At 44.0% G+C, this 278,385-nt stretch overlaps 2 protein-coding genes and 1 non-coding gene across 3 annotated transcripts; 1 reads left to right on the forward strand and 2 right to left on the reverse strand.

The window, feature by feature from the left end:
• The first annotated feature begins 238 nt into the window (after window positions 1-238).
• Window positions 239-121,274, forward strand: PTPRB (protein tyrosine phosphatase receptor type B). The gene is made up of 34 exons (XM_075552777.1): window positions 239-293; window positions 1,579-1,974; window positions 16,227-16,483; window positions 34,258-34,531; window positions 48,553-48,831; window positions 52,361-52,618; window positions 55,359-55,619; window positions 59,621-59,890; window positions 60,804-61,064; window positions 67,545-67,811; window positions 69,060-69,320; window positions 74,145-74,408; window positions 74,952-75,215; window positions 75,930-76,193; window positions 79,306-79,575; window positions 83,949-84,212; window positions 86,451-86,714; window positions 87,370-87,651; window positions 88,579-88,857; window positions 89,375-89,524; window positions 92,779-93,022; window positions 96,946-97,052; window positions 100,565-100,664; window positions 101,385-101,468; window positions 101,572-101,589; window positions 101,711-101,792; window positions 102,436-102,526; window positions 103,109-103,185; window positions 105,701-105,835; window positions 107,010-107,132; window positions 107,315-107,478; window positions 109,445-109,580; window positions 118,534-118,654; window positions 121,252-121,274. Exons 1-34 carry the CDS (start codon window positions 239-241, stop codon window positions 121,272-121,274), a joined length of 6,645 nt encoding a protein of 2,214 aa, XP_075408892.1.
• On the reverse strand, window positions 59,415-59,546 carry LOC142452159 (small nucleolar RNA SNORA5). Its single transcript, XR_012785196.1, has one exon. It is a non-coding gene; the product is annotated as a small nucleolar RNA SNORA5 (small nucleolar RNA).
• Window positions 121,275-166,632: 45,358 nt separating the features above from the next.
• On the reverse strand, window positions 166,633-276,789 carry KCNMB4 (potassium calcium-activated channel subfamily M regulatory beta subunit 4). The gene is made up of 3 exons (XM_075552778.1): window positions 276,454-276,789; window positions 221,383-221,510; window positions 166,633-167,135 (listed from the first exon to the last, which is right to left on the reverse strand). The coding sequence occupies exons 1-3, from the start codon at window positions 276,787-276,789 to the stop codon at window positions 166,967-166,969; spliced, it is 633 nt and encodes a 210-aa protein (XP_075408893.1). The 3' UTR covers window positions 166,633-166,966.
• Window positions 276,790-278,385: the final 1,596 nt, after the last annotated feature.

The following is a 278,385-nucleotide window of genomic DNA, read 5'->3' on the forward strand; positions in this document are numbered from 1 at the left end:
CTGGAAATTTTTTTTTCCTAAATTAAAAATTTTTAAAGCAGTCATCATACTCCCTCCTTTCTAAGGAAACAGACAAAAGGACATTGGTGTAAAACTCCCCCAAACAATTCAATAGGAGGAAGTGCTCGTCACTGACTTTTCCCCCACCGTGAAGGCACGTTTCCTTCCTAGCCTCTGCTTCTCTTATCTGGGAGAATTTTTCCCCCCAAGCGAAGCATGAACAGTTGTTAAGTGGAAAATGGAGGCTGAATTTTACATGGCAGTTCTTACCTGCTTGCTCCTCGGGAACTCAGGTGAGTGCCCTGCCTCAGGGATTTCTCCTCTGTCCAGTCCAGGAGTGAGTCTCTGGCCTTTGGAAAGTCTCTGGGAGGAGGTGGACATGGAGCCGGGTCTCGTGGCAGTTTAGCTCACTGTAATGAGGAAGGGGATCTAAGAGGAGCCAGCTGGGCCCACACTATTGAGATTTTGCTACAGAAAAACAAATCATAAATACCAATAAATGGTCTCCTGGCGTCCTTTAAATGCCCCGGGGCTGCTCCTGACATGGCATTTCCACAGCACAGAGGAAAGCACCCTGGGGGCAATTTTTGATTATTCTATAACAGGCTATGGCATTTTCCCCCTCGGGCTGAGGAACACTGTTCCCCCCTGTAATCAGGTTATTTGTTTGTTTTGTCAGAAAGAAAATACAAGCAATATGATTCAAGGGGGCAGGGGGGTGTGGTGCGTTTTATTGGGAAGTTGTCATGGGAAGGGCTGAGTGTTTTCAGGGGAGCGCTGGGGTGTTTGAGAGCAAATGAAGGCTGGACATGGTGGCTGAGCCAGGAAATCTCTTGCTTTTCAGAACTGAGATTCCGCAATTGGATGCTGCATTTTCTTACAGCGGGAAATATGGGTTTTCAAAACATATATGAATTTGTCTTTGTGAGAAAAGTGTAAAGAGTTTGTGACAAATAGATTAATGATTCTCTGCAAGGCTTTAGGAAAGTTACTTGGTGGTAATCAATAATTCCATTGGTTTTTATTTGCAAGGAGGAAGCATTTGGGAGGGGGAAGCAGGAAATCTCTTGGATTTGTTTAATTTTGTTCAAACTAAAAATTTGTATACAGGTCCTGCATTGATCACTTACAGAGTCAAAAAAGATGTTTTGTTTGGTTTTGTTTGAGAGTCGGGAGGGAAGCGAGATGGAATGAGTTAAGTGGTGAAAAGGGGAAATGGGCCGCAAGGACTTCGGTATATTTAACTAATTGAGCTAAAATGTCACTCCGTGTTTGTTGGTTTTGTTTCTTTTTACCAAGCTTTCTCTCATTATTTCACTGGGGGGGGGGGGCTCCTCAAACCATGCAAAAGTAAAAGAAAAGGAGATGGATATCTGTGACATCTTGACATTTTACAGTGTCAGCCGGGGGGGTTTAAGTCCCATCTGTGGAATCTGGGAACGTGCACTGAAAATAAGAGCGCTGGACAAGTACACCTGGTGTTTCTATTTCGTCGATTTGTCGGTGGGCTTTTTGCTTTGTTTTCTAATGAGTTTTACACACTGCCCTTCAGTCCTTCATGAGCTTTTCCTCTTCCAGAGGGGTTTCAGATTGCCCATGTCCAGAAACAACAATGCCTTTTCAAACACAGCATAGTGGCCATGGGCTTGTGCAATGGGACCAGCCAAAACCAGCAGTGGATGTGGACTGAGAATGGAAAACTCCTTCATGTTAAATCCAGCCTGTGCCTGGGCATCTCCAACTCTTCCCGGGGCCCTTCCCGGGCAGCCGTCTTCACGCCCTGCCCCCAGGCACCCCACTGGACCTGTTATGAGGAAGGGGGCTTCCTTGAGGTGCAAAATACCTCTCTTTTCCTCAAGAAACAAGGCTTCAGGGTCATGGTCAAAAAGGACAAGAAATACCTTCATAGCTGGATGAAACTAGAGGTCAACGAGGAGGGAAAGCTGGTCAACGGAAGCATCTGCTTGAAAAAAGGTGAGCTCTTCCTTCCAGAGTCCAGCTTGAACGCTCTTCTGCGACATGTCTTGTTGTTTTACATTCAAAGGATGTTTACAGGTCCCAATGCAGTTCCTATAGAAGTTTCCTAAGCTAAGGGAGGTGGATAGTATGGTGCTCGGTGATTTGGGAAGCTTTATTACCCACATTAAAATAAGCACACTTTTTTTTCTGTTACTCTCTGTTCTTTCCCTTTGTTTCCTGTTTACTTTATTCATTCAACAAATATTTAGTAAGCTTCTACTTTATACCAAACACTATGCTAGGCACCTTGAGTTATGTGCTTTTAGATAAAGGAATATAAATCTAGGAATATACACAGCATGCACGCATCAGCTGGCCCATATAGATTAATGATCAGGAAATTTTTCAATGTTGCTGGCAGACTTTTCCAGTTTAGGTCTGATTGTGAGGAATTATACAACAACAAAGTAGCATTCTGTAAGATTTGGGTAGTTAAATCGTGCCTTGGCAAATCTCTTGTTAGGATCTTTAGAGAGGATTCTAGCTTGGGGTCCAATAATGGACAGAGGCTAGGTAAGGGACACATGTAAAAACATATCCAGGTACACGCATTTCTGGTGCAGCACATCTTGAGTTAGGGAATTTCGTTTGTGGAATTTGTATATATGAAGCAGGATCTTCTCTTTTGCTTTATAATGTGATTGCTTACCTGTCTGTTTGAGATTTGCTTTAGGAAATCATGAAAAATAAAACTTATAGAATCACAAAATTCTGGGCTCACAGATTCCAAATGAATGGGAAAAGTCTCTGGACGTGGAAACTTTCATTAAGAAGATTAAAGTATATCAAAGTTAAATTCAGGATCATAGGTGATTTAGCAATAGAGGCATGATTGTTGTTGTTGTTGTTGTTGTTGTGTGCCATAAAGTTGATTCCAACTCACAATGACCCCGTGTGCAGTAGAACAAAACGTGCCCTGGCCCTACCTGTGACTAGAACCCAAGTTCCTGAGTTCCCCGAGGCCATCTTCCATCGTACCAGGGTTCCCAAGTTCTTGGCCTAATGGCTTCACAACAGTGTTGCTGTTGTTCTTCTTAGGTGCCACCGAGTGGGTTCCTACCAGAACCATCTTAAGTCGAGCAGAGCAAGGTGCTGTCTGGTCCTGCCCCATCCTCACAAGCGATGTTTGAGGCCATGGTTGCAACCACTGTCATTTCACGTCCTTGAGGGTCTCCCTCTCTCACTCACATTCTACCCAAAATGATGTTCTCTTCAGGGACTAGTCCCTGCTCAAAACACACCCAAAGTAAGGGTGAAATCTCACACCCTCCACTTCTAAAGACCGTTCTGGCTGTATTTCCTCCAACACAGATATATTTGTTCTTCTAGTTATAAATGGTTATTTCAATATTCTTTACCAATATCATCGTTCAAATGCATCGGTTCTCCTCCCCAGGCTTCCTTATTAATTGTGCGACTTTCACGCGCCTGTGAGACCTTTGAAAGTGCCATGGGTCGGACAGGGCGCATCTTAGTTCTCAATGTGACAACTTGGCTCTGTAGCATTTTAAAGAGGTTTTGCAGCAGATTAACCTGATGCACTGTGTCATTTGATTCCTGGGCTGCTACTTCCATCGGCGTTGATTGTGGACCCAAGTAAAATGAGATCCCTAACAATTTCGATCTTTTCTCCATTTAGAGTGATATTGTTTATCGTCCCAAGTGTGAAGATTTTTGTTTTCTTTTCATTGATTTGAGAGACTTGCTAAAGGATATAGTTGTGATATTATACCCTACTGGCTGCATATTTTAATGTTTTTTAAAAACCTCCTCAGATTATTTTGATGCATACCTCCATTTGGGGCTCATCATCGACTGTACTCTAAAATTTCTTTCTCAGACATTGATTTTTAAGGCTCATATGAATTTTCATATCATGTTGATTTGTAGGCAATTTTCTGTCTCTCATCCATTTCATAAACTAAGCAAGAATTTAAATAGATGCCATCTGAATGCAGTCGACTCTTCTACATTAGATTTTGAGTGTCACCGTCTCATATCATTTCTGACTATGAAAATAAAGTAGAGTAGCCAACAGATTTAAATTTATCAATGAACATGCACCAATGGCACCAATTACGGAATTTTTCTCTATGACTTATCTGACTATCCCCATCCTACACAACAGAAAAACACTGTAAAGATTCCAGGTCTGACATTATCTACCACTCCACTCATCTGTCCGTTTGTTGCACTGCGGTGGCTGTGTGTCACTGTGATGCTGAGAACTACGCCGCCAGTATTTCAAATGCCATCAGAGAAACCCATGAGGAGCAGGTTTCAGCTGAGTGGCCAGACGAAGAACAGAGTAAGAAGGAAGCATAAGCTGTCCACTTCCGAGGAATTCCCCAGTGAAAACCTACAAATGGCAGCTAAATATCCATTGTCCGTAGAGTGCCAGAGAAGAGCCCCTCAGATAGGAAGGCAATTAAAATGTGACTCGGGAAGAGCAGCTGCCACCGCACAGTGGAGTCTTTGCCCACGGAGTGATGACAGTGACGTGGATGGAGTAAAGCGCTGGACCTTCCTTTACTGATGACCCGCGATTCAATGAGAAGAAACTGCTATAAGTATCCAGAAAAGATGGAAGTTCTCAGAAATGAAATGGAATGCCTTTAAAATTTTTTCAAAGGGCAGCAAAAGGAAACAAAATAAACTATTACCATACATACGTGAATATAAACTGATGAGAATATCAGCCGAGACCCCTAATTTTATTAAAAATGTGCTGAAAAACTCGGCTTATACGCGAGTATATACGCTACATGAAATGTGCAAAGTGAACAGTCAGAAAACCAAAAGGAAAGAACATACTCTGCTTACCTGACGCTGAAAGAAATGAAGAAAGGGTCGGGCTTCCTGCTGCACTATTGAAGGGCAGAATGGGCAAAAGGGAGCGTGGAAAGAATGCACAGTCACGGTACCAGAAAGAACTGGTAACATCCAACTACTTTGAGAGGTAGCATATGATCAAGAACCAGTGGTTTTGGTGGAAGAAGTCCACGCTGTGCTGAAGGAACTAATGGATAGCAAGACTCATGGAACTGAAGGAATGCCAACGGAAATGGTTCTCCAGGCTGATGAAGCACAGGAAGCCCTCACCAGTCCATACCAAGAAATCTGGGAGACAGCTACTGATTGCAACTGATTGGAAGAAATCTATATTTGTCCCCATTCTACATAAAGGCAGTGCAACAGATGCTGAAATTATCTAGCATTATCATGAATATCACATGTCAGTAAAATTTTGCTGAGGATGAAACATACAACTTTCCTCTAGTTCCTAAATGCTCCACCCACCCATCATGATCCGAATTCTACCTCACAAGTCTGGCTAGACCAGAGGATGTACACTGGTACAGATAGGAACTGGAAACACAGGGAATCCAGGATGGATGATCCCCTTCAGGACCAGTGGTGAGAATGGCAATACCAGGAGGGTGAAGGGAGGGTGGGGTATAAAGGGGGAACCGATTACAGTGATTTACATATAACCTCCTCCCTGGGGGATGGACAACAGAAAAGTGGGTGAAGGGAAACATCAGACAGTGTAAGATATGACAAAATAATAATTTTTAAATTATCAAGATTTCATGAGGGAGGAGGCACAGGGAGGGAGGGGGGAAATGAGGAGCTGATGTCAGGGGCTTAAGTGGAGAGCAAATGTTTTGAGAATGATGAGGATAACGAATGTACAATGGGATTTATGCAATTGATTTATGTAGGGATTGTGATAAGAGTTGTATGAGACCCCAATAAAATGAGTTTAAAAAAATTTTTGCTGAAAATCATTCAGCAATATTTTCTGCTAAGCATTGACAGGAAGCAGTCAAAAATTCAAGCTAGAGTCGGAAGAGGATGTGGCGTGAAAGATATCATTGCTGACACCCCCAGCAACTTGAGTGAAAATAGAAAATACCACAAAGATATTTACGTGTGTTTTATTGACAATACAGAGACATTTGCCTGTGTGGCTCATAACAAACTATGGATACCATTTAAAAGAACTGGAATTCCTGAACACTTCATTGTGTTTGTGTGGAATGTATATTTGCATCAAGAGGCAGTTGTTAGAGAGAATAAGGGGGCACTGAAGGACTAAAAGTAAAGAAAGGCAGATGTCAGGGTTGTATCCTTCCCGTGTATTCTTGTTAAATCTGTATGCTGACAAAAGAATACAAGGAGCTGAACTCTATGGAGAAGAGCACATCATCCGGATCGGAGGAAGACTTATTAACAACCTGTGATATGTAGATGACACACTCTTACTTGCTGAAAGCAAGGAGGGTTTGAAACACTTGCTGAGGAAGATCAAAGACTGTAGCATTCAGTGTGGATTGAAACTTAATCTAAAGAAAACACAGCTCAGCTAGAACAATACACAGCAAGAGGCTACATGGAGCAAAGAGTGACATTGTCAAAGATTTCATTTGACATGGATCCACAATCAGTGCTCGTGGATGCATCAGTCAAGAAAGCAAACAGCAGATTGCACTGGACAAACTTACCCCATAAGACCTCTTTGCAGGTGCTGAAGAGCAAAGGCATGGTTTTGAGGACTAATATGTGTCTGACTCAAGGAAAGGTGTTTTGCATCGCTTCATCTGCATGTGGAGGTCGGGCAATGAAAGGGAAGGAGAGAGAAGAGTCCGTGCTTTCGAATTTGGGCATTGGTGAAGAAAGTGCAAAGTCCTGAGCACTGCTAGAAAAAAACAAATCTGTTTTGAAAGAAGTACAGCCAGGATGTTTCTTAGAAGCAAAGATGGTAAACTTTATCTCGTATATATTTGGACATGTTATTCAGAGAGATTAGTCCCTAGATAAAGAGATGATGCTTGGTAAATGTGAGGAACGTGAAAAGAGGAAGACCAGACCATTTACAGGAGAGATTGCACCGTGGCTGCAAGAAGGCTCAAAAATAACAAAAATTATGAGGCTGGCATAGCACCATCTGTGTTTCATTTTCTTGTACATAGGTTCCCTATGAGTGGAAGCCAACCCAACAAGTTTTACATGTAAGAAATAACCCTACCATCGCCACCAAATTCCAATCAAAAACTTTTAGGAGAAAAATCATTAACCAGGATTGTAAGCACGTAGTTATGAATTTAGTGGGGGGTTTTCAACCAAAGAGATTTCACCTGGAAAATTGGCCCCTTGTGCCCTCACATACCCTGTGAGGTCTTCACTTTCAAAGCAAAGTACAAAGACTAGACCAATAAATTTAACCACGGAAAAGCCTTATCCAAAACATTCCCAATAATCTATGGGGGGGGGGCAGGTGGGGGGAAGGAAACTGACATCTAGGAAAGCAAAAAAATCTTAATTTTGAACAATTTTAGTACAAATAATCTAAACTTTAAAATTAAAAAAAAAAACATGTTGCCAGGAACTTGACTCAGTCAGACTCCTAGGAAATGTGCCTCACATCCATGTCTGGGCCAAACCTGGTCCTCAGTGGTTGATCTTTCAGAAGTTAATAGCCAGGCCTTTCTTTTGAGGTGACTCCACATGAACTGGCATTGCTCATCTTTGGTTACCAGCTAAGTGTTTGTATAGTTTTCACCAACCATTTATTTAAAATACAGAATATTTATTAGTAGATCCATAGCGCTCTAGTTTGTGAGCAAAGGCATTGTGAATAAATAAATAAATAAGCCATTTGCAGTCACATGTTCACAATAAAAGCTTCCACATTCTCATATTTAAGGCACTGATAAGTCCTCTTATGCATAACAGCATAACTATTCTTGTGGTTCATCCATCGAATGAGAAATTTCTTATTAAGTTCTTCAATTTTAAAAAGCATATGATGCTCACAATCTGGTCCTTATGATTCATATTTTATTCACAGGGAAGCACTCATCATTTCATTCATGTATCTAAGTCTTATTTATTTAGCAACTGATAGATCACTATCAGAATATCCTGCGAGGCCGTGAGAGTTTGAAGTGCCAGACCTCTGTTCAACCCAAATGGAAGAGCCAATCCTGTCACTCACCACAATTTTACAAATATTCGGGAGCCATGAATATATTATTACAAATTATACCATTATCTGCATAATAGTTTTATTTTCAGCTTTAATTTTACTTCAAAGTAACACGTACATACCGAAAGAACCACAGAGGGCTCGAGAGCCACCGTTTACAGACCCAGCCCTAGACCCATGAGTCTAAATCTGGGTTTCAAGCAAATTCATTCTGTTGCAGCCTCTGCCAAGAATTTGCATTTTCATTCCTGTCCCAGATACACTGAATCAGATCTATAGGCTACCGATATCCTCGGTTGATTCTCATATATCCCCTTTAAGCAGAGGGTCACACCAGAATAAGACAAATACAAGCCCCGGACCCAAGCCAAGTTGCACATTAGAATCTCCTGGGGGGCTTTTAAAAGCGACTGGTAGCAGATCAATCATAGCAAGTAGAGCATTTTTAAAATGCTTGATAGATGATTCTACAGTACAGTCAAGACTGAGAAAAGATCACTAATTATGTCTTAGCATTAAGGAAGCAACAGAGGCTAGCTTCTTACAAAAGAGTTTAACTAGAACATAGTACTTCTTTCTCCAGTCTCTACCCTCACTGGTAGATGTTAAAGTAAGCAACTCTGCTTTCAACACATTTCTTTAACAGATCAATTTAACACTAAATGTTTTCCTAAAACAACAACAAAAAACAATCGAAGTCCATCATTAACTAATCCATAGGGTCTTGTCATAATTCAGCTGTAATCCCTGGTGGTACAAATGATTAACTACCTCAGCTTTTAACCAAAAAGCTGTAGGTTCTTTCTAGCCAGAGATATTTTGGGGGGGAAAGTCTTGGTGACCGCCCCGCTGAGAGATCAGCCAATGGAAACCCTGTGGAGCCCAGTTATGCTCTGAAAACCATGGTATCCTCCGGAGGCAAATCACCCGCATGGCAACTTGTTTGTTTTCATAACTGGTTTTCATTTTGACTAAGCTACCTTTTATTTCTTCTCCTTTATTTCAAGGCCCCCCCCCCCAAAAAAAAAGGATGACTCTGACTAGCATTCGAAAAGTGATTGAAATTCAATTAACATCGCCAAGAAGCTCAGAGACAAGTAAGGAAACAGCTCTAGATTAGGAGTGAGAGCAGGTTTCCATTCAGCCCCAAGGATGTGGCTCCTCTGGTTGAAACCTTCTCCTTGCTGAGAAGAGAGAGAGGTGTAAATAAGCCTTCTTCTCTCAGAAGCAAGAGAAGGGACCCGCGGTGGAGCGTGAAGGCTTGGAGGAATTGGGGATTTGCAGGAGGACCTGCACTGGAGACAGCTTTCCTGCAGTAATAGCTGCACTGCAGTGGTCTTCATCAGGACAAGGATTAAGATTGGCCTTTTAATTTTTTAATGTAATTTATTCTTCTTTAAAGTAACCATTTAATGGTACCAATAGAATAAAACGCATTTCTACAAATAAAGCACTAAAGAAACCCATTTGATAGATCATATTATTAAGACACATTTCCACATAAAAATGACTGCTTGGGGGTTCTATGTATTTTTTTTTATAAGAATGTATTTGTTAAAAGCCCACTATCAATCACTTGAAACTGTAGGAGCAAGGTTCTGGTCATTAAGAAAGTGAATAGCACTTCAAACAGGAAAGCTTAATAGCTAACAGTTCACTGGCAAAAGCTCATCATCAGAAGCCTAATTACCTGGACTAGGAGCCAGAGAGCAAGGAGCTTGCTCTGGAGGCCTGAAAGCAGGCTTCACACCTAAAAGGTCTTAAACTTTCCTTTAAAGCCAATCTTGATGACCATGCTCACCCTGTCCAAATTGTAGGGAGCAATAAAGCCTGTTGTTGAGGACTAATTGGAATCATCGTTATTGCCTTCCCCTTTCATCCAAACCAAGTACAGTTTTACACTGACCAAGCCATGAAATCATTTCAGCTGGGACTAGCCAGTGCCACCCCCACCACCAGCCTAGTAAGTGGCCTGATGACTGTAGTTTTATGAATTTATATTATGGGGCAGTAATCCATTCTTAACTTCCTGTATGTGTGGGAAATAGAGAAATGTACTCAAGGGGGATTACTGACTTGCAAATAAATCCAATTATCCTAGAGAAGGGGAAATTAAAACAGAGTAAACATAAAACAGACTTCAACTATCTCCTGGTAAATCCATCTGCAGATAGGACCTCCCCAGGCAGATTTAGGACTTCCCGGTGATACAAAACTCCATTCGTTGTTTAAATATCTTCCCCCAAAGGAAGACCATGTCTCTCTCTACTTATAAAGAGCTGATGATTGTCAAACTTTGCTCCTTTCAATCAGATGTTTCATATTACATGGACAGTAACATTGCATATTTTTTTTTAAAATCAGTCAATCAACATTTCTTCAGTACCTACTACAGGCTATTCATCCAATCTCATTCGTCTGAGAGCAGGCAAATCCCCAATGTCTCTGAGGTGGGTGAGCTCATGCAATGACTTAAAGTCATTTTGCTGATGAAGGAAACCATACTGTTGCCAGCTGGCCATTGCTGGCTTAAGTAATTGTTTAATGGTAGTCTTGTGAGAAATAAAATGCACATGCATGGTGAAAGCGACGCAATCACAAACTTTTGGGAAAGAGAGTTTTTACTCTGGCTTTTTGACTGGGGCAGCCAGGAGCGGACAGTAAATACACAGGGTTTAGGGAAAAGAGAAACAGGCAGTGTGCTCACGCACACGATGGCCCTGCTTTAACCAAGGGGCTAATAGAGGCATCTGAGAGACTTTTTATTTCCTTGCATCATCATAACAACATGGACCTTATAGTTGGTCAATTATTTGTATGATCATAGACAATAATATAATTATTGATAGAGCATTTATATCAGCATTGAAAATAGCTGACATAGAGCGCAAAGTCCCCGTCCTTTTCCACCTGTGATGTCAACAGACTTTCCAGGGCACACACAAGACCGTGTCCCACTTTCATAGGCCTTGGCAACTTTGTCCTTGGAGTTTCCATTTATAAAACAATATTGAGGTCTCCATTCATAATCAAAGTGATACATTTTCATGGGCCCTAAATTTTCATTCTTCTCATGATATGAGAAAAAAATATATGTAATATTTTTCAGCCCTAAATTTTTTTCCTTTTGATTTTTGTGAACTCTAAAATTATGGGTTCTAGGCACTGAATCCATTGTGCCTTGTAAGCAAGTTGGCTCTGTAAGTACCAGGTAATTAACTCACCTCTGAATTCTCCTATTCCAAGTAGTTGTTGATTCATCATCTTTCTTCTACAGCTCAACAGTCATGACTTACAAGTCATCCTTTCCCGTCCACCTACTTTATTTCCCTTAGACCCTCCTTCTTCCTATCACCGTGTGTGTGTGTGTGTGTGTGTGTGTGTGTGTGTGTGTGTGTGTGTGTAGCAGGACTTTGAACTGGTTTTTTCTGGCTCAACCCCCTGCTGATAAATTGCATGTTCACCCAAGATAGACTGAATTAGTGTTCACATTTTACCATAGGTTTATGCATTTTAAAATAAGGTAAGTTATAAAAGTCATCTGAGGATCTTGTTATGCTATCTGGTACATAGATACATCTGTAAATATAGAGATGGAGATATACACATATACCATTGAAAGAAACCCTGGTGGTGATGTAGGTTAGACTTTGGGCGGCTAACTGGAAGGTCGGTAGATCAAACTCAGCAGTCACTCCTCAAGAGAAAGAAGAGGCTGTCTGCTGCCCTGGAGATTTACAATCTCAGATACTTTATGTAGGGTCATTATGTGTTGGAATTCACTTGATAGTAGTGTACACACAGATAGATATCGATCTTCTAAAGGTATAATAGACTGCATTTGTTATCTCTTTTTTAGGTAATTGTCTCTAGTTTTCAGTTTATTATTTTTTATTAATTTGGATAATATATATATCAAATCATTCAATAGTTCAATCGAGTCCAGCAGAATTGTGCATTTGCTACTACCCCTGACATCATCACCCTTCACCCCACCACTGTCTCCATGTTGTCTCTAGTTTTTTAAAGGACATTAGATTTGACATATTGAGACAGAATAAAAAGTAATTGGGTAGTTCAAACTTATCCAAATAATATTTTCCATCTCCAAATTAAGTTTATTCAAGTTATTCTGCTTGGGGCATGCTTGAAAGTCATTTGTATCATTTGAAGGAGGCAAACTACTGCCGTGTCTATTTCCTTTCATTTTTATTACACAGAAATCCTATTTCTATTATTGGTTATTTCTCAGTCAATCATGGATACACACTGCACATTGCTCCTAAGACCACCGTTAAAAGATGGTCTGGATACGACCCAGTCATTGCAAATCACTTTATGGGTTATCTATTAAAAGAGAAATGTGCTGTTTAAATGCTAAAAACTTATAGATCAGGCCCAGGATGATCTGCCTCGCCCTGAATTGTGTTCTCAAAGGAATTGTGTTAAAATAGGGAAACAATGTAGTAGCAATGGTACAATAAAGCTCTTTAAAAATAGCTTCAACATATTGTTCCATTGTATAAGAACTTTTCCTTGCATTTGTCAAAACACAGCTTGCCTTTCGTGAATTGTAAAAGGCTTGTACATTTTAAAAGAACACCAGGAGAATTCACAGACTCCAAAAACACTCAACGTTCCTATTTTTAGTGTAATTTTATAGTACCTATTTCAACGAAGAATTGAAGAAATGGAAAAAATATGTTTACTTCAGTACCCTTACAGATTTCTACAATGGCATTTCTTTCTTCTCTTGTATACTGGGTCACTGTGAATCAGAATTGACTCAATGACAGTGAGTTTAGTTTATTTAATCTTAGAATTCTTCAATCCTCTACATATAAAATAATTATAATTGAACAAGACTCATATTATGCAAAGAGCTAAAACCATGCATGAGGGGGCTTCCAAAAGTAGGTGGGAATTTTTTCGTGATCTTATAGCTCCTGTTTACCATGAACTTCAGAAAGCCCCCTTGCACTTAGATGTGTGTTAGGGCCACCTAAGAAGCTTGTTCAAGCGCCAGTGCCGGGTTCCACACCAGCTCTCAAGAAGCACGATTCCCAAGGGAAGGGCCAAGGTGTCTGTGTTCTCAACAAGCTCCTCCAACCATCCAGGCTAAGGCTTCTTTCTTGCTTCCTAAATAGCACAAGTGAAAAACACAGACTCAAAATGAAGGGGTACTGGAGTTGGAGATTCTGTAGATCCTGTCTTTGGATAAAGAAGTTAAGCTTTGAGATGGGAAATGGACTTGTTGGCTTTTGGGTGTTTTTAAAATATAGTTAGCAAGTTAACAAAAGGCAATTATAGCACATCGTTGGAGCAATATTATTCACAGAAGAAATTTCAGGAGTATTTTCATCTGCTATCTAATTTAAGGAGAATCCCGTGTTATCCACTGAATGAACTATGCAAGTTAACTAATTTTTTAAGAAAGAAGAGCTCTTAGGGAAAAAGCTTACCAACTGCTCCTTAGTGAAGAATAAGCATAGTTTGGCATGTTGAGATGTCATAATTACATGATAGTTAGTCCTAAACCAACTATTAAATCTTTTTTTTAAGATCTGAGAGCTAAGTGTCGTAGGTGGTAGTCAACTGAGGGAATCTGCCTTGACCAAAGCTCCACGTGGCCAAAATACAACTCCGTGTGCCAAAATGTTTTACCTCCCAACCACAGACAACTGCGTCCTTACTTAAAGGAGTATACAACGCCTATCTCCATGAAGATTACGGAAGATTACTGTGTCTCGGAACCTTCTGTAAAGGAAGTTCACGTATAGTGTAGTTGGGCCTGTCAGGTAGAACCTGTCTCAGGGATACAGTCGTCTCCTGGTTCCGAGTAGCTAACTCCATGGCAAAGCAATCATGGCACAGGATTTGGAAGGCGAAAGGCAGTGAAAGTCAGTGGCTACGTCCCAAGCCTATCAAAACAGACCCAGGAGATAAATAAGCAGGGCTGCCAGATTAAATAGAGTAAACTACATTTCCGTTCTTCCAGTTCCGACACCTAGAAACTCCTAGTGAATAAAGGTGCCGAGGCTGGAGTCTTTAAAGAAGTAGACGACCACATTTTTCCTTCAGCGGAGCTGCTCCTAGGTTCAAACTGCCAGCTTCTCAATTAGCAGCTGGGTATGAACCTCTGAGTCACCCGGGGTCCTACAGAAACACAGTGCAGTCTTAGGACCATTTAGTAGAATGATTTTTAGTTTAAGTATGTCTGATTCTGGATTAGGTGTCATTGAGTATGAGAGATAACTATGTTCTAATATGCTGTTAGGGGCCATCAAGTCAATTCTGACCCAGAGTGACCCTGTGTACCACAAAACCAAGCATCGCCCTGCCCTGCCTTGTCCTCACGGAGATGGTTACGTTTGAGCCCTCGTGAGCAAAGCATGACATTGCATTCCATTAGATCATATACACCCATATAGATGTTAGGCTCTAATATATATTTCCAGGGGACAGCATCCAATCCACAAGATTATTTTGCACTACCATATATATTACAATAAAGGATACTTAAGAGTTGTGCATATTTCATTAACTTTTAAGGCAATGCTAATATTTATAACTTCCTAAATTTTAAAAATGCCTCTTCTTTCTTAATCCCTTTTATGTGCTCTATCCCCTTTCTTTTTATGCATTGGTATATGAAGGGAGGTTCGAAAAATCCCTGGAAAAGTGAATTCAAAGATCATGGAAATGCGTCCCTGAACTGTTTGAAGCCCTCTCATATAGTCAGCTCAGGTTACTTTGGAAAGGAAAGAGATTTGCATGGGGGAACTGCAATAATGGAAAACCACGTCTAGAGCTCTCTTGTCTGGAACACAGTAGTTCCTTAATAAATAGTTGTGAAACAATGACCCTAACCAGGTGTCATGAAAATTGCAATCTTTCTTTTTCGAGTATTAGTCTTTACGCTGGAGCTCTGCAAGGTCACGGTTTGCTAAGCTGGCAAAATGTCACACTTTTGATACTTCAGGAAGCTCCAGTGCAGTACGGAATTGATAGACTCACCTAAACACTCCCATCAGCCCATAATTTACAGAACGCTCCAATGCTTCCATTTACACAGCTGTCCTCTAGAATCTGGTTTCTCAAAGTGTGTCCCAAAGACCTGCAGCAGCATCGTCACCAGAGAACATGTTACAAATGCTGGATCTAAGAGTTCATACTGAAAAAGAACTTGCACGTTAGCAAGGTCCCCAGGAGCGGGGTGCGCATTTTAAAAGTAGAGACGAGTGAGTCTGGTAGCACAGTGGTTAGGGCTCTCCACTGCCAACCAAAAGGTTGGTGCCTTAAACCCATCAACCACTCCGAGAGGAAAAGATGTGGAGGTCAGCTTCCATGATACATGGACTTATAGCCTTAAAACCCTATGGACTGCTCTGTGCTGTCCTATAGGGTCACTGTGCATCAAAATCAAATTTTCAGCAGAGAATGTATGTGTGCATTCTAGTAACACATGGGCAATTCAGCCTTACAAATACAGCTTTACATTCACCTCACCAAGTCATAAGTCTTCAATCCATTCACTATTCCCCCAGACTATAGATAACTTAGAAATCCAACAATTCCGTGATTGGGTACTTAACAAACATCTAGGATTATTAACCGTCTGTCTGTACTGCCATTAAAGAAATGTTATTGTTTTCCAAAGAATCTTCAATTTTTATGAGGAAGTTAAGCAACTCGTTAACAGTGTTTTTCAACCCAGTATTTTATCAGCCCCTTTAAGAAGCTGATGAAGGCTATAAAACTTCTCCACAGAAAAATACATATGCACATTTATACAGGATTTTACATATATCTGGGGCATTCATTGACCCCCTAAAACCAGTTCAGTAACCCCAAAAGTTCATACACTCCACAGAAACAGACCACTAAATTATAAAATGCAACAACTGAGTCAAGAACTGCTTATAGTACTGGGCATTTAACATGGGCTTCCTTCCACAGAGAGCTGTGGGCTCTTTCCCCAGTAGCCCAGACCCTCTCTCTGCTACATAAAGTGGACCGAAGTAGAGAGGACGGGTGAATTATCCAGGACAAATGAGCACTGTCACCCTCAAAGCATTTTCCATCTTTCATATAACTGAATCATATCCCATGCCTGCTATTAAGAGACCGCTTTGCTCTAACTAAAACTGTTTTATGTTTCAAGAATCCATAAACGATCAGGGTAATTTTAGCACCTGTCATTTCTTTATCTCAGCTCTCCTGGGAGCAGAAGTTTCCGTGAGAAGCACGAGAGGCACTGATCTGTCCCAAGTCCCCACTACTTTTAATGCAGTCACATATAGCACGAAAAGCCTTATTAGGAACATCACGGAGGCCTGCACCCGGAGTACTACAGAAATCAACAGTCCAAGCAGCAGCACGAAGCAGAGCCCCAGCACGCAAACAGCCGGAATTACAGAGACCCCGTGGGTTCAAGCAACCACCCAGACGCAGGCCAGCACCCCGGACGAGGTAAGCAGATGAGGGGCTGTGGAGTGTGGTTGGTGAACCGTCTCAGATAAGCCCCCTGCTTGGCAAACTGCCCTGTGGGAATGGCAACTGACTGCCTAAGGGAGTGATGAGGCACGTCCTCGGGTCTTAGGTGGGGTGTGGCAGCTTTTTGTCTCACAAGAACATCTTTGAAATGGAATTAAAATGTCTCTACCTCTTTATAAATGGATGATAATCAAGCCAGCATGGCATAACTGTACCCCAGCAGGGTGGCCATCTTTTCTTAATCACACCAGGGTTCGAGTATACCATGTATGACGTGGTCAGAAATCAGAGCATTGAAACCAGTACTTTGCAGGCTAGCCTGCATGTGTCACAATTGCTCGTGCTCAGGAGGGAGGGAAGAGTCAGCACACAGCGGCTGCTAACGGGAGTCCCTCGTTCGCCTGGAGAGTGTGGGCAGAGAAAAGCCAAGTCCTGACCATGGCCACACCAGCATCCTCCTCCCCGCCTGTGGCCCCAGTGGAAAGCAAGTCCACTAGACCCAGATGAACCAAATGTCTCAGTGTTTCTATGGCACACGTGCTCACTGATTTTAACTCCCACCCCCCCCACCCCCCCCACCCCCCCCCCACCCCCCGCCTCGGAGCCTCCGCTTGATGTTTCCGGCGATAACAGTGTGGTTATAATAAAGCAATAGCTGTAGTTTCGCACGGCGATCTTTGGTGCTTTCTGGAGGCAAGCCTACTCATTTAAAGAAAGTAGAAACGCAGTGCTTAGCATTCATCAGGGCCCGAGTCTCTTCAGTCTGGCGTGGAATTCCATATGAACTTGACCCCCACCAGTGAACATGACTGATCATGAGACAAATGTAACCAGTCCATCGAATGACTTCTGGGACTTCTCTTTTTTTTTTCTTCCATCTTTCTTTTTCTTCTTTTAAATGAACTTTTCCAAGTCTGTTTCCGTTTTACTTTTTTTGTAATAAATCTACCCTGTGGTAGAATTCAAGAATGCTCACGACGTTTCGGGAACCATCAGTTTAAAGCTCAATATTCATTCTCCCTGTATTAACAAAAGGAGCCGTTGCAGAAAATAGCCCAGACTGTGAATTTCATGTAAAGGTTAGCTTCTCCTCCGCCATTGATGGAGCATCTCATTCGCCTCCACACGGCCTATCAGCCTCGCGAGGCCACACGTGATTCTGGTTCAGGAGAGTTTTCAAGCAGGTAAGTAAAAGCTACAAGCCACCTGAGTTCTAGTCTCCAGGCTCACAGACATCACTCACTCCTGCCACATTGGTGAGGGTCAGAGGAAAGCAAAGCTATGCCGGATTCGGAGTTAGGGAATTAGGCTCCACCTTGTGAGAGACTGGCTGTAAAGATTCATTGCCAAGATAGGCACCTATTGAGTAAGAGGCGTCTGTGGTTACTAACCGTTCTGCCATGGTCACTCGCTCCCAACCACACGATTGTTATCATCACTATTTTCCAGAGGTGAACTGAGAAATGACACAACCGGGAGAAGAAACCCACTCACACGTATATACATGCACCCGCGTATATACAGGCACGCACCCACACAAACTCGAAGACACCTGAGCTTGCCTAATGACCTTCTTCTTTGCCTGGGCTCTGTGGTTGAAGGGACTTGCCAATGAGAACCTGACTCTTAATCCAGGAATCTCTCCGTGTCAGGATTTCTGCGGACGCATCTGAGGATCCGCAGCCTCCTCGGGGCAAGTGGTCTCTTCCTTCGCCTCCCCCCTTCCTCCCCTGGCCGAGCGCTAGGTCCTGCTTCGAAGAGTTGTCTCTGATTTCAAACACCATCGCTTGCTCCTGCACACCCTCTCCGTCTTCTGCCCCCGCCTTCTGTTTCATTGGCCACTTCTCCGCTCCGACGCAAATTTAACGAAGTAACACGTGTGCGCAGGGCAGCGCCTAGAGAGAATAGCGTTTGGTGGTGGTGGGTCCCCTTGCGTCGTCCATTCCAACTCTGCGACGCAATGTACCACGGGACGGGATCCCGCCAGCTCTTCTCCATCCTCACAGTGGCTCTCAGGTGGGAGCCCGCGGCTGCAGCCACTCTGCCAATCCATCTGGCTGTCCCCAAAATAATGTTTAGCTGCCGGATTTGGTTTGGTTTTATTTGTTTGGGGTTTTGGTTTTTGTCACTGGGTGTCAGAATGGACTCAATGGCAGAGTTTGGGGGGTTTGTTTATTTAACGTTTTTATTGTGAATTATTATCTGGGGGTGACATTTCAGAGCATCAATGTTGTGTTCTACAATTTAAACTTACCAAACCTCTCAATAGCTTGCCCTGATGCCTCCCCGTCCCCCCCCCCCCCCCAGGCCCAGTGGCTGCTGTTAAGCCGTTGCGGGGTAAAACGTCTTTGATGGATGTTGGCACCTTCTCCAGGGCAGGAAGGCTATCTAGAGGAGAGGTTAGGAGAATCCCTAGGCAGGGGTTCTCAGCCTCGGGTCGCTGACCAGCCGCCTGAGGGGCATCACCTGGGAAATTGTTGGAAAGGGACTGGACACAAAAGGCAACCCCACCAGCTGCTGTCGGCCATGTGCTTCGGAGGGGAGCTGTCCCCTAGGGTTTTCAGGACTGTGACCTCTCAGATGATTGTTCCCAAGGCATCTCTGAGTGGGCTCCAAGCGCCAATGTTTAGTTTCCTAGTTGATTGCTTCCCATTGGTGGCCACCTGGGACACCTTCTTAGGTCCTACCCTAGACCTGCTGAGTCAGCAACTCTGAGTCACACGGATCTGGGTTTTGGAAGCCTCCAGGTAACACTGATGCAGAAGGAACCGTGAGAAGTGCTCCTCTAGATAAAGATGGCCCTGGCCCCAGAGTAGCCCCCCCCCCCATGGTTCTGTGTCACCCACTCTTGATGGTGCCTCTGTCCATGCGAAACTGTAAATATTGGATCAAGCTGCAGGCATTCGCCTATCTGATTACAGCCCCCTGGTGTTACTTCCTCAAGGAACAGGGTCCCGGGAGGTGAGAGGGGCTCGGGAACTGAGGGCCCCGCTGCATGTCTTTGTGGCCTTTAGCAAAGGGTGCTTCCAAGGACACGTGGCTCCATCGGTGAAGGGAGGGGAAGGTCTGGATCGCTGCTCCCACCTTCTTCTGGGCACCGGGAGTATACAAGTGCACAACGATACCTGGGATCCTTGTGGAATATCCGGCCAGGCGTGGATGTCAGAGGTGTAACTTCAACACCAGCTGTTCCCACGGTGTCATGTGAGAGAGTGTTAGGAAGGCAGAGTGCTCTGGGGACCTGAGAAATGGGCAGCAAGAGGGTGCAGGAGGAAGAGGACAGGTGTGGGGAAGAGGCTAACTATGTGAAGAAATGGCCTCTAACAGGAAGGAGGGCAGGCAGGCCGGGGACTGCACTTTGGCTTCAGAACTTGGCGAGGATCTGCCTATTGTTTGAAAAGTGTACTCTCAAGGGAAGTCCGATCTGGAAGCCCTCTTAGCCAGGCGACCTTCATGGAATGGGTTCAGCACTGGGATAGTGAGTGGTGGCTAGTTGCCATCATCAGCTCCAAGGCATGATAACCCCCTGTCCAGCAGAGCAGAGTGCCCACGTGTTAGGAGTCCTTTATTGAACCACTGAGTGCTTTGAGTGTTTTCGTCCAACCTGGTACAGCAGTGTATGCTAGTCTTCTAACCCATAAGGTTGGTGGTTCAAAATGACCCAATGGCACTTCAGAGGAATGCCCTGCTGATGTGCTTTTGTAAAGATTACAGCCCAAAATACCAGCGCTATGGAGCAGTTTTACTCTGTTACATAAAGGGTCGCCATGTTTAGGAATCAACTCAATGGCGGGGCTTCCTTTCCGGCATTATCGCAATCAATGCTCTAGCATGATCCAGAGGACTTTCACACAACAGGTTGCTAAATCTTTCTTCCTGATCGGCCTTATTCTGGAAGATCCGCTGAAACCTTTCCACCATAGATGACCCGGCTGGTATTGGAAACATCAGTGTCATAACTTCCAGTATCATAGTAACACACCTGCCAACACAGCAGGGCACATAGTCAGTTGGGTGGTACGTGAAGAGCTAGCTGGTGCTTTAAATAAACCAGGAAAACCTGGTTTAAATCCCCTTGGTGGCGTTTATTAATTCCTCAACCCAAGTCATGTTTGCTTCCTCTTAAAAGCAAGAATATTATGAGCACTCTACCTACCTAAGAGGAGCCCCGGGTTGGTGTGAATTCAACTACTCACCAAGAGATTGGCGCTTCAGACCCGAATATTCAGGGGTGCCTGCGAAGAAATGTCCTCTAACCTGCTTCTGAAAGGTGCTAGTCTTGAACATGTATGAAGTACAGTTCTATTCTACACACGTAGGGTCCCCATGAGATGGGAATCAACCCAATGATAACTTTAATTTTATTGGTTGTTGTTGTTGCCTGTCATTATCGTTATCATTACCTGGAGGGAGAGGGCGTTTATCGACCTTTTAAAACAATTGTAAGGACTAAATTTTGATTAAGCAAAATGCTTAGCACATTGTATATGCATAACAATTATTCCATCATGTTGGCAACTAATACTAACTTATTGTACCCTCTTGATCGTTCCCATCCCGTCTGTCGTGCCAGGGTGTTATGAGGTCCAGATGGGCAGGCATATTATGTGAAAAGGCTTTGAGAGGATTAAAATGCTGGACATGCATTCGAAATGTTACCAGTCCATTCTGATATGGCTGAGTTTCTATTAATGGTCTATAAAAAGATACCTCCTTATTCCGCCCCCCCTGTCCCCATTCTTACCCCTGCCTGGGAGAGGGATTGCATTTCCTCTATTGATGAATAGCCATTGTGGTGCTAATTTGGCCTCTAACATGGCTGTGTTTCCTTCCCTTTGGCCTTCAAAGAGATGCCAGCCCAGTATCTGTCCCTGGATAAGCGAGGGGCTGATCCATACTACACCCCTTATCAGCACTACCTCCCAAGTCTGAGGTGTCTTCCTTCATCTTGTTCCTTAATGCATACAGGGAGTCCCCTGGCTGTCACATTGTTTGTACACAGAACTAAAGATACTGCTCTGGACGGAGGCAAAGCCTAGCCGACAAAGGCACGGGTGCCGCACAGAGGGCCAGCTCCTGACCGCTCCTTGTGCATGATCTGGTGTGAATGGACAAACTATGATCAGGTTCTGTATAGGTTGTTTCTTCAAGAAAAAAACGAGTGACCCTCACATATGTATAAGAAGGAACTTTATATCAAGAAAGAATTTTATAAAAAAAAAAATCCTCGTGCAGTCCCGTTCAAATCCATGGGTCAGGTGCAAGCTGGAGATGCTCAGACTCCTGAAGCTCCCAGTGGGTGAGGCAGGAGAGCAACAAGGGAGCTGGGAGATCCCAGGCTGGTGGATGCAGAGTCACGTGGCTCCAAGATTAGACAGGGTACCACAGCTCCCAGGGTTGACAGGCCTCATGGCTGCCAACTCCAGAGCTATGCACACAGTCCAAGCAAGTGAGCCCCTAACCAAGCCAAGCTCACTGTTGTTTGTTGTTGATTTTGATTCATAGTTATCAGTGCCCCCTTTTCGCCCCCCATTCCCCACCTTCACTTCCCATGCTCTCAGACTTTAACTCTTTACAGGAGTAGAAAGCCTCTTTTTTTTTCTCCTGCAGAGTGACTGATGGATTTGAACTGCTGACCTTACAGTTGCAGTCTTGTTAGTCCAGGTTGACTAGAGAAACAAATTCAGACACTCTGATGTGTGTATGAGAGAGCTTTATATCAAAGAGTAATTGTATATTAAGAAAACATCTCAGCCCAGTCCAGATGGAGTCCATGGATCCAATATTAGCCCATATGTCTGATATTAGTCCATAAATTCTTCTTTAGACTCATGCAGCCATGCAATGATGCTGAATGCAGGCAATCACAGGCCAGTGGGTGGGAAGTCTTGTGGATCCAGTGACAGTGGAAGCATCTCAGCACTACTGGTAAGGGTTTCCAAATGGCTCCTCCAGCTCCATAGCTATTGCTGCCATCAGCATGGCTCCATAAGGCTTGTCACTAGGAATGTGAAGCAGAGAGCATGCATGTGTCCAGGAAGACAGGAGTTCCCAGAATCCCCAGGAGAAGGCCATACCCACACAGAGGCATCATTGGCTATGACCTGATTGACAGGCTAGACTCCACCCCTTCACTCAAGTTGACAGGAGATCATGTAATTGCCACACAATCCAATGCATGACTGCTATGTCACCACAGCTCCTCTTCCAGACCAGGGAAACAAAATGGCAAAAAGGGGAGAGAGAGAGAGAAGTTCTCACCATGTCTTTTATAAAAAGATCACGCCTGTAAGAAGACATCTCCAGGCCATGTACAACCTGATCGACAGGTTGGGCCCCACCCCTACCCCCACATAGATAAAATTTAACCATCACAGCTTCCAGGGCTACTGGTGTTACAAAAAGGATCATGTCAGTGGGTAACATATCATAGGAAGGATTTGTTCCTAAAAAACCCAATTCATAAGTAGCATCCCTCAAGTCCTGTTCTGACAAAGAGCTACTGTTTTCTTGGTCTGCCAATGAGAGTAGATTACCAAGTGGCAAGAGCTTAAATAGAGTTTACAATGCATTAGATCACCCCAGCCTTTAAATATTGATGATTGCTGCTGCTGTAGGTGGTATGGGTGATTTTGCATTATTTCCCATTTTGCTTTCACTCCATCATTTCCCATGGTTATGCTTTTAAACCTCAAACCAAATCTTATTGTTAAATCAAGTTGGTCCTGACTCATAGCAACCCTATAGGACAGAATAGAACTGCTCCTGTGGGTTTCTGAGACTTTAAAGTTGAAAATTTTAGAGGGGCAGACAGAGCAGCTGGTGAGTTCACACTGATGACCTTGTAGGTAGCAGCTCAAAGGGTAGTCTCCTGTGCCCCTAAGATTCCTAATGGTATTATTTCACTGAGTTAATGTTTTGACACAATATAAATCACAAACACAAAATGCAACCATCTAGCACAGGGGTTTTCAACCTTCCTCATGCCGCGACCCTTTCATACAGTTCCTCATGTTGTGGTGACACCCAACCATAAAATTATTTTTGTTGCTCCTTCACAACTGTCATTTTGCTACTGTTATGAATCAGGCAACCCCTGTGAAAGGGTCATTTGACGCCCAGAGGAGTTGCCACCCCCAGGTTGAGAACCAGTGAATCCTAGCAGATTATGTGTATTGAGCATGGCAGTATTTCTCCAGACATTGATTCAATGAGATGACATTGTCTTCCTCAGGCAACATTAATTCAGTGGTGAAATGGAGAGAACTCACTCTAACTGCCATCGAGTCGATGCCAACACATAGCGAGCCTACATGACAGGGTAGACCTGCCCCGGTGTGTTTCTGAGACTGTCGCTCTTTATCAGAGTCGAAGACCCCGACATTCTCCTCCTGTGTGGGGCAGTGGATTTGAACTGCCGCCCAACTGGTAGCCGTTACACCTCTAGGGCTGCGCATGCCGTGGAGAGAGAGGAGAGGAAAAGGACTTTCTCTTCTGTCCTGCAGGATTGCCTGAGTCAGACTTGACTTGGCGACAATGGCAACGTCCTTTCCACTTCGGGAGTAATGGCTTTGACAAACAGCCTTTCCAAAGTAACTGACACGGAAATCCTATGCTGCCTTGGAAGCAGTGAAGCCTGCTCGTGTAGTGGCTTCATGCTGGGTGGATAACTAAAAAGTCAGTATCGGGAAACCATCAGCCACTCACTCCCCAGAAGGACAGGCCACTCAGGGGTACCTCACAAGAAAGACCCCATGACCTATTGGAACTCTGTGGAACCCCGTTCTACTGTGACACGTGTGGGATAGGCAGGAGTCCGAATCAACTCGGTGGCATCTGGCTTTATTTTGGGTAAGCAGCAGGTTGATATCATGGGTAAACACAGATGAGCATCTCAAGAGGAAATTTCTACTTGGGAATTACCCGGGAGGCACAGGATTTTCATCCAGGCTTCCCTCATTTCGGATCCTAGTAGACCTGGGACAGTGGACATAGGACAATGTTCCCATAGGTAGCCAGAACAAGCGCCTGCTGTTCTTCTGTGTGTCTGTGAATATTAGTGTCGGCTCCCTCTTCGCAAGGCTGACTCTTGATCCAGACACGTGATCTAAGTAAGCACAATTAAGTTTTCTGGAATCCCCATTCTTTCCCAAAGCTGTTCATAGCTTTGTTATGATCCACACAGTCAACTGCCTTGACATAGTCAATAAAACACAAGTAAACATCTTTCTGGTATTCTCTGCTTTCAGCCAAGCTCCATCTGACATCAGCAATGATATCCCTTTGTGGTAGTTACATAATCTGGTGTGAATTTTAGGATTAAGAGTATAGGGGTGGAGTCAAGCCTGTCAATCAGGATATAGCCAATGAGACCTCTGTGTGGGTGTGGCCTTCTCCTGAGGATTCTGGGAACTCCTGTATTTTCCTCCTTAGAGGCAAGAGATATACTCTCTCTGCTCACTCCCTGCAAGACATCCCTGTGGAGAAGACACATGGAGAGAGGCAGATGGAGCCAGGTCTCTGGAGCCATAGAAACCATGTGGACAGCCCTGTCAGTGCTGAGATGCTTACAGCACCACTGGATCCACAAGACTTCCCACCCACTGACCTGTGATCTCCCCACATTCAGCGTCATTGCATGTGTTCATGACTCAGAAGAGAACTTTATATATTGTTCTCAGGCATATGGGCTAATATCAGATATGTGGACTTGAGGTATAAAGATTGAACAAGTGAGCAGAAGAGAGAGGGGGTAAAATAAATGCTCAGACAAATGGAGATCGCCAAGGAACCAGGAAGCAGTAGCTGAAGAAATAAGGATGTTCCTCTAGAGCCCACAGAGAGAGAGAGCTTTCTTCCAGAGTGAGCACCTTGAATTTGGACTTAAACTTCCTCAACTGTGGGCAGTGCAACAGTGCTGGGTTCTTTCAAACTCACCAGCTGGTCTAAGGGAGAGCAATGAGGCTATCTGCTTCCGGTAAATATGGACAGTCTCAGAAACCCAAAGGAGTGGTTCTACTCGGTCCTATAGGGTCAGTAGGAGTCAGATTTGACTCCGTGACAGTGGGTTGGATGAACAGAGAAAATAAATTTCTGTTGGTTAAAGCTATCTATGTGTGGTACTTCTGATATTGCAACACTAGCTAACTAAGGCAGGAGCTGTGTTCAATGAGACCTGACTCTGAGGAGACTTGGTGGAATGTAAGTATATGATGCATGGGGCTGCTACCCACGGGGTCAGCAGTAGAAACCAGCAGCTTCTCTGTAGGACAGAGACGAGGCTGGCTGCTCCCATAAAGACTGACCGGCTCGGAAACCCACAGGGGCCATGCTACTCTCATGATGACAGGGTCACTATGAGTCAGAATTTATCTGATGGCAGTGAGGTTGTTGTGAAAAGAGGCTGTTGAAATGTGGACACATTTCAACCTATTTAAAAGAAAAGTAGAAATCTAGATCTTTTACATATACAGCTTCCTGTTTTTCTCAAAAGTTACCTACTTATCTCAGCACTTTTTTTCAACAGTGTAAAGATCACCCTAGTAAGGCCAGAAAAATCACATGTGCTGACCAAATATTAAATGGACATTCTGTGTGTGAAATCTAGAGAGTTCATGGGAGATAATGTTTTCCCAATGTGGTATGCAGAATAATCACACAGCATGTCATACAATCAGCATACACACATGTATCATATATATGTGCATAACATACAATTATCCTGTGATTATATCATACAATTCTCACTTTCAATGGAAGGTGAGCTCAGTGTTCATTTGTTTGATTTTCTGTTTCTTTTCTGAGAGTCGGTGTTTCACCAGTCATGTTTTGTGCACTGATGTAGGCATCGGTGAATAGACATTCATAGAAATCATGACCTTGCTTCTGATGTTTAGCAGCCACGTCCCCACCAACATCCCCAGTAAGCCCCAGTTCCTCAATTTGCTCTGTCGTCAAGTGGAGTTACTTGGATGGTAAGATGGTAGTGACTGGGAGATGAGAATGAAAAGGAGGCGGAAGTGCTTCAGGTTGACAAAGTGATTGGCCTACAGAGGCATCTGGTTATAAGTCACCTTGGGTTACAAAGCCATAACACACATGATACCAAGCCCGTTTCCTCCACCTTGGGACAACAGTGACAACAAAGTGGGGCAGAAGGAAGAGAGTGAGAAATTGATACAGAAAGCAAACAAAGCAGAAAATCTTAGAGAAGCATCGAGAGAACCCGGGACTCTGCTGCTAGAAGTCTATCTGGCATTGCCAGCCCTTGCTTAGAGGATTTTTAAGATATCTTATCATGGCCAACAGACTGAACAGCTCTTCAATGCCTTTTGTTCTTCTGAGCTATTTAAGTTTGTCTTGGGAGTGAGACTGAAAGCAGCCCTACTTGATTGTCTTTGGAATTCCTCAACAAGACATTCTCATCCGTGGACTTAGTCATTCTCTAGTGTTGGTGGGTGCTAGGCTGCTTGGTTTGTTTTATTGTTCCTCATATTATTAGAATGAGTCATCAAAGACCCTACTAGAGAATGAACCGTTTAATACCAGAGACTGCAATGCACACTGTTTGTAGCATCTCACTTAAGCCTCGTAACGCCCCTCCAAATGCTTTTCTCCTGTTCATTTTCCTGGGGATCTGTGACCTAGGAAAGTCAGCGAGAGATTCTTGAGATAGAAGCAATCCAAACTCTACTTCTGAACCTTAAGCAGGATAACAGTGAGTCCTTCTCCTCCTTCTCCTCCTCCTCCTCCTCCTGCTCCTCCTCTCCTCTTCCTCTCCTCCCCCCTTTATTCCCTTCCCTGTCCTCTTCCTCCTTCTTCAGATCTGCTTATCCAAATTCCCATTCTTTAATTATAATGCACTTAGTTTTAAATGTGTAGCGCCTGCTGGAGGTTAAAGTTGGATTCACTTTTGCCAAACTTACTTTTGAATCACTTCTGTTTTCCATGGACACCTCCTGAAGAAAGCATAGAACTGATTCAAAATTCATTAGTCCTTAATTCCACTTCACAAAGCTGTTGGGAAGTGTGAAGCCCCAAATACAAGTGTATTTTAACAGTCATCAGTCACTTATTTGACACAGCCTAAAATTGCCCGGGACATTCTAGTCGCCTAAATAGCTTCTTATACCTGGAAAGCCTGATGCAATTTAACTTCGAAAAATGAGACAGCATCATTAACTCTGCTGGATATAAAATGATATCTGGTTTAGGGTAGAGAGACTAGCAATCTGACCCTTTTGTTTGGATGTTGAATAGTGTTTCTCACTCACTGGAGCAGGAAGGGCTTGTTAAGACACAGATTGTTGGCTTCCACCACCATTTCTGATTCTTAAAGTCTATGAGCCCTAGATTTTGAATTTCTAAAAGGTTTTCTAATAATGCTGATGGATTTTTGTTTGTTTGTTTGGTTGGTTGGTTGGTTGGTTGGTTGGTTAGTTGGTTGGTTGAGGAGTGGGGAGCTGAGAGCCACTAAAGGATCCTCATAACACATACACCACCACCACCACCCCACACACACCACAGAGGTGTGCTATACTGAGACTTCAGGAACGGAAGTAAATCAGCCAAGCAGAGAATCTGAGCACCAGAGACCCAAGAAGAGAAAAAATAGGCACAAAGGCACCGGGGCAAGAAAAGTTTAGTTCCATGGGAACATCCTTAACACCTAGACCAGTGGCTGGCACACAGTAGGCACCCAATCAACATTTGCTAAAGGAATGAATGTATTGTCAGGTCCAGGAGGCAAGTGAGAGAGAGGAAGAGGCAGATCATGAAGGACCTTTTTGGTCATGAATGAGGAGTTTGGATTAACCAATCAACTTTACAAGCCCACCTACTCTCTTCTCCTCCACTGACCACCACACCAACCGAATCCCAGTCAAGCCCAAGCCCTCATCACCAGGACTCCTCTAGGAGTTTGCAACGTGTGCCCCTAGACCCCTGCCATGGCCTCTCTGCTCAGCAATTAAAAGGATCCATGCTTTTTGCCATGAATTAGAATTAATTGATTGCTATAAAAGACCCTTGATGGCATAGTGGTTTTCAAGTTGAGCTATTAACTCCAAGGTCAACAGTTCAAAACCACTAGTCTGTCTGTAGGAGGAAGATGAGGCTTTCTATTACCTTATAGAGTTACAGTCTTGGAAACACACAGGAACAGTTCTACTCTGTCCTCTGGGGTCAATATGAATCAGAATCAACTCCTTGACAGTGGGTTTGGGTTTTGGTGTTTGTCATTTGGGGGAAGTGGGGGGGTTAACAATTGCTACAGCAATTTTTTAAAGACAGCTACTTGCTCCCTCCAATCTAAAGTAAGCCTGTCCTTCCCATGTAGTCTGGGAAAGGTTTCCTCGTGGAAAGGAGAAAGCTCCCTTGAACATGACAGGGGGCTCAGCTCTAATTCCTGGAGTGCAGCAGCTTCTAAGGCAAATGCAGTGTCATTCCACGGGATAAAAAGGCTCAAAAGAAGCTGAGGAATTCCAAACAAAGATGAGAACAAAGAAAAGGGAATGAATTTATATTTTTGTACAGTAGTTTCAAATAAACTCTTAGTAGAAGAGATGGTATCCTTCCTTAGAAGTAAGCTCTCTGATTATGCATATTAATGTCTGATCTTTTCAAAGAAAGAAAATATAATCAGTAAAAGCCTAACATTACAATTTCCTTCCTTACTTCATAGTATGCTTATTTTTTTAAATATGCGTGTTTTTATGGGTTCTTTACAACTAAAACCAAACCAACTGCCACCAAGTCAATTTTGATCTAGCACAGAGTAGAACTGCTCCCTATGGTTTCTGAGGCTATAAATCTTCACAGGAGAAAATGGTCTCATCTTTCTCCCTTGGAGTGGCTGGTGGCATTGAACTGCTGACCTTGCACTTAACAGCTCAATGAATAACCCAGTACACCACCAGGGCTCCTCTATGAGTTCATTAAACTTACTGCCATTGAGCTGATTCTGACGCATGGCCAGTCTATAGGGCAGGATACAACTGCCCCTGTGGGTTTCCAAGACAGGACTCTTTCAGGCAGTAGAACACCTTGTCTTTCTCCCAAGGAGCAACTGGTAGTTTGGAACTGCTGACCTTGCAGTTCACAGTCCAACACAGAACCACCATGCTGGTCCTTCAGGACCCCCTGCAGCCCAAGTGGGCTATGCCTTGGCTGCTAACCACAGGTCAGTAGTTCAAAACCACCGAGGGTGAAAGATGATGCCTCCGTCCTCTGCACACCTTACTGGGACCATCTTCCCATCACACAGGGCCGCTAAGAGTCGGGCTCCCCTCATGGCAATGACCTTGTTTGTGGGGATTTTGGGTTTAATTATTTGAGAGCAATGCTGTAGTAAACCTGAGAGTGACCAAAATTTGGAAAAGCTTTCAACTTCTAGTGTTTGCCTTCATGTACTGCTGTGATTTTTCATGTATATTGAAGACATTTAGAAAGCAAAAGGACACATAACTCTTAATATGTGTGTCTGTCTCAACAGATCCAAAATAAAATGATCATACTTAAGGAAATCTCTTCTTTTTCTAATTTCTATGTCCAGAGGATCCATGTTAATAATGCAAAACTGGAAAGTCTCAACATGGTATCTTTGTAAATATGGTTTTTTATGCTCTGTTTGGTTTTTCCCCTTTTTCAGCAAGGGTACATTTGCCTGCATTATAAGGCGGTTTATTCGTATTTTGAAAATGAGTGATGATGCTAAAGTTTTTAACGGATAAAGTATGCTGACAGAATACTTCTTTTTGATTCGAAAACTTTTTAGGACAGCCTGAAGCAGATAAAATTTATTGGAGGCTTCTGCAGAGGACAGGAGGGTTCTTAATATATTGGGGTGGAAAGATTTCAAATCTGCATCTCGAACTGTGAGGAAATTTTAAAGGCCCAATGAAAAGGGTAAAGAGAAGCACAGCACAGATGGCTGAGCAGCAGAAGTTAGGTAAATCCGTCCCAAGCGATGAATAAATTTAAAAGCAAGAAAATAAGATGTCGCTGCGGTCTTGTTTATCTAATGCAGCAATAACAGAAATGCCACAGGTGGGTGACTTTAACACACGGAACCTTATTCTCTCACAGTTAGGAGGCTAGAAGTCTGAATACTCACTGCTAGCTCCAGGGGAAGGCGTTCTTTCTAGAGAAAGGTCTTTGGGAGGAAAGTTTACTTGTGCTGCCTGGCTCCTTAGAGATCATCAGGTGTCTTGGCCTCATTCTCTCCCTGAACCTTGTAGGTTTTCAGTTAAAAGATGTTTTTCCTTGAGTCTTGTAGGGTCTCTGTTCATTTCACTCCTGTATCTTCAGTTTCAGTAGTAGCGAAGTCCTTTTTGTCCGCTGGCTTCGCTAGTGGTTTGTCTCTTGAAAGATAAAGCTGTGTGTGATTCGTGAGAGGGTATGGCTTGAGTAAGGGTAAGACTAGAGTCCCGCCTTCTTTAAATCCATCATCCACTATACACACATCCTAATTCTGCCTCCCTACCCCAGAGAGGTCGGGATTTACAAGACCTATCACCAAACGGAGGATTAAGTGCAGCAAATCACAAAAAGAGGAAACCGCACAATACTGGGAATCATGGCCTAGTCAAGTTGACGCATATTTTAGGGAAAAAGAATTCCACCCATGAGAAATACAAGTGTGTCTGATTAGGCAAATGACCACGCATTGCTAGCACAGCATATACTTTTGCAAAGGTGTTTCAGCACATGTAACTTTAGAGTTCTGCACTTAGAACAGGTTATTATTCCGGTGGTACAGATGAGGAAACCACATTGGCAAGAAAACTCTAAAGTGACAGTAGAGAAGGAGCAGGGTTGTAAGAGGACTACTGTAAAGGACCAGAGAACCCTGTAATAACCTGTAACAATGCGTGCAGTATCTACAGAGGACAGAAATATACAAAGCCAAGCAAAGCCATTGAACTTGGAGGGGGCAGGGGAGGCAGACAAAATGTAGACAGGAAATGTTCTGTAGTAAAACCAGAATAGAAAAGTAGGTAAGATACATTTCTCTGAGCAACTCCTGATGATTTTAGGTTTAACCTAAATGATTCAGGTTTGAGGGTTTGTTAATTTAAGACATTTTGAAATCTCTGGTTTGGCAGAGATGATAAGAATCTTGGTTGATACTTCATGTTTTCATTAAAATATTCTTTTTAATGCCCTCTCTAAAGGAATGACAATTAGTTGAAGTTCTCCTCCCAGTAGGTATCCAGGTCTAGTCGCTAATAATGTAGGTGGCATCTCCTTCTTGGGAAGAGCTCCGGCGGTGCGGGGCTGACGCATTGGACTGTAACTTAGCAATTCACAGCCGGCTCTGAGGACGGAGGAAAAGGAGGCTGCTACGCCTGATAAGGGGTTCCGGAAACCCGCAGAGGCAGCCCTCCCTTGTCCTACAGGTAGGGCCCAAATCACCTGCAGGGCAGGGTGCCAGTTTTCTATGTAAAAAAGAAGGGAGCCTATCACGCTTTCAATGGCTTTTGTTTCCAAGCTCTATTTTTGGAAATGAAAAGGTGGACTGATATTCTCCTGCCCTCGTTCAGCAGTTGTTAAGGACGACACCCAAAGAAAAGCAACCGAACATGTGTTGCTCCTCAGTGATTGGGAGCGGCTCCAAAATTCCTTTTCAGATGTACCCATAATCATTCGAATACTGAGAAAGTTACTATACAGGAAAAAGTTGATCCTGAAGATGAAGTGTCATTGCTTTGTAAATTTGGGGGGGGGGGGAAGAAGCTATCTCAATAACATGCGTTTTACACACACACAATGAGCTTAAAGTGTCTTGTTTTATTGGTTGGACAATTGTGGTTGGACAATTTAACTGCTGGATGATGTAGCTCCCTTGATTATTGGTGAACCAGTAGAGGCCAGGATGGCAAGATTTCGTGTTACATACTTAGAACATACTGTCGGTGGATGGGGATGGGTGGGGTGGGTGGAGGGAACAGTCTGGAGGATTTCATGGTGGGTCAAGTAGAGAGTCAGCGGAAAAGATGGACACACACACACACCCCACAAGGAGAGGGCTTGACCCCACAGCTGTAATCACGAGCTCAGACCAGGAAGTGTTTCGTTCTGTTGTGCATAGGGTCGCAGTGGTTGGAACTGACTGGGTGGCACCTCACAAGGACACTAGCGGTTGTTAAGAAGCCCTGGTGGGCATAGTTATGCATTGAACAGTCCACAGCGAGGTCAGCGATTAGGAACCCCCCCACCACCCCACCCCCCCCAGCCACGGGGATGGATTAGGTGTGACTTTCTTCTGCACTGCAGCCTGGGAAACGCCCTGGCGCGGGGATGGAGCGCTGCCCCATCGGGGTCTCTCCGCTGGACCACAGCGAGTTTGAGGTCTGCTCAAATGCTGGTCGTTCCTTAGCTCGCTTGGAGAAAGACAACGACCTGGGGTGGGGGTGGGGTGGGAAAAGCGAATGAAAGGTTGACGGTCATTTGGGGGCGTTTCTCTCGCTGGTGTCTGGGGGACGCCCGTGGAGACCAGAGAATGCTGAGTTAAGGGTGGGAAGGGCAAAAGTACTCTCATCAGAGGGGGCAGGAAAGAGTGCGGCTAGGGAAATCTGCTGGGGTCAAGTTGAATCCTGGGAACCGCGGTCAGGAGCAGGCAGACGAGGGCGATAGGAAGGAAGATAGGGTGGGGGCGACGCTGGGTGGGGAGGGAGGAAAGGGTGCGGGGGGGGGGGGGCCTGGAAAGTGAGCGGGACTGAGGCTGGGGGGGCGGGGGGCTCCGAGCCGCGAGCCGAGGTTCCAGAGTGGGGAGCAGAGAACGTCCCGAGGGAGCAGGAGGAGGAGCCCGAGCCCGGGGCGCAGGGCCCCTTGCCCATCAGGCGGTGGCGCGGGGCCGCAGGGCGGCGGGGGCAGTGGGCCGGCTGGGCAGCCGCAGGCGTGGGCTCCTCGGGGATCCCTCCCTCCCCAGCGCATTGTTCCTCTGCCGGGAGACGAGGAAATTGCCTTTTGATTGCGGAAGTCAGCGGACCGGCCGAGGGGCGAGGCGGCGCGGGTCAGAATGGCAGCGTGGGAAGGGCGGCGCGCAGCCCGGCCCCGCCGCCTCTCGCGTCCCCAGCGCGCCCCGGGCGGCAGCAGCAGCCGCGGCGGCCCCCGAGCGTCGCCAGCCGCCCGGGAAGTGCGCTGCGCCCGCGGGGCGCGCTGAGCGCGCAACAAGTGGCCAGGCGCGCCGCCCGCCCGTGGCGGGGACCCTCCAGCGCCGCGTCTGCGCCCCCCGACTCCCCGACGCCAGCCCCCCACCCCGGGGGACTGCTCGGCGTCCGAATCCCTACTCTTTAGTCCGAGTCGGGATCCCGAGCGCAATGCTGAGCCATGGAGCTGAGTTGGCCTTGTGGATCGCACTGACCCTGCTGCAGGTGAGTGGACCCAGAAGGGGTCCGGGGCTGGTGCGTCACCTCCCGCCATGGATGAGAGCCAAATGCCCCCTCCACTTCCCTGCCTCCCGGGTTGTCTTTTGGCCAGTGTGGTGGTCAGAACTCCTCCTCTCCCTTGGGAACGACCCTCTAGAGGCGCCCCAGCCAGGCTGACACCTCATCCTACTGTCAAGGACAAAAAGCCAACGTGTATCTCCAGCCAGCTGTTACAGCGGGAAAGCAGCTGGGGGGAAAGTTCTCACCTGCCATCTTCTTCATGAGTAGGGACGTGGGGAGCGAGCTTAGGACGCTTGTGTTGGACACGTCCCTGAGCAGAAGGACCACAAGCCTCAGCTGTTGTCTCTGGTTCCTTTGCAGACCGGACTAGGGGAGCCAGGCAGATGCAACTTCACCCTGATGGAGCCCAGGGTCTCCAGCCATGCGGTGTCTCTCCAGTGGAGAACTTTGGGGTCACCCTGTAACTTTAGCCTCATCTATAACAGTGACACTTCAGGCACTGCTTGGTGCTTCCCAGTGCAGATCGACAACACCACCTATGAATGCAACCCCAAGGATTTACAAGCGGGAACCATCTATCACCTGAGGATTGTGTCTCTGGACGGAGAAGAGAGGACTGTGACCTTGCAAACAGGTAAAGGGCGGCAGTGCAGGCTGGACAGACAGGCCACTCGAGGGTGGCCTCTGCCTTTTCAAGCTGGTGTTTCATTTGAGTTTAAAAAAAAAAAAGAAAAGGTAACAAAGACACACACTGACAAAGATTTCTGTTTTGCTTATTGCTGGCCACAAATGACTTGGTTCACAGTCAGAAATGGCCTTAGTGCCGGGATGGAAGGCTAGCCACTTGAAGTTAGAGTGCAGCAAAGGAGAGAGCCTGTGGGGTGGGGGGAGCTGGGGGGCTGGGGAGGGATTGGGGGGATTTGTCAAAGTGCTATCCTTTGAGCTGCCATAGCATTAAAGTGTCCAACCCTATAGCAACTGTAAGCAAATGTTTCTGGGAGAAATAATCCAGCATGGTGTTGGGGTTAGGCATTTCCTCAACTTGGTTTTACTTTTTCAACTAGGTCATCAAATCCTCAGGAGTCAAACTATTCATAGAATTATTAATCGTGGAGAACTAGAAAAGTTCCTTGAAATCAGGGCACAACAATGATTTGTGTTTCAATGGAGTAACTAAAGCAGCTTACGACCAAAGAGCCTGCCTTGCTTGCTCTGTATCTCACGACCATTACGTTTCTTGCACTGTGAAAGAAGTTTCTCTTTGTGGTCACTATTTCTAACCTCTCAAGTGAGTGTTACCCTTCTCAGTCAGTTTCAAGTTCCTACCAAGTGCTTTATGTAGGGACTATGAGGCACAGCCTCCTTTCGCAGCCCTCACAGCCACTACTGGTTTAGCTTTGCAGTCAGCAGTGGCCTGAGGGTCCAGGTGAAGACTCGCCCCTTGAAATAGAGTGCAGCACAGGAGAGAGCCGGGAGATGTGGAGGGATTTGTGCACATGATGTCCTTTGAGCTGCCATAGTTGCACTCCATTGTCAGACCCTACAGCAACTTTAAGCAAATATTTCTGGAATAAACAAGTTCTCCCTCAACTTTGATGCTTCCTTCGTCTTTCTTTCACTTTTTGAGTCTTTCTTTAATGTTATCCTGCTTTGCAGCAATCGTGAAGCCTGACTGGAATCCAGGAAGTCAGGTGAAAGTTCTGCAAGTCAGACTTATCTCTCCTAGTCTCTCACATTTCAACTGTACAAAGACCACTTCTTCCACTCTGGTTCTTTCATGGGGTGTGAGAGCTTTCCGTTTATAGGGCAATTCCAGCAGGGTCAGGACATTTAACTGGCTCATGTAATAACACTTCAACCCAATGTTAATTCTCTTTTTTTTTCCAAAGAAAAAAATGTCTCCGATGGCCTAACTTCATCACTGGACTTAGCTCAGATGGAACTTTTAGTTCATTCTTGAGATTTGTAGGAACTTAAATCGAAAAAGTAACCACTTGTTAAGTATTTGGTTGTGTTTTTCTATGGCATCAACAGAACCTGAAATCAGCCACATGATTAGAACACTGCAGAAGTTTAAACAGGTTTGGTTTTGAGTCATAGAGGTGTTGGTTATTTGAGAATAATTCTGAGAAGTCTAAAAATTGGTAAAAGCAGAAAACATGTAACAGAACTTTCCAGATAAGCTAATTACATTTGATGTGGTGTTTGACCCACGGGTGTCTGTGTTGAATAAAACAGAATGATTCACAAAAATAGGTGCGCCTTCAGAAATTTCTGGGAGAAAAGATAACAAATATCTTAGGGAGCCAGAATGCAATGGTTTATTTTTGTGTGTGGAAAATTTTTTTTAAAGGACTCATGATGTGTGTTACTAGGTAGAATGGGGTTTCAGTTAAATTATGCATGTAGGTCAGTGTTTCAAGTCTAAATGAATGTGTGAAATGTAAGGAATATGTGCATTCTACTGACCACACAAAGTTAAACCAGACTTCAGCATCATCCACCAAGGCTTAGCATTCAGGGTCACTGTTTTCTCAAGAAGGGCCTTTTTCCCAAATTTGCCCCCATAAATTTTATGGGCCTCATGATCAATGTGAAGAATGAAAATTGCAGGGGATGTATGAGGAATTTTCACAGTGATTTGTGTGATGGTGTACTCCTTGCTAGAAGTCTCTACATTTTTAAAAATACAAATATTTGTTTTAGGGTATTTTAAAAATTGTTTCAGGGAGGACTTTGGGGGGACAGGGGTAGTTATTTATCTATTTATTCTATCAGTAGGGCTTTCTATGTTTTAAGGACATATAAGGAGCCTTCAAAAAGTTTGTAGGAATTGGATTTTAAAAATAATTCCATTTTTCCCAAAACTTTTTTGACAGTCTCTGGTATCTGAGACTTTCAATAAATTAGGAGAGAGCACTACTGTTCCTCTATAATGATTGTTATGCTAAAGAAATGAACCTCATAAATCTTTTTTTTTTTTTTTTACAAAAAGCATCCTAATGTGTTTTGCAGTGCTGGTTCCATTTTGCCTTTCTTACTGGTCTCTAAAATAAATAGAATTAGAGTAAGACATGATTATCTCTGTAAAATTCCAAATCTGATTTGTCTGTTTTTTTGCTTTCCAATAAGTTGACTAGCATGGATGGTTATTTTGGTATAGTGTAGACATGGCCTTAAAGATTAAAAAATAATTAATTGAATGGGAATAGTCCGGCAGTATTATTTTTCATGCCACTTTTTTTTAATTGAAGAATATATGTGGATTCTAATTCAACTCAGCAAATACTTATCAGCTTGAGTATTGCAAGGAACTAAGCCTGGTACTGATTGGTGAGCATACAAAAATGATGACCAAGACATCTTTCAGATGGGGTGCGAGAGGAACAGGAGGAAGGGAGCAGCAGAGCTGTATGTACCTCTATTGCTGAATAAGGATATTGCCTGCCCTCATGTATGCATTACCTTCTAACCTTAGAGAAGAAGACATCTGGTGGCTACTGGTTGTCATTAAATGATCAATCCAATCAGAATATGCTCTGAAAGTAAAATTACTTGATTGTGAATTCTCCAGGAATCCATGAGTGTAGCTATCAAAGAATGCAGACACCTAGAGATTACATCATCAGGGTCAGGAGCAGAGGTGGCAAACAAGTTGCGCCTGGGAAAGGATTTCTAGGTATCTGAATGGCAATACATTGTGTTTCATTCATGTAAAAAAATCAAGTTATCTACCGGCTGTGTGGGTTCCCTTGAAATATCAGAAATTGGGGGGAGGAGGAACTATGCCTGTATGCCTTGAATTCCTAAAGCTGTGTTATAACTTCTCTTTTAGACACCAATCCACCACAGTCCCTCTTCATTTCTTTCCATACCCTAATGCATCCTAGGCATTGCCATTTGTGACTTCTACTTTAGTGATTTAGAATGTTTTGCAAAGCAGTAAGAAAGACCTAAAATGGCAGCTAGCACGTGGTAAGTGTTCCATAAATATGGGTGGAAGCAATGATAAATAAGTCAAATGCGTGAATGGATAGCTGGATAGGATAGGTTAAAAAAATTCACTGCCATCAAGTTGATGTCATCCCATGGTGACCCTGTAGAACAGGGCCGAGCTACCCCTGGTGGTTTTGAACCACAAACCTTGCAGTTTGCAGACCAATTCCTAACCACTACCCCACCAAGGTTCCTCTGATAGAACAGGTAGTCAGACCTGTAAATGAATAAAATGACTCCAAGGTCAGCTGTTCAAAACCACCAGCCGCTCATGGGAGAAAAATGAGTCTTTCTAGTGGAGTGAAAATGCACAGCCCTGGAAACCACAGGACACAGGAGCTACTGTGTTCTCCAGGGTTGCTCTGAGTCAGCATCCACTTGATGGCCGTGAGTTTGGACTAGATTTAGTATTTATTCTCTTTGGTTTGAGGTAAACAATGAAGCGTGGAAAAGTAGTCTAGAAGGAAAGAATCCTTTTTTTTTTTCTTGAAAGAATCTTTTGAAGAATAACATTTGTTCTCTTGTTAGTCAGTTTCCTCAACGAATTACGTGGCTTAGAGCATGGGATAAAGAGTCAGAGCTCGTTTTAAAGGCAGAAACTTGGTCCCCCCCCCCCCCCAAGGAGAGTGAAAATTCAATAGCAGGGCTGGCGAGTCTACTTTTTAAACAAGTGTCAGAGTGAACCATGTGCACTGAACGGCAAAGGACTGGTACCACTGCTGTTTATCTATGATATCCTCTATATCATGTCCCAGAAGAAAATGACTGTAATGTGTTTTGTGCTTTCATGGTATATGAAATGCTTTCACTTTACTTAGCAGGTAGTAGTGGGTGATGGTAGATAGATAGTTGGGTGGATAGATAGATAGATAGATAGATAGATAGATAGATAGATAGATAGATAGATAGATAGATAGATAGATAGATAGATAGATAGATGAGAGAGAGAGAGAGAGAGAGAGAGAGAGAGAGAGAGAGAGAGAGAGAGAGAGAGAGAGAGAGAGAGAGAGAGAGATGGATACTGAGACCTTGTCAGTTTTCCTTGGGTCTGAGTAAATTATGAAGCCCAGGAAGTAGTCTAGAGGAAGATGACTTTAACTATACACAGTACATGCTCGTGGCATTTGCCTTCTTGTTAGTTTCAGCTACTACGAAATCTGGGGGGGGGGGGGAAGAAGGAAAATAAAAAGAAGTCCTTAATTTTTTAAATTTTATTTTCGTAAAAACTCTGTAGAGTGTATTGTGTACAAAAGTGCAAGCTAGACACCTGCTATGAATTGAGCTCTGAATGTAGGCTTCTTAGGCACATCATCTAGCCTCTCCAGACCTGCTTCAGGGAGCTTATTGGTTATGAATTGGCTGCTAACTACAAGGTTAAAACAGCCTGCTGCTCTGCAGGAGAAAATGGTGCTTTCTACTCTTGTATAGAACAACAGTAACGGAAACCCACAGGGGCAATTCTACCCTGTCCTGTAGGGTCAACATGAGTCAGCATCGACTATATGGCAGTGAATTTGAAGAGGCTTGTTTCTAGGAACCCAGGTAGCTCTGTCCAGTAAGCAATGGACTACTCACTACAAGATCTGTGCTTCAAATCCACCAGCAGTTGGACAAAAGAGACAGATGAGCTTATCAGTTCCCATAAAGATTCACAGTCTCAGGACTGATAAGGTCGCTATGAGTGAGACTCCACTCCATGGTAAGGGGTTTGGTTTAGGCTTGTTTCCATGGACCAGTAGTGCTGGACTCGTTAAACAGTGGACTTGTTAATTCAAATAAGATGCGGCTGTCAGCTGCTGTGAGCATTATAGCCTGGGAAACCGGTATCTGTAAAGATGTGTTGGAACTGACTGTAGAGCAATGGGGTTTTTTGTTTTTTGTTTTTTTTTTTTGTTTTGGTAGGGATAATCCTATAGAAACAGTCTGGTAGTTTAGAAGCCCTGCTGCCATAGTGGTTTGTGAGGTAAGCTGCTAACCACAAGGCCACTGGTTCAAAAATACCAGCTGTTCCACGGGAGAAAAATGAGGCTTTCTGCTCCTTGAAAACCCACCGCTCTACTCTGCCCTAAAGGATCGTTATGAGCCAGAGCCTTCTTGATGGTAGTGAATTTGAGGTTGTTGTTTTGTTTTGTTTGGGGCATTATGATCTATAGTGACCCACTGCCATCAGCTCTAATATTGCTTTCAAGTTGTGATTAGTCATTCCAAATTTCCATGTGACATTTTGTTGTTACTTTTCAAGCCGACTTTTAAAGGAGATCTTATATTGTACAAAATACTTTAATATCTACCTAGACTTAGCCAATACAAGTGTAGCATAATGATTAAATGTGTTTTAATATGAAGATACTATGAGCAGCTATTTATCTGCAAGTATGCTGAACTCTTGATGACAGGCTTCAGTGTTTAGCATTTTACCATTTACAGTCTGATTATTCCAGAACTTCTAAAGTCAGGGTGGATTACTTATATGGAGTGAACTAACCCACTTCTCTGCACTTGATCTTCCTGTGTGGTTTTAGGAAATTCCCCTCTAAGTTATTCAATTATTCTAATCAATTCAGTACCTACCTAGTGTATACCTAGTGTATAAAGATGTGAAATCTAAGGCATGGGAATCTGAGCTGTAAGCATAATCCAGTCAATCATCTTATTAAGCCAGAATACTCACTGTAGTCAAGCAGCAGCAATAACCAAGAACTATTACCTTTCTGTAATTATATTTCATTAGCTAGAGGTTGAGGTACATTCATTGCCATTTGTTTTTCTGCTTGCTTTTTAAACCTCCACCAAAGAATGGCTTGGGACTTTTGGAGCTGCCTCCTGCTTTCCGTAAGAAAAGCCCTAATTATTTTAAAGAGCAAGTTGAGGTTTAATCCATTTTGTATAAAGTGCTACGTCAAATCCCCCAGCCACCTGCTTTTTACTAGATTGAAAGCCTATTGCCACGGAGTTGACTCATAGGACCAAAGAGCCCTGCTCCACAGGATGGCTGAGGAGGTGCAACTGCAATAGAAGCAGACAGGGACACTGCTGGCGGGTTAAAGCCACCAAGCTTTGAGTGAAGAGCCCAACACTGAACCCACTGGCAGGGCTCCTAGGATTGGAACCCTAATTTCTGTAAACCTACTTGGTAAAGAAACAGAAATCGCCTCTTTGATTGCCGGAAAAGTTGATCCCTTGAACTTGAATTACATGGTGATGGTAAGTGAGGTTTGGGAGAGGTTAATAACCAGTTTGAAAAGACCTTGAGTACTTGCGGACAACTTAAAGATCACCCCAAAATAGAAACGTTCTTGCTGCTTCCAGGGGGATAAAAATGGTAGGGATATTCAGAGATTATTTGACAGTGATGCAGGATAGACAGAATCGGGAATATATCGAGAGCACTCAGGCAGTAATCCAGACACAAGATGTTGTGAGCAAAAGCAATAAGATTAGGGGGAAACGGAACAGACATGGAAAACATTAAAAAAAAATTAAACATGGTGTTTTTTGTTATTCATTTTGACAATGCTATTCTATCCAAACAGCCAAGTGAAAACTTTAGTCAATTTGCACATTAGTTCTCACGGACCCCTGGTTTGAGTTGTGTTGTGCTACACTGAGCATGCACTTCCGGACACCCGATTCTGCCCCGGACGGCAGAGGTGTGATAGATAAAGAGAACACGTGGCTGTAGAGCCCGGTTTGGAGTTCAGCTCTACTACCTGTTTGCAATGAACACGTCACTCAGTGGCTCCGAGTGCCTGTCTCAACTGAGAAAGAACAGTTTAATCATCAGATTCTGCATAAATACCATAAGGTGCTTTTGTTCCTTCAAGAAGAGCGTTTGGCACCATGGTATCCACAAATAAGGTTGAATTGATTTCTGATATGAATCCAACCATTTCAAACTGTCAATACTCTATCAGTAGACACTAATGTTTTAATGGGCATGCTTTGGTCAAATACTAATCATCAGAGAGCAAATACTTGCAGTTTGTCAGTGATGCTCTCCCTCTTCTTAGCCCACACTCCCCTCCCCCGCCCCATGAACAAAGGACGAGGGCAGGAATTCAGTCTAACTAACTTCTTCTTTGTCCTTTGCTTACGTAAAGGCTGCTTGGTAACAAGCCTGCTTATCAAATTCTGGGGCTTCCTGATATCCGTGTTATTTTGTTGTTAGAGGTCTTACGTCTATTTCGACTCATAGTGACTTGCAGAGTTTTCCAGCCTGTGGCCTTTAGGGGGGCAATTCACCAGGGCCTTCTCCCATGGAATCCCCAGGCCTTCCTTCAACCTGCCAGCATTCCGGTTCGCAGCCAGTCACTTGACTGTTGAGCCCTGGTACATGAGATGAATACTGCAGATCTTTGTCTTTATTATCCCATATTTCAGGTCTGTCTGAAGCCAAGAAGGACAAAGATGTCTTAAACTTACAGCTAATGGAAAATGTTTGATATGTTGATCAAATTATTCACCTGGTTACTAGGTATATGAGAGTGCTGGGTGCAAAACCCAGAGACGTGAGACTGCGCATGTATAAATCCTTGCTTCCTCTGACAATCAGCAGAAATTACAGGGCACGGACAGCATTTTTAAAATAATGTTGTCTTGTGATTGACATAAGGCCAAATAAGGGCATGGAGCCTTCTAATAGATTCAGAAGGCACCGCGGACAAACAGATCGCAGACAGTGCATGGGCCACCTATGGGCGCCAAAGGCTTATTTAAGCTTGTTATCAATCTAACGTCTTTTTCTAAGGATTTATCACATAATAGGAGATTACAGGTATAAAAATTCACTTTTAAATGGCACTTAAAATCTCATTATAGAAAGAGAATTAGCACCTCTAATGAAGGTATCTACTTTTCATCTAATAAAATATTTTTAAACTTTTTTTTAATATGCCAGCATGTTCACTGGGCTTAAGTAAAAAAGTCACCTCTGAAAACGAGTTAACTTCTGCGGCAAGCATGGACAACTGCCAGCAAGGGGCTTTATCACAGTAGAAATGGGCCTTCAAGTGTTTGTTTCCAGTGCAAATTCTCGCAGCCCAGGCACTTCCCAGTCTCATTGTTCCTTTGTTCTAGCGGATGTACAAAGGATGACTGTTTTGGTTTTTGGCTCAGAGAGATCAGATAAAGTCTGCATTTCTGAATTTCACTCTGTAGGCACGCAATCTTAAAATTCAATTTCTGTAACTTGGATTTTGCAGGTTGCCTGTGTTTAGATGATGGTGGTGATAAACGCCATTTTCGTGAACCTTTATCTGGCTTTGTCGTTAGCATCCGTGGCCGCAGAGATCCATTTGAACTATCGCTGAAAACAGCTGTTGCCTCCTCCTTGTCCTTTAGTGAAATCGCCGCTTCAGCAAGAATGCTTCTCACTTGGTTCCACAGGGTTGCTCTTAAATGTCTGCGTGTTCCGTGCCGAGTGGCTGCAACCAACAAAACTTCCTTCTCACAGGGGCCACAGGTCCCAACTAAGGACATGGGTGCTTACGTGACTGCCATTGAGGTGATGCCAATTCGCAGTGACCCTGTAGGACAGGGTCGAACTGCTATGAGTTTCCAAGACTTTAATTCTTGATTTTTCTCCCAGCCATGAAGTCTCAGGGGAAGGTCTTTCGATCAGCTACGGAGGGTCTTGTCTTTTTGAGATTCCATTCCTGGGTGATCTTCGTGTAGTTCGCCATCTCTGCTTACTCACTTGCTTATTTAATCTCTTTTATATCTCAAAAGAGATTTAATGAAGGCACACTCTTCGCTAATATTGCCTAATAAATAGAACAAAGACTGCCAGTTCCCAAATAGGAATAAACCTGAAGTATGAGGGTTAGGAGTGATTTGGGGGTGGAGAGGACACAATTAGGCTCTCGTAGGATTGAAGTGTCTTCTTACCAGGTTCCCAATAACATTTCGACAAGGGACAAATTGCATTCTTTCCTTTTATTAAGACGCCCATAGCCTCGTGGCATAGTGGTTCGATACTGAGCTGCTTAACCACAACCGGCAGTGTGAAACTAACTGCCCGAGGAGACTCCGCAGGAGACAAACAAGGCTTTCTCCCATCTACAGAGTTATGGTCTCGGAAACCACGGGGCCAATTCTACCGTGTCCTACTGGGCTTCGGTGAGATGGAAGCAACTCAAGTGCAGTGAGTTTTGTTTGGGGTTCTATGTAAGACAAAATTCAAATACTGCTGCCAAGCAGAAATCACCCTTTGTCCTCAAGAAAAAATAGACGAGCATCATCTTGGGAATGTTAAGTTTTAGCTGAGCAGAACGTTCATGGTATTAAACTGATAAGATGCTGTCAAGGCTTTTTTATGAGGAAGATAATTAAGGCTATCAGGTTAGCTTCCCTAAGACCAACCCCCCACCCCCACTAAAATCATCCTGCTTTTGCCTCCGTTTTGTAATTGAGAGGGGAAAATAATTTATGATAACGTAGACAGAAAGAAGTTTATATTACTGAGTGCCCACTGTGCACCAGGTAGTTTCCCTTATCACCTTGTTATTTATCAAAACATTCTTCCTTCAACCACTAAGTGCTATGGAGTGCAATCTGACTCACAGTGGCCCTATAGGACAGAGTAGACCTGCCCCTTCGGGTATCCGAAACTATGCCTCTTTGTAGGAGAAGAAGCCTTATCTTTCTCCCGAGGAGCATCTAGTAGGTTTGAACCCCTGACCTTGCAATTAGGAGCCCAGCGCATAACCAACTACTCCACTAGGACTCCTTCCCAAAGGTTGCCGTTATGAGGACAATGGAACTGGGATTTGAATTTGGTTCCGTCTGATTCCCAAGTCTTCACTGGCTACCACTACACCTTGGCTTCTTGTGTGATAATTATCCTCTCTTGACTGTTGCTCTTGGGTGCTGTGGAGTTGATCTCAGCTCCATATGACAGAGTAAAGTGACTGCAGAGAGTTTCCCCATCTAGACTGACGTCTTTACAGGAGCAGATGAACAGGTCCTTCTGGAGAAAATCCGCGAAAAGCAAAAAGTAATCCTCAGCACCTCCCCTGTGCCAGACACTGTTGTAAATGCGTTATGTAATATAACGTTCAATTCAAGTAGTTTTGCTAGAAAGATAACAATATTGTCAGCATGGGTTGGATGGTGCAACTGAGGGCAAAGAAGTGAGGAAATGGCCCCAAATGACAGTGTTGCAAGGTAGCAGACTAAGAAATCAGATTCTGCGACCTACACGCCTCCAGTAAGCAAAGTGACTGGCACACGGGGGTGTCACACTCACAGCCTGATCTTTCCCGCTCGCCTAGGTTTTGAGCTCTTTGGTTGCTTAAGGTTAAGGTTTGGTAAGATTACTCTTGCCTCTGCCACAGGAAGTTTCAGGTTTGTTACGGATACCACAAAATTCCACCTGCCTTATTAAATATCCGCAGTCCAGTATACGCCTATAAATCATAGCATGAAGCACAGACAAAACATTAGATTGACTGTAGGTCAGGAAGCCTGTGGCGTCTCTGCTTATTACTGTCTAATCGATTCTGACTCGTGGGGACCTCGTGTGCCGAGCTCAAGTTCCATAGGGTTTCAAGGATGTCACCGATCAGACGAGGTCATCAAATCTGCCCAGGACCATGGGGATAGCATTGGATGCCTAACGGCTCATGCCTCTGGTGGTGCCATTCAAGAACAACCCACTGCTGTTGAGTCGCTTCTAACTCACAGCAGCTCCATGGGACAAAGTCGAACTGATCAGAGGGTTTCCAAGCCTGTTGGTCTTTATGGAAGCAGAGAGCCTTCTTACCTGTCTCTCTTAGAGCACCTGGTGGGAGCAAACCCAGCCCTTCCAGTTAGTTGCCCACCATGTTGCCAAGGTCCCTGGTGTCATTAGGTAACCTGGTTTTGCCGAGCTATTGTACCTATTTCTATTTATCAATCACAAATAAACATTGGCTTAAACCTATAGTATTCTTTTTATTTTTTAATACGGCTTTATTGGCATATCATTCACAAATCATGCAATTCAATAGTGAAGACATATTAAGAAGAGTTATACAATCATTACCACAATCAATTTTACAGCCTTTTGTTTGTTTTTGGTTAAATCACTTTTAAAATGAGTTGGGCAATCACAATCACTTCTAGTGCTCCCTCCCCACTCCTGCATTCATTGTTTGCTCCCCAGATTCCCTCACCCCCCTACGTCTCTCACCCCGTCACCCCACCTCCCCTATAAACCCTTGCATCAGTTAATATCTCTACGAATATACTCCTTCTGTGCTTCACAAACTGGGAAACCCAATAGAAACAAAACAAAATGGTAAGGATAAAAATAATAATAATAACACAAAGAAAAAATACAAATAATGAGTGAAAAAGAAAAAATTGCCCTCAATATTTTTAAAAGGCAAGGAAGAAATTTTTGTCATGGAACAAGCAACAAATACTAGAACAAATTCCGGTTGGGTCAAGAGGGAGGTCAACTGACCAAGTATCAAATGATGTCCAGCATAATCAAGTTACAATGGTCCCTATCTATCTGATAGTATGACTGTTTGAGTCCCTTGCGTGTGGATAGTGGATATCTGATCTGACTAGATACTCTGCAGATGAGTTTTGGACTCACACTGTCCTCCATAGCCTTCTACAAATTGGGTGTTCACCATGTAAACTCTGAGACTTTCCCCTTCGTCATGTTTGGGTTTTGTTACTGTCATCTTTGGATCACACAAGCTGGTGGACTTAGTTGAGTCCTCACTTAGCTGGTTGCTTGTTTGAATACTAGCCTTCTAGACCATGGGTACTTTTTGCAATTGATAGCCCGACACCATCTGCTTTCTTCACCACACTTTGCTGTAGCACCCTGTCTTCAGTGATCATTTCATGAAAGTGACTATTGAGCAGAGCCATGTTATCAGAACTAATTGCTCTTGGATTGAGGCTAGAGTTAAGTGGGAGCCCAGAATTCATCTGTTTGTCCATGGGATATGCAAGACTCATACGGTCTATACTATTCTAGATTCCTAGAAGTATTTTGCGAGTAAAATTTCATCTATCAGAAGTTAGTTAGGAATTGAAGTCATTATAGCCATGCCACTAAATCACCCAGTGGATCCTTGAAAATTGGTCTCTAGTATATTGGTCCTACTTTATATATTAAGTATCATGAAGGATTCCAGAAAAATCTCTCATGTCTTTGTCTCTCTACTGTGCTACACCCAGTTCTGAGGGTACCAGAACACCAAGGTCTATTCCATCCAGTCTATTCCAACTCACAGTGACCCTATAGGACAAGGTAGAACTGCACTGTGGCTTTCCAAGGCTGTGAGCAGAAAGCCTCATCTTTCTCTCGAGGAGCAGTTGGTGGTTTTGAATTTCCAGCCTTCTGGCTAATAGCCCAGTTTGTAACCCACTAGGCCACCAGGGCTCCGTTACTGAGGGTAGAGAGATCCTCCTTTCCCAGATGTCCCACAGTACCGCGAGAGTGCTGCTCATTAAATGCCATTGACCTACTTCCAAATCTGGAGCCATGCTGTACAGTCTATTTCAAGTGCTACAGTGGGGATTCAACACTAGGAAAGTGAGAAGCCACAAATAGTCCCATGGCTTTGAGAACTGAAACTAATGAACAGCTGAGCCCAGGGTTTCCCATCTACTCTAGGGTGCTAGCAGCTCCAGGGTGTTCCCTAGGCTTCATTCCCAGAACTGGAGTTTAGAAAATCTAATGATAGAGGGAATCCCACTTTTAGTAGAATCCGTTTGGTGAGCAGACCTAACTTAGACTCCTTTGTGATTTTCTAATATCTAAGAACCACCACAAATATGTATATTTTTTCACCCAAAAGCCACTCCCTAGAAAATAAAAAGTGCAGCACAAATTTCAGATATGTCTTAATATGTTTTCTGTTGATATTTTCAGCATTTATTTAGAAATAACCTTGGTGTTTGTCAATGTTTGAAAAGTGTGTTAAATAGGCAAGCTAATATAGATAAATAGGTAGAGAGAGAGAGAGAGCGAACCTGGCTTCAATTTCAAGGCCAGAGCTAGCTTAACAAAAAAGTTTTATTAAAAATAAAAGAGTTCATATGACTAGTAAGCAGTAAGAGATTTTTTGTTTTGTTTTACTTATTTGATTGCTTATTTGGTTAGTAGGAGGTAAAGTAAAATAGCAATAGATGTCCGAGGTATGGGTATCAAACACCGTCTCACCGTCTCAGGTTCTGTTGCAGGTCAGCTCAGATGTTCCTCAGAAATCTCTCCCCCCCCCCACCCCCGCTAGTTTTTCTTATTATTGCCTTTTATTCATAAAAGGAAATGTGGCCTTTTATTTCTTTTGGTGGGTTAGGAACTACCCAAAACCAGAACCACTGCTATAAGTTGATTCTGACGCGTGGTAACCCTCCCTGGACGTGATCCCATAGAACTGCCCCGAAGGATTTCTTTATAGAAGCAGACTGCCACATTTTTCCTCCATAACTCACAGGGGTATTTCAATGTTGTCGTAGTACATATTACTAATGATGGACCACACACACACACACACACACACACACACACACACACGATGGCTGCAATTATGTTCCTCGTAACTCGAGCACTACTTAAATTGCTTTAAAAACCTTAATGTGGACTGCAGCAAGGAAAACAGCCATTTGACAAAGCCTCATGCCCTGTCTCCATCCGTGGCATTTGCCTTGCAGATCCTCTCCCTCCCGCGAGGGTTGAAGTCAGGAGAGAGCAGAGCACGCCGGCCAGCTTGCAGGTTTGGTGGACTCCTTCTCCCGGGACAGTCAGCTGGTATGAGGTGCAGCTATTAGATGACAAGAACCAAGAGATCCAGAGGGCGCAAGTTCAAGGCAATACTTCACGGACTGTGCACACTTTCCTTAACCTCACTGCTGGCAATAAGTACGATATTGCCATCTTAGCGGTTTCTGGAACTAAACGTTCGTCTACAGTGTACACCAATGGATCCACAGGTAAGAGCTATGTACAGGTAGTTGGGTTTTGTTCGTGATTCTTCTAAAGGCATGGGAATGAGGATGAGGATACCATGCCAGGCACAAAAGGAAGGAGGGCAAAGCTGTGTGGACCAGTGGAAAGACTACCGAAACAATGAGGCAGGCTGCGCTGTCAGCTTGCTGCGTGATTTTTAAAAAATCGTGGAACTCTTGCTTTCTTTTTTTTGTTTGTTTGTTTTTACATTTTATTAGGGGCTCATACAACTCTTATCACAATCCATACAGATACATACATCAATTGTATAAAGCACATCCATACATTCTTTGCCCTAATCACTCTCAAAGCATTTGCTCTCCACTTAAGCCCTTTGCATCAGGTCCTCTTTTTTTTCCCCTCCCTCCCCAATCCCCCCTCCCTCATGTGCCCTTGGTAATTTGTACATTGTTATTTTGTCATATCTTGCCCTATCCGGAGTCTCCCTTCCCCCCCTTCCCTGCCGTCCATCCCCCAGGGAGGAGGTCACATGTGGATCCTTGTAATCAGTTCCCCCTTTCCAACCCACTCACCCTCCACTCTTGCTCCCTGACGGCTTTTCTGATTCAAAGCCACGGCCACAGGCTTTGTATGCCTTCTTTTATAAGTTTGATCCATAAGACATTTAGAAGATGTGTCCCTCCTTTATATATCCTTCCATAACATCAACTCATGATGTTTCCTAAATATTCCTATGCTTGAAACAAGTCTTGCTCCCTTGACATGGTGGGAGGTAAGTCACCTTCTGCACTTACACATCGCGATACCAATGGCACCTTATCACTCCCTTGATCTTTCTTATCAGTCCCACTCCCCTCTTTGGCTCTCTCTGTTTCCCTCTCTCTTTCATCTATCTAGTTCCTTCCTTTGTCTCTTCCGTTTCCTACTGCATCATGTCACCCATTATACACAAAAGTTATCTTTAATACCTACTAAGTAGTATTGTCAATGCTATAAACTATATCTGTGGGCCTCTCTAGATGGAATACACAGAAATCAAGTTGACTACATCTTTCAGAAGAGACGATGGAGAAACTCACTATCAACAGCCAAACCCAGACCAGGGGCTGACTGCTGAACAAAACATGAGTTGTTCCTATGGAAGTTCAAGTTGAAGAAAATGAAAACAAGTCCATGAGAACCAAAATATGACCTTGAGTCTATCACACTTGAATTTTGAGAACATCCGAAGAACAGAATACAGATGACAGACCTGTTGAGCTGTGGGATGATTTCAAGAACATCAGACACTAAGAAGGGAAAGGGTCGTTCAGAAGAAAGAAAAAATCAAAGTGGAGGTCAGAAGAAAATCTGGACCTTGCTCTTATTCACAGGGAAGAAAATCTGGACCTTGCTCTTATTCACAGGGAAGCTAAAGCAAACAGAAGAAAGGATGAAGTCAAAGAGCTGAACAGAAAACGTCACAGGGCAGCTCAAGAAAGCAATGTAAAATATTATAATGCAATGTGTAAAAACCTAGAGTTGGAAAACCAAAAAGGAAGAACAGGCTCAGCTGATAAAACTCACGGAAAAAGCCAAGCCTCAAGCTATAATATTGAAATATTCTATGGAAAATATTGACCAATGCAGGAAGCACCAACAGAAGATGAAAACAATACAGTCACGGTGCCAAAAAGAACTAGTCGACTTTCACCCAGGTCAAGGGGTAGCCTATGATCAAAAGCCAATTGCACTTAAGGAAGAGGTCCAAGCTGCACTGAAGGCGGTCTCCAGAATCAAAGCTCTAGGAATTGACAAGTACCAATTAAGATGTTGCGGTACACACTGGATACATCCAGTTATGCCAAGAAATTGAAAGACCGCTAACTGAAAGAGCCAACCAACGGAAAGAGATCCATATTTAAGCCCATTCCAAAGAAAGGTGACCCAACAGAATGCAGCAATTATCTAACAGTGCCATTAATATCACATGCAAATTAAATGTTGCTGAAGACTATCAACAACAGTTGCAGACGTGCGTCTACAGGGAGCTGCCAGAAACCCAAGCTGCCTTCAGAAGAGCACATGGCACAAGGGATGTAATTGCTGACACCATGTCGATCTTGACTGAAAGCAAAGAGTACCAGAAAAAATGATGACTTCTGCTTTATTAACTCTGCAAAAGCATGGACTGTATAGATCGTAACGAACTCTGAATAGCCTTGAGGAGCGAGGAAATTCCAGAACGGTCATTGTGCTTGTGTGGAAACTGTACTGAGACAATTATAGACAATTGCAGACATGGTTTCAAATCAGGAAGGTGTGTGTTAGGGTTGTGTCCTCTCATCATACTTGTTCAATATGCAAGCTGAGCAAACCACCAGAGAAGCTGGACTCTGTGGGAAATCAGGGGAAGCCTGATTGACAACCTTCCACACTCAGAGGACGCAACCTGTCTTGCTGAAAGTGAGGAGGACTTGAAGCACTTGCTGATGAAGATCAAGGAGGACAGGCATTAATATGGATTACAACTGAATGTGAAGAAAACAAAACCCTCACAATTGGACCAACAGATAAACAGAAAAGCTCACGTTGTCAAGGATTTCTTATATTTGGATCCAAAATTAATTCACATGGAAGCAGTGGTCAAGAAATCAAACACCACACTTCAGAGGGTAAATCCACTGCATGAGATCTTCTTAAAGTATTTAAAAGCAACGGTGACACAAAGGTGCACCTTGTTGGGAGCCGATAGCCATTAAGAGCTGGCCGAGACCCTAACAGCACCTGCCCCAAGCGACGGTGTTTTCAGTCACCTTGTATGCGTGTGAAAGTTGGACATTGCGTTACACAAACCATGGTGCTGGGGAAGACTATTCAAAGAATCAAGAGCTATCAAAAGAACAAAAAACAAATCTGTCTTGGAAGAGGAACAGCTGAAATGTTCCTTAGAAATGAGGATGGTGAAACTTCACCTCCCATACTTTGCAAGTATCAGGAAAGACCAGTCCCTGGAAAAGGGCATCATGCTTGGTAAAGTGGAACCAAACCCAAACTCCCTGCCGTCAGGTTGCTGCTGAGTCCTATGGACCCTCAGGGACAGAGTAGAACTGCCCCCTGGGAGTCTCTAAGACTGTAACTATTTGGAGGAGCAGCAGAAAGCCCATCTTCCTCTCTCACTTGGCAAAGTTCAAGAGCAACGGAAACGAGGACGACCCTTGACCAGCTGGATTGGCACAAGGGCTGCAACGTGGGCTCCGGTGTAACAACAATTGTGAGGATGTCACAGGCCTGGGCAGGTCACGACAACTCAAACCAACTCCGTGGCATCTAATGAGTTGGGGAGACAGACAATTATGGTGTAGCTTTCAGCTGTAGACTTTCAAAAGACCAAAAATCAACTGAAATTCAAGAGTGCTGTTATGTGTTACTGGTACTACTCCAAATAGATTTACAAAGATATACAAATGAATGCGTGATTTGTAATCCAATGTGTGTATGTCCTCTACAAGGAAATTATGAATAACACTTTAGACTTGATTTCTCTCCGCCTCCCTCCCTCCCCACTTCTAGTGCCATCTCCCGTGAAAGATATTGGGATTTCCACCAAAACCGATTCTCTCTTGATTTCCTGGTCTCCTGGCTCTGGGAATGTGGACCGATACCAGCTGATGCTAATGGATAAAGGGATTCTAGTCCAGGGCGGCACCGGGGACAAACATGCTACTGCCTTCACTTTTCGTGGGCTGACACCTGGCCACCTCTACAACCTCACTATTGTGACAGAGGCTGCGGGCCTGCAGAACTACAGATCGAAACTAGTCCGGACAGGTATGTTTTCTAGGTAGTGAGCAAGACTACAGCTCAACGCAAGGAATTGTTTCATAAACAATGATCTCCTTTTATTGTTGTGTTGATGTTAGCGCTTTACTTCCCTCGTTGAGTACACCCATTCCTACCGCCTGCTCTTAAGCAGGCATCCTTGGGCCATTTGTGACAGTCCTACTTTTGTCGATGCTGTCCATAAGCATGGATCCTGGTGGCTCGGCCATCCAATCAACCCCCCCACCCAGCCCTCTGCAGGAGAAAATCTAGCTCCCCCAAAGATTATAGCCTAGAAAATCCCGTCAGACAGTTCTACGCATCCGATGACATCACCATGATGCAAAATCAACTCGAGACAGAACCAAGCAGCAATAAGCGACACAGACCTTCACCACCCCTGTGTGTGATTGTCATATTGTGAGATGTGTGTGTTGCTCTGATGATGGAAGCCACCCCACCGGTATTTCTGAGACCTGTAGGGTCACCCATGGTGGACAGAGTTCAGTGGCGCTTCTGACTAAGACAGACCAGGAAGAGAAACCTGGTAATCTACTTTTGAAAAATAGTTTAGGAAAATTCTTTTGATCTCAAAAGAATGCTGTCCTGTAGCATGCTGGAAGAGGAGCCCCGGGTTAGAAGGCACTCCCGATACCCAGTGTCGTCAGCAGTGGACTCGACTACACAAAGCATTAGAAAGGCAGTGCAGAATTGGGCGATGTTTTGTTGTATCGTACCTGGGCTCCTCACTAGCTGGAACGCACTCTGTGGCAGCTAAGCACAAGTACAGGCCTGCTTCAGCCACGTGCTTACGACAATTGTGGAAACCCTCTATTCAAGGAAACGTGTCCCATTCCATAGGGCCTGTTCTCATAGCTTAATCCAACATGATAAACCAAAGTGTTCTAGGTTTCAAATACTAGTTCACGCCTTTGCATCCATTCATTCCACCAAATAGTGTTTATTGAATCTCAATGATGCCCACTCCTCCCTTAGGGGTATGGTTAAATTCCAAAGATTATATTTTACTGCAAAAAATCCGTGGTATGTGAAGTAGGGAATGATTATATCACTCACAAAATAAAGGATGACTATTACAAAACTGCCAAATTGCATCGTTATGCATCTGCCAAACCTTGGGGAACCGTGACTCTGCCAAGTTCGCGCATACCTCAGCGCCAGCATGTTGCTTGTCTTGCACCTCAGTGTGTGTTCTTGACAGACAGTTATGGAGACAGATGATGAGCTGCAGTTTCCACCACGTTTTCCTTTACTCTCGTCATACATGTGACAGGTTAGGTCATGAGAGAGTCGCTAAGTGAGGAGTAGGCGTCTATGCTAGGGATTGTGGGCAGAGCGGGACTCAAGACACATGAGGTTTTTGCCCTCCTGGAGCTTACATTCTAATCCATCCCAGTGCTTCTGGGGGGTCTGATGTGCTAGCAAATCTCCTTTCTTGATAAATGATCGAATCTTAAGATGATATGCAGTGCCTTGGAAATTGCTGTGCTTTAAAAGATATTTGAGTATGTCTGTCCATTTACATGTCTTTCATGTCACTCTTCAAACATACATTGACATTCTTGATAAAAATGTAATATACTTGTATATCATATGAATTATTTATTTATACCAAGAGTGAACTACACTTCTAACTTTCCTTTGAAAAATCAATGATATGTGATTTCTTTACTGAAGACTCCTTAGTGAAAATTACACCCTTAATGAGCCCCAAAATCACATGAACAAAAGACAGAAAACACAGACACACACGGTGTCTCTCCTTTGCAATCATTTTTCTTTAATGAATAAAACTGTGACTCCACCATAACTTTCTCATTTCATATGAAACATTGTCAACACACCGACAATTTGTTCTCATTGTTCAACTAATGTGCTTCTCCTCTGGAGCTCTGCGGTGGTGCAAACAGCTAGCATGCTCAGCTTCCAATCAAGAAGGTAAGAGTTGTGTTTCACACAGAGGTGCCTCACAAGAAAGACGTGGTAGCCTCTTTCTGAGCAATCAGCCACTGAACACCCTGTGGCTTTGCTCTGCCACACAGGGGTTGCCATGGGTTGGCATGCATGTTGTATAGCTTCTATTATTGTATAGTTTTATTTTATTTATTGTGTAGCTTATTGTACAGTTTCTATTATTGACTCTATAGACGCTGGAAGATGACAGAGCACTCTGAGCATCCCATTTAAAGAATTTTAGAATGGAAAAGGACTTTTTTAGGTCTTCAGCACAAGTTCTGACTTAGCAATGAGGAGCACCGTCCTTGGGAAGACGCCTTGAGCTGTCCGACTGATGAAGAGCCCACCAGACTCCGGCAGGCTCCGGACTGGCAGGACTGTCCTCTTCCCACTAACCAGAAAGCCTTAGATTCACAGTATCATTTTTACATTCTGGAGTGGATGTTTCCTTCTGAGCAATGCGTGCGGCTCATAGGACTTTAGATATGGATTTAAAATTTGGCCTCTTAGACTGGTAAGATATAATGCCCACTGCCCTCCAGTCAGTTCCGGCATAGAGCATCCCCGCACGGTGTTCCTGAGAGTGCAAGCCTTTCCAGGAGCAGAGAACCTCGTTTTCCTCCTGCAGCACTGGTAGTGCTTGGTGGGTTTGAACTGTCAGCCTCGCAGGTCATAGCTGAACACTAGGGCTAGTGGAACCACGGTGCCACTAGGGCGCTCGATACTGGCAAGAGACCCTGAGTAAAATTTCCTTTCCATTCCTTCCGAATAGCCCCCATGGAGGTCTCAAATGTGAAGGTGACCAATGATGGCAGTTCAACCTCTCTCAACGTCAAGTGGCAGAGACCTGTTGGAGATGTGGACTCCTACAACGTCACCCTGTCTCACCAAGGCACCGTGACGGAGCGCAAATTAGCACCTCAGCTTACTGACATCCACTTTAAAGACTTAACCCCTGGGCGCCTCTATCAAGTTACCATCAGCTGCATCGCAGGTGACTTGTCTGCTCAGAAGACGGCAGTTGGCAGAACAGGTGAGTCTTGGGCTCCAGAATTTTCTCTGGTTGTTCAAGTACGCTTGATTCATCCTCATAAAGGGCAAAGTCAGTTGGAAGGAAGACTCCTTTTCCAGACTGGGAAAGATGGTTCATAGGCCTGAGGGCGTCTGTGGGTCCGGACCGCACACCTTCATCTGTGTGCTTGAAACATACGTGTTTGGATTCCTGGACCATCTGAAGACTGTCTTTATCTGTGCCTTTTCATTTCACACCACTAAAGTAGCATAAGGGCAGGAGCATTAATAACAATAAATAATATACTTCTGAGAGAGTCTTAGAGGGAGGGTTAGTGACCACCTAGCCATTTTTCCAACAATTATTTTATGAATTTATGTCACCAAGCATTTATCCAGAACTTTTGGTGAATAAGTTTAATGTTCTATGAACTTTGGGAAGTTTATGATTTCATTTGCTTTTAATGAAATTAGACAGGGCTCAGCAAACGATGCCAGTGGGCCAGATTTGTTTCTGTATCGTGGGGAGCTAAGAGTGGCTTTTACATTTTCTTATTTTCTTTCATTAAGTGGTCGTTAAAGAAAAGAAAATTACAAGACCAAGGTCCAATTCTTGCCCCTAAAGCCACAATATTTACTATCTGAATTTTTACAGGCAATGTTTTCCAAACCCTGCTTCCAGTAGTCTACATTGTAAGAGTGTAGAGGTAGAATATAGACATAAACAAAAATGAAAGTTCTAATAATGGCCAGGTTTTTTTTGCTGTTTCCATGAACCAAGCATATAACTACATAGGTTGCATCCATTTTTTCAGTTCTCACAGCAGAGTCCTGAGAAATATCTTACTACTCTGACCTGTCTGTAGGTAACCTTGAACTTCACATAACACAGCCACACTCACCCAGACTGTGTGTGGTGGTGGGTAAACCCAGCTGTGTGGCATCAGGCGCCATTCTCTATGCGACTGGAGATACGAAGGAAGTGCTCTATTGTCCAAAATAGAAGAACACGGGTTAGAACACTTTGTTCTGATAACCTGGGGTCTTAGAGGCTTGCAGGTAAACAAGCGGCCATCTAGCAGAGAAGCAAATAAGCCCACATGAAAGAAGCACACCAGCCTGTGTGATCACGAGGTACCGAAGGGATCAGGTATCCAAAGATCAAAAACAAACAACCATATCGAGGTGAACGAGGGGAGTTGGAATGAAGACCCAAAGCCCATCTGTAGACAATTGACTATCCCCCCACAGAAGGGTTATAAGGAAGGGATGATTCAACCAAGGTGCAGTATAGCACTCACAAATCACACATAATTCCTCTAGTTCCTGAATGCTTCCTCACCCCACTACCATGACTCAGTTCTACCTTACAAATCTGGCTAGACGAGAAAACACACAATGGTACAAGAGCTCTCCACACATGGAATTCAGGACAGATAAATCCCTCAGGAACAGTAGTGGGAGTAGCGATATTATGAGGGTAGTGGGGTGGCTGGGGAGGGGGGAGGGGGGAGAAAGGGGGAGCCCATCACAAGGTTGGATATATAACCCACCCCCTTGAAAGGGACAAATAACAATGTGGGTGAAGGGAGACAATGGACAGTGTAAGATATCAAATAATGATAACAGTATATAATTGATCGAGGATTCATGAAGGTGGGAGGGTGGGGGAGGGAGGGGGAAAAAAGAAGAGCTTATACCAAGGGCTCAAGTAGAAAAATGTTTTGGAACTAATGATGGCAACATATGTACAAATATGCTTGATATAATTGCTGTATGGAATGTTATAAGAGCTGTAAGAGACTCCAAATGATTTTTAAAAAGAATAAAAGAATTGGAAATGTATTTGGGTAGTAACCATAGGTCATTTCAATTTAAATATCTATGTTGACTAAAAGTAACATTTAAAATAACCATTGCCCATTGCTGTTTGTTTGATCAGGACTTACAACAATTCACAGGCAAAGGTAAAACTGTCCCAGAGGATTTGTAAGACTATATGTCTTTATAAAGTCATGCTCATAGAGTGCCTGATGGTCGTCATCTGCTGGCCTTTCATTTAAGGGCTGAGTATTTAATCACAGCACCATCAGGCCTTCTACCATAGTAAAAATATGTTGATTCTATAGTGTGAGAGCAAAAGTATTTGTTTTATATATATATAGTTTTTGACACTCACTTTTCTTTTAGAAGGAAAGTATAGAATAAGATTTGGGAGAAGTTGTAACCAAAAAAAAGAGAAGAGAATGTGCTTTCCCCTCACAGAAGGGTCACAAGGAAGGGATGAGTGAACCAGGGTGCAGGATAGCACAGATGAAGCACACAATATCCCCTCTGGTTCCTTGAGGCTCCCTCATTCCCCTCCCCCACCCACTACCATAATCCCAGTCCTGCCTTACACTTCGGGCTAGACCGGAGCATAGACACATAAGAGCTCATGACACATGGAATCCAGGTCAGAAACCACCCCCTCGCCCCCAGGGACAGCAACGGCAGTAGTGATACCAGGAAGCAGGGGGGAGATGTGGAGAGCAGGAGAGGAAGGGGGAACTGATCGCAATGATCAACACATAACCACGCCTCCCCACCAACCCCACAAGGGGGACGAGCAACAAAAACTCTGGGGGAAAGGAGACAGCAGTCAGTGTAAGAGATGAAAATAATAATTTATAATTTATCAAGTAGTCACAGGGGGTGGAGTGGGGAGAGAAAGGGCAAAGAGAGGAACTGATATGAAGGGCTCAATTAGAAAATGATGATGGCAACCTATGTACAAATGTTGCTGATACAATTGATGTGTGGATTGTTACAAGAGCCCCAATGAAATGTTCTTTCAAACAAATGCAAATGAAGAGAACATGTTTTAGAACTCCAAGAGAGCCCCGGAGTAGGTGACCTTTAACTCCCCTGCCAAAGAAAAGGCAGCTCTTGGTCAGGAGGAGAGGAAAAAAAGGGAAGACGTCTGAAGTGGAAGGAAAGATGGAAACACAGCACAGAGGCAGAAGATCCCAGGAAACTCTCACTGGAGCCCAGCAGCTCAGGGGGAGGAGTTCGAAACCACCAGCCCCTCCTTGGGAGAAAGACAGGCTTTCTCCTTCCATAAAGAGTTATGGTCTGGGACACTCATAGGGCTGCTCTCCCCATCCTATGGGGTCCTTACAGGAGGATCAGCCGGAGCACGAGGCCTTTGAGCGTGGTGCTGGTTTGTGACCTGGGTTACAAGGTGGGCGGCTAATCTCAAGGGCAGCAGTTGGCCCTGCCAGCCACTCTGCAAGAGAAAAAAGGAGCCTTTTAACTCTCACCACGATTTCTAGCCTTGGAAACCCACGGGTCCAGGCCTTCTCTGTCCTCTCGGGTCTCTAGGAACCAAATTTGACTTGACGGCCGTGCATTCTGAGTCAGAGATCCCTCTGGAAGGATATGGGCTTTGACCTTGTAGAACCACAAATGTCAATTCGAGGGCTTGTCTTCTGTCGTTAACAAGGAAACCTTGAGTGCTTTAGGCCACCTGAATAATAAGATCAGAGTCGTGTTGCAAGGAGATTTAACGTTTTTCATTTTGAAAAAGAAGAAAGGAATGTTGCGTGACCACAGCATCTCCTCAGAGAGATGCCACATCCAGAATGTCTCCATCGTTAGAAGCAAAATCAGTGTTGTCTCACAGACCAGCCTGTGGGCAATACAAAGCATCATCCCTATCGCTGGATTATCGATGGTGCTAATGTTACTGATACATCACTGAAATTATTTTAGCATAAATCCCGTTAAGTGTCAAATGCCTCCCCATATGAGGCGAAAGACCACTTTTTTTTTTTTTTAATGTCTGTAACAAAATGTATCCCTGAGGCTCACCAGAGGAACAGGGCCCATGAGTTACAGTGTCTCTGTGGCAGCCTTTTGGGCCAGTAAAGACCACTCTTATAGTAATCCACAGACAGGGAAACCTGCTAAACGGTTTTGAATGACAATCTCTCAGGTTGCTTATGGAAAGTGCCTCCTTCCGACATTCTTTTTGCCCTTTAGTTCCAGAGAAAGTGGGGAAGCTGGAGGCCAGCAGCAAAGGCCGGCCGCGGGCCCTTGAAGTGAGCTGGCTGCCCCCTGCTGGAGACTGGGAGCAGTACCAACTCGTGCTCTTGGATGCGTCCGCGGTGCTGCTCAACATCACTGTGGCAAAGGAAGAAAGGCGCTATGTCATTGATGACCTAGGGCTCATACCAGGAAGACTGTACGATGTCGAGGTCACTGTTCACAGTGGGAACCTGAAGAACTCTGCGCGTTGCCAAGGCAGGACAGGTGAGCCACCATCCACGAGTGAATGTCGGTTGTTAGTTGTCAGTGGGTCTCTTCCAACGCAGCGCTCCATAGAGCTCCCATAAATCACTCCACTGGGCTTCTGAGGTGCCTCTGTCTGTGGGCCTGTCGTTTACTCACATTCCCATGTAACCTACGTAACCATCAAGGCCATAGACCATGTTACCTGAATTTGAGATATTACAAACTAGTAGATTTTCTCTCTGGTTTGTAGACAGACTGTCGGCTGAAGACGGGCATGGAATAACTTATATTTAATCTCACCGAATGAGAGCATTAACAATCACTTCCACTCATAACATCATCCTACTAATTACTCCAGAAACTACATTCAAGGCTGTGGCCTTCGGGAAGCAAATCTCTGTGCCATTCCTTAGAGGTCTTTCGAGATGGGTTTGAACCTCCGATCTTGGATTAGTCGTGAAGCTCTTAACCATCGTGCTGCCTAAGGACTCCTTTAGAGACCGGGAGTCTCCCATCAGATGCTGCTGTGAGTAGGCAGCCTCCGCCTCTTTTCATGGACCCACCAGTGTTCACCTCTCAGAAAGGCCAGGAAGAAAGTTCTTGGTCATTTCCAAACTATAAGGGTAACAAAGACTCCCAACCTACCTACACACGTAGGCACGGACTTTGCTCTGCTGTTTTGTGGATGACAAAGTTGGATTAAGTATTTTTGTATGCTAGATTTTATATGGAGAGGACAATGCTAGTTAATTAATACCTGGTCAGCATAAATTATTTTTCCAGCAAAGTGTTTTCTAACAGTATTCTGGTTATGTTACATGATTATCTGTTTAAGAAAAAAAATGCTTACAAGAATTTAAAAATGACAACAACTCTCTGAAGAAACCCCGTAATTGGAAGTGAATCAAAGTCTCCCTTGCTTTTTGCTCAGTACCCCTGGCTGTGCTTCAGCTGCGTGTCAAACATGCCAATGAGACCTCGCTGGGCATTATGTGGCAGGCCCCGGTAGCAGAATGGGAGAATTACATCATTTCACTAGCTGATCGAGACCTCTTGCTCATCCACAAGTTGCTCTCCAAAGATGCCAAAGAATTCACTTTTACTGACCTGGTGCCTGGACGGATTTACAAGGCTACGGTCATCAGTATTAGTGGAGACTTAACAAATCGTTCCTCAATATGTGGAAGAACAGGTAATATGCTTTATACTTTTTAGATTGTAAAAATATTCTGAATCATTTACCATTTAATCAACTTACAAATGCTCATTAAATGCCAATTATCCTGGGTATTGTTTTAAGAACCTTCTGTGATTGGATTCTGTTTCACTAATTCCAATTCTTTATCCATTTCTTCATTTTACTTTGTTTGACAATAATTTGCTAAAATCAAAAGAGCAATCATTCCATAGAGTTGTCCTATAAAGTAAAGTAGAGGAATGGGCTTAGAATCTGACAGAAGAACTGGGGTCAAAAGGAGGACTGTCTTAGTCAAAGGAGAAATAACAGATTTTATTGTATCGACTTATGATTGCTGGTTTGGAAGAAAGGAGATTAGCGAGGATGTAAATAGAGGGCGGAGTTGGTGTAGCTGTCCCATGTGCAGGGCAGCGACTGCCTAGAGAAAACACGCGGGGAGTTTGGACTTCAGTTCCAACGCAAAGGAGGGGGCACAGGGGTGCAGAGGCCAGTAGGGGGAGAGATGTAGTGACGTGCAGTAATCTTCCGTTTACTTTTCTCAGTGGGACAGCTCGCAAGGTCTTAACTGGAGATTCCCATCTTCAGTTTATGTGCTGTTGCCCTGTATTTTTATGTCAATCTCCTTATTTAATCCCACAAACAGCATTACCGGTTCCTGTCGTCACTGTTGATGTAGATTTACTCACCAATGTATCGCTGATTTTCTCATCTTTCCTTCCTGCATCTCACAAGTCCTGTCTGGCACCACTTTATCCCAAGAACATTCTCCAAACGAGTTTTAGGGACAAACTTTCTCTTTTGTTGGTGTGGGTATGTCTTAATATAGCTCGCAGTCATGAACTGTTTTTCCCTGGGCTACAATTCTGTGCGCAAAGTTATTTTCTCTCAATCCAAAGAGATATTATTCTCACTTTTCCGACATTTATTGGTGCTGTTAAAACGATCAGTCTAATTTGTATTTCTCTGTGGGTAGTCTGCTGCCTAGTACGGCTGCTTTTAAGAACCGCTCTTTGCCGTAGAATGGCCTAGGTGAGAGCTTTTGATCATCCTATATAAGACTGAGATTTCTGTATTTGTAGAATAGTATCTTTCATTAGTCCTGGAAAAACCACTTGTCATCATCACCCTCGCCCAGATGTCTGATTCCTAGGATTAAGGGTATATTTAAAAGAAAATTCCAAGCTCTTTTCCAAAGTGAAGGTACAATTTTTCATTCCCACCAGCAATGCATGAGATTTCCAGTTCCTCTACTTCCTTGCCTGCACTTGGTATTGTCGGGTTGGTTTTTTGTTTTCTTTTATTTCGGCCATTTTAACAGGTGTGTATTTAGGACTATCTAAATGTGGTTTTATTTTGCCTTTCCCTAATGTTATTGGCCACCACACCACTTGTCTGTCCGTTTGTCCTGCTATGGTAGCTTCTGCGTTGTCGGGGTGGTGGGCGCTAGGTCACTGGTGTCTTTAATCCTGGCAGGGTTACCCAAAGTGAGCAGGTTCCACACAGCTTCCAGATTGAGGACAGCTTGAGTCAGCAAACTGGAAGCACACATTCACCTATGCTAAGAAATTTTGGAAATAGCTACTTGGCCAACTGATTTAAAGATATCAGTATTTGTACATATTCCCCGCCAAAAAAGTAGCTCAAAAGAATATCATTGCTATTGCATGCAAGTAAATTTTTTACTGAAGATAATCCAACAACTGTCGCAGCAGTGCATTGGAGGGAACTGCCAGAAATTCAGATTGAGAGGCAATGTGGAATGAGGGATATCATTGAGGATGTCAGATGAGTCTTGGCTGAAAGCAGAGAATACTAGAAAGACATTTACTTGTGTTTTTATTGACTGTGCAAAGGCGTTCCACTGTGTGGACCATAACACACTATAGATATCCTTGAGAAGAGTGAAAATTCCGAACACTTCACGAGGCTCACGTAGAACCTGTACATGGATTAAGATACAGTTGTAGGAACCGAACAAAGGGAGTGCTGCAGGGTTCAAAATCAGGAGAAGATGTGCATTCTTTCTCAATACTTACTCAATCTCCATGCTGAGCAAAGAAGAGAAGCTGGATGATGGGAAGTAGAAAGCAGTGTCGGGATTGGAGGACGGCTTATTGACAGCCTTCCATACGCAGATGACACACCCTTGCTTGCTGAAAGTGCGGAGCACTTGACGCACTTGTTGATGACAATCAAGGACTGCAGCCTTCAGTAGGAATTACAGTTCCATGTAAAGAAAGCCAACATCCTCACAGCTGGACCAATTGTAACCTCATGATAAACGGAGAAAAGATTGAAGGTGCCAGGGATTTCATCTTGCTCAGATCCACAATCGACGCCCATGGAAAGAGCGGTCAAGAGATGAAACAACCCATTGCCGTGGGGCATAAATCTGCGGCACAAGACCTCTTTAAACTGTTGAAAAGCAAGGGTGTGACTGTGTGGACTGGTATTTCCCCGACCCAGCCTTGATATCTCCATTGCCTCATCTGCGTGTGCACGTTAGGCACGGAATAAAGACCAAGGAAGAATGGATGCATTGGAGCGTGGTGAAACTATTGAAAGTGCAATGGGCTGTCAAAAGAACAAACACATCTGTCTTTGATGAAGCACAGCCAGACTGTTCCTAAGCAAAGATGGTGAGACTTGATCTCGTGTACTTTGCACATGTTATCAGGAGAGACCAGTCCCTGGAAAAGGTCTTCATGCTTGGCAGTGACACAGAGGAAGGCTCTAGACAAGATGGATTGACACCGTGGCTGCAGCAATGGACTCAAGCATAAGACAACGTGAGGACCAGGCGGTGCTGTATGAGTAGGAACCGACTCGTTAGCAGCTGACAAAAACACTGCTGTTGAGCACCATTTATATGCCTATTTGCTGTCCATTTCTATCTATCAGTGAAGTGTCTGTTCAAATCTTTTGCCCATCTTTTTTTAATTGAGTCTGTTTTTTATCAAGTGCTGAGAGTTCTATACTCTGGACATAAGCTCTTTGTCAGAGTTTGTGTGAGAAATATTTTCTTCTAGTCTATGACTCATCATTTTGTTACTTTTTCAGTATATTTTGCTGAAACAGAAATTTTCTGTCAAATTTATAATTTTTTATGCAGATCATGTTTTGGGTATTATAGCTAAGAAATCTTTGCTTAACACACGACTACAAAGATTTTCTCCTAAAAGTTATATGGTTTTACATTTTAAAGATTAGTTCATGATTTGTTATGAAGTAGTTGTTAAACATGGTACAAAACATAAGTCAAAGTGTACTTGTTTCCATATGGATATCCAATAATTCCAACTCTGTTGAAAAGGACCTTTCCCTGTTGAATTACCTTTCCACCTCTGTAAAAAAAAAAAAAAGTATGGGTCTATTTCTGAAGCCTTAGTTCTGCTCCATAATCTCTGTGTAAATCCTTCCACCGATTCACATGGTCTTGATTACTGTCGCTGTATAATAAGTGTTGACATCGGGTGATGTCAATCTTCGACTACACATAAACCAGGCACACAGAGCAAAGACAGTTGTTTGAACAGAACTGGGGAGGATCCTACACGGTTTACAATTCGGAAAGGTGTGCATCGGGTCGTACCCTTGCACCACACTCACTCAGTCCGTACATGAGCAGGTCGGCGCAGAAGCTGGACTCTGAAGAACAACATGGCCATGGCTTTGAGGTAGACTGAGCCTGCAATAGGCAGATGGCACAACCTTGTTTGCTGAGAGTGAAAGGGCCTTGAAACACTGATTGATGCAGATCGGTGGCGACTACCTTTATTCTGGATTACATCTCGACCAACGTAAAGAAAACAAACCTCCTCGCCACTGGGCCAGTAAGCAACATGGCAATTAATGGAGAAAGGACTGAAGTTGTCAAAGGCTTCATTTTACGGGAACCCGCCATCGATGCCCACGGAGGCCACCGTCAAGACGTCAAATGGCGCATTGCAGAAGGACAAGCTGCTGCAAATGATCTCTTTAAAATGTTCAAAAGCACAGGTGTCCCTCTGAAGATTAAGTGTGCCTGACCCACGCGGTGGTGATTTCAATGGTCTCCTGGGCACTTTGAAAGACAGGGCAACAAAAGCAGGGTTGATGCCTTGAATTGGTGTTGGTGAAGCATATGAAAGGCACCATGAACAAGGAAATCTGGCTGGAAGAAGTACAATCAGAATGCTCTTTGGAAGCTCAGATGGCAAGACTTCACCCCAGGCACTTTGGAGAGATCAGTGCCTGAAGAAGACCATCGTGCGTGGTAAAATGGAGAAAACCCTCACCGCGATGGATTGCCAAAGTAGCAGTCATGGTGAGCTCACACGTAACAGCAGCTGTGCGTATGGTACAAGACCAGGAAGTCTTTTCTGTCGTCAGTCAGAGGATGGCTAGGAATCAGGGCCAGCTCAGTAACATCTAAGAACAATAACCAAATCTGCCCACGGTGTTCATTTTCCAAATGAGTTTGGTCAGTCTAGGTACTTTGCTGTCTGTGTGAATTCTAGAATCAGTATATAAATGCTTTTTCTATATATCCTGCAAGGATTTTGATTAGGAAGTGTTGAATCTGTAAATTAGCTTGGGAATGTTGGTGAGCGGATAGCCAAACAATATCTCTTAAAATCCACATATAGTAATATCTTCTAAGGAGTACGTGTGCATCTTCATCTAAAGGTCAAGGAACTCTGAGGAGGGGCATTCTAAGGTTCTCACCATTGGCCACAATAATTCAAGGAAGAAGCACAAAGAAGTATGCTGATCGAGAACGACTTCGACATGTTGGATAAACTCTGTTGATGCGTGGGTTAGCAGTCACAATGGTGACCACTTAGGAAAAGAGCTCACGCTTAGGGTTAGACATAGTGGCTTATTGGAGTCAGGTTGGTTATTTGTTGGAAATTTCTTATAGGTTAAGTGATGTAAATTTGATGAACTTTGGTTTTTCTCATCACTGAAAAGGAAATAATACAATCAGTATCTTAGAGTTTTAAATGAGTATCAAACAATGTAACTGTATAAAGCACAGAGCCCATAACTGGCTCCCAGTAGGCATGCAGTTATTGCTGTCTTACTATTACTAGCTGATAATATAATTCATGGTATTATATCGCTTTGCCATGCAATAATAAGAATAGACCTCTTGAGAGTGAGTTAGCACATAATTAGCCAGGTTACCAGACCACATTCTAGTCACCAGGTGGAAGTGATTTCCCAATACCACCCCAAAACAGCCATCAGGTAGATCCCATGACCTTGGGTTCTCACAGGACAAGGACAGAGAAAATAGCATTAAGTAAGTGGTCTTCAAAAGTAGAAGTCTTGTGACAAACATCATCCTCCACAGCCTCTGCTACCCAAGGCCAGAAGAACTAGATGGTTCCCGGCTATCACAATTGACTACTCTGGTCGGGATCACAACAGAAGGTGGTGGACAGAGGGGGAGTGAAATGTAGGCTGAAATTCAAAGGCATGAAGAAGATAGAAAACAGGTCTACTAGAGACTGGTGGGAGCTCTGAAACTACAGCCCTTAGACACCCTTTAAATCTCAAACTGAACTCACTCTTGGAGATCACTTTTTGCTAAGACAATAGATAATAAACCCGTAAAGGAAACAATACCTTGGAGGGATATAACGTTCAGAAAAAAATCAAACCAACCAAGACCAAAAGAGCCCTCATCTGCCCGAAAATGAAGCTCCAGAGGCAGGAAGGGACAGGAAAGGAGGATGGATGGACACAGAGGACCCAGGGAGGGGTAGGAAGGGTGCTGTTACATTGCTGGGATTGACAGGAATTTGATGAAAGAAAAAAAAGGAGGTGGTACTCTCTCTCTCTCTCTTTCTCTCTCTCTCCCCTGCCATTCAGTCAATTCTGACTCATGGTGACCCTACTGGACAGGGTAGAACTACTCCTGTGGGTTTCTGAGATGATAACTTTCTACAGGTGTAGTAAATGACCTCTTTCTCCTAAGTAGCAGTGCACAGCATAACCACTGTGCACCCAGGGGTCCTAAGTGGTTGACTAGAAAGCTCATTTGCAGGTGCCAGTTTGTGTCAGGAGCCTCCCTCATCCGCAGGATGTGTCTGTGTCTTTGTCTTGTCTTTGTCTCTTTTAACACTTAAATGGCCTCTTTAAATTAAAAAGAAACGAATTTCCTCTGTAAACTCATCCAAACCACAAGAAAAAAGAAGCCTTTCATTATTTGAAATTTTAAATCAAAGTCACTCAATAGGTATGCCTCTTTTTCCTTAGATCTAAAATGATGTTGATTTCCAAAATAATAACTGTTCAGAAAGATGAACCTCCACAAAGAATATTCTCTGTGTGTCACATAAAATAAGCCAAGAGCCTGTAGGAAAAAAGACAATGTTTTTAGCATGTTCAACTCTGCCTCCATGTTTTGCTTACCTTTGGGGCTTTAGGGTAATGGGGTGGAGGGGTGGTGGCGGTTGTGTGATCTCTCTGCCTACTGTGCTTTAGTGCCTGCCCAGGTGACTGGCCTGCATGTGACCAACCAGGGGACGACCAGCAGTCTGCTTACTTATTGGACCCAAGCCCTGGGCGAAGTAAAGTCATACCAGGTGTTACTGATCCACGACAACGTAGTCATCAAAAATGAAAGCATCCCCAGCGACATCAGCAAATACAGCTTCCACGCTCTCAAGTCAGGCAGCCTCTACTCGGTGGTGGTCACAACTCTGAGTGGAGAAATGTCTTCCCGACAAGTTGTGGCAGAGGGGAGAACAGGTAAGGAATAGAGGGTGTGTGTGTGTAAGCGCTTGCCATCTCAAACGAGTATGTTCTGGAGTTTTAAAACATAGTTGGAAGCAGTCAAACTTGAGCACTACATTGAGCTTGGGGGTCTAGATCTTGGTCCTAACTCTGATTCTTTCTCTACGTGTCTGTTTTGCAATCAAAGCACTCATTCATCCCTCCTCATTGACAATTGCCTGAAAATATGTTCATGATAAAATCAGTAGGACAGTTAATATCTTCTCTAAGATTATTTTCTGATATTCGTTGATGACAGTTCTACTTACCCTGCACATATCTCTGATACCCGGGACAACTTCTATTCAGTACTCCAATGATCGATTTGTGAATTATACTTCTAGCTAGAAAATTCATTCCTTGAAGGTATCCATAGATTAGCTTTTTTAATATAAATTTTGTTATCTGGAGTACAATAGGCTCTCAGTAAACCCCAATTGAATTAACCAAATATTATCATTGCCGTTAGAGGACCGTTATTGCCCCCATTCTGGCTTAAGACCATAGTTGGTCAAAGTTTCAGACTTCTTGCTCCCAGGAAAAGATTTAGGCTTAATGTTTGCCACTAGAGGGCAGAAAAATGCTTTGTAAAAGAAAATACAACTATTAGCGTTCCTTGTTAGGCAATTCCCCCAGGAATAAATACTTCATCACATGAAGATAAAAATTATCTCTGGGTCTTAAGATTCTTAGGGAAATGATTGCGTTGGTCTTTCTCTCAAGGATCTTAAGTTTACTGTTAAGTTTGATTCAAGATGATCCATTTGGATTAGGCTGTTCCTTTTTTCTGATGGGGAACCCTCTAGACACATTCACACAAACATGCCTCCTTTCTAAAATACTTTGTCAACAGAAACCACGTAAAATCCATACGATCCACGTGAGTTGATCCTCATGCTCTGCTCAGCCAGAACGGCTCGGTGCAGATTCATTTTGGCTAATCATCTGACAAGACCACTGGGCTTCCAGAAGCTAAAGTGAAGTCCTCACATTCTCTTCTTTCTTTTCTTCCCCTGATTTTATTTATTTCTAAATCATTTCACTGGGGGTTCTTACAACTCTTATAACATTCCGCACATCGATTGTATGGAGCATATTTGTACATGGGCCGCCGTCACCATTCTCTAGACCTCTCTTCGCATCGTGCAAGTGTGCCCAGGCCCAAAATGACTCCAACCCTTGACTTTGCCTTTGTTTTTTCAAATTTCTCTTTCTGACTTCCAGTCCCCTCCAGTGTGAGTGGAGTCACGGTGAACAATTCTGGTCGTGAGGACTACCTGGGCATTTCCTGGCTGCCGGCACCTGGCGACGTGGATAACTATGTGGTGACACTCTCCCATGGCCAGGTGTTTCAGTCCCTCCTTATTGCAAAATCTGTCAGCGAGTGTTCCTTCAGCTCCCTCATTCCAGGCCGCCTCTACAATATCACCATCACTACAAGGAGTGGCAAGTATGGAAATCATTCCTTCAGCCAAGAGCGGACAGGTAAGGAACTGTGGAGGCCCCGGGGCTGCCCCCAAATCCCTGCTAGCCACGTGTTCCTGGGTACCTAGAACAATTAGAGAGAGAGCGAGAAAATCCTGGAACGATAGGATTAAAAGCAGTTGAGATCACAAATGTCTTTATATTTTGACTCAAGAAACAGCTTTTCAGTAAGATCAACACTGCTTTCCGAGTTAGAATTCACATCAGCCCCAGAGTTGTTGTTGGCTGCTGTGCTTTGGCTCCGATTCAGAGAGCTTCCACATCACAGAAGGGAATGGTGTCCAGTCCGACTCCTTTGTCATGTTCAAGTCCGCTGTTGGGCCTCATCTAATGGAGGGTTTCGCTGCTTTTTGTGGACCCTCTATCTTAGCAAACATGATGTCTTTTTCTTGCAGTTGGCCTTTCCTGCTGACAGGTCCAAAGTAAGCAAGTCCCGTCTCTCAGTGTTTGCATCGAAGGAGCAGTCTGGGTGCATTTCTTCCGGGACCGATGCGTTCAGTCTTCTGGCAGAGCCCGGCCCAGTCCCTGTTCTTCACTCATAGCACGACTGGAATGCAATGCTCTCTCTGCTGTTTCCTATTTGATTGTCTAGCTTTCATATCAATATGAGGCAACTGAAATTGTCATGGCGCAGGCCAGGCACCCCCGAGTCACTAAGAAATGTTTGAACTCTAAAGAGATCAACTGCAGGAGATTGCCCAAAGCAAGCCATTGTTTGGATCTTAACCGCTGCTTCCATGGAACCTGTTTGTCGGCCTAATGTAGCATGAACTCATTGATAAGGTCATTTTTTCCATCTAATATTCAAACATACTAACAAGCATTTCTCTATGTGAGTATGTTCTTGCTGCCAGGCTCTGAATTTTTGTATGCAAATTAATTTAAACCTAGACCATTTTTTATTGAGGTGGTAAAAAGCCAAACTCGCTCACCTTGAGCCCATCCCCCCTCCAAGTGGCCCTGCGCTCCGTAGAGATTCCCCGGGCTGTGAACCTGGAGGAAAGCAGAAGGGCTCCCTGTACTCCCGTGCAGCCACGGGAGACTTCCAGCCTCCAGCCTCTCACTTAGCAGCCTGACGCTTAGCCCACGGGCCAGGTCACCGCTCCCACTGGACAGATTAGGAAATCAAGATCGGGAAGGTTTAGTGACTTGTCCAGCTTGTTGAACGGGCGACACTGTCATTATGTTTCCCTCTTGGATATAAGGCCAGTTCTGAGTGACATCAGAGTCTGCTAAGCTATGGGTCCTACATCCTTCCGGAAACGTCTCTTGATCGGGACCTTTATTCATCCCTTTGCACACACAGTGAAAATTTGAATCTTTGTGATTCTGGGACTCGGGAGCAATCTCTTGGCAAAGATCATCAATGCCAGTGCTTCGGTGTGTTGAAAAGAACTAAACAGAGACGTCAAAGATTTCCCTGACGTGGTTTCTGGCATTTACCTGTGAGATTTCTGTGTGGAGTTGCCACCAGCATTTTATCAAGTCTTTCTTTCTGAAGTATGTGTCAAGGCACATCTTTCTTTCTGAGCTATGGGTACTTAAGAATTTCTGGTTTTCCATGGGAATTGGGGATAATTAACACCATCCTACAACCCAGCACAGGAGCTCTGGTGGCATAGTGGCTGTTAACCACATGGTTACAAGTTCAAACCACCTAATTGGGCTGCTAAGCACACGGCTACCAGTTCTGAACCACCAGCCCCTCCGTGGGAGAAAGAAAAGGCTTTCTACTCCCATAAAGTTACAGTCACAGAAACCCACCGGGGTGGTCTGCCCTGCCCGGTAGGGTTGCTATGAGGCAGAATAAACCAGATAGCCATGAGTTTGGCTTTGGTTATTACCCAGCACAGCACCTCAGAGCCCAGTGGGTTTGTTAATAGGTCATTAGACTTCAGGATTTCCATGCAGTGGCCATTGGGTGAGCTTTGGGAACTCAGTGACCCCTGAACTTGTCCAGGAAGTAGCTGGGCTGAGGGAAGGTGTGTGCCTTTCTCTGGGAAGAAAGCCAGGCTTTCATCCGCGCCTCAGAGCTTCTGTGACTCGGGGACGGGGAAGCGACACAGATGTCTGTTGCCATAGCATCCTGACATCGAAGGATCCTTAAAACGCCATAATCTCCTCTCCTCACTTGGAGATAAACAAAGCCCTAGAGAGGAAGAGTAACTTCCCCATCCATGTAAGGTCACATGCATGGCAGGTAGCAGATTGGCCTGGATTGGTCCTGTGTCATGTCCATTCCCCACTATGAGGCCCTAAAGTGTTGAGGAGAGCTTGCGGGGGGCGGGGGGAAGGGATCTTCAACGACTGCTTTTTCAGAGGGAGCGTGCCAGTCCTGTCTTCCTTTACCTCCCTGAGTCGACTAGAGCAGACAGCCTTTCGGATTAAAGCCACGCAGGGAATATAAAGAGAGGGATATATAAAGAGATCATCCCTACCCTCTGATCATTTAAAGTGGAATTATACCGATAATCGCGTTAATGACTTCGATCTACAGAGCAGATTTCCATTTACAAAAACAGCCTCCTGTCAGTGTTTCATGCTGATCAACTTGGAGCCTAAAAGTCTCCAGGAATGGAAAGCTAGGCTACCTCATGCCTGGCTCCCGTGCTTCCCATCTGCATCAATTTCCATATGCTTCCGATCCATATGGTTTTCCTATTACAAGGCCTTTTTCTAAGGCCCCTTTTCAATGATCCTTTATTCAAAGCATTCTAATGACTCTTTCACCAGGATGAACATGGACTTGGCTCATGGCTAATCTAAGCAAACTATTGCCCCAGGCAAATCAGTTTAACTGGAGAGTTGTGGATACATTGTTATCTTGTTGATTTGGCTGCCTTTCCTAATGCTCTTGTGCTATATTTTGTGTAAAAATGCCAATATTTCTAATTCTGTGTGCATCATCTCACTGTGCAGAAAGGCAAGGCCTCCAGGTCTCATTTCACCTGGAGAGTCTCTTAGTACCTTAGTGTGCTATTCAGCAGGGTGTATTCTTCCTGTACTGTGATAGTTGCTTTGCCTTCAGAAAATTGCCTGGGTGGTTGAGCTTTCTTAGTTTATGCGTACAGCATCACTTCAGAATTTATTCACCTTAACTCTGTGACTTCTAAAGTCGAGCACGCCTCTAATTGGCTTCAGGTAAACATCGTGAAAGAAAGCATACTGATCTTTTATGAAGAGATATTCTCACGCCAAAACTAATCCATGAACATGGCCCAGCAGAGAGTTGTGCAGCTTACAGGTGTGAGAGACTTCATGAAATTGTTCGTGTAGGTGCCACCATTGTGAAGTGTCTGAGCCACTTCATGATTTGGGGGAAAGTCGAGGTGAGGAGCCAGACACAGGTCTGGAGCAATCTCTCAGTGGGTACTAACCACAGATCAAGGCTCTGCAAGCCTGGGGGACCGGCTCTTTGCGATGGTCGTTTAGCTCTCTGCATCTAAATGTACACGTCTTTCAGCACGCTATTTCCTTACTACTTACATACTATCAAGTGAGAGCCAATTAGGACTGTGGGCTTGACGGACAGCCCCAAAGGAAAAATTAGAATATTCTAAATGTCGTGCTCTAAATACAGAATTGACTTATTGCACAATGATCCCAATAACATCGATTAACTGATGAATGATTGGGGGGAAACCCTTGGGTCCCCAGAACTGATTTTTCTTTACATGTTTACATAGACTTGGATTGATTACAATCTTTAGTTCTGGAAATTCTGTATCAATTGCCACTTCCATGTAGTTAACAGAGCTCCTTTACGATGAATTCGGGTGTATAGGAGAAAGCCCTATCTAAATAAAAACTCAGACTCGACCAGTAATCTCTATTGGCTCATGGGATCCTCACTTCATTAACCCATCCCCAGGTCAACAGCCTCTCGACTCCTGTGTTCATCTCTTTGTTGCCTTCCCTTTGAATCCATTTTTAATCCTAAAAGTTTTGGATGTTTTTAAAAAGTAGTATGCAGTATGTAATCTTTGGGGATTTAGATTTTTCACTGAATGATGCACAGTGATTGGTTTCATCCATGTATTTGCTTGGATGTGAAGGGAGAAAGAATACTCTATCATATTTCGCTTTGTGTATTTACCATCTTATCCATCACATCTCCAGGGGATGGGAGAGGTCCCACACTTGGTGTTATCGAATTTTGAAAACGTTCAAAACTAAAAACTCACTGCCATCAAGTTGCTTCCAACTCATGGCGACCTAAAGGGCAGAGTGGAACCGCCCCTGCGGGTGTCCAAGCCTGAAACTTGACGGGAGTTGAAAGCCTCGTCTTTCTTCCCAAACAATCCAAGGAGGAGGGGTCAATGGCATTGCATGAGAATGACTTGAATTTGACTTGAATTGGTCACTAATGCTTTTGACCATTTCTTCATGGGATAATTAGCCATATGTTTCCTCCTCTCCCATATTTTTCTCTTGGATTATTCATACTCTTCATGGTAACTTTTTTTCTTTTAACACACCTGAGTCACCAAGGTGTGCTGGAATTATTAACATCTTCACCATCATTCCTATTAATCATCAGTTATCCTGTTTAATGCCCCAGTTTGTACATGACGCTGTGTGTAGGCAAATGACAAGCTTAGAATGAACTCATCATGTTCGGTTAAAAGGCTCATTTAATCACGCCAAGCAATGAAACTGTCGTTTCCCTCCAGAAATGTGTTTAATCTAAAGGCCTAAGAGTCTTCTTTTTAAATGCACATAAGAAACATGTACTCGCTCCCCCTAGCATCCCAGGTTGTCATCTGTGATCCGTTGCTCCCTCGGGTGACTCCATCGTCTGCTGCTGTCTGCTCTCTTTTTCAGTGCCCGACAAGGTCCAGGGCGTCAGTGTGAGCAACTCAGCCAGGAGTGACTATCTGAAAGTCTCCTGGGTCCATGCCACTGGAGATTTTGATCACTACGTCGTCACCATCAAAAATCAAAACAACTTCATTCAAACCAAAAGCATTCCCAAGTCTGAAAACGAGTGTGCATTTGAGAAGCTAGTCCCTGGGCGGTTGTACAGTGTCACTGTTACAACAAGAAGTGGGCAATATGAAGCCAGTGAACAAGGCAATGGGAGAACAAGTAAGTGGGGTGATTGCACAATCGGGTGGTGGCCTGGGCTGTGAAGGTCACCAAGCAGTTATGTAGCTGAACCTTGGGGCTCCTCTGCTTGCTGCGCAGTAAATGGTATTCCTGCGAGGCCTCCCTTGGCGCTGACATCATACTGCAAAGCTGTGGTCTGTGATGATGGAATATTTATGGGTAGATTAAAACAAACCTGGGGAGGGAGTTAGAAGGCCACATATCTCATTTCTCTTCCTGTCCTCGTGCATTCTGGCGTCAGAGTTCTCAACTTCTTGTTTTATCTTCCGATCGAGAGTATAACTCATTTTCTAATTATATTCTACCACCAGTTAGCATGTACGATTTATGTCAGGAAAAATACATTTTTAATAGTTGCTTCCAATTTTCCGTGTTTAATTATGCATGAAGTCGTTCAAGCAGCTTACTGTGGGAAAGCAAGCTGGCTGCCATTCTCCTGAAAGGGACTCAGAAGGTATTGTGCAGATACACCCTGATCACTCACTTCCCCCAAGTCCTCATAGCTTCTCGCTTGCTTCCTAGTCCCGGAGCCCGTGAAGAACTTGACACTGCAGTATAGGAGTACGGAGGATCTACAGGTGACTTGGACTAGAGCTGATGGGGACATCGACCAGTATGAGATCCAGCTGCTCTTCAATGACCTGAAAGTATTTCCTCCTTTTCACCTTGTAAACACTGCGACTGAGTATCGGTTCACCTCCCTAACACCAGGGCGTCAGTATAAAATTCTTGTCTTGACCATCAGTGGAGATGTACAGCAGTCAGCCTTCATTGAGGGCTCAACGGGTAATTTGAACTATGGTTCTTGAACTTGAGTAGTGGTCGTGGCAAATGGAGCACATAATCCACACATTCAGACTAAAGACTTAGGGGGGACAGAAGCAATGGCCAAAGGCATCCCAATTTTAAATATGCCAACGAAGTTTTGTTAGCTGGATTAACCCAAGTATGGCGAGGGGCGGAAGGTTAGGGATAATACAGAGGAATCGCATTGGATTGCTGTGGGTAGCTGGTGCTTGTAAGGTATGCAGATGAAGCTTCGCCAGCCCTTGGCTGGGTATCACATCCTGAAGCTTTATTGTGAGTGTTGCTGTCATTGTGGACATGAACAGTTAGTTCGCCCAAAGCATGTCCTTTGGTTCAGATCTACAACTCCATTGTTCCCATTGCCATTGTTTTCTGACGAGGAAAAGGAATCTTACGGTCCTACAGTCAGTAAATGTGGAAACCAAGACTAGACCAAAGCCATCTGAGTAGTCTGTAACGATCTTACTGTGCAGTCTTCTCTCTAGTCACTGACCTTGATCTCCCCCAGTAAACGCTCCCAACCAAGCTTTCAGGCAGAAAAGCCAAGGAATATGATGCGTTGATACTTTTTGCCAAGGGTGTTCTCTGCATAGATGCTGAAATACGCAAAGCAAAAAAAAATGTTCAGTTGAAAATGCCCACAATTCACGCGCTAAGTGATGGCTTATAAATGTGTTGTTGTTTTTCTTTTAGTTCCTAGTGCTGTCAAAAATATTCACATTTCTCCCAACGGGGCAACAGATAGGCTGACCGTAAACTGGACACCTGGTGGGGGAGATGTTGATTCTTACATGGTGTCGGCGCTCAGGCAGAATTGGAAGGTTGAGTCTCAGCCTGTCCCCAAGCACCTGCACGAGCACACCTTCCACAGACTGGAGGCCGGGGAGCAGTACCAGATTGTGATCGCCTCCATCAGTGGGTCCCTGAGGAACGAGGTGGATGCTCTCGGACGGACAGGTAAGCCTCCACCGTGCAAAGCCAAAGGGGTTTGTGGCGCTGCTATGACCAAGCGATCAATGGATATGGTCCTTGTTCCCGATGGCAGTGGTCTAAATCCAGAAACCTCTGAATGTGCAGTTTGGTGTGATTTCTCGTGTTGGGCTTTTCATTGTTCATAATAAGATTTTTCACAGTAGATCTTACTGTAGACAGCACGTCGTTCTGGTGAAATCCCCACTGGCCCAAAGATAGGCTGCTATTCTTGCTAGGTGTCATGGAGTTAGCAAGAAGATGGTCCAGAAGTCTGTGGTTTTCCAGTGTTCACCCAAATCCTTGTAACCATAAGATATATACTTGTGCCCTCTATGAATGAGTAACGTATCCATATTAGCACTAATATGATGTATTTTTAAAATAAGCTACAAGCACCTGCTGTGTGCCAAACAGTTTAAATGATCTTTAGCCACACAAAGTAGACATCACAGCTCCACTTTACAGAGGAGCAAAGTAAGACTCAGAAAGCTTATGAAATATTGCCAAGAATGCACACAAATGAGACATAGAGCTATGATCCAAATGTCCTCAGACCTGTCCTCTCTACGATGACATGTCAGCTCTTGGATGCTTTTCATTCTCTTGACCATCTATTTAGTTGTGCAGCTGTGGCTTCTTTCCTATGCCCCTACTAAGCCTTAATTACACACACACACACACACACACACACACGCACACACACACTTTCCACATTCGGAAGAGTGAGGCATATGGTTGGGTACATACCATATATGAAGCTAACAAGACAGACACATCCCTGCCTTCAAAAAGCTTTTAATCTGGTGGAAACAGAGAAGCTATAGATAGCTTCAGTACTGGGCTGGTAACTGCCCAATAAAAGTAATTACTGAGGACTCTACAGAGCCCTGGTAATGGAGGAGGCTGCTAACCATAAAGTCAGCAGTTCATACCCCCCAGCCACTCCGAGAGAGCATGCTGAGGCTGTCTGCTCCTGTAAAGATCTGCAGCCTCAGAAACAGCAGAGCAGTGCTCACGTGCCTTAGAGGGTCACCGTGCTTCGGAATCGACTCGTGGCAGCAGCGGCAGGAACAAAAAAAGAGCCTTGGTGCCTCAGTGGCTTACGTAAAAAGGTTGCCAGTTTGAATCCACCAGCCCCTCTGAAGGAGAAAGATGTGTCAAGTCTGACTCCAGAAAGATTTACAGCCTTGGAAACCAACTCTGTCCTCTTCTGTCGGTTGTTAAGAGTTGAAAGTGCCCCACGGCAGAAGATTTGGGTCTGAGTTTAAAAGCAAAAGAACAAGAGCCAGGGAAGGCTTTGGTGTAGAGGTTTACACATTGGGCTACTCACCTGAAGGACAGCAGGTGGAAACCGCCAGCCCCTCCACAGGCAAACGACAAGGCTTTCTGTCCCTGTAAAATGCAGAGCCCTGGTAAGCCACAGGGGAAGTTCCACCCTGTCCTATGGGGACACTGCGAGTTGGATTGGCTCGAGGACAATGAGTCTGGTTTGGTAACTTTTAAACTGAAATTACCATTATCTAGGTGAAGTGTAGGCTGACTTGTCTCCAGCAGAAGAAAAAAAATCACCCAGAGGTGAGAGAAAATATAGCATATTTGATTAGCTACTTTCTATTTAATATGTTAGACTGAGGAACGAGAGCCGTGTTGGTCTGGTAAGTAGATGGACTAAATCACAAGACGCCTTGGTAAGACGCTTAGAATGATATGAAGTCAGTACAGAGACGGCGACGTGAAACTTCCAGGGCGCTGTGCAGAATTTTGTGTGGCGTTTGAAACAGCGGAGGTCAGAAGCCAAGGGAGCAGTCAGGAGGCTGTGGCGACAAGGTTCATGAGAAACGGCATCGTCCTGGGATGCTCTCGGTGGAGAAGACGAGAAGTGGGTGGATGCCACAGAGACTTGAAAGATTCAAGAGACAGAAATGAAAAAAACCAAACAACTGGTGTTTGATAATAGGGACAAGATAGCCAAGGGTTTTATTTTTAGTTTTATTATTTTACTTCAACTATAACAAAAGAACAGCATTAGATGGAGGTTGGAGGAGATTTTTGAGATGTGCTGGTGTTAGCTGACTCACAGTGACCTTGTGTATGGCAGAAAGACACGTTGTCCGATCAAGTGCCATCTTCTTGATCCTTGGTATGTTTGAGTCAATGGTGATTGTTACTGTGTCAATCCATGTGGTTCCCCGTTATTTTCAAAAACAAGAAAGATATGTGAATTGGGAGGGTCACCTCCATATGGGTGACAGTTCAAAGCTGGGGAGGGGATGCGATATCCTAAGGAGATTATGTAGCATGTGAAAAGAACACAAAAGCCATTGGCAAGTAAAATGATTCTCCTGGTACACATATACTACGGATTTGATCAGCAGTTCTCAACCTGTGGGTCATGACCCCTTTGGGGATCAAATGACCCTTTCACAGGGGTCGCCCAATTCATAACAGCAGCAATAAAAATAATTTTCTTGTTGGGGGTCACCACAACATGAGGAAGTGTGTTAAGGGGTTGAAGTATTGGGAAGGATGAGAACCACTGGCTTAGATCAAAGCTTGAAGGTTTGAGTATAATTGGGAGTAAAAGACATAACATAGTTCCATCAATTAAACTGCCTTCATTGAGTGGAAGTTTGTTCAGCATTCTTCTCGTTCTAGATACATAGATTTACACCACTCTACGGACGTATTGTGCAGTGGTGGTAGAATCTGTTGCTATGATCATAAGCAGGTTTCCACAGAGTTTCTAGGTTCCGTGAGACTAAGAAGAAAGGCCTGAGATCTGAAAATCAGCCAATGAAAAGCCAATGTTGTACCATGAGTCAGAGGTCAAGCCCACAGCAGCTAGCTAGTGACATTTTCACTCATCTTTGCAGTCATTGGCCTTCAAAACTCGGTCTAAATTCAGAGGGAAATGGAGAATATAATTTTTTATGCAGCTCAATCAAGTCAGGAAATAGCTCCTCCTCTTCATTCCATAAGGTACACCTGAAAGCATCGATGTGACACAAGTAAAACAGGGACGTACGTCAACGAAACGTGATCCTCTATCTGCTGTTGATTCCAGAGGGGTTTTCTGAGTTGATTCTTTACTTTCCAGTTCCAGCCTCTGTCCCAGGAGTCACAGCGGACAATGCCTACAGCAGCCATTCTTTGGTAGTAACTTGGCAAAAAGCTGTTGGGGTCGCGGAGAGGTATGATCTCCTCCTTCTCAGTGAGAACAGCGTTCTTCTCAGCAACACATCAGAGCCAGCCACTGCTCGGCAACATAAATTCGAAGATCTGACACCAGGAAAGAAATACAAGATACAGATCCTAACCGTCAGTGGGAGCCTGTTTAGCAAGGAAGTGCAAACGGAAGGCCGAACAGGTACTAGTACCGCTTGTTACTGCGTACCGATGGCTCCGTGGCTCCGCGGGCTCAGAGGGATGAAGCAACGTTGGGAGGTGATGTGTATTTCTGACACACTGACGTTCACTGGGACTTATGACTTGCACACCAGGCAGCATCTCCTAGACACACACGCTTCACCAAACACATTGATTCCGATTTATCACTAAAACAGACACCATTCGTTTCCTACTGTTGCTGAAATAAATCATGATCAACTTATTTTTCTTCTCTTACACTGCTTGAGGTCAGAAACTCAGAAAGGGCCTTGTGGAGCTAAGTCCAGGTGCTGGCAGGTGATGATCTTTCTGGCGGAGAGTCTTTCTCGGGGAGAGTCTGTCCGTGGCCTTTGCAGTTTCTAGAGGTTGCCCACACTCCTCGATGTGTGCCCCCTTCCAGCAGTGGCATCCCTCTGCGTCTGTTCCCTCTGCGTCTGTTCTCTCTCTCTCTCTCTCTCTCTCTCTCTCTCTCTCTCTCTCTCTCTCTCTCAATCTCTCTCTCTCTCTGACGCTCTGTTTCCCCACCCAGCTTTCGGATATCCTGTGATCACTTTGGACTCACTCAGATAATCCTGGACCGCTTCCTCCTCTCAAGGTCTTCCATTTAATCGCATCTGTGAACACCCCTTTTGCTAATAAAGCGAGAGTAGCAGCTTGTAAGGACTGGGATACAGGCGCCCTACAGGCCCACCTGAGGGTGTTTCGTGAAGTATCGCGGCCTGAAGGAGACGCGGCCAGGGATGTACAGCTGAATTAGACATGTCCCTTCTCTTCGAAAGCTCAGTCTCCTGGGGGAGAAGCACAGCGACAGAGCATGGCCGCACACTGGGATGGGATGGGAGGTACGGGAGGAGTGTCCGCCATCCAGGTCATGGAGGTGAAGTGCACTGGGAAGTCTTCATAAAAGTGACCATCCTGAGGAGGAAAAGAATTCTCTGTGTGAGAGAAGCAAGAACGACGCTCCGTGCCAAGATAGGGACGAAGACAGGGCATGGCCACGGGAGGGCAAAGTTGTGTGGGGCTGCAGGGGATGCTTTCCCCAGAAGGGGGGTGTGTGTGTACGTGCACGCGCAAGTGCGCTCGTGCAAGCTCTGAACAATTTTCAGCCAGAGTGGTGGTGGTGGTAATACAGGTCATAAATAGTACCTTTAAAAGAACAATTAGATGCCAATAGGTATTGATTGAGTGGAGTAGAGATCATTTATTCATTATTCAGTACCTACTATCTGCTAAGCATGGTTCTAAATTCGGGATATTCAGGGATGAGTAAAATGTAGACTCAGGGCTCTGAAGCAGACATTCTAGTAGGGGAGAAAGACAATAAACAATAGGGAAAAGACAGGGTCAGTTACAAACCAGTGGCTGCGGAGTTGGCGCTAGCTCATGGTAGCTCCCTAGTGTCAGAGTAAAACTGTCTCCAGAGGGTTGTCTGTAGCCAGTTTCTTAAAGTAGATCTCCAGACCTCTCTGCCAAGGCCCTTCTGGGTGTATTCAAACCTCCAATATTTCCATCAGCAGCAGCGTGTGTTAAACATTGGCATCACCCAAAGAATCTTTTCATAGGCTTATTGTCATAAACATCAAGGGGAACATTAAAGTAGGGAAGGTGAATAATAAGTATTGGCAAGCTACAGTTTGAGATAGTATGGTCTTCAACGACTCCACTGATAAAGTGACTCGTAACTGAAAATGCGAAAGACCCATGCAAACCCTGCTCAGGCTGACCCAGACCAGGCAGCCTTTCCTTCAGTTGAACGTGGAGTTGCTATGGGTGGGAATTGACTGCAAGGCACCTAGCAACAACAACGCCCTAAGCAAAAGGGAAAGGAGGATTCTGAGACAGGGACATGTCTGGCCTTTTGGAGGAACAATAAGAAAACCAGTCTGACTGAACTACAGAGCGTAACAGACAAACATGAGCGAGTGGGAAAGATGTGTCCCAAGGGCAGAGGTAATAAGGGAACAACTGGTGTTAGAGAAAGGAGAAGGACCGACTGGAATAAAGCAGGGCCCCGAGGAAGGAGAGTGGATGTACTCAATAAATACTTCTGCCTTCTGGAAGGTAGCGTTTGGTGGTTGAGCGGATCGTAGGAGGAGGCGAAAAGACTCCAAAGTTTCTACCTAGGGCACTTAGGGCAGAAGGCGATGCTCTTCGAGGGAACAGGAGGAGGAGGAGGCGTTAAGGAGAATATACAGCGTTCAGTTGGGTAGCGAGTTTGAGCGTCTGGATGCTGTGCAGAGAATGGTGACCACAGTATTGGCAATATAGATCCTGAGCTCAGAAGAGACGTGAGCTGGAAGTAAAGATTTGGACACAAATACTAGTAAAATCCATAAAAGTGCATGAGAGTGATTGCTCATATTGTATTTTAGAAGATGGAGGAACAAGGAATGGAACCAGGGAAAATACTAATATTTACAGCTAATACTTAAGGGTGTGGTAAGAGACCAGTTAAAGCCTCCTTAACAGTAAGTGGAGCGGGGAGAATGCTCTAGACACCAAGAGAGCAGTCCTGTTCTGTTTCACCCAGCATCTAGAGCAGCGGCTCTCAACCTGTGGGTAGCGCCCCCTTTGGGGTCAAATGACCCTTTCACAGGGGCCACCTAAGACCATCAGAAAACACATATCTCCTCCATCTGTCTCCAAGTGGGTCTGCCCACATGCAGATACGCCCACATGCCAGTCCCTAAGACTGTTACCTATGCTACACCATGCTTCAAGACAAAATTTCATTTATTTGTAATTAGAAATAAATATTTCACAATGTATAATTACATATTGTTTTGTGATGAATCACTCTGCTTTAATGATGTTCAATTTGTAACAATGAAAATACATCCTGCATATTAGATATTTACATTACAATTCATGACAGTAGCAAAATTACAGTAATGAAGTAGCAACAAAAATAATGTTATGGTTGGGGGTCACCACCACATGAGGAACTGTATTAAAGGGTCGTGGCATTAGGAAGGTTGAGAACCACTGTGACTTCCACAGAATAAGCAAGTTGGTCATTCTAGTGTCACTTGATCAATTCACCAATTCACTCACTGCCATCGAGTCAATTCTGAATCCTAATGACCTTATAGGATAGGGCAGAACTGTCCACCCTGATGGGTTTCTACGACTAACTCCTCATGGGAGTAGAAAGCTCTTTCTCCTGCAGAATGGCTGGTAGTTTTGAACTACTGACCTTCAAGTTAGCAGTCCACCTCATAGCCCACTATTTCACCAGAGCTCCAAGTTACCACCAGGAACACTCGTAGTTACATATTGGCTGGGCTGCTAACCACACGGTCAGCAGTTCAAAACCACCAGTTGCTCCGTGTGAGAAAGATGAGGCTTTTGAGGCCCATCAAGAGTCTTGGAAACCCAGAGGGGCCGCCCTGCGCTGTCTTTGGGGCTGCTACGAGCCATTGACTTGAGGGCACTGAGCTTGACCTTTGAGCCTTCAAGGCCAAAGGGATTATAAACTCTGAGCATGAAGCCTCCTCCCTTTTCAAGATGCTTTTAGCTCGGCCCCCTGTCTTCCTTTCCCTTATCCTTGAATCAAACTTCATCTTTCTTTTCCACCCATTTTCTTCTCCCCTAAATGGCCATTTCTTAGCTCAGACCGGCACTCAGAGATACACGGTTTTGATCTCTGGTTTATTTCTTAGTTCGAGAAACACATTTAGCCACACAGATCTAAATCCGTATTTAGCAGACACCAGCAAAATGTCTGCAAAGACAATTTTCCACTCGTTCCTTGTTGGTTCGGGTTGTTCCCCCTATCCTTCACACATGCAGTTCTTTATGCACCAGTTCTATTTGGGAAAACAATGCTTCAGTAATTATGCTGTATCATGGCCAGCATTCCTAAACATCAGCCTATGCAACATGATGAAACAAAAGAGTGTTTGAGGAGGGATTAATTCAGTAAAGTTCAAGGGCCAGACAGACAAGATGAGAGACTTGATCCTGCTGGAAGGGAGAGACATCATCTGACCCTGTAGTTGTGAGACGTAGAAAACCTACACACACACACACACACACACACACACACACACACACACACATCAGTAACTGAGCCCTACTCCAGACATGTTCAAATATATCAGGATCTCTGGGTGTGATGTCCTAGTATTTCTTTTATTATTTTCAACATCAGTGATCTACAGAAATCCACATTTCTTTGTAGTGGGGAAGTCTGTGAAATCAACATGTCTTAAAGGCAAGGACCATGTGTTTTAATGGCTCTGGGGTGCTGTTTGTCACAGCAGCTTTGGGTACATCCCACCACACGTAAGCCTTGGGTTGTCAGGACTGGTCCAAACCTGGTCTCACTTCCTTGCCCTCTGGTGTTTGCAGTGCCTGCAGCTGTGACCAACCTGAGGATCACAGAGAATTCCACTGGACACCTGTCCTTCAGCTGGACCACCTCGGAGGGGGAGCTCAGCTGGTACAACATCTTCCTGTACAACCCAGATAGAACGCTCCAGAAGCGATCTCAAGTTGAGCCACACGTTCAGAGCTTCTCTTTCCGGAACTTGCTCCAAGGCCGGATGTACAAGATAGTGATTGTAACTCACAGCGGAGAGCTGTCCAATGAGTCTTTCATATTTGGCAGAACCGGTAAGACCCGGTGGTGGGCAGCTGGGAACCGCCAGGGAATTGCCTCATGCTTCACTGGCTTTCCCTTCATTTGTCCATAGTTTCTGGTGCTATCTAGTGTGTAGCTTTCTAGGAACTGTGTGACCTTCAGGATCTGAGGTCCCCAATTCGACCTTTGGATATATGTAAGAGTCGTGGGTGTGACCATTTTTTGTATTGGCTTCCCTTGCCTCTGCCAGCGTGAAGCAAACAGCTAAATGTTCAATGAACCAAAAGATTCGTCGGGGCCTGACTCCACGCAGAGGTGCCTCGGAAGAAAGGCCTGGTATCTGCTTCTTCACAGTCATGTCCATGAAACCCTTATGCACCAGTGCTGCACTATGTCCTTTGGGATCACTCATGCAATACAGGCCTTGTGGGCTTTGAGGAGCCCTGTTGGTACAGTGGTTACATGCCAGGCTGCAGTCCACAAGGCCAGTGATTCAAAACGACCAGCTTCTCCTCAGGAGAAAAATGGGGATTTGTACCCCCATTAACTCTTACAGTCTTGGAAACTCACAGGGCAGTGCTACTCTGTCCTGAGTCGGCAGCGTCTTGATGGAAGGGAATTTAGGGTTTTCTGGTCATGGGGTTTGATGCCAAGAACTCTGCTTCCTCTGGTTGCTGGCAAACTGCTGGCAGAGGGCTGTGACCCACCGTCCTCCAGATCCTGTAGGACATAGCTGGAGGGAAGGGCAGGCCCAGAGAAGGACAGTCACATGCAGGACAAACAAGGACCATTGTACGAACTGGAAACCTAATGCTACTGACATGAAACAAAAATCACGGAACAGGAAAACAAAAGCCCAGAGCAGTCTTTCTGGGCTGCAAATAGGAAACTGGAGTTTACTTTTTCTATAATTTGAGCTCTTTAGTCTCATGTTCATATTCCATGTTTATTTAATCTGACAGTAGTAGTTTGGGGGCTCCCTTGCTCAAACTCTGGGGTCTCTACTGGGACTGACTGTGACCAAGAAACAAACCCCCTGACCTCCTAGAATCCGTCACAGTTCCGAGGGGGAGGGGCTGCACAGGTGCTATGAAGCAGGCAGAATCTAAAAGGAGACGGTTTCCATGATCTCCTTCCTTCTTTTGAGGAATTAAGAGCCTGGCTAGCACAGAGGTTAAGCACTCAGCTGCCATCCGAAAGGGAGAGGGATGTGGCGGTCTGCTTCCGTGGAGGTTACAGCCTTGGCAGGCTTACGGGGCAGTTGTGCCCTGTCCTATAGGGTCGCAGTGAGTCGGAATCAACTTGACATCAGTGAGGGTGGAGATCCAGGAATTATTATATATATATATATATATATATATATATATATATATATATATATATATATATATAGAGAGAGAGAGAGAGAGAGAGAGAGAGAGAGAGAGAGAGAGAGAGAGTGTGTGTGTGTGTGTGTGAGGTGGGGGCAGGGAAGACATGCTAACCAAGACTGCAGGTGAGGCAGCTGATGAAGCGTGCCTGCTGAGCACACAGCAGAAGCTCTCGGGCCCCTCGCTTCCTGAAGGGAAGTAAAAAGCACAGCGATAAATCTAAACCAGACAAAGAATGGTCTGCGTGTTACTGTTTCTCGGGCCGCTGGCCCTCTGGGGCCCTTCTCCTCCTTGCTATGTAAATGTCCTCCCACCCAAACACCAGTAACTTAGGGTGCAGGTGTCTTCAATTTCCAATAGTCTCCACACCTCCAGTGTGGCTACGTTGCTACACTGGTAGACAGGGCTGTTAACGGTCCCTTCCAAGATGAGGTTGGACCAGTGTGTGGTTTTATAAGAAGAAGCCCAAGAGTGCGGGAATCCTGAAGGAGGGTGGCGAGACCGTGCTGACATCGGAAGCCGTGGTTCTGGCACGGCGCCCTACAGAGCGGGGCCCACCTGGGAGGGTCTGGGAAGAACTTTCCCAGGCCTCCTACAATCAGCTGCGATAGAAACGGGCCTGCCCAGTAGTAATTACTCCTAAAGGAATACCTCATTTTATGTGTTTAGCAGAGCAGATGTAGCAAGCACAGAAAAGCCACTGACTGGTGTGTTTCACTTGCATTTAATTTATGCCACCTCTCAAGAGATAAACCACTTGGCCCTAAGCTCCCGTGGCCTACAACGCAGGGGCAAGACCTGACTTGACAATTCATTTCTCTACTGAGACTACCTCATGCTTTCAAGCAAGTCCCTTTGCTCCCGTGTTGTTTTCAGTAAACGTTGTTCCTTCCATTTCAGTCCCGGCCTCGGTGAGTAACCTCAAGGGGTCCAATCGGAATATGACGGACAGCCTGTGGTTCAGCTGGAGTCCGGCGTCTGGGGACGTCGACTTTTATGAGCTGATTCTCTACCACCCCAATGGCACGAAGAAGGAAAACTGGGAAAACAAGCACCTGACCGAGTGGCGTTTCCAGCGCCTGGTTCCCGGACGAAAGTACACGCTGTGTGTGATAACTCACAGTGGCGATCTCACCAACAAGATCACCGGCGAGAGCAGAACGGGTAGGCCGCTTAGTTACCGGTGGCCAACTGACCACGGCAGTTGCCAGAAATAAAATCAATAATGACAGGCTCTACCAGCCCAGAGCTTGGGGAGCCCCAATGGTACCAGGGACGATGGACACAACCTTTGGTGAGAAAGCTCTAGGTCCTCAGCACGGCGCTGACATGCACCTATGTGAAGCTGGGAAAGCTAGTAAGCACACGGAGGCTCGCTGTCCTCATCTGTAAAGGAAGGATAATCGTCCCTCATCATTGTCTTCCTAGGTGCAGTGCTTCCTAGCCCCCTGTAATCTCGGGCATGCGCACACAGTATTAATGTCTGTGTGTTGTCCAGTGGGCATCGATAAACAAGGCTGTCTATACCTGGATATCATGGCCTGTGAATTCAACTCTGCCACCCCCAAATCTGATGGAACCAACACTTACACACACTCGTGACCTGCACCACCCTGGTTAGGGGAATTGAGGACAAAGTACATTTTCTAACTGTGAGGACATAGTGTTACACTTGCTAAACATTCTCCAAATGGAAGGTCCTAGAGTTTCGGTATTATCTCTCTACACCAAGCCTGTGAACAGCATGCCTGGTGTCACTCAGCCACCTTTATTTGCTTATAACATGGATGTCATTTTCCCCCCTTTCTCCTACCTGCAGCCCCCAGTCCTCCCAGTCTTATGACATTCGCTGATGTCGCGAACACGTCCCTGGCGATCACATGGAAAGTGCCCCCAGACTGGACAGACTACGATGACTTTGAGCTGCAGTGGTCCCCCAAAGACGCACTCACGGTCTTCAACCCTTACAGCGACAGAAAGTCGGAAGGACGCATTGTGTACGGTCTCCATCCAGGACGATCCTATCAATTCAGTGTCAGGACTGTAAGCGGCGATTCCTGGAAAACCTACAGTAAACCAATTTTCGGATCCGTGCGGACAAGTATGACAAGCTTTGTCACTTTGGGGTTTCAGTTAGAGAGACAGGAAATTATATGTTGCCACATCTTGTTTTTGGTTTAAATCTACTCTTTTACTTGGGATGAATTGGATCTAAATTTAGGCAGAAGGTTACAGAGACTTGCTCATTCATTCATCATTAACAACAATTAATAAAACAGGAATAATCTCCACCTTCATGGAGCTTATAACTTGGTGAGCGATGCTATAATTAAACAGTTACACTTGATGAAGGAAATAAATGGTTCTGTAGAAACATTGGATAGAAGCATCTAATTCAATATGAGTGAGACTTCCTAGAAGAAGAAACATCTATGCAAAAACATAAAGAAAGAGTAGAAGTCATCAGATGGTAGAAAGCAGAGGAGACTCATGCAGGGGGGAGAATAAACATTTCAAATCCCATGGAAAAGTGAAAGATCTGTTAAGAGAGGAACAGAAAGAAGTTCGATTGATCAGAGATGGGGCATAGAGATGTTAGGTAACTTGTCCAAAAGTTCATCACAACAGTGCACAAGAAGAATGTAGGAACCCACCATGAGTGGAATCTGAATCCAGGAAGACCAAGCTGTATTTAAACAACCACATCACCCTGCCTCGTCTTCTATCTGCTTTCTGCCACTCAATTCCAGTGTCCACGTGTGCACTGGTGTCTCTAATCATATTGGCACCTGGTGACCACGAAAGGGAAAGCATCTGACTTCCTCTAATCTTGTGCTTCTCCTAGTGTGACCTGGCAGGCAGGAATTCCCTTGGGGGGGGGGGGGGGGACACAAGAATGTTTCCTTGAAAAAAAAATCCAAATGAAGTTTGAGAACATTTATTTAGGACTTAGAGTGAGGTAGAGCCCAGGAGCTGAGAATGACTCCAACTCATGACGTCCCGGTGTCCCTTCCCCTCTTTCTCCTAGAACCAGACAAGATACTGAACTTGCACTGCCGGCCTCAGAACTCCACTGCTATTGCCTGTTCCTGGATCCCTCCCGATTCGGACTTTGATGGGTATAGCATTGAGTGTCGGAAAATGGACACGCAAGAAGTTGAGTTTTCTAGAAAGCTGGAGAAAGAAAAATCTCTGCTCAACATCATGATGCTCGTGCCTCACAAGAGGTACCTGGTGTCCATTAAGGTGCAGTCTGCCGGCATGACCAGCGACGTGGTTGAAGATAGCACGATCACAATGATAGACCGTAAGCTTCCCGGGACGTCCACACCCCTCTCGATCGCATCCACCACTGGCCAGGCGCACCCCCTCCCTTTCATATTGGGGGTCTTGTTGCTCCCTGAAGACCAGGGCCCCACCTCCTCCCTGACACAGAGACATCTCTCAGTGTAAAGTGCCCCAGCAGTGAACAAGGCAAGTGATGTTAAAGTACCAGAATGAGTTAGGATTTAAATACATCACTTTGCCCGATAGACCTCGGGTGATAATGGAGCTTTTAAGCAATTTGAAGCACAACTGCAGGATATCCTGCTGAGGAGCTGCCTCGTTCATTATGCTTACGGTGCCCCTGGCAAGCCGCTTCCTCCACCTGCTTCCCTTCAGAGAGGAGGAGGAAGCTTTCTTGATTGGGATGTTAGACACACACGTGCACACTCTCTCTGTCTGATGTGGGGGAGTGGAGGATTTCATTTCACCCACTGTTGTTTATCACCTGAACGCAGAGTTGTGACCTCTCTTGGTTCCTTCCCCACCCTCTTGTCCAGGCCCCCCTCCGCCACCTCCACATATCCGTGTGAATAAAAAGGATGTGCTAATTAGCCAATCCTCCATCAACTTCACTTTCAACTGCAGCTGGTTCAGTGACACCAATGGAGCCGTGAAGTACTTCACTGTGGTCGTGCAGGAGGCTGATGGTAAGGTTCATGAATCTGCTCTGCTGTTAGATACAGGATTGCTTTTTCAAGGGCTCGCTTTCAAATTCTTAAGAGGAGAAAACTCACTATTTGTACATACCATTTAGATCTCTCTCGCACGTTCTCTCTCTTCTCTCTCTCTCTCTCTCTCTCTCTCTCCCTCCCTCCCTCCCTCCCTGCTGAAAGCAACAGTGATGTAACAAGAAATTGTTCAAAGGCTCTTTAAGTAGTAATAAAATCTTATCTGCTAGGCTTAATGGTTACATGAGAGAAGAATGATAGTTAGATAGTTACACAGTGATAACAACAAAGGAGTCTGTGCATCCCGACCATGGGACCATGGGCCCGGCACCCGTTTAAAGTTCACTCCACTGCCTGGCTCTTTCAGTTTTCACAATAAGCCTGTGAGGACAAAGCCAATATTTGTAATGAATAAGGACCTCAAGCACTAAAATATTAAGTAATGTATTCACAGTTACAATGTTCGTCGTTAGGTGGAAACATTATAAACTGGATTATATCTCCAATACCTCAACCAACCACGGTCCCAAACCACCCACCAATTCACAAAAACACACACAGAGGAAGCACTGGGATGACCGTGCAAGGTATCCCTCCTGTCTCTCCTGAATGTTGAATAGTTTCTCTGCCTAGTTTCCTCAGTTATTCAACATCCCATAATAACCCGTGAATCTGCCCGTGAGAGCGGATTGTGTTGGCATTTGCCAGACCTCCTACAGAAGTGTTGCTTTGAGGGGCCAAAGCCCACAGCCATCGAGTCAATGTCAACTCACAGGGACCACATGCCTATAACTGGGTTTGCCATTGAGGGCTTGTGCAATCGTGTCACCAAAAGAGAGCTGTGAGTTGAATGGCATTATTCATGTTTCACTTTCCTTATCTTTCTCAAAAGTGTTTAGTGGGTTGTCCTTGACTTTCTTAAGCATCTCTGACCACGTTGACCCATTTGTGGGCAAGGGGGAAACTACAAGTCTGGCCAATAGCAAACTAATCTCTACACAAAATCGTGTTTTTGTTTCCTGAAGTATCTAACAGTCCGTGTGCTTTTAAATGTTGTTTGACTTTAACAAGCTCAGTGGTTCTCAACCTTCCTAATGCCACTGCCCTTTAATAGTTGCTCATGTTGTGGTGACCCCCCCCCAACCATAAAATTATTTTCATTGCTACTTTATAACTGTAATAAAAAAATAAAAATAAATAAAAAACAAAAAACTATGATTTTGCTACTGTTATTAATTGGGCGACCCCTGTGAAAGGGTCGTTCAACCCCACCCCCCCAAAGGGGTCACGACCCACAGGTTGAAAACCGCTGACCAACCTGGTAAACAATCAATTAAATAATGGCCGAGGTGGGCTGTGCATCCCAGATTTCCTCACACCTCATAATTGGAGGGAAATGTGTGAACTGTGGAGTTGTGGTTTCGTTAGGCTGAGAGAGAGAGAGAGAGAGAGAGAGAGAGAGAGAGAGAGAGAGAGAGAGAGAGAGAGAGAGAGAGACTGTTTTCCTTATGCCAGGGGGAGCTTCAAAGTGTGCATGGAAACGTTTCCGTATCTTTTCATTCTACTTTTCCATACACTCTTTGAGGCCCCCCCCCACCTTGTATAAGGCAGTGGTGAAAAATAAATCAGGGAATTCATCTAAGTGAAACATCAACTAAGTCCACATGGAAGAAGCACACCAGCCTCTGGGTCCCTAAAAGGGACATGCTACTGGTTTATGTGAATAAATGTCTATCACCAACCAGGGCCCTGATTGAGTCCTCATTAAGTAAGTGTCATGGATTAGCTTATGCACCGCACCCAGACAGGTCGGCTAATATCACAAAGAGATCTTCCAGCCTCCCCAGTCCTGACACAAGAGCCACCTCATTGGTCTAAACCCTCAGGTGTGGTCTGGAGACCTCCCCCCAAAAATGCAACACCTGAGAAAATCCCAAGGTCTCAGGAATCAAGGGCAATGATCCAACTTGAGGAGGAGAGTTAATGTAAAGTTAATGTAAAGTCCACACGAGGACTTACTCATTCTGAGCCAACTTCATTAAACAAGTTCAAGATACAGCAATGAGCTCCTACAGGACCACTCCTTGAAGTTCATTGTGAAAGGTATCTTATCTCTATAATATTTATCTTCCTAATTGTGCTTTCCTCCAGCTAACATCAAAACTAGCTTGCAGTGCCAAAACACACAGTGGGCTGAAGCGGATGGGAAGAGTTCTGGGAAGTGTTCTGAAAGATGGGCCAAATTCAAGCCAGGATAAAACTGCACTCAAGATAACAGAAAGCTGTACTCAGAGCCATGATCTGATTGGACATGTGGAACGTGCCTTGCAGGGTGGACTGCTCTGGCCTGGGACATGGTTTCTCTTATCTTGAACCTGTTTCCCAGGTCAGAGAGATTTCCTTATTAGCTCAGCTACAATGGTTGTTGGCAAGGTCGAGTGCTTATCCAAATGCCTGGCGTTATGGGACGTGTTATCGTTTGCTTGGTGCAAGAAATTGCCCTCCCTCTTCCCCGTAGACATACAGATACACACACACTGCACATTTTGTGTCCTGCAAAATGATGATGATCCTAACAATGCTGTGGATGGTGGTACTGCTGATGAGTGTGTGTGTGTGTGTGTGTGTGCACGCGTGCGCGCGCGAACACACACACACACACACACTATAGAACAACTCTATAGCATATCTGTTGGCGGGACCTTGTTTTCTACTTTAATAAACAATTTACGGGCACCTAAATCCACATTAGGCCATAATCTGCATGCGTATCTATTCCCAGGTCTTTTGCCCACAGAGCAACTGGATGGGTTTGAACTGCTAAACTTTAGGTTAACCACCAAGCGCTTAGTTGCTGCGCTACCAGTGCTGTGTGTGGGTATTCTTTATAGCCATGTAAATGAAAATTAATTTAGGGAATTTCCCAATAGCATTTTGATGTCCCAGAACCTGTACTGCTCAGAGGCGCCCTGGTGGAGCAGAGGTTACTAGTTGAGCTGCGATCTTTAGTAGGTCAGCTGAACAAAACCACCTGCAGCTCCAGGGAAGAAAGACTGGGCCACTCCCATAAACAGTTAGGAGATGTCTCTGCGAGTCAGCCTTGACTCGGCCAGGAGAGGGCTGCTCTGAGGCTAGGCTAGCGGCAGCAAGTCAGGAGCAGGCAGCTTTCTAAACATAGGTAGCCCTCACTGGAGCACTGCGGTCTCAGCACGTCCCTGCTGTTCTCCCCGCAGGCAGCGAGGAGCTGAAGCCAGCACAGCGGCACCCTCTGCCCACCTACCTGGAGTACCGGCACAACGCCTCCATTCGGGTCTATCAGACCAATTATTTTGCCAGCAAATGCGCTGAAAGTCCCGACAGCAACTACAGGAGTTTTCACATTAAGCTGGGAGCAGAGATGGAGAGCCTGGGTGGACAATGTGATCCAAATCAGCACAGGTTTTGTGACGGACCACTGAAGCCTCGCACCGCCTACAGGTGAGATGTATTGCCGTCATTCTGCTAGCAGAGACAGACCTGCTCCGTCACGGGGCGCTAGGCTACCTGAACCTCTGATGCGTATGAGCGCCTCTAGATGAATGACATCAATTCACAGGCGCTGGGTAAAGAGGCTCTTCAGGGTCCAGCAATAGCTCCGGTTTGCTACGTGAAGAACACATGGGAGATTCTTAGCCTATGGCTCTTGCTCCTACAACTTCTTTCATGGGGTTAAATTGCTAACTACTGTGGGGACTGCTGAGGAGAAAGGCTGAGTTTAGGCGACGGGAGCGATGTTAGGCTGGGTCGTCCACTTTCAATGAATTTACATGTACTTATTTATTTTGGTGGGATCAAAAGAAAAGGTGCCCTGTGGCCCACTTGCAGTTCTTAGAGAGAAAGGGGGGCACCTTTTCCTCAGCCTAGGATGGAGGGAGCTAAGGAGCTGTGGCTTGGCCAAAGCCACAGGCAGCCCCGCTGCACGCAACAGCCCTTCCAGCCCTCGGAAGTGCCCATGTTCTTGGTCTGCACTGTGTTCCCCCAAAGCTAGCCCAAGCAGAAGTCCCCAGCATCCCAAACAAGGTCCACAAGAGAAAGAACCAGCTTGCATATATAAGGCTGCAGGGGTCCAAGCTGATGACGAGTGTGGAGGACCCGCCATCTGTGTAGGTGTTGACAGAGATGGAGGACAGCCAGTATCACAGCCAACTGGGATCCCGCTGGACCAGTGTCTATGGCGCTAGGACGCGGGTCTCAGCCCCAAACCATTTCTGTTCGAGTCCTCGGGAGTCTATGACATGGTCCCACACCTGGGAGGCTGCTTAGCTACTCCCTCATAGCAACAAGGAGGGGCACGTGGTTTTATGAAGAACTCTGACGAGATCTGGCTGCTCAGGACTCCCCATGCATTGGCTACTGGCTCTCCAGCTGAGGGGAGACCCTCTGAGTAAACACCTGCACGCTTATGAGTGGTGTTTACTTCAAAAGGGACCCTAGGAGCCGATGTTCTGGAAGGAAGATTCATGAGTGTCAGAGTAACACTGTGCTCATTAGAGTTGCCAAGGCCCGTCATTTCAGAGAGAGACCACCAGGCCTTTGACTGGGGTCCCCCTGGGTGGACTTGGACCCCCAGCTTTTCCCTCAGTAGCTGAGCACCTCAGTAATGTGCTCTTCCCAGGGATATTGGTTCTCTGTAACCTGAAGACGGTGAGGTCTCTGAGAGAGCAGAGGAGGCACCTGAGGGAGATGGGCCCCTGGGACCCTTCACATGTGTAAAGCTGGGGATCGCCCACCTCTTCTGTGCGTTGGGCTCAACGAAACTGGAGTAGGAGTCTCTGAAGTGCAGCTTGGTCTTTCTGGTTAGAAAGTTAACCATGTCTGTGTGTGCATGCTTGCTTTTGTCGAGGGAAAGAGAGACATGGACTCGTGACTATATTGAAGCGAGAGAGGAGCTGTAGAAGGTTCACATCTGGACCAGAGCCCGCCAGCATCCCAGCAGGCACCCACCCTGCCCCTTTCAGCTGCCCAGATACAGTAGAGAGCGCCTGGATTTGAGTTCTGGCTCTGGAGCTTTATTGGATGGTGTGATTTTGTACACAGCATTTTCATTCTCAATGCTCGCCTTTTTGTATCTGCCAACCCGTCCAGCGTTGTCCTCAGGAGTGATGTCTGTGATCCATCAAACCGAGTGAGGGCCCTTTTAGATCAAGAGTTTCTGGGCGATCCCACGCGCTTACCGAAGCAGGTCCAAATTCCTGTTCTGGGTACACAAAGCCCTCAAGCACTCCCTTCTGCCTCCCTCGGCAGCCTCATCTTCTACCATCTGCCCCAAGAACTCCCTGCCCTTTTCCTAGTCTTCCGTCCTCAGAGTTCCCTTGAAGGAGGGGCGGCTCTCTCAGACTTTCTCTCTTGGAACATGTATGTGCATGTTCTCTTCTTTCCAGAGTGGCCCCGCCTGCCTGGGGAAGTCCTTCTTACCTGTCGAAAGCCAGCCCAGTCCTCCCGAGCCTGACACTGCATCCACAGCCATGCTTGCCACTTGCAGCCAGCCATTACACCCCTCTACAGCTGCTTTTACCAGGGACTTTTAAGCCTTTGGAAAATTGCCTGCCCCTTCACTAGACTGAGAGTGCTAGGAGGGGAAACAGCCCTGTATTGGCACCAAAGAAGCACTCATTAAATGTTGCCTGACCAAGGTGAGGGTCAAGGTGCTCTATGGAAAGTTACACATCCTTCTCATAGCTTCATCAGCTCGTGCCATACATAATTCTCTTCTAGAACAAAGATTTCCTTGTACATTTGGTTCATCCTGTTAAACGCATGCCGGGCAGGTGATGCTCGTTAAGAAGGGCGTGGGCGGGGTCCCCCCCCACCCCCACCCCCCGGCCATGGGAGAACCGCATGCAGAGTGCCCTCTTGTGTGGTGGCTGCTGAACTCTGCGTCGGCGCCATCAGACTGCTGTCTGTCTCGAGAGGGTCACCACAGCGACCTTCACCAGCCATCAGCCACTGCTGATCCAAAGAGAACAGGTAGACAGGACAGAGCAAGGGAAACGCGAATTGGAATGGAAGGAAATAGGGAAAAGCTAGGTTTCGCTGAGAGGCAAGTTTACTATGACAGTAAGTATAATGTTTTCCCATCCATTGTTGGATTTCTAGTGTCCCTTGTTGCACAGGGAAAGAAAAGGTGTGAACCGTTCGGGGTTGGGGGAGCAGCGTGGGAGTTAGGAACATGCTAGTGTGGTTGTGTTTCCATTGTAAATAGAACAGCAACGTGACCACTGTCAGGACAGCGGCTTCTCCAGACCTCAGCTTCCTTGAATGAAGGAAACGCAACCATGTGATCTCTAACTTTCTGTAACAGAATTCTGACCCAGACACATTCTGACTCTTGTCCGACACACGATACTTGTTCATTAGAATATTATTTATCATGTTGATGACAACAAAATAAAATATCCAGTGCATGTTTTATTGCCTCCTCTGTGGAAAGCACCGAGTCGAGGGCTGTGGGGGAGAGAGAGACAAACAAGGTGAGAGTCCTGTCTTCAGGAACATGTGACTTATGGAGAGAAAGGAGACCTGTATGTAAATAGAGTCAGAAATACAAATGACATAAGAGGTGCAATGTAAATCAATTCAGAGGGTTCATGGAGGAGGTATCATTTTAGCTGAGCATTAGAAAGCACAGAAGAATGCACACAGATACTTAGACACTAATGTTTTATCGCATCACCATTCACCTGTGTCCATCAACAAGCTGAATGATGAACAAAACGGGGTACATACATACAGCAGAATATTACCTACCCACAATTTTTTCCACAAGTAGCAGATCTATTAGAAATGAAGTTCTCATACAATCTGGTATCGTCCTATCTCACTGCTCTGGGCGTCCCCTCTACCGCTCCTCCCGGGCTCTGTCGCAAGCTGCACTATGAGGACATCTCTACTTGTGCACTGCGACCTTCTCCTCACTGTGACCGGCCCTCCCTCCTTCCTCAGTGCATCCGCCTGCTCTTCCTGCTGCCTGGGGTGCAGCCACGTTCCCTCCCTCTCCTCACGGTTCTGTGTAAAGATCAAGGAGACAGACCTTCACTCACCATGTAAATAAAGTCCATTGCTTCAAGTCCTCTTACCGGCTGCTTTTCTAGGATAGTGCATAGCTTTGTGATTTATCATCTGTCGTCTTCCGTGACTGGGCAAGCTCTCTGCAAGGGTAGGGGCTTGTTTTATTCCTTACAGTGTACCAGAATTGAATGAATGAATGAACGAATGGGTTGGTAGATAGCTGAATAGATAAACTCGTGTGTCCGATTCCATAATTGATATCCTATATGACGCACCCTCTGGCTAGGTGCCCCCTATGTTTCTGCCCAAACTGTGATTTGTCACTTAAATAACTAAATCTGTTGTCTTTTCAGAATCAGCATTCGAGCTTTCACACAGCTGTTTGATGAGAATCTGAAGGAATTCACAAAACCACTCTATTCAGACACGTTTTTCTCTTTGCCTATCACCACGGAGTCAGGTAAGGCTCACCTGTCCAGGCACCCCCACATTGTACCAACAATCATGCTTAACTAGAAGACCTCTAGAGAGGCGATCTGATGACTGAGCTAAGGGTGAAGGACACCTTGGCTTTCCATCTGGACTCTAATCTTTGTGTAATCTTGGACAGATGAGAATCACGGAGATTGGGCAGTTTCTGTCAGAGAGGGACCTGGGAAGGGGATTCATCTGGAGAAGAAGATAAATGTACAACATCTTTTTATAAAAGTAAATTCGTTTAAAATGATGCGTGAAAAATACTAGAATCAAGAGCTCGTATAGGCCAAAATATAAATCCAACCAAAAAGCTTTTTAATTATAAGAGGGAATGGACGTATAGAAATGTATATACATAGAAATGCATACGACTGAAAAATAGTATTAACAATTATTAGTACAAAATAATTGATAATTATTTTAAAATAATAATGAATACAATTAAAGTATTCACAATGAACATAGCAGTGAGTGCTTTTACACTAGAAAAATGGTTAACATAAAAAAATACATAGGAAATACATACATAAATTTATGAAAGAAGTCTTCTACAGTAGAACAAAGGACATGTCTAAGCACTCATAACAGCTCCTATGTGCTGGTCAAAAGATGAGGCTGGCTCCTCCCACAAAGATTTGCAGTCTCAGTGCCTCCTCTGTCCTTGACGGTGGCTGAGGCAGAAGCGACTGGAAGCTGTGGGCTTGGAATCTTCTCTGTGAAGGTATGAAATATTCTACCCCAAATAAATTACTTTAAAACAGTGAGTGAAAAACTGTTAGAATCAAGAGCTACAAGCCAAAATAAAAAAAACGGAATCCCCAAAGGGCTTCACCTGTAAGTGGGAATGGACAAGTAGAAATGCACACGGAAAATTGCTTATCCTGACCTCCCTCTGACCTTGGGAGGATGCGAGGAGGACCACACGCACCAAGAAAGTAAACATCCTGTGTGCCCCCCCCCCCCCCCGGGAGAACTGCAGTTCTAGCAACTCCTGCCATGGTCCTCATCACTCCCCGAACTGCACCGCCTTGGAGTATTTCGGCCATGCCAGAGCAACTGCATGTTTTTCATCAAATTTTTCCTTTGTACCGTTATCCTGAGCATTCTTGGGGAATTCCCCTCACTGTACAGTAGCCTCGCAAACAGCCCTCTATTGATGCCAGCTATGGGGACAGTCGCCCACTCTTCACATCAGAAAGGGGTCATCAGGACACGGTGAAGAAGGTGTAGATGGGTTTGCTTGTAATTTAATACTAAGTGAGGATTTTGAACATAGCCTTTCCTATTTGAAATATTCCTATACAACAACAAGGTTTTTCTATACATTCCAGTGAGGAAGAGTATAAACATTCAAGTAATCGTGAAACACTCTTTGATTAATTGAAGAATCTTTGAAAAGATAATATGATGCACAATAAAAGGAAGATCATTGTTAATTACATTATTCTCAAAAAGCAACAATCAGTAAACAAATTCCATGGCTTAAATGCAGCTGCAAAATCAGGCTATTCTTCTTCCTAAATGTAAGAACTGGGGAAAAAACAGCATGAAAGCAAATGTAGACGTTAACCTGGGTTAGCAAGGGTTGTGAAATGTGATTTTAGATATGTCATCAAAAGTAACAAACGGATGAAAAAAATAACAAAAGGAAAAATAATAAATTGGACCTCGTCAAATGTTTAGATGTTTGTATTTCAAAGGACACTATCAAGAAAGTAAAAAGACAGTCCATAGAATAAGGAGAGAAATTTCCAAATCATATTTCCTTTAAGGGTCAAGTATCCAGAATATCTAAACTCTAACAAATAATAGTAAATAAATAAACATACAATAGTTGTAACAGGCAAAGGACAGTTCTCAAAAGATCTACCAATAACCATTAAGCTAAAATGAAACCCACTGCCATCATGTCGATTGCAACCCATAGTGACCCTGTGTGTTTCGGCAACTGTAGGTAGCCTCACTTTTTTCCCGAGAAGCAGCTGGTGGGTTTGAACCACTGACCTTTTTTTCAGCTGTCCAACATTTACCCAACAACTCCCCCAGGCCTCCGAATGAGCAAGAAGCACACGGAATGATGCTCAACATTGTTGCTTATTTGGGAAATAAAAGCAAAACCACACTGAGGTACCGCTGCACACCCACTGGTGTGGCCGTAGTCCAAAAGGCAGGCAATGATGAGTGTTGACAATGAATGGAGGAGTTTCAAATCTTCAGACGCTGCTGGTCCACTGCCATCGAGTCCATGCCGACTCACAGCAACCAGGGTGGAACTGCCCCCGAGCTTCCGATAGTGTTGCTGCTTAAGGGAATAGAAAACTATTTTGGAAAAGCATTGTGCCGTTTTGCACAGAGTAATCATGTGACTTTTAAGTATATACTCAAGAAAAATGAAAATATATGTCCCACAAAAACTCATTTAGAATAACATTGTTCAGAGAAGGCACAAAGTGGAAACAACCCAAATTTCCATGAACTGCTGCCCGTGTAAATGTGGTAGATCCACACAATGGAATACCAGCCCATACAGAAGAATGCAGTGCTAATGTGACTGAACTTCGAAAACAGTATGCTAAGTGGGAAAAAAAAGCCAATTATAAAAGACCACAAATTACTTTACTACATCCATTTTTATGACATGTCCAAAATAGACAAATTTATGAAGACAGACCTCACTGAAACAATGACCTCCTGCGCTAATGGTCATGAAGCAGAGTCTCACAGTGCTTTGTTCTAACATATATGAGATGACCATCACTTGTAGTCAACCCAATGGCGACGAATAACAAGAGAAAGACACAAAGTCGATGAGGGCTTGCCTAGGGTTGGAAGGTTTGCAAGGAAATGGGGAATGATGACTGAGCGGTATGAGGTTGCTTTGGCGGGGAGATGGGAACCTTCCAAAGCTGATTGCGGTGCCGGCTGCAGAACTTTGTGCCGAGTCTAAAAACCCTTGAAGTATACCATTTAAATCAGTGAATTACGGTCTGGTGTGTGTGAATTATTTTTCAATAAGGCGACTAGAAAAATGGGTTACTCTCTGCTCCCTCCCTCCACTCCCAGTGGCTGCATCATACCAGATAATGTGATTTCTTTTTAAATAACTTGCAGCCAACCCACTGAATTTGCCAAAAGCCCAGATGCTGTGTGACACGTTTCATAAAAATGACATAGCATCTTTATTTTGATGGCAAACATCATGTGCTCCATCCTAAAGACTGGCCTCTCTCAGATGACCCAAGCTTCATAAGCACGCACAGAAGTCCAACAGCCCTGTGTCAGTGAAACCCCGTTAACTTAAGTATAGGGACAGTACTGGGGAGTGTGGTGAGCAGCCTGCTGCAGGAGAGTAGCCCAGGCTCCCTCCTATCAGTTGCCTGGGCTGAGCTTTGGGTGGGCCTTGCTTGTCTGTGGCCTTGACTTGGAGGCGATCTGCCAGAGTGCTGCTTGGAAGAGAGCATTCATTTTCCCACCTGGATTTTGTTGTTTCCGCAGAGCCCTTGTTTGGAGTCATTGAAGGTGTGAGCGCTGGTCTGTTCTTGATCGGCATGCTGGTGGCTGTGGTTGCCCTTCTGATCTGCAGACAGAAAGTTAGGTGAGTACAAAGGCGCCTTTGTGATGCAAATGACAACGTCTTTTACCCAGGTCTCTTTACACCTTTGATGAGCTTTGCTTTGACAAGGAGACTGAGGAGCCTCTGTGGCTTCATTTGGACGGGAAATAACACCTTTTGCACAAGGGGAAAAAACTCCGGCTCCTCAAGAAGGCAGAGACATTTGCAAAGTGCATGCTCCAGTACTTTCCGAAAATATGCTCCAAATGATGGCTGACATCACCATTTGGGGCTTATATCTACCATCCAAATTCACAAAGGGACCAAAAAGAACCCAATAGCACGTCGCCGCCATGCCACTCCCTGTTCTCTGGGGGCATTTCTGGTATCTGGCACACTGGCCTCGCTCACACAATCTGGCTTGCGGCCTCCGAAGCTTACTGGGCTTTTTAACAGAAAGTTTCCTTGAGTGTGTGGGAAGTGCTTGTGACCTGTAGCCAAAACCCACGAGAGGGAGGCTCAGCTATTGCACAGATCCGCTAGGGGAGCGGGGGTGTGGTGGGGGGCAGAATCTATTTCTTCTTCGGGCTCTGCTCCCCCTTTCCCTCTCTCAAAGGGATGTGCCTTGGCTGGGAATAAATCTACCGGAGTACCGGAAATTCCATCTGAGCACAAACATGCCCAACCTTACAAGAAATGGAAAATTTTTGTTCAAATCAAATTTAACCATTGGGATCAAAAAGCTTCTCCCTTGTGTTCCAGCCACGGTCGAGAAAGGCCATCCGCTCGGCTCAGCATCCGCCGGGATCGACCATTAGCTGTGCACTTGAACCTGGGCCAGAAAGGGTAACTGCCACAGTTTCCTTGACTCAAGTTGTTGAAAAAGGAGCGGATGGTATTCTGTGAGATTTGCTAACTTGGTCTTTTTCCTTTTGTTTTCCCTTCGCAGTAACCGGAAGACATCTTGGTAAGAGAGCGAGCTCGTTAAGGACAGGATTATGTGCTTTGAAACGCAGCTCATGTTGGTTACGGCATAGTACCTTGTCCTTAGTAATGGTCTCTTCTTTGTGCTACATTTTTTATTATAGCCCAATAAAAATAAATCAATTTGAAGGACACTTTATGAAGCTCCAGGCTGACTCCAACTACCTGCTATCCAAGGAATACGAGGTACGATTGGGGTGCAGCGAAGCTTTGGCACCCCTAGTTTGCCCTGACTCTTTCTCCAGAAGCCCTGCCTGGCTGGCTGGGCTCAGGAGCTGGGGAGATGTTTAGCGTCTCAGCTGAGTGCCCTTCCATGCCAGCATCCATTCCCCGCATAATATACCACTTCGTCCCGGAGGCCAGTTTAAACTCCAGAGTAGCTCAGCAGAGTGGCGGTAAAGAAGAGACGCATTCTAAAGAGTGTCAGTTCCTCAGCCTGGCCATTTCCTTGACGAGGAGAAACTGTGACCTGGGATTTGCTTCCTCTTTTGTCAAGTTAGTGTCAAGTTAGTGAGCCTCTCTGACCCGTATCTCTTCACCTGTGAAATGCAAATTAGGATCCGTCCCTTTGGGACTGCTATGAGGATCCGAGCTTATGTCCATCAATCATGTGCCGGAGCTCGCCATCTGCTCTCATCACCACGACTGCCTAGGGAACTCCATGGTGGAGATCGACTGGCCGTGTAGGGTCACTATGAGTCGGAGCTGACCTGGCAGCACACAACCACACACTGCTAATATTTTTATATTATTGAGTACTAAACACCGAGAGATTTGCTCTATTGTAGTTCATATTCTCCTACTTGCAAACGTATTTTTTACTTAACAGGACTTAAAGGACGTGGGTCGAAACCAGTCGTGTGACATTGCACTCTTGCCAGAGAACAGAGGGAAAAATCGATATAACAATATATTGCCCTGTAAGTTGTGTGTTGAAATGTGGACTACTGCCTTCCACTAGCCTTTTCTTTCCTTTTCTGGGGATAAAATGGAGCTAAAGAAATACAGGCTAGCCGGATACAGGAAAGCTCTGACTTCAAATGCCTTCAAAAAAGGAACGATTTGTGTTTTGTTGCACTTAAGTCTGGTTAAGAGGGGCATCATGGGCTGCGACATTTCACCATGTGGTCCTGTTGCTTCTCCTTGGAGGTTTCCTAGAAGCAATGGGCTACAGCATGGGCTCCAGTGTCCAGAGGGCTTGGACTTGCTTAACAAAGCCTCTAGTTTGTCATTCTTCTTTTTATTATCATCCGTAGTGTATTGAGGGAAGCAATAGGAGGTAGTTTCTCTGGATTGTTTTCCAGCAGTGAAAGGAAGCTGGCCGGTCCAACAGACAGATGTCATAGTATTCTAAAGGGAAGCACAGATGGGCCTTCCAAGGGCATTTGGCATTTGTTAGCTAGTTTGGTTGGTTGGTCGGTCGGTCTGTCGGTCAGTCCAGGGGATAGGAGAGCCACCCCCCAAGAGTCAGTGACAATTTCTCTCAATCAACTTTCTTCCAGATGATGCTTCACGGGTGAAACTGTCTAACGTTGATGACGATCCTTGCTCTGACTACATCAATGCCAGCTACATCCCTGTAAGTGGACCGCTGAGCCACACTAGCTGGGGATGGAGCTTGGAGGGTGGCCACTCTGGAAATGCCTTTCCAACTACATATTCTGACTTCTCACTGAACCATCTTTCTATAGGTTTTCAAAGACCCTGTCTCTTGCCTTCAGGCCAGCAGGGCCTGATTACCATAAAATGTGAACATGCACTGAACTCATAGCAAAGGTCCATTTATCACCATAGATGTAGCCATACCACATCATAAATAGGCTAGGATGTTTTCAGGGGTCATTTTCCCCCCTCTGCTGCTCTCAGATTAGAGCTCTCCAAGGAAGCAGAATGAGGCAGTATTGGTTATTTGGTAGAAATCTCATGACTCGTCCCAGGCAGTACACCTCAATTCGCTCACTGGGACAGCGTGGGGCGGTGCATGCCGCCATGAGGTTAAATAGGCCCCAGCAGATTTTCAGACAAAGACCGACTGTGCAGGAAAGCCCAGTGGTCTACTGCCAAGAGACTCTTGTGCAGCATCGTATTACATTCTCTCATCTACAACCAATTTTTCAGTTCTATATGGAGTCACCATGTCTCAGGGGCCACTTAATGGCCACCGCTGATAACCACAACGAATCTAGTCCTCTAATGTCTTGCACCAACACCCTTCACACAGCTCAAAGTTTGAGCAGACCCTGTGCTCTGATTCCAGCTCCGTTCTAGCTAACTTCCAGTAGCACACAACAGTGAAACGGATTTTAAAGGCAAACATCTGGATTTTAATTCTACCTCTGCCTCATGCTGACCCTGTGCTACCTCTCTGTGTCTTTGTTTCTTCAGAAAATTAGGTTAGAATTGGGGTAATGATTGTATAATTCTTCTTGATATGATTGAACTATTGAATTGTATGATATGCGGATTATGTGTCAATAGCTGTAAAAATTGTTTATATCAGTCACCCATTCACCTTGATGGCACAGTGGTTACATGTTGGGCTGCTACCCCCAAGGTCAGCAGTTTGAACCCAACAAAGACAGAGGCTTTCTACTCCTGTAAAGAGTTTCAGTCCCTACTGTCCAACTCTCCATGTGACTGAATTGTATGATATGTGAGTTATAGGCCAATAAAACTGTTGGGGGGAAAAAGGGTTACAGTCTCAGAAACACAGGTGCAATTCTTCCCTGCCTATCAGGTCCCTATGAGCTGGCAACAGCTCAATGTCAGTGGGTTTGTTTTGAGTTTTGAGCCCTATGTCCAGCACTGAGCTGTGTGTAGGGATTATGCTATACAAAAGAATTCTCAGAACTGAGCCAGAGGAGTGACAAGGCCACAGCACAAGAAACAGGGCCGAGCGGTGCTTCTCCAGCATTCACATCCACCGGCACTGTCTGCAGAGCTTGTTTCAAGGCAGATTCTAACTCAGGGGGTTGGGGATATTGATGATCCCAATATTGTTGGTCTGCGGACCAAGAGGTGAGAGGTTGCCATGGGAGCACCTGGGAGGAGAATCTCACCCTGCACAAGATAAAGGAAGGCTCTGCAGAACAGGCAACATTCTGCCTGCTTGGAGGATAAATAAACATTAGCGAGATGAAAGCAGTGTGAATGTGGGTGGTAGGTGGGGGTGTGAGTGTGGGTGTGGGTGGTGGGTGGGAGTTGGCAGAGATGACATAATTACAGAGGCCCTGAGAAGAGATGAGAAGAGAAAGGGCTTTGAGTAGAATCTACAAATGATTCTGTATTGCCAGAATGCAGAGAGAGTGGGTGAAAGGAACACCTACTCATTAGTTAGGATTTCTGAAATCTGCAAAAGGTCCACTGCATGTTATATGGTTGTTATTGTGGCTGCTGTTAGCTACCACCGACTTGGCCCCAAGTCGTGGCAAACCCCTATGCAGAGTGGGATTCTGCACCATCCCATGATCAGCTGAGGAGGTGATGTTGGTGATCCAGAGGGTCTTCGCTGCTTCATTTGGGGGAGAATAAAGTACCTGTCACTTCTTAGTCTGTCTTAGCTTGAAAACCCTGATCAAGCCTTTCTAGCATGAGATTTCTTGATTTGGAGTTGAACTTGGGTCTTTCTGTATGAAAAGCATGAATTCTATCCCTGAAACATCAATGTCCCCAATCATATAGTAGATGCTCAAAAAGCAGTGGTTATTTGAATAGTATATTGTTATTACAATAGCAATATTTTATTACCAGCCATACAAAATCACTGAAATTCCTCTACATTAAATAGGGAGAAAACCTGCTCAAGTCATTCCTGCAGTGCACACACACACACACACACACACACACTTGTCCACATCCTCCATTGGCATTCTAGAATAGAGCCAGCCTAATAAAAAGGAATTTGGTTCTTAACAATAGCTCAGCCCTGTGGCCTTTGTCCTTCCTGCTCGCTAACCCTGACACTGTGTGAAGATCATTTTCTCAAGTCAAGGGCCTGGGAGAGGCCTCCATATCCTCTCGTCTGCAGAGCTCTTTGTTTATAGCTCCTAAGAGCTCCATTGTTTCTGAAGCTCCATGTTGTAAATTCATTTCAGGGCAACAACTTCAGAAGAGAATACATCGCTACTCAAGGACCGCTTCCTGGCACCAAGGATGACTTCTGGAAAATGGCGTGGGAACAGAACGTTCACAACATCGTCATGGTGACCCAGTGTGTGGAGAAGGGCCGAGTGAGTAAACAGCCTCCCTGGCTTCAGAGATTTTGCCTTCTGCCACCTGTGGGGATTCAATCCCATTGTCAACCGCTAAACTCTACGCAAACCAATACTTGTGAGGGCTCTTGTGAGAACTTTGTTAAGGAATCGGCTATTTAGTTAGGAAAGGCTTTCTGATTCTGGCTCTGAAGGTTCCATCAAAGATGTTTCCAAGAGTGGGACGGAGCTAGTGGAAGTGTCATCCCGGAGCAGAGCAACTGGCCATTGTCGCTTCCTCCTTCAGCCGATGGCTAGCAGAAAGACGTACCCGTGGCCCAGCCCTGCTTTGAAAAGGAAGAAGTGGATTTTAGGCTTCTGTGGATACAAAGTAGAGTCAGCTGGGAAAATTAAGCAAGCTTCTTATAATGAGTGCTCACGCAATCGTCTGCTTTAAAGGGTTACCCTGAGGAATAAAAGAGAGATGACGTAAAATGCGCAGGGTCTGTGCTCAATACATATATGTCCATCTTCATGCATGTAAAGAGAGTTCTGGTGGCACCGTCAGATAAGCACTGGACGGCTGACCTCAAGGTAGACAGTTAAACCCCACCAGCTGCTTCCTGCAGGAGGAAAGTGAGGCAGTGTGCTCTGGTCAAGGGCAATAGTGTCAGAAACCCTACACAGAGCTGCTGAGTCGGAATGGGTTCAATGGCACGAGGTTGGGTGCATGTAAACACAGCCTAGCTAAGTGTTCAGACTTCTCAAATGGCACTTGGCACTTGGCCCTTGGTCTAGGCTAAGACTTTGACATCACAATATGTACAAGACAGGGCCAATCAGACAATGACTTCCACTTACCAACTAGATCGTTTTCAGAAGGAGCGACGCAATTAAGACGTGGTGCATGCGTTAGTCGATCTGAACTACTGAGAAAGTCTGTGGTGTCAGACGGCTCATGAGAAGAAGCGAAGGGAACAGAAAGGGTGGGGATTTTGCTTCTTGTGTCGCCAGCTGCTCTGTTCCCCTTCCCTTGAGTGGCCACTCGACTTCAGCCCTGGCCATGAACGGGTTAATAAGCAGATGGCTAAATGACATTAGCAGCAGATTCAGATTCCTAACTCAGGAAGACGTTTCGAGGAGGGAAAGTCCAGGTTCACAAAGGAGTCATATTTCCGGTCTCACTTTTTTTTTCTCTGCCTTCCTCCTCCAGGTCAAGTGTGACCATTACTGGCCGGCAGACCAGGATGCCCTCTACTACGGAGACCTCATCCTGCAAATGCTCTCGGAATCAGTGCTGCCAGAGTGGACCATCAGGGAGTTTAAGATATGCAGTGTATGTGCGTGTGACTGCATTCCACAAACCTGCTGGGGAGATTTGTGAAGCCCAGCTTTACCGGTCCCTGTCCTGGGCCTGCGCACTGTGGAATTCCTGCCCTCGCAGGGCACAGTTGGCATGGTAGGTGGTTTGCCTTGAGTCATTCTGCTTAACCGTCTGTCCACTCTCTGCTCCTGCAGGAGGAACAGCTCGATGCCCACAAACTCATCCGTCACTTCCATTACACCGTGTGGCCAGATCACGGAGTCCCCGAGACCACCCAGTCCCTCATCCAGTTTGTGAGAACCGTCAGAGACTACATCAACCGAACCCCAGGCGCCGGGCCAACCGTGGTACACTGCAGGTACTCAGCGGACTGGGCGCCAATAAAAATGACAGCCACATAGGGTCTGCTGTGTTTGCTGTGTCCAGGAGACTGGGGGAGGGGGGAGAGGCATGAAGAAACATGGAGAATCTGGGGTTGGGGGAGAGGCATGAAGAAACATGGAGAATCGGGGGGGGAGGGGGAGGTTTGTCTCGTCCACCCAGTGTCTTAGCCCCAGCCATCCTGTTATGGTGGCCATGAGTATCCATCCTTCAAGTCCCCTGCTCCCCTTCCTCCAGCTCAGGGAGCACTCAGCGTCTGTGGCACCTGATGTCCCTCTCTCCTTTCTGTCTCTCCTGCATGTTTCCATTGTGTGACCTCCTCCCCTCGCCCCTGCCAGACTGTACGCGTATTGAGTTGCTCCACTGTCCGTGCTTCTTGGGGTCCCCCAGGTCACACAGCAGAGAAGGCGACTACAGGGCCGTGCCTAGCACATCACTCCTGACTTTGCTAATGGGATCCTTCTAATGGGGATCCTTCCTCACAGTTTTGCCTTTCTCCTTCCTTCCCCCCACCCCCCAGTTCTCATTTGTTTATCTCTGCTTTTCAAAATTTTCCTTTCCCGTGATCTCGAGGGTAGAGGGGAGGGGATCCAGGTCAGAGGAACCCTGAGGCATGGACCCCACTAAGTCCCCACCGCCATCAAGTCCCTTCAGGCTCAGAGTGGGCCTCTATCGGGTTTCCAAGGCTTTACATCGTTACAGGAGCAGGCAGGCAGTCTCCTCTTTCTCCTTCCAAGAGGCCAGTGGATTTGAACCTACCTAACCTGTGGTCAGCTCCATTAGGCAGATTTCTTTTTAAGGGGAGGGGAGGGGAGGGGAGTTACCCATGATTCAATTGGGTGCCAGCTTGCTCCTATGATTTATCTCCAGTTCTACTGGAGAGGCTTGCTTTGCCATTCCTTACCTCAGACGCATATGGGCAAAGTCAATGTAACACTCTCAATCTCTCTCTTTCTCCCCCCCCCCTCATCCCCTTCCCTCTACCATCCCCCCTCTCACTGGGAAGTCTGGTATTTAGCTAATTAATGTGGCAGCACCACTTGGATAGCCATAATGGAAGAGCACTAACAAATCCAGAGCCTGGAATTGCTACCGTAAGAGAAATGTCAGAGGCGCTCATTTTCTCCCAATCAGCCGAGCACCCTGGGAGCCCCACTTTGACACATCTGGGGAGCCCTGGTGATGATTTTAATAGGGCGGTGATGCGCTCAGTGGTGCCGCGCATGCTGAAGAATGGCAGGCATGTTCACCCGGCACCACCCGAGAGAGCTGCTTTTCTTTTATCCTATAAATGTGTGCATCCACACTCCCCCGAGCACACAGCCGCTTTCAGGAGTAATTTGGCAAGAGCTAGTGAAGCTGAAAGTGCCCAGATCAGCAGGGCCGCTTCTAGCTATCGATCCCAGAGACACCTTCACGCATCTGCACCGTGATGTTCCTCGCAACTCGTACAAACAGAGAGAAGCTGGAGACGGCCTCGCTGTTCACCCCCCGGCATGAATTCGCCACGGTTTATGTGCTCTATCCAGTAGTTAAAGTCGGTGTGGCCCAAGTACGATACCAGGCTTAAATCGCTAAACATTGGGTCATTAGGGTCCCATCCAGTTGGCAAAAGGGAATTTAAAACCTGCTGCCGTTTGAGTGAAGTTTTGAAAGGTGTAAAATCAATAGATTGGGTCGGAAAAGTACAAGGCCATGCATGGAAATGATACTCAAGGGTGACATGCTTATCCCCACTGAGAAGAAGGTTAGGGGAGACGGGAGCAGAGAGCGACAGAGAGCAAGGATGCTTTGCTTTAGTTTCTAACAGGGAGAGCGTACTGAGAGAAAGGTATATCCCTGGGTCTCCCAGGAAGAGCATGATTGTGCAGGGTGCGTGGCCAGGTGCCTTCGGAGATAAAATGAAGAGCAAGCGGCTCACTCTGCCCTCCCCTTCCTCCCAGCGCCGGAGTGGGGAGGACTGGGACATTCATTGCGTTGGACCGGATCCTCCAACAACTGGACTCCAAAGACTCGGTGGACATCTACGGAGCGGTCAACGACCTCCGACTCCACAGGGCTCACATGGTGCAGACCGAGGTGAGAGGGACTGGCTGAAGGGTACAGACCCGCCCCTTCCCGGAAGCCCAGAGAAGGCCAAAGAATGGTGACACGTTTCAGGCAGAGAAACAGAGGAGTGCGTCTAGGGGGATGGCAGGGCGCAGTTGACAGGAGGCTCCGAGTCAGGGAGGATGCTATTGACGCTAATCCATGCTGAGCTGGCTGCTCTGTAACTGTAGGTGGTTAGAGCTCCTTGAGCTTCGTGTGTGTGCGCGCGCACGCGCACACAAGGAGATGTGTAAAACACACCATTGGCCCTTTTGTACAAGTACAACACAGTGGCAATCATTGGCATCACTGTGTTGGGTGACCATTACCATTAGCTATCAGTTTTCAATTTTTTCAAAGTTGGATTTTTGGAAATCAATACTTGATGCCCAGGGGAAATAACCAGGAAGCCTGTCTTAGAGATCTTTGTAAACAGGCTGGCAACTGAGCCCCAGAGGTTCATTAGTAAACAGGAAGTGGATTGCAGCCTCTTCCCTACCACCCGCGCCCCCCCCCCCCAGCACCTCTACCTCTAGGAAGATCAAGGATTCACAAGGGTGGGAGGATGGGAGAGGGGGGAAGGAGCTGATACCAAGGGCTCATGTAGAAAGTGTTTTGGAAATGTTGATGGCAACACATGTACAAGTGTGCTTAATACTGTTGAATGATGGATTATTAGAAGATTTGTAAGAGCCCCCCAATAAAATGATTAATTAAAAAAAAAACTTCCATCTGTATAGCACATGGACGTGTGCAGGGTACTTAATACATGCCTTCCCATTGTCCACCGTAACCAGATAAAGGAGGCAGCACTTCCCATTTGACAGGTTGGAAAACTGAGGTTCCAAGAGGGAAGGGTTTCTTCACAAAGCCAACCCCAAAGTGGCAGCGAGTCCCAGGCCTTGAGCATCAGCCTGTGGCCCCACAGCCTCAGGGTTAGAGTTGGGCCCCACCCTGTGTTGGACAAAGCTCCATCACCCTCACCAGCCACCTAACCACCATCAAGTTCGCTTAGCTTCAGGTTCTTATGTTGTTTGTTTGTTGTCCGAGTAACTCTGCAAAATCCTCTGTGAAAAAGATATTAAACTTGGAGAGATCTCCACAGTCAAAAAAGTTTGAAAGTTTTATATCCTATGACATGCCCTTAAAGGGAAAAATCCTGGTTCCTTGGTAAAAATTCCCACCTGCTCTCCCAGTGACCATGGTGGTGCTGTGGGGGAAGTTGCTACCTGCAAGGTCAGAGGTTGTGAGGCCCAGCCACTCCGTGGGCTAAAATGAGACTGTCTGCTCCCACAAAGATTTACTGTCTTGGAAACCCTGAGAGGGTTGCTATGAATCAGAAGCGGCTCATTGGTATTGGGGTGCAGGTGACTGGGTGGGGCTTGATACCCAGCCCATGTACCTCATGCACAGCCACCATCTATATGTCAGTGGAGACTTGTATGTTGCCATGAGTTTTAATAGGTTGCAATGGACTCCCAGTTTAAAAACACACTAGGCAGAAAAGCCTTTTAATCTACTTCCGAAAGGTCAGCCAATGAAAGCCCTATAGAACACCATGATCTGATCTGCAAGGCAGCATGGCAGTGGCCCAGCGGCAGAAGGGTTTTGTTCCATTGTGCCTGGGGTATCTGAGAGTCAGGGGCAACTCAATGACTGCTAACAACAAAAGTCTCAATGCACAGGAATCTGGCAAGCCTACAGTGCTCCACAAAACAGGGGGGGAGGCTGCAGCAGAGGCTCCCTGTGAACCCACGAGTCCACACACCAATGGAACGCCTGTCTCGTGCTGCACCTCCTGGGGTCTTGTAGAACTCACGTTCTGGAGCAGGGCTTTAGAAAGCACTGCCCTCGTTGCTCGCTTCTGGCTGTAGCCACAGCCCGTCTGGTCTGCCTCTGCTACTGTCCTGGGCATCGCATGCATGCATTGTACCAAATATTGCAACACACTCAAAAAAAATCTTTCGTACTGGATATTTGTAATGCACAAAACCATCAGAATTATATCCAACCATAGGACCTTTAACCGTGTTTAAGAAAATGATGCAAAATGAAAGATTCGACTTTTCAGACCTGCGAACCACAATTCAAATGTGACGTCCATTTTGGACTATGGGGGTTCGGGGCCACAAACAAACAAATACACACAAAAAAAGACCTTGTTGCTGCTGAGTGCATTTTGACTTAGGATGAGCCCCGTCCGTATATGCATCAAAACAAAACTGCCCTCCACAGGGTTTCCATTGACTGAGTTTTCCAAAATAGCTCCTCGGGCCTATAACTGAAACCACCCCTGCCTAGTCTTGAACCTCCAACCTCAGTCAGCAGCTAAGAGCCCTAACCATTGCTTTGTTCCACCCAAGGACTCCCAGCTGTAGCACACAGGCCAATCACACCCCCCCACCCCCGACAATAACATGAAACGAGAGAATGCTGTCAGGTGCTGTAGAGTCAGTGTGGACTCACAGCAAGCGACCCAGGTACAACGAAACACTGCTTCCTCCTGCGCAGTCCTCACAATTGTTCTTGTGTGTATGCCCCTTGTTGCTGTCTTGTGTCAGTCCAACTTGGGGGCCTTCCTGTGTGTCAATGCCCCTCTACTTTACCATGTGTGAGACAATAGCTAATCAACCTCCTGTCCCCAAGCACCAGCTTTTACAATGATCAGCACTCTGTGCTTTATTTTAAAAGATCTAGATAGGACTAGATTGTTTACCACATCCTCTGACTCCGTTAGAATGTTCTAAATCCTTTCCTAATGACCACATCCATAAATAATTCTGCATCTCTCTCTTACAGATAAGGACTCTTTAAAACATTATGAACACAATGCTATTATCACACCTAACAAGTTTAACTATCATTCTCTAGTATCATCTAGAGTACAATCGAAGCCCATATACCCCTAATTAGCTCAAAAATCACTTTTCACACTTTGTGTGAATTAGTGTTCAAACTAGCATTAAAATTTGAATTAGAATTCAAACAACGTCGACTCACAGCCTTTTGTTGATATACAGTTTAAATCTCTTTTCATCTATTATAATGATCCTCCTATTGGTTTTCCACACCACTGACTTGGGAAAGTAGCCCGTTCATTTGTTCTGTCGAGCTGCTGCACTCTGGCCGTGGCTGATATGTTTTCTCAGATAGATCCTCTAGTCCCTCGGGGTGGGGTGGTTGTCGGCTGCCATTGAGGCAGTGGTGCAAAATGCTACCTGGCCGCGCCCCACCCCCTGATCAACTGCCATTTGGACCATTGTGATCCAGAGCATTTCCTTTGGTTGACTTTCAGAAGTAGAAAGTCTGAAACCTGTTCAATATATCATAACATTGCACCAGCTCCACTGCGAGGGGAGGTTCTGCGGCTGACCCTCCAATGGGCGGTTCGATCTCGAGTCTAGAGGCTCCATTAACGTCAGATGCCATTTTATGAGCACAGCGCTTAACCGGGGGACACTGAGGACTTGCTGGTGCACCGCGTCAGCAGGTGCATCGTGTCTGTGACTCTCTTTAGTGCTGATGAGCGGGAGAGTGACTTCAGGATGTCAAGGAGTCCTGGGGACACTGCTGGGCAAGAAGCGCGAGACGACTCATGGGTCAAGCCCACCAGTCACTCTGACGGAGGGAGCTAAGGCTACCTGCTTCCATGCAAATTACATCCTCAGAAACCCGGAAAAGGGTTTCTATGCGTCCGAATTGACCCAACGGCAGTGTCTTTTCTATTATTATTATTTGAATCAAGAGATGTCAACTTGAACCACCAGTTGTAATACTCCCTATCAACGTCTCACGTGACAGGTTTAGCAGCCGTTGATAGGCACTACCTAGAGCTGTTTTTTTTTTTTCCATTTGGGGCTATAGAATTATATTACATTATATATCATACTTGTTTCCTATCCATTATCTCTATCAAAGAACAGTGGAACATGTTTTCTTTTCTTTTTTTGGTTTGGATTTTTTAAAATCATTTTATTGGGGGGGGCCTCTTACAAATCTTGTAACAATCCATCATTCAACAGTATTAAGCACACTTGTACATATGTTGCCATCAACATTTCCCAAACAATTTCTTTCTACCTGAGCTCTTGGGATCAGCAACTCTGTTTTCCCCTCCCTCCTGCACGCTCCCACCCACGTGAATCCTTGATCAATTATACATTGTTGGTATTGTGTGTCTTCCACTGTCCTTGTCTCCCTTTATGCACTTTCTGTTATTCGTCTCCCTGGGCCTCTCTTCTTTTTAGACCACTCCAACCACTATTTAGTTTTTGGGGTTTTTTTTGTTTGTTTGTTTGTTTCTTTGTTTTGCGGTATAAAGGAATCTGGAGGGATTTTTTTCTTTAAAGAAACGTAGGGTATATATTTACGCAGCTCATCTCAAGAAATGAAATCAACAGCAAGATCCGAATATATCCTCCATATATGTGTTTGTTTGTTCGTCCCCCTCCTCTCCACCCCGCCCCAATCCCGCCGCACTCCATTCCTGGCTGCTGTTAAGTCCCAGCGGGTCTCTTTCAACTCACCACCACCCTGCGCACCACGGAAGGAAACCCTGCCAGCCGGCACCATCCTCACAGTTGTTTTTGTGGGCTTCCTCTTTCCCACTGCCCCGCCACTTTACCAAGCACCACAACTGGCTCTGCTGACAACACGGCTCAGGCACATGAGGCAAACTCTCACCGTCCTCGATTCTAAGGAGCAGTCTAACGGCTCTTCTTTCCAGATCGAGGCAAGTATCCTCCTGGCAGCCCCTTCTTTCAATATTCATCACCAACACGATAATTCAAATGCACAGCTCCCTCTCTGAAGTGAGTCTGACAGCGACCCTGGACAGCTCCCCACTGGTTGTGAACTCACGGTCAAGCCCTCGTTCGTGTACTGAAGCTCCCTACCGCCTGACCTCAACTTCTCAAATCCATGCCATGCCATCAGTCCACACACTCTATTGTAGGGTCTTCCAAAATAAAAGAAGATTTCCCTCTCTGATTCAAAATCAAATTTTATTCTTCGTATTATAATGGAATAAATATAGTCCGATAGAAATTTTCTTTCCCATTTTTATTCTATCGCACACCAGGCAAACAGTGTCTGAATATTACCTGTCTTGCTTTTAGCCATCCACCCAAGTTGTACTTCTACAATCTCAGAAGTCCTGAGTCCCAGAGCTACCGTGGCTCATTGCAATGAAAATACATGGACAGGAATTTGATTCCCTGCCAAGCCTCAGTTGGTCCCTGTTCCAGTAAAGTGGGAAGGACATATGTCCCCTTATTTTCTTGGGTCTGAAATGATGTTAGACCTCAATGTCACTTTTCTGTGTCCATGATGATGATAGGCCCGAATTTTATTCTCCCTTGTTTAGGATACAAAGGGGTATGGGTCTTCACAATTTTGATAAATATATCAAAGAGCCAGTATGTCTAAATAAAGAAGCTTTAGACGTGGGATTCGCAAGATGACCCATTCCATTTTTTTAGCCTCTCTGGAGACAAATTTTAGCCTGCCTCTGAGAGGGTCATCACATAGACCCATATTAAAAAGAACAATGAACGGTGGTCTCCTCGGTTACTCTTCTCTGCCTCCCAGGAGAAAAAACGCACCTGATGTTGGACAACCCAGGATCCCAGGATGTTACAGTTGTCCTGGGGATTTCCCATGACTCACACTCTACATTTGAATCACACTTGGCTTCTCACAGTTTCAGAATATAGGTATCCTTTCATGTGATTTCCATCCTTTGAAATGTCCTGTTTGTTTACTGATAGTCTTAGAGCTAACACCTTTTCTCTCTAGCTGATGTTTCCCAGTCCTGTGTGAAGCTATGCACACAAATTTGCTTACATTTCATCGCATCCTACAATTTGTACACATCTCCCCTCCTCGGTTAAACTGTGCATTAAAGGACCACGAAAGTCTATCACTACTAAATGGCACTCTATTCAAGAGGGCCTCAAAAAGTTCATGGAAAAATGGAATTAAAAGATAATGAACTTTTTCCATGAAAAAATACTGTTGTGAATGAGGTTGACACAGCAGGTCATAATTATACACTCAACAATTCATGTACATCTGATTCAACTCATCCATTGAAATCCATTTAATATACTATCACTTGAGTTACAATATTAAAAAGTTTAAGGGCAAAATACTTAGTGATGCAAGAACCATCAAAATATGAAAAGAAGAATCCGTTAACATTCAACCATTTCAAGAGGTAGCATAATAAGTAAGAATCAATGGTACTGAAGGAAGAAGTTCAAGATGCACAGAAAGCATTGGGCAAAAAGAAGGCTGCAGGAATGGATGGAGAAATGGTTCAACAAGCTCATGAAGTACCGGGAGCACTCACTTCTCTGTGCCAGGAAATCTGTACGGCAGCTACTTGGCCAACTGAGTGGAAGAGATCCAAGTCAGTGCCCAAGAAAGGTGACCCAACAGAACATCCACATTATAAAACAATATCATCAATATCACAGGCAAGTAAAATGTGGCTGAAAGTCATCCAACAGTTTCAGCAGTACATCTAGCCAGAGGGTCGGGCTAGATTCACAAGAGGACACTAAGATAATTGCTAATGTCAGATGGATCTTGGTTAAAAGCAGAAAATACCAGAAAGGTGTTTACTTGTCTCTTATTGACTATGTCAAGGCATTTGGTTGTGAAGAGCATAGCAAATCATAGGTCTCCTTTAGAAAAGTGGGAATCCCGGAACACTTCATTATGCACATACAGAACCCATGCGTGAAACCAGAGACAGTTGTATGAAGAGAACAGAATACTTCATGCTTTAAATTCTGGAAGGGTGCGCATCAGGGTTGAATCCTCTCACCATCCTGTTCAATCTGTATGCTGGGAGAATCATCAGAGAAGCCAGATTATATGAAGAGGCATGCGCATCGGGCTTGCAGGAAGGCTTATAATCAACCTGCAATGTACAAATGACAGAACCTTGCTTGCTGAAAGAGAGGAGGACTTGAAGCACTTGCTGATGATGCTCAAGGATGGTAGCCGTAGTGTGGATTACGACTCAATGTAAACAAAACCAAACTCTTCACAACTGAACAAGTAGATACATGATAAACAGAGAAAATACTGACGCTATCAAGGATTTCATCTAGCTTGGGTCCACATTCAAAGTTCAAGGAAGCAGCGTTCAAGAGGTCAAATGGCATACCACATCGAGCAAATCAGCCAAACAAGACCTCTTTGTAGAACTGAAAAGCAAGGAGGTTTCTTTGAGGACGAAAGTGCTTCTGACTCCAGCCAGGGTAGTTTCCATCAACTCCTATGCATGGGAAAGTTGGACCTTGACTAAGGAGAATCGATGACAAAGACTATTGAAGGTGGCGTGGACTGACGAAAGAGCAAGCACGTCTGTCCTGAATAAAGCACAGCCAGGGTGCTCCTTAAGGGTGGCAAGGCTTTGTCTCCTGCACTTTGGACATGTGATCAAGAGAGACCACTCCCTGGAGAAGGCCATCGCAACTGGTCCAACAGAGAGGCAGTGACAAAAAGGGAGACCTTAAACAAAATGGGTTGTCAAAGTGGCTACAACAAAGGGCTCAAATATAAGGACAAGTGAGAGGACGTTGCGGATCAGGCCGTGTTTCACTCTCTGTAGACAGGGTTGCTATGAGTGGGAATCGACTCAAAACACCTCACAAACCGCAGCAATCTCCGCGAGTTACCATCCTCCAGAGAGTACGCCCCTCCCACTTCCAAGGCTACTTTGCATAAAGCATTCACAACAAGTGAGCAGAAATAGAGAGAATTGTTACCAATGGCAATGCGCACATGACTGATGGTTGGACTTTTATTGGTTTTTTAATGCTCTAACGAAGTCGCAGAAGTAGATGACCAGGTCTAGCGCCCAGTCAGAAACGATGCACAGCGGCAACCCATGACAAAAAATACTTGTCCACTTTTAAGGATTATCGGAGAGGAAAGACCTTGTAGTCTTGTTTCAAGCACCTTCAACATTGGGCCACAAATATTTTCCAACTTTGATCTGACAGTAACAGAACGTTGCATGCCCTGAGAACTTTGGCTTCAATGAACATAGGGTATTAGAGTTGTAGAGGCCTTGGCCTCCTTGCTTTGCAGATGGGCGACTGAGTCACTGAGAAGCATCCGAGTCAGTGTGTGCCAATTGGAGGCAGGCCAAGAGCCCAGCCTCCCTTATATGGTGTCTTGTTCTCTCCGCTTTCCCACTCTCTTAGTGCCCCATGCCCACGCTCCCCTTGTCTTCCTTATATTCATCCTTTTCAATAATGCAGCAAAAATTAGAATGCACCAAAGAAAAATGGGTATAGTGAAAAGAATATGAACTTTGAGGTCACACACCCAGTTTGAAATCCTAGGGCCCCATTTCTTAGCTGCGTGACCGTGGAGAAGTACTGAACCTCACTGAGTCTTCATTTATCAGGATACCTGTACCTAGTTCACAGGTCGTTGAGCTAATTTATGCAGAGTACACAGTACAGTGTTTGGTGTTCAATCAATATTTTGGGGGGCCTACTCTGCGTCACACATAGTTCTAGACACTATGTTCTACTCATCTTTCCCACGTGCATGCATATTTATAATTAGCATTTCTCGGTCCATTGTCATGATTCTCTTTTCAATGGCAATGAAAAGTACTCATTCTTGCATGTAACAGAGACCACTAGTCAAGTGATGGTCAGTAAATTGCCTTACTCTGTAGAATCTCAAAACTCAAAAAGAAGACGCTCAATGACATGGACTGACCAGTGACTGAAGCTTAGCTCAAGACCAGGCAACATTTTGTTCTACTGAACCTAGGAACTGGAACCAGCTGGACAGTGCCGGACAGCACGGAGAACCCTCCCCTGTTGAAGTTGTGTGGGAGTACCTCATCTTGCTTATACTTGAACCCTCCTCTTGACACCTTTTTTGTTTGTTTGTTTTTGTTTTTCCACAGTGTCAATATGTGTATCTACATCAGTGTGTGAGAGACGTTCTCAGAGCAAGGAAGCTACGGAGCGAACAAGAAAACCCCTTGTTCCCGATCTACGAAAATGTGAATCCAGAGTATCACAGAGGTAGGCGCTTACCCACTGACTGTTAGGTTCCTTTGCGGAAAACCACCAGTCAAAGACACCATTCATGCCCGAGGGCTTCTACAATGTGCACCACACATCTCTTCTACCCAGGGCCTGAGAGAGAGACCCCAGCAAGAGGGCACCAGGGAAGAGCACCAATTCCAGGTGCCATCCCTTCCGGCCTAGTCTAAGATGCCCTCTATGAAGAACTCTGCCTAACATCTCCTTTCTAGGCACTACACTCACCGCTAGGAGGCATGTTTTGAAATCACCATTGTAAAACCACAGTAGAGAAGCTTTTGACTATATGTGTCAAGGCCGCGCACATGTTCTTATCTCGTGACCCAGGAGTTCTACTGCAGTTCTAAGTGCTGAGAAAGCTTTTGCTTGAAGCTTTTTGCAACTAAAAGAATGAGCGAATAACTAACTAGCGACGGCAGAGGACTAACTACGCCATGAAGTTGTCTCTTCATAAAATAGTCATTAGAAAGGACAATATTTAGGGAGACCACAGTGACATGGATATACTTACAAATAAGCTAGGCAAATGAATCGGAATGTGAAACGGAAGCAACACATAAGGGGAAAGGGGACTTTTAAGAAAGAATATCAAGAGAGTTTAACTAATTTCCCCGAGCAACAAAATATACAAGTGGATTTTTCAGTTTGTGAAAAAAATCTGTTACCTTTCAATTCTGTTTTCCATGAACTCTTTGAAGTCCTCTCATATATGATATTTTCTTCTAGTTAAGGTGGCTAGTGGGATATGTGTTGGGCTTCTAACCACAAGGTTGGTGGTTCAAAGCTCCCAGTTGTTTCTCAGGAGAAAGATGAGGCTATCTGCACTCATAAAATTCCACAGCCTCAGAAACCGGAGGACTTAAGTTCCACATGGTCCTGCAGGGCTGCTGCGAGTCAGAATTGACTTGACGACAGTGGGTTTGCTTTGGATTGGGGCGTCGGAGACTGCAAACAGTAATTACTTGACAAGAGAAGAGTCTTCCTGCCTTTTCCCACTCCGGTTCATTAGTAAGACCTGATTTATCACAAACGATAATTGCATAAGAGGTACACTGTTGTGTGTTAGGCTGGGTGGATGAGAAAAACAAACCCGGTGACAACCATACATGTGTAAGGAAGAGTTTTATATCAAGAAGTAATTGTATATCAGGAAAACATCCCAGTCCAGTCCAAGTCAAGCCTGTAAGTCCCTTACTAGTCTGTCAGTCCCTCTGCCGACTCACAGAGCCACAGGCAACGATGTAGAATGCAGGACGATCACAGCTGGGAGGGTACAAGGTCCCATAGTGGTGCACGCACCTCCAGGGCTCTGGCAACTGCCCTGAGGGACTGCCAGCAGGGAGGTGAAGGCAGAGAGAGGTGGGGGCAGGGAGGCTCCAAGGACCCTCCTGCTGAGAAGGCCACGCCCACAAAGAGTCACCATCAAGCTGATTGACAGGCTAAACTCCATCACTACACATTTGTATATTTTCAAGTAGACATGAAATTTTGTAACTACCACAGAATTGTATTGTCATCGATTGCCTAAATTTTGCCCACCTAAAATTTTACCTCCCCATTTGGCAGCCTACGTCCGCAGTGGCCCAGCGGTCTTTTCTCGGTTGTGCTCTGGCCTAGGGCCTCGTGCAGGCCTAGTCCAGACGTAGGCTGGGCTGACAGTCCTCTGAAAGCTTGAAGGGTCCCCTTTAAGGTGGTCACCCACACAGAGGTTGGAAGGAGGCGTCTGTTTCTCACCAGATAAACTGATATCTGTCTATAAATTAGATTTGTTTGCTCAACAAACATTCTTTCAGAACTGTTTTATGTCTGTTTCTGATTGATCTTCCCTTGTCAGCACATCCTGTCTGCTACATTTTATGCAGTTCTCTGCACCTTCAACGCCCTCCACCTAGGCAGTTAGATAAATAGTTAATAATCTGTAAAACGCAAATACATGAGAGAACTGCTATTTAAAGGACTCTTTTGGAACCCACGTAATCCTTTTGTACTGTAAATAAGTACTCCCTAACTTATCTGTGTAGTAAATTAAGGTTTTCACATGTCAGAAGCTTCAGGATGGAGGGGCCTCTGGGAAATCTTGGAGGTTCTTTGTGTTGTTTTGACTTGATGGAAAGTCTTTTTTTAGACTCTTCTTGGGTGTTCATAATGAAAATTAGCTATGATGTAGTAAAAGATAACCAGCAAGCGTTTGAAGGTTCAGAGTCAGCTCACTATTCCTGAACCGACTCGCATTGAACGCAACCATTGCTTTGTCTCACTGACCTGTGGCTTCATCTGCCAAACCAGGTCTGAAATGGTGGCGGGGCGCAAAGGAGCACTGGGGAGAGGTGGGAGGTAGAGAGAATGTGTGTGTGTAGGGGGCAGGCAGTATGGGTGTCAGATTAGTCTCTTTCACTAGTCTCTTTCGATTCTAATAATCTATGGTTCTAAATTGAATGGCGTGGCCCTCACAGGAATGATCTCATCCGACTGGGTGTTAGCTGTTTCTGATCATTTTTCCCATTTGTAGTTTTAATAAAACAAACAACCGTGCCACACCCTACTGCAATCTCTAATTACAGTGTCCTTCCTTTCAGATGCAGTCTACTCAAGGCATTAAGAATGTACCCAAAGATCTCCTGGATAAAACACTATTTACTGTGGAATTTCTTTTATATATATATATATATATATAAAAAGCTTGCTTCGTGCCGTAGAAAGGTGCAGGCTATTTCTGTTGATACTATGTATAATTTATTAATCTGGAGAATTTTAAAGAATTTATATAATTTAAAGTTAACATATATCATTGTACATTGTTGTATTTTGGCGTTTCTTCTGTAAATATGTATTTTTCATAATGTTTAATATTAAGCTTTATATAATACAATTTTTCCACACTACAGTGTTGATGGGTTGTTCTACATAAACTAATTTAACCTGTATGACAGGATGACTGGCAACTGTGTATGGGGGGTGCAGAAACGATTCCTCAGGCCATGATTTTGACTGTATTCACGGCACAGGATACAGGACAGGGCTGGAGAGAACAGATAAGCATGCCTGACTTAGCTGTATGGCTGGCCTACTAAGCTTAAGGTACAAAAAGGGTGCACATGTTGTTTGCATAAATACCATCATTGGAAAGAGGCATAGTGGGAGGGAAATAGCTGAACTGGCGGGTACGCCCACCAGGGACTCTCCTCTAGCGGTTCTCTGACACACTCTAGCTATCAGCTGGAGGGTTCTCAGTGCGTCGGAGCCATGCACAATTGATGTGGCTGGAAAAGACCAGTACGCACAGCCATGCACAGCCATAGTTCAGAGAGGACAGCACCGCCCTTCTGTCCATACCCAAGGGGCTACTGGAGGGCAGAGTCTGAGCAGATCCATGAGGATATCCCCACTGTCATGTCAGTGTGGGCTTACCTACCCTGATCCCTGCCAAAGTCAAAACCATTCCAGCCTTATTTGACTGTTCCACTCAAATAAGGCCACAATGGCAGATCATGCTCCTGATCAAAAGAACTATTGCAATTGTTTAAGAAATGATCACAAACATCATATATATATGCATATATCTTTGATTAAATAAAAATAAAAATTTGGTGGTGCTCAGTATAAAGCTTCAATTAGTTACTTAACTAAATGGAATTTACTCTATTAAGAACTACTCTGCCAAATTTGTCTTAAACAGGGATCATTTTGATGCGAACAAAGTTCAGAAAGTGGGCATTGCTTGCATGCAGGTGCCGGCGCAGCCCCACAGGCTGCTGGGAAAAGTCCGAAGGTCTCTGTCTGGGACAGTCGTGGATACCTGAGAAGAGGCGCATGGATTCCTTGCCCCTTTCTCACTCCAAATTCTCTCTGCTAAACTTAGTAATGCTAGACCCATTGTGTTGATTTCAACACTTCATTTTCAGAAAGAATCTATTTTGTTCGAAGTATGTATTTTTGTTGCCTACCATAAAGTCCCATAAATAATATAAGTAACTTCTAAAGTAAATTGGCAATCATTAAAATTCATCTACTATAGTTATATAGGGTTATATAATCCTACACCCAAACCAGCAAAAATCCCATGGCTGTTTGAAGGTTATAACCACAGAAAAAGTCTTCATAAGAATAAATATAAAGAATAACAGTTTCAAAGTTATCAGTCTCTATGAGCAATGTGTCAGGAAACTGGGTGGATCTAGAAATAAAAAGGAACAACATATGCACAAGTGAGGCAGATGGACCAAGAAAAAGAAAATATGAGGTGAGAGCCTCTATTAGAAACAACTATAATCAAAACAACGCCATTTTGAACTCATGTTGCTGAGGCGAAGCACATGACTTCATGGAAGGAGGAATCATTTTCAACATGTCAGTTAGTCAACGCCAGCAACCTGCTCAGCACTGTTGCAAAAACTATGCATTTCCACGGACAGAGGGACCACTGTTCCCCTGCTAGGAGCACTGTTAGCATCGCGATTGCTGCTGTCAATTCAGCTTAAAAGAGTGCTCCAGCGAGGCAATGAGATCACTAAGCCGAGCGAGCTGCGGCTCTGGGCCACACATGTACATGCTGATACGACTTCTGCAGCTAAAAGAGACAGCAATTAATTGCACAAGCCAGAATGAAAACTACTTAAAAACTTCCACAGACAATAGTAAATAACGCTCAGGTACCTTGGCAATGCCTGGTGGGTAGAATCCCAGTTATGAAGGTCATTGTGCCAGAGGGAAAACAATAGGCTCTTTGAGTCTAATCCAGGAAACATTTATCATTACACGACACCTGTCTGATTTTAAATATTCATTTCCATACTTCTTGACAACAAATACTCCACTATTACCCCGACGAAGAGGAACTACATAATCCAGTTGATCGATTCATTGCGCTTTGGAGGGAAAGAAGAGGGGGCGTTTCCTTGACATTCAGCTCCTAGGGGTGCGTTCTAATTGGACCCATCAAGTGTAACTTCCTGGTAAACATTCCGCTTCATGTCTGGGTGGGCGTCTTATCTGGACGCCTGCGCCATGCACTTGAATCTTCAAGGCATCAAAGTACTTCTGAGCTATCAAATGCTAGGAGAGTTCCATCTTGCATCTTAATAACTATTTATCCCAGTTCTCTATAATTAACTTCTTTAATCTCCTCTCATTAAATCAATTTCTTATTATCATTCTGTGGTTCTCTGGAGAGAGGCCAATTCTCCGGGTTTTGAAATCAAATATTTCAAAGACTCACCTTCCTGTCTTGACTTGCATGGATTTGCCCCAAGTAGCTATTCATTTCTTAACACCTGAGTCCTCTCTTTATTATGTGCCCTCTTCTCCCTATTAAATGTTTGTTTTCCCAGTTAATCATGATTTTATTTTCAGTTCATCTCATCTCTTAGGTTGGATGGTTTAAGGGTATAACTTTATAGTCTTTTCAGGTCCCAAATTATACAAGTGATGACATGACTCCACTTTTAAACACTAAAACGGTCACAGCTCACAGATATGCTGGAGGTAGTTTTATTTGGGAGGATGTTTCGTTATTACTTCTTGAAAGAAAGTCGTAAGAAAATAATATGCAGCCAGTAAGCATAATACAAAATCCACCTCACATGTTACACCTCACATTCTGCTTCTCTTGCTTTGGTGCCTTAAGAATCCTGCTCTTTTTTTAATGCGGTTTTATTGCATATACTTCACATACAATGCCATAGTTCAATTATATTAAGAAGGCTTATACCATCACAGTGAGTTTCAGGACATTTTCTTCTCTCTTGTAACATTGTTATTAGCTCACTATTCCCGGCAGTCTCCCCTGAACCACTCTTGTTTTTCCAATCCAATTCTTGGTTTCCATTCTAAATGCTCATCTGTTTAGCTGCCTTGGAGTTCTCTGAGGCTGGGATCCTGAAACCATAAAATCGACCCAACATGACAGTAATATATGAGTTGAACCCTAACTCTGAAGTGCTCAAGAAAGTGTTTTATTCGCACACATTAGCCAGACTAAATCAAACTTGATGCAAATCAGTTGGTAATGGTTACTGGTTCAAGGACTTTCCAGATTCCATTGCCCTGAGGAATTGAAAGTTGACTGGCCAAGAATATGGCAGTTAACAAAACCTCAAACCTACTCCATTCCTGAAGCGTCAAACCAGGGGGCGTCTGAGCCGTTCAAGTGCAGTCTACACTCTGAGTATTTTGTACCTGAGGTGTGGAACCACACCACGTACTCAAAGTCTGTTCTATATCAAAGAAAAATCTGTAAACCAGGACTGCAGAAAGCAAGTGGTGATACAAAGGAGAAGGTTAGAAAAGGGAATCTAAACGAAGCACTAATTGTCCTAAGTTTCTAAAGCATAGTGTCTCTGGGGCAGCCACTTTCACTACGTTGGCCAAATGGTTCCGTGGACTAAACAATGGAATTGATTATTTCGGTTTTGTGAATTTACCAGGGGGTTGGCCACATTAGGAACCTTGGTGGCACAATGGTTAAGTGCCCAGCTATTATCCAAAAGTTCAGTGGTTCAAACCCACCAGTCGCTCTGCTGGAGAAAGCTGGGACAGTCTGTTCTATAAAGATTTACAACCTTCCAAACTCTAGGAAGCAATTCTGGACTGTTTGATATGTTTTGCTTTGAGTCAGAATCGGTCCAGTGACAGTGAGTTTGGCTGTTTGGGTCGGCTGCATTTACTGGGATTGACACCCTAAAGACCCAACCTTAGAGTCTTAGAGTGGATGATGCCTTCGAAAATATTTGGCCATTTTAGTTGAATTGCAGAATAACATTTGATGGAGCCTTGATAACAGTAAAAACTGGTTCTAAAATTGTTTCTAGCAGTAAAAACAACTAGATAAAGAAATACTCTTGGCTTGCTGGAGGATCCCTGTGAAAACATATACAATAAAAATGAGGCATTTTATTTTTTTTGAAATATTTTCTACATAGAGATATATTCATTAACTAAGCTAATTGTCAGTGAATGCTCCTAAAATAGAGGTTTATATAGTGGAGAATAAAGGTTTATGAACAGAGTTACCAGAGCTTATTTTTATAACTAATCTGCAATTCGTGTGGTTTTATATAAGATACCAAAATAAGTTATACAAAACTGTGAATGTCAGACGGAAAGCAATTTGTCCCTTCTAGAAAATTTACACACACAAAAAGATTGTTTATGACTGCTTTGTATCTCAAGCACTTTCTTTTTAAAAATGAACAAAGCAAACGTATTCTTGCCTTAACAGCAAGAATATGCTCAAAATATTGTGTTTTAATAGCTGTGTGAATGGATATGCATCCAGTAGCAGGAAGTATATGCAATTGTGGCTTGAGTTGATAGCAAAGTGGGACAGGGTTCTCTCCGCAACCTGGCAGGAGAGTCTGTGTTGCCCTTCATGGCATTTCTGGTCCTGGCCACACCAGCAAGAAGGTGCACCAAGACACTTACTTAAAGAGTACTTGAAGACTCCTGACCTCCCATGCTAGGTCCATGAGGCTTTAAGATCTTCAAGGACAAGAGCCAGGTCTTTAATCTCTTCTCCGCTCCTACCTTGTCAAGACTGGTACACAGAGCACAGTCATGTACCGTATACCGATTGAGTGAAAATTGCCCGGTATTTTGGATGTAAAAGCAGTCTATCGTCGATGGAGGCTCATCTGGCTGTTCCTTGTGAAGCTTAAATAGTGTACATATATCAAGAAACTAAATTTAATATGTTCAATAGAGCACTTTTGTTTTATAATGTCATGTATTCTTTTTCTCCAAATGCAGTTATTTTAAATTACAGATGATTCTGTGTGTGTGTGTGTGCGTGCTATAGCACCTCCACAATATCTGTGTGCCTACCCAGCTCTGCTTGATCAGGAGATCTCCTCAGTCTTATTTAGATGACGTTTTTGGTGTAATATACATTCCTATTAGTTACTGTGGCTGACAAATCTATGCCGGACCCAACACACTTTCTTACTAGCGTGGGAACAAAACTGCTGTTTGTTGAAGGACAGTGTCCTGTGTCCTCATTTATCAACTTTTGTCATCATCCCGCCCAGAAGAAAGATCTGAAGTGACTGCTTTGAAATGAGGAAATTTCCAGGCCATCGTCAGGAAGAACGTGGTTGTCTTAACCCACCTCCTGTAAGTGCTGATTTGTTGCCTCGGGAGTCACGTACATGCCATAGACCCTCCCGCTGACTGCCTCCAACTAAAGTCTTGTTTCTAGTTCTTGTAGCTCATTAGCAACCAAAATGTCATCTATCACCAACAGTGTTGGTGTTCCCAGAGGTGCTGCCCCCGCTGGTCACCGCCCCCGAGCCCCTCCGAGGCATTTCACACATTAGCGAGCACTGTGACATTTGGCAGAGTTACTGGGCCTATTTCCAGGAGGATGATTTTGCCCTTTATCTTTTTCATGTTTCAGTTGAAAGACCAGTGTCCTTCTTTAAAACGACAGTGTTCCATTTTTCTACAACGAAGTCACAGAATCCTTGATTTTCAAAAGAAAAGTACCATCGCAGATTCACATATAAACTTCTCAAGTAAAGCAATCCTTCTTTTCAAGACAAAGTTTCTGACTTCTACTAATGAAGTTAACAAAAATTATGTGATCTCTGAGGCTGGATTTCTATTTTCCCCAAAAGTAGCTGCTTGGCTGCTCGCTGGAATTTGCTTGTAGAGTCAAAAAGCACTGTTATTTAAACCAATCCTGCCGTGATTCTGTGGAGTCATCATCCAGAGTCAGAATATGCACTCAAGCGGCAGGGCCACTATCGAGAGAAACATGACAGGTGAGCCCAGTTAGAAGTGATAGGGCAATAGGAAGAGCAGCCTTCCCTGGGGAGGAACCGGCTACCTATAAATGCAGGAGATTGCTCACAAAGCACAGCACACCGTGCCCATCTCCAGTAGGGGGCATGTTTCAGTGGGGCTTCAGACATGCATGAACCACTCCTGCCTTGTACCATTTCATGTCTGCAGACATCTGTTTTTTTAAGCAGATTTCGGGCAATATTTTAGAGGCATACCTTGGCGAAAGGCATCATAATATTAAAGCTGACAAAGTATTGGCTAAGGAAGGAAAAAGCACGATTTTTTTTAACATACAATGTACTTCAAAAAATTCTGGCAGAAAGAACACTTTGTTCTAATAAGCTGGCATTCTGTGATGCTCACCTTCCCTGACACAATCGCTGAAGACAAAGCAGGTACATAAACAAATGTGGGGGGGAAAGCTGATGGTGCCCGGTTATCAAAAGATACAGCATCTGAGGTCTTAAAGGCTTGAAGATAAACAAGCAGCCATCTAGCTGAGAAGCATCAAAGCCCACATGGAAGAAGCACACCAGCCTGTGTGATTATGAGGTGTCGATGGGATCAGGTATAAGGCATCTAAGACACAGAACAAAAAATCATATTGATGTGAACGACAGGGAGGGAAGAGTAGAGACCCAAAGCCCATCTGTGGACAGTTGGACATCCTCTTACAGAAGGGTCACAAGGAAGAGATGAGCCAGTTAGGGTGCAGTGTAGCACCGATGAAACGTACAACTTCCCTCTAGTTCATTCATGCTTCCTCCCCCCACCCCCACTATCATGACCCCAATTCTACCTTACAAATCCGGCTGGATCAGAACATGTACACAGTACAGATAAGAGCTCACAACACTGGGAATCCAGGACAGATAAATCCCTCAAGACCAACTATGAAAGTAGTGATACCAGGAGGATAAGGTGAAGGTGGGAGGAGAAAGGGGGAACCAATCACAATGATTGACATATAACCCCCTCCTAGGGAAACAGACAACAGAAAAGTGGGTGAAGGGAGACAGCAGTCATTGTAAGACATGAAAAAAAATAATCTATAACTTATCAAGGGTTCATGCGGGAGGGAGGGTAGTTGAAGGGGGAAAATGTGCTGATACCAAGGGCTCAAGTAGAATAAAAATGTTTTGAAAATGATGAAAATATTTGTACAAATGTGCTTGACACAATGGATGAATGGGTTGTAATAAGAGCTGTAAGAGCCCCCAATAAAATTATTATTTTTTAAGTCTTGCAGAAATGGAATGGAAACACACTGGGATTTTCCAAAGAACAGTTTGAAGCCTCTTTCAGGCTACTATTCTACAAATTCACTAACAGACAATGAAATCAAACCACCAAGAACACTCTGAAAGGACGACTCCATTGTTGGGGGAATTGGCAAGGCTGTTGATGTTTGAAACCACCAGCTGCTAGGCAGAAAGACTGGGCTTTCTATTCCCATACAGAGTTACAGTCTTGTAAACTCAGCGAAGGTACTGAATGGCCCTGCTCGCTAGGGTCGTTATGAGTTGGCATCAACTCAATGGCAGGGAGGTTAGAGTTAGTTTGACGAATCCCGTAAAAGGAGCATCCACCCAGACGGCTGAGCTGTCCCAGCGGGAGTACTAGCCATGCAGGGATGGAAATCCTCGCGTAGGTGAGGGAACCAACAGTCACCCATTGGTCAGCGGGGGTTCAACACCGCAGCGAGCTTCCTCACGAAAATACCTTCTCTGTGAATGAAAGGGCAAGAACATTTTTTACTATTAGAGCTAAAAATTGTTTATCTGAATGAAGCGTGCATTTTTCAAGCTTGATCCATTGTACATGATACAGTGACCTTTGTTGAAATAAAAATAACTTAATCCTTTGCTCTGGGAGCTCCTGACTGCCAGCAGCCAGTCAGTTTTTGAAGGAGGAAGAAGTGAACCAAGTTTCCAGTCTCTACTACCCTTACCCTGCTGGTAGTGGCCCAGAAGGCTCTGCGGCTTAGGGTTTGCCAGAAAGCTGAGCTTAAAAACTAAAGCAAACAAGAAAGCAAACAGGTGACACATAAAAATTAAAGGCCTTCAAAATAGAGTAACTCAGAAGCAAGGGAGCATCACGTCGAGAGTGGGGAGCATTTTGTAAGAGACGCGTTATATTTTTTAAGCTGTTGTTATTCCCGTGGAAGGGTCCGGTGACTGCGGCTCGGCCTTCACTCAAGTAGGTAATCCTGTCCCACACAGGACGGATGGCTGAGGACAGAGGCAGCAGTCGACTTGCCAAGAACAGAACATCAGCAATACAGAAAGAGACCCCGAGGCAGAAGGAGAGAGAAAATGACGGTTCCCCCGGCCTGTGGCGCGCACCTCCCTAGGACCGTTAGCAATGAGAGCTGTCATCCGAAGGAGCTATTGGGAGCTTGAACCCCTTTGTAGTAAAAGAGGATTTTCACAACTTAAGAGGAAGAAAGAACCGTGAAAATATGCTGAATAAAGCAATCCATTCACAGAGAACAGATACTACATGATTCTGCTTATGGATTAGCTAGAGTAGGCCAGTGTCTGAAACCTCCCATCAGCCAATCAGGCACAACACAAAGCGACCCTCCGCAGGGTCTCCAAGGCGGTGAAGCTTCGCAGCTGTTCCTCATCTTCCTCCGCAGAGGCTAACTCCGCAGGAGCCTGAAGCCTAACCCACAGCTCCAGGGGCCCCGGGGCAGTCGGGACAGAGGAGGCAAGGAGACCAGAACGCACTAAGCTTGGGTTAGACTGAGGAGAATGGAGGAGAGCACATAAGGGTAGCTAGTGGCTGAGCAGCATGATGCGCATAAATTAATCACTGAACTGCAGATATGGGAAGTTACTGAAAGGAACATTGTTTTCTTACATATCTGTTTACCACAACAAAAAGTAGAGGGGGGAAAGCTACAGAAGATGACTGCATGTTTATTCTAATATGGTTGTTAAAAGTTGTCACATTTAAAGAGAGCTTCTTCGGCTCTTTAAGGAGCCCTGGCGAGACTGTTGGGTATGCACTGCAGAGCCAACCACCACGGGGCACTTCAAACCGACCAGGCACCTCATGAGAAACAGATGCTGTCTGCTCCCGTAGAGACGGACAGCCTCAGAAACGCTCTAGAAGGGCCGCTATGAGTCAGAACTGACTTCTTGGGTGTGTTAATCTGGGTAGACTAGAGACAACAAATCCACAGAAAAGCAACTATGTATAAGAGAGAGTTTTATAAAAGGATAAATGTATATTAAGCAACCCAGTCCAGTCCAAGCCCATAAGTCTGACAGTAGCCCATATGTCTGGCACCAACCTACAAAGTCCCACTCCGTCTCACCAAACACATGCAATGATGCCGACTGCAGGAGGGAAGCTGAGTCAGTGAGCGTGTAAGCCATCTCAGCACTGGCAGGGGTCTCCACACGGTTTCTCCAGCACCCAGGGCTGCATCGGGCAGGTCCATGTGGCTCCTCCTCAGGAATGTCTTGCAGGAAGTGAGTCTTGCCATCTGAAGCAGGGAACTGGCTAAGGCATCTGCACACTGGTCTGACCATCAGAGAGCAAGAGACCCGAGAACTAGAAAAGCCAGGCTCACTAAGCCATTTATCTCTCCGACCTTCAATTATTCCCACATGTGTTTATCAGCCAGGTTGGCCTAATAAACCTTAACCATCACATTGAGTGTTTGGTTTTACTCTTTCTTTTCCCGTTTCTTTTTTTTATTTTTATTTTTTAAACATTTTATTAGGGGCTCATACAACTCTTATCACAATCCATACATGTACATACATCAATTGTATAAAGCACATCCGCACATTCTTTGCCTAATCACTCTCAAAGCATTTGCTCTCCACTTAAGCCCTCTGCATCAGGTCCTCTTTTTTTTCCCCCCTCCCTCCCCGCTCTTAAAATGTATTGTCTTATTGAGTTTCTCAACTGCCATGTAATACAGCTTATTGAATATCCTCACTCTACAGAGGAGTTGGGGCACAGAAAAGACCTTAGAGTTAGCCACAAATCTAACATAAGAAAAAATAGTGAATGCACATTGTGCACTATCTGACTGCCAGACACCTTATGCTTATCATTTAATTTAAGCTCTTCATGCACCCTTTTATTATTTATTTATTTTACTTTTTTCTGTTCATTAAAAGATCATTTTTACGGGGGGCTCTTACAGCTCTTGTAGCAATCCATACATCAATTGTATCAAGCATATTTGTACATATGTTGCCATCATTATTTTCTAAACATTTGCTTTCTATTTGAGCCTTGGTGTCAACTCCTCTTTTTGTCCCTCCCTCCCCCCTCCCACCCTTGTGAGTCCTTGACAAATGATAAATTATTATGATTTTCATATGTTACACCACCCACTGTCTCCCTTCCCCCATGGTTTCTGTTGTTCATCCGTCTGAGGGTGGGGTGGGGTGGTTATATGTGATCGTTGCAATTGGTTCTCTCTTCCTCCTCCATCTCTCCACCTTCCCTCTCCCCTCCTGGTATCACTACTCCCATTCCTGTTCCTGGATTCCGTGTGTCATGAACTCTTATCTCTGATCTGTACCTGTGCACATGCTTGGTCTGGTCTGCAGTGAAAGGGTGTGGGGTGAGGAAGCCTCAAGGAACCAGAGGGGATATTGTGTGTTTCATCTGTGCTATTTTGCATCCTGATTGACTTATCCCTTCCTTATGACCCATCTGTGGGGGATGTCCATTGTCTACAGATGAATTTTGGGTCTCTGCTCTGACCGCCCCCTTGTTCTCAATAAAATATGTTTGTTTGTTTGGGGGGCTTCTGATGCCTGTTGCCTGATCCCATCAACACCTCATGATTGCACAGGCTGGTGTCCTTCTTCCATGTGGGCTTGTTGCTTCCCTGCGCGATGGCTGCTTATTTAACTCAAGGCTTTAAGATCCCAAAATGCTACATCTTTTGATAACCAGGCACCATCTACTTTCTTCTTCACATTTGCTTATGCACCCATTTTATCTTCAGCATCATCAAATTCCAGGTTGTTAGAACAAAGTGTTCTTGAGTTAAGGCAGGGTTTGAGCAGAGATCCAAAATCTGTCCACTATCTCAGTGTACATATAAATATATGTACATAGATCAATATCTCTATTTTTGTGAATTAATATATTTAAATATGTACACACCTATGTTTATATCTTTATCCATAACGTTGCTTGCTAGATCTTTCCTGTTTCCTTTTACCTTCCTCTGCCCCCCCCCACATTATGTCCACCCTTCTTCTGCCTCTTAGTAATTCCTCTCAGCTAGATTGCTGCTGCCCCAGCACCCCCAGGATCTCTATGTCCTCCTCATTGCTGATTTTAATTCCCTAGTTGTTCCCCTGTCTATGTGTTGCAATCAAGGTATGGTGCGCCGTGGTGGGATCTGCATGCCCACTCCCAATGCTGTGGAGACATACCCAATACTCTCCCCCTGGGGTATTCATGCACCCTTTTAATTAGCCCTAATTTGATGCTAAAAGAAGCAAAGATTTTTGCTTGAGGCCATACAAGTCCAAAGTCTGGGGCCCCATTCTAATCAATCTGATCTTTTAACTTCTATGCCAGTGAACCTCTAAGTGTGTCCTCGGACCAGCATCGCCTGCAATTGGTGTTTTGTCCACCCTTCCAGGAGATGCTGATGCACACTAAAGTTTGAACACAAGTGCTCTATACAATTAGGCCCTGCCTTTTTAGCTTCTCATTTGTCAGTTCAACTCTTAGGAGAGAAACTCCATCCCAGACCTTGTTTAACAGAGATAAATAGAGCTGAATGGTCATTTTGAGCTCTGAAGTGGGACACTTAACCAGCAACCCAACAAAACCCACTGCCCTCACTCTGCACCAGGGACCGTCAGGGTTTCCGAGGCTGTACATCTTCACCGCAGCAAATAGGCTCATCTTCCTCCTGCTGAGTGGCTGGCAGCTTTGAACCTCTGATCCCATGGTTGGCAATCAAACGCTAGCTCAACAGTGCCACCGGAAAGCCTTCATGAGCACTCAGTAACTGCCAGGGAGGAGCCCTGGTGGCACAATAGTTAAGCACTAACTGCTGATGGAAAGATGGGTGGTTCGAAGACGACAGCCTCCAAATCCCTGTGCGGTGCTTCTACTCGGGCATAGGGCCACTGTGAGTCACAATCAGCTCCATGCTGCCTAACAACAGGGCTTAGCCACTGCCACTGTGCGCCAAGTACCGTCCTCACCGGTTTAACCTACATGGAGCCGCTATTATGCTCATTCTACAGATGACGAAACGGGAACAGAGCGATCCAGGGTCTTAGTACCCTGCGCAAGGTCAGAGCTGACATATGAACATGGACAGTCTCACTCTATACATGTGTCCTCATCATGGTCTGGGAACTTGAGGTCTTCAGCTTCCCATCCAGTATGGCAGACTCACGGTATGGGCGGCCAATCACTTCCCCCCTCCCTGGCCCTGTCTGCCCGTGATTAAAGGCCTGCCAGGCTAATAGCCCTCCTGTTAATGGTTTTCCCAGCATTCTAGACTCACGGTTCAGCACAATCACCTGTTCAACATGTGTTTCCATACGCGGCCTCTGGGGCCCAGGAGTACTCCTCTAGGTAAGGCTCAGGCTGAAAATATAGTTTGAGGACAAAAGAACAGCGTCGTCCCATGGGCAGGACTTGCGTGCCAACTCTGAATGGGAGGCATGAAGAATGAGAAGCATCCGCCAAGAGGAATCCATGAATAAGATTCAAGAAGGGGGCTCCAGAATGGAGCTCCGAATCCAAGAGAAGCCAATGGGCACAGGCTCTAGAGGGAGGCCAGGGAGCACGGAGCCGTAGAGCACTGTGCAGAGCAAGCAAGTCAAAAAAAGCAAGTCATGAGGAGTGAGGAAGAATGAAGGACAAGAATGCCAAGACCTTAAAAGCACGATTGCACCTCCAAACCACAGCCATGCACAAGGAGGGGGAGCTAAAATGCCCATCCGTGCCTTCCACTTGGGAAGGATAGCAGAGATGCAGCTGGTGGAGGTTAAGAGGAAACAGCTGGCACAATCAAATGAGGGAGAGATACAAGGGCAGCAAAGACATCCTTTGGCTTCAACTCTTGTTCATTAGCTCAGTAGCCTAACGTTGATTTCTCCAACCAGAACACAAAGGGCCATTCACCAAGAAGTGGACAGTCTCCCTGGGTTCTCTCCTCACTCCCACCGTACGCTCAGCCCCTTCCCAGAGGTGTGCATATCACCAACTGGGCAGCGTGACACAGAAAAGGACAGATTTCAGAGTAAAACAGTTGATTACAGATTCACTTAAAAGCTGCGTGACTTTGGGAAAGTCGCAGGGACCATTTGCCTCTCCAGTTCAAGCCTCCCGACGAGGATGTCATCCTCTGCTCCTCTGGGCATTGCTGCTTCTACCACCTTAATATCCAAAATAGCCGCCCTCGTCGCTACACAATGTCTTCCTGAAGCCAAGTCCAACCAAACCACCTCCCCTCCACTGGGCCAATCGAGTGACTGTCTAAAATCCAAACCTACCATGTTTCTTCTGAAATGGGCCGGTAACTCCTGAGCAGTCACAAGGTGCAGCCTCGCTTCCTTGGCCACCAGCAAAGCCTGTGCCAGCCTCCGCAGCTGTGGATTCGTGGGGTAAAGCTGCAATGGCTCACCCCACTTGTGGTTCCTAGAATGCACATGGCTCCTTTGTACCTTCTGTTCTTAGAGATCCCTTCTCCCTTCTCCTCTTCAAGTAGCCCTTTCCTCTTTTCTTACACAGTCTGTCGCACAGGGGCACGGAGCACTCTCACAAAGGGTGACAATAAATCACTTTGATTTTATCGACAGGTGATGTTAAATGTAGAATCATAGAGCTACCCTGACAGGAGGGAGCGGTGAAGACCTGTGCTGCATAACTTTCAATTCATTCCTGGACTGCGCCCCACGCTGCTGTTGCTGTGGCCAAGGGCCAGCAAGTCGACTCTGTCTCATGGTGCGCCCAGCGGACGGAGCAGACCTGCGCCTGGGTTTCTCTTGGCTGCAACCTTTCTCCGAGGAGAGCACCAGGTCTCTTCTGCAGAGCCACCGAGTGACTTTCAGTTGACAGCTGAGCACTTAACCAACACGCCACTGAGGCTCCTTGATCAATCTATCAATCTGTCTTGTAAAGCAATTTTCATAACTCTTGTCACATTCATTTTGTGAATTTCACACTTTTTGTAACCCAATGTGTTAGGCTGGGTAAACTAGAGAAACAAATCCAAATATATATATATATATATTTGCTTTATTTATATATATTTGCTTTATATATATTTTTTCTTTATATATATTTGCTTTATATATATGCTTTATAGATATATTTGCTTTATATATATATATGCTCTATATAAAGTAATTATGTCTCAAGAGAGCACTCCACCCCAATCCAAGTCAAGTCAATAAGTCCATATGGGTCCATAAGTCTCTACAGGCTGACGCAGCCGCACACCATGATGCAGAATGCCGGAATATCACAGGGAAGTGGGTGGTGGGTGCAGGATCTTGTGGATCTAAGGTCAGTGGAAGCATGTCATGGCCTCGGCAGCTCTCAGACTCAGTGCCCAGTCCTAGCAGGCAGGAAGGTGAAGGGGAGAGGGACGGGATCCTCCTTGGAGAAAGAAGGCCATACCTCCAAAGAGAAAGCATCAGGCTGAGACCTGGTTGGAAGGCTGGATTCCACCCCTACGCTCTTATACATCTTCAAGTTAACATAAAATTAATATAACTACCCCACCCATTTAATATATATTTTCACTATACCAAGAGATCCCCCAAATGGCAGAGACCAACGTCTCCCTTCACCTCTGAGATCACCCCCACTCTCCCTCCCAAACTCGCTGCCCCTAGCAGTACATCAACAGCTCTGGAGGTGGGTGACACTGCCTGTGGCACGTTACATGGGGAGTGCCCTCGCCGTTCCCTGTCACACTGCTGGCGCCCAGCTCTCCAAAGCACCCAGCCACAAATGTGAGGTGGACTCCGAATTACGGAAATCATCTGCTGTTGCTGTGCCTTTGTGACATCGAGTTGATTCTTACATTTTTAAAAGTATTTTTTTAAAAAATCATTTTATTTTGGGCTCATACAACCCTTATCACGATCCAAACACACATAAATGGTGTCAAGCACATTTGTACATTTGTTGCCCTCATCATTCTCGAAACATTTGCTTTCCACTTAGGCCCCTGGCATCAGCTCCACATTTTTCCTCCCTCCCCACTACCCCCTCCCTCATGAACCCTTGATAATTTATACATTATTATTTTGTCATGTCTTACACTGTCCGACGTCTCCCTTCACCGACTTTTCTGTTGTCTGTCCCTCAGGGAGGAGGTTATATGTAGATCCTTGTAATTGGTTCCCCCTTTCCAACCCACCTTTCTTCAACCCTCCCAGTATCTCCACTCTCACCACTAGTCCTAAGGGGATCATCTGTCCCGGAGTCCCTGTGTTTCCAGTTCCTATCTGTACCAGTGTACATCCTCTGGTCTAGCCAGACTTGTAAGGTAGAATTAGGATCATGAAGGGTGGGTGGAGCATTTAGAAACTAGAGGAAAGTTGTATGTTTCTTCGTTGCTACACTGCACCCTGACTGGGTCATCTCCTCCCCGTGACCCTTCCGTAAGGAGATGTCCAGTTGCCTACAGATACTCCCCCTCATTCACAATGATATGATTTTTTTTGTTCTTTGATGCTTGGTACCTTATCCCTTTGGCACCTCGTGATCACACAGGCTGGTGTCCTTCTTCCATGTGGGCTTTGTTGCTTCCGAGCTAGATGACTGCTGTTTACCTTCAAGTCTTTAAGACAACAGACCCTATATCTTTTGATAGCCGGGCTCCATCAGCTTTCTTCACCATATTTGCTTATGCACCCACTTTGTCTTCAGCAATTGTGTTGCGAAGGTGAGCATCACAGAATGCCAGTTTAATAGAACAAAGTATTCTTGCATTGATCTGCTACCTTAATACTAAACCTATAAATATATGCACATAGATCTATTTCTCCATCCTCATATATATATTTACATATGTACATGCCTTTATTTAGACCTCTATGAATGCCCTTTGCCTACTAGCTTTTTCCTCTATTTCCTTTGACTTTCCTCTTGTCCCACTATTATGCTGAGTCTTAATTTGGATTTCAGTAATTCCTCTAAGTTACATTACCCTTAGTCACACCTTACCAGGCCTCCTACATCCTCCTCACCACCAATTTAGATCACTTGTTGTTCTCTTGTCCCTGGGTTTGTTAACACCACTTCCTTTCCCACCCCCCTCACATCCCCCTCTCCCATGTCCCCCCAGAACTGTCAGTCCTGTTGTTTCCTCCTCCAGATTGTTCATCCAGCCTATCTTATTTAGACAGACCTGCAGAGATAATAACTTACACAAAAACAAGACAGAGTAAAACAAAGCAGCAAAAGAAAACAAAACAACAATGATGGGGAGGGAGGGCCCGGAAAAAAAAACAAACAAGCAAACACAACAACAACAACAACAAGAAAAGCATGTAGTTAGTTCAAGGACTATTTGTTGGCTTTTAAGAGTGTTTTCTGGTCGAGTCTGATGGGGTGCCAAGCCCTGGCTCCAAAGTCCATTTTTGGTATTCCCTGGGGACTTTGTTGCTCTGTTCCCCTTTTTGTTCTGTTGCACGCCCTTAGTGTTTTGCCTTGGTGTGGTGGGGTCAGATCGGGCAGAATTCCCACACTGTCTCCAATGTTGTCCCCTGTAGGGCTATGGGTCAGTGAGGGATGTCCTGTCTCATAGTGGAGCCGGCCATATGGTCTTCTCTGTGGATTGGCTGCTCTGAGTGGGAATATCGTCCTCAATGCTTGGTGGCCAGGATGTGCTCCACTCTCTCTTCCTCCCCCTTCTTTTGCTCCCGTGTGCTCTGATCAGACAGGTCCCTCTCCCTGAACTGCAACTTCAGTGCTGTCTTCTGAAATAAGTTCTTCTAGGGGGAGGGGCAGCTGTCTATGTGGTTGGAATTGGGGCTGGCCCCTCAGACCTCTCCACTGGTTCCCTACTCCATGCTGGCATATTGCATTATAGGACACAGTAGAATTTCCCCTTAGGGTTTTGTAATCAGAAATCTTCACGGGAGCAGCTCAGCAGGTCTTTTCTCTCGGGAAGCCACTGGCAGCTTCAAACTGCCTGCCTTTCTGCTGGCAGCCAAGTGCTTTAACTGACTGTGTCACTAGGGTTTCTATAATCCTAACGGTCAGCACACAGTATTGAAGGACACATTTCAACAAAGTGCTTGTATTATACAGTGCCTTTGAATACATTTCAGTTTATTTAATCCACTGAATAATTGTATGAAATGAGAAAAGAAGACCTAAATGGATCATCACTAATAAATAGCAGATCCCAAGACTCAAACCCAAGCAGTCTGACTGCACATGATAATCCATAATATCAGCATGGACCACTGACTGCTGGGACAATTGTAAAATATTTTGGGGTTTTTTTTGTAAAATGTTTTTAACTCACTGCCATTGAATCGATTCTGACTCATAATGACCTTACAAGACAGGATAGGACCAACCCTGCAGTTTTGGAGACTGCAACTCTTTATGAGATTTGTAAAAAGCCTCGTCTTGCTCCCAAGGCGCACCTGCTGGTTTCAAACTATTGACCTTTCGGTTAGCAGCTCCAGTATCCCCCATGGGGTGAGTTAGAATGGCCAATCTCTCAGTTAACCATTGTGCCACTAGAGCTCTTTTATCAACCCCTCCTCCAATTCTGATGCCACAGAAAAGATTGACATTGGCAAGGATTTTGTTGGGATCCACAAGCAGTGCTCATAGAAGCAGCAGTTAAGAGTTCCAAAGACACATGGCATTCAGTTAATCTTCTGCACAAGTCCTCTTTAGATGTTACTTTGAGGACAAAAGTGTGCTTGACCCAAGCCATGGTGTTTTCAGTTGCCTTGGATGTGTGTGAAAGCTGGACACTGAATAAGGGAGATGGAAGCAGAATGGATGTGTTTGAATGGTGGTGCTAGCAAAGAATATTGAAAGTACCATGTATTGGCAAAAGGACAAACAAATCTGTCTTAGAAGAAGTCTATCCAGAGCGCTCCTTAGAAGCAAGGATGGCAAAACTTTGTCTCACATACTTTGGACATGTTGGCATGAGAGGCCAGTCCCTGGAAAAGAACATCCTGCTGGGTAAAGGAGAAGGACAGCAACAAAGAGGGAGACCTTCCACAAGACAGGTTGACCCCGTGGCTGCATGGCTGGGCTCACACATAGCAACAATTGTGGGGATGAGCGGTGGGAGGACATCATGAACAGCACTCATGAAGAAAGCACAAGGTCATTAAAAAGACAAGGAAGAAGGAAAAGATGAGCATGGATGTCCGTGGAGACTGAAACCTGCTCTGAATCGTAGAGGAGCTAAGCAAATGGAAGGAATGAGGAAGGACAAGAGCTGAACAGGAAATCAACGAGCAGCTTGATATCACAAAATAGAATATTATAATGAAATGTGCAAAGCTCTCGAGTTAGAGAACCAAAAGGGAAGATCAAGCTGGACAGACCTTAAACCAGCGATTCTCAACTTGTGGGTTGTGACCCCCTTGGGAGTCGAACGACCCTTTCACAGGAGTCACCCGATTCATAACAGTAGCAAAATGACAGTTATGAAATAGCAACGAAAATAATGTTATGGTTGAGGGGTCACCACAACATGAGGAACTATATTAAAGGGTTGCAGCAACAGGAAGGCTGAGAACCACTGCCTTAAACTGCAAGAAGTGAAGGAAAATTCAAGGCTGGAGTTGCAATATTGTCAGAGTCTATGGGCAAAATGTTGAATGATGCAGGAAGCATCAAACGAAGATGGAAAGAACACACAGAGTCACTGCCCCCAAAAGAACTAGTCAACATTCAACGATTTCAAGTTAACAGAGGAGTAAGAGCCAGTGATACTGAAGAAACAAGTTCCAGCTGCCCTGAAAACATTAGCCTAAAACAAGGTTCCAGGGATTGACGGAACACCGGCTGAAATGTTGCAATAAGCTGATGAAGCTCTGGAAACTTCTTGTCTATGCCAAGAAATTTGGAAGAATACTTGATCAACTAACTGGAAAGGAGCTATGCTTGTACCAGTTCTAAAGAAAGGGGGCCCAACAGAATGTACAAGTAATAGAAAAATCTCAATGAAATCACATGCAAATAAAACTTTGCTGAAGATCACCCACCAACGGTTGCAGCAGTACACTGGTAAGCAGCTGCGAGCGTCTCAGGCTGGATTCAGAAGAGGACATGGAACAAGGGATTTGCTGATGTCAGATGTATCTCGCTGAAAGCAGAGAATCATGGGATAGGCATCCCAAAATTAGCAGCGGTAGGAAGTCTTTCCCACCTCGGGCTTGGAGGTCAAGAGGGAATAGGGAGTCAGCGCAGTGCAGGAAGAGGAGCTGTAAAACCTTTCCGGACACTCTCTCATCGCTCTTATAAGGGTCCCTTTGTCACCTTTCATCCAGGTGCAGCTGGCAAGGGAGCTTGGGTGATGCAGTTCATAGGGGTCAGCTCAAAGCTTGGCAGAGAAGGTAGAGAATGGATGGGAGAGTAGGAGGGGAAAGTAAAGAAATCGTAGTGATTATTCTGAGCCTGCAACTTGTTAAATGATCTCTGCTGCCTCTCCACCTCCCTTGTGAGTACCTGATGGCTTTATGTTGAAGGAAACGGTGCGTCGCCACTCCGCTGCTGCAAAAGGAACCCAGTCAGAGTGCTTCTGCTTGCAGGGGTCACAGCCTCGAAAGTCCTATGGAGCAGTTCAGCGCCACAAACCTGGGGTCACCATGACAACTAGCAACCACAGCTTATCTCAGAGCAGTCTCCTTATGACAAGAGTCCTCCTCACCCAAGAACAATGAGGGCCTTCTCTCCTTTGGTAGCCAGTCTTTCCCCCAAGGTCTTTCTATACCTAAATGGGGATTTGCTTTTTATAATTCAATTTAGGAGGCTTGCCACCCACCTGGAGTCCCATTTACCTCCCTGGATTATAATTAAAAGCCGTTTCTACGGGCTGCCTTCTATAACTGTTGTCTTACTGACGTGTAAGTCCATTACAATCTATAATCAAAATGCAAGAGCATTTTCAAAGAATGCGACAGAACTCCATTGAGCAAGCTCCTCAATGCTTCCACGGGGCTTCGACGGTTGGCATCTTTACAGAATCATCATACACTCCAGTGTATAATGAACTTAACCTGCACACAATTCTGAAAAGGTGATGCAGCTTTCTGAAACTGACGGTAAAATAATCTTACTCTCTCAAGGTTAAGGGCGCCTCCCGAAGCTTATCTTCGCCTAGCGGTTTGGTGTGCTAGAATTTATTCTATCACATCCTTCTCTTTGCTAAATGGTTAATTAATATTGGAAAACTCAAAGCCCCCTTTATAGTCCTCGATATTTCATAGAGAAGGGCAGACAGGCACTGCTCACATCCTCCATACATTAGTTTCAGTCTTCTTGCTTGTATTCTTAAAGCAACACCCTTGCCACGAGTCCCTTACAGCCTAGCAACCCCACAGGATGGAGTAGAACAGGCCCCGAGGGCTTCCCAGGCTCTGAGCTTTACCGAAGCAGACTGCCCTATCCTTCTCCCAAGGAGCGACTGGTGGGTTGAAACTGCTGATCCTGTTTGGCAATTCAAACCCACATGGTGCTACTGGTAGCTAAGCAGAGGGAGGCCAAGGGGACTGAGGCGATAATGGCAGGATTCTGGTAGGCATCTGAACACAAAGGAGAGATGGAGACCTCCTGTTTCTCCACATAAGTCCCCAACACACAGGAAGGAGAAAGGAAGATGAGACGCATTTCCTTCTCGATGGAAAGACTAGCGATCTTGAGGAGGCTGGGTGGAGATAGACAGGATGCTCACACTACCCCCCACAATGACTGAATAGACTCTTGGGGTTGGGGTTTGTAAACAAGGGCACAGCATGAAGTCTGGGGTGCAGGAATTCAGGAACCCACATAGGAGGTACATTACAGAGAGCCAGCCACCAGCAGAAGACCTGCCAGACAGACAGCCAATGAGGGAGGTACACCATTAACAGAACAAAAAGACCAACTCTACATTCTACCAGGTCTTTAGATAAGGTAAGAATCTTTTGGACACAGGGGCAGTTCCACCCTGCCTAGTGGTGGGATCCAGCCTATTTGCACCGGTTCGGCATAACCAATAACTAATTTTTGATGAGTTTGACAAACCAGTTGTTAAAATGGCGCTTGTACTCAAGGTTTTCTCTGATTATGGCCACCCAGTCACCCAATGTGGAAATCACAAATTTACATTCCTTATTCTTTTTAACATGCATCTGCACAACAGCATGTTCCAGACACCCATAGTCATGCTCCTGTGCCCATAGGCGCTACAATTAGATGGAACTGTTCTTGTAATAGTCATTTATTTCATAGCACTCATTACACTTTGATGAAATACACATTTCTAGTTCCTGTGTTTGTCACTTCAGTAAACAAACAGAACATAAAGAGAAAAAATGCCAAACAACCAGAGGGTGACACGCTAGCTATCGTCCATTTCAGCTTTGCGTTATGCCCCCAAGTTCCCACAGCTCTCAAGAGTGAACTATGTAATTCCTGGAGTGCTCAAAGAGCTAAAAGCCTTGTCAGCGCAACTGCTATGCGCTCGGCGGAAGCAGGAAGGGGTTTTCAGGGTGTGCATAATATGCTCAGAGTAAAGAGGTCACCTAACTCTCTATAATACACCAAACAAAAGGTCTAGATGGCCTACCTCTTAAGTCATGCTTACCTCCACAGGGAAAAGATGGCGAAGGATAAAACACACGGCCACTGACATTCAGATAAAGGCGAAGAAAACTGCAAGCGAGGACGTCAAAGAGCAATATGGAAATATCGTAAATAACAGTTGTATATATTGTCGGGTGTTATTTAATATTTTTCATCGATGTTTAAAGCTCTTTCTTATAACAATCTAGCTTTGCACACCTCCTTTTATTATTATTTCTCATGTGTGAAATGATAAACTACCTTTCAGTATATCATTTTAGATGCTTAAAAGTCATTAGGGCATTAGAGTTGTTAGATCATTTCCCACACTGCCTGTGTCCTAGAGAGTCACTGGGAGTCGACATCAACTTGATGGCAGTGGTGAGAAGGGTCCTTTAGAGGAGTCCTGGTGGAGGAGTGGTTACGTGTTGGGCTAACCCAGTTTGAAATCACCAACCATTCTATGGGATAAAGATGAGGAGTTCTACTCCTATAAAGAGGTACAGTCTAACATATTTTCAGGGGCACTTCTATTCTGTCCTGTAAGATCACTATGAGTTTGCATCAACTTGGTGCCAATGAGGTTTGGGGTTTGGTTGGTTTTAGAAGGGTCCTTTGGAGTTCTTTCTTAAAGTAGCCCATTTCAATGAATTCATTCTTCCTGTTCCACCCTTTTCTCTGACTCTGGTCTGAATTTTGTCCCTTGCCTGAAATCTCTCTTGTGAGCAGGACAAGAACCAAGGAGTGGAGAGGCTTGAAACCTTGAGCTACCTCCCAGTAACTGACAGTACCACAGAAGAAAAGTCCTGGCAATCTGCTTCCATTGAGATTACATCCAAGAAGACCCTATGCAGTAGTTCAGAATCAACTCAACCACAACTAAACATAACAACATGGCACATGGACTACTGGTCCTCCAAAGGTATCTATATTCTAATACTGAAACCTGTGAATGTTCAATGACATGGCAAAGGGGAATCAAGCTTTTAGACTGAACTATGATAACTGATCAACTGATGCCGAGATGAGACGTTTCTCCTGAATTATTTAGGTGGGCCCAATGTAATCGCACAGGGAGGTAGAAGATATAGAAACAGAAAATAGCATTGTGAAAACGATTTGCCCTCTTGATGCTGGCTCTGAGAGTGGAGGAAGGCAGCATAACTCAAGGATTCTAGACAGCCTCTAGATCCTGGAGATGCAAGCAAGTCAAGGCCTCTAGAAGGAATAAAGGTCTGCCAATCCCTCAATGTTAGCCCAGTTTGACTCATTCCACTCTGACTGCAAGGACTCTAAAATAATAAATTTGTATTATACTCGAGGCAACTAAATTTGTGGTAATTTATTAAGTCCATCAGTTTATCTTACTGTGGTGGCTTGCAGCATCACCTGTGGTGAGCAGGCTTCAGCAGAGCTTCCACACTATGAAAGACTCAGGAGTAGGACCTGATCATCCACTTCAGAGGAAACCTCCGCCAGTGGACAGCAGTGGAACACTGATATAGGGCAGAGGATGGGTGTCTCCGGTTGGATTCACTCCCAGCCATCGAGTCAATTCCAACTTTTAATGGCCTTACAGAACAGAGAAGAACTATCTCTTTGGGCTTCTTTGTAAATCTTTAAGAGGAGAATGACTGCCTCATCTTTTTCCTTTGGAGCAGATGATGGTTTCAAATTGCTGACCATGCAGTTAGCAGCCCAATGCATAACCAACTGAGAAAGAGCTGCCCCTTCCAGGTAGCTTGAAGGTAAGATTGATCTTGACTATATGGATTGAGTCTAGCTTTTGGCACCTTCGTTTGCTGATGTGGCATGACTCAAAATGAGAAGAAGCAGCTCCAGACATCCATTCATAATTGGAATATTGACAGTAGGAAGTATAAATCTAGGAAAATTGAAACTTGTCAAAAATAAAATAGAACACTTGAAGATCGATATCGTACGTATTAGAAAGATGAAGTGAACTGGTCTCGGCCACTCTGCATGAGGTAATCATATGGTCTGCCATGCTGGGAACGGCAAACTAAAGAGCAGTATCGCATGTCTTGTCAACAAAAACATTTCAAGATCTGTCCTGAAGTACAATGCTGTCAGTGAGAGGACAACAGGCATGTGCCTACAAGGAAGCCCAGTTAAGACGACTGCTATCCAGATTTACACCTCACCCATTACTGGGAGCAGTGGCTACCTGGAAAGGCTTTACTGACTTCCTCAGCCTGAAACTCATTAAACATGCAATCAAGATTCATTGATTGAGACTAGTGATTGAAATACCAGTATAGAAAACAAAGAATGATCAATAATTGGAAATGGTCTTCATGACAGAAATTGATCCTGAATATCACATAATAGAATTGTAAAAGACCAATGATTTATTAATTTCAAATATCCTTTTTTTCAATGGCACAAATCAGAACTATTTAAGTGAATCTCACTGGATATAGTACACAGAAATCAAATAAATTATAATTGTGGAAAGAGATGATAGAGCAGCTCAATATCATCAACAGAGCACAGACTGGGGTTTACGGCAGAACAGTTCAACAATTGCTCATATGAAAGTTCAAGTTGACACTGCAGAAAATTCCAAGTGCTTGAGAGCCAAATCATGATTTCAAGTATATCACACCTGAATTTAAAGATCATCTCAAGAGTAAATTTGTTTAACTACTCCGGACCAAAGACCTCATGAGCTAAGTGAAGACAGCAAGGACATCATACATGAAAAAAAAATTAAGTCTGATATAGTTAAAGTTTATTATGCCAACCTGGCCGATAAACACATGTGGGGTTAATTGAAGGGTGGAGGGATAAATGGCTCGGTGAGCCTCGCCTTTCTAGTTCTCGGGTCTCTTGCTCTCTGATGGTTGAACCAGGGTGCAGCTGCCTAAGCCAGTTCCCTGCTTCAGCTGGCAAGGCTCACTTCCTGCAAGACATCCCTGAGAGAAGCCACATGGACCTACCCTGATGCAGCCCTGGGTGCTAGAGCAGCCATGTGAAGATCCCTGCCAGCATTGAGATGCTTACACGTTCACTGACTTGGCTTTTCCCTGCAGTTGGCATCATAGTGGGTGTTTTGTGAGATGGAGGAGGACTTTATAGATTAGGGTCGGACATATGGGTTAATGTTGGACTTATAGGCTTGGGCAGCCCTAGGTTGGGATGTTTTCTTGATGTGTACTTACCCTTTATATAAAACTCTCTCTTAAACATGAGTTTCTGTGGATTTGTTTCTCTAAAGTACCCAGACTAATACAAAGTCATTAAAAAGACAAAAAATAAAGAAAAGAGCAAAATCGATGCCACACAGACTCTGAAACCGGCTTCCGACCATAGCATAACTACAGTGACGGGAAGAGATGATGAAGAGCTGAGATTTCAAAGGGCGACATGAGAAAACAAAGTAACAATTACAATGAAATTAGGCAAAGACCTGGAGTAAGAAATCTAAAGGCGAGCCCATACTCGACATTTCTCAAACTGACAGAACTGAAGATGAACATGCGAGCCTCCTGCTGCAATAGTGAAGATCCCATGGACAAACCTGCTGGATAATATAGAAAGCACCAAACGAAGGAATACAAAAATCACTGTACTAAGAAAAAGTGGTCGATATACAACCACTTCAGGAGATGGCATATGATCAAGGACTGAGGATGTTGTAGGAAGAAATCTAAGCTGTATGAAGAATTTGGGGGTGGGGGGACAATCGATGGTATTGATGGTACCAGATGAGATATTTCAACGAACGTTGTAATGCTAGACACATTCATTAGTCTAGCCCAAGAAATCGGGAGACAGCTACCTGGCCATGCACATGGCCATTCTTTAAAAAACAAAAACAAAGGTGATCCAGTAGAATGCGGAAATCATCAAATCCTATCTTTCATATTACATGCAAGAAAATTTTGTTGGACAATTCAAAAATTCTTGCATCAGTACATCAACAGTGAACTGCCAGAAATTCAAGTCAAGTTCAGAAGCAGACATGGAATGAGGGATATCATGACTGATCTCAGATAGATCTTGGTTGAAAGCAGAGAACACCAGAAAGATTTTACATGTGTTTTACTGACTATGTAAAAACATTAGACTGTAGATCATAACAAAGTATGAATAACATTGCAAAGCATGGAAATTCCAGCACACTTCCTTGCGCTCATATAGAACCTGTCCGTAACAAAAAGACAGAATGGAACAGGAAGACACTGCGTGGAAAGGTGTGCAGCTGGGTTATATCCTTACACCATACCTATTCAACCTGTCTGCTGGCCAACTAATCCAAGAAGCTGGACTGGTGATAAAGAGAGCAGATTCAGGACTGGATGAAGATGTGTTAACAACTCTTTATGTGCAGATGACACAATCTTGCTTGGAATAAGTGAAAAGAACTTGAAGCCCATCCTGATGAAGACCCAGGCCTACAGCCTTCAGTATGGATTACCCTTGACATAAAAAACTCTAAACTCCTTACAACTGACCAGTAAGCAACATCATGAAAATAAAGAAAAGATTGACGTTGTCACAGGGTCTGTTTTATTTGAATCCGTAAACAATGGTCACGGAAGCAGCAGTCAAGAAATCCTGTGATGTTGCATTGGGAAAATCTGCTGCAGAAGACCTCTTTCAAGTGTTAAGTGTTCAAATGTGATTTTTTGAAAAGTCATTTTAGCACATATGCATGCCTGATTCAGGCTACAGTCTTTTCCATCACCTCATATGCATGCAAACACTGGACAACAAATAAAGAAGATATGAGAACATCTGATGCATTTGGATTATCCTGTTGATGAAGACTATTGAATATTTCATGGACTTCCAGAAGGACAAACAAATCCGTGTTGGAAGAAGTACAGCGAGAACACTCCTAAGAAGCAAGGGCAACAAAACTTCATCCATGTACTTTGGACATATTATCAGGAAGGACCAGTCCTTGAAGAAAAACATCATCTTCGGTCCAAGAGAGGGTCAGCCAGAAGTGGACCGACGCTTCCGTGAAATGGATAGACACTGGGGCAGTGACAATGGCCTCCAACCTGGCACGGACGGTGTGGATGGCGCAGGAGCACACTGGGCTTTGGAGTTGCCGAGTGTGCGTCAACTTGGCAGCGCCTAACAGCAACGATAATTTATTACAGTAGCAAGTGCATGCCCCTCCCGGTGGTTAATAAATAAGGAATCTCATGTCATGGAGCCAGTAGGTAATAAGTAAAGTTGGAACTCAAGTCTTCATAACACTGAGCCCCTGATTTTGGCCAATACAATAATCCCTCTTCCTTCTGATTACCTTTCAAATATGTCGAAATAAATGCTACGTTGACCTAAGAAAACTAGAGGATTTTTCTCGAGGTCAAACACCATTAGTTTTTTTCAACCAGCCCTCAGCTGAAAGTGTTTGCAATCTCCTAACCGTCTGGAACATTTGGCTCGGAGGGGGCTTAGAGGGGCAGCATGGCTGCAACCCCACTTTTGTGCATGCCAATCAGTTGTTAGCCGAAATGAAAATTACATTGGCCAAGTTGGGGCAATACTTTTGAAGTTAAAAAATGAGAGGGTCGCGTTCTTATATTGGCAGATTGACTGTGAACGTAATGCTCCTGTGAAATGGGTCAGTGATGCTGGAACATTAATTATTTAAGCAGTTGGGACCACATCCCTCTGAGAGAAATGCACTACTCCATCTTCACACAGATCATCTCAAAAGCTACCTGGCTGTTGGCAATAGCACTAATAGATGGGCCCTTTTGTCCTGCCTTTCTCTAATGACCCCCCGGGGAAGCACTCCTGGATGCAGAGTAAGAATCCATCTCGTCCAGAGATAAAATGTCATCTCTGACTGAAATCCAGTAGTCCCAAAGCTTAAAATTGGAGGCAGGGTCTTTGTAAAAAGACGTCAATGGGAGATTAAGTCTTCACACTTGAAATAACCGACATGGTCTATCGGAAATGATAGGCCACCGCCAGCCTCGGCTAGTGTGATATCACAGAGCTAGCCTTTAGGACAAGCTGTCTCTGAAAGCAGGTTAGCAAAGAATGGGGCTGTTGCAGTGTTTGCGACGGCGCTCCTAGTCTGGTGTAAGGGACAGCGTAAGGCACTTCCCAGGAGATCCTCATTCCGAAAGTACCTTTGATGCTCTTGGTACTTGAGCGCTGTAATTAAGATATTCTGAGATTTTCCCTACTCCCAACTTCATTTCCCTTATAACTTAATCAAATTTTCTGTATTTAGCTACCACCTCATCCAAAATGCTTTTGAGAAATGTCTTTTTATCGGGGTTTCAAACCATGTCTTCCCAGTTCAGCCATGGTTGACAGCGCAAAGCCAGTCAGACCCACATTTGTGAAGTGTGGGTGTACCAGAACGATCAAAGGAACTGGAATAATTCTCAATCTCCCTCTTAGAAAACAAGGGCAGCGTGTATGGTACCAACAACCAGTCTTTTGACTGGTACAGTCAGAAACAAACACTGTCTCACTCAAAGACGCCAGCCAACCAGGTCTCTAATAAAATGAATACCAGTGCTTGTCTCAGAACGTTTTAGTTACACACTTACCCCAAACGAGATGTAGACAGCGAGGTTCAAGAAACCAGGAAGAAACTAAGCACTGCGCCTTGTCTTCAACAAGACAGTTCGCCGTTGAGTTCTCCCACAGGAGCCCAGAGAAAGGTGTTGATCCCGCAGTGTTGAGTGTCGTAAATTCAGTTAAGGAGACCTTAACCTTGGCAAAGTCTTGCTAGCTCACTGCCACTGACTGGATCTGGACTCAGTGATTCCATGTTGCTGTTTCTAAGTGCCACCAAGTTGGCTCCAACTCAGAAACCCCATGTAGAACGTGTTGAAACACCACTCTGTCCTGCACCGTCCTCAAATGGTTACCTTTGAGCCCCTTCTTGCAGTCACAGTGTCAGTCTCGCTCGTCAAGGGGCTGCCTCTTTTCCACTGACCCCCTACCAAGTAAGACGTCCTTTATATTGCTGTCAGGTGCCATCGAGTTGATTCCAAGTCATATGACCCTATAGGTGACAGAGCAAAACACTGCCTCCATCCGCATATTTGTTCTCATATTTGAGTCCATCCATGCAGACGCTCTGGCAATCCATCTTATCAAGGACCTTCCCCCCTTTTCACTCCCCTTCTGCTTCACCAAACATTGTGCCTTCTCCAGATACTGGTCTCTCCTGACATGCCCGGAGTACGTGAGACCAAATCTCACCATGCTTGCCTTACTCAATGTCCAGTCTTCCTGATAAAATGTCCCACTTTCACATGCATATGAGGCAATTAAAAATACCATGGTTTGGGTCAGACACACCTTATTTCTCAAAGTGATCTTGCTTTTTCAATGCTTTAAAGTAGGTGTCCTCAAACTAAGGCTCCCAGGCCACAAGCGGCCCACCGAGGACTTTCATCCAGCCCACCGGGTGTTTTTGTCTCGTTTGTTTTTTGGACTTCAAAATAAGACATGTACAGTATGCACAGGAATTTTTTCATGTTTTTTTTAAAAACTACAATTCGGCCCTCCAACGGGTCTGAGAGACAGTGAACTGGCCCCATTTAAAAAGTTTGAGGACCCCTGTTTTAAAGAGGTCCGTGCAGTGGTAGAAATGCTTCTCAGGGTTTCCATGACAATAAATATTTACAGGAGTAGAAAACCTTGTATTTCTCCCATGGAGGGACTGGTGAGTTTCAACCATGAACTTTGTTTTTAACAGCCCACCATTTAAGAAAGGCCAAGTTAAGGAAGGGGACTTATAGAGTTTAGGGCAGAAGTAAAGTTAAGTAGTTCAAGGCTGGTCTTGCTAGATAGGGACATATTGGGATTAAGCAAAGTTCACGAAGATGGTTTAGGGTAAGTGAAGCAATGAGATGATTATAAAGTAAATCTTGATTGACTTGACTGATGTACTGACATGTGACCTATTTTTTGATTTGATAGTTAATTCCAGGGTTTTGTTTTGTTTTGTTTTTGGTGATAGCTTCTTTAAACTTTTCCAAAGACTTGCCCCTTGAGGGTAATAATGCTAAATTTTAACTGACTCCTGTGATACTGGGGAAAAGCGATGTCCTTACTGTTTATGTTCTGGGAAATGGCTTATGGCAAACAACAACCTTTTGTATACGACTTAGGTAAGATTTCCATTGCTTTCCTAATACAGTATCTTCCAAAAGCCCCATGCTTTGCTTTGTAAATCAATAAATGAATTGCTTGTTCCCACTCATCAATCAGAAACAAGTACTTGCAAACCAAAGTTTCTCTCCTTGTTCCGAGTTCCCAAGCTTTGACCTACCCTTCTCTTGAGTCAACATACGACCCTGCTAGTGGCTTGTCAGGGAGAATAGACGGGCCTTAAAAGATACTATTCTGCCTTCCTACCCTCTGAAGCCATGCGTTCATGCCACTTTCCCACACCAAGGTATGTGTTTCATTCTAACCTGGTTAAAAGATGGCACCTTTACCCAGCCTCTCTGATGCCCCTGCAGACCTCATGGTGGCCATGTTCTTCCTATTATTCTAGGCTTCCATTTCCTGTCCTTGCATGACAATGATCCCTTTGCTCCTCCCCTCCCCACTTTATTTCTGAATAAGCCTCACCTGTTAAGCTTGGGTTGGTTTTCTATTTAACCCTCCCCTGTTTCCGTGGCTGATAATATGCTGCTATGGTTTCTGTTGTTTGTGCACTGAGTGAGACAGGAACCTGAGACTGCTGAGAGTTGCTGCAATTATATCTAGGGCTCTGACGGTAAGAAATAATTGATCCGGGTATCACCTACTAAGGGTGCAGCTAAAACAAGGAAGTCAGTGAGTATATTCAGAGAAAGCCTATAGCAAGGATTACTAGTTATTGGGTAATCATCTATCCATCGTTTTCTCCAGCTCACATGTGATAGAGCAGAGAGCTACTAATTTACAGAACAACATCCTGGAGAAAACATCAACATTTTCCCAAATGGAGATTTCTTCCTCACCTATCATCCTACCAACCTACCTCCAAGGCCAGTGGAGCTAGATTAAATGAATCTTTCCTAGAAGCATAAGCAGGTTGTTGTTGGGTGCAGACAGCTGGGTGGGTCAGAGGATGACCTCAGATCTTAACTAAACTCTGACCCCTGAAGGTCAGAAATCCCTGACATGCAGCCATCAGTCCATAGTCACTGGTTCGACATCCAAAGATTCAACCAACACAGAGGACTGACAATATGGATGGAGGCAGCAGTGAAATGGCTCAAGCAATCCCTCAACGGGTAAAATGGAGTATACGGTACTATCTACGTAACATTTGTGTTGTGTTGGGTGCTAGAAATGATCTGGAGATAAAATATACAGGAGGATTTTGTTGGCAGTACCAGCAAGTTGGTGACAATTCATAGCGACCCCATGCACAACAGAATGAAGCATTGCTTGGTCTTGTGCCACCTTACCATCTGTGTTATGCTTGAGCCCACTGCTGCAGCCACTGTGTCAATCCATCTCCGTGACAGTCACTTTCTTTTTTTTGGCCCTCCATGTTAACGAGCGTGATGTCCTTTTCCAGGAACTGGTTTCATCGGACAATATGTCCAAAGGTGGTGGGACACAGTTTTGACACCCTCACTTCTAAGGTGCATTCTAGTTGTACTTACTCCAAGACAAATTCATTTATTGCTCTGGAAGTTCACGGCATTGCCAATATCTTTGCCAACCATACGTGTATCCATGCTTCTGTGCTCTTCCTTATTACTCATTGCCCAACCGTGATGTGCGTAGAAGGCAATACAGGAGCCCTGGTGGCATCGTGGCTGTGAGTTGGGCTGCAGCACTCCTCGGGACAAAGATGATGCCTTCTACTCCCGTCAAGAATCACAGTCTCAGAAAGCCGCGCGGCCAGTTCTCTCCTGTCCTGGAGGGTCGCTGGCCTCAGAATCAACTCGATGACCGTGAGTTAGGTAGATTAGGCAGACCTGAGCCCTCAAAGAACCACTCTGGGTCTTCAACACTTTAAAGAGGCTTTGCACAGCTAATTGGCTCAATGCAGTATGTTTACCTGATTTCGTGACTGCTGCCTCCGTGACCACTGACTGTGGACCCGCCCCAAATTAAATCCTTGACTACTTTGATCTTTTCTCCGTTTATCATGATGGTATCTATTGTTCCAGTTGTAAGGATTTGGATTTTCTTGACATTAAGTTATAATCCGCACTAAAGGCTGCCATCTTTGATCTCCATTAGCAAGGACTCCGGATCCTCCTCACCTTCAGCAAGCGAGGCAATGCCACCTGCATCTGGCAGGATGTTAACAAGCCTTCCTCCAAATCTGATGTTGCGTTCTTCTTCACATAGTTTGACTTCTCAGATGATCTGTTCAACATAGATTGACTATGTATGGTGAAAGGATACAACCCCGATGCACATTTTACTCTGATTTTAAACCATGAACCAGAACCCTTGTTCTGTTTGAATGTCTGTCTTTTGATCCGTGGACAGGTTCCACGTGTGGTTCCACATGAGTAGGGTTCTGGAATTACCAGTCTTCTGAAGGCTATCCATAGTTTGTTATGACCCACATATATCATGCCTTTGCATAGTCAATAAAGCATAGTAAACATCTTTCTGGCATTCCGGGCCTTCAGCCCAGATCCATCTGACCTCACCAATGACACCTCTCCTGCCATGTCCTCTTCTGAATCTACCTTGACTTTCTGGAAGCTCGTGGTTGATACATTGTTGGTATAAATGTTGAATTGTCTTCAAAATTTTTACTTGCATGTGGTATTAATGATATTGTTCACTATTTTCCACATTTGGGGCGGTACCTTTCTTTGGACTGGGCCCACATATGTAGCTCTTCCAGTCAGTTGGTCAAGGGAGTGTTTTCTTCTGTTCCAGATAGATTGACATAGACTAGTGAGTGCTTGCAGTGCTTTATCCGCTTTTGAAATATTTCAGTTGGTATTCCATTGTGGCAGTTACATCATCTACTGTCAACTTGAGGAAGGGAGGGAGTCCAGCCTGTCAATCAGGTCGCAGCTCGATGGTCTCATTTGGAGGCACAACAGAGAGAAATAGCTCACTGGAGGTCAGATACATGCTCTCCCTGCGAGACATTCCTGCTGACAAGCCACATGGAGCTAGGATCATGGAGCCAGAGCCTGGGAGCTGCTACATGGAGACCCACACCAGCACTGAGATGCTTCCACCGCCCCTGGATCCACAAGACCCACTAGTTCCTGCATTCGATGTCACTGCATGTGTTGCATGTGTCTAGAAAGGAATTTATAGACCGGTATCAGACATATGGGCTTATGGAGTTGATCTGGAGTGGGCTGGGATGTTGCCTTGATATACAATTACTCTTTTATATAAACCTCTTTCTTATACACATATGAGTGTCTATGAGTTTGTTTCTCTAGTCTACCCAGACTAACACATCCATGAATTCCTGGAGCCTTTTTCTCACTAATGCATTCAGTGCTGATTGGGCATTTTCTTTTAGGATCGTTGGTTCTTCGTTATATGCTGCCTCTTGAAATAGTCGAATTTTAAAGAGTTCTTTTTAGCACAGAGACTCGATGTGTTCCCCCCCCCACAATCTCTTGACATTTCTTGCATCATTCAATATTTTTATCATAGAACCATTCAATATTTCAATGTGGAAATTTAATTTTTTCTTCAGTTCTTTCAGTTGAGTATACGAGGAGGTACCCCACCCCTTCCAAAAACAAACAAACAGGAAAAAGCTCTGCTGGGTAGAACTTGTATAATACACATTTTTCCCACTAGGCAAGCCTCAAGCAAATCACTCTAAGTTAGTGCACCCAGTGGCATTGCAGGGGAAGGTTCTCTCTGGTCACAGTGAATTTTTTCATGAAAGCAGTTTCGTTTGAACCTCATTTTTTTGTGTGTGATGACCAATTTAAGAGAACAGTGTGTGGCTATGAAATTTTGTGTCCTGCTCAGGAAAAATGCCACAGAAACTGTTGTGATGTTGAACACAGCTTACAAGGACAGCACTATGGGGAAAACGCAAGTGTATGAGTGGTTGTCTCATTTCAAAAAAGTTAAATGCCGATTGATGACAAACCTCATTCTGGATGTCCGTCAATGGATGAAATATCTACTTCTCTAACAAACAAAAAGTATACTCAGTGCATTTAGAGTTCATTTCACCAGGTCAGACTGTTAATCGAGTTTTCTATTCAGAGGTTCTGGAAAGATTGCATAACCGTGTGCATGCAACAAAAAAGGCCTGATTTGTGGCAGAAGGGAGATTGGTTTTGGCACCACGACAATACACCTGCTCACACATCCATCTCAATGTGCCAGTTTTTGACAAAAAAAAAAAAAACCAACATGCCTCTCTTGTCCCACGCAACTTACTCACCTGACCTTGCTTCATGCAATGTCTTTTTGTTTCTGTGAATGAAGAGGGACATGAAAGGACAGCGATTTGATGACTTAGAAGAGGTGAAGGAAAAAATGAGGAGACTGGTGTCAGACATCCAAACTGATGAGTTTGAAAAATGTTTCCAAGAATGGAATCACAGATTTGACAAATGTATTAAGTGTAAAGGAGAGCACTTTGAAGGTGATAAGGTTTTGTAAATACATAAATACATAACATTGGGAAAAAAATTCCACTTTCAGGGGGTGCCCCCTCATGTGCTGACTTTTCTTTTGTCCATTCTAACTCCAGGTATTTGCACCTCGCATTATAATATTTTACCATCTTCGGCTACTCTGAAATTTCCATTTATCCATTTTATCATTTCATTTTAAAAGTTTATTGACATAATTCTCATTCCATAATTTTCGATGACTGAAACATATTTGATATTATACAATCGTTACTAAAATCCGCTTAGAACCTTCTCTTCATTCCTGTGCTCATTAGTATTAGCTCCTCATCCCCCAGCCTCCCCAGCCCTATAGAAACTGTGGTTGTCGCCATAGCCCTACAGAACTCTTAATCCAGTCACGGCCTCTATAAATGCCTATCCTGGACGTCACATGCAGGAAAACATGAAACCACCTCCCCCGCAATATTTACCCCCCAAAATTACAGAAAGACTTGATCATTTCTACAATCAAGAACAAGTTTCAGAGACCCTTCTGACATTTGCTTTGTTTTTTTTTTTGCCTTTTTTGTTTAACTGACTTTTTGTTTTGTGCATGATGCCATTGAAGCCAGTCCATCAGGTCTTCTGTCACTAGTGTTCTATGTGTCCAATCCGTTCCAGAGATGGTGTTAGGACTTGTTTTCATTTTCTTCAACCTGAACGTGAGCAATCTGCACTTGGACTCTGACCTCATTCTGGCTGCTAATGTTGAGTTTTTACATCATCTGTTCCTGAAGATGTAGCGTCCATTTGAATCCTGTAGATGACATCTGGTCAAGTCAATGTGTGCTCACTCCACGCTCCCTGCTCTCCGGTCCATCCCACTCCCAGAACTGTCCCTTTGGGTTTCAGAGACTTTAAACCTTTGTGGGAACAAACAGCCTCATCTTTGTTCCTCAGAGCTGCTACTGGATTCGAACCACTGACCTGTGGTCAGTGCCTAACCTGTGACAGCAACAGCCACCCTTTCTGTTGTTGAAAAAGAAAAGGGTATTTGAAATGGAGAAGTTGTTGGCCTTGAAATCTCCTAGCATAAGATCTCCAGCTTCAATTCTACCTCCAAGGTCACATTTTCCAGCTACCGTCTCTTCCTCTTTGCTTCCAAATTTTGCATTCTAACGGCTCATCATTATCAATGCATCGACTGCATAGTTAATCTATTTCAGGCTGAAGAAGTTGGTAGAATTCTTTACTTTTTCATCATTAGCTTCAGTGGTTGGTGTGTAGATTTGAATAATAGTTGTATTTCCTTGTTGGCATATATATATATATATATATATATATATATATATATATATATATATATTATCCTAGCACATTGTACGGAGAATGCAGTATCTGGGAGCTTTCTTCATCCTGCTGTTCAGATGGGATATGCACCACCTCCCACAGTGGCTGCTTCCACTCAGCCTTCTTTTTCTTTTTATTAAAAGACCATTGTATTGGGGGCTCTTATGCCAATCCATACATCAATTGTAGCAGGCATATTTGTACCTATGTTGCCATCATTCTTTTCTAGACTTTCTATTTTCATGGACTTTCTATTGATCCCTTGGTATCAGCTCCTCTTTTTCCCTTGTTCCCCCGCCCCCAACCCAGCCTTCTAAGCTTATAACAGAGATGTGAGTTCAGTAACTGCTGTCTAGCAAAAAGACAAAAAGGATGGTCGTGTGAATTTTCAACACTTGGGGGAACAGGGAAAATCATCTCCCTGGGTCATGATGGGAGGTTTTGTGTGAAATGTCGTTGGCAGTGACTTTAAAAGACTGGATACCTCTACTTGATGTGAACAAGTACTGATATTTAACCAGGCACATTTCCCAATCGCAACACCGATTTTTCTTTCCCTGCTTTTATCTCGTTAATTTATGACATCTCTGGTGCCCTGAAATCTAGAGCTCTTCGAAGTAGTAATGCTTTAACATCACTGACTTTCATAAAATGAGGGTTTCTCCAAATATCAAGTACTATCCATTTCACCATAGCTTTAAATTAGTCTTGTTTGAATTTCTGGCTGTTTCTAGATGTTATTGGAAATTTAAGCATTAACCCCCTGCCAGATGTGTGCCCCTTGTGAGACACCAGTTATCAACTTCAATAATTGTGATCTTGAGAACATAGACGGAAAACCCTTTGTAAAAAATGATTGTGGGTGAGAGACTAGCAAATGATACACAAGTTATATTTTGTATGTTCCAGACAGTTTGATTATAGAAATGTCGCATCATTTCCGATCGCCTTTTTAGCAGGAGGCATTAATCATTAAAAAGCACCTCATCATTTTCACTGTTGTCCAGACATACCAGCTAAAGAAGATCATATACTTGCATTTCTGTTCTGAAATAGAATGAATCTCAGTAATTGCTCCACTTCAAAGAGAAGACACATCTTTTCATCATTCTGGAAACTGGTATGTTTGGTGAAGCAGAATCTTTCAAGAAAGCAGTCCATTAATTAATGAAATAGAGAATTCAGGTAAATCTGTACTTTCTTAACCAGACATTGATTTCAGGGGTGATTTCTTCCCATTTGGAATTCTGAAAATTGAAACTACTACTGAGCCACTCACTGCCATCTAGCCGATTGAGAGACAGAATGATCCTATAGGACAGAGTAGAACAGTTCCCCAGGATTTTCAAGACTGGGAGCAGACAGACAGACCCATTTTTCTCCCACTGAGGAGCTGGTGGACTGGAACTTATGGCCTTGAGATTAGTAACCCAACTCCTAATCCACTGTTCCACCAGGGCTCCTACTAAGTGGACAAGGCGATTAATAAAATAATTTCTTAAATAAAAATCCCAGTCTTGATCTAGTCTTTAAATACTAAGTACCTGAGAAATTAAAGCATAGATTTTGAAGGCTATGTCAGTTTGGGGTCATTTATCATTTGCCAGGAGCCCTGGTAAAGGACTCAGCAGTTAACTGGAAGGTCGGTGGTTCCAACCCTCCTGAGCGGGAGAAAGCTGTGTCTGTGTAAACACGCGCAGTCTTGGAGGACCTGTGGCGCCATTCAACTCTGCCCTGCAGGGTCATTAAGGGTTGAAATCAACTTGATGGAAGTGGGTCTTGAGAGTGTCCTTTTTACTGAATTAATACTGTCCCATCATCATCATCAGTACTGTACCATCATCATCAGTGCTAATATTCAAGGACCAACTATTTATGCTTAATACATCCCTTGTATTGTCTCACTTAATCTTTCCCAATGATATGAGGGTCAGTGAAAAAGAAGATGCTCAATGAGACCTACTGGTCCTGTGGCTACAATGCGGGGCTCAGAGACAGCAACACTTGTGAGGATGGCACAGGAGCACTTGTGAGGATGGCACACCCTACTGTACACAGGGTCACTAGGATGTGGAGCCAACTCAATGGCACTGCACAACAGCAACCTAAATAGCATCAGCCTCACAGCACAGACAAGCTACCTGAAGCTTGGAGTTAGTAGCTTGTCCAAGATCACATAGCTTACAAGTGAGGGAGCTGGGTTCAAGCCCAGACTGGTCTGCTTCAAAATTCCCCTGGCACACCTCCCTTCCTTGGACCACTCATCCCGAGAGGCCAAGTTCACTCTAATAAACTACGTGAGGCAATGTAACTCTACGCCTGTTTCCGTTTTCTGACATCCTATGCATACTTCGGAATCTTTTCTTATGCCCTCCAATTCGTAAATCTTGCACGTTTTAGGAAACTCTCTATGTCACTGGTTTGCATCCAGAGAAATGACAATGCTAAGGAAAGACTACAGCTAGATTTGTCCACCTGCTTGAAGTATGCCCAATGCCACTCAACTCAAGTCCTCTATTGATTCCTAACCTTGTGGTCCTTTCCTTCCTGAAATGCCTTCTTCTTTCACAGGACAAGAAGACTTCTCTTATTTTTTTCCCTGTCGTGGTTTTAGGAATCATTCTGACTAATTTCATTATTAATCAGAAATGTAATCCAATTCTTAATTTAATCTAACTTGACTTTTTAAAACATGACTAGAAATAATTGCCTAAATTCCAGAAAAGAACTTTTTCCCCAGTGCAATTGTTTTCCCCACTCAACACAGTTGTTATCGGTGCGTTCATTGCATGAGAGAATGTGGTAAGTGACTGATCATTTTCCTTCCTGTTCATTCTCCCTCTCATCACGTTAATTGTACAACTCGTGCCCACTAATTGTAGAAGGCTGACTTCCCCAAAAGAGATGCCTTTGGCACTCATTTCTTAGCACAAAAATATGCATAGAATTGGTGTGCCTAACACTGTTTCGCCTCCTTAAACACACCTACTTGCCTTTTACTGTCTTCTCTTTCCCCTTGCTCATCAGCTAGACAGGCTGCGCTGGAGTTGGCTCAGCAGCAGTAGGTTCGGTGTGGGTGAGGCCCTAGAGATTGGAAGTAAAACAAGATAGAAGGAACATAATCCTCCAGACATTCCCATGAACTACCTGAGAGGTTTCGTGAAAGAAAACAGATTATCTCCTATTGTGTTTTGGGGCCTGTCACTGATAGCCTAAGTAATTTTTAATTTGACATTAGAAATACAAACGTGTTGCTAAAATAAAAATCGAAAATACAATGGGGCTTGAAAAATGTCATGGAAAAACAAAAAATTAGTGTAATTTTTCCAGGAACTTTTTGAAGCCTCTGATTTATGTGGCCGTGACATGGTAGCCAGGCAACTGAAAGAGAGGAAACAATGCAGGATTGAATACTAGAAATGCTTGTTATCCTTTGGCTACACATTAGGCGACATGGCCAGTAGCAACAACATGGAAGATGGACGTGTAGCAATGGGGAGAGTGGTTAGAAAAAGCAGTGATTATGGCACGACAATCCTGAGGGCAATGGGGCGACCCCAATCTGAGCTTGCTGCCCCCTCCCGAGAAGAAGGAGCTACAGAGGTCTCCACTGAAGCGACAGGCGGGGAAGAAGGGCCGGCCCATCCGGCCCACATGAGAGCAAACTAAGACAGAGAGAGTGTGAGGGACTAGACCCGACTCTGGCACACCAAATCCTGAGAATGACATCCCTGCTCAGATGCAAGGTGATCAGATTTTAACATTGGTAAAGCGGGACAGCATTGATAATACTCATATCTTGTTGAAGTAGCCACATGGCAGGCAAAAACCGTATACCCTAGCTTGTTGTGCATTCTTTTAAAAAATCAGGACTTTTAAAAAATGCCACTTGACCCAGGAAAAATTGTTAAAAGTCGGGACTATCCCACCAAAAGCAGGACCTCTGGTTACCCTAAACTAAGGCACAGAGAGGACTGTAGGGCCGACAACAGCTTGAGACATGATGTAGCATGGCACTGCAGAGGACAATATTGGGGACACAGCACAAGGGGGAGCCTGAAAATAACTTTGGACTTGGACGGGCAGTGCCTGGAGCCCTGCCAGACCAGGGGGGAAATAGTCAAAAAGGTCAGTGGACTGACCAGAAACTAGTATAGGGTCTTGGGGGAGGCAGAGCCTGGGGGCGGGTGAAGGGGGAAGAGAGTGACGAGCAAACAAGGTCACATACAGGGGAACAACTAGGGATCTAAAATCGACAGTGAGTGAGGCGGTGTAGAAATCCTGGTAATGGAGGAGCAGCTGCAATCTAGGCAGAGGAATTACTGAGAGACAAATAGGGGCTGAACATGATAGTGGGACAGGAGAAGGGTAAAAGAAAATAGAGGAGATAACTAGGATGTAAAACTATTCTTAAAGGTATTAATATAGAGGTGTACATGTCAGCATATTAATGCATAACAATAGGGGTATTGGTAGGTATTTCTATGGCAATACATTGAGGCAGTGGGCCTCTACTTAAGTATTCCCGCAACACAAGAACATTTTTTAATAATAAAGTGGCTGGCACCCAGTAAGGAAGCAGCAAAGTCCACATGGAAGACGCACACCAGCATGTGTGACCATGAGGTGTCGATGGGAACAGACATCAGAATTCCAAAAATAAACAACCTCATTGAGGTGATGGAGAGCGGTCAAGCTAGAGACCCAGGGCCCATCGTGGATGATTGGACATCCCTGGGCAGAGGGGCTGCACAGAGGAGAAAATGCATCCAGGGGCAGTTTAGCACCGCCCAAACACACAACACTCCTCTAGTTCTTTAATCCTTCTCCCCCACGCTTACGATCTCTGTCCAATCTCGCAAGTCCTGCTAGAGCAGTGTACAGTGTATGGTCAAGAAATTTCAGTATATGGAATTCAGGAAAGACAACTCCCCTCAGAAACAGTAATGGAGCAACAGTTCCAGGAGGATAGGGGAAGAGAAGGGGGCGGAGGGGAAAGAAGGGGGAATGGATTGCAAAATAATCCCCTCAGGGGAAGAATACCAGGATAGTAGGTGAAGGATAGAATGGGCGGTGTAAGATATGTGTAAATAATAACAATATATAATACATTAAGGAGTTATGGGAGTGGCAGAGTGGGGGAGGGACGGGGGGAAAAGGAACTGAGATCAAAGGACTCAAGAAGAAAGATATTTAGAAATTGTTGGTGCCAATACTTGTACATGTCCGCTTGAGACAGCGGATGTTTGGTTCGTTATACTACATGTAAGATCCCCCAATAAAATCATCTATTTATTTTTTTAAAGAAAACAGCCATGGTGATACATGTTGGCTATCCCCTGCTGTGTTTCAGGCATGCACAATACAGAAGCCGCTGATGTGACACAAGCTAGCTTGTAAGTAGGTAACTCAACTTTGTTATGGCTCTGCCCACTGGCTTCTGTACTTTCAGCCGGAGACAGAATTATGATCGTCTCTCTGGAGTATCTCCATTAAGTACAAGGACAACCGGCGAGACAGGTGGGAGGTAGCTCAAGGGGAAAGGTCAGCATTCCCATTAACAGGAGTCCCTGGGGCAGTGCGTTATGGGATGGGCTACTAACAGAAAGGTTTGTAGATTTCAAATCCACCGGCTCTCCTGATGGAGATCAAGCCAGGTGCTCTCATAAAGAGCTACAGTATTAGAAACCAGAAGAAGCAGTTCTACACTGTCCTACTGGGTCACTATGAGTTGAAATCACCTTGATAGGGGATTTTGTTTGTCTTCTGAGCACTGGGCTACTAACCAAAAAAATTCCTGGTCTGAACTTATCAAGTGGAACCGTCAAAGGAAGACTTGGCGATCTGCTTCCATGAAGCTTACACACAAGAAACCCCCCAGTTCTATTCAGTAACACATTGACTATGAGTCAGAATAAACTCATCAGCTACCAGTTTTTGCTTTTGTTTGAATTCCCATTTAGAATCTTGATCTTCCAGTCCTGTCACGAAGTTGAGGGACTGAGGTACAAAGCATAAACCAAAACAAACGAATCCCACTGCGGTCAATTCCTACTCACGGTGGCCCTGCAGCCCCACGCTGCAGAGTAGAATGGCTCCAGAGGGTCGCCTTGCCCATCACCTTTCTGGAAGCTGTGCACAAGTCCTTTTTCGGGTGGGGCTGCTGAGTGAGTTTGAGCCACCAACCATTAGGTTAGCAGTTAAACATAAAGCACTCGCTCCACCCAGGGGTCAAGTGTTACTGTTTCAGCTAGCCTTATGCGCTGTCAGTTCCTGCTCGTAGAAATCTTCTGACCAACAGAACGACTGCCCTGCCCTGCACCTTGTCTTAGCTCAGTTACAGTCACTGAGTCAACCCAGCTCATCGAGGATCTTATTCCTTTTTGCTGATCTCTGCTTTCCAAAGCATGATGCCTTTCCCCCGGACTGGTCTCTCCTAGTAACATGTCTAAGGTGCATAAGATCGAGTCTCATTGAGCACTCGGGCTACATATCTTTCAAGACAGAGTGATTTGCTCTTCTGGTAGGCCCTGCTATGTTCAATGGTCTTCGCCAACACCTATGTTTGTAGTCATGTTCGCTCTACTCTTGGAGTCACCTCCCCGAGATGGGATAGACTCTGCTAACAATTTGGTTCAGATGTTGAGGTTGACATCACACACACACACACACACACACACGGTATGAAAAAGATTTATTACATAATGAGATTTTACTAGGGACAATAAAGGAGGTTCCAGACAAATCCCCAAAGGGCTTGGCCAGCTTGGCTTATATTGTTTTCGGGTAGGGCGTGAGTGAGGGTTCCGGTCTATAGGCCTGTGCTTGTGTGGTTTGAACTTCCTTGGGACCAAAGGAAAAGGCACAAGGCTTTCTCATCTGCCTGCTTGGCTGCGGGGCTTCGGGGAAAAGGGAAGTGGTGAGGCTTGTAAGCTGTCAATGGTGAAACACTGGAAAATGGGGTCAAACTCTTAATTATAGCTGAATAAACTACCACCTTGGTCTTTAATGGTCTATATTTGTTCATTCTCTAGGGCAATTTCTAGGTCTTCAAATCTGCACAGGCAGGTGGGAACTGAAAATGCTGTGGGCTCCCCAAAGAAGCGCTAGATGTGACCATGGAGGACAATGGGCAGGAATTTCCTGGAGGTCACAGGAGGGGTCACAAAAGGCAATGGACAAGGGAATTTCTCCCTGAGTAGATGAAAGGATTTGCCCAACACCTCGTTTCCCACCAAGACTGGAGATCTTTGTTATCCTACTCAGTAGCTCTTCATTCCGGCATCATCAGTTGCTGACTTCCATCCCTCATCTTGTCACTTACTCCAGTACTCATCTGTTTCCTTTAGCTCTAGAGACTCGCCCTCACAGTCTTGGTAGGGCTTGTCTACCTAACAAGCAACATGCCCAGCCTTCCTTGCCACTAGCAAGAGCTATGCAGAAAGAACTCATGAGTGGAATTTAAGCAGAAATGCTGAGGTGACGCGTTTTCAAAGGAAGTGGTTTGCTCCCAACCTGCTCTCGGTTCATGGGGTACAAAGTGGATGTGCTTCTGAGTCAGCTTCAGTCATGGAGATGAACCAACCCCTCAGCCACGAGCGAACAAGAGACAGATTCTAGACCCCTTGATGGCCTGTGCCCTCGACTTCTCCCTGGATTGCTATGTAAGGAAGACATAAACGTCTATCTACTTGATTTTTCCTATTTGTGGATTTCTATGTGGCAGACATTTAGTCCAATTTCTAACTGGCACAGGAGAAAATTAAGGTATCAAGAATTTAGGCTTATTTACTTTTATGACCTAAAATGTGTCTTGTTCCTTTGAGGTTTTACTTGGACCGAGTATGAGTGAGGAGCCTCCAATTCAACTGTAAGCAAAGGAGATCCTAAAACCATCTGAATTCTGTGTGCTTCTCTCTCCAAGAACGTTTCTACAAACTACAGTGGAGCATTTCTCCTTGGGCCTTTCTTAATTAACGTATTTGTTATACATGTATGACTATCAAACAATGAAAACTCAGATCAACATATAGCAACTACCTTATTCCCAACACGTGTTTGAAGGGGGCTTCAAAAAGTTCATGAAAAACTCCATGAGCATTTCATTCTGTTCTCCATAAACCTTAAGGAACCTATTAAATTTGATCTACTCCCTGTAATCATGTAATCGTATTTTTCAAAGGATGCAATCGTAATTTTCAAAGGATAAAACGTTTAAATTAAGCTTTATCATTGTCAGTGACGGGTGATGCCAGAAGGCTCTTTCAGTTCTGTGGTACTGCATGCTTTAGTCGTTCAGTATGTTGCTAAGACAACAGGGGTGTTGCAACCGAACATCGCGATGAAAGTGAAGGCACTCTAACTGCCTCGAGTGTCATAAACAACGTGTTCAAAGCTTTTTCACAAGGACACCGGTAGCACTTGAGTTAGGAAAACTGGATTCGCTGAATAGGCTTGCAAAACAGTCCATGGTCTCCTGATGGCTCGCGTTTTAACATTATGAACACATTGCTCTGTCGATGCAGAGGAAGCCATGCGTCCCTGGATGCGAACCCTATTTTAGAATGTTGTGGGACTCGTGAAAGAAGTTCCTCTTTGAATACCAATTTTCCTTTACTCTTAAGAAAAGCATGTCTAGGGAATTCTTTAAAAATAATTGGCTGGCCAGTTTCTCCACTAGAAATGTACCTTTCCTTTACATGATGGCTTGGCTCTACGTGGTAAATAGAAAATGATGTGGTGGACATTTATTGAGACCTGTCGTCGCTCTCTGGAGTGTAGCCTCGCACAGAGGTGCAAGGAAGTGTGGTTCCAGAGAACTTCAGGATAGAGGCACAGAAAGCGTTGGCTGCAGCCCTGTGGAGCGGGGCTGCATCGCCAGGGAGATCCAAGCCAATTCAGCGACCTTCCTTCTTTCAGCTGAGGACATCAAGGCAAGGTCAGAGAAAACAAGAAATGCTTGAACCAATTTAGAATATGTTTTTCTGACATAATACACAAGGAAAGCACACATCAACTTGACTAAGCTGAAGAGTGCCCTTCACATCATGAACGGTCTGCGGCACGGAGCTAGAGCCCATCAACGGGAACAAGAACAGATGAACAAAGGAGCCCAGCCCGCTTATAGCTCGGGCAGGCCTTGCTCAGAGTCATCTGTCTCCCTTAGGAAATAATCTAGGGAGAAGCAATGAGTTAGCAAGGGCCAGTGTGGTAGGATATGCTTTCCGATCACTGAGCGTCCCTTGATGATGAGTCGCAGAAGTGACCAGAGGCTGAGTTAAGAGTGTGCATTCCTTTATCAAACAGGGGAGTCAACGGCACACTTTCATACTGGAAACTGAGGCGCACACAGTGAGGGTAAGATGTGGACAGGAACCCTCACATCCAAGAAAAAGTGTGATCGAGCAGAAGCAAATGAAATGGGGGCCGGGGTGCAGGGTGCTTTTCACCAGTGTTTCTAAGCACTAACAAACTGAAATTAAAAAAGAACACAGACCACTCTGTTTTACCGTTTATCAATAGCTTAAATCACAATGGTTTGTATACTACACTGTACAAATTATATACTGTACTTTTCCAAAGAAAATGAACATCTTAGAGGAGCTCCTGAAACAGCTACTCCGTACAGCTAAGAGCGCGACCCGCCTACCACCTGTACCACACACAGAATATGATCTACGAGCGCCCAAGTCTTCCCGTGGGGCCTGTGTCTGCTGCCATCGAGGGAGGGGGCTCCTGGAGACCTCTCGTGGCCCCTTCCATCTCCTGCGCCGGCAACATGGGTCCCGCAGGACGGTATGCACTGATGGGTGCGGCTTCTGTGCTTTGCTTTCCCCAAGCCTACTCCCCTTTAAGAGAACTTGCGCTTCTTCATGGCTTCTGCCTTGACCGCCAGGCTCTTGGCACAGATGGTCAGGACCACAATGAGCACGCCCACCACAAATGTCACCAGGGGCCAAAGGAAGCAATGCAGGAGGACGATCTCGTCATGCGTGCGATGCAGAAGCACGTCATCTGGCCTGCAAGACAGCGAAGAGGGGAAAGAAAAGTCAAAGACCTGGGCATGCCATTGCAAACTCCTGGCAACCTGGAGTCAAGAGTTGCTTTTCCGCCCGGGCGGAATATTGTCATTGAACTTCACCTCCTGGAAAGGCCTTGCTCAGACGGCAAATACTGACCGCTGTGCTTTCAACCTGCCACAAAATGGTTTGAGCTCCTGAATCAAGTAATCAAGTCACCGGGGCAAAGCTGCGTGTTACCTGTGATGCCATTTACATGTTCCAGATTGTCAAGTGTTATTGTTGTCCTAGGCTATTAAGTCGACTCCAGCTCAAGTTGTTGTTCTGACCCATAGTGACCCTATGCACAACAGAACGAAACACCACATGGTCCCGGCCATCCTCACCATTGTTCCTGTGCTTGAGCTCACTGTTGCAGCCTGGTGTCAATCCATCACCTTGAGAGCCTTCCTCGCTTTTGCTGCCCCTTCACTTGACCAAGTATGAAGTCATTCTCCAGGGACTGGTAGCTCCTGATGATAGTATGTAAGATGCAGCCTTGCCACGCTTGCCTCTGGGGCACTCTGGACTTACATCTTTTTTTTAAAAATCATTTTATTGGGGCACATATAACTCATCACAATCCATACATACATCAATTGTGTAAAGAACATTTGCACATTCATTTCCCTCATCATTCTCAAAGCATTTGCTCTCCACTTAAGCCCTTGGCATGAGCTCCTCATTTTTCACCTTCCCTCCCTGCTCCCTCCTCCCTCACGAACTCTTGATAACTTATAAATTATTTTGTCATCTTACACTGTCCAACGTCTCCCTTCACCCACTTTTCTGTTGTCCACCCTCAGGGAGGAGGTCACATGTAGATCCTTGTAATCGGTTCCCTCTTTCCACTCTCCCAGTATCGCCACTCTCTGCACTGGTTCTGAAGGGATCATCCAGCCTGGATTCCCTGTGTTTCCAATTCCTATCTGTACCAGTGTACATACTCCGGTCCAGCCAGATTTGTAAGGTAGAATTGGGATCATGATAGTGGGGGAGGAGGAAGTATTTAGGAACTAGAGGAAAGTTGTATGTTTCATCGTTGCTACCCTGCACCCTGCCTGGCTCATCTCTTCCCGCAACCCTTCTGTAAGGGGATGTCCAGTTGCCTACAGATGAGCTTTGGGTCTCCAATCTGCACTCCCCCTCATTCACAATGACTTGATTGTTTATTCTTTGATGCCTGATACCTAATCCCTTCGGCACCTCATGATCACACAGGCTGGTGTGCTTCTTCCATGTGGGCTTTGTTGTTTCTGAGCTAGATGGCCGCTTGTTTACCTTCAAGCCTTTAAGACCTCAGACGCTATGTCTTGGTCTTACTTCTTCCAAGACAGATTTGTTTGCCCCTTTAGCAGTCCACGGTACTTTCAACCCATAGTCACCCTAAATGAGAGTCTAAAACTGCCCCACAGCGTGTCTCCTGCAGAGTTGCTTGTAGGCTCAAGCTGCTGGCTTTTGTGAGCAGCTGAGCACTTGACCATTGAGCCACCAGGGCTCTTGGCAAAGGGGTAGTGACGCCTATGCTGCTATTCCTTCTATTCTAAGATGCTTAGCTTAGTCTACTTTCTCACTCATCCTGTAATGTCCATGAGCTCACAGTCTAAAAATTATTGCAAGGTATCCATTCTTGAACAAACCCAACCTGGACTTCAGCACTTCAGTGGCATCTAGATGATCTTACTTAAGAAAGTCAATTAAACTCACCTTCTGGATTTAATCAGAAAGGCAGGTCAGGTAAGCTTCTGCTCCGGTCAGCTCCACTGGTTCAACAAGAGTTTTAAACAGTGAGGTAGGTGGGTGTCTTGATGAATTGTTCGTGTGTCTGTGCTGCTTTAGTCATGGCTTTAAAAGAAAAATTCTGACTAACTTCTTGATAAATCTAGCAAAGTCTTAGCAACATAGTTTTGTCACTGTGGGCTTCGAGATTTCAAGTTGGAGTTCCCAGTTGTGCAAATTCTTTATGTGTTCAGCTTTTAATCAAAAGGTTGGAGGTTGAAGACCACAGGGGACCTGAGTAGAAAGATCTGACAACCTACTTCTGTGGAGCACAGCTGGGCTCTGAATGCCCACGGAGCCACAATGAGTCAACTCAAGAGCAAGTGAAGGTGAGATGCACTCCACAGGCCGCCATCTTCTAGCCTTTGCGTATTAAAAAGAGAGCTTGACTCTCTTTTTAATAGAATTACCGTGTGCCCTAGGGTAATGGTTCTCAACCTGTGGGTCTCGACCCCTTGGGGGGGTGTCGAACGACCCTTTCACAGGGTCACCCGATTCATAACAGTAGCACAATTACAGCGATGAAGTAGCAATGAAAATAATCTGATAGTTGGGGGGGGGGGTCACCACCACATCAGGAACTGTAGTAAAGGGTCCTGGTATTAGGAAGGCTGAGAACCACGGCCCTAGAGGAATCATTTATGATGTTTCCTTAAAAATGCTAATAATGTCTTTAATGTGGACCAGGAACATACGTGTTGGGTTCTGACTCATAGAGACCCCCAGTACCACAGAGGAAACACCAGTCTATCTGGCGCCATCCTCACAATCGTTCCTCTGCTTGCGCTCATTGTTGCAGCCACTGGGACATTCCATCTCCTGAGAGCCTGCCTTTGTGTCCCTGTCCCTCCACTTATCCAAGCACGATACCCCTTCCCCGGGGACTGATCTCTCCTGATAGCATACACAAAAATACTTGATACAAAGTCTCACCAGCCTTGCCTTAGGGAACACTCTGCCTGTACTTCTTCCAAGACAGATGTGTTTGTTCTTTTGGCAGTTCATGGGACTTCCAATTTCCTCCCCAACACCACAGTTCAGACACATCAATTCTTCACAACCTTTCTTCCTCAATGCCCAACTGTCACATGCATATGAGGTGACAGAAAATACCATAGTGAAAAAAATCAAACAAACAAAAAGAACATAGCATCGTCAGGTACACCTTAGTGCTTAAAGTAACATCCTTGCTTTTCAACACTTCAAAAAGGTCTTGTGCAGACTTGCACGATGCAATGCTCCTTTGACCTCAACTGCTGCTTCGAGATGAACCTGATCGTAGACTCAAGCAAGATGACTTGACAGCTTCAATCTTTTCTCTGTTTTCATGACGTTACCTATTGGTTGAGTTGTGAGGATTCTGATGGTTTTACATTGAGTAATCCCACTGAAGGCTGCAATCCTTGATCGTCATCAGCCAACTTCAGACTTGTGTATCCACTAGCCTGTCTGCCCTGCTGTCTCTGCTTCCTCAGTTCGGTCTTGCTCCTTGAGCTCCTGTTGCTTCCAGCTCATCACCTTTCACTTGACATGGGAAGCCTGGCTGGAACAGGACTGGAATTCCCTGTCTTCACAACTGTGTGAGCCATTCCTTGATACAAATCCCTTTCTAAATACAACACATACAAGTGTCACTGATTTTGTTCCTCTACTTCACACATTCTAGTTTTTATTATTTCCGCTTCCTTTTCATGGAGTGCTTTCTGTTGTTGTCAAGTGTTGTTATTTTGTATGTTTTTATTTATGTGAAATTCAGAATAGGTAAATCTATTAAGACAGTAACTATTTTCATAAGTTTCTTAGGGTTATGGCAGGGAAAGTTGGGAGCAAACAGGGAGCTAATAATAATTAGTACAAGAAAGAAGAAAATGAACAACAGCAAAGTAGGTGAAGGGTGACAGTGGTCGGTGTTTAAGACATAAAAAAAACATACATATGAATCATTAAGGGTTCATGAGGGAGGAAGTGTGGGAGAAGGAGGGGGAAAATGAAAAGCTGATACCAAGGGCTCAAATAGAATGTTTTGAAAATGATGATGGCAATATATGTATAAATGTGCTTGACACAATGGATGGATGTCTGGATTGTGATAAGAGTGGTAAGAACCCCCAATAAAATGATTTTTAAAAGAAAAAAATGTTCTAAAACTGATGGTGGTGATGACTGCATTACTCATTAATATGTTTAAACCACTGCATTATGTGATGTGTGAATTATGTCAATAAAACTATTATTTTATTTTTAAAGAGAGCAAGCCTGGAAATTGAACTTTCATGCCACAGGTGTATGTTTTTCAAGTTATCTCCATTTCACCTCCAGGAAGCCTTGTGCTTGCTCTAGAAGAGAAAGAAAAGAACGAATCCAGTTGGCCTCACGCACATCAGCAGCTCAGCATCCCCGGGCAGTGCCTTTCCAGAGGAGCTCTCACCAACCATAGCTGTCACCAGTCTGGACCCCTTCTCCCAGAAGACTGGTGAGGATGCTGGGGGTCCTCTTCCACCAAACTGGAGTCATGATGTGAAAAAAACAAAAACTGTGTCTGCAGGCTGTCTTTGAAATTACACAATTTTCGCCTTTTCCGCTTGCTGTGCTTTGCTCTTTTTCATACTTCATTGGTTGCACATTTTGATTTTTACTGAGATTTCACTTCATATAATTACTACTAAAATTTGTATTAAATGAATGCAGACTCACTGTAATGATTTGGCAAATTGTCCCTGGTTGCTAAAATGACTCCTTTCTCTGCCTTCTTGTGACAGCACAGTGTCTTCAAGACTTGGGTTGCCAGAGGTATAGCTGTAGGCATGTATATATGTAAATATATTAATTTATAATGAAAGTTATAGGTCAATGTCCATATATTTATATGTTAAGTATTAAGATAGCAGACCGATTTGAGACCTCAACTCAAAGCCTCCCTAAACATAAGAATATTTTGTTCTAATAACCTGGCACTAATAACTAATAACTCTTTGATATTCACCTTCCTAACATGATCACTGAAGACAAAATGAGTGCATAAGCAAATGTGGTGAAGAAAGCTGATGGTGCCCGGCTATCAAAAGATATAGCTTCTGTGGTCTTAAAGGCTTGCAGCCATCTAGCAGGGAAATGGCAAAACCCACATAGAAGAAGCACACCAGCCTGTGTGATCATGAAGTGTCAACAGGATCAGGTATCAGGGACCAAAAGATCCAAAGCAAACAATTATATAGATGTGAAAGAGGGAGGCTGGAGTGAATACCCAAAGCCCATCTGTAAATATTTGGACATCCTCATGCAAAAGGGTTACAAGGAAGGGCCGGTTTTACCAGGGTGCACTATAGCACCGAAGCAACACCCATCATTCCTACAGTTTCTGAATGCTCCCCCCACCCACTCCCAACAACCATGAACCTAGTTCTACCTTGCAAATCTGGTTAGATCGGAATACACATATTGGTACAGGTAAGAGCTCTCAACATATGGAATTCAGGACAGATTACCCCCTCAGGAACAGTAGTGGGATTAGCGATATCATGAGGGTAGGGGTGGGGGAGATGGGGAGAAAGGGGGAACTCATCACAAGGCTGGATATAGTGTCCCCAGGGGGACAAATAGCAGAAATGTGGGTGAAAGAGGAGCTGACACCAAAGGCTCAAGTAGAAAGAAAATGTTTGGAAATGTTGATGACAACATATGAAATGTTGATAGCAACATGCATTAAGCACAAGTGTTGTTAATACAGTTGAATGATGGGTTGCCATAACATTTGTTAAGAGCCCCGAAATAAAATGATTATTAAAAAAAAGACTTGTGTTGCCATTGATATATTTGCACATCTTTGTTCCTGGAAAGACTATGACGTGGTCATGCTTTGTTATTTCACATAAGCTATTTGTTACTGTTGAGTTGGTGACAGGGTGCATGGGCAAAGAACAAAACACTGCCCGGACCCGCCCCACCTTCAGGATGGGTGCTGTGTCAGAGACCACTGGTCCAGTCATTGTGTCACCCCATTTCACCGTGGCGTTCCCTTGTGCTCCCGACTGGCCCTCCTCCCCTTGACACCTGCTGTTGTGAAGTACGTCACTTCTGACTGTGCGACCCGCCACTTTACTGAACTCTCCACTGATCACCCCCGCCCCAAGCGAGTGGTTGCACAACTAAACGAAGCTGAAACCTTTGACGGCTTTCCACTGGTTCATTTTCGGACATAGATGATCAGGCCTTTCTTCTTCGTCAGAAGATCTACTGAAATCCCGTTCCACCGTGGACGACTCTGCCGGTACTTGGAGTATTTGGTTGCACAGCTTCCAGCATCGTGGCAACATGCAAACCACCACAGACCGGCAAACTGGTCGGTAAGGAACTACAGGGGGAAGTGGGGTATGTGTTGGGCTGATAAGCTCAAGGTCAGCCGTTGAAACTACCAGCTATTCCTTGAAAGAAAGAGGAGACTTTCTGATCCCATAAAGATTCACCGTCTTTAGGGTACTTCTAAACTGGAATCAGCTCAATGGCTTGTTCTTGTTAGGTGCCCTGGAGTCACGTACAACATACAGCAGCTCCTACGCACAACAGAATGACAGACTGCCCGGTGCTGCGCTCCCTGACAGCTGGTCCTATGTCTGAGCCCATTGATGCAGCTACTGGGTCGATTCCTCTTGTTGAGGACCTTCCTCTGTCACTGCCCCTCCACTCTGCCAAGTATGATGTCCTTCTCTCGGGAATGCTCTCTCCTGACATGTGCAAGGTGCAAGAGAAGTCATGCCATCTTGCTACTGGATATACTTCTCCCAAGACAGGTACTTGTTCTTGTGGCACTTCACGGTACTTTTAACATGCTTAGCAAGCTCTGTAACTACATGTTTTCTTCGGTCTTCTTCAATGCTCAACTTTCACACATATGAGGCGACTGAAAATACCATAGCTTGGGTCAGGTGCACCTTAGTTCTCAAAGTAATAGCCTTGCCTCTCAACACTGAAGAGGGCTTGTGCACGGGTTTACCCAATGCAATGTGTCGTCTGACCTCCTGACTGCTTCCATGCAAACAGAACAAGGGAATACTACATTTTTTAAAATCAGAAATGGGGGAGTCAGAGTTGTATCCTCTCCCCGTAATTATTCAAACTGTATGCTTAGCAAGTAATAAAAGAAGCTGCATTATGTGAAGAAGGAAACAGCATCAGGATTGGAAGAAGGGTTATTAATGACTTGATGGTAGTGAATGAGTATTGACAATTGGCGGGGGGGGGGGGGGCGCCCCTGTGGCAGCCTTTATTCTTAACCATGAAAGTTTTCATGAGACTTCATGCTTGAGTCTAAAAGAGGCGAAGTCATGGCTCAAACACAGCCAGGACAGTCACATTGTACAGGTTTTTAAATCCCAACATCCCAACTACCGCATCCCCCACCCCCAGGCCAAGCAGGAGCGCTCACAGTGGTTCGATGCGGCTGCCTACGTGTGCAAGGGAAGGCAGACCATTTATCTCTAGCCAGGTTCTCTTTCTGTGAAAGATTGCTTCGCTCAGATTGACTGATGCACAAACAAGTCCCCGATTCTTCATCAAAAGAGGGGGTGAGTTGGGGATTTAGAAAACACAATTTTAATAAATTTGCATGTCACTTCTATAAATAATGTGCTCTTTTTGCAACAAGTTTGCAAGCAAATAGCTCCAGTTTGGCTTCTCCTTTGTATTCCTTCTCTAGTTACTATTGGTGATGTTGGATCCTTTACCACAAAGTTTTACAACTGAAACAGACAAACAGCCAGAGATGGGAGTAGAAGACAGCAGTAGGCAGAGGTCTGAAAGGCACTTGGGGAATACTTCCAAAAGGGAATGTGAGTGAAAAGGAGAACAAATGGGAAGGTAAGAACTGGAAAATGCCAGAATTCTACTAGTATATTTGACGAGATCGCTAACTTTCAGTTGTTGTCCAGCTGGTGTGCACGTCCAGCACCTGAGTGACTGAGCAGAACGGGGCATGCTGAGCTGTAAATCTGTAGCAGACCAGACGGTGTCAGTGGTTAGGAGCCGTCGAGTAAGTTTTGACTCACAGCGACCCTAGGTACAACAGAACAATCCACTGCCCGGTGCTGTGCCACCTTCTCGTGCCAATCCAAATTGCCCTGGGTTTTTTTATTGTCGCTGCGCGCGCGCGCGGAGCACATGGTCAGGGCTTCTCTCGTGGAATCCCCAACGTCTGTCAGCATCGAGTGCTCATATTGCACCACTTGGACTCTTTAACTGTGAGTTAGCCCGAGTCCATCTAGCATTCACGCCAAACTCTACTTCGAGCCAGGGATGTACACACACATACACACGTATGCCTGTATATTTCATGTCTGTTTCCATTTCTACATTACAGTTCTAAGATGCTCCAAAATCTCTTCCTATACAATTTTTTCTCGGCACTATAAAACTCCAGTTCATCATCCAGTTATGTGGTGTGTTGAAACCGTCATTCCATTGCTCTTTGCATAATTAAAAGTTGGCCTCACTCAAACTGGGCCTTCGGTGTCCACACGGAAGGCATTCAGCGACTTCAGTTTTCCCCAGTTCTATCAGGCAGCTCTCAGATTTTTTCATCAAACATGGTTTGTAAAGGGGTTTCGGTTGAGAATTCGGTTTTCCATAATTGTATAGTGGAGACTAAAGAACTTTGTAAAAAAGCCGGAGTTCCCTCTATTTGGCAAACTGAATAAATGGCCTAGTCTAGCTTTCTAGATTTCTGAATACAGTGCAGCGAATCAGGGTGGTGATGAGGAAGTGGGTGACAAGCAGAAGAGATGATTACGTTACATCAAAGGACTTCAGAAAAGGAAGCGGGGGGGGGGACTGGGGGTTATTTTGAAGTTTTCAAGAATATGAATGGAAATCACTTTTAAAACCTGTGAAGATAAAAATACAGTGAAGAAAGAATAAGTGACGGGTGTCCCCTCAGAAATACTTTCCTAAGGATTGGCCCTACAGGGAGTCAACTCTTGCACATTGTTGTACCAGTGAGAATTATGATAATAAGTTAGCAACGGTTAAGCACATGACAGGTGCTAGGCTAGCATATTTAATCTCATTTGATCCTTAAAATAACCCCTTGCTGAAGGAAATTTTATTTTTATTTTACAATAGAAGAAACTAAAGCCAAAGAAGATGAACCCTTTCATGACCTGTGGGGCATAATTGCCCACCAACCTTTTTACCCTCACTATTTATTTCTCTATTGTAGTACCTGCTACTCCCTGGCACGGATCTGCAGAACTAGGTGAACCTGAAGAAGTGAGCCTTACACCACCAATTCTGCTACAAGAGGCCACTTAGGACATATGTGATCCACACAATTGTTTCAATAATTATTTTCAACTTCTGACCTCATGGCTGGAAGCCGAATGCTGAACCACTATGCCACTAGCTTCTTTCAAAATTCATATTGCCAAACAAATGTCCCCTTGCTTTTGGCACGTCGTTCATTACTGAAAACACATGATATCAATAAACATTCAAAGTAGGAAATAATTCAGGTATGAAAAGTTTAATTAATTTGGCCACGATTAACCAGATGAAACCCCAGGCCGTCAAGTCTCTTCCTACTCATAGCAACCAAACAGGACAAGATCAAGCAAAACAATCACACTAGGATTTGAAACCACAATTTCTAAGACTGTACGGTCAACCCCAAAGCCAGCTTTTCCCAAAAAGTAGAATCAATCCGAGTGATCCATGTGTGTGGGGTTTTAGTCTTTTGCCTTTTTGAAAATCTCCAAAAAATTTCTTGGGGTAAATAGTTATGTAACAAAACATGTCAAATTTGAACACTTTCCAACTGACAGTTCAGTTTAATTAATTATGGCTATCATAATACTCAGCCGTCACCCTTATCCATTTCTACACTGCACCATCACCAAGGGTGCCTGCTAAAATGCAGCCTCCTGGGTGCTACCAACCTTGCTTTTGACAAGCTCCCCAGGTCATTTTTATACATATTAAAGCAGCAGTTGGTTCTCAACCTGTGGGAAGCCCAATTCATAACACCGCAAAACGGCAGCTACGAAGTAGCAATGAAAATACTGTTATGGTGGGGGGTCACCACAACATGAGGAACTGTATGAAAGGGTCACGGCATTAGGAAGGTTGAGAACCACTGTATTAAATGCGTAGAGTCATTTTGAAAAGCTGTAATACGTTTTAAAGAGTAGCACAAAACACAAAGCTTCTTAGCTGGCTCATTCCAAAATTGTCTGACCCATTCTTATCACTGTCATCATTTCCATGGCCATGGACACCCAGCCTGCAGTACAGCATGGCTCCCCCTGGGGCACCAACAGAAAGGTCCTCTACATGCTAGCAGCAGCCCTGGTCAGACCCGATAAAAAGACAACAATGGGTTTACCAACCTCAGTACTAGTCATACATTCCTTTTGGGTTTGTTTCACAAAAAGAAAAAAAATCCCCCTTTGATTTCGGCATCTTTCTTACTGAAAACACACAATATCAAGAAAAATTCAAAGTAAGAAATAATTTAGTAGCTTGAGTAGAAAATAATCTCCCAACCTAAAGCGCTAAGCACCACGTTGACTAAGATGGTGAGGAAATTGTACTCCTCCCTTTTCAATGGGAGCATAAAGTTGGCTGGCATTGTAATTGACTAGGATTTCCTGGTGACAACTTGAAAGACAGATTTAAATTTCAAAGTGGTTTTTCCAACATGTCCTATAGTAAAATAGACAACTTTCTACATTCTCAGATTTCACAAGGTGCTCTGGCGCATGCAGGATGCTGGAAAGTTGAATTCTGGGGCCCTTGGGTGCACCGCCAGCAAGAGACTCTAACTTCCTTGTGCTAACTTGACTCTTAAAGCTTTTATTTTCTTCACATATTTCTTGGTAAATTCTATCACTCTTTAGAAGGCATTCTAATTCTTAAAACAAGCGTCTATGAAATATCTACAATTACTCATCAGGTATTCGGCGAACTGTGGAGACTTTAGTTGTTAAGTTTTACCTACATTTATGAGAAACAATATGAAATCAATACAAGAATTAGCACTTAGGTATTTTGAGGCTATCTGATTTTAGAGCTCATGAATGCATCATGGCAGTCAATCATCATCAGCTAATTCTGTAGCCATGTCAGCCAACATACCAAGTCTCTGGTGGGGAAACATAGCCAAATGGCACCACAACTGAAAGTACTCTGCCCTTGAAACCATTAAGTGAATGCGATGTAATCCTGCGGTAAATCTTGTCTGTCATTTATATCATGGTCCATTTTTTAAAAGAATCTGAAACAGGTACTAAATATGTAAGTACAATAAAATCCTTATATTAATAGTAAAGAGCAGCAAACTGCAATGTAATCACTCCCTTGCTGCCATCAAGTTGATTCTGACTCACAGTGACCCTACAACACAGGGTAGAACCAACCCTGTGAATTTCCAAGTTTTACCGGGGGGGAGGAGAAAGCCTGGTCTCTCTCCTGAGGCGCAGCCGGTGGAACTGCTGATGCTGCGGTTAGCAACTCAACATGTCACCACTATGCCACCAGGGCTCCACTGCAGTGCCGTAAGACAGGTAGAATAGAGAAGCTCCAGGATAAAGAACTGTGTTAGACAGGGTTCTCTAGAGACAAAACCAGATTGCTAATAATTGTGTAGATAGATATAAATATATAGATAGGTAGATAACACAAGAAATGAACTGTTAAATTATATACAGATAGATACATAATACAGGAAATGAACAGTTAAATTATAAAGCAGTACAAATGGCTCAGTGCAACTCACTCCCGAGAGAGAGTTGTGAGACACTAGCAGTCCTTTAAGTCTTGAGGGCCGTCAGGTAGTCCTCTGTAGAGAGAGAGAGCTAGGCTATCCCAGCACAGGCAGCAAACAGCCAGGCAGGTCACCAACTGTCAACCAGGTCACCAACTGTCAGTCCCCAGCTCCAGAGATGTAAATTTCATTCGTGTGGTCTTAAAGGGACCTCAACTTACAGTGACACAGTCCACAGGTTATGCGTCCCACAGGTAGTGTACGCTGTAAATTGAGGCAAAGAACAAGCAAGGCAGCTACACACTGGTCCGATGATCAAAGAGTGAGAGACAAGAAAGGCGAAGTTCGCCGAGCCATTTATCTCTCCACCCTTCAATTAATTCCACTGTGTTTATCGGCCAGGCTGGCACAATAAACTATCTCAAGAGTCTACTGCCTTAAACATAAAGAAAATTAATCTCTGAGCACCCAGGCACTTAAGGAGGAAAGAGCCATGATGAATTATAAAGCTGCCATAAGGTTTAAAAAAGGAAAAAGTACAAAATTCATCAGAACAAACTTTTGTGTGAAACTCAAAGAAAAATTATTTTGAGTGTATTTTAAATAATCTATAAAAACACACTTAAAAGCCCTTCTCAGCAGTTTTACTAAAATTGGTGAATATTTAAATCATTTGAGAAATTCTACTTCCAAAGTCCCAGAGCTGCTGAAACATACCCTCCCAGTTTTAAATGGCCTTCCAGGCTATGCTGATAATTACTCACATCTGGGAACAATTGACTTAAATAATGCTTTTTAAATATCAAAAGTATCAGCCTGGATTTTAACAATAGCTGAAGAGCAAATCCTTCAAGACTAGCATCACTGAAGCCATGCATTTGTGTTTCTGTTTGAAAGGAGTCTTTGTTCAGGCTAGATCCCGGCATGGAGGTAACAAAATGATATTTTAGAGTGAAAATCAGACATCCTGGCATATACGTATCCCAGATAATTTTGTAGTTTGCAGCTGGGTTTCAAGAAGCCACAGAAAGTTCTCATTACAAGTCAGATATGAATAAAAACATGCTTAAATGAAATGCCAAAGGTGAAAGAGGTGATCATGGATTGATAAAGTGTTTACAGGCAGATCATTGATATCAAATGCAGAAAATGTTGATGAACTTTTTGTTTTTACAGTTTGCTGTAAACTAGTACATGTTCTTCCACATGTACCGATTCAAGAGTTCAAACACATCAGGGAGAGCTGTACAATCATCAACACAATCAATTCTAGCACATTTTCTTCTTCCTTGTACTCATTATTTGTGTAATTATTATTTTTGACTGGTGGGGAAAATATACACAACAAAACATTCTCCATTCCAACACCTTCCTCATGTCTAGTTCAGTGGCATTGATTATACGCTGATGAGCTTCATGGGGCCTGAGCCTCCCGGCATTGGAGGAATTCGATGCTAATCAAAGTCAATTCAATTCAGTGCTGTCCACTTCCAAGTAGACAGGCACTCCTCTTTCTCTGAAGCTAACCACCGAGCAAGTTCAAGACCATTCCTCAGGCTGGGCTGTCTGTCCAAGATTTGGTGCCAGTTACACGTCCCGGGGTTCTTCCAAGCGCCCTGCTCTATGTGGATCGATTGGCGACAAATTGGGTGGGAAGGGGATTCTCACTATCGCCTCAGTTGGTCAGTCCTAAGCACATGTCTCCCACCTACTGGCTCCCACGATTCCTCTGGGGTTGCTAATTCTTTAGACGGACACACAACTTACAGACGCACTATGCTTCTGGTTAGTTTGGCTATAGCAGAAAGGATACAAACGAGGGGAATGTCAGGCCTGACTTTCAAAGCACCTCTGGGTGGATTTGAACTACCAACCTATCAGCTAGAGTTGCGCTGAACCATGTACACCACCCAGGGACTTCCCATCCAAGTACAGAATTGTATTTCAACATTTTGAGTTAGAGAAACCTGGGTTTGAATATTGGTTTATACTTGTTAACTTCATAATCTTAAGAAAATTCCTGAGTTTTCATTTCCTCACCTGTAAAATGAGGATAATGAGTATCTACTTGAAGGGACTGTCCCGAGGAGTCAGGAGACACGGTGTGCGAAGTGCTTAGGCTGATAGCTGCCTCAGAGCGAGCACGCAGGGGTGATGACAAGGACAGCCCTTAAGAATCGGGGCTCACACTCAGAAAATGATGCCTTACATTGTTGACACAAGAGCAAAAAACGATTTCAAAGCAGGAGCAGCCAATTGTCTTTTCCAAATATTCTCACCAACCTGAGACTATCAAGAAGGAGTTACTAAAAAGGTCTTTGATCAAACTAAAATTCCCTTCGCTATGTTGTTGTTGGGTAACATTGAATCAGTTCCTAATTACACAGTAGTAGACCACGGTGAAAACAAGTCCTACCCCATCCTCACATTGCTGGTATGTTTGAGCCTACTGTGTCAACCCATTTCACTAAGGATCTTTTTAAAAATTATTATTATTTATTAAAAGAGCATTTTATTTCATTATTTTAAAAAATCATTTTATTGGGGGCTCGTACAATTCTTATCACAATCCATACATACATCCACTGTCAAGCGCATATGTACATTTGTTGCCATCATCATTCTCAAAACATTTGCCCTCCACTTGAGCCCCTAATATCGGCTCCTCATTTTTCCCCCTTCCCCCCCACTCCCTCCCCTCATTTCATTGGTGGCTCTTATCGCTTTAAAAAAAACCATTTTGTTGAGGGCTCTTACATAGCTCTTGTAATAATCCATACATCAATTGTATCAAGCATATTTGCACATTCTTTTGCCGTCATTCTTTTCTGGACATCCACTTTCTATTGAGTCCTTGGTATCAGTTTCTCTTTTTTCCCTCCCTCATGACCCTTTAATATCTCATAAATTATTATTTTCATATCTCATACAAAACTGCTGTCTCCCTTTCCCCATAGTTTCAGTTGGTCATCCCCCGGAAGGGGGGAGAGTTATGTGTCATGGTGATCAGTTCCCTCTGCCCACCTTCCCCCACCCTCCTGGTATCGCTACTTCCATTCCTGCCCGTGGACCTTTGTCACTGACTCTGCCACACACGGTGTCCTCCAGGAACCAGTCCCTCCTGGCGACATGTCTAAGGTAGTGAGAGGAAGTCTCATCATCCTCAATTCTACAGATCATTGATCTAATCAGGTATGTGCTTCTAAGACATATTTGTTCATTTTTCTGGAGGATTTAAAGGGTTATTATTGATTTCATTAATTGAGAGGGGCTGTGTAAATATATACAGTATGCTTCCTTAAAAACCAACAAAACCCCTCCACATTCCTTATTCCTCAAACCCACATGGTGGTCTGCATGGCTGAAAAAATAAAGGAGTTAAAGTCAAACTGAAATGAACTTGAAGTCTTTAGTGACAAACAAGTTCATTTCAAACAAACGACAACAAATAAGTATGGAGAAATGATACCATCTGAGGCACATCTTTCTTTGATTTTAGATCATACAGTATCCACTTTTTCTCTTAAACCAACTGCCTTTTTTTTGGTCTATGTACATTTTCCACATGAACACAGTAAAATGTTCTGGAATTCCCATTCGCTGCAATGTTATCCATAAATCGGTTGTGATCCACATCCTCGAATGCCCTTTCAAAGTCAATGGAACCCCAGTCAACAAACATCTCTGTGGTGTTCTCTGCTTCCCTCCAAGGTCCCTCTGATGTCAGCAATGACACCCCCTGTTTCAGTCTCTTGGCAGTTTCCTATTGATCCATCCCTGGAACCATCTTTTCATTATCTTGAGCAAATTTTACTTGTTTGTGATATTAGTGATATTGTTGAATAATTTCTGCATCCTATTGGCTCACCTTTCTTTGCCATGGACACAAATATGTACCTCTTTCAAACACTTGGCCAGGTGTGGTCTTCCAAATTTCTTGGCATAGGTGAGTGAGTGGGCACCCCCAGTGCTGAATCTGACTGGTGAAACTTTTTTTTTTCCAGTTTCTAGTTTTCTCTTTTATGTCATAATATACATTTGTCGACATCAGACATTTAATGCTTTTTTGCAAAATCATTTTTTGAGGGCTCGTACAACTCTTATCACAATCCATATGTAACATCCACTGTGTCAAGTACATTTGTTGCTCTCATCGTTCTCAAACATTTTCTTTCTACTTGAGCCCTTAGTATCAACTTCTAATTTTTCCCCTTCCTCCACCACCTTCCCTCCATCTTGAACCCCTCATAATTTATAAATTATTATATTTTCATGTCTTACACTGTCCGATGTCTCCCTTGGTGAAACATTTTAATTAGTATTCCATAAATTCCTGGAGCCTTATTTTTCACTAATGCTGTTGGTGCACGTTGGATTTCTTTCTGTGTCAAACATTCTTGATCATACACTGTGTCCTGAAATATTGGAACACCAACCAATTCTTTTTGGTACAATGACTCTCTATATATATTTCCTTTATGTCATCACGTAACTTCTCTGGTCTTCAGTCATTAGTGTTCAATGTGGCAAATGTACTATTGAGATGGTCTCTAAATTTAGGTGGAATATATTCAAGTTTGTACGTTGGCTCTTATGAATTTGTTGTAATTTTCTTCTGCTTTGATTTGAAATTGCATATGAGCAATTGATGGTTCTGACTGATATGCTGACCTTTTCCAGTTTCTCTTTCCACAGCTGCAGTTGATTTGAATCCTGTGCATCCTACCTGTTGGGTCCTCATTTCCCCTCAGCAAATGTTGTCCTTAAAGTCAGCATTCTTGTCCTGTCTGATAGGCTTAATGGCAGAAATACTATGAAACAGAATAGATATATTTTTTAATTCTCCTACTTATTTATCAAGTCATTTTATTGGGGACTCTTACAGATACTATAACAATCGATAAATCAAGCATATCAAACTCATACATATGTTGCCATCATCATTTTCAAAACATCATCTTTCTAGCTAATGACAACTTTCAATTCTAATATGCAAACCCCCCCAACATTTAGGTTAGCAGCTGCACATTAACCGTTTGTACCACCCAGAAAATGAGGGGAAGATACCTCGTAAATGTACCTCACGCAGTTGACAACAAAAAATTATGGTAGTTGGGCTGTGAAACATTTTCCTACATTCTGAACCCAGGTCTCCAAATAGCCAAAGAAACAGTTTTCTGAATTCTCAGGGGGATGAAAAGAAGAGGCACCAGTTGAGGAGGCCTGCAAAGCATGACGTTGCTCTAAATTTCTGCCCTCTGATGCATTTCCGTATTTGTGTAGAAGGTTTCTGATCCATTCTGCCACTCTGCCTCTTCAATGGTGCACTAACCACCTGCCTTCAGAGTACGTACTTATCGGTATGAACTTACTGCTTCCACTTTTAAAGCCTTCTCATCCCTGTTGTGTTAAATGCCTTTGTTCTGTTTAATTTTTTATGTGCTGAAATTTTGTTTATGGAATTTCTTTTATGCTCCCTCTGTTGGTTATATTTGCTAGTCTTTTTTTTTAAGTTTCTTCATCTTTAATTTGTTGATTTTTATGTATACACTGAAATTTACTTTTGCTAAGTTTAAAACAGACTTTATACCAGCGTGACGTCCTCTCTATATGGAAATTCTGTAACTATGCCCTTTATTAAGTTATTGTCATTTACAGGCTGATATCTCTGGGTCCTTATTTTCAGTTTCTCAGCTTTGACTTTTGAAAATGAAATTCCTTCTCTGGGTTGGTATCTGGCTGATGCTGTTACGTGTCTTAGTCTTGGGTTGTCGTCTGATGCTTTGGGTTCTGTCTTAAGGACTCCTTTTCGTGTTTCTTGTAAAGTTGGGTTGGTCTTTTTTTTTTTTTAAATAACCTTAATTGCGGTTTATCTGTGAATGTCCTAATTGTTCCATTATATTTCTAAGAAAATTTTGATAGCTATCTGCTTCCCGGTTGGCAAGTCCTTTCATCCTATGTCATTCTATTGCCTTTTTCCTGCATGGTTTCTGGAGTAGGATCAGAATTAGTCTTATTGGTGCCCCTTTGTAGATTATATATTATTTTTTACAGGCTTCTCTCAGGATTCTTTGTGCTTTTCAGGGAAATTTTGATTCTGATATATACTGGTGACTTGCTTTGGGGATCTATTCTGTATGTGATCCACTGAGCTTTGTGTTTAGAAACCTCCCTATCTGTCATGATACAAGAAGTTTTCTGCCAATAAGTCTTCAACAATTCTTTCTATACCTTCTTCTCTCCTTTAGTTCTTGACCTTCCCGATTATTCAAGATTAATCTTCGTGACAGTGTTCCATCAAATTTTCACCTTCCTTCATTCTCTTTTCTTCTTCTGACTGTGCTTCCAACAGCTGTTTTGTAGATTCTTTCTTCTATTGGTTAAATTCCCCCTCAACACCCTACTATTGAGTTATCTATTTTTGATATTTTACTGTTACTCTCTTTGATTTCTACTTGTTGTTTTCATACGGGTTCCAAACAACCAAACGCACTGCTATTGAATTGATGTTGCCCCATAGAGATGCTGTAGGACAGACAAGAACTGTCCTTCTGGGATTCCAACACTGTAACTTTTTATGAGATTACAAAGCCCCGTCTTTCTTCCCAGGAATGGCTGCTGGTTTCAAATTGCTGACCTGAGGTTAGCAGGCCAATGTGTAAGCACTACACCATCCTGACTCCAACATGGGTTCTAAAGGTCTGTTTAGTTCATCATTTTGCTTTCCTAAAAATTTCCATGTTGTGTTTTATTTTGTTTTGGTTGTTTTTTCCCCCTGTGCTTTCTTTGATCACTTTGAAGATCCTATCTATAAATCTTTTACTTTCCTTATCATGTAGTTGTATCGTGATTTCTCCCTCAGGAAGGTTTACTGTCTATATTTTGCTCACTTGTTTGAGACATCTTATCCTGTTTCTACAGATGATTTGTTAATGTCTGCTCTCTCAAAGACACTGGATGCATTTACTGATTTGTGTTTCTTTACGTATGTTTATTTTGTGCAATTTTCCTGATTTGGTTTGCTGTATCCAGAGCTTTGTTTCATCTTACTCTCTTTTAAATGTCTTTCTTCCTTTGTTTTATTTTCATTGTTCTTGCTTGTGGTGCTTGTTGACTGATTTCCCCTCACTAGTACTTATTGTGAGTCATGCAATACATACCTGCCAGTCCTCCGTGGTGAGATGCGTATGTCTTCCCTTTCTGAGTTGAGTAGAAATAGGAGAACAAGTTCCCTGGGTGACAAGCATCGGGTGGTCAGGATTTCTCTGCAGCCCTCATGGGGCTGTGGGGTCCCTTTCAGGTGGGTGCTAGCAGTCATTGTGTTCCCTAGAAGGTAGGGTAGGGCATTTCTATATTCACTGTGAGCGCACGATCCAAATGAATGGGGTAGGCTTGATGTACATGAACAAATTGGCCTCTCAATAGGCGGTGTGGTAGCACATTATTTCAGTGCAAGTGCAAATGGCCTGCAGGAACTGTTTAGATCTGGGTTGTGTGAGGTTGTAGCTGAGTGGATATTAGAAGAGGGCACCCGGATCTTCTGCTCATTTGGTAAAGGAATAGATGGTACCTATCATGTCAGGAGCCCTGATGACATAGAGGAAACTCAATGGGCTGCACCACTAACTGCTCTGCAGAATAAAGATGAGGTTTTCTGCTCCCACAAAGTGTTACAGTCTTGGAAACTCAAAAGCAGAAGTTCTAGCCCATTCTATAGGGTTGCTATGCATTGACATTGACTTGATGGCTGCAAGTGTCTTGATATGACTGGTATTGCCATGAGGTGCTGTGTCCATCTGGCCAATGTCAGGGGGTGGGTGCAAGGAGCAGTCTCTAGTCAGTAGGTTGGGTGCTGTGTGCACACTGTCCATTGTAAGGTGGTCAGGATGAGTGCAGAAGGTTACATCACTGGTCCTCAGTGGTTGGGGCAATACAGGAGTGATCAGAACATGCAGAAGCCTCCAATAGCAGGTTCAAAGCACAGAAGTGCACACTGTGGTCACTGGGTGAGCAGAGGTATGCAGGAGTGGGTATGAACCTCTGGCTGTAGGTATGGTGGCATGGGAGCATGCAGTAGATGGATTACCCAGTGAGGGCAAGGACACTCACCACTGGTCACCAGGAAGGGGAAAATGAGGGGGTCAAAGGGATCGTGTTCCTTCAGTCTCAGACAGAGGGACCAAGAAACTCCCCAAAGAGAATAGCCAATGACCAGGACCCAACCGAAGCCTAATATGAGGAGAGAAGGTGTGTTCAAAGTCCATTCAAGTGAGATTTCTAGTACCAACTCCAAGAATCCTCCACTCCATCAGTGCAACGCACTCATATGATTACACACCATGGCTAGTACATAATTTGTCTCTATTTTCTGGCTCCCCTTCTGCTCTGTAATCATCTGGGTCTTAGGGCTCTTGTCCACTTTCCAGTATATTTCTTTCTTAGATCCAGTTCATGTTCTGCCCACTTTATCTGCACAGTATTTCTATCTCCTCGTGGGGATTTGGTGGTGTTGCCTTTCTGTGCTCATCTTTGGAAGGCTGCATGCTTTGCCTCAAGGTGGCTACCTTGAGCCAGGAGAGCTGGTAAGGGCACCTACAATCTCTCAGTTTCCTCATTTTCTGTTTTCATTCACTGGCCCTTTCTCATCAGTGTTCAATTTAATTCTTCACACTTTGTAATGCTTCATACTTCATACTGCAGTTCTGAGTTCCTGGACGGTCAGCTCTATGTTTCACTTGGTTTCTTGATTGTTATTGGTTATTTGGCTATTAGGGGGATGGCATGGTGTGTGTGACTGACCCACCATCTTCTTCTCAAGAGCTATTTCTTTCTGTCTTGAAACAAATGAATGAGTCCATTTACTCCCAGGATAAGCTGGGCACAAACAGATTTCGTGTATTATAAATCCATCAATCCTCCATTGAGGGAAAAAAAGAAAAATATTTCTTCCTTTTGTGATTGGGGTTGTTTATTTATTTTTCTCCCTAAGCCCTCTCCCTGGCCTCCCCATGGCTTTTTAAGTAGATAATTTCTAGTCCTGGCGAGTCACCAGTTAAGTGCTCAGCTGTTAACTAGCAATGTCAGCTGGTTGAGCCCCTCAGCACCCCCTGGGGAAGGTGGCTGCAGCATTCTGCTCTTTGACTAGAGCGTGGAAAACTCTCAGTGTGGTTCTACTCTGTTCTTTAGAGCCAATTCAACAGCAGTGGGTTTGGGTTTGAGGTTTTTTGATATTCCCTCATATCAAACCTTGGAATCTTCACAAAATTTACATTAAATCCCTATTTCTTTCACCAGCTCCCTGTGAGTTGCTCAAGATGACCAACTTGTACCAGATACTGTGGATCCTGGCAACGTGACTCTCAGTTCGTGACTTCATCAAAGGGGTCAGGATTCCATGAGCACGGTGATGCTTTTGCTGCAGCAACACCTGTGGCTTTGCTGACGCCTAATCCTCTTGTTGAAGGTCATTTGTTCTGTCATTCCTCCGATTACCGGGGTAAATTACTTTCCCACCTAAGACGGTAAGTGTTTTCCTGTAAAAGTTGTTAAAACTTAAGTGTAAGCAGAAGGAAACGGGAGAACAGGACACCTGCTTTTTCTTACTTGAGACAAGATTATTCTTACAATAGCTCTCGCCTTGTGTACCAACTTTCTAATTTTAAAGTAAAAATCCACAGTCATCGTAAATCAGTGGAGGAATGATTAAATACAGTGTGGATACAGCAGCAGCTATTTGGAGAAAAAGAGCTGGTGCCCTGTTAGTCTTCATGCAAAAAAAAATTCAAACTTAACTAGGTAAAGCAAACCATAAACACTCTAGAAAACTACATGAATTTTTCCCCAGAAACTGGAGTGACAAAAAAAAGTCTCATGCATCTCTTTAGGATTATATTTCAAATACTGCATGGGACACATACTAAACACATCTATTATTCATTAGAAATTAAAATATAATTGGATGTCCTGTATTTTAATTTGTGAAATGTGGCAAATATAAGTAAGACATAAAACTCAGAAACTCTTTGCCTGTTTTTGCACTTGTTAATGACTTTGCATGTCTATTTAGATAAGATAGGTGGGATAAACAATTCGGAGATGAAAACAACAGAACCAACAGTTCCAGGGGGTACAGGAGAAGGGGAGGTGGAAGAAAGGAAGGTGGGTAGGGACAACCAACCCAGGGCAAGAAAACAGCAAATGAACTAAAATCAATGGAGAGGAGGGTGTAGGATGCCTAGTGGGGCTTAATCAAAGGCAATGTAACAAATGAAGGCCGAACATGATGGTGGGACAAAAGAAAAATAAAAGGAAATAGAAGAAAGAACCAGGAGGCAAAGGACATTTCTAGAGGTCGAAATACAGGCATGTACTTTTGTTAATATATTTATATGTGATGAGAGGGCAAGAGATCTATGTACTTATATCTATATATTGAGAATTAAGGTAGCAGATGGGCATTGGGCCTCGACTCAAGTGCTCCCTCAAATAAAAAACACTTTGTTCTAATAATCTGGCATTCTTTGATGCTCACGATCCCTGAAGACAAAGCAGGTGCATAAGCAAATGTGGTGAAGAAAGCTGATGGTGCCCGGCTATCAAAAGATATAACATCTAGGGTCCTAAATGTATGAAGATAAACAAGTGTCCATCTAACTGAAGAGCAACAAAACCCACATGGAGGAAGCGCACCAGTCTGTGTGATCATGAGGTGTCAATGAGATAAGGTATCAGGCATCTAAGACCCAGAACAAAATCGTATCAATATCAACAGAGGGGGTGAGCCTCAACAGGGGAGAGATGAGCCAGTCAGGGTACAGTATAGCATTGATGAAACACACAACTTTCCTCTAGTTCTTTAATGATCCCCCGCTCCCCCCAACTATCATGACCTCAATTCTACCTTAAAAATCGGATTAGACCAGAACATGCACACTGCTACAGATAAGAGTCTGCAACACAGGGAATCCGGGATAGATAAAGCCCTCAGGGTCAACAATAAGGATAGAGGAACCATGAGGAAAAGGGCAAGAAAGGGAGAATCGATCACAAGGATCAACAGATAACCCCCTCCCAGGGGGACTAACAACAGAAAAGTGGGTGAAGGGTGACAGAGGACAATGTAAGATATAAAAATAATAATCTATAACTTAGCGAGTGTTCATGAGGGAGAGGAAAAAATGAGGAGCTGATACCAAGTGCTCAAGTAGAAAGAAAATGCTTTTTAAATGATGATAGTGACATATGTACAAATGTGCTTGATACAATGGATGAATGTATGGATTGTGATAAGAAATGTAAGGGCCAAAAAATTTAATAAAAATTAAAAAAAAACCATTAAACAAATGTGGACGATTCCATTGCAGAAATGTACAGCTTTGTGTATAGTTCCACCCTATTGAGGAAAAGCAAATAGCTACTACTCATTTGCAAAGAAGCTTAATTCCAGTCATTAATAGAAGAAATTAAAAACATGATACATTTTCTTACCCACCAAACTGGCAAAAATTAAAAAGACTGATAATACTCAGTGCTGGTGTATAGGTGTGGAAACAAGAAGTTTCAAGTACGCTGGAATGGCAATTTATCAGTTTCAAAAAAATTTATTAATATATAATCACATATCATATAATTCAATAGTGCAGTCATATTAACAAGAACTGTGCAACCATCAACACAATCACTTTTAGAATTTTTTCTTCTTTCTTGTTATTGTTAGCCCCATTTCCTCCCAGCCACCCCTGTCATACATATCTCTAAGTAATTAGTTACTGCCTCTATAGATTTACCTATCTTGGATTTCACATACAAAAAACATCTAAAACAAATACACACACAAACACCCTACAACAATAACAAACTAAAACAGGGAAAAACCTTAATCTAAAAGAAAGCGCAAAATATTAAAAACTGGAACAACTGTAAAATGAGTCAAAAGGGAGCTCAAATGCGAAGGTGTTTTAACCCAACTGCTTCTGCCATAACTGACTTTGCAACACTCTCTGCTTGACAGCAGGTCTATTCATACCCCTAGACTGTGGTCCAGGGAATTCACCAGAGGCTTAATCCAGGAGGGGACCCTGCAAATAGAATTTTGGGCTTCCTCTGCCATCCACAGCCTTCTGCAAAGTAGGTTTTCAGAATTACACTCTGATACTGTTATTTCCTCCAGATTTAGATTTTATTACTTATAATCCTGGGATCACACAGGCTGGTGTGCTACTTCTGTGTGGACATAGTTGAAGCCTCACTGAGATGTCTGCTTGCTCTAAGACAAACCTTTAAGACTCCAGAAGCCATTCTTTCTGATAGCCAGACACCATCTGATTTCTTCACCACAGTCAGTTAGCAAAATTTTAAGATGTATAACTTTAAAAAATCATTTTATTGGGGACTCATACAACTCTTATCACAATCCATACATACATCAATTGTATAAAGCATATTTTCACATTTGTTACACTCATCATTCTCAAAACACCTACTCTCCACGTAAACCACTGGCATCAGCTCCTAATTTCCCCCCCTCCTTCCCTGCTCTCCTCTCCCTCATGAACCCTTGATAATTTATAAATTATTACTGTCCGGCATCTTGACCCAATCCTTACAGTTCTATTATTTTACCTTTCAGAGATATTTCTAGAAGTAAAGCAAAGTCAATGGAAAAAACTTTCCATTATAAGAAATGCTTTTTCAGAATAAGTACCACCAAATACAGACTTAAACATAGGTCCAGCTATGGGAACTTAGAATCTCTTCTTTCTGCCTGCGAGACTCCTTTAATCTCACTGAGTCTCTGGGTTTTCATTTGTACACTGGGGCATAAGCCTGTATTAGGAAGAGCAAATGAGAATACGTGAAAAGTATTTTAAAATATCCACGGGTAAATGACCTTAAGTCCAATTGTTTATCTTTGGAGATAAAAATTTGTTGACCCACAGGACATAACAAGACAGAACAAGAACCTTTTTTAAAGTGTGTGGCACTTTCAAAGATCGAAGTTGAAAAAAGACTCACAGACATTTATTGTAAGTTTACACTTAGCGCTGCCTACAAATGACTACCTGCATTAGTTTTCTATTGCTGCTGTAACAGACCACCATGAATTTAGTGGCTGAAAATAACAATGTTTTTCCCCTGCAGTTTTGGTGGTCAAGTGCCTGAAATCGGCTTCTCTGGTGCCTTCTGGGGACTCTACAGAAGAAATCCATTTCCTTGTCTTTTCCAGCTTCTGGAGATTGCCTCAGTTCCTTGGCTCCTGGCCCCGTCCTTGCGTCTTGCTGACCGTTTGGGTCTGGTGCCATGTCCCTTCCTATTCTCTTTGATCTCCTATCTCTCCTTTATAAGAACCTAGTGTTCACATTGAGCCCACAGAACATATTCGCAGGTTCTGTGGATTAGGGCGTGAACAGTTTGGGAGTACACTACCACACATGGTTTTTCTATATTATAACCAGTCTTTCACAAACATACCGTATATACCTGAGTACAAGCCGACCCAAATGTCAGCCGAGGCACCTACGTCTACCTCAAAACTGCATTAAAAATGTGTTGAAAACTCCCTTTTCCCAATTGTTGTGGTTGTTAGCTGCTGTTGAGGTGACCCCCAATTCAGGCCAACCCTCCAGGAACCAGGAGACTGGACTGCTGTGACCCACCTGTGGTTCATTGTGCTTTTTCCTGGTTGAGTTTCAGAAGAGGGCACTCTTCCTCGCCTCCTAATCTGTCTTGGTCCAAAAGTTTCCCTGAAACATGATGGACCATCATACCACATATCAGCCTCCACTCTCTCTGCGACAACTTTTAAGTCTGTCACTGGGATAATAATATATTCATTACCAATAATATTCACATTGAATAAAATTCAGACTCTGAAAATAATCCAGACTTGTTGTTTAGGAGCCCTGGGGACACAGTCGTTATGCATTGGGCTGCTAAGCTCAAGGTCAGCAGTTTGAAACCACCAGCTGCTCCAAAGGAGAAAGAAGAGGCTTTGTATTCCTGTAAAGAGTTAAGGTCTTGGATTGGAATCCCACGGGGGCAGTTGGATCTTCCCTAAAAGGTGGCCATGAGTCAGACTTGACTTGATGGCAGTGGGTTCACTGTTGTTGATAGGTGCTTTCAAGTTGATTCTGACTCATTCTGATTCTGACCTGTGCACAGCCCAGTGAAATCCTGTCCAGTCCTGCATCACCCTTCCAATTGTTGCTATTTTGAGCCCATTGTTACAGCTACTAGGCCACTCTATCGCACTGAAGACATTACCTTTTTTCACTACCCTCTTCTCCAGAGAATGGCCCCTCCTGGTAATATACGCAGAGTATGTGAGATGGATAGTTTGATCATTAACTGATTTTCAACAAGAGTGCTAAACCCCACCAAGGGGGAGGAAGAGTCTTTTCAGTGAGTAGTGGTGGTGAAATAGAATGTCCATGTGCAGAAAAATTCATCAGTACCCAGCCCTTACAGCATCCACAAACATCTGTTCAAAAGAGATCAAGAAATAAAACTGAAAACTAAAAGGATAAAATCCTTAAAGTGGAATGTAGCAGTGAATCTGAGGGTCCTAGTCTCAAACAATGAGCTATCAGTTATGACAACAAAAGTGCAGAGAATGAAAAATAAATGATAAACTAGATCTCATAAAAATTAACTTTGAAAAAAATTAATTTTATACATCAAAGAACTTTATAAAAAAGACAGAGAGCAAAATTAAGGGAATCATAGATCCAGTTAAGATCTAACATGCAAAGATAAAAAATATTTCTAAAACTTCACAACCAAAAGACAAATGATGAATCGAAACTAGGCAAAGGACTAACAGACATTTACCAAAGAGGATATTCAAATGGCCAACAAGCTCCTGAAAAGATGCTCAGTCACTAGCCATTAGAGAGATGCAAATAAAAACCAGATGAGGAACCATCTCCCTCTGCCCTTCTCCCCACTCCCACCCCGTAGATGGCAATGATAAAAAAACAAAGCACTTATTGTTGGTGAGGTGGTAGAGAAACAAGCATCTCATCCACGCTGGCCGGAATATGAAATGGCATTTCTGCACAAAATTGAACATAGAATCACCAGGTGATTCCGCAAAACCTGAAAACAGTGAAATGAAAAGGCACACTATACGTTGGTGCATAAGTCATAATAGTCAAAAGAGGAAAACAATCAAAATATTGAAAATGTGAAGTATAAGTGGGAGTATCAAAAAGTTCATGGAAAATTCCATTATCCTTTCATTCCACTTTCCCACTAATGCTTTGAAGCCCCTTCTACTATAGACTAGTACTGGTGGTGCAAGGGGTTAAGCACTGGACTGCTAACCACCAACCAATTGTGGCTCAAACTAGACAGAGGTAGGCAAAGGGGAGTGAGGTGATGGCACTGCTACGCCGCAGGAATGAGGCAGGGATTTTAACAGAAAGGGAAGGGGAACTCCTTTCCCTATATACCCAGGCCCAAGGTGAAGGGCAGCTAAGACAAGAGCACAGCATGAAGTCTGGGGTACTGGGGTGTAGGTATACACATACTTTGAAGAGGAGGTACATTACAGAGAACCAGCCAATAGCAGAAACCCCTCAGAAAGTCAGCCTATATGGGAGGTCAGCCACAAGCCAAATCAAAAGCTCGGTTTTACCTTGAACCAGGTCTTTTAAACTAGATAAGGGCCCTTTAGCTTCTTTTACCAAGCTGTCCTTTCAATAAACTCACCCTTTGTGTTGAACCCTTTTCTCTGACTCTGGTCTGAATTTATCCCTCACTTGAAATCTTTATGTGAGATGGTCAAGAACTGAGGAGTGAATAGGTTTGAACCCTTAAGCTTCCTCTCTGTAACAAGCCCATCAGCTCTGAGGGTGAAAGAAGAGGTAGTCTGCTCCCATGATGCAGTTCCATTACATCCGAAAGGGTCTCTAGGAGTCAGAATCAACTAGAAAGCAATGAAGAATGAAAAACTAGGAATGAAGCATGCCACACAGGTATGAACCTTTATGCAAAGAAAACTTTATGCTAAGAAAAATAAATAATTCACTAAAATGCCATATGATATTTTTATATGAAGCAAGCAAATACATGTAGTTAGGTTCCACCAGGTCCAATCCATAGCGCCCCATGTACAGCAGAACAAAACGCTACCCAATCCTGCACTATCCTCACAATTGCTGTTTGAACCAATCAGTGCAGCCACTGTGTCAATCCATCTTGTCAAGGGCCGTCCTCTTTCACACGGTCCTATTTTACCAAGCACCATGTCCTTTTCCAGGGGCTGGTCTCTCCTGAGAGCATGTCCAAAGTATGTAAGATGATGTCTTGCCATCCTTGCCTCTAAAGAGCAAAATTGTGGCTGTACTTCTTGTTCTTTAGGCAGTCCTTGGTAATTTCATTATTCTTCACCAATACCATCATTCAGATGCACGGATTCTTCTTTGGCCTTCATATTCAATGTCCAATTTCATGTGCATATGAGGCAACTGAAAATACCCTGGCTTGGCTCAGGTGTACCTTAGTCCTCAAAGTAACCTCCTTACTTTCCAGCACTTTAAAAAGGTCTTCCCTTGGGCCTCTACTCAAACACTCCCTCTATGCATGAATACCTTCTTTTATTAAATTGGAACTCTATGATGCTCACTCTCCCGACACAACGGCTGGAGCCAAAGTGGGTGAACAAGTAAATGTGGTGAAGAAAGCTGATGGTGCCCGGCTATCAAAAGAGATAGTGACTGGGGTCTTAAAGGCTTGAAGATAAACAAGCGGCCATCTAGCTCAGAAGCAACAAAGTCCACATGGAAGAACACACCAGCCTGTGTGATCGAGTGGTCCCAAAGGGATCAGTTACCAGGCATCAAAGAACAAAAAATCATATCATTGACTGCACACCTCCATGATAGGATCGCTGAAGACAAATGGGTGCACAAGCAAATGTGGTGAAGAAAGCTGATGGTGCCCGGCTATCAAAAGAGATAGTGTCTGGGGTCTTAAAGGCTTGAAGGTGAACAAGCGGCCATCTCGCTCAGAAACAAATAAGCCCACATGGAAGAAGCACACCGGCCAGTGCGACCACAAGGTGCCCAAGGGACCAGATATAAGGCATCATGCAAAAAAAAAAAAAGATATAAGTGTGTGTATGTATGTGTATTTATGTGTATATGTATATATGTATGTGTATATATATATTATATTAAATGAAGGGGGAAGTGCAGAGTGGAGACCCAAGGCCCAAGTGTCGGCCAATGGAGATCCCCTCATAGAGGGGCTTAGGAGAGGAGATGGGTTAATTAGGGTGTGAGGTAGTATCGATGAAGAACACAGCTTTCCCCCAGATCCTGGATGCTTCCTCCCCCCAACTACCATGATCCGAATTCTACCTTGCAGGGCTGGATAGGACAGAGGCTGTACACTGGTACATATGAGGGTTGGAGATACAGGGAATCCAGGGTGGATGATATCTCCAGGACCAAGGGCGTGAGGGACGATGCTGGGAGAGTGGAGGGTGAGTGGGTTGGAAAGGGGGAACTGATTACAAGGAGCCACATGTGACCTCTTCCCTGGGAGAGGGACAGCAGAGAAGGGGGGAAGGGAGACCCCGAATAGGGCAAGATATGACAAAATAACGAGGTATAAATTACCAAGGGCATATGAGGGAGGGGGGAAAAGGGAGGGAGGGGGGGGAAAGAGGACCTGATGCAAGGGGCTTAAGTGGAGAGCAAATGCCTTGAGAATGATTGGGACAGGGAATGTATGGGTGTGCTTTATACAATTGATGTATGTATATGTATGGATTGTGGTAAGAGTTGTTGGAGTCCCTAATAAAATGTAAAAGAAGAAAAGAGAAAAAAATGATTAGGGCAAAGACTGTACAGATGTGCTTTATACAATTGATGTATGTATATGTATGAACTGTGAAAAGAATTGTATCAGCCCCAATAAATTGTTAAAAACAAAACAAAATAAAAATAAAAAGGTCTTCATCTGCAGATTTATCCAATTCAATGCATCCTTTGATATCTTGACCATTTGCATGAGCACTGATTGTGAATCAAAGATGAAATCCCTGACAACTTTACTTTTTTCTCCATTTATCACGATTCCACATATTGGTCCAGTTGTGAGGATTTGGGCTTTCTTTACATTGAGTTGTCATCCACACTGAAGGCTGCAGTCCTTGATCTTCATCAGCAAGTGCTTCAACTCCTCCTCCCTTTCGGCAAGCAAGGTTGTATCATCTGTGTGTCTTGGGTTGTTACTAAGCCTTCCTCCAATCCTGCTGCAGTAATCTTCTGCATCTAATCCAGCTTCTCTGGTTTTTGTTCAGTTTACAGATGGAGTATGTTGAGAGGACACAACCCTGACGAACACTCCCCCTGAGTTTAAACTATGCAGCATTCCTTTCTCCTGCCTGCACACTGCCTTTTGACCCATGCACAGGTCTACCCAGAGTTTGGTATGTTTGACCCACTGAAATGTCTTGGTATAGTCAACAGAACACAACTAAACGTCTGTCTGGTACTGCCTGCTTTCACCCAAGATCCATCTGACTTCAGCTATGATAGCCCATGTGACAGGTCCTCTTCTGAATTAGGCGTGAATCTCTGGCAGCTCCGTCAATGTACTGCTGCAACCATTGTGGGATGATCTTCAGGAAATTTGTCTTGCATGTGATATCGATGATACTGTATGATAATTTGAACATTCTTTTGGGTCACCTTTCTTTGGAGTGGGTTCAAATATGCATCTCTTCCCATCAGTTAGCAAGTAGCAGCCTACCAAATGTCTTGGCACGGACGAATGAGTGCTTCAGTGCTTCATCAGTTTGCTGAAACATTTCAATTGGTAGTCAATCAATTACTGAAGCCTTGTTTTTGGCCAATGCTTTCAATGCAGTACCTTCCTTCAGTACCCTTAGTACTTCCTTCAGTACCCTTAGTACTTCCTTCAGTACCCTTAGTACTTTGGTTCATATGCTCTTGCTCAACATCTTGAAATGGGGACTGTTGACTAGCTCTTTTCAGTAAAGTGTGGATTCTTTCCATCTTCCTTTGATAGTCTTTGCATCATTCATTATTTTGTCCACAGAATCTTCCAGTATTACAACCCAAGGCTTGACTTTTCTCTTGAGTTCATTCAGCTTAAGTAGGTTAAGCTGAGCACGTTCTTCCTCTTGGTTTTCTAACTCTAGGTCTGCACATTTCACTATGATATTTGACTCAGTCTTCTTGTGCTGCCCTTGGAAATTTTCTCTTCAGCTCTTGGACTTTAACATTTTTGCTATTTGCCTTAGCTTTGAATTTTGGGCTGGAATCCACAACTCCAGCGGTTTGAAACCATCAGCTGCTCCTTAGAAGAAAGATGGGGCTGTCTACTCTTGTAAAGAGTTCTAGTCTTGGAAACTCACAGGTGCAGATCTACCCTGTCCTACAGAGTTGCTATGAGTTGGCATCAACTCGATGGCAGTGTGTTTGCTTGTTTGGTTTATAATAAGAGCAAGTTTCAGACCCTTTTCTGACATCCACGTGAATCTTTTTTTTTTTAATTTCCTGCCTTTTTAATGACCCTTTGCTTTCTTCATGAGTGAGGGTCTTGATGTCATCCCACAGCACATCAGGTCACCTGTCATTAGTGTACAAAGTGTGGAATCTATTCTTGAGGTGTTCAAAATTCAGGTGGGATAGACTCAAGGTCATATTTTGGTTCTCATGGACTTCTCGTTTTCTCCAGGTTCAACCTTAACCTACATATGAGCAATTAGTGGTTTGTTCCAGTCAGCCTGGTTTTAGTCCCTGATATTGAGCTTCTTCATCATGTCATTCCACAGATTAGTCAACTTGATTCCTGTGTATTCCCTCTGGAGAAGACCATATGTATAGTCAACTTTGGGGATGTGATGAAGAAGTCGCTGGTCTTTCAAAATTACATCATTCAATCTCCAGTTTCATTTCTATCACCAAACCCCTGCTTTCCCATTACTGTTGCTTCCTTTGTCCAGCTTTTGCATTCCAATCACCAATAATTTTCATTGCATCTTGACTGCATGTTTGATCAATTTCAGACTGAAGATGCTGGTGGAATTCTTTAACTTCTTCATCACTAGCTTTGGTGTTTGGTGCATAAGTGTGAACAACTATTGTATTGATTGGATTTCCTTGAATGTGGATAGATACAATCCTATCACAGACAGCATTGTACCCATAGTACTGTACTTCAATGTCCTTTTTGGTGAAGAACGCAACACCCTTCCTCCTGATTATGTCAGGGCTGGTCTTCTAGCACTATCTCCAACGATAGTCTGCTGCTTTTCTTTAGGTTTTCAGTATCTGACAATGTTTTGATTCTGTTTATAACATTTTCAGTGGCTACTTCCTCAGAAGTGGACAGCCAATTCCTTTATAGTCGCTTCTTAGTCTGGAAGCTTGGCTGAACCTGTTAACTTTGGCTGGCATTTGAAATACCAATGACATGAACTTTTGGTATCACAACCACACACAGGCAACAGTATGACAAACTCACAGACAAGTGGTGGTTAAGGTTCCATCCAAACTGACAGACACGTTGTTGGTTTAGGCTCCATCAAATAGGCTCACTCATATCAACTCTACTCACAACAGTGCAAAACACGGCCGGGTCCTGCAGCGTCCTCACAATTCTAGTTACGTGAGAGCTCATTTCTACAGCCACCGTGTAAATTCACTCTCCGTGAGAGTCTCCTTATTCTTCACTGCTCCTCTGCTTACAAAGAAGTGACTGGTGACTCCTGACGTTTCCACCGTCAGTGAGATGAAGTCTTGACATCCTCATGTCTATGTAATATGTTGGCTGTACTTCTCCCACGGCAGGTTTATGTCTTTCTTCTGGCAGCCCAAGGTACTTTCAAAATCCTTCACCAATACTATCATTCAAATGCATCAATTCTTCTCCATCTTCCTAGTCATTGTACGGTTTCCATATAACCATGAGGGTGACTGAAAATAGCCTGGCTTTGGTCAGGTGATTTTTGTCTACAAAGAAGTACCTTTGCTCTGTAACTCCAGAGGTCTTGTGTAGCATAGTTGTTTGATACAACATGCCATTTAATTTCATGATAACTGTGTCCAAGAGGGTTAATTGTGGATCCAAGTAAAATTCTGTCAACAACTTCAATCTTTTCTCCCTTGATCCAGTTGCGAGGATTACAAAATCTAAAAAAAGTTTAGTGTTCGCAGGATTGTGAGCAAAGGAGAAAGGGGGGTTGTGTTTAGGAGCAATGATTGAATGGCAGTGGCAGGGGAAGAATTTGCTAAAGGATAGCAAGATGGATTGTATAACCTAAAAATGTAATCAGTGTCATGATGTGTGGATTGTTTCAGGTGAAGGAAGTTGGTATCAATGAATAAGCCTCTTTCATCTATAATGCCTCATGTGATGTTGAAACTGTTAACCTGGCATGTAATTTGTTGTGTATTTATTTTCGTAATACACACACAATGACTATTGTGGTCTAGTACGTCAGAGAATACAATAGTATAAAAAGAGATTCCACAAAGCATCCAGGAACTGGAAAGAATTAAAACAAAAACCAAACCAAATAACAGTACAAACTAAATCAGGATATGTTTATATTTTTCTCATTGGTTACAGCTAACCAAATGGTCCCCTCACTACCGCCCAGTGGTTGAATACCCTGTTGTGTGGGTACAACTCATAGAGATCATCGTACAGCCGAAGGAAACACTGTCCTGCCCTGCCTGTGTAAGGAATGCCCCAAGCACTGCAACAATCTGTCTTGTTGAGAAGGTTGAATGGCCTAGAAAGAATATTAGCTACCGACTTTCAATAGCCCCTTATTTGCTTTGTGTAGACAAAGTGGAAGAAGAGACTGTCCTAGTTGAAAAGGCTGCAGATACTGAAAGGATCACTTACTGAGCAAAGTTCTTCATTGCTGGGCCTGTCTTCCCATCGCTTCACAACTTTGAAGGAGACCGGAGGGTAGAGTTCCCCTTTGATGTGACACGAGGTGATCTCCAGGGTTTCAATGGTGAGCAGGTGTGCACTAAGGTCTCTTTAATACTATGATGCTAAGATCCAAGTATTCAAACTAGAGTCCCTGAGGGTTATGAAATGGCAATATGCTCAGCTACTAACCAAAAGTTTGGAGGTTGAGATCCATCCAGAAGCAGCTTGGAAGAAAGCGCTGGTGATCGAATTCCCCAAAAAGTTATGCAATAAAACCCCTAGGAAGCAAATTGTGCACACATGGGGTTTCCAGGAATCAGAACAGACTTGAAGCTACCAGGACTGTCAATCCTCACACCTGCGTCATTGTTTCTGGTGAAGGAAGTTGAGGTGTCAGTTAACAAGGATCTTCTAGCTATAACTCCTATGTGATGCATTAGAATCTGGACTCTAGGTCTGTGACAATGATCGCATTTTGGAGGGCGTCCTCTGCTATACTGATGACCAGAATTAAGGTAGACTAAGACACAACTATAGTAGAGGAGGTGAACAAATCCAGGCCCCTTTCCTTTCGGTAGTAGAGGGTATAAACCAAGCCACGCTTGTCGCTCCCTGGGAGCATCTTTCTACTTTCCCAGTGAATGTGACTTAAGACCACCCTTAATTTTTCCAGTGGGTACGGTCGGCTACTGAGTGATGCAGGAAGCATCAAAAGAAGACGAAATGAATACAGAGTCGTCACTGGGCCAAAAACAACAAGTGTTTAAAGAGGAAGCATGTGAGTAAGAAGCAGTGATACTAAAGAAAAAGTTTGAGCTAACTGAAAGTATTGGACAACAACAAGGGTCCAGGAATTGACAGGATACCAAGTGAAATGTTTCAACTAGCTGATGAAGCACCAGAAGCACTCATTCATCTGTGCCAGGATATTTGGAAGACAGCTGCTTGGCCAACTAACTGAATGAGAGCCATCTTTGTACCCATTCCTAAGAAAAGTGGCCCAACAGAATGCTCATATTATAGAACAATATCATTGATATCACATGCAAGTCACATTTTCCTGAAGATCATCCAACAATAGTTGCAACAATACATTGACATGGATCTGCCTGACGTTTAGGCTAGATTCAGGAAAGGACATCGAACAATGGATATCATTGCTGACGTCAGCTGAAAGCAGAGAATGCCAGAAAGATGTTTACGTGTGTTTTATTGACTCTGCTAAGGCATTTCACTGGATGGACCACATAAGTCTCTGGATATCCTTGAATAGAACGGGAATCCCAGAACATTACATTGTGCTCGTGCAGAACCTGTACATGGATCAAGAGACTAACAGAGCAAAGGAATGCTTTCTGGCTTAAGATCAGGAAGTGTGTGCACGTTGCATCCTCTCGCCATACAGTTCAATCTGCATGCTGAACAAATAATCTGAGAAACTGGATCATACGAGGAAGAGCGAGTCACCAGGACTCGAGGAAGGCTTACAACAACTTACGAGACACAGATGACACAACCTTGCTGGCTGACAGAGAGGAGGACTCGGAGCACTAGCTGATGAAGATCAAGGGTTGCAGCCTTCAGTGTGGATTATGATTCGATGTGAAGGAGACCAAAATCCTCATACCTGGAACAACATGTAACATGATACATGGAGAAAGGGTTGAAACCGGCAAGGATTTTGAATTGCTTGGATCCACACTCCACAGATCAAAAGACGAACTGCATTAGGTAAATCTGCTGGACAAGACCGCTTTAGAGTACTGAAAAGCAGGATGTTACTTTACAGACTAGGGAGTCTGAAATTGCCGAGCCATAGTATTTTCAATGGCCTCATATGCATGTGAAATTTGGAAACTGAATAAGGAAGACCAAGGAAGAATCGATGCATTTTAATTATGATGCTGCCAAAGCAAACTGAAAGTCTCATGCACTGCCAAAAAACGAAAAATCAAACAGCTCTGTCTTGGAAGAATGATAACCAGAATGTTCCTTAGAGGCAAGGATGTGGGACTTCATCTCAGGTACTCTCGGTCATTTTCAGACCAGTCCCTGGAGAAGGACATCATGGTTGATAAAGTAGCAGGGCACTGAAAAAAAGACTCTCTTCAACCAGATGGGCTGATACGGTGCTGCATCTCTGGACTCAAACGGATGAACAATTGTGAGGATGGCACCAGACGGGGAAGTGTTTCGTTCTGTGGCGCTTGAGGTCAGCCTGAGTTGGAACTGCCTGCAGGCACCTGACAGCAACATGGTCAGCTATAAGACAAACACATCTCTATTACAGCCATTGCTCGGTGTATACGAGCCATTTGAAACAGGGAGACAAATTGCAGGGCCATTTGGAAGAGCATGTCCAAGACCTATGTCTAAAGTGACAGAGGCAGTTGGGGCCAGATGCACCAGACTCAGAAGAGCAGTGCTGAGACGACAAGATACCTTCTCATCTGGTTCAAGACGATGGAGCTGTAAGGCAGGGACACGTGGACTAGCTTTCTGGCCCATGCAAGCAAAGGCCAAAGGTCCACATAGCTGCTTGGCTGACTGAGGACTGGGGACTGAGGAGGAGAGGTGTGCTGAGGAGCAATAACTGTAGCCGTACTGTTTGCTGATCCTGATTGGTGATGACCTATTAACTTCTCTAAAAACCCCCTTAACCATCAGTATGTCTGTGAGTCCTGTGTGGCCACTGAAACAAATGATGGAACCCAGCAGAGAAGTGGGGTGCTGGGGGAGGCAAGACTGGTGTCGGGGGAGGATAGGGCGAGTGAAGGCATATCTGACCCCTATGCTTCGTGACAACAGGGAAGCCAGAGGAGGTCAGATCCGTCCACCTCCATTAGCACCGAGCACAGAAGGTGCTGGCTGCACCAAGGACAGACACTGCACACATATCGAAAACCTCTTGGGAAACATCATTTTATCGACCCCATTTTGTATCACTCCCCTAAACGGAGTCATGTTCTTAGCACTCACTGTAGGCAAAAAAAAGACACAGAAAACTAACGGGAGATATAATCACAGATCACATACTTGCAACGTGGGTGTGAGAAACCGTTTCCAGGGAGAAAATGACAAACATACTGATGCACCCAAAATATGCATCAGAGCAGGGAATTCGTTGGGTAAGGCTGGCAAGAGCTTCAGGATTTGGGTCTCAAGGAATTGAGGTGAGTAAGGAATCCCCTCAAATACCGTGTAACCACTTACCATCTGAATAACAGTGGGCACATTGTACGCACTTACAATACGGCATTTGACAGGCAGGTGAAGAATATTTCCTCCATGAGTTTTGATATTAAAACCCAAGCTGCCAGGGGATTCTTACATAGTAAAAGTGGAGTGGGGGGGGGGGGCTAGCAACACGGCTCACTGACTCACCTACAGCTTAAACACAAACACCCCCCACAATGAGCAGTGGTCTAAGCGACTCGGGAACTTGCACAGCAGTGCCAACGCCTAAAGAGATATGGCATCACGTGAGGCTACACGTGAGCCTCATTGTGTCAGGAGTATGAACGCCTTCAAAGAAGGGACTGAAAAGCCAGTGCAGCAAGGGTTTGGCTAGCCAAATTTGGGAGAGAAAAGACCAAGGGTGGGATCTTAGCTGCCACAGGACTTTTGTCAAAGGCCACATAGATATGAGAATGTTTCCATTTGTGTGTGTATTGGGGGGGGGGGCGAGAACTAAGAGATAATGTATCATTTCCATCACTGTTTTGAAGCGCCCTTGTATTTGTCTGAAATTGTAGAACGCCATAGGTGTATTTGCATAAAGTCATGTGCATTTGCTGTTTTCACAGATTGTGCCAGTTAATTTGAGGCAATTTCCGAGAGAAAGTGATCCTATTTACTATTTTTATGTCATTACTATTTCGTGCCTGCTTACTATTTTTTTTAAATACCTCTGAGCCCAGCCAAAAGGACAAGGGAAATGGAAGTCAGACAATGGATGTATTCAAACTGTGGTGCTGGGAAAGAACGCTGGACCTACAGCGGATTGCCAAAAACAAATAAACAGTCTTAGAAGATAGATCGTCAGAATGTTTCCTTGGAGTGGAGATGGTGACATTTTAACGTGTTTACTTTGGATGTGTTATCAGGAAAAAACAATTGCTAGAAAAGGCCAGCCTGGCTGGTGAAGGAGAGGGTCAGAGGACAGGAGCGCAATCTTCAATGACAGAACAGCCACAAAAACGGGCACACATATCCTAGTGAGCGTGGGGATGCTGTCAGACGGGGCAGTTCCCTTCTGTTATCCACACAAGGTCGCCAGCAGTCTGAGGGACTCCATGGCAACTCAGAACAGGTCCAGCCAAGCCCGTCCTGCAGAAACACTGCCTTGAGCAATTCCTGCTCCTCCAACTTACCTGTCCCCACCCCTACTTCACTGTCCTCCAACTTACCTGTCCATATCCCTGCTTCACTGTCCTCCAACTTACCTGTCCATATCCCTGCTTCACTGTCCTCCAACTTACCTGTCCATATCCTTGCTTCACTGTCTTCCAACTTACCTGTCCATACCCCTGCTTCACTGTCCTCCAACTTACCTGTTCCCACCACTACTTCACTGTCCTTCAACTTATCTGTCCATATCCCTGCTTCACTGTCCTCCAACTTACCTGTCTCCACCCCTACTTCACTGTCCTTCAACTTACCTGTCCCTACCCCTACTTCACTGTCCTCCAACTTACCTGTCCTACTTCACTGTCCTCCAACGTACCTGTCTCTATCCCTACTTCACTGTCCTTCAACTTACCTGTCCCTACCCCTACTTAGGTGCAGCTTACCTGTCCCTACTACTTTTTGTGAGGAGCCTCCCTAAACTGCTTATCTGATACATGCTCTTTTCAGACCTAACAATGGGGGACTGCTGCCAGCTCCTCAATAACTGGTCCAACAGCAAATAAACCCAAACAAGTGATCAATCACGCTATTTTCCCCCAACCCTGCAAAAAGATCCTGTATGCACTTCACTGCACAGTCACTCCTTCCACAATTCACTCTCAGGAAGTAACCCTTAATGTCTGAAAATCTCCCTGTAATTAGATTCTCAGCAAAGAAAAATTAGGCAACTGCCATTATTTATTTTCTTTTGCTTATCTTTCAGATCAGTATCACACCATTGTTTTTGCAGCTCAGGAGAAAGAGTCTGAAACAGTTCTAGGTAGGGGAAACGTGAGTTGCAGCCCTTTTGCTGCTTAAGCAGCTCAAAGGAAACCTTATGTCACGATTACTGTCAATCTAGAAGCTCCTCAGCTGGTAAACATTCATTTTATTAAAATGCATTATGCCTCAAACAGTTATTTTTTTATTAAATGATTAGCAGAGTATATAGCCTTTGTATATATACATGTAAGGAGATAGAAACAGCCTTTAAGGAGAGAAACGAATGAGTCATCCTAACCTCTAAATTACATAGTAAAAAGTACACGAATAATAGCTTTCTAGTCGGTCTTGTCTGCTCAACAGTCTATCTCTTGGTAAATATGCATTAGATACTGAAATGCTTGTCTATTAAAGTTAACTATTTTAATTCTGAGGCCTTTTCCTAAATGCTAAATCACTTATATAACACATATCTGGAAAAGTTTTATAAGAAAACTATGTGTAACTTTTAAAAGATCACTAGTTGAACAAGTTTAAAACCTAAAAAAAGGCCTCACCAGACAATCTTACAAATTTCTCTTAAATTTCAGTAGCTACCCTTTATCCTACCAGGTGATATTCAAAATTCAAGAAAGACAGACAAAGAACATCAGGTTTTTAGACTAAGCATGACCAGAGGTTTTAAATTGCGCAAGTGGATTTGCATGGGCCACCCTTTCCCTTTCTTCCTTTTCCCTTTGCCATGAGGTTAGGCATTCAGTCCCAGGACGCTGCACGTTGGTGGGGCCCGGCCATGACCGTGTCAGAACAAAGTTACCTGTGACCAAAGCACAAATCTGCTATGAGCAGACGCAGGGGCAGCGAGCAATTAATTTACTATGGTGTTTCTAGCCGAAATCTCTGTACCTCCTGGGCCAAATGACCTTTTCCTGCCTGTGTCTGTCACAATGAATGATCGAAATCAGTAGATGAAAAAGTAAGGGTGTTGTTTGAGGCAGAACACAGGCTGCTGACATTTTCAAGTTGGTCATGGCCACAGCATCATTCTGCTTACGTGGGCTGGTACAGGTATGGACTGGGGACCCTAGTTTCGTTAACAAGCACGGCAAGGGGCCAAATCAGTTCTAAATCACAGGGACAGCTGCAGCGTTTTAGAGGCTATTGTCAGGGAAGCAGCTTGTGGGCAGTGGCTTTCAGTTAGCGGCCAATCATATGACAACATCATATGAAATTACAGAGGCATTCCCATGAAGACTTTGACCATGAGGTCTGTGTGTGTTTCTGTATTCCCACCAATGGCAGAGGTCTAACGTGCACCTATGAGTGCGTCAGTGAGCCTTTGCCTCTCATATACCATCCCTAACACACACACATACAGAGAGAGAGAGGAAGCATTTCCTTCTGCTATGTCTGTAATATACTGCTTTTTGATCCAGAGTTCAAATGGGATTCATTCATCAGATGATGAAACCTCACAATAACCTTGACCTTGAACACCTATGTGGTCATGCTGAGGAATGCTTGTAATGCCACCTCAGTGCTTCAGCGTTTACCTTTGTACTTGGATTTTCATTTAAGGTCTTAAGGCTGAAATACTTTAAATGGTACCCTATATACTTTAAAATATGTTTGAGACCACTTGAAAGGATGGACATGTTTATATTTCTACTACCTGGATTTTCCTGGCCAATTAAGTTGAATATTATAAGTTTCAGTAAATTAAAAAAATACATTTTTCTCTTTTTTTGGTTTTATTTTTAATTTAATAATTTTTTATTGGGGGCTCTTACAGGTCTTATAACAATCCATGCACCAACTGTATCAAGCACCTGTGTACTTATGTTGCCATCATCATTTCCAAAACATTTTCTTTCTACTTGAGCCCTTGGTAGCAGCTCCTCTTTTTTTTTTCCCTTCCCTTCCCCACCCTATTACCCTCATGAATCCTTGATCAATTATGTATTATTATTATTTTCATATTGTATATCGTCTGTTGTCGCCCTTCACCCACATTTTGTTGTTCATCAGTTCCCTCTCTCTTCCCTTCGTCCCCCACCTTCCTCCTACCCTCAAGGTATCGCTACTCTCATTACCATTCCTGAGTTTATCTGTCCTGGATTCCGTGTGTCGAGAGCTCAGATCTGTACCAGTGTACATGCTCTAGTCGAGCCAGATCTGTCAGGTAGAATTGGGGTCAAGATAGTGGGGGAGAGGGAGCATTAAAGAAGTAGAGGAATGTTGTGTGTTTCATCAGTGCTGTACTGCACCCTGGCTGGCTCATTCCTTCCACATGACTATTCTGTGAGGGGATGTCCAATTGTCTACAGATGGGCTTTGGGTCTTCAATCCAACTCCCCTCAGATGCATAGAAATGGCTATTTTGGGGGGGCCCTCTGATGCCTGATACCTGATCTCAACACCTCATGATCACATGGGTTGGTGTGCTTCTTCCATGTGGACTTTGTTGCTTCCCTGATAGATGCCAATTGTTTAACTTCAAGCCTTTAAGACCCCAGATACTATATCTTGTAACAGCCGGGCACCATCAGCTCTCTTCACATTAGCGTATGCACCCATTTTGTCTTCAGTGATTATATCAGGACGTGAGCATCACAGAAAGAACAAAGTGTTCTTGTATTGAGGGAGGACTTGTCAACGTCTATCTGCTACCTTAATAAGTAACCTATAAATATATGTACATACTTATATCTGTATCATTAAATATTAATATATTTACGTACATACATGCCTATATTGACACCGCTGTAATTGTCTTTTGCTTCCTAGCTATTTCCTCTATCTCCTTTTACTTTCCTCCTGTCCCACTATCATGTTCCACCTTCATTCAGCTCTCTGAACTTCCTCTTGGCTACACTGCTCTTGATCAAACCGCACCAGGCATTCTACACCCTCCTTGCCATCTATTAGATCTCTTGTTGTTCCCTTGTCCCTGCATTTTTTTTACTGCCCCCTCTGTGTCTCCACCTCCTCCTCTTGGTCCTATTATTTTCTTTTCTAGATTGTTTATCCTGCCTACCTTTGATAGGTAGACATGAAAAAAAATAGCCTATGAATAGTTCCAGGTCCATTTGCTGTACATTTTTCTTTCACTTAAAAAGGGGGGGGGTGGGGAGGTAGCGAGGAAAATAAGCAAGAAATACATTTTTGAGCAGACCTGAAAGGGCAGGAGTCTAGAATCTGATGAACAAGCCGGCAAAGAATTTCTCGGAAGAGACAGCAATACAAACGCTTCAGTGCTGCAGTTTGCCATTGCCGCTGAGTCTGAAGGATGTGGCGACAGCATGCATGATGCTTAGGTGCCATAGAATCCCTCATGTTATCCTTGCGTACAATATGGGCTAGAATCCCTGACTAATGCTCAGGGCAGAAGAGAAGAGGAGTTAAAATCAGTGGCGCCTTGTCTTGATCCTGCCTCGGTCACTTGCCAGCTATGGATGTGATCCTAGGCATGCTGCCTGACCTCTCTGGGGTTCGCTTCTTCCTCTCAAAAGGAAGCTCGTCATAACAAGTGTTGTGTAGAGGACGTGAGTTCAGATATTGACAGCACCGAGGCAATTTCCGGGAGAGAGAAAACATAGCTTAAAGGCGTAGCTTGCCAATGCCCTGGACTGCTCACAGTCTGTTTGGAGGCTTCAGGCCCCCTGGTCTCACTCTTTCATTCCACAGTGAACTGAAATTTAATTTTCTGCAGTGGGATTTTAGTGGAATTTTATTTTAGTACAATTCCGTGACACTGATGACTTCTTCAAGCGTTGCACTGATTCTCCCCCTCCTTTTCCAAGTCATCGCTGCCCCATTAGCATAAACTCATGTCCCGGTCCCCCCTCCTCCCCCTGTGTTCCTAGCTGATCACTCGATCTGTTCCTTCAGTTGGATCCCCTACGGCCAGTTCTTTAATGGCAGCTAGGAAAGTCTGGAAGCGAAGCGGCCTTCAGGAAGAGGGGCGGGCCTTTCCAAGCAGGACTGTTCACGTGGGGTGGAAAGCACTTTTCAGGGATTGTTGTGGCTTCTCTTCTCCCCTGTGGATACTATCTTCCCTTTCACCCAAGCTCATACCTGTCTACCATCGGAAAAGGGTAAAAAAGACAATTAAAAGTTAGTCTGTACGAAAAAAAGGAGCCCTGGCTACACCTTGGGCTGCTAACTCTAAGATCAGCAGTTTGAAACCACCTTGCCGCTCCATGGGGAAAAGATGGGGCTTTCTATTCTCAAAAAGAATAAGTCTTAGGAACTCACCGGGGCAGTTCTACCCTGTCTTTAGGGTCACGGTGAGTCAGCATCTATTTGATGACTCTGTCTAGACTAATCTGTACCAAAATGGGCAAAGAATTTTGGCTACCCATTTTCCTGTATTTTTTAAAAAAACACAGCCTCATTAGAAAACTTAAAAAACCCAAACTACTGTGGAGTTTCACTTTGGAGTGAGGAAATGATTGCTAGGTGCCCCCAGAATTGAAAGCCTACCAGTGCCACAATACCCTCTATGTGTGATACAGGCTGCTTCTGGGCCCCTGTCATCTAAGATGAAACTGAGGCCAGAGCTGCTGGGTAACTAGCCCAAGGTCATCAGCAAGTCACGCCTGGAGCTATGGATTGAGCTGAAGTCTCCTGACGCACAGCCCTGTCCTGCCCTGCATTCCATCCTGCCGAGGATACAGTGCTCGGTGACCTACTTATCCCGCCTTTCTTGTAGTTTTCCTCCCAAATTCCCTTGGAGCTTTACTGGCTGCATGAAAGCCTCTTAAATGAGAAGTCATTTAATAATAATAATAACCAAATAAATAATTAAATAAAGATACCAAATTCTTAACTCTATTGCCATGATGATGAAGGCCCATTAGAAGATGAATTTGCTAGCAGGAAAACACTTCGCTTTGCCATCAGAAAGCAGATCCTCACCATTTACACCCTAACATGTGACCACTTGAGATGTCACCCTGCTGAAAAGCAGCAGGATTCACACACACAGCACCCTGGAGAAGCCCCGCAAATGCTGCGTTTTAGAAAATGATATACACGGAGGCTTGAAAAAACTCACCGAAAAATGGAATTCAAAGACAATGGAATTTTGCTACCAACTCTCTGAAGCCCCCTCATATAGACATCTGAACGGTGGGCTTTAAGTTCTGATGCAATCTCTCTTACACAAAACCAGAGACTTGACAAAAATCAAGTTGGATACGACTCCAAAGCCACTGTTTTGATTTTTGAGACACTGGATATATCAATGACTCAACATGCCCTATTGAGAAATATAAAGAGAAGGCCAACATGTTCCTTTTAAAAATAAGTACGTAACCAGTTTATTATTTAGTAATAGGTAGTATTCAAAATGTTAAAAGTATCATTACTTGCAAAAAAATTTTCCTGAGTGAATATTTACAGAAATAAAATAAAATTATATAATAAAATAATTCACAAAATGTAAAGCTCTGTTCAAAATGAGCTTTTCTAACAAGTGCCCAATTTAGTATTCATAACTGATATAAAGGTTGACAAAAGTTTTTGTCAGAAATATATTCAAAATTTCGGTCCCCATCTTTACACATCCATAATTTTTGTGTTTGTACCCTAAGACAGCCAATAAAGACAAAGATTTTTTTGTTGCTGGTTATTTTTTTAAGTAATTTTCTCTTTATAATAAAGAAAAACTGAGGCACTGGTAATATAAATAATTTCAACATAAAGTAAATTCTTATTAAAATTCTTCATGTAAGTAAAAATTGCAAGTCACATAAAAGATGGGAATGACCAAAATAGCCACCAAGTTCCCACTCCTACTTCTATCCCAGTAGGCTCAGGCCACATAAACCCACCACCACCAAGTTGATTTGCGATCATGGAGACCCTGCAAGGCAGAACAGAACTGCTCCATAGGAGTTTCCAAGGCTATAAATCTTCCCTGGGACAGTCTCATTATTTTTCTTGCAGTACTATGCTTCTGGCCCTTTTTACATGGGTTTCCAGTTAATGTTTTTGGCAGTGGTTCTCAAGCTTCCTCATGTCCCACCCTTAATACAGTTCCTCATGTTGTGGCGACCCCCAGCCGTAACATTATTTTTGTTGCAACTTTATAACTGTCATTTTGCTACTGTTAGGAACTGGGCGACCCCTGTGAAAGGGTCATTTGACCCCCAAAGGGGTCGCGACCCACAGGTTGAGAACCGCTCTTTTATGGGCTTGCATCTCATGCTGGGCAATGTATTCCCTGAAGACAGAGACAAAGTTGCCTATTTCTGGCCACTGCTACTTGGTGGATGGATGGATGGATGGATGGATGGATGGATGGATGGATGGATGGATGGAGAGTTGCCATCAAGTCGATTCTCATCCTTGGCAACTTTATGTACAACAAAATAAAATACTGCCTGGTCCTTCATCATCCTTACAATGGCAGCACTGTACCTGTCCGTCTCGCCATGGGGCTCCCTCAGCCTAGTTGGCACTCTACTTCAGTAAATATGATGACCAAGTCTAATGATTAACCTCTCCAGTGCAAGCCAGCATTCTCCTCTGGTCTTTAAGGATCTTAAGGCCCTTAAGATCCATTGGCTAATTAGTAGAAGTAGATTGCCACGTCTTCCTTCATAGCCTGTCTCACCCTGGAAGCTCTACTGAAGCCTATCCACCATGACTGCCTTGCTAGTATGTGAAATATGAGCGGCATAATTGCTGTATCACAGAAACATGCAAGCTACCACTGACAGACGGGTCTGAAACATAGTAGATGACTTATAATACTTGTTGAATAAATGAAAGGATAGGTGACTGAAATGGGGGTAGCTTGCGGGACGAGATCTGGCACACAGCAAAGGGTAACACCCCTGTGGAAGAGTGCTAGGCTTTCTTTGTGGCTGGGAAATCTCTGCGGCTCTTCAATGAAACGGCTTGGGTTTTTTAGTGGGGATGTTAGTATTTGTATAAATGAATCTCCCAAATTAACACTTAATCTTTTAAGTTGAATAAACACTAACACAAATATTGGTAAATAAATAAATAAAATGCATGGCACATTCCCCTTCCTTTTAAGCAGAGTATGTTGAACTAAATGGAAGCTTTTTTAAAAAGTCAGTGTCATCATTATGAAACTCAATATTTGCTGCCTGTGTGGTCCTCCATTAAGTGGCTCCAGACAGCTAACCAGTTAGCTTCCAGCTCATTTTCAATTTCATCCACTATTAAGGCCGTATCCATCATCTTTAGCTGTGGCAATTGTACAGCCTTCAGCATCAGAGAATGATAAAACCACAGAACTTGAGAGCTTACAGGAACCTGAAAGATCCTTTAATCTACCTCCCCATCAAACCTAAGAGATAAGAAAGCTAAACCCTAAGTCAGTCCTTTTCGAATCACTTGCTTTTAGCCGGCTGTTTTAATGGCTTCCCAGCTGTGTTCTGCAGAGCACTCTACTTAATTTGAGCTCAGGTCATTCTGTTCCTCTTTCACTAAAATGCCAAGGAGAAATTGATTTAAATATATATATCGCAAGGATAAACACATTGTGAACAAACTTTGAAAATAGGACATATCTGTTCAGGATCAGAACATGCAGATTTGACTTCACGACAGATCCTTGCCTTTGAAGTCACTCCTGTGCTCCAGGGCCTTACTCAAAAGCCCCAAGCCCAAAGCAAGCACGCAGGCTGCTGTCTACGAGACAGACTGCCCGAGGGTTTCCAAGGGCTTCAGTTGTTAGGCGTACCTCACCTTTCTCCCTGGGAAGGCTGCTAGCAGGGGAGCCCCCCTTTGCTCAGTAAAACCTCTGTTTCTGCTCAGTCAGCATCTAAGCCTCCACTCAGTGAAATACCAGGCTGCTCATTCCTATGCTGGCTCCCCCCTAGTTGTTGGAAATGTACAGAGCCAGGGATGGGAGGAACACAAACAATTATAAGTACTTGCTATCAGGCAGACTCTAGCCTTATAAAAAAATCCGACGATAGAGAATGTTGCCCATTTTCTACACGAGGTTGCTGAGACAGGGAAATTACGTGATTCACCCACAGTCATACAGTTGATGAGTGGTAGAGGGAAATATGAACCAGATGCCTGGGTGCTCATGGTTACTGGCCTTAATCTATTAGAGGAGAAAAGTGCAAGATAGGTTAACTCAGTAACAGTGTAATAGAAGCAACCACAGCAGTGTGGGGACACAGTGAAAGCAGCAATTAATCCCATCTGAAAAGGTGAGCTGTCACACGAGAGTGACATGTGGGTGAATGCTCACAATAGTCATAAAAATAACAAGAGCAAAACACTTCAGTGGGCTTTACTCTATCAGCTCATCGATATTCTCACAACAGCCTTTTCATTTAGCCCCTCCTACCGAAAGGGAGTCCTTAGAGAATGCAAGTGGCTAGCACATTCCTTCGGCTGCTGACCATGACACTGGAGGTTTGAATCTACTCAGGGGCTCCTCTGAGGAAAGGTCTGGCAATTTACTTTCCAACCACCCAGCTGCTGGAGACGCGCTGGAACCCAGTTCTACTCCAGCACCCAAGGAGCCACCGTGAGTCATAGGTGACTCAATGGCTCCCGTTTTCTTCTGAGGGAACCGAGACACAGACGGGTTCAAAGGGACACACACTGCTGTACTATGCTGAGGAGCGTTGGTGGCGCAGTGGTTACGTGCTGGGCTCTGATCTGTGAGGTCAGCAGTTTGAATCATCAGCCGCTCCCATGGGAGAAAGACAGGACTTTCTCCTCCTGTGAAGTGTTCCAGCCTCTGACTGTCACTGTCACTACGAGTGGGCATCGAATGGAGGGCAGTGAGCAAGCACCACGCTAATTCTGAGTGCACTAGGTGAAGGTATCAAAGACAGTGCAGAGACATCCAAGCCCAGACCCTGCCCTGGCGTTTTGCCAAGCTCACTCAACCTAACTATGAGTCATTCAGGTCTTCAGGACTCCCTGCCCCATTATAACCTCTCTCAGCAAAGCCTTGGGCTTTCTTTTCCCAGCATTTGCCCGACTTTGTCATTCTACCTGATGATGGGACCACAGATTGTAAACTCCATAAAGACAGGGGTTGTGTCTGGTTTGTTGTGCTGTGGGTTTTGCTATGGCTGTCACTTTGCTTTAGCTTCTCCATGATGAGCCCTGAACTGAAGAGCAGAGGTTGACTGTGGACCTTGGAAGAGCGTGGCTTTGACCCTATGAACAGTCGGAAAGTATGAAAAACTCTAACAAGGGTGAGGCTTCCAAACAAAGAAATCATCAAGCTTAGTTTCTTGCAGATGATGGATGAAAAAGAAAACAAAAGCTGAAACATCAGTTGAAGACCCCCTTCAATAATCTAGAGGCGACATGGAAAGAGCCTGACCCAGGACTATGGGATGAATTCACCACTTCACAGATGTGGCCAGTTTGGCTGATTTGACGTGTGTGTGTGTGTGTGTGTGTGTGTGTACACACTCTGAGTGACTATCTATTTAGATGAATAAAGCAAGTCATAAAATTTAAATCTGTAGAAAAGAACATTTTATAAGTTCTTCATAAGAGGAAATGTTTAAAATGCAAAAAACATTCTTTCTAGCCCTTAGTTCCAATGGAAATTCAAATACTTGTAAAAGAATGGCGGTTGCCAAGCATACCTGGTAAGGGGCTTGCGCCAGGTCTAAATGAGCAAAAGGTAGGCTAAGGGAAGGCAGCAGCCCCAAATCACACTCACTGCAGTGCGGCGGATCCCAGCTCGCGGCTCAGGAAGGTCCATGGGACCAAGGGATGTGTGATTGTAAGATGAGTGTTGCTGGCATCGACTCGATGGCAGGGAGGTTGGCTTTGCAAGACGAGGGTGAGGTCCAAGGTTGGCTGAGGCATAGAGTTGAAGGGATGTACAGGAAGATCATGGACGGAAGTCACCAAGGTGAGGGCTCGACCAAACACAGGTGTGAAGTTGCCGAAGCAGCCCTCCCTGGGTGGAGGAGGATGGATGACTGGCTGGGATGCCTGTGCGGATTCCATCCCGAGTATAACAAGTGCACTGCCACTGACTGGCTTTTGCCTCACAGAGACCTGCTGGACGGAGTCGACTTGCCGGCAAGCGGTTTCCAAGGCTGCAATCTTCCTCCCAGAGCAGCTGGTGAATCGAACCACTGAGCTTTCCATTAGTAGTTGAGCACGTAACCACTGCACCACCAGTGCACCTTGCTTCTGAGTATCCCCCAACCCCCCCCCCCCTCAAAAAAAAACCTCACAGCAGCCATTGAGTCAATTCTGACTCACGTGACCCTGTAAGATGGTAGAATTGCCACTGTGGGTTTCCAAGTCTGTAGCTCTTTTCAGGAGTAGAAAGTCTCACCTTTCTCCCACGGAGCAGCTAGTGGTTTCAAACTGCCCACTCTGTAGTTAGCAGTCCAAATCATAACTACTATGCCACCAGGGCTCCTGGTTCCTGAGTACAGCTCACTGAAATAATGCTTATGGAGTGAAAAGTTGAGACTTGTAGGATATTTGTCTAAGACTTTAAAAATAACATCCATTTCTTCAAAATGGAAGCTTCTTAGTAGCCCTTCTCCTCAATTTCCTGCATTTGAGTTAAATCTAAAGTTGCTTTAACTATAAAGTTCATCTTACCAAGAGCATCTGGAGTCTATACAGTAAGTCTATTTTTATTTCATATTTAGCAGTGGCAAAGCATGCACTTCGAGTAGATGGCACGAGGGAGCTGCCACTTTCACACTTCCAACCAGCACTTTGGCTTCCTGTCGCATATGTCACAGTTTAAGAGCCAAACTCCAAACGTGTCTCCCTAAGTCACTTGAATAACATGTCTTAAGGGCTGCTATGCTGTGACAGACCACCCCCACTTCTACCCACACCTCCAGGAATTTGAGATTTGGATTATGGGTAAGGAATCGGTATCAGATCTGAGGGAGGTAGGATGGGCTTAACTGTAATCTTACTAAAGTCGATGTTGGTGTTACAGGCTGTTGAAATCAAGTTTGCTGTGGTGACTCCATGTGACAGAATAGGGTTTCCTAGGATGTAATTTTCACGGCAGTTTATTGCCAGATCTTTCGCCCACTATGCTGATGCCGCAGGGCAGGTTCTGACTACTAATTTATCTGTGAGAAGACTTCTTGATTGTCTATTGAGGAGATTCAGAATCAACGCCTTAACAGGAGGCAACCTTGTTTGAGGGCGGCAGCCTTTCTTAAAACTTGGTGAGCTAGTTGAAGCTGAGTAGGGAGCTAGGGAAGCTTAATAAGGCGATCTTCCGCAAGTGGGAGAGGGTGACCCTGTTTTCCTCCAACCACAGGCTCAGACTCCTCACCCACATTAGGAAACCAACGTCTGGCCCAAGCTTAAAGGAAGCAGCAGACCCAGGGAGGGGGGAGCTGAGGATCAATCACACTAAGCCCTATTAGCAGGCTTGTTTGTTTGTTTGTTTGTTTTGGCAGGGCTCCCTCTTCATAGGAAAAAACAAAACCAACCAACCCTCCACTTCTTAACCTCTTTATTCCACCCTAACTCTTTTTCTTCAGGGGGTGTTCCATGTTTACCTTATTGTCTAGACATATCTATATTCAACTTTTCTCTTGGCCTCATCAATTTTACTCTATAGAAAGCTAATTTCTCTCTCTCCAGCCCCACTTCCCTCAATTATTCACCTCCTCTCCAAACTCTTCTTCCAGACATAGAAAGTTTTTTTAAAGAGTAGTTTGGATAAAATATTTCTACATTCTGACCTAATTCTTTCCACTGAATGTAAAATGATTTCTAGCTTTATACCCTAATATTGTATAGAGAATACAGTCCCTAAACAAGATTTGCCAAGGTCACTAGAAGACACTTAATTGCTAAAAGAAAGACTTCTCTGTAGTTCTCACAATACTCTGACACTAAAGAAGCCCTGGTGATGTACAGGTAACCTGTTGGGCTGGCATCCACATGATCAGTAGTTCAAAACCACCAGCACCTCTGCTGGAGATAGACTGGGCTTCTACTCCAGTGAACAGTTACAGTCTCAGAAACCCACAGGGGGTTGCTATGAGTCGGTGTTGACTCAATGACAGCGAGGGTTCTGACACAATATTCTCTTCTGACTTTCCTCTCACCGGCCAGTGACTTTTCCTCAGCCTTCTGCCTCTAACTTAGACACAGATGATCCCAAGATTTGGTCCAATTTCTGCCCTCACACTCCATCCCCCAGCAAACATAGCTTGTGTGCCAATGATTCTCAGTCTTTCTGGTCCTGCTTCAGGCCTCCTGCTCCTGAGCTGTATCTCTGACTTGTTCAATCATCTGGAGATCTGTATCAACTGAATGTCTTTTATCATCTGGAGATCTGTAAAATCAACTGTATCTCTAACTTGTATCATCTGGAGATCTGTATCAACTGTATCTCTAATTTGTTCTATCATCTGGAGATCTGTATCAACTGTATCTCTAACTTGTTCAATCATCTGGAGATCTGTATCAACTGTATCTCTAACTTGTATCATCTGGAAATCTGTATCAACTGTATCTCTAATTTGTTCAATCATCGGGAGAGCTGTATCAACTGTGTCTCTAACTTGTTCAATCATCTGGATAACGTCTGAATACCTCAAGTCCAGCACAAAACTGGGCTATCAAATATGACATGTTCCTTCTCCTCATCACTTACTTACATTAGGTTCTATGAATTCTACCTTTTGGAAATGGCTTTGATATACTTCCATTAGCTATTTTCAAGGCTGCTACTCTAGTTTATAATCTAAAAATCCCTGACCAGGGCCATTAAATGGTTAACAGGAAAAGCTTTGGGAAGCAGACTAACTGGATTCAAGTTTGTCACTTACGTGCTACGTGTGCAGGGCAAGTTATTTAACTTCTTTAAGACTCAATTTCCTCATCTGGCAAAGGAGGATACTAGAGCTATTTTAAGAGATTTGGTGGTTTACATAAGACGTTATTCACAATGGCTGGCACAGGGTAGCTAGTCACTCGAAAGGGGAACTGTTTTCATTCACTTCTCTCCTCCTTCCCCTATCATTTCCTATCTTCCCCTCCAATACAGATCCATTACTCATACCAGTCATTCTGAAACCAAGATCTACTTGTCATTCTTCAGTTAAACAAAAGCAAACTGCTCATGAATTCCCATTACCTTCATAACAAGGACCATCTCCTTAATGTGGTATTTATGACCCTGTAGACATCTAACATCAGGCTACCTTTCCAGCATAGAAAGTCTCCATTCCTGCCTAAGTCACCCCCATACCCAATGCACCTGAGAGCATCAAACTTCACTTTCTTTATTACAGCCACCCCCACTGCAGGCTCTTCTCCCCTTTTATTTACAGCTGATGAAGCCATGTGTACATTTGCAAATGTGTCTGCTTCCTCCAATACATGCCTCTTCTTGGAAGCAAAGAACCCTCCTGATTAATTTGGTCCTTTGCTTTCATTTACCAATCATTTGTTAACTGAGAAGAAGGCATGATGCTAGGTGCTGGGGATAGAAAGGCAAAGCAGATGTGGCCAGGTCCTTAACAGATGTGCAGTCTGGTCGGGAAGGCCAGGTAAATGAGTGGAGTAGAGGATGGCAGGTGAGAGGGCAGAGCAGTGATTGTTGACCCCAGTTGCACATTAGCATCGCTGGGGTAGGGTACATTGCAAAAAATACTAGTGCTTGGGTCCACCGACCCGATATCTGAGTTGACTTGTCTGGGCTCCACTTTTCTTAAGCCCACTTGGCGTAGTTATGTGACATGAATGTGGGACACTTCAGGCACAGAGCTGTTCCAACAAGGCTACGAAACTGGCCCTGCCGGTTGCTCTTTAAAACCCCACGCCCTTTTCTTCTCCCTCCCTGTCTCCCCTATGGCACGTCACTTAGAAGACATTGCCTTATCCTGAATTGAGGGGTCCATTCTAATGTTCTTTCCTGTGATTGGTTTAGGGGTAGAAAAAGGAACATATTCCAGGGAACTCAAAGGAAGGTCTGTTGAGCCAGTGCAGGAAGAAGGCTCCTCATCCCAACATAGAAAGTCAACCAGAGAGAGCCAGGTCTTTCCGGCCATGGACACTGCTCTCTCTGGGTAAGATATTGCCCAGAAAAGACACCATTGTATCTGGTCAGATATTTGGAATTAGAGTCACCACCTTGTAACACGAGAGGCGGACTATGCAGAAGGAGGGCTGAGAGCCGGCTGCTGCTGCTGCTTATAATAAAACAAAAACAAAAAGACTAGATTCCCAGACGATTCTCTAAGAAACAAAAACATTTTACTGGGCGTTAGGTTAAAGTTTACATAGCAAATTGCTTTTCCAAAACCAAGAGTTCACCCATAAACTGTTCTTTGAAATTGGCTGACATTCCCACGGTGTGTCAGCAACTTCCCCATTCCCTCATTGGGGCTGTTTCCATTCTCCCGATTCCCCTGCCCCTCCCTGTCTTTGCATCTGTAGTCTCCCGCAGGGGTTGTCATGCGGGTCTTGCGGAGTCTGCCTGTTGTTTTGTAGGCCCATTGAGTCACTGGCTGGGAAGTGACCTCTGGGAGTGTCTTCAATTTCAGTTAGAAAGTTTCTCAGGCCAATAGACTTGGGGGTGGGGTGGTTCCTCTTTTCAACTAGCAAGTCTGCTCATTTGTTTTTTTTTTGTTTTTTTCATTTGTTTTTTTACTTTGAATTTTTTTACTACATTTTTAAAACCCATTCTAACCAGGACCTTCAACTGTGGTCCTGGTCAGAGGGACAGTCGAGGGAGCCAGGTTCAGCTAGTTGTCTGCTCTCGAGTTAGAAGCTGCTATGGTTCATGTAGGGGACATTCGTTCTTAGACTAGTTATTTCCATCGGTCTTCATTTGTCTCCATTCTCCTCTGCCCCGGTGTGAAGACACCCATCGGTGCTCAGGAGATGACCACTCATAGGGTTTTAGGGCCCAGACACCACTCACCAGACGAGGACATTGAACATTATCCTTATGAACTACGTTTTTCCTTCATCCTTCATGTCGAGTGGTTCAGTCCTAATGTCTAAGTAGTTTCTCTAATCGTGCCTTCTGAAGTACCCTGGAGAACGGCTTGGAGTGGGATCAAGGTAGAGCTGGGAGGACTTGTTATAAGGTTGTTGCATTAAATAGAATTGAAAGAGCATGTGAATTTGAGCTAAGACATGGTCAAGAAAAGGCAGAGATATGGATCACTCAAGAGGCATGTGGGGGTAAAATCAATGTGCTGGTGGTGAATTTAGGCTCTGGAACGTAAAGGAAAATGGGCATTAAGGATTACTCAATAGCTTCTGGATTGGATAGATGGTGGATAACTGTGCTAGTCACTAAGAGAGTCGGTGTGTGGGGAAGAGGTTTGAGGCATCTGAAGAACAAGCAAGCAAAATGTACATCATGGGACATACATACATCAGGAGTTGTAAACACTTGATGAGTGTTGGATGAATAAACGACTGTGATTAATCTGGGTGTCTCCTGAAATGTCCGGTCCCATGGATCATTTGTTCTAAGGTATCCATATTCCCAGTTGCTGCTGAGTCAGTTCTAATTCCTGGGGAGCTTCGTGTTCAGAGTAGAGCTGCCCTCTAGAGGGTTTTATGGGTGTGACTTCTAAGGTGTCTCAGGGTAGGTATCAAAGGCCAGGAGCTACCAGCAATGTCAATTTGCACATGGAAACAGTGACTTACCTTTGATATTGATTAAAATAGCACGTGAACGGCTGGGAACCAATCTCTTCCTTCCAGTACTGCTGCCAAGTCATGACACTTTCCAGGTTTTTCTGATTTTCTCTCTCACAGGGAGGGATGTAGGAGCACTAACAAAATTAAACAGAAGGAGTAAACCTGTTATTTTCAGGAATACTAAGACGCAGTTGTCGCTGAGAGATGAAAGTATGCAGATAGTTCATCTGATTTTGGCATGCTTAATTTTTCAATCAAAACTGGCAAACTAGATTTCAGTATTTCAAATGGGCACAGCCATAGAAATATTCCAATTGAAAAAAGACAGTAAAATAATCTACAGTCATTAGAGAAGGATTTTTATAATTAATTATATTCGAATATTAAAATGAAAGCCTACTTGTCTCTCTCTTTCTGAAGGCCTGCCTCTCAAAAGAATGACAAGAAAAAAAAGTGCGATGTTATCCTCAGTTTCTATCTATGGCCTTGATATTTTCCTTGTCTGCCGTCAATCATCAAAGCAATTTCTTCTCAGAAATCTGCTACCACGGTCGAGTGCACGCTGTTCCACACGGCTGCCGCGAGTGGGACTGGACTCAATGGCACGGAGGGAGGGGCTTTCCTCTTTCTGTTAAATGTGATTCCAATATTACTCTCCTGATTGGACCACTGCTACTTGTCTTCTGTGCATACAGCTCCACTCCCATTAATAACATGAATTTAAAGTTTATAAGAAATCCTGAATTCCTCCAAGCAGCAGTTGGGTTTTTGGAAGCAAACAGAGATCATTAGATCTGGCTCCAGTTGTGTTGTTTGTTATGAGTTTGAGTTCAGATCGTCCTTGAGCAATGCAAATGGTGATTGTGTGTCTGCTAACCAAAAAGTTGGGAGGGTTGACTTCATCTAGAGGTGCCTCAGAAGAAAGGCCTGGTCTAATTCTGAAATTCAGTCACTGAAAGCCCTGTGGAGTACACGCTACTCAAAGTGAAACACAAGGTATCATAAGTTGAATTCCACCCCATGACAGCTAGTTTGTTTGGAAAGGACTTACGCAAATTCCTTTACTTTTTGGACTAATCTAATCATCTAAAGGGTAAGATCTCTAAATTAACGCCCAGCTCTTCGGTTCTATAATTTGGTCCAAGTAAGGACCCTGCCGAGGATGCCACTACAAACCCTGCTGCAGTGTTCCCCTAGAAGAGATCCTGCCTCCTGGGAGATGGCTGGGGATGCTACTCCCGCAAGGGGAGGTGGGAGGTCTTCCTTGGCGCCTGTACTCTACACTAAAACATTCACAAAGGGACTAGGGTTGAAGGTGAGTTTCCAGTTGCTTAACCTAACTACTTCATCATTTCCTTTGCTTTAAATAAAACACTTTTTTCCTCTGCTATGGTCAATTTACGAGGAGCTCTGGTGGTGTCCTGGTTATGCGCTGGGCGGCGAACTGCAAGGTCGTCAGTTCGAAACCACCAGTTCAAAACCAGTTGATCTCAGGAGAAAGACGGAATTTTCTACTCCCAGAGAGTTACAGTCTTGGAAGAAGAAGAGGAAAAAAAAAAAAGGGCCACAGTCTTGGAAAGCCAATGGGCAGTTTTACCCTGTCATATACGGTCACTGTAAGTCAGCAGTGACTTGATGACAGCGAGTTATTTTGTTTCTAAGAAGGTATTTCCAGATTTGGAAGTAGAAGCGGCGAGATATCTTTTTCATAGGGTATACTTGTATAAAGTTACAGTTCTATACTGAAAATATTGAGATTCCACGAGATAAAACATTGTCTTGCTGTTAGAAAATTTTGAGCTAGTGAGGCTGGTTTTTGGAAGGCATGTACATTTTTTACATTGGGCAAATAATGAGATCAAATTCAAAGATTCCTTTAATAGTCTGTATCCTAGATTAAATAATGAGCTTATAATACTCTTGCAACTTTTTAAAACAGATACTGAAAGGAAAAAAATTTAGATCGATACTACTGAATTTATACATATAGAAGTTGAAATGATGGGTCAGTCAGGGTGCGATGTAGTACCGATGAAGAACACAGTTTTCCCCCAGATCCTGGATGCTTCTTCCCCCCAACTACCATGATCCGAATTCTACATTGCAGGACTGGATAGGGCAGAGGTTGTACACTGGTGCATATGGGAGCTGGAGGCACAGGGAATCCAGGGTGGACGATACCTTCAGGACGAGGGGTGTGAGGGGCGATGCTGGGAGAGTAGAGGGGGAGTGGGTTGGAAAGGGGGAACTGATTACAAGGATCCACCTCTTCCAGGGGAGATGGACGGCAGAGAAGGGGGGGAAGGGAGACTCCGGATAGGGCAAGGTATGACAAAATAACAATCTATAAATTTTCAAGGGCTCGTCCCACCTGGGGTACCAAAAAAAAAATTATCAAGGGCTCATGAGGGAGAGGGGAGCGGGGAGAGAGGGGGAAAAAAAAGAGTACCTGATGCAAAGGGCTTAAGTGGACAGCAAATGCTTTGAAAATGATTAGGGAAAAGAATGTACGGATGTGCTTTATACAATTGATGTATGTATATGTATGGATTGTGATAAGAGTTGTATGAGCCCCTAATAAAATGTTTTTTTTTTAAAAAGAAAAGAAAAAAAAGAAGTTGAAATGGAGAATGTTTTGTTGTGTATATTTTTGTCGCAATTAAAAAAATAATTACATGAATAACAATGAGCACAAGGAAGAAGAAAATGTTCCAAATTGATGTGGTAATGATTGTACAACTCTTTTTGATATGAATGAACTATTGAACTTCATGACATGCCAATAGAACTGTTAAGAAAGAAAATGAATAAAAAATTTAAAATATTTAAGGTTCAACTTTATGTTCTTAAAAATCATTGCTATTTTCTTACATCTTGATTCTTCAGTTAACTAACCTTTAAGGTGTCCCTGAAGCTCACTCAGACCGTCCCTAGGTTCCTCCCTCTCCAGTCTACTTAGTCGATCAGTGAATCTGGTTAAAAATTCTAACTAAGTTAGAAATAATAATTCACTATCAGTGTCTAGATTAAAACAAGAATTAGGAAATTCAGTGGAAAGGCCTTAAAAAAACAAATCATCCAAGCCTGATGGCTCGCCATGTTTCTTAACAGCCCCACCATGAAGAACTCTCGTCTGGGGGCACAAAGAATAATCTATCCATCATTACTATGGCTGACATTATTGACTACGAGGGCTATGTACCAAGCATTAGAAAATATTCCAAGTATCCCATTTAAAAGATGAAAAAACTGAGGAGCAGAAGATTAAAGAAACTTTCCCCATGGCCACATTGGCTAATGGTCAGGCTGGGATTCAAACGCATAATGCTGTTTATGACTCTCCTACAGCAGCTGCCGGGAGCCCGGTCCTGCAGTGGTTCCACTGTGGGCGGCTAACCGCAAGGTCAGCAGTTCTGAAACGTCAGCCACTCTGTGAGAGAAAGAGAGGGCTTTCCAGCAAAGAGTTCCAGTCTCAGAAACCCACAGGGGCAGTTCTAGCTGTCCTCTGGGTCACTGGGAGTTGGCATTGACGTGATGGCAGTGAGTTTTGGAGGCACTGGCTGCCAAGTCTCTCTAGGCCTCTCTATATTTCTCATGGGCGCCCCCTGAGGATGGGGTGAGGAAGATGCCCAGCCGCCAGCATCTTTTTGTAGATCTGATGTAGGGTTTCTGCTGGATGGGGATTGGGAGAGTCCTCCTGAGGACCGAGGGGTGGACGTGCACTCTGTCCGTGTCCTCCAACCTCTATGGGACAAATGCACTGTCCCTTAAGTGAATATTTGGGCACCTTCATGGAAGACCATGAGTGTACTTTATAGAGTTTGGACCTTTTTTAAAAAAAATTTGAAAAGTCATCATTTCCCAACTCCTAAAATCGGTGCCTACGTAGCCCTCACTGGAGTCTGTGCGGCCTGAACTCAGATTCAATCACCTTCTCTACGCCCGGAGGCACAGAGACGGATGTTGAAGTCACTCATCAAAGGCCTACCAGTTTCGGAGGGAAAAATGACTGCCTTCATGGAGAAAGCTGGTTGGAGTGCAGGGGCTATTCAGGGTGAATTCACGTGGAGGCTGCCAGTGAGTTTACAGGAAGACACTGACACGGCTTGCCCCAGATGTTTGATGACGTACTTTCATCACCCGTACTTCCAGGGTCTTACTAGAGCATCCTTTTCCCAGTCTACCACAATGGATTTGTATTTTAGCAGAACCCTTCTGGAGTGAATTCTCCAATATATTCCCACTCATAGTGACTCTACATAGTTTCTGAGGCGGTAAATCTATGGGTGCAGACAGCCTCATCTTTCTCCCAAGGAGTGGCTAGTGGACTTGAAATACGAACCTTGAGGTGAGCAATCCAACACTTACCTGTCAGCACCACTGGGTTTTAAGAAAGAATCTGCAATGGTTAAGGGTTATGTCAACTACTTTCATTTGTGTAGTTACACATGAACAGGAGTTGGCTTTCTGAAGGGGGGTGGGGTGGTCTGGTGAGGCCGGGGGTGTTTGTGCCATTCCAAGAATAGGAAATGTAATGTGCAGAAGAGTTGCATATGGATGTTCCAGAAACACTGAGTCATCTCATGGAGGACTGGGGGGCATGGGAGAGAGATGGTGCTGGAACCTGCCCAAATTGTCTGACCTACTGCTCAGAAGAGCCCTGCTCCTTTGTACTTAAGGGTGTCAGTGAAAAGCGGCTCCGACGCCTTGGAAAATATTCCCTACCCATCCCCAATGAACAGCCACTTCAGTGAAAATGTACCAATCTGTGTTGGTTCTACAAATGCATTTTTCCTATTTAACAATATTCATCTAACTTCTAGATTCATCAGACAGATTGCTAATATTAGTGATGTTATTAAAACAGATAAAAGTTTTTCTTTAATAGAGGTCAAATCTAAATAGAAGTCAGACCAAAACATGACACGGTATCTGGAATAAGCTCTATAGCTATCATTTATAATATGCATGACAGGGCATTTTAAAAAGACTGTGGAGTGGATTGTGATGATCATTTCAAGCCTTGAGGAGATAACCAATCTTCTTGTGATAATCTAGGACACAGGTTACCTACCAAACTCTGGCCTGCAGCCCCCTTTTCACACCGCCCTGGAATTAAAGCGCTTGCACTACAGCCCACATTCCAGGATAAAGGCTAGGTAACTGTTTCTGCAGCCCCCTGGGTTGTTCCAGTGCCTCCCAGGGGTCCCGTTTGCCACCTGGGGAAACAATGGGCTAGAAAAGGAAAGCCCACTTTCGCATCCAGATATTCCTCGTTGCTGGGATGGCTTGAATACTGATTAGGTGCTGTAAGGTAGTTAGACACTGTCGGGCCGGCTGGAATTCTCGGTGACCCGAAGCACAACAGAAGAACACACTGCCCGGTGCTGCCCCAGCCTGACAACTCTTACGGTGGAGCCGCAGTGTCATCCATTTCACCAGGAGCTGTCTCTCTCTCGCCACGGGCCCACTCTTTTGTCCTGTACGGCACACAACCTTAAGGCTTCGAAATGTGTGTGTATAAAGAGACTGTCAAGGAAAGATTGCAATGATCATGGCCGCTCTATATAAAGGGCCAAAATCCCATCCAAGGTAAGTCCCTCATGTTTGCGCTTGATAGCCTGAGATGAGCGGGGTCATGAAAAGTTGATGTTGGGGGGAGGGGGGGGAAGAAAAGTTGATGTTACTGGTAGAAGATATAAGGGTACTTCAAAAAACTGTGGGAAAATGGAATTGAAAGAGAATGGAATTTTCCCACAAGCTTTTGGAAGCCCCTCCTGACCCTACTCCTGAAGCTTCAAAAACTGATTACACTCAGTTCAATTTGAGGCAGTTTGGTCAGAAATTGTATCATAATATATTTTTAAAGGAAAATCTGAATTGTTACCTATTATGAATAACTGTATGGAAAAATAGTGTAAAGGGAGACGTACAGTTCTCTGGGAGATTCCGGAAAAGTTAGAGAAATGTACATAGGCAAGTTTTTTAAAAAAATAATAAGATGAGGTAATTCTCAGCTCACAGAATATTTTAAAAGTTCCTAAGAAAATGTAATGAAGGCACACTAGATGCACACATAGGATAAGATATGTAAAAATGAGTAGTACTTTACATATTCAAAATAAGCTAAGCACTCAATATTTGCTTAGCCAAAAATGTGGATACAGCTATATTTAATGGCTGCAGGGAACAGACAGAGGTGATGAGGTGGTCTATGAAAGCTGCCTCCTTGTCCATTCCCTTATAGGCAGGCAGACAGTAGTATCTAAAACATATACATTAGAAAAAGCAGTAAAATGCTTTAGAAAAATGGAAGTAAAGACAAGGAAAGCAACCTTAAAATAGGATTTAAGTTACCTGTTTTTCTAGAACTGACCTGGAAACACTGACAGTTACAGTCCTTTGAGAATGTTCTCAATTTTCTCTGCAGTATCAGGTATAGAACGCATATTGCAAGTCTCAACTAGGTTGCTCTCTCTGGGAAGTGTGTATGAGCTGGGGGATAGCATCTTAGAGAGCACACCTGCATAACCGTGCTGTTCATGGTGGGTGCTGTGAACAGAGTCCCTACCGCCTCACAGCTAGGAGCAGGGGGTTACGGGTGTGATAGTTGTTAGGTGTGGTCACCGATGCCCAGCAGAAAGAAACACGGTTTGGTCCTGTTTCATCTTCACCAGCCTCATGATGTTTGAGCCACTATTTCAATCCATCTCCTCAAGGGTCCTCTACTTTACCAAACATGACGTCCTTCTCCAGGGACTGCTCTCTCCTGATAATATGTCAAAAATATGGGCGAAGAGTCTCGTCATCCTCAATGTTAAGGAGCAAATGTGGCTGGCACTTCTTCCAAAACAGATCGACTTTCAATACCCTTCACTAGCACGTAATTTACATGTAGCAATTCTTCTTTGGTCTTCCTTATTCAGGGTGCAACCTTCCCATGGTGGAGGTCAAGGGCAGTAGATCATAAAACAGAAAAGACCTGAATCGCATAATTGGGACATTCACACAAGCAAAACACTAGTGCCTGCTTTGTTTAAATTATTCTTGTTAGGTTCCTATTGAAAGTGCCCCAGGAAGTATCCTAATTTGATTAGATTATTTCCATTTTTTGCATCCATACAACAAGGCTGCAATAATAATCGTAATAGAAATTTCCCTGGGTGGTTTGTTACCCAATGACTAAGCTAAAGGCTGGCGGTCTGGAACAAGCCCGTGGCACCAGAGAGGAAGACGGACAGACTGCTGGCACACAGGTGACAGCCAGGAAAACCCTTAAAACAATTTGTCTCTGCAACACTCGGGCCACCACCAGTCAGAAAGGACTTGGTGACAAGGGGTTTGTGGCTTTGGTTTAACTCCTCCGAGAAGATCAACATTTGATTCTGTCAGGCAGCTAGAACTTCGCTAATCTATCCCAAGACAGGGTAGACATTTTCCCAGCAGAGCTTAGGCTTGCAAGATAGAGCTGGTTCCACTTCTCCCTCATTCCCACAGCATAACGCCTCAGAGTCCCAGTCTTAGGGCTGAGGTTGTGAACTCCAATCTAACTCACTACAGCAGGGATGATGAGACTTGGGACACAGTATCAAGTGGAACAGACCCTGGAGAATGATATCATATTTGGTAAAGTAAAGGTCAGTGTGTTAGGTAGGGGTCTCTAGAGAAACAAAACCAGGACAAGTGTGATTATATGATTATAAAAGGATAGGTTTATATAGCAAGAAGATTATCACAGCTAATTAGTCCACACAGCAGTACAGAGGGCTTAGTTCAACTCACTTTTGTGTAACAGTTAATATAATGAAGGTCCTTCAAGAGGGCTGCCGGTCCGAGGTCAAGGAAGCAGAAAGCGGAGTCTGCCCTCATGCAAGACAGGCAGAGTGGGCGCACAGGCAGCAGACAGCCAGGTGGGACATCAGCAGTGAGTAGCACAGGAGCTTGGTGAAGCAGGGCCAAAGGGATCTCCCAATCAACAGATGTGTGCATGGCGACACCACCCACCAGCCTCAAGCTGGAGCCACGTCCGCACCAGCCACACCACGCAGCATGTCTCCAAGGAGCCTCAAGCTCTAGCAACACGACCCAAGGGTTGGATGGGCCCACCGGTAGTACAACACACAGATGAGGCAGAGAATTAGCTCAAGTAGCAGCACGCTGGTCTGATCAGCAGGTGGGAGGCCGCCAGCCCCGGAAAGTATTTATCGCAGTCGCCCTCCAATCAAGCTATGACCTAATTAACCTCCATCAACGTTTCTATGGAGGTCTGGTTGGCACAGTTAACCTGTCACAGTCAGTATAAACAGAGGAAGATCCTCAGCAAGCTGGATTGACACAAGGGGCTCAAGCAGCAATCTAAGGATGGAGCAGAACTGGGTAGTCCTTTGATCTATTATGCACAGGGAATAGATGAGTCGGAACGACTCGCTAACACCTGACAAGAATAAGCCCGGTAGGGTGACAAATTGTGGATAACATTAAGAATAAGTATTCCAGAACACTCCGTGGTGCTCGTGCAGAACCTGTATATGGACCAAGAGGCTGCTTTGCCAGACAGCAGAGAAAGATACTGCATGGTTTAAAATGAGAAAAGACGGGTGTCAGGGTTGTATGTTTTCAGTACACTGATTAAGAAACTGGATTATTTGATGAAGAACCAAAAATGGAGGGAGGTTCATTAACAAGCTGAAATGTGCAGGTAACCAGGGTCAGAACAGGGCACTGGACGGCCCCATACATGGATCACCTGTGCTCTCCCCTTCTGTTTGCTCATGTACTCAGAGTATATGAGTTGTGTACACACACACAGGTGACGCGACAAATTCAGAATTAGCCTGCTAACTGTGAGCAAGGTTGGCAGTTCAAACCTACCAGCTGTTCCGTGGGGGAAAGATGAAGCTGTCTGCTCCTGTAAAGATGCTCAATCTCAGAAACCCAATGGAGCAGTCCTACTTGGTCTTACAGAATCATTGTGAGTCAGAGTGGACTCAACAGCAGTGGGTTTTTGTCTATGTACATATGTGTGTCTGTCTTTTTTAGATGTTGGTACATCTATCAGTTGTCTATTTCTCATACTGTGTGGCTTGTGCATGGCTGTGATGCTGAAAGTTATGTCACTGGTATTTCAAATGCCAGCAGGGTCACCCCAAGTGAACAGGTTTCAGCAGAGCTTCCGGAGGAAGAATAGACCGTGGAGAAGGAATAGGCTGTCCACTTTAGAAGAATTCGCCACTGAAACCCCTATGGATAGCATCAAAACACTGTCAGTACTGAACACCTACTGAACAGAAGGAGAGAATTCTCAGAGAGAGCCAGAAGAAAAGCCCTGCAGGTGACAAGGCAGTAAAAATATGGCTGAGGAACATGGCACTATTAATGGATAATACGTGGGTTATTAACTTCTAAATTATGTAGCATCCTGAAAGAGTCAGACACATAAATGGCTTCACCACTACTCCCCAAGAACACTAAAACTATCAGATGATTGGAGGAGGAAGGATAAGAACATGGGAAATATTTGTAAATGCATCTTATTAACTGTGTCTTTGAAATGCTTCTGGTACTTGGGCATATGCCATTTGATTGCATGCTGAATTGAATCGATGTGTACATTTGATATGGAGAAACATGCCATAAAATGATTTTATCAGGTTCTAAAAATTCCCCAATATTCCCATCAAAAGTATTTGGCTGATAACCAAAAGGTGGGTGGTTTGAACCCACCAGATGTGGCCGTTTGCTTCAGCACATTTAGTCTTGGAAATCCTACACATTCATGCGCGTCATAATCACTCTACTCGGTGGGTTTGGGTGAGTTTTGGTATGTCCGTTGGTGATGCCTTTTCTCTCAGGTGCTCTTCACCAGGATAGTCATAGATAAGAGAATGTCTATTGTCTTACCACCTGTAGCTAGCAGTTGTGGAGAGCTGAACTAGAGAGAATTAGTTCAATTACTTCGACCCCGAGTTTAGTTTTATTCGGGTTAAATAGCTAATGGGGTACGGAAGCCCATCCTAGTCACCACAATTTGCTCTTCGATCATTGACATGCAAGAGGTGTTCGAGAATGTCTGGGTTCATAGACAGCAGTCTCTGGGGCACAAGCAGTTACACACTTGATTGCTCCCTGAGAAGGAGCTACGGGCCTGGCAATGTGCTTCAGAAAGTTACCAGTGAGGTTCATGGCTCCCTCTGGAGCAATTCTGCGCTGCGCAAATGGAGGCGCCGTGAGTTGGAATCAACTTGATAAAAAGTAATAGCAACCTAGCAAGGAAAAAGAGGGTAGGGATCAAAAAGAATCAATATTGATCTAACCACATGCGAAATACAACAATCAGAAGGATGGAACAAGAAGCAGAAATAGGGGTGATACTGCTGCTGTTCTAAAAGAGGACCCTCGTCTTCTATCACCTGATAAATGAAACAACCAAACCCTCAGCCTGGGGTCAATCCTGACATGTACTGACTCTGCTTAGGGTTTCTAAGCCTAGGAGCCTGGATATACTTTAATGCTCCGGGCGAGGTTCTGTTTAAAACATTAAAGAACATACATTTCTCTTTCCAAAATCATTTTCCAACAAATCTGTTTTTTGATGTTGGGGTTTCTTGAGAGTACAACGAATGCTTACTGGCTATAAAAAATCCTTTGCATTTCCAACGGTGACCTTGACAAATATATATTCACAGATGTGCAAAATAAGCAAGAGATGACTAGGTGCTCTTCAGTGCTGAGCTTTTGATTACTTTCAATTGACGGGGTTGCTATTCAGAGCCGCACAAGTCTGAAAGCTCAGCTCACAGATTTTTTTGTGTGTGTGGTACAGACGCAGAGAATTCCTGTCCATGGAAAAGAAAACCCAGAAGTCACTGGTTATGGCCTTGTGGAAAATCCAACCATCTTAACATTCCTTTGCTAAAGCGCTTGATTGTCGGTAGTTTAAACAAATAAACAAATCTGACCAGGAAGCAATGCCTTCTCAAAGAGAAGAGTTCATCATAAGCCTTGAATGGAGGAAAGCCTGTGGGAGTGAAACTTTTGGGGCCTTCATCTGATGGGAGGACACCACGAAAAATGAGAGGAAACAGCTTCAAGCGTCAGTTAATAATTGAACGTGAAATATAAGAAGTATGAAGCTACGGAAAGTGGAAGTCATTACAAGTGAATGGAACACAGAAAAAGTGATATTCTGGGTGTTGGTGAGCTGAGATGGACCGGCACTGGCTATTTTGAATTAGGAAGTCATATGGTTTCCTGCGCTAGGGCTGTCACAATCAGGAGGAATGGCATCCCATTCATCATCAAACAGGCCAATGCTGTCTGTGATACGATTAGATCTATTTGAGTTCAGGGATAGCCAATCAATACAACAATTATTCACTTTCTCTGCAATGGATCAAACTTGTGGTCAGAATGCATTGATAATGGCTGGTGACTTGAAAGCAAAAGTTTGAAATAGAGAGAAGGAAGAGCAGATGAAACATATGGTTTTAGGGACAGAAGCCAATCTGGAGGTCACATCATAAGTCCTGCAAGATGAATGACTTGTTCATAGCAAATACATTTTTCAACACTACAAAAGGCGTGGACTTCTCCAGGTGGAGTACACAGAAATCAAATGGACGACATCTGTGGCCTGCTGCTGCAATGGTTACGACTTGGGTTGCAATCCACATGGCCAGCAGTTCCAAACCACCAGCAGCTCTAAAGAAGAAAGACTGGGCAGTCAGTTTGGTTTGGTTTCTGGTAGAAGAGACAACGGCGAAGTTCAGTGTCAGAAGCTGAACCAAGGTCAGGGGCTGGCTGTGGAACAGCCCATCACTTGCTCATATATAAGTTCAGGTTGAAGTTAAAGAGAATGAAAGCAAATCCACAAGAGCAACATCTGACCTTGAGTCTATCCCACCTGAGTTTCGAGAACGTCTCAAGAACAGATTTGAAGCGTTAAACACCCCATGACAGAAGACCTGATGAGCTGTGGGGTGACATCAAGAACATCATACATGAAGAAAACAAGTAAGTCACTACAAAGATAAGAAAGAAAGAAGTCAAAGTGGATGTCAGAAGCTAAGGCCAACAGAAGAAACGAATAAGCCAAAGAGCTGAGCAGAGTGTTTCAAAGGGCAGCTCCAGAATACAAAGCAAAATATGACAAGGAAGAGTGCAAAGACCTATAGTAGTTGTGGTGGTTAGGTGCCCCGTAGTTAGTTCCGACCTATATTATAGCAACCCTATGCAAACAGAACAAAACACTGCCCACTCCTCTGCCAGTCTCACAAGTGTTCCAAGGCTTGAGTCCATTGTTGCAACCACTGTGTCACTCCATCTGGGTGAGCGACTTCCTCTTTTCCCCTGCCCCCCACTTCACCAAACACAGTGTCCTTCCCCATGGGCTAGTCTCTCCTGACAATCTGTCCAAAGTATGTAAGGTGAAACCATTATTGCCTCCAAGGAGCTCTCTAACCGCACTTCCTCCGAGACAGATCTGTGAGTTTTTAGCACTCCTTGCTACTTTCAAGGTTCCTCTCAAGCACCACAATTCAAATGCACCTAGAGTTAGGAACCCCAAAAAGGAGTAACATGCTCAGTATATCTTAAACTGAAAGAATTCAATAACAAATTCAAACATGTAATATTAAAAGATTCTATGGGCAAAACATTGGATGATGCTGGAAGCATCGAAAGAAGATAAAAAAAATAGTCACTGTCTGAAAAATAACTAGACGAGATTCAACCAGATACTTTTGCATCTACGTACAGATACAGATAGCATTTAAGTAAGAACCAGTGATACTGAACGAAGTCCAAGTTGCACTGGAAGCACTGGCCAAAAACAAGGCTCTAGGAATTGACGGACTCTCAAATGAAACATTTCACCAAGCTGATGAAGCACTGGAGGCTCTGACTCATCTATGCCAAGAAATCTGGGAGACAGCTACTTGGCCAACTGACTAGAAGAGATCCACACTTACCCTGATTCCAAAGAAAGGCTCCCAGAAGAATGTGGAAATTATCAAAGAACATCATTAATATCACATGCAAGTAAAATTCTGTTAAACATTATCCAATGACAATTACAGGGATACATTGATAGTTGCCAGAAATTCAGGCTAAATTCAGAAGATACTTAGAACAAAGGTTAGTATTGCTGATGTCAGAAGAATTTTGGATAAAGCCGAGAACACCAGAAAGATATTTGCTTCTGTTTTACTGATTATGCAAAGGCATTCGACTGTGTGGATCATAACAAATATGGAAAGCCTTGAGAAGACTGGGAATTCCAGAACATTTCATGGTGCTTATGCGGAAACTAGGCATGGATCAAGAGACAGTTGCTTGAACAAGGGCACACTGCCCGTTTCAAACTCAAGAATGGTGCGCATCAGGGTTGCATCCTCTCACCACACTTACTCAATCTGTATGCTGAGCCAATGCTGAGCAAGTGATCAGAGAAGCTGGAGTATATGAAGAGTTTGGTTTCAGGGGTGGAAGAAACATTAAAAACATACGATATGCAGGTGGCCCACAAGTCCCGCTGACTGAAAACAAGACTGGAAGCACTTGCTGAAGATCCAGGACTGCAGCTTTCAGTGTGGGTCACAACTCAGTGTGAAATAACCACCCTCTCACAACTGGGCCAATAGAAAGCATCATGATAAATGGAGAAAAGATTGAAGTTGTTGAGGATTTTGTCTTGCTTGGATCTACAACAAATATTCATGGAAGCAACATTCAAGAGATCAGATAAGGCATTGCATTACATAAAGTTGCTGCACACGACCTCTTTCATGTGTGGAAAAGCAAGACTTTACTTTAGGACTCTGGTGTACCTGATCCAAGCAATGCTATTTTCATTTGCCTCATAGTCATGTGAAAGTTAGACAATGCATACCGAAGATCAAAAAAATGATGTATTCGACCTATGGTGTTGGTGAAGAATATTGAAAGCCCTATGGACTATCAAAATAACAAATGAATCTGCCTTGGAATGCTCCTTAAGGACAAAGATGGTGAGACTTCACCCCACGTACTTTGGACATGCTGTCAGGAGAGAACCGTGCTGGGAGAAAGACATCATGCTTGGTGAAGTGGAGGGACCGCCAAAAGAGAAGGCCCTTGGCATGATGGATTGACCCAGCAGCTGCAACAATGGGTTCAAGCATAAGAACCGTCAGGATGTCCCCAGACCAGGTGGCATTTTGTTCCTGGATCCTAGTTTTTGGCCAATGCCTTCAGTGCGCTTGAACTCCGTGCTTCTGCGCCACCAGCTGTTGTTCGCGTGTAACCACTGAGATGGCTGAACGTCAACTCATTCTTTGTGGTCCCACGACTGTAGATTCCTTCTACCTTCGTTTGACGCTTCCTGTATCATCCAAAATTTTGCCCACAGAACCTTTCAATATTGCAAGTTGAGACTTCAATTTTTTGCTCATTCTTTCCGCTTAAGATATGCTGAGCATGTTTTCCCTTTTTGGTTTTATAACTCTAGGTCTTTGCACATTTCATTAATATTTTATTTTGTCTTCTTGAACTGCCCATGAAATTTTCTGTTTAGCTCTTTGACTTTATCATTTCTCGCATTTCCTTTATGATTTCCTATGATGAAGAGCAAGTTTCAGAGTCTCTTCCAACATTCACTTTGATCTTTTCTTTCTTTGCTGTCTTTTAATGGCCTTATTCTTTCTTCATATATGAGGAGTTATGGAAAAAAAAACAGAATTTTTTCCCCAAAGCTATGTATTTAAATTTTTTTACAAAACTACCTTATCACCTTCAGAGTACTCTCCATTACATGTAACACTGTCAAATCTGCGATTCCTTCTTGGAAACATTTTTCAAACTCATCTGTTTGGATGACTGACAGCTCCTCCCTCATTTTTCATGGACCTCTTCTACATCATCAAGTCGCTGTCCTTTCATGTCTGTCTGCCATTCGTGAAAACAAAAAGATGTCACACACAGTGATGTCAGGTGAATCAGGTGCATGGCACGAGAGGCAAGCTGTTTTTTGCCCAAACCTGGCACACTGAGATAGCTGCATGAGCAGGTGCATTGTCATGGTGGCAAAACCAGTCCCCTGTATGCCACAAATCAGGTCTTTTGGTCACACACTATTATGTAATCTTTTCAGAACCTCTAACTAGAAAGTGTGATTAACAGTCTGATCTGGTGGAATGAAATCCAAGTGAGTCAACATTTTCACCAATTTGGGAAGTCCAGAACGAGGTTTTTCATCAATGGACATTTCACCTTTATATATATATATATATATATATATATATATATATATATATATATATATATATATATATATATATATATATATATATATATATAAAACCAGGGCTCTGAAAGCTCTTATAACAATTGTATAAGGATATATCAATTGTATCAAGCACATTTGTACATATGTTGCCATCATCATTTTCAACATATTTTTCTGAGTCCCTGGTATCAGCTCCCCTTTATTCCCTCCCACCCTTGTAAACCCTTGATAAATTATTTTCATATACTACACCATCCGTTGTCTCCCTTGATCCACATTTCTGTTGCTCATCCCCCTTGCTGGGGAGATTATACATCAATCATTGTGATTGGTTCCCCTTTCTCCCCACTTTCTCCTACCCTCATGGTATTGCTACTCCCATTATTGTTTCTAAGGGGTGTGTCTTTCCTGGATTCTGAGTGTCCAGAGCTCTTATCTGTATCAGTGTACATGCTCCGGTCTAGCCAGCCTTGTAAGGTAGAACTGGGGTCATAATAGTGGGGTGGAGGAAGCATTAAAGAACTAGAGGGATGATCTGCGTTTCACTGATGTGCTATCCTGCACCCTGGCTGGCTCATCCTTTCCTTGCATTTCACTTTTTTTGAGATGAGAAAACCACTCACACACTTGAGTTTTTCCCATAGTGCTGTCCTTGTAAGCTGTGTTCAACATCTTAACAGTTTCTGTGGCACTTTTCCCAAGCAGGACAAAATTTCACAGTCGCACACCGTTCTCGGAAAAGCAACCATCACAAAAAAGGAGGTTCAAGCAAAACTGTTATGAAAAAATTCACTGTAACCAGAGAGAACCTTCCCAGGAGACACCACTAGGTGCACCAAGAGCCAGCTGCTGGCTGCTCGCCTAGCGGGGTGGAAAATGCATAACACAAAAGCTCTGCTCAGACCAGCACAGTTCTAGTTTCTTGAAGGGCACCCCCTCCTATGATGTTCTCGATGTCACTCCACAGCTCACCAGGTCTTCTGTCACTAATGTTCAATGAGACATTCTTAAACATCAGGTGGGACATAATTAAGGTAGTACTTTGGCTTCGGTGGATTTATTTTCATTTTCTGGCACTCAATCTGGATTCACTTAGGAGCAACTGATGGTCTGTTTCACAATCAGCCCCTGGCCTCATGTTAGCTGCTGATGTTGAGATTCTCCGCTGTCTCTTCTAACACATGTAGTACATTTGATTTCCTATTCTATCAGAAGAAATCCAAGAGTACCATCACCATCTGTGTTGCCGAAAGAAAAGATAGTTGTGATGACATTGTTGGTCTTGCAAAATTCTATCAAGTGATCTCCAACTTCATTTCTATCACCAAGTCCAAGGTCATGTTTTTCAACTATTTTTCCTTTCTTCCCACCACCTTCAAATTCCAATTACCTGCAGTTACCAATACATCTCGATTGTGTGTTTGATTAATTTCAGGCTGAAGAAGTTGGTAATAGTCTTCAATTTCTTCATCGATAGTTTTAGTGTTTGGTGCGTCATTTTGAATAGTCGTGTTAACTGGATTTCCTTGTATGCATCTCGGTAGTATAGTGCCACAGACAGCAGAGTGAGATTTCAAGATCGATCTTGACCTTGTCTTTACTATTCTTATGACACAATTCCTCTACAATATCGGTATTTGTGAGGTCCACTTAATTTTTGACAACTTGAAATTTTCCTAGATTGCTACTTTGCGTCCTCCAAGTGCTGGTTATTAACTGATGCTTGCCCCTGGTTTCTTCTCGTTTGGAATAGTGCCTTATGAGCACATGACGTTCCTGGAAGCTTTACTGTGTCCACGTCATGATGGGCAGCTCTCCTCTGGAGGACACTGCTTCGTCGTGGTTGGAGTGCCTTCTGACCTGACGGGCTCTTCTTCCAGCACTACATCTGCCAATGCTCGGCAGCTCTGCATAAGGTTTTCAGGAGCTAATTCCCCAGAAATGGACAGCCTGTTCTTTCTTAGTCGGGAAGCTCCATTGAACCTGCTCACCTTGGGTGACCCTGCTGCTGTTTGAAACACCGGTGACATGGCTTCGAGCATCACAGCAACATGCAAGCTACCACAATATGACTAACTGACAGAAAAGTGGTGGTCCATTTCTTTTGTGATTTTTTACATTTATAATTAGTGCAGGCTTATCCTAATGACTGAAATACAGACTCTTATGGAGAAGTGAGACTAAGTTTAAAGATTCAGGGTAAGCGAATTTTACTCATTTAAGCACATCAGATTTCATAATATAAAATACAATGCTAATTCCCAATGGTGAACCTGCGTTAAGCATATTCATAACTTTAATGATCACAACATGCTGCTCATTGTCATCCCTAAATAGAATCAAAAACCTTCATGGGCAACAATGAGTCAAGAAACACTGGATTCATTTTCGTTATTATGCAGTAATTATAGTAGCTACTGTTTAGCTTCCTTGTGATGAAATCATTGGAGAATGTGCTAAGAGTGAAAAATAGAAATAATAGTTATTGATTTTAATGTCAGAGATGAAAGACCTAGGTAAAAATAAAATGTAGCAATTTGCTGACTGTTTTTTGATCATTAAAACTTATTTTGTGGTTTTACTTTCATTTGTACAGTTATAATTTTAGCACTTACTATGAAACAAGCAGCACTTGAAGTACGCACTATTTTAAAACCAATATTGGTGAAAGTAAATATTTTATTGTAGGAATCAACAGAATTTACATTGATTGTTAAAATTAGTTCATTGACTCAGTTTTATGTTAAGGAAGCAGAGGAATGTTCTTTTTGTGGAAAATATGGTATTTGGTAAAAACCTTATATCCCACCATGCGAAAATTTTATAATCTAGTCCATATCATTCCACTTAATTGGCATATCCCACTTTGGCATTCATCATTAACACTATAATCATGTTTTCAAAGAAGTTACATCCTGGGTAAATATGACAGGGACACGTGTGTTAGGAGCCACTGGGTCGGTGCAAGAGCCGGCAGCATTCCGCACGGCTGCACACCGGGCGCGATGCGGTGGAAGAGATCCTGTGAGGGCAACGACAACAGCAACAGTTCTTGTACGTCTTCATGCACTCTTCGTCAGGAATATCTACATCGTGTTGGCGGGAAAATCGATTTGAAAGGACTTCGTACCAGTTTGCCTTTCTTTTCACGGAAGACTCAGATGTATAAATGATGCTGTAGTATGTGATTATGAAAAATTGATCTCTGGTACTCAAAATTTCTAGCATACTTCATTATTTCTAATACTTCTATGACAATGAACTGCTTAATAATCAGTATTTGGCAGTAGTTGTTTTGTTGTGTATTCAAAATTTTTAAATTCTCCTCTTAAGGTATATACTTTGGTAACAACTGGCAGATATCTGTGTATATCTTTATATTTAATTCTGAATCTTGCAAAGCTGGAATAGTTGGATGAAAATATTTCATTATATGATTCCACGTAACCAACATAGGTATTTTTTCAATTATTTGCAGTCTATTGGGTATGTTTTCAGCCTCTCTTTTGGTATTTCTTTTTTGTATCTGGTCTTCAGTAATATTTTCTAATGTATGTAGCATCTGAGAGTGTGATTCCAGGACTGTACTTGCACTTCCCAACAGTATTAAAAAGACACTTTAATACCTGATCTGAGCCTGATTATGTTTTAACTGCCAATTGGTGAGTGGAAGTAGCAAGAGATATGTGGAGTGATGAATCGACCAGTAGGAGAAAAGTTCAACTGCTTCCAGACAACAATTGACTGCCCTGCGCCCTGAAGATTAAGTAAATGCGCACGCAGCACACAGCATGACACATTCATTGCATTCTAGTGTTTTCCATGGCAAGCACTGCCATAGGGCTGGCCTCTGCATTTGGAAAAATACATTGAGCAAACTTCACGTGAAGAGTGAAGCACTTCCTTTTCAATTTCTGCATTGGTGTAACTTTGCAAGCTAGTGGGTGTGATAAACTGCTTCATAGGGTTTCTATCTGTTGGAGACACGTGCAAACCAATGCTAAGCTGGTCTGCGTGGCAAAGATCAGGAGTGCACTCTGCGGACAAGCTGAAATATCAGCGGTACTTATTTCACGGGAATTAGATGATTGAACTTTATCACTCAATACATTATCTATGGAATGGGTTGCCCTTGTCTGTGTTACCATATTTTGAGATCCGACCTGCTAAAATTAGACCACACTGAGCAATAAGTTCAAGTAAAACCCCCAAATTTCTATTCTGTGAAGACTGAAACATTTCACATCTTCTTCAAAAAGCTAATCCACATTCAGTGAGCGTAAAAACAAAACACAGCAACAATGCATTGCAAAATAGCTTCCCAGTATTAACTTTATAATTTAGTATTATGTTTCCAGTTCATGAAATAAGCCAAAATCATTTCTTCCATTTAAATAGGGCAACTTAAAATTCTGTGAATTGAACTGTTTTCATGTTTATCAGTAAAATTCAAGTTGCACCAATTGCTAAATCTAACATTAGCAAATCAAGAGTGGAATTATTTAGGACTATTTAGTTTGCAAACAAAACAGTATACAGTGCCAAATGATGAAGAATAAAGTAGCCACTCTTGGTTATAATTTTCACCATTAGTTTTGCATCTTAGAAATATATTCTGGCTATAGACCCTTGTTTGTTTACCATCCAGAAATCTTCATCATGAATTTTCACATGGTCTGCTGTAATGTGGACAATTACTTGGCCCTCTTCCAATTCAATGATGAACATCAATAAAAGAAAACTTATTCTACAAAGTAGAGTTTTTACTTCTGCTATTTATGGAGATCTGGTGGTGTAGCGAGTTACATATAAGGCTGCTAACCTCAAGGTCAACAGTTCAAAACCATAATCAACTCAATGGCAGTGAGTTTAAATGGACACTGAAGATGCAATAATTTCAGATTCTAAAAGGGTCTCTATGTTATTATTTTTTAGCTACAACAAGGGATGGATGCAGAATTTGGGACAAATTCTGCTATGTTTGTTTGCTACTACTAATTTCAGTACTAGTAATACTAGTACAGGACCCACTACATTTTGTAACCATTAAATTTGAGCACCCAATGGATTCATTGCTCGGTGGTTCTCAACGTTCCTAATGCTGTGATCCTTTCATACAGTTCCGCATGTTTTGGTGACCCCCCCCCCAAACATGAAATTATTTTCATTGCTACTTCATAGCTGTAATTTTGCTACTCTTATGAATTCTTATAATTCGTCCCCCAAAAGGGTTGCTACCCACAGGTTGAGAATCGGTACATTACATCTTGAAAAAGAAGTTTCTCAGACTAACGGCTATTGAGGGGCATGGAGAGTGAGGTAGACATGGAGGATCCACAGCAATGGGTACAAGAAGGAGTGAATGTTCTGAAGTTGATTGTGGTAATGAACGCACAAACCTTAATATTGAATTGTATGACATTGACGATTTCTCGATAAAACTATTTAAAACCATTTAAAAAGAAAAAAGTTACTTTGGGATTATCTTTAGGGAGTCACAAATCCTTTTCATCTTTTGAGAGCTTTCATTTTTGTGTGCCCCTCCTACAGGGTAGCGATAAGTCCCCATCATCTACAGCAGTGGTTCTCAACCTTCCTCAGGCCGCAACCCTTTCATAGTTCCTCATGTTGTGCTGACCCCCCCAACCATAAAATTATTTTTGTTGCTACTTAATAACTGTCATTTTGCTACTGTTATGACCCCTGTGAAAGGGTCATTCGACCCCGCAAAGGGGTCGCGACCCACAGGTTGAGAACTGCTGGTCTAGCTGGCAGTCAGCTTGTTTTGGTTTGGTTTTGCTTGGCTAGTTGTTGCATTTTCATTTTCTCTGGATGGAGACCTATATCCCTTTTAAAATTTGATTCTATTGTAGCAAATAAATTTGAAATAAGTCGTTTGTAACACAACTAACATTTATAGAACAAAATTTACATTCAAATTTGGACAGCAACTCAAAAAATTTCTAGTTCACAATTTGGACGTAAGAACTTGATTTGCAGCATATTATTTGTTCTTTTGGTCTGAGGGCGTGCAGAGTGCTTATAAGGCAGTCAGAAAGAGTATCATCTGCTGCAAGATATTGGTTGGAGGACCCTTCGCAGATCTCCACAAATATTTTTCATCTTCAAACAATAGGTAAAAATGTGCCCAGTCCAGTCACTATCTATCCTTTGATGCTGCGTCTTCGATGAGCATGAGATTCATTCTGACACCAACAGGGGCACGACTAGGCAGGGTCCACTGAACACAGGGATGCTGTGAGGGGAGCCTGACTCAGTGACACCGGCCGGCCACACTGACAACAGCGCCGCAAACAAGTCTCCTACACGCGCTGCGCAGCTTCAGCCAGCTCTGACCTTGAGGGAAAAACATCCGAAACGCCAGGTTCAATCTCTGCATTTCTCTTTTCTTTAAGCTTAGTCCTGTCATATTTCACACCATTGTTATAACTCCCATGATTTCAAGCACGAATTTTAAAAAATCTTTTTTCTAGTTAATTTTATGAGAGGCTTTCTCCAAATTACCCAGTTCACCTGGCAAAGCACAATTCTCAATGTTTGTCTTTTCAAAAAATTACATTTTCAAATGCTTTCACATAAATGAGTAAATTATTTTTAATACTGATCTCATATGCAGCTCTTTCGGTATGAGCATTTGGCTCCGAAGCAAAATGGAACATTTTTCAGGTAATTATTCTGACCATGGTCATTTCATTTATTTGTAAAAATATATGTAGTGCCCTTGAATAATTTTTACATTGTTGTGAGGATTGGCTCTTCCATCCCCAAACTCTGCCAACCCTGGCACTGGAGAATGTCTCCTTGATTTTTCTGCTTTTAGAGGCTGCCTGAGGAGTCCTGGTTTGGTGGTGGTAATAGATGTTCAGTTGCGAGCGGACAGGTGAGCAAATGGCACCTAGCAGCTACTCTAGGAGAAAGTTGTGGCAGTCTCTGCTTCTAAAAAGGTGACAGCCTTAGAGGCGCCATGGGACAGCTCTGCTCTGTCCTGCAGGGTCACTGAGTCGGAACTGGCTGCCAATGGATGTGGTTTGGGTTTAGAGGCCAGCAGCATTTCTTGGCTCACTGCTGCTTTCCATCTTCAGAGTCAGACACGTCAGGCTGAGCTCTGCTCACATTGCTTCATTCTGACCCCTGCTTCCATTGTTTCCTCTCCACCTTTGACTCACTCTTCTGCTGCCCTCTTCCACCTTTAAAGACGTCTGTAAAAATTCGGTTCACCCAGATGAAACCAGGATAATCTTACTATTTAGATGTCAATTGATTAACAACCTTAAATTCATTGGCCACCTTCATTCTTCCTCATCATGCAACATAACATAGTCACAGATGCCTGGGACTAAGACGTAGGCATTTTTGGAAACCATTATTCTGCCTACTACAACCTGTAATTTATTTACTTATTGTTTGGGTATATTAGCTTCATAAAATGAATTTGGCAGTTTTTCTATTCTCAACAACAGTATGTATAGAGATGATTTTATTCCTTGAAGTTCTTATGTAAATCATTTATAAAAATGTCTAGGCTGCTGTATTTTTGAGACTAGATTTGAATCAACTAAATTAATTAATTTTCTAATTATAAGCATAGTCCAATATTCTTTATTGAAAACTATCCACTTCATCCACCTTTTCAAACTCACTGGCATAAAGTCATTATGATATTTTCTTCCTTGAAAACCAAAAACAAAACCATGCTCCCATATGTATAACTAACTATACCTCTGTTTTTTAAATTAATAAATCTTGTTATTGGGGCTCATACAACTCTTATCACAATACCTACATAGATCAATTGAGTAAAGCACCCTTATACATTCGTTGCCCTAATCAGTCTCAAAATTAGCCTTCCCCTTGGGTTCCTGGAATCAGCTCCGTTTCATTTTTTCCCCTCCCCCTCCCTGCCCACTCCCCCTTTCCCCTGCACCCTTAATAGTTTATAAATAATTATTTTCTCTTACACTGCCCAGCGTCTCCCCTCACCCACCTTCCCATTGCCCATCTCCCAGAGAGGAGGTTACACATAGATCCCCAAGATCAGTTCTCCCTTTCTATACCCCATTCCCTCCCAGTGTCACCACTCCTACCGCTGGTCCTGAAGGGTTCATCCATCCTAGATTCCCTGTGTTTCCAGATCCCTACTGCACCGCTGTACATCCACTGGTCTAACCAGGTCTGCGAGGTAGAATTGGGGTCATGATAACTGGGAGGGGAGGAAGTGTTCAAGAACTAGAGAAAGGTTTTGAGTTTCATTGTTGCTACACTGAACCCTGAGTGACTCATCTCCTCCCCACTACCCCCCTGGAAGGGGTGTCCAGCTGTCTACAGATGGGCATTGGGTCCCCATCACGCACTCCCCTCATTCACGATGATATAATTTCCCCCCCCCCTGCCTTTGTTGTTTGAGACTTGGACCCCTCGGCCCTTCATGATCACACATGTTGGTGTGCTGCTTCCATGTGGGCTTTGTTGCTTCTGGGCTAGATGGCCGCTTGTTTACTTTGAAGCCTTTAAGTCCCCAGATGCTATATCTCTCAATAGCTGGGCACCATCAGCCTCTTCACCATACTTGCTTATGCACACACTCATCTTCAGTGTTTATGTGAGGAAGGTAATCACACAATGATGGTTTTTGTTCTTTGCTTTCTGCTACCTGGTCCATTCAACACCTTGTATTCGCTTAGGCTGTGTGCTTCTTCTCTGTGGGCTTTGTTGCTTCCGAGCTAGATGGCTGCTTGTTTGCCTTTAAGACCCCAGACGCTGTATCTTTTTGATAGCCGGGCACCATCAGCTTTCTTCACCACAATTGCTAACACACACGTCTGTCTGTCTTCAGTGATCATGTCGGGAAGGTGGGTATCATGGAATGACCATTTAGCTGGGCAAGGTGCTATTGTATTGAGGAAGTGTGCGTGAGGAGGTCCAATGTCCACCTGCTACCCTACTACTGAACCTATAAATATATGCACATAGGTCTATTTCCCCCATAATCATGAATATATTTACATATGTACATGTCTATATTTAGGCTTCTCTGTATGCCCTTTTCCTCCTACTCCTTTCCTCTATTTCCTTATGCTTTCCTCCCGTCCCACTACCATGTTCAGCCTTCATTCTGGCTTCAGTAATTCCTCTCAGTTACCTTGCCCTTGGTCACTCCCTACCAGTCCTCCCATCCCCTCCCTCCACTGGTTTTGAACCACTCGCTGCTCCCTTGTCCCTGTGTTGGCCAACACCTCCTCCCTTCCTCTACCTCCCACGCTCTCATGACCGTCTGAGACCATTGGTCCCGTTATTTTCTTCTCTCATTGTTTGTCCAGCCTATCTTGTCTAGGTGGACCTGCTGATATAGTAATATGTGCATACAAATGCAGATGTCTTTGACAGCTCCCAAGTGGCACATGGCTTCCACAGCAGCATCACCGACACGCTGACAGGCAAAAAAGCCACTAACATACAAAATTTACAAGGTTAAAAAAAAAAAAGAAAAGACAAAACAAAAAGATAGCAAAAAAAGAAAAAAAATTGCTAGTACTTCAAGGTCTGTTTGTTGGCCTTTAGGAGTGCTTTCCAGATGAAACTTGCATGGTGCCATGTTCTGGCCCCAAAGTCCATCCTTTATATTCCCTCGAGATCTCTTTGCTCTACTCCCCCTGCTGCTCCATTGCACGCCCCATTGTTTGCCTCAGTGTGGTGGGGTCAGCTCAGTCGCACATCCCCCACTGTGTCTCAAGTGCTGTCCTGTGTAGGGCCATGGGTTGGTGCAGGATGTCACATCTTGCAGTGTGGCCAGCTGTATGGTCCTCTGTACGATGGGACCTTCGAGCCGGGCTATCGTCCTGTGGGCTTGGTGGGCCCAGGTGTACTCTACTACGTCCTTTCTCCTTCCTTTGTTTCAGCTTCCTTCTGGGTGTGGTGTGGTAACTATACCTTCATTTTGAATACTCTTATTTGTATTTTCTCTTCCTTTTTCCCAGTCAGTATTCCCAAGTTTTTCTATTTTATCAGCCTATTCAAGTTTTTAACAAAGTGATTTCTGCTCATTGCTCCACTCCTAATTTCCTTAAATTTTTTTGCTTTATAATTTCTTAATATCAAGAGAAGATAATGTTCAGTCATCTTCATAAAATAAATATTTCAAGTTATAATTTCTCCTTTAAGTACAGCTTTAACTAAAGCTCACAGTTTTAATTAGATGGACTCCAAATTTTACTGTGATTTCTGCTTTTGTGGCTTCGCCATTACTTAGAAGGCTGTTCTTAATGAGAAACCCTGGGGATCTAGTAGTGAGGCTGCTAAGTGCAAGGTCAGTAGTTTGAAGCCATTTGCTCTGTGGAAAAAGACAAGACTTTCTACTTCTGTAAAGAGTTGTGGTCTCAGAAAACCACAGGGCGGTAGCAGCCTATCCCTCCGGGGTCACTATGAATTGAAATCAAATGATGGCAGTGAGGTTTTTTTCTTTTCTCTTCTTTTTTGTATTTCTAAATGTAAGTGTGTGGAATAGTAGGCTGCTTATGAGTCTTTAATTGATGGCAGTAATCACATTGTGGTGAGACTGTGATCTGCCTGATATTCCTTAGTGGTAACAGGCTGTTGCCCAGTACATGGTCAGTTGATGTAACGTTCTTTGTAACTGGGCTTACAAAGAAAGGAAATGGTTAGCCTAAGAGACGAGTCGATACTACTCAGGGGGGAAGGGGTGTCTGGGTGTGTAAGTCACAAAGCTACTAACTACTGGTTGTGGGGTTCAAGTTTTTTATTTTCTCAAAAAGTTTTTAATCTGTCTCATCTGTGGGTGATAGGAAGTAATGTATCAGAATTTCCCACCGAGCTGTCCAATTCTTACGTCAATTGTTGCTTTGTTGTATTGAGGTTATACTATTGAATATAAAAAGGTTATATTACTATTATAACTTCCTGGTGAGTGATTACTCATATTATGCAGCAACTCTTGTTTTTCCTAACAATGCTTTCAAATTTATACTCTATTTTGTCACAATATTTATATAATTATGCCAGCTTAACTTAAAAAAATAATATCAATTATATCTAGTAAAATTATTCTTCGCTTTTTCCTTCAGATTTTGACAGATCTATGCAGCTATATCATAAACACTACCACAATCAAGATATAAGACAGTGTCGATAACATGAAAATCTCTCAAGCTGTGTAGTCAATCCATGCGACAGTATTTTGGCTCTAAACTTTTACCTCTGAAGTAAAATCAATGACATTACTAGGATGCAACCACACACACAAAATTCAGGCTCTCGAATCTGGTTTCTCTTATTTAGCATAACACATTTGAGATCTGTCCCATATTACTGTATATACCATTAGCTCACTCTTTCCCTTAATTAGTGAAGCGTACTATTCAATGGGGCTAGGCAACCTCATGATAAATGGGGGGGAAAGACTGAAGTTCTTAAGGATTTCATTTTATTTGGCTCCACAATTTACACCCATGGAAATAATAGTCAACAACAACAACAAAAATCAAATGATGAATTATATCGAGCAAATCTGATGCATAATCTCTGTGAAGTGTTAAAGAGCACAGACGTCACTTTGAGAAGTAAGAAGCGCCTGACCCACGCCATGGTGTTCTCTGTCGCCTCATAAGCATGTGACAACTGGACATGGAATAAGGATGACCTCAGATGAATTTATGAAAGAGCCTGACGAGACGGCTGACACAGCGGCTACAAAGAAGGGCTCAAACATAACAAGTGTGAAGATGGGGCCAGACTGGGTAGTGTTTCCTTCCGATACGAGCTGAAAGTGACACAAAGATACCAACCAACAACATTCCCATGGGGAGTCCGTCCCTGCAGCGTGCACCCAGCTAAGTGCCGAAAGACTGGTGATCTGCCTCTGAAAAGTCAGTCTTGGAAACCCGCTAAAGCAGTGTATTCTGAGCCGCACAGGATTGTCAGGAGCAGGAACTGACACATGGCAACGACCAACTACTACTCCACTGTAGTGCTGTAGCACAAGTGCCCATTCACCTCTGTGAGCTATCTGGACTATTTATAGTTTGGGGCTACTGCAAATAAAGTGACTATAAGGTACAGGTACAACTTCTTGGTCAACAGCTTTCATGTCATTTTAGAGTAGAATTGGGCCACGTATAACTAGAAGAAATGAGAAACTGTTTTCCCAGGTAGAAGCATCCCAGCAGCATGGTTACTGTCCATTTTTCGTTAGTCATTTCAGTAGGCAGGTACTGGTATCTTATTTTGGTTCTAACACGCATTCCCTTAATGACTAAAGATGCTGTATAGCTTTTTATATACTTATTTGCCAGCTTGGTGAAATGTTTGTTCAAATTTTTTGCCACAATTTTTTTTAAAACTGGGTTATCTTTGCTACATTTTGAAAAATTCTTTATATATTTTGAATACAACTTTATAAAGTATGTGATTCATAATTTTTTTCATTCTGTGACTTACTCTTTCATTCCCTTAACAGTTTATTCCACCAACACCAGCCCCTACACCCCCCACCCCCCCACACACACACAATGCTGCAAAGCCAATTCCCACTCCCTGCAATCCAATAGGGCAGAGTAGACGTATCTCAGATGGTTTCTGACTATAAATGTTTATAGGAGCAGATTTTTGCCCCCTATGGAGCCACTAGTGGGTTTGAACTCCTTACCTTGAAATTAGCAGCCCAGTGCTTATTAACATACTGCTATACCTGGTCTCTTTTTTCCAAGGCAAGAAATTCTTCATTTTGATCATGTTCACTTTACCATAATTTTTCCACAAATCATGCTTCTACTATTGTCTATCTTTTTTAGTTTAAGTTCAGCTAGTTACCAGCTCCCTTGTCTTTGTGAGTGTCTTTTAATTTAATTTCGACGTCCCTCCTTCAGTAACGATGGCGCAATCTAAGATCTTAGGCAGGACTAGGTGTCCCAATACCCATCTTGCACTGGCCGGAAGCTTTTCACTGTGTACGTTCTCTTAAGACCTCTGTGTTAAGTAGGTCCTCGTGTGCCACCTTCCTACCTCCCAGCGCAGTTACAATGTTAGCTCCCACATCCACGGTATTGGACTTTAGTTCCAGTTTCCTTTCTGACAATGGCACCCAGAGTTCCCTCTCTCTCACTCTTTGCTTTGCGCTGAAGAATGATGGTGACCGTCCACCCAGAACGTCTAAGTGAATGCTGTGCAAGTTTACTCAGGTCACAGAGTCTATTACAGAGCCCCAAACAAGATGTCTGCTGTGAATATTTTCAGTTTCACCCTGTAGTCCTGAATCCTTCCAACTGTGTGTGCATGCGCTATTGAATCATTGCCAATACTGGGCTGGGGAGCCATACTGCCAGAATCCAAATCCCTTCAGCAACTGTGTAATATTGGAATAGTTACTTAAACCTTCTGCCTCAATTCATTCATCTATAAAACTGAGATAGCTGAAGTTTGAAGTAAATAATGCAATCAATACGCTTGGATGGGTATTTAATGAGTTCCCATTTGATATTGCAATCATTTGTTCTCACTTAAAAAAAACATATTGGCATATATTTCACATATCAAACAATTCAATGGCTCAATCATTTTATTTTATTTTTTAAGGTTTTGTTTTTTTCCCCTCCTTCCCGGCTACCCCCTCCCTCCTGAGCCCTTGATAATTTATGAATTATTATTTTGTCACATCTTGCCCTATCCGGCGTCGCCCTTCACCCCCTTTTGTTGTCTGTCCCCCAGGGAGGAGGTCACATGTAGATCCTTGTAATAGGCTCCCCCTTTCCAACCCACTCACCATCTACCCTCCCAGTATCACCCCTCACAGCCCTGGTCCTGAATGTATCATCCACCCTGGATTCCCTGTGCCTCCAGCTCCTATATGCACCAGTGTACAACCTCTGCTCTATCCAGACTTGCAAGATAGAATTAGGATCATGGTATTGGGGGGCGGGAAGAGAGCATTTAGGAACTGGAGGAAAGCTATATTCTTCATCAGTGTTACGTCGCACCCTGACTTGACTCATCTCCTCCCCTCGACCCCTCTGGGAGGGGATCTCCAGTGGCTGACAAATGGGCTTTGGGTCTCCACTCTGCACTTCCCCCTTCATTCACTATGGTAAGATTTTTTTTTGATGATACCTTATATCTGATCCCTTTGGCACCTCGTGATCGCACTGGCTGGTGTGCTTCTTTCATGTGAGAATTGTTGTTTCTGAGCTAGATGGCCGCTTGTTCACCTTCAAACCTTTAAGACCCCAGACACTATCTCTTTTGATAGCCGGGCACCATCAGCTTTCTTCGCCACATTTGCTTATGCACCCGTTTGTCCGGTTCAATCGTATTTTAAAGAGTTGTACAATCATCCCACAATCCATTTTAGAACCCTAGCTGCCCGCAACCTTCCCTGCCATACCGCCAAGAAACCACTAATGCAGTCTTTGTAGATTTACCTATCGTGGATTTCATGTACACAAAAACAAACAAAACAAAATACAACGATAATAACAAGTAAGACAGATAAAAAAAACCTCAACCAAAAAAGAAAGCAGAAAATATTAAAAGCTAGAACAAATTTAAAATGAGTCATAAGAGAGAACAAAGGTGCTACATTTTGACCTAACAGCACCTGCAATGGTCCACTTTCCAATGTACTTACTCTGTATGATAGCAAGACTATTCACATGCCTCGTCTGATCAGAGGGGATTCACCAGAGGCTGAATCCATGTGTCAGTTCCCCTTCCCCCTCTTTAAAAAAAAATGGAATTAACTTTAAAATGGATCAAAAGGGAGATCAAATGATGACATTGCCTTTCAACCTAACTACATCTGCAGACTCGACGTTACAGTGCTCTCAGTCTGACGACAAGGCTACTCCCATGCCTAGACTAGGGTCAGAGGGGAGTCACCGGAGGCTTCGTCCATGTGTGGGCCCTGCAAATGGATTTGGGGCTTCGACTTTCATCCATATTCTTCTGCAAACTGGGTTCACAATTACCCTCCTTCAGATTTCGGCTTTATTATTTATCATCCTTGAATCGCACAGGATGGTGTGCTTCCTCCATGTGGACTTGGTTGACACTCCACTTACATGGCTGCTTCTTTGAAGAGAAGCCTTTAAGACGACAGCTGCCATTCTTTCGGAAAGCTGGACACCATCTGGTGTCTTCACCGCACTTTGCTGTAGCACGCACACTCAGAGACCTTTTCATGCAGTCAAATATCAAGCAGGGACATGTCATAAGAATTAACTGTTCTTAGATTGGGGCTAGGAATAAGTGGGAGCCCAAAACCCATTCATATAGCTATGGTTTGTTTATATATGTTGCTTATGCAGTCATTGTTAATATTAGAACGTTTACAACTATCTCTTTTAATATTTTTCAGTGACTCCATTAAAAAAAGAACAAACATGGACTGCAGTTTAGTGGAAAAAGTCATGTCCTGGTAATAGTTATTTTATATCTCACTTTATCTTATTGTCTCACAAGTGTTTCTTTAGCTTAAAACACAAAAACTGCTGTCACCAAGTCAACGCCCACTCAGACTGCGCTGTGTGTGCCAGAGCAGAGCTGCACTCCCGAAGGTTTCTCTACAATGTGTGGTGACATCTGGCTTCCCCTAACTTCAGGAGTGGCAGGATCCTCACCAGCAACACCAGCCTTCAGCCTGCACTTCAGTGAAGTGCAGCTCAAACATACCTTGACCCTTGAGCCCTTTTACTCACTCTGACAACAAGCTGTTCCAATTACGCGTTGTCTACTTCTCTGTTGGGTTCAAAAACTCATTCTAATGGCCACAGGGATCCACAAACCATATTCATGGTGATGGAGTGCATTCCAGATACAACAGACTTCCATTCAGGGTCAGGAGCAACTCAGGATCGAGTTCTTAATCGGGATAGCGTCTCAGTGGCCCCGGAGGCAGGCCTTTGTGTGGCCGTTAGCCTTTCAGGCCCTGACCTGGGCTTTGTGGTTCAGGTAAGTGTCATAAAGCTCTTTCGCTCGGCCAGTAAGGGCCTGAGACTTCCTATGCTGACAGTAAGCCTCAGCCTGCAAGCACACAGTTCTTACTCCTGTAGATTACCAATCCTAACCCGACCAACAAACTCCTGGTGGTCCAACTACCTATTAAATCTCCTGCCCAAAGTCTCAGCTCCATGGCTTGGCATACCCCTGGAAGCCACCTTGCTCATGTTGGTCTCTTGGTTCAGCTGTCATTATTTCTCTTCCTCTGCTGCTCACCTTCTCAAACTAAATCAAATGACTAGTGTGCACGCTCTCTCTCCCTCTCTCACACACTCGCACTCTTTGTCGAAAGTCAAGGACTGCAGAGTCGCTGGCTCTACAGGATGTAACTCCATCTCTTCTTCTTTAGTAATGAAGTCTCACTCTTTCTGCCTCTGGGATGGCTCATTTTGAGCCTAGCAACATGGTGAAACTGACTATTCCTAACATTAACATTCCATATACTTTATTTGAATTGTTACTAAGCTACCCAACGTACTTTGTTTGCATATGTGTTATTCTGGGTAGACTAGAGAAAACAAATCCACAGAAGCACATAGATATGTATGTATAAGAGAGTTTTATACAAGGGGTAAGTTGTGAGTGAAAGGCCAGGCCCCCACAACTAATCACGGGTTGAGTAAGCACAATTGTACGGTTAAGATACATAAAGATTATAATAAAGTCATAGAGAGCATGAGAGATAGAAGAGAGATTGAAATAATGAAGTCAGACACATTTCATGGTAGCATGCTCACCTCAGCCTGACTTGGTGGTCCACATGGGGAGAGTTATTGCTAGCCAAGGGTTATACCTGTTATGGGGCATGATTACAGGTAACCACACATCACAGGAAAGGGCTGTCCAATAGGCAATACAAGCAATAGGAGGGGGATATACCATGGACATAAGCGTAACAGGTATGGGATAAGCTAGGGGTGTGCACGTGATAGGATGGGGAGGGACTAAGGATACACATGTGCCAAGAAGGGCAAACCCTAGACTCATGATGGTAGCCTAACCTTGGTCACCCTTGAGTGGGTTTGACCTCCCTTGAGTGGGCTTGACCTCTCCTTCAGGGAAATAATCTACTACTACTGTTATCAGAAGGGAGGGGTCCTACTTGTTGTGGTATAAACAGTGGTGACTACTTGCTCTGGATGGCTGATAACCCTTAGGGAGAATAACCCCTGACCTACTTCTGTTGACCTCCAAATGTTTAGTCATCTGCCATGTGTAGCAAGCAGCTAAGTTTGGCATATACTAGGGGGAGACAACTTGGGAGAAATCTTTCTGTTTCCCATACTAAGTGCACATTAAGAAAACATCCCAACCCAGTGCTGTCTAAGCCCATAAGTCCAACATTAGCCCGTATGTCTGACACCGATCTACAAAGTCCTCCTCCATCTCACAAAACACACACAATAATGCCAAATGCAGGAGGAAAGCTGAATAAGTGAGCGTGTGAGCATCTCAGTGCTGGCAGGGGTCTCCATGTGGCTGCTCCAGCACCCAGGGCTGCATCAGGGTAGGTCCATGGGGCTTCTCCTCGGAGATGTCTCGCAGGAAGTGAGCCTTGCCAGCTGAGGCAGAGAACTAGCTAAGGCAGCTGCACCCTGGTCCGACCACCAGAGAACAAGAGACCAGAAAGGTGAGACTCACTGAACCATTTATCTCTCTGCCCTTCAATTAATCCCACATGCTCATTGGCCAGGTTGTCACACTAAATCTTAACTATCAATCATTTGGTGGGATTTATAAGATTGGTGAGAAAGGCCACATAAAAGTGATACATCATACTATAGTTTTTAATAACCGATTTTAGGCTCAAACCTCCAATACTTTGGTTGACAGCAGAGCATGTTAACTGTTTGGTCCACCCAAAGGCTGGAAATGGCAAATATACAGCAGCCTTGTTATCAAAGCCATATGTTAGGCTAAATAATGCCCCCTTTACTCCTAAAACACCGCTCCAGGTACCCTTAATACCCAGAGTCTCAGCAAACATATTTCCTCTCCTACCATTCTACTCCCGTTAAGAGGTACAGTCTCGGGAACGCACAGGCGCAGTTCTACCTATTCCAGAGGCTCACCATGAGTTGGAACTGGCTTGATGGCAGAAGTTTTTCCATCTTTTTCCCATACCATTCCGTTTCTGTTGGTAGTCTGCTCGTGCTCTTTACGGAGGGCGGCCATACTACCATGAGCCTTGGGACTTTCCTCTGTTCCATCCCCGCCAATGCACTCACTGCTCTCCAAGGAACTGTGCAGGTGAAAGGCAGAGCCCTCCATATTTCAAAAACAAATTCAAGAGTCCTTTTGAACTGCTAGTGATTCCAGCTTTAAAAAACACACACAAAAAAACAAAACTGTAAAGCAACCAAAGCTTAGAACTCTTAGCAATTGATGCAGTGTTAAATCCGGAGGGCTTGCTTCTTCATCCCTCTATACAAGGGGGTACCCCCCAAGAAAAAAATAAAAACCACCAAAAATATCTGGTGGGTGGCGCTTTCGTAGAACACGTTCTTCCTGCAAGGAGAGCATCAAGTAACTTGCTGTGAGTTGGTGCACCCAGTGGCATCACCTGAGAAGGTTCTCCCTGGTCACAGTGAATTTTTTCTTGAAAGCGGTTTCACTGGAACCTCGTTTTTTGTAATGGCTGATTTGAGAGAACAGCATGCAGCTATAAAATTCTGTTTTCTGCTCAGAGAAAAATGCTGTAGAAATTGTTGTGATGTGGAACACAGCTTACAAGGACAGCACTATGGGAAAAACTCAAGCGTATGAGTGATTGGTTGTTTCAAAATACCATGGGTGAGATGTTGATTGATGACAAGCCTCATTCCGGCAACTTTCCAAACAGACAAAACTAATAATTTGTAGTGCATTTGGGAATTCATTCCACCAGGTTAGACTATTTATCAAGTTTTCTACTTAGAAGTCTGAAAAGATTGCATAACAGTGTGCAACAAAAAAGTTTGATTTGTGGCAGACAAGGGGCAGGTTTTTGCCACCACGACAACGTACCTGCTATCATAGTCATCTCAGGGCGCCAAGTTTGGGTAAAAAGCAGCATGCTTCTCTTGCCTCATGCACCTTACTCACCTGACCTCACTTCTTTCTGTTTCTGTGAATGAAGAGGGACATGAAATGGCAACAATTGAAAATGCAGAAGAGGCGGAGAAAAAAACAAGTGAGGTGCTGTCAGCCATCCAAACAGATGAGTTTGAAAATGTTTCCAAGAATGGAATCGCAGATTTGACAAATGAATTAGGTGTAACGGAGAGTACTACTTTGAGGGTGATAGGATTTTTTTTGTAAAAAATATTTAAATACATAGCTTTGAAAAAAATTCCGGATTTGTTGGGGTACCCTGTCGTATATTCATTCACCTAAGAATAATCCAATAGTGAGGTGAGTGGTCTTCTTAGGCATTCCACTCTTCTTTAGAAATGCACTTAGTTCCAGAGGCAGGAGGACTGAAGCTAATTTCTGACTAATATCTCAACTCTTACCCTGTCACTCTAAAGCAGGGTTGAGCATCTCAATTATTTCTCACTGTGTCCAAGAAACCTCTGCCCCTCCTCCTGATTTATCCTTTAGTACGGACAGATATAACTAATTAACAAAGGTTTCACTTCTGCTGAACAGGAAGATTAAGTGCTCACAGCTCTATAACATTTCATATTCTGGAAGTAGGCCTTAATTTTGCGAAGTAAACATGAGCCTATTGGCCCCAAATAAATCTGACTACTTCCCTATTTTGCCATCTTGATTTAAGCTGTTTATACTTGTAGTGAATTATTATAAAGTATAATATAGAATTTGAAAATGTTTGTTTATTATGACAACCACAGGAATCTCACCACCGATGAGTCCATTCCAGCTCATGGGGCAGAGTACCGCTGCCCATGTGGGTTTCTGGGACTGTAATTATTTTATGGGAGTAGACAGCCTCATCTCTCTTGCATAACCTCAGATGCTCAAATTATAGACCAATATCATTAATCTCACATGCAAGTAAAATTTTGCTGAAGATCATCCAATAACATTTATAGAAGTAAACTGACAGAGAGCTGCCAATGGTTCAGGCTGGATTCAGAGGGGGATGTGGAACAAAGGATATCACTGCTGATGTCAGATGGATCTACGCTAAAAGCAGAGAATACCAGAAAGATGTTTACATGTGTTTTATTGACTATGCAAAGGCATTCAACTGCCTGGATCATAACAAATGATGGAGAGTCTTGAGAAGAATGGGAATTGCAGACCATTGCATTGTGCTAATGCTGAACCTGTACATGGATCCAGAAACAGTTGCAAGAAAAGAACACACAAATACTGCCTGTTTTGAAATCAAGAGAGGTGTGCACCTGGCTTGTATCTTCTCACAATATTTATTCAATCTGTATACTGAGCAAATCATCAGAGAAGCTGGATTAAATGAAGAACTTGGCATCAGGGTGGGAAGAGGGCTCTTTAACAACCAGAGATAAACAGATATATAAACTCGCTTGCTCAAAGTGAGGAGAACTTACTGATGAAGATCAAGTGAAGAAAACACTTGCTGCTGAAGACAAACGATTGCAGCCGTCAATGTGGGTTATAACTCAATGCGAAGAAGACCAAAACCCGTACAACTGGACCAGTGTTTGTTCATTAGTACTAGTTTGTTTATTAGCCAAATGGCATTTGTTTATATAATTAACATCATGAAAAATGGAGAGCAGATCGAAGTTTTCAAGCATTTTGTCTTGCTCGGATCTACAATTCATGTTCATGGGAGCAGCAGTCAAGCGACTGAAGGACCCATTGCATTGGGTAAGTTTGTTGCACAAGGCCTCTTTACAGTGTGAAAAGGCAAGGAGGTTACTTTGAGGACTAAGATGCGGCTGACCCAAGCCATGGTGTTTTAAATTGTCTCATCTGCATGTGAAAGTTAGACACCGAATAAGGAATATGGAAGAAGAATCGATACGTTTGAATTACGATGCTGGCAACGAATATTAAAAGTACCATCGAAAGCCCAAAGAACAAGCAGGTCTATGTTGTAAGAAATACAGCCAGAATGCTCCTTACAGGCGAGGATGGCAAAACTTCGTCTTACGTATCTGGAACATGTTGCCAAGAGAGACCAGACCCTGGAGGGGGGCATCATGCCTGGTAAATCAGAGGGCAGCACAAAGGGGAAGGCCCTCCACGAGATGGACTGACCCAGTGGCTGCATCAACGGGATCAACATAGGAACAACTGTGAGGATGGCCCAGACCATGAAGTGCTTCTTTCTGTTGTGCGTAGGTTCGATATGGGTTGGGGCAGATTCAATGGCACCTAACAGATTCAATGGCATTGACACAGCTGAATCATACAATCCATTCAGTTTCTCCCATCCCTTACCCAGACCCATCAGAAAAACTGAGGTCATTTTGTTGGAAGTAACAAATACTGGTTTAAAACGTCATGTTAAATAGTTCACTGCACTGCAAATGTTGAATACTAAATGTAAAAGGTTGTCTTGGCTGAGTAGTGACACTGAAAATCCAAAAATTTATCAATAGCAAATGATAATGGTACCATTCACAGAAACCAACAAAAACTCCACAGTAAAAGTAGATTTGGTGGAGAATATTGATAAACTTTGTTGCTATTTTTATTCTTAAAATAGAGAAAACAAAAGATAATAATCCAAGGGAAGACTTGGCTTCAGCTAAATAACTGATCCACTTAAAAATAAAGTTGTTCTGGTAAGACAATCAAATAAATTCATTTATTACAATAAAATTGGACAAAATTTCAACTTTCTAGCATTATATTTTCTTCAGTGAAATACAACACCAGCATATTTTGCTGTAATATAAGTAGATTAGAACTACCAATTAGACCTCAAAGTTTTAAAGTCCACATTCTCTATTGAATCAACTGATGACCGAGAAGATGCTGCTGGCCTTACTATTCCTTCACAAGATACAAAGACCTGATAGTGACCAAATCTACTAGGCCCTGCTACTCTAGGAGGAAAATATGAAAAGTGAAGTTATTTTGTAAAATGCTACAAAAGTAAATAGTTCAATAAATATAATGATTTTCTGTTGACAGTACTAATTATTAAGAATGGAAGAGGATTTTGGTGCATCTCAAAAGTACACAATTTAACACATCATGCATCCTAGAGAAAGTCTAAGGCACAAGATAAGGAATGGTTAGAAACATATACATGCAATATTAAAAATATTCTGTTCACTATTTTACTGTAAATGTGGTACTCATACTATAAATATATTGCTTATTTGAGAACCCAAATGAATTTTAAATTTTTGTTAAAGGCAGCTTAAAATAACCCATTACGTATAACTTGACATCTTCATTCATATAGTGTTGCTCTCACACACCAACATCAGTCACCGAAGGACTGTAAATCGTGCAATCTGAAGCCGAAGGAGGGAATAGGCTCAGAGCCTAGCGTGTGAGAATCTGGTTTGCAGAAGGCGACGGTTGACGGTGGAAGCTCAAGATACATTTGTGGGTTCTACATAGGAAATAAGCCTCCAGTGATTCCCCTCTATGCATAATAGAGGGGATGGGAGGACATCAGTTACCAAACAGAGTGCATCAGATATATGATTATAAAAAAATCAAAATGATCAACCTGACTTGAACGGTTAAAACCTTGTCAGTTGATCCCCACCTCTCATGCACGTTAGGCTTGATCTGGTTTCCAACATTTTTTGGTAGTTTTTGTTTGTTCATATTTTGGTTTATCTCAGATGTTTTGTCATTGGGGGTCACCCTCTTGAATTTTTGTTATATGTTTTTCAGTGTACGAATTCCAGGATTGCTGATCGTATAGGAATAGCAAATAGACGGGTTTTGGGGGAGTGTGTGTGTGCATGTGTGTAAAAAGAACTGATGTCTACCTTACATATCCAGCTGGACAGGAGGATGTACATTGGCACAGATAGGAACTGGAAACACAGGGAATCCAGGACAGTTGAACCCCTCAGGACCAGTGGTGAGAGTGGCGATATCAGGAGGGTGGAGGGAAGGTGAGGGAGAAAGGGGGAACAGATTGTAATGTCTACATATAACCTTCTCCCTGGGGGACAGACAGCGGCTAAGTGGGTGTGGGAGACGTCGGAAGGTGTAAGATATGACAAAATAATAATAATTTTCAAGGGTTAAGGGGGGAAGGGGAAGCAGGGAGAAAGGGGGGAAATGTGGAACTGATACCAAGGGCTCAAGTGGAAAGCAGGTGTTTTGAGAATGATGATGGCAACATATGTACGAATGTACTTTGTACAATTGATGTACGTATGGATTGTGATAAGAGTTGTATGATAACCTAATAAAATGATTTTTTTAAGCACTGAAGTCAAAGAGTTCAGGAAGAAAAATAAGGTTTCAAAACTGATTGTGGTAGCAATTGTACAAATGTGCTTGATGTGATTGACCAATGGATTGATATGGTATCTGTATTAATTCCCAATAAAATGGTTAAAAATAAAAGAGTGCTGCATTTGTTTTCATGGAGCGCTGGTGGCGTGGTGGGTTACTCACTGGGTACTCAAGGTCAGCCGTCAAAACCACCAGCCACTCTGAAGGACAAAGACCAGGCTTTCTACTCCCATGAAGAGTTACAGTCTCGCAAACTCACACGGGCAGTTCCACTCTGTCCTACAGGGTTGACCTGATAACAGTCCATTTGGGGTTCGGGAATGTTCATTTCCTAGGGCTGTTGTAACAAATGATCGCACGCTGGGTTGTTTAAGGCATAGCCATGCATTCGCTTACAGTGGCTAAAAGTCTAACATCAAGTTGTCCGAAGGGCCGTGTTCTCTCTAGCGCCCTAGTGGAGACTCTTCCTTGCCTTTCTGATCTTCTGGTGGTCATTGGCAACCACTCGTGCTTCTGGGCTTGTAGCTCTTTCTGTCTGACAGCTGTCCTATATTCTAATATCGCTCTTCTAAGAAGGACAACAACCACTGGATTTATGGCTCACCCTAACCCAATATAAGCACATCTTACATGGATTACATCTTCAGAGACTTTATTTCCAAAAAAGGTCACTTTGCAAGTAATGGGGATTTGAACATATTTGGGAGATACAATTCAGCCATTATAAATGCCAAAACATTTAACAGAAAATGTGACCAAAATCTATGAGAAGCTTTACAACCCTTTGATGGAAATTAGTGATAAAATAAATATATTATTTTCCCAAACTGTAACCAAATTATACTACAATATAGTATAAATATCATAGACACATATATACATATAATATCATAGACTTCTTTGGGTACTACCTAGTATTTATATTTCCTGATTATATATGATTAGTTTTAAGAATTGAAAGACCAAAGTTGTTGCTAGCTGTCACTCCATCGCTCCCTTATGCAATGGAGCTAAATGATGATGGGTTTTGGGCACTGGACAATTGTGACCCACCAATTTACACTGGCTTCCTTTGAGAAGTAGATTACCAGGGAATTCTTCTTAGACTGTCTTAATCTGGAAGTTTTGCTGGCGAGCACCATAGCAACACACCACAGGCAGATGAGTGGTCGCTGGTCATAAGATGCTATGACCAGGAATTGGACGTGGGTCCCCTGCATGGAAGGGGAGCATTCTACCACCTTTCTCCTTACTGAATGGAGAGAAAACATAATACATGCTTATCTGCAATCCTGTAAAAGCGGATCATTTAAGAATTAACTTCTGAATAGTTGTTTTTTTTTAGATATGTAGCTTTGGGGTTCTTATAAATAATTGGGATCTTCATCAGTGACAGCCACAATGGAGATAAGAAAGAAATCATCAAAAGCCATCTCAGACATGTAGATACTGGCAGCCTGCAGATAAGAATGTGTCTAAAGAACTGTAACAGTGTTAGGATATGTTAACTGGCTCTTTAAATATGTAATCATGTAGTAACCTGATAAGAAACCTTCCTTGGCTCCCTATTAGTTTCCAGCTGCTTCTGGAAAAACTGTGGTTGAAACAAGACAAATATATGATCTTACAATTCTGGAGGTCAGAAGTGCATGATGGAATTTCCTGAGCTAAAATCAGTGTCCGCAGGGCAGCAATCCTTCCTGGAGACGTCAGGAACGATCCCCTTTCTTGTCTTCTGGTTTTTTTTTTTAGAGGATATGGGCCCCTTCTACATAAAAACTAGGAATGTCTGGTCCAATTTCTCTAAAATTGACTCACTCTGACCTCTTCTTCTGTTTCCCTATTCTGCTTCCATATGAAGATCACTTGTGATTACAAGTCCTTGGGACATAGAGGGACATTATATGATGGCCACCTAACTCAAAGTCAGCAGTTCGAACCCACCAGATACTCTGTGGGAGAAAGACAAGGCTTTCTGCTCCCATAAAGAGTTATAGTTTTAAAAACCACAGGGGGCAGTTCTATGCTGTCCTATATATAGACTTGCTATAATCAGAATCAAGTCCATCGCAATGAGTGGTGGGATGTGTGATTACACTGAGCCTATCCAGATAATCCAGGGTAATTTAAGGTCAGTTGATAAAGACAAAACAAAAAACAACCAACCATTTGTCATCAAGTCAATACCAACTCATAGGAACCTAAAGGACAGTAAAATTGTTCCTTAGGGCAGGAGTTCTCAAACTTTTTAAACTGGGTGCCAGTTCACTGTCCCTCAGACCCGTTGGAGGGTTGGACTATAGTTAAAAAAAAAAACATGAACAAATTCCTATGCACACTGCACATATCTTATTTTGAAATAAAAAACAAAATGGGGCAAAAACACCTGGCGGGCTGGATAAATGTCCTCAGCGGGCAGCATGTGGCCCGCAGGCCATAGTTTGAGGACCCCTGCGTTAGGGTTTTAAAGGCTGGGGTCTACAAAAAGACTGCCACATCTTTCTTCTACAAAGCTGCTGGGGGTCTGTCTAAACATCCAAGCTTTGGTTAGCTTCTGACTTCTTAAATCCACTTACAACAGTTATTCCTCTTGGCCATGGTACAACAGGCTACACACATCTTCTGGGGATTAGGAAGTGTACATCTGTGGAGGTCATTGTTTGGCCTACCACAGTTTCCCAGTGCCCCATCCAGACTGCCAAGGACTACGCTACCACTGGCCCCCAAGTCACTCTCTGCCTTACCCACAAGGCTTTTTCTAAATGCCCCATGTTCTTTGCATAGCAAGTTATCTACTGATCTTCAAGCATCACTAGACCTGCCCAACTCTACAGTTTTGCTGCTAGCATGTCCTCTTCATCTTTCTTCTCCACCAAGACCAAAACTCACCCTCTTTTTTCCCTTTAATATTTACTAATTTTTAGGAGAAAATTTTCAAGCCAATTCATTTCCTAGTTAATAATTTTATACACATTATTCCACGATGTTGGTTTTCAGTGTATCAGCATTCTCGTTAAAAAAAAAAAAAGTTTTCTTAGGGCAATATTCACAGGGGTTTCTGCAGCCTCTATCAATCCAGTAATTCTGGTCTTATTTATAAAATTTGAATTTTGAATTCAAATGTTTTTCTCCCATTTTAACTAGGATTTTTAATTAAAGATCAAATTTATCAGATTATTGTGGACACTCCTGTGTCTATTATTTGCTTATATTTTCTATCCTTTCATTTAAAGCCTATGTAGTATTTGTGTCTAAGATGTGTCTCTTATAGGCAACATAGGTCATGTGTTTTTTGTTTGTTTTGTATCCATTCTGCTTATTCTGTTTCTTGAATAGTGCACTTAAACCATCTACATTCGGGGACATTACACAGCCCAACAACAAAAGAATCTCTTGGTTCAGGCCTGTTCCCGGGGTTATTTGGCATGCTGATTCAGAAAATTGCATTGGTTAGACTGCTTCAGCTCTAGTTTCTTCTTTTTTCTCTCTCTCTAGTTTCTTAGATATGGTATTCCTCTATATCTTCAGGTAATACGTTGTGCTTATTTATTAATTCAACGGGACCAACGGTCCCGGAGGGCCATGAGAGTGTGGGAGGTAGGGGAAGGGAGGATGTGTTGGCCAACACAGGGACAAGGGAACAACGAGTGGTTCAAAACCTGTGGAAGGAGGGGACGGGAGGACTGGTAGGGAGTGACCAAAGGCAAGGTAACTGAGAGGAATTACTGAAACCAGAATGAAGGCTGAGCATGGTAGTGGGACAGGAGGAAAGCATAAGGAAATAGAGGAAAGGAGTAGGAGGCAAAGGGCATACAGAGAAGCCTAAATACAGACATGTACATATGTAAATATATTCATGATTATGGGGGAAATAGACCTATGTGCATATATTTATAGGTTCAATAGGAGGGTAGCAGGTGGACATTGGGCCTCCTTGCGCACACTCCCTCAATACAATAGCACCTTGCTCAGTTAAACGGTCACTCCATGATATCCACCTTCCCAACATGATCACTGAAGACAGACGTGTGCATAAGCAAACGTGGTGAAGAAAGCTGATGGTGCCCGGCTATCAAGAAGATATAGCGTCTGGGGTCTCAAAGGCTTGAAGGCAAACAAGCAGCCATCTAGCTTGGAAGCAACAAAGCCCACAGAGAAGAAGCACACAGTCTAAGTAAATACAAGGTGTTGAACGGACCAGGTAGCAGAAACCAACGAACAAAAACCATCATTGTGTAATCACCTTCCTCACATAAACACTGAAGACGAATGTGTGCATAAGTAAGTGTGGTGAAGAAGGCTGATGGTGCCCAGCTATGAGAGATATAGCATCTGAGGACTTAAAGGCTTGAAAATAAACAAGTGGCCATCTAGCCCAGAAGCAACAAAGCCCACATGGAAGCAGCACACCAACATGTGTAATCATGAAGGGCCAAGGGGACCAGGTTTCAAACAACAAAGGCGGGGAGAAAAATCATATCACCGTGAATGAGGGGAGTGTATGATGGGGACCAAATGCCCATCTGTAGACAGTTGGACATCCCTCGCAGAGGGGTAGTGGGGAGGAGATGAGTCACTCAGGGTTCAGGGTAGCAACAATGAAACTCAGAACCTTCCTCTAGTTCTTGAATGCTTCCTCCCCCTCAATTATCATGACCCCAATTCTGCCTTGCAGACCTGGTTAGACCAGAGGAGGCACAGCAGTGCAGTAGGGATCTGGAAACACAGGGAATCTAGGACGGATGAACCCCTCAGGACCAGCAGTGAGAGTGGCGACACCAGGAGGGAAGGGGGTGTAGAAAGGGAGAACCGATCTCGGGGATCTATGTGTAACCTCCTCACTGGGAGATGGGCAACAGGAAAGTGGGTGAGGGGAGACGCCGGGCAGTGTAAGATAAGATAAAATAATAATTTACAAATTATTAAGGATTCATAAGGAAGGGGGGAGCTGGGAGGGAGGGGGAGGAAAAAAAGGAAAATGAGCCGATTCCAGGAATCCAAGTGGAAGGCGAAATTTTGAGAACGGTGAGGGCAACAAATGTATAAGGGTGCTTTACTCAATTGATGTATGTATGGATTGTGATATGAGTTGTTATGAGCCCCAACAAAATGATTTATTAATAAAAGAAATTTATTAATTCATCATCCTACTTTTAAATATGAGAAGAATTCAGACTCACAAATTACAATATAAGACAAAAAAAGGTAAGAAGTATTTGAAAATAATCAGGTATTAAGGGATTTCCAAGGGAAGCTATATATGGACCTACGATGGTTAGTTTGCTATTCACTGAGCTGCCAATGGTAAGGTGAATGGTTCGAACTCACCACTCACTCTGCTGCCTTGAGAAGATTCAAAGGTTTGGAAAACCAAAAGTGCAGTTCCTCTCTGACCAGTAGGGTCACTATGAGTTACAATCCATTACATGACAGCGGGTTTTTCTTTTTTGTATGGGAGGCTGTGCAATATATACAGAAACTATGCAAAGCCAGAACACAGCTTTCGAAAAATGGAAACATTTAAAAAAGGAAATGGAAATATATGGAAGGTGCTGAGGCAATTGAGAGTGTCGAAACTGTAAGACTTCATAGCCATTTTCATAAAGATTTTGAAGATTTAAATTTTTCTTCTTCAAATTATAAATATTTCAGATGACATTTTAATATACAGAAGTCAGTGGCTACATCATGGTAAATGTTTCTGAGGTGAGGCTGACTACAAGTTTATTTATAAGAAACGTTCTAACTTTTCTTTTAATCATCTGTGCACAGGTGGAGAAGGTGTGCCATCTTATAATAAGATTGGAACATTATCATTTTAAAAAGGACTTTGAACTCTGACAAACCCATTTTGGGTTTCAGAACATTAGAATCTGTTTATTGTACCAAACTCATGACCAGTCAGTCGACAGCAACCTTATAGGACAGAGTGCAACTTCGCCTGGAAACTGCTGCGACTGTAAACCTTGGTGGGGGGAGAAAGTCTCAGCTTTCTTTTGCAGAGTGGCTGATGGGTTGGACTAGCTGCCCTGCGGTTAGCAGTCAAACCCAAAACCCACTGTGTGCTCAGGGCTCACTAGTTATTGTACAGTAATTTATTTCTGGACCCCTTTTAAGATATCAGATGGGAACTGTCAGCTATTCAGTTCCTAATAAAGGTGAAGTGATACTTGGGAAAATTTCCAAGGTCATGTAATTTGCACCATTCAAATATATCTTTGGACCAAAGGACACCATGTGAAGTATAACTTGACCTAAATATTTAGCACAGCACAAAGCACTTTAAATAACACTCGTGCGCACTTCCTCGACCTCACTCAGGCTCGCTACCATAACATTAAAATACCCCGATTTGTTATGGGTGAGCAGAGTGCATAGAGGTATAGGGTCTAGGTTCTCTTTCTCAAAAACTAGAGCTGATAGGGGAAACAAATGCCACTTTTGGAATCAGCAGGTCAAATATACCCAGAAACAAGTATTTCATTTGTGTCAGACACAGTTCTCTAGAGAAACAAAACCACAATGCTCATAATTTTATATATATTTATACGATAGATAGATATATAAGAAATAAACAGTTAATTAACTTATAAAGCAGTACAAATGGCTTAGTACAACTCACTCCTGTGAGACAGTTGCGAGACACTGGCAGTTCTTCAAGTCTTGAGGGCCGCTGGGTAGTCCTCTGTAGAGCAAGTCAGGCTATCTGGGCACAGGCAGCAAACAGCAAGGCAGGTCACCAACAGTCAGCCAGATGACAGGGTCCAACACTCTCCAGCTCAAGAGATGTAAATTCCAATGGTGTGGTGAAGCAGGTCTTGAAGGAACCTCAAATTATAGCGACAGTCCACGGGTAAGGTGTCCCACAGGTAGTGTAGCTTGCAAATTGAGGCAAAGAACAAGCAAGGCACATTGGTCTCATAATCAAAGAGCAAGAGACAAGAAAGGCCAGGCTCTCTGAGCCATTTCTCTCTCCGCCCTTCGATTAATCCTACATATGTTTATCGGCCAGGTTGGCACAATAACCTAACTACCTTGTCATTTGAAGCAGCACAATGTGTGTTGGCCAGTATTATTGACAGGTCTGAATTTAGTGCTGGTATCTTGCTCTACTTGTATGTATGGAGGCCAGGTAATGTGTTCTGGGGGGGGGGTCCACTTAATTTTCCATACTGTTATTATATATATATATATTTCCTTTTTAATACCCTTCACTGTTCTGGAATTAATTATGCAATTTTTCCTTTATTTTGGTGAGTAGATTTATTAATTTTTTGTGGTCAATCTGAAATTTATCTTCCTAAATAAAATCAGCCTGTAATATCTCAATAACACCCTGACTCATTCTGCATATGGAAGTTCCTAAGTATGCCATTTATTCCTTCTTGTTTCAAAGTTGTCATTGTTTATAACGGACAACTCTAGATCTCTGTTTTCAGTTTTGCAGCTTTATTTTACTTTCCAAGTTTGTCCTCTGAGTTACTATGTCTTGTACTTGGTTGTTGTCTCATGTTACTGGTTCTCTCTGTCTGAAGGACTCTCTTTTATGTATCTGATAAGGTCAGTAATATATAATAGTAATAAATTTTATAGGGTCAACAATAAATTCCTACATTTCTGTTTAGGTGGGAATGCCCTAATTTTTCAACTGCATTGCAAAGATAATTTTGCTGAATATGTGATTGTTGGTTGGCAATTCTCTTTCAGGGTTTATATATGCCATCTTCTTGCTTTCTTGCCTGTATGGTTTCTGCTGAGAAAGCAGAGTTCAGTCTCATGGTACACCTTTGTCGGTGCTGTTTCCTTTTTCATGAACTGCACTCAGAATTCTTTGTCTTTAGTTTTGGAAAGTTTGATCACTTGTCTTGGAGACTTTTTGTGTGGAGTTCATTGAGTTTCTTGGATAGAATCATCACTTTCATGATATTAGCAAGCTGTCGATAAATATCCCATTCATCTGCCCATAAATCTCCTTGTGCTTCATTCCTCCCCACCCCACTTCTTTTCAGGAATTCCAATTATACATAAATTATTCCTCTTGATAAGATCCCACAGAACTTCAGCTTTCATACTTCTTTTAGCTCTTTCTCAAACAGATTAGTATCAAGGAGTTTGTCCTCTATTTTACTAATTCCTCCATTTAATTTACTTCTCTGTCCTTCCACTAAAGAGCCCTGGTGGTATAGTAGTTACACAACATTGGGCTATTAAACATAAGGTCAGTATTTCAAAAGGAGAAAGATGAGGCTTTCTATTCCTATAAAGAGTTAAGGTCTCAGATACTGACAGGGGCAGCTTCTACCCTGTCCCACAGGGCCACTAGGAGTCAGAATTGACTCAGTGACAGCTAACAGTGGTTGAGTTTGGTCATTTCAGTAAAGAGCCCTGGTGCCACAAATCCGTTAATCACTTGGCTGCTAACTTCAGGGCCGGTGGTTCAAACCCACCAGCAATTCTGTAAGAGAATGGGAGGTTGTCTGCTACCATAAAGATTTACCACCTCAGGACTCTAATGAGCAATTTTACTTCAGTCCTATAGGGTCACTGTGAGTTAAAATTGACTTGATGACTATGGAGTTTGGGTCTGTCCATTGAGTTATCAATTATTGCTATTTGGTTGTTACCTTCTGGATTTCCAGTTGTTTTTGTATGGTTTCTAATTGTCTGGTTATTTTGTCATTCTGTTCTTGTATTTTTCCCCAAGTTCTTCCACGGTTCTCTCTGTTGTTTTTTCCTTGATTTCTTTGAGGATCCCATATATGTCTGTTGAATTCCGCATTGGGCAATGCAATTACTATCTTTTCCTCAGGAAGGTTTTCTGCTCCGTTATGTTGCTGATCTGAGCCATCATATCGTGTTTTGGTGTGCGGTTAATTTCTATCTGCTGTCTCTAAGGCATTAAGGTGAGTGGACATGAGAAAGAAGTTTCTTTAGCAGACACTGGGGAACAAATCTTGGGTGTGGAGGGTTCTTCCACAGCTTCGTGGGACCATGGAGTCCTTCTGGTTGATGCCTCCGCTGGAGGTGAGGACAGGATACCTCCAAGGGAGTGCTTTCCAAATGGATGAGATGGGGCTTTTATGCATGCACAAATTGGTATGCTCAAATCTCAGGTAATGATGTGGCATGACGGGCTTTCGTGCTCACTGAACAATCCATGGGGCACATGCTGCCAACAGCGAGAGGAGCAGGGCCACTGTGAGCAGGAGCCCACCCTGCCAATCACTGGGAATGACAGTGATCCAGAGTTTCCAAGACTCTCTCTCTGTCTCGCTTGGTTTCTCGTGTCTCTGCTCCGGTGGGATGGAATGGCCTACCCGACGAAGCCTTCAACTTGGGCTGCATGTGAAAATCCATTCTTAAAACCTGATGGCAAAGGTTTCTTCCTCCATGAAGCGTTTCCCATATCTTTTCTTCTCTCATTGTTTACACCTCTCTGTAGCACTTGACATGTTCTATTGTTCGAGAAGTTATTTGTGTTCTTATCTCCTGTGCTAAATTATAATCTCCTTTAAGTCAGAGATTCACAGACTTAAATGAATTTCTGTCCTACTGTCATTGAGTCAATACTGACTCATAGCGACCCTCTATGACAGGGTAGAACTGCCCCTGTGGGTTTCTGAGACTATAACTGTTTATGGGAGTTGAAAGCCTTATCTTTCTTCTAAAGAGCAGCTGGTGGTTTTGAACTGCTGACCTTGCCAGTAACAGCCCAATCAGTAAAGATCATAGCACCAGGGCTCCTCTTTTTGTCTGTTAAGCATATCCAAAACAGAATCTTTGATTTTCATCCCGCCTCTGCAAACCTCCTCCTCCTCTGGCTTTCCCTGTCTAGTGATGTCACCTTCATTCAATCAAGTGGACTGGAATCATCTTCAACTTCTCTTTTTCCTGCATGCCTCACTTCCAGTCCTGCAGCAAACTTCAACACTGATCTGAGTCACCATCATTTTTGCCTGTTCCACTGGACTCCCTGCTTGTAAGCTTGTCGTCTGCACCCGTCGTTGTGGGCTAGCCTACTGCATACACACATACAAATTCTATTTTCAACTCAGTAGTTAGTGTCCACTTGTATTTTTTAAAGTATATCTGATTATATCTCACCACAGCCTACAATGTGCAATAGCTTACCATCATGCTTAGGATAAAGCCCAAAGTCTCCACTGCTTAGGGCCCGAACCTCATTCTCTGCTGTGTTCTGTCCTGCTCTCAGGAGTGTGAAGGTTATGTGCTAACTTCAAGGTTTCAAGTTCAAAACCACCAGCTGCTCCTTGGGAGAGAGACAGGGCTTTCTACTCCCATAAAGAGTTTCAGGCACAGTTCTGGCCTGTTCTACAGAGTGGCTGAGTCGGCACTACTCGATGCCAGTGGGATTGGCTTGGGCTTTCTGCCCCTCCCAGAGGCCTGGCCCCAATGCCTTCGGGCCTGGCTGTCCTATCTGTGGAACATTCTTCAGATAGCCAGGGCTGAATTCCTGTATGTCTGCGAGTCCCTGCTCAGTTCCTCCCATTCTTTAGGTCGCTGAGTAAAGTCACATCATCAGGATGCCTTCACTGACTGACATCCACTTGTTTCTCTGTCACTGTCTGTACACGAACCTTCAAACCTCACGAAGGCAGGCACTATGTTTTGATCTCCATTCTAGCCTAACGGCATACACAGATGAGAATAGGGACTTGGTGAACATTGCTATATGAGTTACTAGATACTCTCGTTGTTATCTTGTGGTATGGTGTGGTCTGTGACAAATTGGCACAGTACCGTAAGATCACCAGCCTGAACCTACCACTCCCTCCACTGGAGCGAGATCATGCTTTTTGCTGTATGGCCCTGGAAACACAAAGGGAGTGCTCCTCTGTCCTATGGGGCCCGCTATGGCAATAAGAGGTCTCGTTTCTGTTTGGTATGATGTGCTATTTCTTGCTCACTTCTCTACTCATAATGAATTCTACAGATGGGCTTTGAATTGAATTTTGTTTACAACCTGAAAATTACAGAAAAGGAAAAACCACCAAAGTTTTTCAAGACACGCTGCCATGATTCAGCTTGGCCCTTTCCTTCTGATGGACCAGTGGACCTTGTGAGTTTCCATCAAGCTGGCCCCAACTCCCTCCCGGCAGTAGAGGAAGATGAACCAGTGCTGGGTCCTGTCGTCTTCCTGATGGTTGGGATAGTTGGACCAACCTTAGTGACTATTGTGTCAGTCCTCCTCAGTGAGGTTTCCTTCTGCTCTGTGTGTTTATTTGTTACAAAACCGAGGACAGTAGTCGGGCTGGTGCCTGCGGCACCCGGGCGCCTGCTGCTCCCAGGCGCCTGCTGCTCCCAGCCTGTGCATCTGTAAACACCCCTTTCCCAAGGCCTGGAGCAGCAGGTACAACACAAGCTTCTTGAATCTGAACATTTTCGCCTTGCTGAGCATGGTAAAACCATGTGAACCTTCCGTTTGGCAAATGCCCCATTTACAATGTAGGGTTCTCTCCAATTAATTGTACAGCTCATTTTTGTTCACAAAAATATTGCAACTAGTGAGTGGTTGCTTCTACTACCCATTTATGCAAATTTCTAACACATTAATAGCTACAACTTCTTCACAGAAAGATCTTTTGGGCAGAGAAGCAATGTTTGAGAGCTTGAGCCTCCGTGCTGCCTAAGGCATCTAACCCTGGGCACTGCCCAGGGCGAAGAAGGAAGTGCAGGCCAAGCCAATGAGGAACTAACACGTTTCTATAGGGCTCAGTCCAGGAGTCCGTGAGTCTGGAAACCTCTATGCATTCTTCTCAGTCTGTCTCTGCAGTCTCATGATCTGCTTCTTCTCTTTTCATCCAGGGTAGCTCCACCGCCTGGTACTTTCAACTCACCTCGCCAGCTAGGTGGCCCAGGGTGGTAAACTAGCCTTCAGGTTTTAACCAGACAACACTGAAGGCAGCAGAAACCACACATTTGCTTTCTGTTGTCATCAGGTGGTGGGATCCCATTAAACGTGATACACGTTTCATGGTTTCACAGGGCATCTCAGTTAACTGTCCTAATAATGTGTTCAGTGCTTCTGTTCTATCCCGTGGTTCATTGTTGCAGCGTGCCTGGAGTCTGAAGAGGTTGCAAGCAGCTAGCCAAGGCACACTAACTAATTGGTCTCTATTTCCCTGAGCAAGAGAAGGAGAGTCTGAATAGGAGATGGGCATAGAATGTGTGGCTAATTGCCTCCGTGACCAACTGGAACCTTTGCCAGAAGAACTGGATGGTGCCCACCTACCATCAATGAACATTCTGATCAAGGATTCTGTAGAGGTATCACGATCAAGAGGAGGCAAAGTACAGAACAGAACTTCACATTCTCACGGGCTTCAGACTTTCTGGAGTCATGAAGGCTCCTTAGAGCAGTGGTTCTCAACCTTCCTAATGCCGCACGACCCTTTAATACAGTTCCTCATGTTGTGGTGACCACCCCAACCATAAAATTGTTTTCATTGCTACTTCATAACTATAATTTTGCTACTGTTTTGACTCAGGTGACCCCTGTGAAAGGGTTATTTGACCCCAAGGGGGTCAAGACCCACAGGTTGAGAACCGATGCTCTAGATCACTAAGATCATCTTTAAATCCTAAACCGAAACCATCCACTTAAGTTTTCTTAAAATCAAATAGTAGTTTAGCTTAATTGTTTAAAAATGTCTGCACTGAGCATGATGCTCTTTTAAGACCTTATATAGGATCAAAGTGACAACAGTCACAGAAAAAAACTCGATAGAACTTTACAAGGCCAGTTGGAGTTTATGTTCCTGGGGGAAGAACAGCTCAGGAAGGGAGGGGTCAAACAGTCACACAATTGAAAGAACACAATCAATGCCACTGCACTGCACATGTAGAAACAGCTGAACCGGTGTGTTGTGTTGTGCTGTGTGCATTCTCAACAACAACCAAAAAGCCGAAAACCAAACCCAAACCCCAGAGGCATAGACAAATGTCACTTTATTTTTAAGTTTCCCAGGTGATTCTAATGTGCGACTCACAGTTGGGAACCACTCTCCCCCCCCCCCTCCCCTCTGCCGAACCGTGAGTCACAGCGTGATAATACAGGGATGACAACAGGAGCAAGATGCCAACATGAAGCTGAAATTCTGCTATCATTAGGCCGAGATATTGATCGTTTCCCTATCACTAGTCAACTTCAATTTTACATTACACAGCTGGATACAATCATTGGTTTAGACAACAAATTCATTAAGATTTAAGTATATTTTAAAGAAATTATTAGTCAAAGGTCAGTTTTATTCACAAGACGTTTTTCTTTTTTCGGTTAGTGATCAACGACTTAAGAAGGAGCCCTGGTGTCACAGTGGTTGTGAACTGGGCAGCTCACGGTCAGGTCAGCAACCACCAACCACTGCAAGAAAACAATGGGGCTTTCTACCCCCCTAAGGAGTCAGTCTCAGAAACTCACAAGGGGCAGTTCCACCTTGTCCTACAGGGGCGCTACAGGTCCGCGTCAACTCGATGGCAGTGTAATGGCTTCAGAGGAGCCCTGGTGGTGCTGCAGGCTAAGCACTGAACTGCAAGGTTGCAATTCAGCCCTGCCAGTCTCGCTTGAGGGAGAAAGACGAGTTATCTGCCCCCACAGAGACTGACATCTTCGGAAACCGATATGAAGTCAAGTGAGAATGGGCTCGATAGCCATGCGTTCAGTGGGGTTGGTTTTTATTGTACAGGAATTGCAGAGGGACTGTTGGGTACGTGTTGGGCTGTTCACCACAAGGCCACTTGTCGGCACCCAGAACCCACCAGCCAGCGATCCTGTGGGACAAAGGTGAGGTTGTCTGTTCCTGTGCAGACTCACCATCTATGAGTCTGAAACGACTCGGCCAGCGGCAGTGAGTTTAGTGGGGATGGTATGAAGTTATGGAATGTGGAGCATCCCTTTCCCTTCCCTGTCTTTACATTCAAAAAACAAAACCCCGCGGTTAGGGGAGACCCTAACCGAATTTTTTGTTCCATTTCTCTAGTAACTTCTAAATGAGTTCTTGTGGTGCTAGATGAAGAGGCGCATGTTGAAGGGATTTAGGATCCATGACACTGGACAATCTTGCCATTCTACAAAGGGTAAGGCACCCAGGCCTTCACCGAAGAGGAAAAGCATGCCAAAGAAGTGATGTAAGCAGACAAGCGGTAACAGAAAGAAAGGGAAGCTGAGTAATCATCCAGTAGCATCATTTTGCTTGTGGCACAATGTTTGGGTTATGTTGAATTTTCCCATTCCTAATTCTCTACAAGAATTTCTAAAATGAGCACTAACAGACCCAAAGTAAAAAGGTGACAGCTAAAGAACAAATTTATGTTCCATAAACGATCCAATGAAATCATAATTTGGAAAAAGAAATATATAATGGTTTGGCTGAGGAATCTTTGACTAAATTGGCAGTATACCTAAATACATCTTTCTCTTGTTATGTCATTTCCTGAGCACTGCACTGTACTTTATAAAATAGTATCTTGTTCAGGTAATTCTTCAAGCCAACTGCTGCTGGGGTGTGAATTGGTACGGGAAATCAAAAACAAAACCAAAAAGCGGACTGCTTTTTTAAAAAAGAGGTTCTTAGTAGTACATAAAGCACTGGGACTGCTTCCAAGTGGTTGAAAAATCTACGTCCTAATTATCCCAATTAGCTTTTTCTGCCAAGTCCTTCAATATTACCTGGAGACAGTGAAGCAAGCTTTTCATGGTAAATTCTAATTCGTCATGATTGCACATTAGATCAGATACTGATTAGGTGCAATTTACTGCCATGTGTACTTTTAATTTATTGGATAATGTGCATACAATGTATTATACTCTGAATCACTACCTTTAAATAATCACCAATGTTCCTCCAACTATAACATTACCTCCCATATGATGAACTACGGTATAATCTCTAAATCATTCTTAGTACAGGCTCTTTTCTTTGGTAGTTCTGATTTAATTTTGGGGGAAAAAAGATATATCTAAAGTCTTAAAAGTTCGTTTAAAATTCCTCAGGCAAATTGAAGGACTTCTGTCTTTTAGAAGTTATTGAGGATAGAGTACAGGATAATAATGTACTCTTAGCCTCATTGAGTCTCTTAGAAGAGCTGAGTTCCATAGCTCTAAATTTGTCTATTATTTTCTATGTATTGTCTTCACTTTTTTTACAGAAACGTTCATTTTTAGGTAAGAGCATTTTTTTAATAGAAACAATCCCAGACTTTTTTATGTTCTCATATTCAAGAATGTAATGTTTTGGAGACAAAAGCATGCGTTTTACTGCAGAGTCATTGGAAGACTTTATTTGTAAAACTTATAAAAGAAAGAAAATGTGGCTATTTCCCCCCCCCCCTTTGAATTAGCACCAACATACCTTGTCCCATCTAATAGAAAATTGCCCTGGGTACATGAGATTCATTCCCTTGTAAGCGATTTTCCTATTTAATAGTCAAACAACTGCTCTCACTAGGAGTGAGGGGGAATGTCAGCAAATTTAAAGATACAAATCTTTACTTTGACAGGGAGGCAACCAAGGTGGAGATGCAGACCAACAGACACAAAATCAGGTGCACTTCGATTTCTCAAACTGGTTCACACCCTGAGGACATGGCTTTTTTAAGATTGCTCTCCGCTGGGGACAGCCTCCCTTTTCCTGCCCTGCATCCCTCAGTCCAGTCCAATCTGGTTCTTTCTTTCTTTTTGCTTGAGGGGCAGAAAAAAAGTTTTCAGGGGAGAGTTATTTTGTAAACGTCGGAGGTTTGCTCTGATGCGTCAGTTTCCCAGATCCCCAAACCGCACCCCATGGACCCCCCAAGGAAGTCCCCAAGCTACTTTCACACCTTTTAAAGAATCTATTTCATGAAAATTTGGGGCCCTCGGTCCTGGTCAGAAATGAACCTACACTGATCTGAGCACTTGACTCCAAGACGGCTGTCCATTTCCTGCACCTCTTCTTTGTACCCCCAACCTCAAATACGAGTCTAGACCCCCGTACTGAAAAGGGGCAGAATTCCCCAGCCCTTTCAAGGGACTACAGCACCCCTCCAGTCCGAACCAATGCCAGTCCACTTGCGCTCCTCACGCAATCCCTTTAGCTCTGTGCGTCCTGGCTACCCACAGGTTTAATCCAAAGAAAAGTTTCCGCTGGATGCATTTCCCCAAGCCAAGTCCTGCAGGTGCTGGACCTGGGTTGGGCCGTCGTCTCAAAAACACACGGTTAAACAAGAAGACTCGGCACAGACCTAAAGGGAAACACAGAGCCCCGCGGCTCCGGACCGGAGTACAAACTCAGAAGCCGCCTCGCCACCGCCTAGGAACCGGAGCGCGCGCCAAGCACGTCCCGCGCGGGGTCTGTCCCCAAGACGCCCCGCGCCCCGCAGACCTGGGCCCCGGCCCACCCCCGCGCGCCCTCGGGCGTCCCTACCTTGGGGTTGGCCAGGAGCTGGTGCTCGTCCCTGTGCAGCAGCGCCCTGGAGTTGGACTCGGAGTTGTTCACGTACACCTGGACGCAGGGGTACTGCGAGGTGCCCCTGCAGTCGGCGCCACAGGTGAAGGTGCACTCGAACACTTCGCCGATCTGCTGCACCGACAGCACCGTGCAGTTCGCCGCCGTGGCTTGCAGATCCTGCAAGGCGGGACTGAGCCAGCAGAAGCCGAAGATGAAGAGCGACACGACGCCGGAGATGATGAGGAACAAGCCGAGCCGGATGCTCTTGTCCTCGGCTTCCGTGTACTCGTAAGCCACCCGGAGCTTCGCCATCGCCCCCCACTCGCGGCGGCCGGGGCGCTCCCCACCCCCCGCCCCCTCCCGCCCCCGGCGCCGAGCGCGACTGCCTCGGGCGGGAGGAGCCGCCGGCGCCGCGCGACAGCAGGGGAGTGGGCGGCGAGGGGGAGCGCGCGAGAACAAAGGGGCCGGGGCGGGCTGCCCCCCCCCCACGGCGGCGGCGGCCCCCACCCCCCGCCCGCCTCAGCCTCAGCCCCAGCCGCCGCCCGCGCCCCGCAGGCACGCGGTGCCCCGCCGCTTCAAAGCCTCCGCCGCCCCGGGGCGCCTGGCGCGCGCCGGCCGCTCCAGCCCGCGGCGCCCCCAGCCAGCCCCCGCCCCCGCGCTCGCCCCGCCCCCCCCGCCCCGCCTCCTCGCGCCCGGAGCCCGCCCGCCCCCATCACCTGCCCGCGCCCCCCGCCGCCTCCCGGCCGGCCGCCCCGAGGGCGCGCGCTGCGCCGCTAGCCCGAGGCTCCCCGCTCCCAGGCGGCTGCGCTCGGCCCAGCCGGGCCGACCCGAGACCGCGGGGCCCGCCCCGCCCAGGGGCGTCTCCGGGCCGGGGGTGGGGGGCGGCGGGCGAGCACCCCGGGATGCGCTCAGGATTCTGGTTCAATCCTTCTGGAAGAGGTCCCAGATGAAAGCTTAGGAGCACAACGCCTAAACCGAGTGAAAGTTAAAATTTTTTAAAATGGGGAAAAAGAGGTGGGGGGAGGCGGTGGCGAGGGGGGGTGGGGAGCGCTAGCGGAGCGGCGGAAAGCTTCAACTCCAAGCGGGGACCGTGCGGCGAGCCGAAGAGGCGGCCGCGGGCCCACCCGGCGGCTCCCCTGGCAGCGGGCGGCCGCGGCCGTGCGGGAGACCAGCCCGGGCGGGGCCGGGCCGCGGGCCGCGGGCAGCAGTGGAAGCCCCGCGCGAGCGCCCGTGCGCTCGGGTGCTCCCCAGGTGCGCGCTCCTACTGCAGGTTCCCACGCCGCGAGCGGGCGCGCCGCGGCCACACGTGACCCCGCCGCGCCCTGGACGCCGTGGGCACAGCGGCGAGCGTGCGGGCGGTCCGGCTGCCTCGCCCAGGGTCCCGCCAGCCTCGGGAGGCCAGGCACACGCGCCCCGGTGCCCGCTCGGCGCGCAGGGTGACAAGCCGAGCTGGGCCGCGTCTGGTGTAGCGGCGGCGACGTGCGTTGCGACGCGAGCCTGCAGCTGACAGGACCTAGGAAAGTTGCTCCCTGGGGTCTGCGTGGGGCTCGCTGTCCCTCCCGTCGCCAGCAGTTGGGTCTTCCCCCCGCCCGATTTGCCCAAGGACTGAGATTGAAATGGGGTTTAAAGGAAACCGTGTCAATCAAAGCTTGCAGCCCAGAGAGGAGACAGCTCCTTTGCCATCGGGACTGACCTCTCCCTTGTCTGGTTTCTGTTCCGGTGTAGAGGAGCTTTCAGGAGCGCTCTCCAAGGTGACATCGAAGTGCAGACCCACTTTGGGCCAGGTGCTGTTTCTAGAGCTGCCTCTGCTCCATTTCTCTGGATACTTCCTGCACCCCCATCGCGTCTGAGAAAACGAGCCTGGCCCATTCTTTCAAAGCACTCTTTTCAAGTCCAGGTGATTATCAC

Source organism: Tenrec ecaudatus, chromosome 6, assembly GCF_050624435.1.
Source record: "Tenrec ecaudatus isolate mTenEca1 chromosome 6, mTenEca1.hap1, whole genome shotgun sequence".
Classification (NCBI taxonomy): domain Eukaryota; kingdom Metazoa; phylum Chordata; class Mammalia; order Afrosoricida; family Tenrecidae; genus Tenrec; species Tenrec ecaudatus.

Excerpts from the sequence above, each read along its gene's own strand:
- PTPRB (XM_075552777.1), top strand. The coding sequence starts at position 239 with ATGGAGGCTGAATTTTACATGGCAGTTCTTACCTGCTTGCTCCTCGGG. Across the intron at positions 59,891-60,803 it reads GCGTTGCCAAGGCAGGACAG|TACCCCTGGCTGTGCTTCAG; the intron begins GTGAGCCACCAT and ends CTTTTTGCTCAG. Across the intron at positions 84,213-86,450 it reads TTTCATATTTGGCAGAACCG|TCCCGGCCTCGGTGAGTAAC; the intron begins GTAAGACCCGGT and ends CTTCCATTTCAG.
- KCNMB4 (XM_075552778.1), bottom strand. The coding sequence starts at position 276,789 with ATGGCGAAGCTCCGGGTGGCTTACGAGTACACGGAAGCCGAGGACAAG. Across the intron at positions 221,511-276,453 it reads AGCTCCTGGCCAACCCCAAG|TGCTCCTACATCCCTCCCTG; the intron begins GTAGGGACGCCC and ends TAATTTTGTTAG. Across the intron at positions 167,136-221,382 it reads TATTTTAATCAATATCAAAG|GCCAGATGACGTGCTTCTGC; the intron begins GTAAGTCACTGT and ends GCTGTCTTGCAG.